The 288358-nt window shown below is 35.7% G+C and overlaps 1 long non-coding RNA gene across 4 annotated transcripts; it reads right to left on the bottom strand.

Annotated features, from left to right (window-relative positions):
* Positions 1-134587: 134587 nt before the first annotated feature.
* On the bottom strand, positions 134588-281621 carry LOC129146791 (uncharacterized). Of its 4 annotated transcripts, none has more exons than XR_008554017.1 (4): positions 281380-281621; positions 151938-152042; positions 149465-149737; positions 134588-134804 (listed from the first exon to the last, which is right to left on the bottom strand). It is a non-coding gene; the product is annotated as an uncharacterized LOC129146791 (long non-coding RNA). The 4 variants fall into 4 exon arrangements; XR_008554018.1 differs by lacking the exon at positions 134588-134804 and adding an exon at positions 144208-144227; XR_008554015.1 differs by lacking the exon at positions 134588-134804 and having other exon boundaries at positions 149314-149737.
* Between the last annotated feature and the right edge of the window lie 6737 nt (positions 281622-288358).

Genomic DNA, 288358 nt, shown 5'->3' with positions numbered 1-288358 from the left:
TTGCTATGTGAAATTTCCACTTTTTACTTTCTTTTTTTTTTTAATATTTATTTATTTATTTATTTATACAAGCACTGGGTACAGTCAGAAGCGCGGGAGGGTGAGAGAATTCACCAGAGCCAGACCGGGGAGCAGAGCAGGCAGAAGGACCGAGGTACACTGCTGAGGGGAACAGTGAGCGGCAGGAGAGGTCTGCGCGCCATGTGGGACCTTCCTCCGGTGGCCAGGGAGCAGCCGGGGAGCAGCCGGGGATCAGCCAGGGATCAGCCAGGGATCGAACCTGTGCTGCAGAGGCTGCAGGCAGCGTCGCAACCCAGCGCTCAACTGCTGTACCACCAGGGAGGCCCTCATTTTTTGCTTTCTTAAGCAACTAACTATAGTATTCTAGGTTCTGAGGAAAGACAGTGAACCAAATGGACAAAAATGTCTATCCTCATAAATCATAAATCACATGGACACTTTGAATGTACTTATTATTCTGGAGAAGGGGGGAATAATGGTAATATGCTATTTATAATAGAATGGAAATACAAACTTTAAGAAGAATTTTTGTCTGCTTGAAGTTATTTTTAGAATGTTTTCTTGTGGGAGGTGGATTTGTTTCTGCTTATTTTTCACAAGAAGATATTAATTTAATCCCAAATCAGCTGATTATTAAAGCATGTATTTTTTCCTATGGACATTTATAATGCAATTACCAACAATATTAATAGTTATTTTTGCTTATGGTAACTTTTATCCTTGAATGCATGCAATCAACTTTAATCAACCTCTAGCAAGCATTTATTACTTCTTAGGGAACATATATGCCATTTTCATCACATCACATGAAATATAGCTACTATCAATATGATTTTTCACTGCAGATATTGACCTTACCTCCTGATTTATTAGGAAGTGTTGATTAAGTTTCTCTACTGTGAAGTTTTTCCCCATCTCTTGCCCCCCACACACCTTTTTTTACACCACTCTTTGGAAGTAGGTCACTAAGTGCAGCCCACACTTATGAGGTGATTTCTTCCCTCCTCCTCCATTAATTACTTGAAAACTTCTTGAAATTCTTACTAAATTCTTATTTAATTACTTGAAAATTTCTTGAAATTCTTATACAAGGAGATTTGTCTCTTCTTCCCTAGTAATTTATCCAGTCATTTACTTATATTGATATAGATGTACTCCTTGCACTTTAATAGTGTTCCCTGTATAGATAATAAGTTACATGTTGTCTTTACCTGTGAATCACAACCTAATTCATTGTCCTTCTTATTGTTTTGCTTTGTTCTCATATTTGTCACATGCTACATTTCAATTGTCTTGCTCTGTTGCACATTCTGTCTTGCACATGTGTAATTCTCGAATATTATAGGGATAAATAATTTCACACACCATGCCTAAGTACAGAGGTAAACAAAATGTTTTTGGTGGATTCATGCTGCAGAAGCATCAGCAACAGGCTTGATCTCTGTATCAGAAAGAATACATGGAAGAGCATAAATTTAGTCCCCATGAACAGATTTATTTAAGAATCTGTATACTTGCAACTTTGTTATCAGTCATCTTACCCTTGAAAGGACACAATAAGTTATTCTCAGCAGCTTCAAGGAAGATTTAATTTCAGATTGATATTTTCTACTCAGATAGTCTGTTCTTCCACCCTTTTAGTCCGTCTCCCGGGCATCACCCCAAACACCCTTGCTTACAACGTCTGTCCTAAGAAAACCCATTCCAGGAGCACATAGACAGGTTTAGGGCACAGAATGTCTATGTGTATATCAAGTGTGTGTATTTTTGTACAATACCTGATCAGGCACTAACCCTGCGTCAGACTTAAAGTACTTTCCAATTCTTAAATCCATAATATACCTGTCCCTTAAATTTTAGAGGTTTTTTTTTTCAACTAGGGGTGTGCAGTCATAACTCATTTATGATTTTATGCAGTCATAACTCATTTATGGTTTTACCAAATGGATTTCACTGGAGCTACATTATGCCACTTTGCTTTTAGGAAAGATGTATTAGTATTTGTTTCACCAAAAGATTTATAAAGAGGACTTCTGCACTTTCTATAAGACAGAAAGTAAACTAGCATTCCCTATTGGTTTTCCCGCCATGGTTCTAGAAACAACACGCAGCCTGGAAAATGGCTCCAGCCAAGCTCTTTTCCAGGTTAGTTCCAGCAACATCTCAGCAGCAAGCTGAGGTAAAGGAGTAAGCTAAGATGAAGTTTAAGGGGTTTTAGAACCCCATGACCCCATCTAACAGGTGAAGAATTGATACAATTGCAAGAGAAAAGTTTACAAATTGAAATGCAAATACAAATGCAAATACAAATACAATAGCAAATACAAATGCAATAGCAAAGTCACCTAGCTGGGAGCTCACTTGTGAAACACTCCTGTGAGATTTTCAAAAAGATCCCACAGTATTGCAATGAAGGCAGAAAACTGTGATTTAAATATTGGAAGGACATTTAGGTTTAAGGCATGGATGTTTTGAGTGCTTACAAAGGATTTTATGATAGAAAAATGCATGAGGTTAAGCAATCAAGCCTGCTGTAATTATTCAAGTCTTCCAAATCAGCCACTGCCGAGCACGGACCTTGGCCTTTAACTTCAAGGCAGACAGTAAAAGAAGGTATAGTGACCTGCCTACCATGATGGAGTCAGTGACTGAGATGGCCTCTTGCTCTCTTCTCATTTCCTGGGATGGTCTTCTGAGCCTTCCAGTCTTTGGGCTCAGCCTGACACACCATCATCACTACCCCTCATCCTTTCAGTGTGTTTGCTGACTTCTCAATTTTGGTAAGTGAAATACATGTGCCTCCATTATTTCAATTTATACAGATTGTTTGACTTATCATAGCACTCCTGCTTTTAGTCGATGTGAGTGTTATTTTAGATTTTATGTATTATTTCGTTATACGGTAGGTTATTTTTGTAGTCAATATCTTTTCCTTATAAATTAATGGTAATTGCTTCTTTGTTTTTCACCATTTGAGATTAGAAGGTTTTATAAGAATGCTCTACTTTTGGATAACAGGGGAAGTCTAGTAGAATTCTCTCAACTTCCTTATTAAAACTTTTTACATTCAAGAATATTTTATTTCCTAATAATGTTTTGGAACATTTTGAAAAATGAAAAATTCTTTCAAAGTTTTATTTGGAATTTATTTAGTTTTAAGGTAGCATAAAATAAATTTATTTTTTATTCATTCCTTCTATAAACCTACATCCATTACATATTATATGCTAAGGGTTAAGAAGATACTGGTTATACAAGGATGAATTAGATGTTGTTGCTATTCTTGTAAAGTTTACAATTTAGGAGGTAAGTTAGACTTGGTGGAAGCTTAATTATTGTACAGAGTAGGATATATGGTTTTGATGTAAACTGAGAATAAGAAGTAAAAAAACACTGAAGTATTCAAATATTTAATGTATATAGAGAGGAGAGGTCTGGAAAAAAAATAAGAAGTAGAAGCTAGAGAATGTAAGAAACCAGGAAGGAGAGGAAAATTTCAAGATTTCAAAAGAGGAAAGCATTCTCAAAACAGGGAATGGTTAAAAGATACGAATCTTGAGACATCCATTAACTTTGGAAAAGAGAGTTTGGGGAAAAATAAATGTCATCTAGTTCTGAATGTGCTTTGAGTATTTTGATTGATGTGGAGATTTCCATCTAAAAGTAAGCTGGAAAATTTTACTGATTTTTAAAAAAGGTTTATCATAAAGATTTGAATTTTTCTTTATACTGTCATATATTCTATTTTCATTCTCAACATTTCTAATATAAATACGCTATTTAATTTTCATTATATTTAGCTGTGTGTTGTAGATTCACAGTCAGGTATGCTATGGAGATTTTATTTTTGTATCATTCCCTATTTCCTAAAGTCCTGTTTTAAAATCCAAAGTGCATTTTAGCAATTTATTTGATTTATTTTAATCGAATAATAAGGTTCTGTTCACTTATTTGCAAATATTTGTTTCTAATATTTCTGATTATATATTAAAATTTCATCCAAATTTCAAAACTCCCATTTTCTACTTGTGGCAATTATTGCCATCCTGATTCCAAATATTTACTTGGGAATAAATGTTGAATTTTTATTAAATACTTTCAATTTAAATATTTTTCTGACATTAATTGAATGTCAGATATTAATAAAATAGTCATAATTCAATTTAATTAATTAGATTAAATAGATATTATCAATATCTACCTATCTACTTCCCTCCTTCCCTCCTTCCCTTCCTACCTACCTACCTATCATCTATCTTCTAACATGTGATAATGGTGTTCAGTATACTTTATTCTCACTTAGCTGTGGACATATAGGACTTGCAAGGTCTGTTTTTAGTTATGTCCTGATGGCAGCAGTAGGTGAGTGATGTGAGTGGATTTGGACCACTTGTCATGTGGTCCAAAAATTAGTGATCCAGAAATTAGTGTTAATGTCCCAAGCCCAGAATTCAGTGTGCCTGGAGTGTCCTTTTAATATGTATACCACTTTTTGGCTCTTCTGTTTCTTGTTAACTCAATAATTGAGTGTAAATGACTCTGTTGCCACTTGCCCATGTCTTTCTGGTCCACCATGGAGGTCTCCTTCAGCTAGGTGGCTGGTTCTTCCTTTCTTATCCGCCTACATCTATGGGTCTGGTATTTCTTGAAATCTCCCTCCCAGTTTAATTGAAAAGTTCCCAGAAGACGTGATTTGAATTGAGTCCCTGTATCAGAGTTTCCAATTGAGGAAACACAAATGAAGACTCTAAGCTAGGGTTTTGCTTTCCCAATTGCATATTGATTCATCTTACAAGTACCAAGTCCTGCCTGTAGCTACACGCATTTGGCTGAAGTTTGAATTCTCTCTCAGTCTTCAAATTTGATATCTTTTCCATGTTCACTCACCTTTGACTGCTCCTAGCTGCCCCTCACCCCGAAAAAAAAATACTAAGTAAAGCTGGACTCCTTATGTTGAAATCTTGCTCCAAAATAAATCATTTTTTTCCTTCCATATCTTGGTGAATCGATCATATGGGCTAGAAGAGAAATTTGCTATATTGTATGCTAATGTATAATATGGATAGCCTCAAAAAAGGCTAAACATTTTATTTTTTTAAAGATTTATTTATGCATACAAGAACTAGGGTACAGGCCAGAGGTATGTGTGGGGGGAGAATTCACCAGAGACAGAGTGGGGAACAGAACAGGCAGATTGACTGAAATACACTGCTGAGGGGTATAGGAGTGAGTGAGATAGGAGAGATCTGCTCTACCATATATGTAGCCCCCTGGCTGGGATAGAACTCGTGTTGCAGTGGCTGAGGCGAGCTTCATAGGTTGCGTCTTAACCCCTTGCGCCACCAGGGAGGCCCAAGGCTTAACATTTTAAACATTGTATTTTAAAATTGAGTTTTCCTTTCTATCTGATGCTAAATTTAGATATGAATTTCTATTAATTGAGAAATATAATGAATGCACGAATCATTCTTTTTCTTCCTTTCTCTGTCTCTTTCTTGTCTTAAAAACATTCTTTAGTTAATAGCTTACTCAACTTATTTTTACTTTTTCTTATTAAAGCATTTATATCTAGAACTGTAACTTTAAGCACTTTTGATTAGAGCTCATGGAAACTAATATGAATTGTTTTTATTGTCAGTTTCCTTAACAGTATATTATTATGCATTCACTTGTCTTTTTTTTTTTAAAGAATTATTGATTGATTGATTGATACACACATACATACAAGCACTGGGTACAGTCAGAAGCGCGGGAGGGTGAGATAATTCACCAGAGCCAGAGCGGGGAGCAGAACAGGCAGAAGGACCAAAGTACACTGCTGAGGGGAGCAGCGGGCGGCAGGAGAGGTCTGTGCGCCATGTGGGACCCTCCTCCGGTGGCCGGGGAGCAGCCGGGGATCGAACCGGCGCTGCAGAGGCTGCGGGCAACTTCGCAACCCAGCGCTCAACCGCTGCGCCACTGGGGAGGCCCTCACTTGTCTTTTGACCAAGTTGTTATTTAGAAAAATAATTTTAAACGTTCAAATGTTTGGCATTTTTTTTTTAAAGATTTATTTATTTATGCATACAAGATTGGGGTACAGAGCAGAGGTGTGGAGGATGAGAGGATTCACCAGAGACAGAGTGGGGAGCAGACCAGGCAGACTGACTGAAATACACTGCTGAGGGGAGCAGTATGAGAGCCAGAAGAGGTCTGCTGAGCCAGGTGGGTAGCTCCCTGGCTGGGGATTGAACTCATGCTGCAGTGGCTGTGGATAGCTTCCTAGGTTGTGTCTTAACCCCTTGCACCACCAGGGAGGCCCTGCCATTTGGTTTTTAATTAAATTCAGACAATTAACTTAGAATTTTACAAATTATACTTAACATTTTATATATATATTTTTTTAATTGAGGTAATGATCATTTATAACACTGTATATTATTCAGAAATATAGGATCCCATCATCTAGATATATCTTACCACACCTGCCACTACAAGCAAATTATATTTAATATTTTTAAAATACTATTATTATATGAAAAATTGTGCAGAAAGATTAAAAAAGCAAACAAATCATGCTAAAATAATCATCTAGGTCCCTTTGGTAAGTTTCTATCATCTTTTCTTATTATTTTTGTGGAAATGTCCAAATAAGTTTTTTAAAGTTTTATTTTTTGTTTAAATTTATTTCTACCAATTAAGTCAAAAAGTAGGTTATAATTTACTATTATGACATAACCATTTTCCATATTGCTGCATAAGTACTTGTAATTATTAAGTGCATTAAGATGTGTAATATTCTACTGATTGAATGTTCTATAATTTGATCACTGGTTATTTATTTCTACCTGGGAGATATGACAAATAATGCTAAACTAAAATTTTATATTTTTCAGTGTTTTGTATTATTTCCTTAAGACACATTTACATAAATGTGGTTCTGGCACAGAAAGTATGAATATTATTATGACCCTAATATAATGCCAAATTGCTTTCCTAAAGTGTTGGAGCATTAAAAAACACAATCAGCTATGCGTGAGAATACCCATTTCTTTATTCCCTTGCCAGCATGTGATATTATCATCTTAAGCCATTTTCTCTAATTTTAGAGATTTAAAAGGGAAATGTGTTTTAATTTGCATTTCTCTACAAATTTTCATAAATGTGTTTATATGTTGCATTTTCTATTTTTGAACTATTGATTTCATTTGCCCATTTTTCATATTTGTGTGCTGTAATATATATCATCCTACCTAAACTTAATAGTTATTAATAAAGCATTAATGCACTTTGTTTATTTAGACATTATATTTTATTCTCCTCAGATTTAACTCTTAATGAGTTCATTGATCAAAATGATGAGGATAATACTTGGTACTTGTTACTCCATAAAGAGTATAAGCTATAAACACCTTGCCTCACTTATATTCTATTTGATTAAATACTTTTACACACTGCATTTATGTTCACAATACATGTAAAAATTATGAGGTTAATTTTCAAAAAAGCCAGGAACACATAAGACTCTCATAGTCACGATCCAACTGTCACCTCTCAGCTTTAACATTTATGAATTAATCAGTGGTTTTCATGCAATCACTACCAGCTTTGCAGGACTGATTACATTAAAATGATGTCTATTTGAATTTTGAGAAAATATATTAATTTTAAAAATAAACGGGTAAAAATTGTGATGGCCCATGTCCACTCAAAGCAATCTACCCAGACTTGTTCCTTCTGTAAGGGCACTCCAGTTCAGAGGACTGAGGGATTTAAGTGGAACCAGGTGTGATGTACCAAAGATAGCTGATATGTCTTACACATCCACTTTGACCATGACATTAGTAGATCCAGGACAGCAATTAAGATGACTCTCAGTGAATTCAGATGGGGCAATTAACATAATCAGAGCTGTTGGCTGGTCATTGTCTCTGGAATGGGGTCTGCCCCAGCCATCGGTCTGCGACAGTCCCTCCCAAGCTGACTGAGTAGCTACTAGTGTATTTCTGCATGTCTTCTCTGACTCTTTGTACATTCATTGAGGTCCTGCTCCTTTGGCAGGGAGTAAAATCTTAGTGTGGGATTTTGCATTCTTTAGGTAGATACCTAGCAGTGGGATTGCTGGAACATATGGTAAATATATTTTTAATAATTTGAGAAGCCTCCATACTGTTTTCCATATGGGCAGCAGTGTACAAGGATCCCTTGTACACTTATTGTTTCTGGTCTTTTTTTTTTTTTAAAGATTTATTTATTTATTTATACAAGCACGGGGTACAGTCAGAAGCGCTGGAGGGTGAGAGAATTCACCAGAGCCAGAGCCGGGAGCAGAACAGACAGACTGATGAAATACACTGCTGAGGGGAGCAGCGGGCGCGGCAGGAGAGGCCTGCCACGTCATGTGGGATCCTTGCCGGCGGCCGGGGATCGAACAGGCACTGCAGAGGCTGTGGGCAGCTTTGCAGCCCAGCGCTCAAGCACTGCACCACCGGGGAGGCCCTGTTTTTGGTCTTTCTCATATGGGCCTTACTCATAGGTGTGAAGTGATATCTCATTGTAGTTTTGATTTTATTTTTCTGCCATGACAAATGATGACCTAAGTAGCCAGCAGCAGAGGAATGGCTAAAGAAGATGTGGTTTATATACACGAGTACCACTCAGTTATTAAAAAAAAGGTGAAAACTTGCAGATTGCTGTAACATGGATGAGACTGGAGGGGAGTATGCTAACTGAAATAAGTCAGAAGGCAAAAGACAAATACCAGATAATTTCACTCATTTGTGGAATATACTGAAACACAGAGGAACAGACAAAAGTAAACCAAAACAAATTCTATAGAAAACTGACTGCAGAACCAATGCTACAGAAGAGGAGAATGGGGAGTCATGAGCAAAGGAGTAGTGGGCTGCAATGGACCATAGTGAGGACTATGGTTGCCTTAGTGGTGAATGTGATGTGCTAACATCTGAAGAAGTGTGATCTTATACCTCTGAATCATCTACAGTGTGTCTACTAACCTTAGTTACTCAAGAAATGAAAATACAGGGGCCTCCCTAGTGGTGCAGGTGTTAAAGACAGTGGTATCAACCTATCCCCAGCCACTGCAGCACAAGTTCAATCCCCTGCTGGCCAGGGAGCAACCCACAAGGTGCAGCAGACCTCTTCTGTTTTACCTGCTGCTCCCGTCAGCAGTATATTTCAATGGATCTGCCTGTTCTGCTCCCCACTCTGTCTCTGGTGGATCCTCTCACCCTCTGCCCCTCTGGTCTACACCCCAGTTCTTGTATGCATAAATAAATAAATCTTGAAAAAAAATGAAAATACAACTTAAAAAAGATATAGAAAAATTTATCTTTTTTTGATTGCTGAGTAATATTCCATTGTGTATATATGCCACATCACCTTGATCCAGTCATCTATTTTGGGGCATTTGGGTTATTTCCAGGTTTTACCTATTGAAAATAGTGCTGCAATAAACATAGGTGTACAGGTGGTCTTCTGAATCAATGTTTAGGTGTCCTTTGGGTAGATCCCTAGCAGTCAAATTGCCCGGTCATATGGTAGCTCCATTTTCAGTAGACTGCGGAACCTCCAGAAACTCATGCCTTTGCAGCAACGTGGATGGAGCTAGAAGGAATTATGATCAGTGAAATAAGCCAGAAGGAAAAGGAAAAATATCGGATGGTTTCACTTAGAGCAGGAACATAGGGGAACCAAATAAGACCTCAGTGTAAAAAAATAATAACAGTACAAAACACAACAAAGCAAAAACAGACAGTTATAAACCAGAGACATCCTGCAGGGGAGGAGGAGGGAGAGGGATCAGAGGGAGGGAGGGAGGAGCACAGGGGACTGAGGTGATGGTGCACAGGTGCATTGGGGAAGGAAACTCCATGGGGACTACACCTGAGGGTGTGAGGGGAAGCAAATATTGCTTAAAAATGAACAATGATGTAAAAAATAAAAATAATTAATGTTAAAAATATACAGTTAAAAAAAGTTATAGAAAAATTTAACGATAGGTGCAAATGGGTGGAGGTTTACTTTTCTTTTGGAATTTGGTGCCCTGTACCCCAGGAGTTATACTCTCCTCTTTGCCTTGACTCTGCCAACCTGGCAGCACCCCTCCTTTCTAATTGTTTAGCCACTCATTGAAAAATAAAAATGAAAACAAAGCAGATAGAATCTGCCTCTAACTCTGCCCCCATATTCAGTTTTTCCTGTGGATTTTTGACAGGAGTGAAGCCAGGGAGACCAGTTTTTTTCTGGAGTCTAGCCCTACCTGTAAGAGACCTCTCAGAGCTGTGTGAATGAATTTAGGTTTACAAAGTAGTTAGAACAGTGTCTGGCACAAAAGTCAGCTCTAAATAAATGGAGCTATTATCTTCTATATATAGGTTAGTTCTGCTCTACAGGTCTCTCTGCATAATGTTTTCACATGATAACCCATGGTTTCTTGTTAGAAATTGTAGCATTGAAATGAAAAGCACACCCAGTTGAACTGTGTGTTAAATATACACTGAATTTTAAATTTTTTCTTATGATTTCTTTTGAGTCTCTTTGAATTACTACTATTTTCCTTCCTTCACTAAAACAAGAGGGCAAAGGAGCCTCCCTGGTGGCGCAGGGAGTTAACTCTCAGCACTATGAAGCTATCTGAAGCCACTGCAGCATGAGTTTGATTCCCGGCCAGGGAGGTGACCCACATGGCAGAACAGACCTCTCCTGGCTCACCCGCTGCTCCCCTCAGCAGTGTATTTCAGTAGATCCGCCTATTCTGCTCCCTACTCTGTCTTGGTGAATCCTCTCACCATGACCCCCCCCCCCCCACACACACACCTCTGGCTTACACTCCAGCTCTTCTATGTATACATAAATAAATCTTAAAAAAAAAAAAAAAGAGGGAAAAGCGACATTTTTCATTTTCAGTTGTAAATTGTATTAAAAAAATGAAAATTCTATGAAAATGGGGCCTATCCATGTTTTAACTCTAGATTCTATAGATGTCTAGCATATAGTTAGCTGTTAAATGAAAAATAAAATGTAAAACTTAGATGCTACTGCAGATCTAAGTGCTTTACCTACATTAACTCATTGGTGTTTTTACCCACTTTTACAAGGTTAGTAGCAGTATTTTCTTCATTTTATAGATGAAAAACTGTGACACAAAAATTTACCCAAATTCCTTAAGCTGGTACAGCACAACTGGAATTTATATCTTTGTGTGTGTGTTTAAAAATCTGTAGTGTTAACCACTCCCCTCTATTATCTTTAAAAATCACCTAGTGAAACATGGGAACACTTCAAAAATGAATTATGACTAATCCATAGTAATGGGCAGCACCATAGTCTTACAGTAATGGAAGAGCCCAGCAATTAATAAATGTATGAAAAAGTAAAGGTTGGGCATGAAATTATATATATAATGCATATGTAATATATAATAGAATGTTTATAGCACATAGATGTGTGATTCAATGCATGTTTATGTGCATATAATACATATATTTAAGGATATAAAAATGAGAATGGGTTGGATTATGAGTCCTTTTAGTTTTATATATGTTCTAATGTGACATACAAATGTGTAATGTATTTTAATATTGCAAATACAGTTTAATAGAAAGGCACACATTCACCCACACAGAAAATAAATTATTTGTCAGACTGGTTGATTCTTTTTTCAGCTTGAAACTATGGGTATTTATATTACATAAATATGTTTAAATCTTTCTGATCCCTTTGTACTTTATCACTGGAATAATGACATTTTAATCATCTGAGCAAAGGCAATTTTGAAAGTGAAAGAGGCCACTAAAAAGAATTATTTGAAATATTTATCTCATGTATGAAAATTAGTCATATTATATTGGTGAATCAACACAATAGTTTTCTCCAAAAATGTGATTTTTATGTGTGTAAAATAAAAACAAAACTTCTTTATCATAATTAGAACATTAAATTTTAAAATGCACAGAATGCTCATCTTGATATATTATCACATTCTTTACTCAGTTGCCTAGCCAGAACTGTTTATTTGCAGAAAGTTTTTCAAGATGATTTTATTGTTTCTTATTTTTTGTAACAAACATGTAGTATTTTTAATTTGCATTTTATACTAACTCTTGAGACTTTCAAGTAGTTCTTTTAAACCAAAATATTTTTAGTTGAGAAAATACTCCCTATATATTTTGCGGTAATAATAAAATAGAGCAAATCCTGCTACCTCTCACCCAGCTCCTTGTAACTAGCCACTTTTCTGTGAACTTAACTTTCTTTCTCAAAGATTCCACAAAGAACTGATACCATGCAGTATTTGCCTTTGTCTGGCTTATTTCACTTAGCATAATGCCCTCAAGGGCTATCCATGTTTTCATAAAAGGCAGGCATTCTTTCTCCTGACTCATGAACAATATTCCATTATGTATAGGTACCTCATCTTCTAGATCCATTCATTCATTAATGGACAGTAAATTGTTTAATGGCTGTTGCAAATAATACTGCAATGAACATGGGAGTACAGTTATCTCTTCAAGATCCTGTTTCATTTACTCTGGATATCCCCAAAGTGGGTTGCTGGAAACATCCCATTATATCATAGAAACCACAGGCAATTCTTCAAAGGAAGAAATTCATTATGGTGCAATTTGAAAAGATTGGAAAAAGAGAGGTAGGTTTCAGTCTTTTATATTTACCTTCCCACTAAGGGGAGAACTCTGTTCATTGCACATGTGTGTCCTACAGTCTCAGTGAGACCATGGTAGAAGGCGGAAGTACAAAATGAGATTCCATAAAAATTATTCTGGCTTATTTATTGCAACCATTAATAATTATTATTTAATAAAAATCAAAAATTTCTAGGACAAATGCTAAGCCACGCATTAATGTACAATAGTCAAAAACCAGGACTCTGGGGGCAGAATGGTTACAATGGTGTAACCATATTTATGGGCACAGAAGTTTCTACATATGGTCTCTACTGTACACACGTCTTAGCTGACTAGTGGTATTCCCTGTTCATTTCCTCTTCCTGAGTTGGTTTCTAAAGTTATTTCATATCTTTGATTTCCGCCTTTTAAACCCCCCTGCCTTTCATTATCCCCTTGAATAGACCTGTAAGAGCTTTGTCAGCCTCAAGGCTGTCTTGTTATTCAAGCCTCATAGTAATAAACAGACAGCCTGGTTTCTCAGCCAACAAAGATGCAAACTTTGAGGATTTTTGAATATTAATAGTGTAGATCACCTCCTGGGGGTAATATGCATACATACAGAAAATATCTCCAGGTTCTTAAACACGATCCTGAAGTCCCAAATTCCTTTCATTAGCATACTGCAAAACTTTCAGGACTTTATATGAAGATGAATCTTTATTTACAAAATAAACTTTGAAGTAACTGAGGAAAAAAATCATGAGCTGCTTCTGAGTCAAATATCCAAGGTATTTTTGCTTTATATCCAAGAACACTATCCGCAGGGGGTGCTAAGTCTCTCAAGTTTCCTTACATCTCAGAAAAAGTGAGTGGAATAAATGGATCATCCCATGGATGTGGTGTCAGAGAGTCACAACTCTGTCCATACATTGTGCATGATTTATTTCTTGATGTTAAAAGAAAGACTGGCATTTGGAGGAAATGACTGAGGGAGACATTCATAAATTCTTTCCACTTTCATTTCAAATATGTATAATGCAAAACTTTATTATTTTTGCAATATGGTAGAGATAAAAGATAATGGGAATCAACTCATGTTGATAAGATGCATTTGATTTTATTTTGTTGGTTCACCTTCCTTGATACCGTAACTAGCAGGACAGAGTCCTCTCCTCTTCCTAAGGCAGGGACTACAGAGGAAGATCATGCTTAACCAAGAATTCAACAGGATCCTTGCAAGTGATAGTTTCAAAGACTGTGCTATAAGATTCCTTTAGTCTGTGCTAATGCTTTTGGGCAAACCATCATGTTTTTCTTCTAAAATTGTATTATTGGGTGTTCTAGAAATGAAATTTTGTTCTGTGTTCTACCCTCTCCCTGCCTAAAATAGCTTTTATCATCCTTTTCTGCCTCCCTGCAACCCTTTCTCTCTTCCTCCCTCCTCCCTTTCTCTCTACCACTACTACCTGTGGTAGCTCTACTCCTTTTCAGGCCCAAGAATTAGTGAATTTAGTCTCTGATCTTAGATTCACAGTTTTGTGGGGTGTGGAGGCAAGGAGGTAAGAACTGGGAGAATCATAAGATTTGATTAAAATTTTGCTACCCTCATATGTGTCCAAAATTAATTGAGAATACCACATCTTCATGGTTTCCAGAATATGAATGTGAAGACTAATTGTAGTAACATATTTTTCTTGTTTGCTCTTTATATCATGAGAATTCTGTTAGACACTTATTTGAGAATGGAATTTACTTGAGGACATAGAGTTCTGAGTCTTCAGGGCATCTCTGGAGGGAAAAAAGAAACCCTATTCTTTTGTAGAGCTGGCTTCACTCTTGACTGGTGAATTCAAGGTGAATTCAGAAATTAATGAAAATCTATCACAAGAAGAAATTATGCTTTGGCACCTTAGCCCTATTTTATTATTATTATTATTTTATTTTATATAATCCTTATATCATTTTTCATTTTTGCACAATGTATGCATTTTCATTTTGGTTATATTCCCCATACAATTCCCACCCCCCTTATTTTGACCCTAATCCCTCCTTTCCTCTCCCCCTTCCCCCAGTAGTGTGTCTCTGGTCTACGGTTGCTTGTTGATTTTAATTTTTTCTTTATTATAATTAGCCCTTTTCCCTCTTCCCCATTTAGGTTTTCTAAATTCCTGCTATGAGTGAGACCAGCCGGTATTTTTCTTTTAAATCCTCAATCGCCTGTGGAGCTTCTCATAGGACTGACCAGGAAGGTCCATGATAATTAACCCCACCCAAGCTATCATTTCTCCTATTTGAAAACCGTCAGAGGATAGCCCAGACACCCATGGGCCCAGTGGGCTGTGCCAGAAGATGATGCGACCAGGTTAACCTGATGTTCTTTTTCATTATTTTCACGTGTATGTGGACTTACCCACTGACTGAAAATTCTTAAGGGCAGGGACAACTTCAGTTTATTTTATGTCCCACTTAACAAATTATAAAGAGAACATTAACACCAATTCAAAGTATTCAATTCAGGACTAACTGTAAAGACTTAAATGCCTTTACATTTAACTTGTGCCCTCTTTTTTTTCTATTTCCAATCTTATCCTTTTCTCCAAACTTCTGGTATTTTTTAATTGTTTTAGAATTAAGTCAAAGTGTTACGAGCTATGATATTAAAAAACACTGAATATACAACCTAAAAAATTGAAAACATTAAAAAAATCTTAAGAGAATATCTTTACATTTAACTGGAGCATGTTAAAATCAGTAACATATTATAGGGCTAGAAAGAGTTCACATTTATCATTAATTCTCTTTCAACTTGCTAAAAATGGTGGTGGACTTACGTAATACTTTCAAAAGTTGACAATAAGTGACATTTGATTGAAAAAAACCTTGTAAGCAATCTCATTTTACTTAGGAAATAATAATTGTCCTGAAATTCAATTTAATGCTATAATTATACTCAGTATGCTTTATTTCAAACTGTACACACAATAAAAATAAAGATTTCGCTTTCATATACTCATTATGTCTTATTTCAAAAAATAAAAGAAAAAACTCCCCCCAAATATAATGAAGCTATTATAGAAGAAATGAGATAATCAATTTCTAATATATCACATCATGGCAATGAAATGAGCTATAATTTAAATAAAGTCATCTTGGGTTAGGTCGGCAAAATGCAAAAGCACATTTTACTAGCATCCCGTTTCTTTCACAGTCAGAAAGATGAAGCTAATGAAAGGACTTAAGGTTAATAACAATCTGATTTTGTGCTGCTATTTAGTTTCTGAAAGCATAAAGCAACACAATTTCAAAGTAACTTTTACAAATAAATCACTTTCCCCAAACAAGAAAGTACTATCATTTGGTTGAAAAAAAAAATTCCAGACCTTGGGTTCACTTCCTTTGATTGGTCCCACTGAAAAGCACATGCCTCTCAATTTTTATAGTCTCTGAAACTCAGCTTCTTAAACTGAAGGAAAGTTTTGAGTGTCAAATCATGACTAATATGTAATGATTTCTGATGCAGGTTTTGTTTAGGGGCATGGATATAAGCTCGTACTCTTTTAATGAACATTTCCTAGGTTGACTATTCCCAATCTCCACTTCTCATTAGCTTGCAGTGCGTGTTTCTTCCTTGTTCTTGGGAACTTTAACTTCATTAGGAAGGATATAAAGGATATAGCTGGGAGGTTAATAACTTATTTCCCATCATAATCTGATTATATTTTTTCTTTGATTTATATTTGATTAGTTTTTCTTTAAAAAGTGAAAATCAGATTGGGGTAGTAGGTAGAGAAGAAATTTTAGTGCCTACTAAACCTGTGTGACTTTGAGCCAAGAATTTAACCTTGTAAATTTCAGTGTTTCTCATCTTTAAAATGAACATAAGGACACCTACTTTAGCAGATTGTTGTGAGATGCCTTCTATAAATGGGTAGTAAAATGTCTCGTTTATGACTGGTACAAAATAAGTAGTAGCTCTTAAGAAAAGAAAACACTCCCTTCATTTTGTTTAATTGCAAGCCTCCCCATTTTTTTCTTAACTTCTGCATCTTAAATCTATCTTTTGCCTTGGGTTTCTTTCTCTTGATTTTCAGCTATACGCAGGCCTTCCTCCATCCCCCCAAACAGCTTCCCACCTTATTTGATCTTGCTGACCTGTTCACAAGCCATCATCCTATTTTGCTGCCTCCCTTCTCTAGCATGTCAGCCATCATTGTCCCCATTTGTTCCTTCTCATTCCCTTTTAATTCCCTGCAATCTGTTTTCTTTCCTCAGCACACTTCAGAAACTGCACTTTCAAAGGTTTTTCACAACCTATTAAATGCCAAATTAGATGACCTTTACGCTGTCCTCTGTCTCTTTAATATCTGCAGATTTGACACTGGGAACACCTTGCCTCCTGTGAGTAATCTTTCTTGATGAATCAGTAACTCCCCTTAGAACTTGTGGTTATTCGTAACAATACCAAGGGTGTATATATATCATTCCAGTTGCGATTTCTTTCAAAAAGGAATTTGGAGAGGAACTGAATATGTATTTTCATATAGATTGTGTCCTGAACAGATACTATCATTTCTTATGTGATTTAACTCCCCCCCCCACTCCTGTTAATAAAAATAGCAAATCCATATTAAGAAATTACACAATATAGCAGTGCATAGATTAAAAAAAAAAAAACTTTAGCTCTTTTTCTAGCCTAACCATATGGTCTCAATTCATTAACAAGAATGCTCAGTTCAAGAAATTTGAAACTCTGAACTTAGTAATAAAGCTTTTCTTCTTCCCAGAATAGGTTTGCCACAGACGGGAAGCATGCTTAATGAAAGGGAGGTCTGGTTGGATCTTTCTACATTTTTTCTTGTATGTTTATCCTTCTCCAACTTAGATCACTGGAGCTTCAGCTGGTGCAGCAGAGGGAGGGAGAAGACAAAGGGGACAGAAAAGTCACACCTGGTAAAATCCCTGTGGGTCAGCTCCCTGGCTAGGGATTGAACTCAGGCTGCAGTGGCTGGTGATAGCTTGTTAGTGCTGATATTTTAACCCCTGCGCCACCAGGAAGGCCCTCATCTCCTGGTGATGCTATCAAAAACTCAATCTAGTTTCTTCCGTTCAAATGTAATTAAAGTCCAAATCAGTCCATTCAAATGTAATTAAAGTCCAAGTGCATGAACCCTTTTTTCACTTTATTTAAATTTTTTTAATTGACAGATAATTAGTTTACATCCTTGTTAGTATTTTGGAAGGCTAGGACCCTCCTTTCAGATGTAGTCACCATAGCTCTCCCACCACTAAAGCACCCATAGTTCACCATTGTTCTCTCTTCTATTCTCAGAAGAGAGTTTTCTCTGGTTGGTCTAGGAAGGAAGTCAAAGAAATACCCTCCAGCTGGTCTGGAAGAAAGCAATTGCTCATGGTGTAAGCTGCCCACAGAGAAGGTCATGTGGTCAGGGGTGCAGACAGCCTCTAGGATTCAAGTGTTGTCTCCAGTTGATAATCAGCAAGGAAATGGGATATCCTTCCTCTGTCAGGAAATGAATCATGTCAACACCAGTGAGCTTGAATGAGGATCCCAAGCCCCAGTGAGGACTGTTGACCTAACCAACACCTTGACTGATTTTATCCAGCGAGACCCCAGCAGAACATTCAGCCACACTGTGCCCAGACTTCTGAGCCACAGAAGTGGAAGGAAAAATATTTGCATTATTTTATGTCACTATTTGTGGGAATTTATTAGATAAATGTTACTGAATCCTACCCCCCAGGTGAAGGTCTGTTTACCTGGTGACCAAAAGCTAAATATTCAGAAACCAGGTTCAGTTAACAGGATAAGAACTTTGTTGCCTGACAAGCCATGGAGAAGGGAGAACTCCTATTCAAAACCAACTTCTTCCAGAGTTTCAGGGAGGGGTTTCCTTTTATTTGGGGAACTGGAACATCACAAATTCAGTGCAGAGTCTGGACAGTTTGGGGAAGAAGATCTTCTCATGCACGCTTGTACTGTGCCTTTTTTCCAGAAGGTTCTTAGTTGCCATCTTGGGAATAACCAATTGGGTCTGATTTTGTGACCATCTTACATTCTTGTGGAAAAGCACAACTTGGTACTAATATTTTACCTCATAGTTACAATAGCAACAGTTACAATAGCAACGTACATGTGTTACTAACAGATTCTAGGGACTCAGAAAATGCAAAGCAAACTGTTCTGTTTGTAAAGAAGTTTCTGCAGCAAGTCTCTGACTCAGGAATCAGACAGATGGCCAGAGTTATTTGAAATCAATGGTAAGAGCAGTGATGTGATGATCTGTAGACAGTACAGGAAACCCTTCCAGACTCATACTGTATCTTCTGATACTTTCCTTGTTATCACAGATATTTGAATTCAAATAAGACTACTCTATCCTAAATGGCATATTTCTTCTTATTGCTTATTCCCACAAAAACTACCTTATTATTGGAAATGCACCTATTATTAGGAATATCCTATGTGTCTTCAAGTTCAGCACTCTATTTAACATGAACAAATTAACATTTATGGCCTTCACCTGAAGAATTTTTCTATTCACAGTGTAAAAGATAATATGGTCGCACTAACAGACTTTTTGAGCTCCTAAAGAAATACTACAAAACAAGTAAAAAGATGAAGTAATTATGTGTAAGGAAAATAAGCAAGTTATTTCCCTATGCTATTATTTATCTTGCACATACAGCACAGTGCAGGCTGGTAAGGATACAGCTTAGTTGATCCATGGAGGCCACCAGCCCAGGATGGAAATGCTGCAGATTTCACTGAACAATTATATTTAGGGTCTAACAGTGCTGAAATGTGAAAGCTGTATCTTATACCAATTTTAATTTTTGAGGATCTGTAAGGCACTTACTAATGTTTCCATAGAAAGTTGAAAATATGCTGAGCATCATTATCAGGAAATAGTCCTTTCCTGAAGGGTTTCCTAGTTGGCTTTGGTAGCCTAGAGTTTAAAAAGACATTGGTGGTGGGCCTTCCTGGTGGCACAAGCGGTTAGTCTCAGCACTGTGAAGCTGTTGGTAGCCATTGCAGCACAAGTTCGATCCCTGACCAGGGCTCTAATCCTCATGGCACAGCAGACCTCTCCTGTCTTGCCTGCTGCTCCCCTCAGCAGTATATTTCAGTCTGTCTACCTGTTCTGCTCCCTACTCTGTCTCTGGTGAATCCTCTCACCCCTGTCACCCACTCCTCTGTCATATACCCCATCTCTTGTATGCATAAATAAAAAGACATACATCTTTTTTTTTTTTTTTTTTTTTAAAGACATTGGTGTCTGTTTTTGCCTTCACAAATGGGTGAGCAGCTATGATGATCATCACTGGGTCCCATGGCCAGCTGAACCATGTCCATATATAGAAGAGGAAGCCAACATTCGGTAACCAGCTAGTTGAGTTGACCAAGGAAGTCAAACCTGAGTAATTTGTACAGCAAGTAATTCTTCATTGCAACAGATATACTTAATAGGTAATGCAGAATTAAAATCCCAATAATGAAATATCTGGAGGGTATTTCTGTGATCATTCAGCCTAACCCTCATGTTGATGAATGTTGAAAACTTCCAGAACCTGATCCTGCACTTTTAACTTCACCCAGTTCTTGAATGAGATTTAACCTAGAAGATAAAATGCTAAATTTAAAGCCTTATTTAAACCTAAACTCTAGTCCTATATATTTGAACAGGTTCATTTTCTCTGGCAATGCACTTGCACATTTTAGTATTGTGCTCTGCTGAAAAGTGCCTTGGGATGTGTTTGCATCAAAGGTGCTATAGAAGTTTATTTGTATTGTACTCAGAGTGAATGCATTCTCTCCAGATTGCAAGCACAATCAATAAGATGAATGAGTTTCTTGAACTCATTTAGTGCCTTGTCTATAATAGTCCCATTACCAAGTCACCATGTAACTTGGCAACTTTTCATCAGGGGCCGCCTCAGGACTGAATAAGCAAGGAGAAAATAGAAACACTTGCTTTGACACTTTATGTTATACCTGATGCTCTTGGCAGCCTGTGATTGAAAATAGGTCTTACTGTATGTTCCTCTTAAGACATCTCTTCTAAAAATTTTCTACTTTTAACAAGCACATGTACATTATAGCTGAAAGACTTGTGTCTTAGAAAAAGTCAAAACTGTATTTGAAAAAAATTTAGTACCTCGACAGGGTTAGGATTGTCTTTGCATTCCCAAACCAGTTAACTCTAGTCCCCTTTCTATCTGGACATTTTGTTCAGTGTTTAAGTAGTTTAAAAGAATGGACAATTTAATTTGGTTCACTGGAATCATTTCCCTACAAATTTAATACTTGTATAAAAATTCAAGTTCAAAGACCCTACTGCCATAAAGAAAAACAATGGGCCTGATACTGTGATTTGTGAGGGAGAGACACACAGGCTGGTGGAGTGGATCGTGATGAAGCAGCCAATCCCTGAATCTGTACGGAATACATTAAAGGGTAAAATTACTCTGGCTCTTGCAGTCAAATTTAGGTCAAAGCAATGCCATTTGATTTTCTCACATGCCATGTTGGTAGGATAAACTTGATTGAGTCAAGGTCCCTGGGCTACACATCGAGACAGCTTTAGTCTGGCTCATGCGTGAGTTTTAGAACCTCTGTAATCCTCTTAAAAACTATATGCATGGGCCTCCCCGGTGGAGCGGCGGTTGAGCGCTGGGTTGCCAAGCTGCCCGCAGCCTCTGCAGCACCAAGTTCAATCCCCGGCTGCTCCCCGGCCACCAAAGGAGGGTCCCGCATGGCGCGCAGACCTCTCCTGCCGCCCGCTGCTCCCCTCAGCAGTGTACTTCGGTCCTTCTGCCTGCTCTGCTCCCCGCTCTGTTGAGTTCTCTCACCTTCCCGCACTTCTGACTGTACCCAGTGCTTGCATGTATAAACAAACAAACAAATAAATAAATAATAAATCTTTAAAAAAAAAAAAAAAAACTATATGCAGATTTTTGTCTCTATGTGCCAATGTGGATTTTTCTGGGAACTAGATACTTCATTTTCATCAAATTCTCAAAGTCACTGTCCTTACCTTGTTTAATTATTTGTAATTTTTTGGTAATAAAAATGCAGACATAAATGCACTTTTTAACAGATGAGATAACAGTGCCAGCCTTTTGTCTTTATCCACCCACTTCCTCCACTCTCCCTACCTCTGCTGTATGGTCCTCCCCTAGTTCTAACCATTCTCCTGGGTAACACATGGTAGCAACTTGTGGGGTATCTTTCCTTTTCTGTTGTATTTACACTATTTTATTTTTTTATTCAATAATTTATACTGGTAATCTTTCTGAATAAATGGGTATAGCCACACATTTATTCTTTTTATTGGCTCCATGTTACTTAGGCCTTGGGTGTGGTATTCTTTCCTCCTTATTTATTACCCTTCTTGCTGCATGTTCTTTTTCTCCCTCTTTTTTTGTCAGTATAAACAATGTTTCAATTAACGCCCTTAACTAATATGTTTGCCAACTGTTACTCTCATTGTTATAGCAAAGATTCTACACATAGCATTGATAAGAAAAAAGGCATGCTTTAAATCTTAATAGATGCTATCAGACATAAAGATTTTCATCAGCATTATCTGAGAATGCCCTTTCGCCTTTCTATAATAGCTTTAATGTTCTTTTAACATTTTTGTGTGCCTGGAGTATATAAAGTAACATTTCATTTTTTATGAAACCTAATTTAATTTGCATTTTATGAATACTGATAGATTTAAGCTCCTTTTAAAATACCTACTGGCCATCTGGAATTGCCTTTTTAGGACTTTCCTATTCACACCGTTTGCCCATTTTCCCTTTGGTTTGCTTATCTTTTTCATATTAATTTTAGTGATCTTTATATATTATAGCTTTTAACCATTTAGTTGTCATCTGCAGAAAAAAGTACCAAAATTATTTTCCAAATATTTTGACTTTTTATCATATCTTATGTTGCCATTGAGTTTTTTAAAATAGAATTTAATCTATTACTGGGATTTCTTTCTTGAGAAGTAAATCATATCACAGGATATTTTTTACAAAAACACAGATTAGATAACCCCATTTTTTTGACTTCAAAATAAAGGTCCAGGAAAGAGAAAGTCGCTGAGGAAATAAAAAGGTCTCAGCATGCATGCGTGTGCGTAATCGCACATATGTATTCTATGAAGTTAAGGCTCATGGAGTTATGGAAGCTGAAAAGGACCATCATCTCTTGTCTGCAAGCTGGAAAACTAGGAAAACCCATAGTATAATTCAGTCTGAGTCTAAAAGCCTGAGAATTGAGAGGCTGATGGTGCATATCCTGATCTGAGACCAAAAAGCTTGAGCACTAAAGTCTGAGGGCAGGAGAAAATGGATGTCTCAGGTCAATTATAGAGAGAGAGTGAGTACAAATTCACTCTTTATCTGCCTTTTTGTTCTATTTGGGTGCTCAACAGACTGGAGGATGCCCGCTCACCCATCCATCTTGGGAGAGACCCTCAATTTAGTCAGGCTACCAATTCAAATGCTAATAGCCTAACGAAACACCCTCAGATACACCCAGAAATGTTCTAGCAATGTTCTGGGCATCCCTTGATCCAATAGTGGGGGGTTTCACAAAATATTAAAAATAGATCTGTCATAGGATTCAGCATTCCACTCCTTGCTATCTATTGGAGAATAAAGAAACACCAATTCGAAGGGATGTATGCACTCCTATGTTCATTGCAGTACTATTGAATATTGCCACAAATGAGTGGATTAAGAAAATGTGTATATATACAATGAGACAATAACTCAGCTATAAGAACAGAACTCTTGACATTTGTGATGGCATTTGACCAGGGTTATGCTAAATGAAATGTCAGAAGGAGAAAGACAAATTCAGGATGTTTTCACTTATATGCAGAATATAAAGAAACAAAACTAAATCCAAAGAAACTGTAGAAATCTGACCTCAGAAATGAGGCTATGAGATTGCTGGTGGGAGTGCAAACTGGTCCAACCACTATGGAGAGCTGTGTGGAGATTTCTGGACCTACGAAAGATAGAGCTTCCATATGATCCAGCAATGCCACTCCTACATATTTACCCAAAGGACACAGAAACATTAATTCCAAAGGGCACCTGCACCCCTATGTTTATAGCAGCACTATTTACAATAGCTAAGCTTTGGAAACAGCCCAAATGCCCAAAAATAGATGACTGGATCAAGAAGATGTGGTACGTGTACCCAATGGAATATTACTCAGCAATCAAAAAAGATGAACACATGCAGTTTGCAGCAACATGGATGAAGCTAGAAGGGATCATGCTCAGCAAAATAAGTCAGAAAGAAAAAGAAAAATACCGGATGGTCTCACTCATAGCAGGAATTTAGAAAACCTAAATAAGGGACCAGGAAAAAGACTAATTAATACAAAGTAAAAATCAAAATCAACAAGCAACCAGAGACACACTACGGGGTGGGGGGGCGGAGAGGAAGGATTAGGGTCAAAATAAGGGGGGGTGCAATTGAATGGGGAATATAACCAAAATGAAAATGTATACATTGTGCAAAAATGAAAAATGATGTAAGAATTATATAAAATATTTGAAATAAAATAAATGAGGCTGTGAGAAAAGGACAGGGAGAAGGGAACACAGTAGGAGGGGCCCAGTAGACTACAGTGAAAAGACAGAAATATTTTCCCGTAGCAGACTTTGAGTGGTAAAAACACTGGATTAACAACCACAGTGATGACTGGTTATGAACCAAAGTCAGAAAAAATGGTGAGCACTTGACTAAGTTCCTTAATCTCATCAAAACTTTTATAAATGTATGTGGTTTCAATGAACCACACAATTATAGCTTGTAATGGAAAATGGAAAACAGCACATATTTTTGGCCTTTAAAATCAAAGGTGAGTGACCTGAAACATCCAAAATTACTATTTTGTTACAGGAATGGTATTTTAAAGAATACTTTAAATAACTTAGTCTATCTATAAAGTAGTAATAATTTCTATTTTACTTATAAGTGCCAATAAAATTATGTAAATTTTGCAACCTGGGAAATGCCATTTAAAAGTAACCTGTTGTGGGCCTCCCTGGTCTTAGAAGGGTTAAGACGCAACCTATGAAGCTGGTCCGCAGCCTCTGCAGCAACGATAGCGGCTGGCCAGAAAGCCACCCACATGTCGAGGCAGACCTCTCCTGACTTGCCTGCTGCTCCCCTCAGCAGTGTACTTCGGTCAATCTGCCTGTTCTGTTCCCCACTCTGTCTCTGGTGAATCCTCTCACCCCCCACACCTCTGGCCTGTACCCCAGCTCTTGTATGCATAAATAAATCTTTTTTTTTTTTTTTAAAGTAACCTGTTCTATTGCATTTAAGCTTTGTTTATGTCTCCAGTGAAAAATGCAATTACAGAAGTTTTAGTTTCAGATCTTTTCAGGTTTTTGATTTTGATTTTAATTTGTGACTTTACAGCCCTCAGGTTATCATAGAGTTAATTTTTCTTTTTGCATAATTCATATTAAATTTTGAAACTCCATGTAACCCATGCTTTATTTTCTCTTAGGTTTACAGTTAAATGCTTTGGGTCAAACATCTTATAGAATGCACTTATTCCAAATAAATAACTCAGTAGGAAGCACATTTTTGTGTATTTTTTAGTGCTTGCTTATCTACTGTGACAAATGCCCTTTCAGAAAATTAACAACATTAAATGTTTGAAATCTTAGGCGAGGTGATAGAAAATTAATTTGTACCACAAATTTTGAATATTTAATAAAACATTAGTGAAAAAAACCAACCAGCCAAATAAAAAACAGTCAATTTATTATCTTGACAGATTCTAAACCAAAAACTTATTTTAAATAGGTACAGTCTTTTCCTTTGTGCATTATAGTTGAAAGTCTGTAGTAATTTTATTATAAAGCCTATTTTCAGAGAGATTCTATTTGGCAATGAAAAATAAGTCTAAGAGTTTTTTTTTTTTTTTTTTTTTTAGTTGAGGTAACATTGATTTACAGCACTGTATATGATTCAGAGATACAGGAGCACAGCCCTTCAGTGGTATTAATATATATTACCACATGACACCCACCACCAAGTCCTCCACCCATAGCCCTCCACCACAGTCCACAGGACACCCTCTACACTTTGCTCTCTACTCTCCCCCCTGCTCTGGCAGCCTCAATTCTAGGGACGGATTTCTAGGGTTTATTATTGGTCTGACCTCCTGTCTTGTTTTGAAGAGATTTTTTTTTAATATTGCTATAATATACTGTTAACTTATAACTTGTTAATTCATTTGACTTTAGAGACTACTGTGAACATTTCCATGCTCCCTTCCCTCCAGTAGTATGGTAGATCAGAGAGATTTAAAAAAAAAAATTCCTTAATAATCAATGATATTATTTGCTATATATAAAAATACTTGGCATGTTTTCTTAAAGGAAGTAGATTATTATATGGCTTTGTCACATAGAGTCTTTTATGAACCACATCTCCAGTGGTTTTGATAAAGCAAATCCTTATTCTTAACAAATGTGTTATTCAGAGCACAGACAGATTTTGGAGAGTCTTGGAGGCAGTTCCATTTGCTCTAAGATCTGGATATCACCATCATCCATTAACTTCTCCTGTGCCATTAATGAGTGAGTTAAGCATCAGAAATAGAACACATTGATGAATAAGGAGTAGATGGTGTGATAAAGGAACACACATGTACAGGATTTTTGCCCCACTGATTGGTAACAGCATAAATTTTATAGTAAAGAGAAAACTAAGAGGATGTGTGCTGCTTTACTTTATTAGCAAAATTAGAACTCCAAATGTGAGTAGATGTGTTGGTGGGAACGACACCCACCTTTGCCTGGGGAAAAAAATTGAAGGCCAATCCTATGCATATGCAAAAATGCCCTTGCCCAGGGTGTGATGGATGGGTATTCACCAAAGGCAGAACGTTAAAATTAAATTCCTATGTAAAATTCCTATGTAAAATCATAATAGGCATCTCTACACTTCTTAAATCTCTGATATGCTTCTCATTTATGCCCCTGAGCATACAGATTAAGATCTATAGAGAATTAAGTTCATGATTCTGAATTCTACTTATCTAGCCACCAGCAATAGTTTTAAGAGTAGAGTGGCCCAATTGCACTAATCTTTAGGATCCATAACTAAGCTGGTAAGAGTAGCCTAATTGTTTTACAGATTATCCTAGGTAGCTTGCTGATAACAGTCAATGAAGACTGAAAACTAAAGAGCTCCTCTCCTCTCTCCATACACCACTGTCGAGGTTGATTTTCTCAGCCACCATCTCATAATCCAGTTTCTTTCTTTTTTCCTTTTTTTTTTTTTAAAGATTTATTTTATTTTATTTTATTTATTTATTCAAGCACTGGGTACAGTCAGAAGCGCCGGAGGGTGAGAGAATTCACCAGAAAAAGAGCCAGAGCCAGAGCGGGGAGCAGAGCAGGCAGAAGGACCGAAGTACACTGCTGAGGGGAGCAGTGGGCGGCAGGAGAGGTCTGCGCGCCTTGTGGGACCCTCCTCTGGTGGCTGTGGAGCAGCCGGGGATCGAACCGGTGCCGCAGAGGCCGCGGGCAGCTTTGCAACCCAGCGCTCAACCGCAGCGCCACTGGGGAGGCCCTCTTTTTTTCCTTTTTTTAAAGATTTTTATTTATTTATACAAGAACTGGAGTACAGGCCAAAGGCGCAGGAAGGGTGAGAGAATTCACCAGAGACAGAGCAGGGAGCAGAGCAGGCAGACATACAGAAACACACTGCCGAGGGGAGCAGCGGGCGAGGCAGGAGAGTTCTGCTCACCATGTGGATTTCTCCCTGGCCGGCCGGGAACTGAACTGGCACTGCAGAGGAATCGAACCTGCACTGCAGAGACTGTGGACAGCTTCACAGTGCTGTGCTCAACCCGCTGGGCCACTGGGGAGGCCCAGTTTCTTTTGCCATTATACAGAATCAAAATGTATCTTTCCTCAGCCCCACAGCCTGTCACAAGAGAACTAACAGTTTAACATAGCCACAGTGGTATAGTTGCATATTAGAGGCTGCCTCAGTAAATCAAATTTTTAGTGCCCCCAAGTGACTTTGCCAGTAGAGATCTTGGAAAACATGGTTTACAGGTGGTAAAAATAACTGGGAAGGAGGCCATTTGACTGCCTGTGATAGGCAGAGTTCTAAGATGGCAGCCAGTGATCCTCACCCGCTGGTTGGTATTTATGTCCTTGTGTAATCCCTTTCTCTTGCCACTGGGCTGAAATTAGTAACTTGGGTCTAACCAACGGAATATGCTAAAGTAGATGGAATGCTGCTTATGTGATTAGGTTATAAAAGTCTGTAATTTCCAATTTGCTAGCAGATTTTCTCTGGTGCCTTCCTGGCATACATGTTTGGATGAGAGAGCTGCCATGTGGGCGAGGCACCGGGGATGGCTTCTGGCCAACAATCAGTTAAGAACTGCAGCCCTCAGTCCCACGATGCACAGAAACTGGATATTCACTGAGTGAGTATAGAAGAAAGTCTTTTCCTAGTTGGGCCTTCAGATGAAATCACAGACTCTGAGCCAACATTTTGACTGTAGTCTTCTGAGAGAGTAAGAAGCAGGGGCCAGAACTAAGGCATGCCCATGTTTCTGGCACACCAAAACATTGAGATTGCAAACATGACCTGTTTTAAGCTGCTAGGTTTTAGGGTGGTTTGCTTATTCAGAAATACAGCTCATACATACCTCAAACTGTACCTTTAGGTGGCTACATGCTCGTCTGACTTAGACATGATCTCCTAGAAGTGGGAATGGCACATTTTTTATTTTGTCACAATTGATGATGCCTAATATAAATATTTGTTAGTTAAGTGGATGAACAAATGGATTTGTGTATGTGTGTGTACAATGCATAACAATGGTACATACCTGGACTCTCCTTTTGCTTGACAGGGACGGGTAATGGTGATTCCATTACACTGGTAAAACTCAAGGACTGTGATATGTGAGCTTATGTGTCTTAGCACCAATTGCTATAAGCAGCCCCTGCCTGATCCCCTCAGATGTTCTGCATATTTGTATCACTACATAACCGTACCTCACAATGAATAGTTTTTCATTTTTAGTTTTTATAGATTTAGCTCTTTCACAGATCACTGTATTTTATATTTTAATCACATTTTATTGATTTGTCATTCATTTACAGAGCTATATAATTTGGGAAGTACAGCTTCATACTTTAACATATGCACATAGTTCACTCAGCCTGCACCAAAGCTTCAGGGCCAGGACACTTAAGCATACTACCCCCACTAACCCTCCTTCCTACCCTTCTGGTAATCACATATTTCTCATAGAGGCTAGTTATTTTTGTTGTGCTTTGCATTTTTTTTACATTATTCTACAAATGAATGACATCTTCCTGTAATTGTTTTATACTTTATGATTGATTTCACTTAGCATAATCATCTCAAGAACCATCTATATTGTTCCAAGTGGCAAGATTTTGTATTTTTTAATAGCTGCGTAATATTTCATGGAGTATATATACTATGGTTTCGTATCCAGTCATCTGTCGTTGGGCATTTAGGTTGATGCCATGCTTGGGTATTATACATCGTGAGACAGGAGTGCAGAAGTCTCTTTGTATTAGTGTTTTCATATTCTTCGGATAAATACCTAAAAGTCATATTGCTGAACCATGCGGTGTTTTCATTTTTAGTTTTTAAGGAATCACCACCCCATTTTCCATAAAGACTGCCAGTGTACATTCCCATTAACAGTGAGTGGGTATTCCTTTTTTCCATACTCTCACCAATACTTGTTTCAGTCTTTTTGATATAGACCATTTTGCAAGGGAGAGGCAATATCTCATTTTGATTTGCATTTCCTTTCTAATAAGTGATACTGAGCCTTTTTTTCTTGTGCCTGTGGGCCATCTGCATGCAGATCACTGTATTTTAGATTTCAGACGCACATTGTATGGTTGTATATATCAGTGTTTTATCTTCTTAATTATTTATTCATAATAAAGCTTTATTGTCCCATAAATGCATTATATTTTGCTATATAGTAAAAGAAGAATTATAATATACAAAAGCACTATAAATTTGCAAGTGTAAAACCTGGGGTATATGCTTGTGTTACTTCGTTTATTATTAGGCAGTTAAATTATAAAGCCCATCCTGTTGATTTCAATTGAGAACCCAAATTGAAAATAATGAATAATAAAGACAAAAGTCAATTGCAAGTCTTTATGGCTTTCCAAATGATAGAAGCTCTTGAAATTTCAAAATGAAGGCATGCGGGAATAAAAATATTCAAATTGATACATTTTCTTTTAAAGGATATAATATGAATTAGAAAAATTTGGAGATGGAGAAATGGTACTTGCTTCCTCTGTCTGAGATTAATGTTTATTTAGCAATAAACCATATGTCTGGAGGAATTTAGAGATGTGCTGATTTTCCATACAAAGTCTTGATCCATGGGCACTGTGTCTGGATGCTTCTATTAGGCAGTAGTATTTTGTGGTTGTTTTAAAATAATTATGAACAAATAAAATTAAACAAAAAACAATAGAACATAAGAGTGAAACATGCATAAAATTATTGGCAATCATGAAATTGAAATATTTCCTGAAGTAATCTAGAAAGATCTATCATTTCATGGAATTAAAAAAAATTACATACTTTCAGGTTTTTTTTTTCACTTGTAATGAATCCACCAAACAAATCAACCATTTGTTTTGAACATAATGGTTTCAAAAGACTTCACTTTAATGTATTCCAATTAGATTAATAATTGAGCCAGTGCAGTTTATTTTATATATAATGATTATTAGCATATTACAAGAATACAACCGAGAACTGGTCTGTATTGTTCCTCTTATTATAGGTCTAATTTTGATATAACAAGACAGATGGTTGAAGACAGAGAGGGTTGTCAATTATTTTTCTCATAGAAATGAAACATTTAAGATTTCTAGTACTCAGTACAAAAATTGCATAATGGTACAAGATCTGCTAATTATCTAGTAAGAATCTGCTGAGAACAATAATCTAGCTCTTGAAAGGATATTTATCTAAGGAGAACTACTGCATATTTCAGATTTTGTCTCTAAATTGAAACTAAGTATTAGAAACTAAGTCATTGTAAGAATGGAGTACTAGCTGATACTCGATATTAAATAAAATAATATTGATAAAATGTCTAGAACAATACCCAGTGCATTGTAAGGGCTTGAAAGGCTTTCGATTCTCTTCTGACATAGGAGTCTTCATTTTACTCATCTCCCTCAAATACACAAAATTATATCTCAAATTCACTTTATCTTCCTCATGAGCCCTTCTAGTAGTTTCCTAAGGATTCTGTCACAAAGTACAACAAATTGGGTGGCTTACAGAACCAGACTTTTGTTGCCTTGCCATTCTGAAGACCAGGAATGCAAATTCAAGGTGTCAGCAAGGCCACTTCCTCTGGGGATTCCTTAGAGTGTCTTCAAGTCATTGGTTCATTTCTCAATCAGATGAGCTGTCTTTTTATTGAGTTGTAAGAATACTTTATGGATTCTGGGTGACTAGAACATTTTCACATATATGATTTACAAATCTTTTCTCCCATTCTGTGGGTTGTCTTTTCACTCTCTTTATAACAAAAGTTTCAGGTTTTCATTAGTAGCCGTATTTGCAGTTACCAATGCAATAATGACATAAAGATAGAGAGCGACTTGCATTTCATCTTTATGTGATATTTCCTATCCTTATGATTCCTTTGTGGGTTTAAGTAACAAAGAAAAGAATATCTCAACTCATATAAAAGGAATGGTGACGGAGGATTTTTGAAAAAATAATATGGGAAGAATAAGTAGCTGCTGCACGTGACCATGATCTCAACCTGCTGATTCCCCTCAGCAGAGATTTTCTTTTATCTTCTTTTTGTAACTACTTGGCATTTTCTGCAACTATTTATCACCTGTCCATGAGGACTGAAAACTCTTGGTTTAACATTGAAGGTCAAATTTATACATGGGTTATATTGCTTCTAAGGGAATGCTGGAAAGCATTCTAAGATTATTACTGGGAGGCTCTCCTTGATAGATAAAAAATTAACCAGGCTGAAATATCACCTTGTATAGGAACTTAAATATTATTATTATTATTAATATTAATATAGCTCTGAATTCCACAGCTTAATCGGGAAGTCTAATCCAATTGGTTGTTACCATTTTATTAATACAATATATTAGAATCATCTGGAGCTGGAAGGACAATTGAACAATATTACAGTTTTTAGATTGAAGAGAAATTTTTCTATATTTGTTTTTATACATTGATTTCTAGGCACACCTTGGTGGTGAATACATAGGTATTGATTAAATTAGTGTTAAAATAATGTGTAAATGAAAAGTGAAGTGATTAGAAATAATTCAAAGACGTTGAAGAGAAATAATTACATTGGTATCTGAATAAAACATCCCATATAGACTTAAAGTTAATAAAACATCCTATATACAAAGTATAAGTCAAAAGTTACTCAGTTCTATATTAAATTAGTAATATTACTTCTTTACTTAATTATTCTTTGTATGAAGACATAGGCAGAAGTCATTTTTATTAGCTTACCCTCGAGGTGAAATTCTTTTGTTTACATTTCCCTGTCTCACAGCTATGGTCTATGTATTCATAAGGTCTGTGTATAAAATTCCTGCGAACTGCTGTATGATTCCTCAAGTAAGTGAAATATACCATAAAGCCCACTTTATCTTTCTCATTTCTGTGACTGTAACTTTCCAACTTTTCATGTTTCTCTCAGAAAATATTCATAGTATTCATATTTAGCTATTTTAAAAGAATAGTATAGACCCTCTTGAGACCTTCAGTCAATATTTTTTTGTTATAGAGTTTCCCAGAATGAAACCCTTCACTTAATAGAAAATGTTTTCAGGATATTATACCAAGTTACATGAACATAAATCTCATGGATGAATCCTAGCTGTGGAAGTTGACCTCAGACAGTATCCAACTCAACTCCCTGGTGTTTCAGAGAAAGAAACTAAACCACAGTAATATAAAGTGTATTTAGGTCACGTTGCCAGTTAAAAGGTAATATATTTAAAATGAAAATCTAAAATGGTACTTTCTTTGCTTATCTATTAGTTATTTTTAATAATTTCCTGCAGTTTATTTGCCTTTGTCTGTGCATGTATTCTATAATAAGAGCCATACCACAAAATATGAAATCATAAGAGTAGAAACAAAAATAGACAATAATATTCAAAATGTAGAAAAAGAAACAAAATGGAAGCTATAGAAGCTTACATACTCGCTAATATTGGGCCTCATGTTTAAGTTTACTACAATCTCCATCTCAGATTTTACCAACTTGTGATAAAAATTAAACCTATGTTTACTTTTAATATCTAACATAGGATAGTATGAGGCCCCACTAGTCTATTTTAGAAATTACCTTCTGTTGGGCCTCTCTGGTGGCGCAGGGGGTTAAGACGCAGCACTATGATTATATTTGCAGCACGAGTTCGATCCCCAGCCAGGGAGCTGACCCACATGGCTCAGCAGACCTCGCCTGTCTCACCCACTGCTCCCCTCAGCAGTGTATTTCATCAGTCTGCTTGTTCTGTTCCCCAATCTGTCTCTGGTGGATCCTCTCACCCCCTGTACCTCTGGCTTGTACCACAGCTCTTGTATGCATAAATAAATAAATCTTAAAAAATGGAAGAAATTACCTTCTCTCACAGTGGTCCTCCGTTATTTCTAAGAGGTCTCTGTAGCTTACTTGACATTTGCCCGGGAAATGTTTCCATTCTTTTCAGCAACTCCCCAGATTGTTGACTTAGCTGCCTGTCACATTGGTGATGTAGCTGCTCCAGAGGGAGAGGGTGTCCTCTGCTGGGTCACTCATACTCTTCCCTCTGCCATAGAGATTGTAGGTACAATACTCCCTGTTCTTCCACCTGGAGAATGGGCACATATTTTGCCGTCATTGTCTACAGTCCAATGGCACTAGATTAAAACTTCAGAAATTTCTCAAATTTTTTGAGAACAAAGGGAATTGCACACAGAGAATAATATATAGCTATTAAAAGGGCTCAGAACAGTCAGTTACAGACCATTTAGTAGGCAGCTATCAGCCCGAAATCTGCCTTGGTTCATTTTTTAGTGGACAGAGCATCTCCCATTATTAACCACTGGAAATGTTTCAGGAAATTTCATAGCTTAGATTCTAGAACTCAGGTCAAAAGAGAAGTTCAAAATAGAAGGATGCTTTTCGCCCTTAGTCTCAGAGCTGCTTTCCAAGGTTATTATCCCTTCCTCCTGTGCTCACCCTGGGTCCGTGCTCAGGTACAGGGTGACCTCTTTCCTAATGGCAACATGGTCATTGACAATAGGTCATTTATCTCTTTTCACCTGGTTGACTAAGTTTCCATGTGTGGACCATTAAATGCCTGGATCAGAGAGGGCAATACCAAGCTTAGCATAATTTTATTTCATTTTGTCTATTAATGATTTTAAAAATGTTATAATATAATATAAGCCAGGGTGCCTTTCTCAAATTTCTTGCAGCCAAAGCAAAATTGTATTTACATAATTCATGCGATTAGAGAAAAAAGCATGTTAGTTCATTTATAGAAATGAATACAGCTGTCTCATTTAGTATACATATGTACAATTCTTGGGCTTAAAGATAGGAGAGCAAAAACTTCCAGCCAAAACCAACTATAAAGAAAAATGAAACTAATAATAGGTATCAGAAAAACTATATTAACTAAAATCTATAGTCAAATAAAGGAAAGGACTTTCTGGTTTGAAGTATCAGAATATTTTCTTAATTTTCTAAATGACTATTGTCACTACTAGCCCATGCATTAACAGCCAGTGCACAGACACCTTTGGTAAGTATTTGCTGAGCCATATTTGACTAGGAAGGCTAGGAGGACATATACTGTGCAATTCTGTCTTGTGTTGGAGATTGGTCCATTGCACTGTAACTAAACTATCTTCTCACCTGACACTGTTGGTCGTACTCAACAAACATCAGTCAAAGCACATCTCTGGCAACCGTAACAATGCTATGTACTAATATTCAGTAGTATATTATATTTATTATATGTACTAATATTAAGTGGTAAGATTCACATTACTACTTAAAACTTTCCCCATAGGTCTCTTTCACATATGCCAACTTGAAAAGCTATCAGTGTACCATTGTTTCTTGGTATTTGTAGTCAAGCACTATGTTTTTGGCAATGTGATTTCTAAAATTTGCTTACTTTTTGTTTTCCTGATGATGCTTGTGACCAACTGAGAATGCAGACTGATTCACTTTGTAGTGTTGACAGTCATAAATAATACTAAACTGACAAGTGAGAGAGGTCAAGTTTTGCCTGTGATTCTTTTCTACTTCGCAAATAAGTATACAGAAAAATCTTAGAATAATTGAGAAGTTGTACTTTTTAATAAACATGCTTTGCTTCCAAACATTTGTTTTATATTGCATTAATCCATATGTTTAGTCAACTAGAACAGTATTTTTATATTTAATTGTGCATTTAATATCTTTGGGAATTACTTTATATTTGCATTTATGGATTTCTCCCCCATAAAACCAAGACTAACTTCATAAGGAAACTTTTAGCAGGTTTTTAGGTAATTTAAATTGATCTAAGGCTCCTGAGGAATTTTTCTACTTGAATTATTGTTTACCTTTTGAGAATTAGTTGACCATGTAATTAATTTTGTGTTTGTGTATACACTATTCATTATTTTTTCATGTCCTGATAAAATTTGTTGCAATTTTTCAACATACTTAATGTTGGAAATAATGTAAAATATGCAACATAGATAACAAAAAGGGACAATTGGTAAGATTTGTAATATGCTAAAAAATGACAATGATCACATAGGCAACCAACAATCAGATCAAGAACTAGAACATCAACAGCCGCTCTGAAGTGCCCCTTGGTCCCCTCTTGCTATCACTGTACCCCATATTTCTCTGCTGTCAACTGCTGTTCTGATTTCTAACACCATAATCAGTTTTTTGCTGTTTTAGAACTTTATTTCAATGGCCTGTAACAGTTAGGTCTTTTTTTTTTTTTTTTTTAGTCTCGCTGCTTTTATTTGACATTATGTTTTTGAGATTCATCTTTGGCTGATGTTAATTTCATTATTGAATAATATTTTATTGCACGAGTAGACAAAATGTATTTCTTGATACTGCTACTCATAGGTTGGGCTTTGCTCCAATTCTTTGTTAGTATGAATAATGCTATTAAGAATAAATTTTTGTGTGTGTATTTTGATACTCATTAGTGCAGTTTGGTTGGATATAACCCTAGACTAGGACCAGTGAACCATAGAAGATGCCTATTTTGCTTTGGTAAAAATAATGCAAAATATTTTTCCAAAATATAAACAATTAACTCTCCTCCAGCAGTGTACATGATGTAGATTCACCATCTTATATTCAGCACACTTAGGGGTGTGTGTATGTGAGTGTGTATGTGTGCGTGTGTATTTAGTTAGCTGGTAATGGTATTTCATTGTGGCATTGGTTGACAGTTCACTTATTATATTAGTCGCATTTTTCCAGAGAAACAGAACTGATAAGGTAGCTAGATCAATAAGAGATTTATTATTAGAATTGATTCACATGATTATGGAGGCTGACAAGTCCCACAATCTACTCTTTGCAAGCTAGAAAGCCAGGAAGACAATGGTGTAATTCAGTCTTAGTTAGGAGCCTTGAAAACCAAGAGTTTTGATGTGTGAGGGCAGGAGGAGATGGATGTCCCACTCCAAGAAGAGAGTTCACCTTAGTGAACTCAAGATCTTTTTGACTCAGTCTACTGATTCCAGCACTAATCGCTTTAGAAATACTCTCACAATGCACCCCTATAATGTCTTATCAGTTATCTAAACATCCCTAGTCAAGTTGACCCAAGATTAACCATCACAATGATTCTTAGTCAAGTTGAGAATCTTTCCTGTTTGCCCAAGAGAATCCTGGTTTATTCCAGTTGTCTTGGTACATAGTTAATAGCTCCTCATTTCTCTTTCAAAAATAGTGTCCCCAATTTGTACTTGAATATGTATCTACTTTACTGACTAGGGAGTTGATTGTTCGATTGATTGTATATAAAGTCATCTATATTTTTCTATATTTGTGGGAATGCATTCATGGTTACATTAATTACATATTATCTTCTAGGGCTCCCTCCTCATCTAGTGATATCTTTAGACAAACAGAAGTTCTGAATTCTTCTTATTCTAATTCTAATGGATAATGATTTTTATGTTGTATTTTTGCTTCCTCATGGGTAGAAAAAATATTCTGTCTCATCTCTTTTCACATTTAGGTGCTATAGTGCTTTGTTTATGGTTGGAAAAAAGTCAAGATTAACTTTTATTTCCACACAATTTGTGTCTATTTACTAAAACACTGTATTTTCTCCGCTAGTCTGCAATACCATCTTTCATACATTGAGTAAGTACCTTTGTTTGGGGACCCTATCTTCTGTGCCTGTGCTCCCTTTGTTATCTTTACAGCAATAAACCACTTAAATACTTCAACTATAAAATAAGCTCTGTTATTTTAAATTTTATTATATATATGTATAGATAAATATATATACATATTAAATCATTCTTCCTTTTTTGTACAGTGCATGCTTTCTCCTCTCAGGTGTAGTCCCAGTAAAATTCCCACCACCTGTTCACCTGTGCACCATCACCATAGTCCCTTGTGCTCGTCCCTCCCCTGTTTTGATTCCTCTCTCTTTCCCTCCCCTGCAGAGTGTCTCTGATTAATATTTACCTGTTAATTTTGTTTTGTTTTTAAATTTATTATAATTATTTTTTTTGCTGATCCTTTATTTGTTTCCCTACATTCCTCCTATAAGTGAAATCATTCAATATTTTTCTTTTTTGAAAAATACCGGATGGTCTCACTCATAGCAGGAATCCAGAAAACTTAAATAAGGGACCAGGAAAAAGAATAACCATAAGAAAGAAAATATCAAAATCAACAAGTAACTATGAACAAGAGACACTCTATGGGGGGGGGGGGGCGGGGAAAGGAGGGCTTGGGGTGAAAATAAGGGGGTTGTAACTGTATGGAGAATATAAAAATAAAATTTTAATTAAAAAATATTTTTCTTTTTCTTTCTTGCTTATTTCAGTGAACATAATCACTTCCAGCTCCATCCATAAAATAAGCTCTGATTATCAGTTATGTAAGTCCCCCATCTTTGTTAATAAAGATATTCTGAATTATTTTTGATCCATTGTATTTCTATTTTTATTTTAGAGTCAGTTTTTCAAAGTCCACAAAAGATAGGTAAAATAGATGTACACACAAGGAAAAATCCTTTTCCTGAGAGGGAAAATATAGCAATATTGTATATGTTCTATATGCAATGGTTTTCTATTTCCTGTTATTTAAACCAGGAGGCAAAAGACGCATAACATAATCCATATAATGGTGGAAGATACTAACAGAAAATTTACCAAATAGAAACAAAAATGAAATGTAAATGTATGAATATTTGGTCAAACTCAATGACAACAGATAAAAATTCAGCTTATTGAATGAGCAAAGATTGAAAAGAAATCTAGTGTTGGCAAAAGCACCAGGATCTGAGCTCTTTAATATTTCGCTAGTGGGAACATGAAATGCTTTAATAGTTTTTGAGGCAGATATGTATGTGTATATGTGTGTACATACACATAAGTATTTATTATATATCATTTGTGTATCCTTTGACTTGTCATGGCCATACATAGAGGTTATCAGAATATAAAAGAGAAACACACAGTAATTTATATAAAGAAAATCACAGGAAAAGTTTTAATGCCAAAGAAATGTATCAACTTAAACAGTGCAATAAAGAAAGATAAGTTCATTAAAAAAGGTAAATCCAAATGATGCTAACAGTGTCATTACTAAAATAATGTTTTACATGGATATTTAATTTAATCAAGAAATGTATCTAATATGAACTCTTAAGTAGTATATAAAATAGTATAATTAATATGATCCAATTTTATATTATACATATTCTACCCACGTGCTTGTGCTTTAGGACTTTGGTAATGCTAATTTTGTTCTTTAAATATTTTTCATATTCTCGGGGAAATTTCATTCTATTTGAAAATAATTTTCTAAATTTAGGTGTCTTATTTATATCCGTCTATATAATTATGTGTTTAACAACTGCCACTTCCCCTAGATAATTTATTGTGTGTGCACAGAACCCCAGGCTACCTTGTCTGCCATCCCTGCCAACACCTGGAACAATATGTATACTCTAGAAGAAGCTCATCAAATATTTGTTCTAGAACATTGTTAAATACATTGATATATGTAGTTTATGGGATATTAGTCATCTAAATGCTTACTATATGTCTCATTTGTGTGACACTCAAGAGAAAACAAGACAGATGTTAAAGGAATAAACTGAAAATGCTACAAAACTGTATAGCTTTAAAATTAGGGTGCTACATGTCTAGAAGAGGTATGGAAGCTGCTGATAGGTATGTAACAGCCTATTAGCATTAGTATGCTTGGAGCAAAGTTTTTTTTTTTGAGGGGGACGAGACTGAAGGGAAGCAGCTTGATGGGATGCCAGGAAGGTGATTATGTTCTAATCAGGAAAGCAGGCAGGTGAGTGGTGCAGCCAAGGGGTCTCTGAGTCAGAGCTAAGAATCCATTATTCAGAGCATAAACGGGGAAGGGCCTGAAGACTCAATGCCATTTTAAGTATTTGGTACTTTCACTTTGCTTCTCAGGAAGTTCACAGTCCCTGGTGCTTTGGATAGAATAGAGTTCTATGTTAAGTGTTAAAATGATAGGACTAATGACTATGAAGATCACAAGCAAATTCTCAGGACTGAATTCTCTAATGACACACAGGTATATATTTTCCTGGTTTGAATCATTATAGAAAAAATATTGTTTCTGTAGAAGATTTGAAATAAAACAGCTGAATTTATATTAATTTGAAAAATATTAATTTAAAATAAACATAAAGGTATTTTTACATAACTAAATAACTTTTACGTAATAAATAACTATTTATGTTTATTTTAAATAAATGGAATTCACTGAATGCTTCATAATAGAAGCCCAGTAATGAACAGGCTAGTTAAGTTTATGATTGCTATAAGAAAGGCTAGTGTCCATGAATGAGTGATTGTCATTACTGCAGTGAGACACATAAATTTGGAAATATTAAATCACAATTTCTCAGTCTATAATTATTAATCAAGTGCTTAATTAATAAATAACTTTTTAAGTGGCTTGGCCTTCACTAGCTGGAATTACTTATGCAAATGACAAATATTAATGTCAAATTAGAGCTGATGAATAAGTAGTTATGTATAATTTGATAGATTATAAGACTTCTTTTGTAATGTTTTGAAGCACTCATTGCATTGAACAGACTATCATTATCAGAGTTTTTGCATATTACTTAACGTGTGAACTATTTTAAAAATCTAAAAAAAGATCAAGTGTTTTTGTTCTTATTGTCCTTCGATTGGAATTGATGGGTAATAGCTGATGTATTTGCCCTGCTCTTTATCACTCCATCAATTTTATTACTTATCATATACAATGTGAACAATGCTATAATTTCTAAAACTATTTTTTATAGAAGAAAATGTATGAAATGAAGCCTGCCTGTCCACCTGGAACCTGCTTTTTAGGAAGTCAGAAAATACACTTGATACAATTTATTTGCTAGAACTTACAACCTTACTCAGCTGGTATTCAAAGACAGTAAATGTCAAGGTGCCACTCAAAGCAACGAAGTTAATAATCACATATTGGGGATGACATTAGCTCTGATAACATTACAGATGAAAAATGCAGGTTACTGTGTAACTGTGTCTTTGCTTTTTTTTTTTAGTTAGAGATGGAAGACCTGCTAAAATCATAAGCTGGGTATAATACAGCTACTCACCCTAGAAAATCCGTTTGTGTTAACCCCATGAAACTAGAATAGCATTTATAACTGCACGATGAAATGAAGTTGATAGATCTATTAGGACAGGATGAAAATGAATTCATTGTTGGAACTCAGATTTTTCTCAACAGTTAAGACACATCCACAATTTTTTGATCTCTTAGCAAAAACATGTAGTGCTAGCATTTCCTTTCATTTCTAAGTTCTGCTTTAACACAAATATAATTTAAGCTTGCATAAAAATGATATTTATTGAATTCTTCCTCATTTTAAAATTTTTGTCTTTTATATCTTCTTATTTATAATCACTTTAAGATAACTATAATTATCTTTCTCAAGATTTGACACATCAAGCTATTTTTAAAATCTTTCAATCTTTGTTGCCAGGTAATTTGTGAAAATTGGATAATATACAAAATATGGGCTCAAGATACTGATTAGAAAAATGAAATTATTCTAATTATGGTTACTGAATGTATAATGAGATGTTATATTGCTTCTTTGGTATTCACTGAAACTTCAAATTTTCTGTGTTCTATGCACAGTATATTATTTAAAATCATTAATAGCTTTCTATCCCTTTGTTTCTTCCTTTTGTCTGCTTGATACATCACTTTCTGAGAGGGATGAGTAAAATCTTCAGCTACATTTGTTGACTTAATGATTTCTCTTTCCACAATTGACTAATAGTTGCTTGATATACTTGGGATCTGCATGGTTAGGTACCTGTGTGTTTAAGGTAGACATGGTAGGGAACAGATTCTATTGTTTTTTTTTTTTATCACTATGTACATACCTAATCTTGGTTTTTACCATGTGATGTGTTATTTTATTTTATTTTATTATTTTTTAAATTTCTTCATTTATGCATACAAGAACTGGAGTACAGGCCAGATGTGGGGGGTGAGAGAATTCACTAGAGACAGAGTGGGGAATAGAACAGGCAGATTGACCTAAGTGCACTGCTGAGGGGAGCAGCAGGCGAGCCAGGAGAGGTCTGCTGTGCCATGTGGCTTGCTCCCTGGCTGGCCGGGGATCAAACCTGTGCTGCAGAGGCTGCGGATTGCTTCATAGTGCGGTGCTTAACCCCTTGCGCCACCAGGGAGGCCCTGATGTTTTATTTTAAAATCTGTTTTGTCACATATAGGGATTTCTATTTTTACTTCTTTTGGATTGTGTTATTTTAGTATAGCTTTTTTCCATTAATCTATGCTCAATTATTCTGTTATAAATATCGGTTTCTTCATTTCCTTTAATAAGAAAGTGCTTTAACATACTTTCATTTCTAACTTTTACTAGCCTCCTCCCCCACCCTTTCCATATATTATTGATGTGGACTTAATTTTAATTCAGGTTTTGCTCTGGCTTGATTTCTTTAAAGACAACAACAAAAATGCACATTATTTTCCATATCATTTATAACATATAGAATATCTTCCTCAATTATCCAAGTCTATCTTTCAATATGTGTCTATGTAATAACACTTTGTAGATCTGAGAATATTTTTATTATATTTTTATAATTATATTTAGCTGAATGTATTTCATTGGACTTCATTTAGCAGGACTGAAACATCTAGGCTGAGTGATTTTCCTTTGAAATTATAAATATGTTTTTCATTATCTTCCTGCATTCAGTGTGTCAGTTTGCTCATAGATAACTTTTCTTTCTCTCTGGAGGTTTTTTGAAGTTTACCATTTTGTATGATATTCCTGAATCTTCAAATTCAAAATATGTATGCAGTTGTGAACGATCACGATTATGGAACCCACGGGTCCGGGTGACAGCAGCCTACCACAGGCAGGATTTCTTCTCTCCGATTGTTGATTTCTAGTATATAGAAATCTGGTTGATGTTTGTAAATTGACATTGTGTTCTTCAGCCTTACTAAATTCACTTACTTGTTATAGTAGGATTTTTGTAATTTTCAACTAAGACAGTCACGTAGCCTACAAATAGCAATGGTTTTCTCTTTGTAATGTGTATGCCTTTTCTTCTTTTTCTGTGGTTAGCTGAGTCCTCCATTCTGATGCTAGTTGAGAGGAGATGAATTTTGGTCCTCCCTGGTGGTGTAGTGCTTAAGTCAGTGCTATCAGGCTATCACCCCTGAGGCCTGAGTTCGATCACTGGCCAGAGAGCTGACCCACATGGCACAGCTGGCCTGTCCTGTCTTGCCTCTGCTCCTTTTAGTATAGTTCAGAAAATCTACCTGTTCTGCTCCCCACTCTCTCTGGTGAATCTTCTCACCTCCTGCACCTCTAGCCTAAATCTCAGTTCTTCTATGCACAAGTAAATAAATAAATAAATAAATAAATCTTAAAAAAAAAAAAAGAGTGGCTGTGTTTTATTTGTCTTATTTATTGACTTTCCCCATTCTTTGCTAACGTCAGTGTCATAAAGCAGGTCATGAAGTTAGAGCTGTTTCTTTGTATGATTCTCTGCCGTATCTCAAATGCCAATAACGATGCCCTAGTCAGCAATCAATAACTATTTGATAAATAAATTATTAGGTTGCTTGTCTGTTTTATTTCTCCTTAGGTAGGTTTAGTCCTTGTCTTGGTATTTTGTATAGTATGAAGGACTGAAGAACACATCCTAACTGTGTTCTGACTGTGTTCTAACTGGTGAGTTTATGAGAAAGATGGAAAATGAGGCTCAAGGTGGAGCTCCAGACATGTCAGAACCACACTGGAATATACCTATTTGCTGACACTGCATTGAGCACATTTTTAAATCCTTTGCAAGAAAAGGGAGCAGACAGCCTTCTTGGGTAGAAATAGACACATTCTGACGCTTGGAAGAAGCAGATGGGGGTTGAAGATTTAAAGTAGATGGGCATTCTTACTTTTACCCAGCAGGGATTTCTTGCAATTTTCATATATTATCCCAAGAATACCTGTGCAGGTGGACTGCTATCTCTTTTAATATTTCTGCAGTGGAGGGGAAATTAAAAAATATTTTCTGTAATTATCTTACGGCTACATCTAGCTGCTGAGCACAAGCTTTCTGTCACCACTCACTTTTCACTCCCGTCTTTTCCTTCTCACACACACAAAGATTAAATAGTTCAAGAGAGTTTGAGTTTTCTTAGGACTGTCTCTCTCCCCCCGACCCCTCTGTCTCTTTCTTTCTTTCTTTCTTTCTTTCTTTCTTTCTTTCTTTCTTTCTTTCTTTCTTTCTTTCTTTCTTTCTTTCTTTCTTTCTTTCTTTCTTTCTTTCTTTCTTTCTTTCTTTCTTTCTTTCTTTCTTTCTTTCTTTCTTTCTTTCTTTCTTTCTTTCTTTCTTTCTTTCTTTCTCTCTCTCTCTCTTTTTCTTTCTTTCTTTCTTTCTTTCTTTCTTTCTTTCTTTCTTTCTTTCTTTCTTTCTTTCTTTCTTTCTTTCTTTCTTTCTTTCTTTCTTTCTTTCTTTCTTTCTTTCTTTCTTTCTTTCTTTCTCTTTCTTTCTTTCTCCCTTTCTCTTTCATTTCTTAAGTAAAATTTGTAACTACAGAAAGTTTCAAAATAGTGGAACAGAGAATAATGAAATGTCCCTCATGTACCTTTTATCCAACTTAAACAACATTAGCTCATAGTCCTGCTAAATTCACTCCCGGCCTCCCCGGCTGGTGCTGGAGGTTGAGCGCAGTGCTATGAGGCTGTCCACAGTCTCTGCAGCGCCGGTTCCATCCCAGCCCGCCAGCGAGGATACCACATGGCCCAGCAGACCTCTCCTGTCTTGCCCGCTGCTCCCCTCAGCAGTGTATTTTGTCAGTCTGCCTGTTCTGCTCCCCTCTCTGTCTCTGGTGAATCCTCTCACCCTCCTGCGAGTCTGACCTGTACTACGGTTCTTGTATAAATAAATAAATCTTTAAAAAACAAACATAAATAAATAAATTCACTCCCTCCTGGATGATTCTGAAAGAAACCCTGACATTATATCTGTGGTGGATTTTTGTGGTACCAATTTGGAAAAGCTGCTACTATACTTTTTAGAATTCTCTTTTCTGCAAGTTTTCATATTAGTGTGACTGGCAGGAGACAGGCCACATGAGATTTGGATGTTAGAAGACAAGCTTCAGCCATACTTATTTTATGCTTGGAGGGTCAGTGTGGGGCATGAGGTGCTGTCACTGCTGACATATGTTGTCGCTCATCTTTTGTCATCATCTTCTGTCACTGCATTAGCTCTGCTTGCAGCTTCAGTGCCCTGCCACATTCTCCTACAGTTTCCTCCATCTGGGGTCTAGGTGGGTACTTAGCTCCATGTGAAATCATCACCTTGCTTGGAGGACAGGCCATCGCTGAGAGCTAAGGCTTGAATGTGTTAAATGTGCTGAGAAACCACTGTGGGTTCCAGTCCCTGCTTGTGAGAGTTCTGGCTCATTCTCACAGGTTCCAGCCCTGCTCTTCTTCATACAGTTCACTTCCATCTTCTCTTCCTGGTGACCTGCCCTGAAGATTTATTTCTCCAGCACAGACCCAGAAACAGTGACCTCACATGGACTCTATGACTAACTTCACTAATTGCTTGAGGTCAAGTAGAAATAGTATCTCAAGTAAATCTTTAAAGGAATAAGGAATAAGCTGGAATCAGGCAAAGAATGTCAGGTAGGGTATGCTGGACCCTCACTGCTTTTCTGTCTGCTTTTCTGATTGAATTTTGACTGAAACAATTTCCTTTTATCTATAAATATCTATCTATAAAAAATATAAATAACAAATTTTTATTTAACAAAACCCCAATGCCTTTCTATTTTCTAAAACACAAACAAAATCAAAAAATGATTTCTCTTCAGTCTTCTTCACTGCTCCCACCTTCTATAGCTTTTCCCAGAGATTGAATTTGGGGGGAAGAACTCACGATACTCCACCATCTTGCTAGCCCACAAAGTTATAATATATGATAAAATATTATCACGATTTTATTGCTTCACATACTGGTATCTTCAATTAATTAAGAGACCAGATAGGTTATAATAAAATAGAGTGTTATAATTGATTTGTAAAAAGTTCTAGCCTATTTAGTATATTAAAAATATATTTTACTGAAATAACATTGCATTATTACACTGTTGTTTGTTGTAGGTATATCCTACATTAAGTTCACCACAAGAAGTCCAATAGAATGTTTTTTGATTGACTATCTTTAAGTCATTTTTTATGCATTTATTTCCTAATGATATTAGAACATTAATATATTAATGGGATGTGCACCTATATTAGTATAGGAACAATTATATTGATGGTTCTAGCAAAAAAAATTCATTATTAAGAACCTGACTATATTGATATTATCTGTGTTTCTTGGTAAAATCCCCTGAATATTGCTCAATTTCCTACTAATCTTTGACTGAATTAGTAAATCCCAAGGAAAATGCAAAATAGAATCTGGAACTTTTGACATAATGATTGTGAATCTATTTGACATGTAAATGACTTTTGAATAAATTACTTTTAATTACAAATCAATTGATTATTGCTCATGGAGATTAGGGTAAGAGACTCTTTAATTATCTTAATAAAATTAAGTAGGAGGGTGGGGAAGAAAGGGAAGAGAAAGAAGGGGGAAGAGACTAGAGGGAAAAATCTTTTTTATAATTTGAAGATTTTACAAAGTAATCAAGGATAAGATTAAGCAGTGGATCAGAGGTGACATGAAAATTTTGGTTTTACATTATATTTCTTGTCCTATTGAAACACTCACCTACACAAACAAAAAGATAGCTATGGGAAAGCTGGCTTATTATTTTATAAGGCACACATACCCCCTGGCGTTGTTTTATAACCCAAACTAGATGAATATCTTGAATTAATTTCCTAAGGCAAGATGAATGCCTCTTGATTGTAGATTTTGTGGCAAACACATGGATGCTAATAGGTAAGACTCACATGGTCAAATAATCCTGCTTTTCATTACATATCAGTATATGGGAAGGAGATACTGCAAAGTCTTAGAGTTTCAGAATGGGGCTATAATTTTAGGCTGTGGTCTGTACTGAACAATTATTTTTTAGTAGAAGGGAAAATTGAAACTTTTTGGAAAATATTTGCTGGGAAGCCTAGAAATTAAAATTAAATTCCCATTAAGTACAGTAAGGTAATTATTTCTTCCAATATGCATCCTTGATTAAATTTTAGCCCTATTTAAATGTATGAAAAATTAGTCATGTAATTAATGATTATTTCAGCTTGTTCCAGTTTTGAGTAAAACTGATTATGTGTAAAAATTATTTCCAATTTTAAATTAGTAAAGTAGCATCATCGTCACAATTAAATTGCAAAAAAAAAAAAAATTATTGAATCTCACTATGTGCCTGAACAGTTTCAGGCATATATCTTTACAAATGAAAGTGTTAATTTTTTTCTTAAAATTGCTTATTTTGTTTATTTAAAAAAATAAACTTGAATACATTTAGCAGTATATTCTATTATTTACCTGTTAGAAGGATACATTAGAAGTTAATGTTTCTGTATTATTTAAACAGCATGTGTTCCTTAGCAAGTGAATAGACACAATGAGATATGATTTTTAAAAGGCTATATTTGTATTCAATTAATAAATTATCATATGGACTATTGCTTAAATGTTATGCCAATGTAAAAATTTTCAAATCTACTTATTAAATTCTTCCAGAAAGAATTTACTGGTCTTAATTTATAGCATCCAAATCCCTTTCAAATTTACACTAGTTTACCAATATTAGAACATCCATATTGTTGATAGTGCCTTTGTAATAAAGTAAAAAATAACTTGCTGTGTGCCCACCGTGGCTCAATAAAACATATATAGTACTAGCTGGGGTTGACTTAATGTTTAGAGGTTAGGTAAATAAATACAGAACAGAGTTGTATTTCTCTTATGTTTTCCATTCTTCCTCACTCAAGGCTGAGGGAATTGCAGTCATTTGATTGAGATTTATTTGCAACACACTCTCTCGAGGGAAATAAAAAGTTTATTTGGAATGACCTTTTAGTTTCACAGTTTAATCTATTGTTGTTCACCATGGGTTTGTCCTCTCTGACTCATGACATGTCCTTCCAGGTCCTAAAGTAGGAGCCCCAGAGGAAAGCAAAGTCAAAGAAGATAGATATCAATGTTCATATTTGCAAATGGGTTAAATTCCCCTACGGAGAGAGGAACATGTATGAATCTTCAACAGTCTAGAGCAGCGTGCTAACGTTAGATGTCAGCGATCATTTTATACTATAGTTTGGAAGCTATAGTCTCTGTAGAATGCTTCACTTTAAGGATATGCTTTCTCCTGTAATATAACATAATGATTCAACATAGCATAGGATAGCAGGCCAATCTATGATCCGAGTAATACCTGAATTAGCTAACTATACGTTATAAATAAATCATATTTTTTTCTTAGCAATGTAATATCATCTGGAACTACTAAAAATTTCAAATAGCTCCTAATTTTAAAGGCATTATGAGTATTGAACTTAAGTGTGATTGAAAAGGTTAATTTTGTACTACCTAATGCTATCAAATACAGAAACTTCTGACAAAGCCTTGCAGGCGATTTAAAACACAAATCTAATATTTTCTTATGCACAGTGGAAACTCAAAAATCAATATATGATGAAAATAAATTATAATTTGAGAATTCATTGAATTTTTGATCAACATATTTTTAGTTTAAAAATGGATAATTGGGCCTCCCTGGTGGCACAAGGGGTGCAATAGGCACACATCCTATGAAGTTATCCGCTGCCACTGCAGTACGAGTTCGATCCCCAGCCAGGGATATACCCGCATGGCGCAGCAGACCTTCCTTGTCTCACCTGCTGCTCCCCTCAGCAGTGTATTTCAGTCAGTCTTCCTGTTTTGTTCCCCACTCTATCTCTGGTGAATCCACTCACCCCCCACACCTCTGGCCTATACCCTAGTTCTTGTATGCATAAATAAATAAATCTGTGAGAAAAATAAAAATGGATAATGACTAACTTTTCATGGATAAAATCCATTCACAATAAAAATTGATAAAGGGATTATATGACTTCTGAACTTATTCAGTGCATATAGATATATATTAATTCCCATGATTGCTAGTCAGTCCAGTAAATGCTGGGTAGTATACAATGCTAAACAGACAAAAAAAAATTGTAATTCCTGTCTACATGGAGTTCAACGTTGAATACATTTTATTTAGCTACTATAAGTAATTAGTAGTTTCTACATATGTGGGCATGTTTTGTTTACCTTTTTATATAGAACAAAGGAACAATTACCATAATAAAGAATAAATATTTTCCTTATCTTTGCTCATGTTTGGAGGATTTCAGAAAAGTGCTGAGGGACTAAGTTAGGGCACACAGGCTCATGGGGGGGGTGTAGAGGATTGGGAGTAGGGGGTGGCATGCATTCATCCTGTGACAAGAGGAAGCATCTTGATAATTGCAGGAATGGCAGGGCAGTCCTTTGTTGATTTACTTATAGGCTAAAATCCAAAGTGCAGTTTACCATACCTGGGCCTCCTTTTTTCCGAAGTACCCACCCACTCTTTCCTTTCTGGTAACCACTAGATTTGAACTTTTAGTGGAGAACTTAATGTAGTATAGACAAATGTTGATTTCTCAGCAGTAAACTCTTGAAACTTATAAAATGTTAGAATGCAATGTTATTTCAATTTTAAAAAGAGCAGTTCAGAAAGTTGACAGAAAATTAATGGCCCAGAAGAGTTCATCATAAACCCAGAAATCATGATAGTTCATTAATTATTATCTTGAGAAATGTTAACATGATAATAATAATAGATGCCCTTTGATTTCCCTTCACTTATCATATTTACTGAATCAGAACAGCCTTCATTTCCTGGAGCAGCAAAACACAGTGTTCTCACTACCCTGACTGAAGTCTAAGTGTAGTGTAGACAGGTGGCTCCTAGACCACCTTGTTTCTGTGATTCCAATTAGAGAACCCCCAATATGCTGTTAAGAATCAGTTTGTTCCCAAATTGATTTATGCTGGTCAAAATCTATAATTATAAAATTTCATGAAATATTATACGATTAATAAATCTCAAAAAAAGAGCTGCTTATTTAAGTTAAATTCATTGGAGGGCCTCCCTGCTGGCCCAAGGGGTCAAGTTTCAGCGCTATGAAGCTATCCACAGCCACTGTAGCACTAGTTTGATCCCCAGCCTGGGAGCTACCCACATGGCACACCAGACCTCTCCTGTCTCGCCCACTGCTCCCCTCAGCTGTGTATTTCAGTAGATCTGCCTGTTCTGCTCCCCACTCTGTCTCTGGTAAATACTCTCACCCCCATACCTCTGGCCTACACCCCAGTTCTTGTATGCATAAATAAATCTTTCAAAAAAGTTAAATTCATTGGAAATATTTGATAAAGAAAATAGCTGAAAAAAAATCATTAGGGGTACACAAAACAAATGTAAAAAAAATTGGGAAAAAATATTAAACTCCAGATGGACTCTGCACTCATTCATTGCTTCTCAAATGGATCCTTGTTAGAAATTGTTTTTTATCCATTATCTTAGCCCAGTTTTTAAAAAGGTAAACCATAAGGGAAATTAAGGGACAAAATGATATCTCACTGTTCTCTTGGCTATCATGCTGAACCCTGATTTTAAGCTCAAAAGTGAAGATGCTCATTGCTCAGCATATGAAAATAAAGATATTCAGAGAACACAGTAAAAACATGATTTACAATAGTGTCCCCTATTAGTCAATACTTTTGTATTTAGAAACCTAAAATTTGTCCAGGATTTTACTATAAAGAGCATTTTAAATTTGTCAGATATTTGTTGGTAGAGATTATTAGATATCATTTCCTTTTGATTCATTTGAGTGTTTTTTGTTGTTTTATTTTTCCCATAACTTTTTATTAGTTTTTCTACTTTGCTAAAGCAACTTATCTCACTTCTTTTTAATTTTTTTATTGCAATAATGTTGATTTACAACTGAACAACAAATAGGGAAGTGTGCAAATGTTGGCAACAGGGTAAAAATTTATTTCTTGATAAAACAAATCTCTGATAAATTTTAAATATGTAAAAATTCTTTTTTGTTTGAGAATATTTCAGATAATATGTAGAATAGAAAATAGAAAAAAGTTTTATGTTGACAAGTATAGAAATAGCTGTATCTTGGAGCCCTTAGAAATAGTTGTATCAGTTTTATAAACCATTATAAAAATATTTCAGATATTTAAAAATTGAGTATTAAAAATGATGACAGTTTGGAGAAACCTGAAATCTAGCTGTACTTTTCTAGTCCTTTGTAAATATTGTTAGTTTCTCTCTCATTAAAATTGTGGCAGAATGAAATACGGTGGAGGACTATGAGCGTTATGGTGATGGACCTGGCGTGGTAACATACATCTGAAGAGACATGAGTCTGTACCCTAAATTACATAAAATGTTGTAAGCCATTGTTAACTCAATTAAAAAAATTAAAATGGGGGCCTCCCTGTTGGCATAAGGGGTTAAGCATCGCACTATGAAGCAATCCGCAGTCTCTGCAGCATGAGTTCAATCCCCAGCTGGCCAGAGAGCTACCCACATGGCGCAGCAGACCTCTCCTGTTCAGCCCACAGCTCCCCTCAGCAATGTATTTCAGTCAGTCTGCCTGTTCTGTTCCCCACTCCAACTCTGGTGAGTCCTGTCACCCCAACACCTCTGGCCTGTACCCCAGCTCTTGCATGCATAAATAAATAAATCTTAAAAAAAATTAAAGTGGCACATCAGTATTCAGGTTTATCTATGCTAGTATAAACAAACAGGAATACTGAGAAAGGAACAGTTGGGTTGATGGTAATGTTCAGAGTAAGAAAAAGTGGGAATACCTAAGAGGAGACAGAATTAGGTATGCTAAACTCCAGGGTCGACTGCTTAATAAGGCTTCCCTTTTTCTTCATTGGAATAACAAATTAATTGGGTAGAGAGAACTACATATTTAGCAGCAAACAAATGTGCATTGCAGAACCCATTACCTTCTGGCACTTGCTTCCACTCCTGTATCCCTTTTCCCTTCCCCGCCACACTGAACTGCACAGGACCCAGAACTGGTCTCAACTCTTGACTTCTACCTACCTTTGCTCAAATTGCTCCTGTCCTGCAAAGTCCCACTTACTCGCTGCCTCCTTTGCACATTGAACCTCAAATCCCACACACATGTGGCTTTCCATCCCTGACGCTGCTCCCCTCCTGCTCATTAACTAAACAAATAATACCGAGCACCTGCTAGCCTTCAGGCTGTGGGCAAGATGCCAGGCACCAGTCACAATAAGATTTGCTGGATTCCCAAGCACTGAGGATCTAGTAAGGGAGACCCTGGGTGATGCATGCCACCATGAACTAACTCACCTGTTCCCAGGGTTTCTTCTAAGAGCCCCTAATCCTCACAGTGCCCCCATCTCTTCCACATGTCATGTAATGCATGCAGAAACCACAGTGCTGCGGGCTCCCACCTGGCCACTGCCAGACACAGCTATGTCTCCCCTCCAAGAAGCCCTGGCTCTTTCCATTTCCCAGTTTCCACTGCGCCACATTAGCTGACTCTCAGGTCCCTCACGTCTTTCTTTTCCAGCCCCTTGCCATGATGCCACCTTGGTTATTCTGAGCTGTGTGAGCTCGCAGCTCTCTGCTCGACTACCCTGCTGCAGAGGCAATAGAGCAGAGCTGCCCCCACTTCGGCCTTGGGCCTGAGACATGACTCTCCTCATTGTGGTTCACATCAAGCAGGGGCCTAGGAACCTGCTTGTCTCCCTGGAGCATAACTGAAACTAGGCAGTGATTTTTAATGAGCTCTTCAACAAGTATTTATGGAGTCCTTGCTAAAGGCTCAAATCATTCTAGGTGTCAGGGAGAGAGTGGTGAAAAAGACAAATAGGCCTTATTCTCTTGAAGACTGACGGGTCGGGGAGATTTAAAGCCAAATCTTTTCGACCTCATTGCCCCAAGGGAGGTTTTCATTACCGAGTCAAAAACAGAAGTTGCATGGATTGTACCTATCACAGTAATAAAACTATATTTATTTTGTGCTTACCATGAACCAGTGTTTTACCAAGACATGCATATTTATTAATTTAATCTTCTCATAATCCCACAAGGTAGATGCCATCGTCATGCCCTTTTAAAGATGAGGAAGGTGAGGTTCAGAGTGGTCTTAGGCCACGTGGCCAGTAGGAAGGGCAGGAATCAGTATTCCCTCTCAGGTGGTCATCCCAGAGCCTGCTTGTCCTGTCACACCTCTGAGGACAAGAGGAGAGAAGAGGTGAGCTCTCCTCTCCTCTGGAGAAAAGAGAAGGGGCCAAAATGATTTAGGTTTGTGAACTTAGAAGATGTCCTTTTTCCCTCTGGTGGTACCTTGGAAAATGGACAGGACCCTGAGAAGTGGACAGGACCCACATACTTTCCACTAAAAAGTATGTGGAAAGAGAATCCAGGCCAGGTTTTTAGCAATGACTGAGTCTCACTTGCCACACCTGACACAGAGCATACCCTCAGACCAGTCGAGGCCTTGAGATCTTGAGCCATGAGCAGTGAGGCTTAGGAATAATGGGCCTTCCCTGTTTGGGGGTCAGCCTTGGGTTACAGTCCTTGGGTTCTAGTCCTTCTAGTCCTTGTATTTATTCTGGTCCTTCAAGGGAAAGAGAGACCTAATAACACTTGTAATTAAATTTCCTATCAATTCAAAAAAATGGAGGCTCTGAATGAGATCACTTTTGTGAAGGACATAGAGATGTGGTCACGTCTTGCACATCAGAGTTGATGGTTTGAGATTCGTAAGGACCATACAACACATGTTTATGGAGTGCATTCCTGTGTCAAGAGATATGCTACATGCAAGATGCACAACAGTGACTAATAAAAAAGTCTGACTTGAAACCTACAGAGAAATGGACAAAACTGATATTGAATAAACAAAGGCAAAATAAAAAATATAAATTTTGAGAAATGTTTTAAGAAGCCAGGTGCTATGAAAGTAGATAGCTGAGAGCATTCATTAGGACTAGGGGGCTGCAGATCCTCTCCTGAGGAATTGACATCCAAAGGAAAAAGATTAGTTACTTAGGGGCATGGGGAATGGAAGAAGATTCTGAGCACAGAACAGTGCAAGTAAAGAGTAGGAAATGGGATTGAAAAGGACACCTGGATGATTAGACAGAGCAAGGGAGGGCCATGTGAGTTTTAGCAGGTGAGGTCAACAGTAGCCAAATCACATCAGGATTTGCAGTTCAATCTTATATGAAGTGGGAAAAAATGAAGACTTGATAGAATGGGAGGGATCCATTTAGATTTACTTTTTAAAATGATCATTGGAATAGAGTGGGGATGGTCAGACCATTTGAGAAGCCATTGCTGTAGTGATGGGAAGAGATGCAGGTAGCTTACGTTGGGGGTGATGGTAGTAGAGAGAGAGCTGGATGTCTTTGCAATTTATTTTTGGGGATATAACTGATAGGACTTGGGAAAGTGTAGGGTGTAAGAGGTGATAGAGAAGAAGATATCAAAGAGATCCCAGATATATATGCTATAAACAATTAGGATAATAGAGACAATTTTTTGCTAAGGCAAAGTAGAAATAGATTTAAGAAAAATATCAAAAGTGCAAGATGACATCTGAATTCAGAACTAAATTTAAAATGTATGTGAAATCCAAGACCTTTTAGTTATACTGAAAATTTGGGCACTTTTCATTTGCTAAGTCAAAACAAGGTCAGTTCCTTGGTAATAACCTCTTTTTTTTCCCATGCTACAATCTCAAGACACCATCTTCATTTTGGTTGTAGGAGTCCTGTGTTTTATGTATTTGCCTTCCTATTTCTGTCTCCGAGATCTTAGACTGAATGCTATTGTCAAATAAGAACTTTTGTTTCCTCTCTTCCTCTGACCTGCACCATTTCCATAACCTAATCAAAATGTGGTATTTTTTCTCCCAAGGCATTGCCATATTTTTCCCTCATCATGACACTTAATTTGAAGGAGGCAGACTGGAAGATGCACTGTCCTGTGACAAATTTGTAAGTCATGAATTGATCTCTGTTCTATGCACAGCAATATGCAAGTATAGTATCTTGCAACTTACCATAAATCATGTTTTACTTCTTTGCTCATAGACTTTCTGAGAGCTGAGTGGCAATGTGGAGATTGATGGGGGTCAGTTGCTCACTGTCAGCCATAGCTGCTGGTAATTCATGGACAAGATATAACACCTGTGAGTTATGATGATTTTGTTTGCTCTAGTTGTCCTGTGCTGAGGATTGCAGTGCCTACATCATCATGTTTGAGTGTTTACTATCATGTACTGCCAAAAGACACTTAAGTCACAGAAGCATGGCATTATACCCATGAGCTATAAGATTTATCCAATCAAAAAGCCATTTCCACTTTTGGCACCATTCCCTGGGGCCAAGGATGCTATAGGTATAGGACTATAAGTAAGGCTGATTGAACTAAGTCAAGTTTCCCACTTCATAGTCATTAGGGACCTGAGAGAAATTCTGTTATAGTAAGTCTTCTATAGATAGAATAGTCCTCTCCATCCCTCAGCCTACCCTCCCACAAGGTTGTTATGAAAATGTACTTTTTAAATGTAAAGAGAAACAATTGATTAGAAGAAATAGAAGGAATAAATACTTTGCTCTCTGCTCTCTTAAAAATCTCAAGTGCAGGTTTCTTCTCTTCACATCATTTTATTTATTTATTTATTTTTTTTATTTTTTTTTTTATAGAGGCATGCTTTATTTATTTGTTTGCTGGTTTGTTTGTTTGTTTTGTTTATACATGCACTGGGTACAGTCAGAAGCGCGGGAGGGCGAGAGAATTCACCAGAGCCAGAGCGGGGAGCAGAGCAGGCAGAAGGACCGAAGTACACTGCTGAGGGGAGCAGCGGGCGGCAGGAGAGGTCTGCGCGCCATGTGGGACCCTCCTCTGGTGGCCGGGGAGCAGCCGGGGATCGAACCGGCGCCGCAGAGGCCGCGCGCAGCTTCGCAACCCAGCGCTCAACCGCTGCGCCACCGGGGAGGCCCTCTTCACATCATTTTAATTTGCAGAAGAAAGTATAGTCATAAGTGCATTGACATTCTTATCACTAATTAATATTAATTGACGTACACATTTTTCCGAGTTTTCAAGTTACACCCTGATTGTAAGCTAAGCACTTTCTGCACTCTTCAGCATCATTAATAGTAATATGGCATGTGTATCACTGATCTCAGAAATGAAACACAAATCTGCAACATAAATTAGATGATGGATTATGTACTAGTAGAGAGATCAATTGTTCATTAGCAATGAATATAAAGCAGTAGTGCTAACCATAAGAAAATGTTAGCAGTCCTTCTTACCCATTGAATTACATCCTCCCACAAATAGCTGTCTTTCTTCCTGTTTTCCTTGTATCTGTACATGCATTGACTTTATCATATTGTGAGATAATTGTCGGTTTATGAATTTCTTTTTCTATTAATATTAGTTTTGAAAGAAATAGGAACAGTTTAGGCAATGAAAGTATATATTTTTATCACATACTTTAGAATCCAGTTAAAGACACTTTACATAGTAGGCATGCAATTTTTAAACCTCTACCTAAATGATTGGAATGGAAAAAGAGGGTAACAGAAAGAAAAATACTTTAGAGGACAAAACATAGGTCTTTGAATGTGATTATCAGTTTTCCTAGTTTTGGGAATAAATAACACTTTTGGACTAGAAATCTCATAAGGTATGAGATGGATCTTTAAAATATATGTATTATGTATAGGAAAAAAGTAATACATATTTGAAATGCAGCATAGACAGATATAAAGATGAACAGATATATCTGTCTTTAAAATCCATATGCTACAAGATGTCAATGTCAAATAGGCTTCCAAAAGTATTCTCAAAAAGGGAAATCTGCTAAAATATGGGAAGAACATAAAACAGTATTAATGTACATCTCATTGGACTCCTTTATATGAAAAAGTACAAGTAAATCAAATATCTAGAATAAGGTATTGTAAGGGATTTATTTTTCTCTCAACAGGGATTTATTTTTAGGTAAATGCTATAATAGCCTATGTGGAATATATATGGATGAGCCATATTATTTGCGCTTAATCCTTATATAATATCATACAGAAAGATATGTATGTAGAATAAGTATTCTAACTCTGATACTGTTTCTTCAACAGTTTTGCTCTTGATTAACATTGCAACAGCAACAAATTGGATGTAAATGGATTCTTTTTCAGTCTTCACCTTAGTTTATAATAACCTGATTTTTCAGTCTCATTATCTGTTGTATTTATTCTAGTATATATAAAGGAAAAATGGAGGTGTGTTGGTGGGATAGATTAGTCTGGTACAAATTCTCAGGGTATAAATCTGTTGAAATGAAGGCATTGTGATACTCTCTAAATGAATTCAATTACAGTCTTAAGAAGTAGCATACAGTGCTGACTGTATTTACCATTAAAATGTCAACACTTGGGGGCCTCCCTAGTGGCTCAGCGAGTTGAGCGCAGCGCTGTGAAGTTGTCCAAAGCCTCTGCAGCACTGGTTCAATTCCTGGCTGGCCGGGGAGATTCCCACATGGCGTGGCAGACCTCTCCTGTCTCGCTGCTCCCCTCAGCTGCTCCCCTCAGCAGTGTATTTCAGTCAGTCTGCTTGTTCTGTTCCCCAACCTGTCTCTGGTGAATCCTCTCACCCCCCGTATCTCTGGCCTGTGCCCCAACTCTTGTATGCATAAATAAATACATCTTAAAAAGAGATTTATAGGGCATCCCCTGGTGGCTCAGCGGTTAAGCGCTGGGTTGCAAAGCTACCCACAGCCTCTTCAGCGCCGGTTCGATCCCGGGCCACCAGTGAGGGTCCCACATGGCGTGCAGACTTCTCCTGCAGCGCCCGCTGCTCCCCTCAGCAGTGTACTTCATCAGTCTGCCTGTTCTGCTCCCCGCTCTGGCTCTGGTGAATTCTCTCAACCTCCCGTGCTTCTGACTATACCCAGTGCTTGTATAAATTAATAAAAATAAATCTTTAAAAAAAAGATTTATAAAAAAAAAAATGTCAACACTTGAGAACCTTCTTTTTTCTGGTTCTGGTCTACTTCAGGCCACTTCTCATTTAGGGATTTTTCTGGATCCCAATATATAAATTTAATCATTTTCCTGAACTTAATCTATTGTAGGAAATTGTTATTTTTTTTTGTCATAAAAGCCTGAAAATATGGGGGAAAAGAATTAGTATAAGAAAAGGCAGTATCTTTTTGCAAAAAACAATGACAGAGTCTATCTTCAAGATATACCAATATTTCATGAAACTTAAAGTTATAAAATTTTAGAGTGAATTCTTATGTCTTATGAGCAAGTAACATCAGTGATAATCTTTGGGAGGTAGGCTGAAAGAACTAAGATTACATAGACCGAAATAGCAACACTTAAAAAGAATAGTCCCTTTGAACAGGAAGATTTGAATAATGCTGTAAACCATGGTCTATATGAATGACAAAGGTATTTTTTATACTAATCTGGGCAAGATAGTGAAACTTGGACTGAATAGTCACACAAGTGAACTTGTAACAAACTGCAAGAGATCATGTTACATGAAAATGAATAAAAATATATATGCTTATTGACAGTTCATTATTATTCTGGATAAATATTTGGGTGGCCTGTTGCAGATCTGTGTTCATCTTTCATTGTCTAATGATCAAAAGAAAAAGTGATACAGGTGGAATCTTACATGTCCATAAGAGAAGGTAAATGTAGTTATTTTCAACACAATGGAGGGGATTTGAAATATTTATATGCACCTAAATACAGCAAAATGATAAATACAAATATTGGACATTCTTGTACTAGGCAATTTGACAAAAATTACTTTCAAATACTACTAGAAATCAACAAACATCCTGAGGGCTCTGAAGTTAGTAGGGACAGGGGAAGTAAAGGGGTGTTGGTGATGGGGAAAACAGGATGATAATAAATATATTTAAGTTTTAATCTGTTTTATTTTTATAATGCAGAGATTAATTTTCCTTTTACAGTTATTTATAAAGGAATGGATGAGGGATGGGTAACTGCTTCATATATGTACTTACTTCATGTGGGTTTTCTTATGTAGAAATTGAGGTATCAGTTGACTCTACACACAGGTGAAAAGTACAAAGAGGAGCAGGTTTTTAATCCTTAGGGATTAATTTGAAGAAAGGAAAGGAATCTGATTCTAATGAAATTTATAAAATGGAATTCAATAAATACTAAGTGACAATACAATTATGGGGGAGAATGAGAAAGAAGTCAACAGTCTAGGACATGCAATTCCTGATAAATAAGACAGAGAACCTTTTTTCCTCTTTCCAAATGAATCATTCAAACCTTAACTCTTCCATATGCCTCTCAATAACTAGATAATAAACTCCTGAGAAGTGGGAACTATTATTATTTATAAATCTTTCTTCCCAAACTTGAATGTTTAGCTTAGTCTTAGTCAAATAATTATGACCTTAGCAGGCAGTTGTTGATTGAATCCACTTTTATTCAGATATAGGGGATTAATAAAGGACTAATTGTAGATTTGAAAAATAAATTTTTTTTCTACTTGAGGCAGTTTTGGTATCTCACATAAATGCTGAAATTTAGTGGTATTAAGTTGTTAATAATATTCTTATTGCCTTTCTAATTTCTATAGTATATATAGTGTTGTTTCCTTTCACATTCCTGACATTGGTTATTTCAATGTTCTGATATTTTTCTGATTAGTTTTCTCATAAAAAAAGAAGCAGCAATGGAGTTGATGTAATGTGATAAAACTCAATAGGAACTATATAAGGATAGGGTTAGGTTGATGTAATTTAAAAGTAGTACATATGAAAAAGACTTATAACTCTCCATTCATTCTTTTGTAATTTAAGTTCACATTTTCTTTTTAATACTTATTTAAGAGCAGGCCACATTTTTCTAAAATTGGTAGTGTTGCAGAAGGTTAGAACAAACAGCTTTTTTCTTCTGTATCTGACTTTGTGCTAGATTTTTGCAGTCATGAAAAGTAAAGGGTTATGGGGTTGTGTCATTTGGGATAAGAGAAAAATGTCAAATTTAGAGATTTAATCATTCTAGAAGTATCAACATTGTGAATATATTTCCATAACTTGAATGTGACTTATCTTTTTAAAGCTATTCTTAACATACAGTTGCTTTGTATTAGCATAAAATAAAATAAGAAATCTTTCAAAGTAGGGGACTTAGTGTGTGGGATATATATGTTAATTACTACATATATTAATTCACTGGTAAAACCTACACAACACAATTGACTCATTAAAAAGAAACACATCAACGCAGTTCAGTTGCTTAGATATATTTCTGAACTGAATTGGAAAACAAATGTAGTAAAAAATGTTACTTGAAAGTGAGACCAAATGTTTGGCATTAAACTATTTTAAATTAATACTCATTTAATTTTAAAAGAAGAAAATATGATCACATCTTAAATATAGTAATTTCTAGCACAATTTAATGAAGCAATGTAAGTGATATTCAAAAAACCCATAAAACCAATGATGTATCAAAGCCAAGATGAGAAATAACTCAGAAGGAAAAAGATAAATGTCCATGATTTCACTCAGGTATGGAATATAGAGAGAAAAAAAAAAAACAAAGGAACAGAAAAACTAAAACATAACCAATCCTAGAAACCTGACGAAAGAATGGAAGCAACCAAAAGGGCAGAGTATTGGGTGGGGAAAAAAAGGGTGAGGGAGCCCAGTGGATTATGGTAGGTTATTAATGGATAGGTGGTAGCCATGGTATAACAGACCCCTGAAAAGTTGTGTATCTATACCCCTAAATCATACACTATTATAAACAACAATAATAAATACATAAATAAACCCAGGGTATATAATATCCTAATACAGATTTTTCATTCTTTTTGGTAATATGTAGTTAGACAGACAACCATCATGGTAAATTGGATTAACTGCATACAGACTTTTCTTTTCCAAGTCAGAGCTTAAATTAAAAAAATGTATCGAGAATTTAAAATGGAATCTAAAAACAAAAAGCTAGTATCTGCAAAAATATTGACACAATTTGGTCATGTGGGCTGGCTGAAACTGGATTTGACAAAAAGTAGTTGTGATGGCGCGAAAGCTATGTGATTGATGCAGGAAGGGTACTGTGTCAGTGTCCACTATTCTGATAAATAGTTAGAAACTGGCAGACTGTCTCAAAGTCTACATTTAAATGAAGATGAAATAAACATTGAATGCCTGTCAGTGCACTCTGTGACTGTTACCTTGAAGGTTAAGTAAGAAGGTATATCATTAGTTATACCCTTTGAAGGAATTAGTAGATCTTTGACAGGCTCTAGAATAGAGATCCATGGTGACTGACAGAGGCACTTAAAGTGGGAACTGATTGGATAGTTATTTAAAAAGCTTCAGAGAAATAACTCAAAGGCAAAATGTTAAAGGATTGAATCAGACATCCTTTAATAAATGAAATCTCTGTTCTTGCCACATTTCATTACCATAATTATTATGAGACTGGTTAAATGTAGATATAAAAGGACAGTTGCATCTTTAAATAGGGGTAATCTAAGCTGAAATATTTTACACAAAGAATTGTGTAAAATGAAAATCACACTATGGCTTCACCTACATTCTCATCTCATTTTTGTTTGCTTGCTTAGCTTTCATGAATTCAAACGACTTTTTTAATAAAGGCTGATAGATATTATCATAAATGTATTTTCTTTCCTTCAAGACATCTTTTGACAATCAATTACTTATGTAGCTGAGACATATTTTGGTCATCTTTATGACTATACACATTTAGATGATATTTTAAACCTCATTTTAGTGAATTTTAACTGGCAATTAAAAAGCAAATAACAAAACAAATTTGCATTAAGATTGGATGTAGTGAAAAATCTGTAGATTAGCGCATATGCTACTTCACCATTCATATTCTATTTTCCAATTTCTGAATAGTTCATTATATGTATAAATTACTTGAACCACCGATACAAAAAGAAAAGCTAAACACAAACACCCATTCACGTATCTATCTGTCTGTCTGTCTATCTACCAATCGATCGATCTATCTTTGGATTTAATAAATAATTCCAAATTTTAAATATCATTTTATCGACTAGGTTTATATAAGATATTAGACTTTGAACAGTTAGAGTTGAACAGTTCTAAGTGATGTAAGTGGTACATGAAAGCTCTGGCAGAAGATCTTGCTTCTTTTTGTTGCTCTGTGCTGTGCCTTACAAACATGTTTATATGTTTACAGTTTTAGGCTTAGAACTGGTTTTATACTACAATGCAGAATGTTTATATTTATCCTCTTTGACTTATTAATCTCCAGTGGTTTACAACTGCTACATAATGGAAGCAGCAGTTCTCCGTCCAACATAACATGTTTGGAGCTGACACTTCAGGAGAGAGACTCGTGACTGCTGGGAGAACCTAAACAATTGGTGTCATTAGGCTCTTGTTCTAGCTTAGGCTGAAAAGTGAAAAGAATGTGGTTTTCTGTGAGGAAAATGGTTTCCTAACAGTTCATGGTAGGAAAGTTTCTAAAAAAGGAAGTGAATGAAGATTAGCTTGAAGAAAAACTTTCATATAGCCATAAAAGACTGTTTAGAGGCTTTACATTTGGACTACATATTATTCATACAATGTTGAGGTGTTCAAATAAATTATCTTTTATCATTTCCTCTAATGAAACATTATTAAATATAGAGAATTTCTTATAGGCTTAGTAACTTATCCTAAATCATATTACTTCTAAATATCAATGTGATTGTATCATTTAAAGATATATATGCAAATCCATGAACCATCCTGTATGGGCTGATGCATTATTTGTATAAACTGTTTTGTAGAAATTATTCATGAATTATAACAAGAGGTATCAAAGCTGTGTGGGGAAATATAAAACTGTTTAGTTTAATCTGATATATACTAGTTTGGTGGTTTTTTTTTTTTTCCTAGGCCATAGATGTTCATAAAGCATAAAAGAGAGTGAACAAAATTCTAGGGTATGAAATCAAGAGGACAAATTTCCTTCTGTTCTTCACAGTCACTATGCCTTTTACTCCTCTGACTTAAATTCTATCAGATTCCTATGATAAGACTTAAAAAATGTATCCAGGGTCTCCCTGGTGGCTTAGGGGTAAAGTCTCAGTGCTATCATCACAATGACCTTAATTTGATCCCCCACCCAGGGAGCTAACTAACCCACATACAGGCCAGCAGACCTCTCCTGTCTCCCGATCTGCTCCCCTCAGCAGTGTATTTCAGTAGATCAGCCTGTTCTGCTCCCGACTCTGTCTCTGGTGAATCCTCTCACCTCCCCGCCCCACCTCCATAGCCCCCCTCCCTGCCACATCTCTGGCCTACATCCCAGTTCTTCTACGCAAAAATAACTAAAAAAATTCAAAAATAAAAATAAATAATAAAAATATACCCATGCATTTATGTACAATTTAAAATTAACTCAGACACAGAATTGTTTTAGAAAGATGAAATTAAGTTCTGTATGAAGTAATCTACTTACTGAAGCTAAGAAAAAACAGTGGCTGGAACTCATACTGTGCTACCTAATAGGGAAATGCTGAAAATAGCCAGCTCTGAGTGAGATTGGAAATTTGTTGATTTGTTTGTTGGGATTTTTTCTCCTTCATTTTCTAAAAGAAGGAGCAGATGTATGTTCTGGCAGTTTTCTAATTTTCCCTTGCTGTCTAGATTTTGCTCATTGATTGCATGATTTTCTCAGTGCTCATCTTTCAGGAAAGTTTATAGCAAGCAAGTATTCTCTGCCAACCTACATTAGAAGACAGTGGCTAATGGGGATGCATCACTTCCCCAGGGTCCAATCAGCTCAACTTAGTTATGTGGGTAAGTCAATTGGAAGAAGACAATGGTAATTACGGATATGAATTGATTCTCCCCCCCACCATGGTGCTCAGGAAGCACAAAGGAATTCTAAACAATCATCTGATTAATCATAAGAAAAATTCCACCTCTGCAGACTTTCATACCATATACTTCAAATGAAACTATTGAGTTATCTTAATGGGACATGGTTGAAAAATTAATCCTGTGTTATATTAATGGTTTCTTTGTTCCAAACATGCCATTTAAAGTAAATGCTAATCGAGATATTTTGTGGTTCCATATAAAGTTCAGTAGGTTTGTTCTATTTCTTTGAAGAATGCCTTGAAAAATTGACAGGCATTGCATTTAATCTGTAGGTTGCTTTGAGTAAGATAGCCTTTTAAAAACGTTAACTTATCCAATCCATGAGCAAGGAATAGCTTTCCATTTCCTATGTCATTTCTGTTGCTTTTAGCAATGACTTTAATTTTCATTGCACAATGTCCTTCATATCCTTTGTTAAGTTTACTAGTAGGTATTTAATTTTTCTGATGCACTAGTAAATAGGATAGATTTTTTTTTTTGATTTGGAGGTTTTCAATCAATACTTTTCCAGTGGTCCTCCTCTATATCTAATGCCTTTCCTTGATATGAGTAAACCTTTTCTCTAAAATCTGATCCATTCTTTCCTCTTCAGATCTTGTGAGTTTACTTTCCCATGATGTGATTTTACTGAAAGCAAGAACTATCAAAAATCACCTTTTACTTAAAATGATTTATTTTTATTGACATACATTGCATTATAACATTATAAATCAATGTCTGTATGTACTACATTAAGTTCACCACCAAAAGTCTAATTCTATCCTTCATCAAAGGTACTTTTAGATAATGAATCAGAGATGGTTTGGACAGTAATAAAGAAATGGAGTGTTGGGACAAAAATCATTGTACAGAGCAGGCATTCACTGGGACACTTTGGATTCTGCCCCAGGGAGTCCCTCCCCAGCTCTGCTCTGCAGGTTTTCTGGGTCAGGCACCTGACTACTGAAGCACTGAAAAAGCGGAGGGGTCCCTCTGACAGTGATATGTTAGTGCATATTGTGACCCTAAGGTTTCCAAAAGGTGACTACTTGACGGCCAGTCAAAATTACACTTGGTCTTTTAACGATTCATGTGTTGAAACACGTAATATAGTTAATTCCCTTCACAAGAAGGTGCTATAACCTTTGTTGGCTGGATTTCGAGGACTAGAAAAGCTTGGGATTAATTGCTTAACTGCTGCAAACACAGCACAACATGGTGCTCAGTTACCAGGAATTAAAAAGACGGAACACAATTTGAGTTTCATTACCTTAAGAGAAAGCAGTCTAGAGGAATAGCATATTTCAGTTCTTACTATCTTGATAAGGTATATTGCCTATACATATTTTGAGAATGAATTCAAATTCTGGTTCAGAAAGTCAGTAACATGCCAAAGGACATTTGGAAGAGGAAAAGAATAATTTAACTGGCTTATGTATGAGTGTATTATAAGCCTATGAAACAAGGATTGTAAACTACATGTCAGAGTCTCCCTTCACCCTTAATATCTAGAGAAGGCAAATTTAAAAATCCCATTTTATGTCTTCTGGAAAGTTCACCGCCCTCTCCAAGAATTCTGTGAATTTGTGAATGAGTGTGTGTGTGTGTTTAGGGGATTAGTTGTGATTATAATTATATTAATCTTCTGGATCCTAATTTTTGTATCTGTTAGATTCTTTATTGCTCATTTTTTTGCCTTCATCCCAGTATTTACACAAATGTTGAACTTCTTTACCTTGGTTTTCCACCAAAAACACAACACAAACAAACTATGCAAAAGAATAAAACAAACAGACACCCCAAACATTTCTTTGTATGTGACTGTAAGCTTTCTTTTTGAAGACTTGATGAGACAGAGGACTTTTTTACTGCAATGCAAACAACTCAAAACTTAGCAGTAGGTGTTCCTGGTCTTAAAATAGAATTTCTACCCATCTTTCATAATATGCTGTGCTCTCCTCCCTGTCCTGGTGGATCAATTAATATTGGTTCTTCTGGGAGAAACTTTTAGTTCTTCTTTTTTTTTTTTTTCACCAAATGCACTTCTTCTTCTTTGACTTATATTTTCTAGATGACATTTCTCAGCTCCTTTGAAATTAAGTATTGCTATCTTATGCTGCTGTCTAATGTCTTAAAATTATTGTTCCATATATTTTGGACTAATTTTCTAGGTATTTAAAGAGGGAAGTAAATTCAGTCCCTGTTACTCTGTTTTGGCTGAAAGCAGAAGTTCGATTTTGGGTTTGTTCAGAGGGGCCATTCTAACTCCTGACCTCCCTGAGGCAGGAGTCTCCCCAGTTGTCTTGGCAACTGCACTGCACTGCACTCTCCCCCTTGACCCACTTACTTCCCATGGAGGTGTGACTGAGAGCCCTTCTCAAAAAACTACTTGCATACAAATCACCTCTATGTCTGGCCACTGGGGGAACCCAACCTGAAAAAATCTTCTCATACATAATTCTGTATATCTTTGCCATTTACTTTCAGGTGAAAATTTATAAGACAGTTTGAGAAGTGTTGAAGGCCAAAAATGAAAGAGCCTGGAAACTTAAAGGTGAGCCACCTTCTTATTCACAGTTATTTAGGCTTGATATTAATGAGAAATAAGCAACTATTGTGTTTGAGTATATAGTAAATACATTTACTTGAATATATGGGAATACCCACACACATATTGGACACATGCTGGAATTTATTAGAGTAGCTAGTAGTGTTTTTATTAATATAATTCTTAGCTACTTGTCAGGAAGGAGGCAAAACCTGTCTGAGGGGCTTCAACTTTGTTACTCATTCAATGGCCATCATCAATATTGAATAATCTGGGACCAGCACCAGATTCCAGCCACTATCCATAAGGCTGCATGGACACAGTCTCAACATGTAGGACAAGTGCACTTTGCCTTTTTTACTTTTCATCCCTTTGTGTTGAGTCATTCTGTTCTCTATAAAGTCCCCACCTCTCTGCTTTCTCTAGCCTCCAAGTAAAGGTTTGATGTGTATGTGTTTTACTTTATATGGATAAGTGTGAGTCTTCTAATCAGCAACAGTTACAGTGAGCTTCAAGTCATATGAATGTACAGGTCCTATTTGATTATAAAATACAAATTCCTTTTTACATGAAAGGAGTAGACATAGCTCATGTCTATGTTTTCAGCTAATTATTATTAGCTTTCTGTTTTCAGCTAATTATTATTCCTTCAGGTGACTAAGTTAGCTTAAACAAAAGATATCTTCAGTTGTATACAATTTCAATCTGCTTTAAATGCTCCATTCATTGAGCAAGTAGCTTTCTAGATCCTGTTTTGTGTAAGATACAGTTCTGCAGGCTAAGGATATCATCTAGGCAAGGCAAATGAGATCCTCACTTTTACCAAGTTTATAATTTAGACATTATACTACCAGAATTTGTGTGTTCTTGGATTGTCATAGCAAGATTGTAAGACTCAGAGTTATTCTTTCCAATTTCCTATTCTAGCAGTAAGAACAAGAAAAATATGAATATCTCCACCAATAATCCTGTTATCTGTGACTGCAAAAACATTGCTAGGGAGGTAAAATTCCCATATGGATAGGAACTAACAGGAGAAAATACAACTTGTTTGATAATCAAAAAAATAAATATTAAGGTGCAATCTTTACTAAAATATTTTTAGCATCTATTAGATTGCAGAACTTTGTATACACTGTCTAATAATAGAAACACTAAAGACTAGGAATTTTGGTGATCATTTTCCACATGATAAAACTAGGCCTTAGAGAGGCTGCCCAAGTCTACATGCCTAATACCGGAAAAATTAGAACTCAAGCTCTAAAGCTCAAGTTCTTTTCTAGACATTGTTGCTTCAAAGAGGAAATTGAGGAATTGGGCAAAAGTTAAATCTAGGCCCTCCATGGTGGTGCATCAGGTTGAGCGCTACTTTGTGGAGCTGTCTGCAGCCTCTGCAGCGTGGGTTCGATTTCCGATCTGCTAGGGAGAAACCTACATGGCACGGCAGACCTCGCCTGCCTCACCTGCTGCTCCCCTTAGCAGTGTCTTCAGTCTGTGTGCCTGTTCTGCTCCCCGCTCTGTCTTTGGTGAATTCACGCCTTCCCACGCCTCTGACTGTACCCCAGTTCTTATATAAATACATCCAAAAAAAAAGTTTAGTCTAAATTCACATGTACCATATTATTAAGGAGGCCCTTCATAGTTCCACAAATAGGCAGGAAATCCAAAGAGATCCTTCTTGTCATTATGAAGGTCCTAATGGATATTAACTAGTAAACCAGCATTTTCTCCCAGTTTTGATTATACATTGTTTCTCTAACACAGGTTTGGCAGATCATGGCCCAAGGTTAAATCTAGTCCATAGATTTATTCTGTGAGCTGAGATTTCTTTTTATATCCTCAAATTATTTAAGACACTTAAAATATTCTATAAGCATGAAAACTAATATGAAATTCAACTTTCAGTTCCATAAATAATGTTTCATTGAATCACACTCATTTGTCTGTCTGGTCCATGGCTGCTCAGGTGTCCATGGTAGAGTCCAGTAATTGTTCTAGACTCATGAATCACAAAGCCTAAAATACTGACTGGCCTTTTACAGGAGCCTGCTTGCTGAGCCTGGCTTTTTGACAGTGGTCTAAAGGGCCATTCGTCTTTACCAAGAACCTGTTTCAGTCCCTTTGCTACTTGTTTCTTCATCCATTTAGTCTTCCATTAAAAATGTATGGATTCTCTGCTAAGTATCCACATTGTGCTAGGCATTGTTTAGAGGGACAAAGCTCCTTTCCTTTGCCCCACAGTTATACACCCATATCCAGTCACCATAGATAGGGAAGATGAGCCAGAGGGACAAATAAAATAGAACTATAGGTGGGTGTCACCCCAGTTCTCCTAGTGGGAGTCACTCAGGAGTCTCTCTGGGGTTTAGTTCAGGAGTTAATGCTGGTGGGTCTGGGAGGACCCCCAAGGGACAAATAAAATTATAGCACTAATTGTAGAAACAAAGGAGGGTATTATAGGAAGATGGGACATGTGAAGGTACAGTGGGATGGAGTCCTGGTAATGATGACCACCCTTTAGTGAAAACAATATAATATATAATAATTTCTAGCTTGTATGGAACAGTAGACCAGCATTTTACATGACTACCTTGTTCAACACTGAGAAAAAGAATAATGAACCAAGTTTTGTGGATAAAGAAACTGAGATTTACATGGTTATGCAAGGTATCCAAAACATACAATTAAACGGGATCGAAACTCAGGTTCACCTTATTGTGAAATCCATCTTGCTATACTGGGAGGTGCTTTTATAGCTGTAGTAATCTCACGAGCACCTCACAAGTCACGTATTATTATTATTAGAATCAATTTTTCACATAGTGATAGAAAAATCGTGGGACTAATTTATTTTTGTGTTTGTATTATCAAGGGCACCAGGAAACTGGGATATTCTTTCCTTCCCAATAAAACTCTATAATTATAGCAGAAAAGCGCCCTTCCTTTGCCCCACAGTTATACACCCATATCCAGTCACCATAGATAGGGAAGATGAGCCAGCCAGAGCCACTGGAAATGGATTTTGGAGTACTCATATTCTAATTTTTCCACCTAAATATTTTCCATTATTTTTAAAATGCAATTTTTAGCCTGTTCTAAATAGCTAGTTATGTTTCTGAGATTTCTATTCTGTTATATCCACATTACGTATTATTTAATCCAATTTTACAGGTACACAGGAAGATGGGACAGAGAACGATGATAATTGTACTTAAGTTATACAAAGTAGTAAGTGATAGAAAAGGGAATTTAAGGCCAGGTTTGTTATTATAAAATAATAAACCAAAAGTGAGAACAAACACAAAACACTTTGTGCCCAATAATAAAATAGATTGTATTCCATAAACAAAAGTAAGGAATGGTAACTGTTTCAATGTGGCTGAGTGATAGTAAATGAATAAGAATGGTAGGAAATGAGGCTAAAAAAGTAATTTGGGTATTCTGTCATCTTAAATCCCAGCCTATTTTGGGATTTATCTGGGGCAACTTTTTAATTTCAACTCTCAAAGGAAACCAACTGACAATGAATAGTTCTATGTTTATAGTTCCATTTGTAATAAATGTCTTCCCCCGTCTGTATTTTTAGATTAAAGAATGTGTAATTTAAGATTTCTGCATTTCTTCCTCTACCCTCTCCATCAGCACTGTGAATAAACACTTTACTCATGTTCCTCTCTGCCTTTAACAATTTCAGACATGCAATTATCCCATTAATTGGGAGTGAGAGCTGTTAATTCCTACTCCTTCCATGCACTGGAAGGGTTCAGCATATAATGTTCCTTCTAGTTATTACATAAATATGAGTTAAGATGTCTACAGGATTTGGAAGTAAAGTTTAAACAGGAACAAACAATATCAAATAATTAGAATTATCATCTAAATGACTCATTTTGAGAGAACTGTTCGTCTTTGACTAATTGGAAATATCTAATTTCAATTAAGTTTTCTAATGCATTGTTTCATGAAAATATGAGCAAAATCAAAATAATTTGTGACTCCAACAAATTCATTATAAACTTTTTAGGCAGAAAAAAATTAACCAAAAAGACAACGTCCATGTGGAAAAGGAAAGATTAAAGCACAGATTTAGACATGCGGAAAGATTTTATTTTTGATTACAAATTTCACCATAACGTGAAATAAATATTCCTTAAGACTATCTTCCTTCATTTTCTCAGGGCTCATGTCAACTAATGACCATTTCAAAGATTAACCCATTTCCTCAGAATATAGAGCACAATGGGGAATGGATATCAGTGCTCAAGAAGCTCATAATTGGTAAATTTGCATTTTAGTTTAACTTCATTAATTTATTAGAGTAAGTCTAATGAGTTCATTCACTGCTCTGTTCCTTGAAAAATATTCAGTGTTGGGAGCAGTTCCTCTTGTGTGTTGCATACCCAGCCTGTAAGAAAGGCTGGCTGCACTGATCTTGGATTCCCTGCATGACAACTCTGTGGCCTCAACAACACACTTTCATGTTGTGCATTCTTGCCCACATAACTCTTGTGTAACCATGTTTAAACATTGACAACACTGCTGGCCAATTTATTTATTTAAAAGGCTCATATTGAAAATTCATGAAGAGCATTAAAAACTCAGAACCTCCTAATTAGAGCATGCACTGCTGATGAAAAAATAAGCAGATAGGGTTATCTCCATTCCATTTTTAGTTTTGTCTGTAAAGACAAGAGAATCTTATCCTCTGGTAAGGATGGGTAGACAGTAAATAAAAACAATCAGCTTTCATTTTTTATTTCCCACTGAGGTAAAACCAAAGAGGTCAGGAGAGCTGTGACAGTATTGTATACACCAGTGGATCAACTATTTAAGCAAAATAGCATTTGTGTATTTTTTAAGATTTGACATCATTCAAGGTTCAGGTCTTCAGATCATTCCATTTTGAACTGTCCACATAAACATGTTTTAATGAGAGATGACCTCCCAGGTCTCTTGTATAGTCTTTTAGGATGCAATTTAGTCCAGGTTGGGATGCTCACATCAGTAAGAACTGCTCGTATAGTTCATCAATCTTGTTAATGAGCTCACCATTGGCCTCTCTCTGGTGTGACATCCTGGCACCCCTGATCTTTTACAGAAAGGAATTAGTGCTGGCATTCAGTGGAAAGCTCCAAAAGGGCTTAATTGGAATTTTTCAGGGTAAGATAGAAAGTTCAATTTTTAGCTTAATGATGATGTTGGGACTATAAACATACCAGATTTGAGTTCAGTTAAGGTAATTACATGGGCAAAAATGAAAGTGCAATTAGAATATTCCAGCCTCTACTAAATGCAATTATCAAGAACACTGACCAAGAGAAAATAGGTTCATTTAAAAATTTGTTCTTTAAACTTTACTATGCATCACATTATTTGCTTCTTTTATTTTCACTTAGTGGGGGTAGGGGGGGTGGTAGAAGGTGAAGCACTATCCAAGATACCTCCCAAACATTAATTTCAAATGTTCTTCCATTTATTTATTTATTTATTTATTGATAATGAGATTTGTAATTTATATGATGCTATTAAAAATACATCTTTGGGGCCTCCCCGGTGGCGCAGCGGTTGAGCGCCAGGTTGCAAAGCTGCCCACAGCCTCTGCGGTGCCGGCTCGATCCCTGGCTGCTCCCTGGACACCGGAGGAGGGTCCCACATTGCGCGCAGACCTCTCCTGCCACCTGCTGCTCCCCTCAGCAGTGTACTTCGGTCCTTCTGCCTGCTCTGCTCCCCGCTCTGGTTCTGGTGAATTCTCTCACCCTCCCGCGCTTCTGACTGTACCCAGTGCTTGTATAAATAAATAAATAAAAATAAATCTTTAAAAAAAATATATCTTCGGCTGTTCTTCCTTTTATAAAGAACATATTAAAAAGTAGATTTAAAAAAAATCAAGAGGATAGTTTTCTTAATTATCCTTTCTTTTTTTCATAAACAATGCAGTAAAAAACATGGAGTATCCATTTTTGTGGGCTATTTATTGAATTGAAGGAAAAATCAGAATTAGATGAATTATTATAAAGGTTTGATTATTTTGGCTAACTACATTATTTCCAGGTTACTTGCTGATAAGTCAATTACTTTGTCACAAAAAAAGTTCATTCATTATTAGACTTTACTCACTGCCCGGAGCAGAAGATGTTAGTCTGAGCACTTTGATTCTTACAATGATCGAATGAAATAGAGTTTATAACAGTCTCTGGATGGTGGAAGCGACTGAAAATATTAAAATATGTAACTGACAATGTTAGTTACTAATGAAATACAAAATAATATCCTTTTATGAAATGTCAAATTGACAATTACTGGTTTGACAAAATGAGAATACACATTAGTAAAGAAATTTGAATTTGTTCACAATTTGATGATTGTAGCATCTTTTTTGGCAGAGGCTCAATGCACAAAGAAGATAAGGTTTCTCACTTCATCCTCCTTCAGGTATCAACCTGCATCTTTTTGAATTCATTTTGCTGTACTGAGTCGACCCATTATAACACGCTATATCACCAACTGCCTCACTCTGAGTGTTTTTAATTCAACAATTCCAAGGACCCTTTCTATAAAAGAATTTTATAATTTCTAAAATTTATAATGCCTATATAAGGATAAATATATATACTCTGTAAATATAAATATACAGAGTGTGTGTGTGTATATGTGCATATATATTTTTTTTTTCTGTAGGTATTTAATTTGGGAACATATATTTATCATAGTCTTTTTCAGTGAGGTATATTTATCTAAGTAGAGGAAGTAAGGCTGGAAAACTAAATTATTATTTCTTATAAACTGCATTCAGAGCATGTATTTTTCTAAAATTTTTCATCCATTTTTCTATTTTTATGATATTATGAAAGATTTTATCTACTGAATCGGCTCCATTTACTGACAAAAATAATGCTTTTCTATTCACCATGCACTGCATATTTAACTTCAAATTATTTCATTTATTCCATACAATAATCTTAGATGGGAGCTGTCATTACTGTTTTCATTTTATAGAGGAGAAAGTGAAGGCCAATTAATTTTCCCAACATTGTGCATCTATTAAGTAGATGAAGCAATGAGTCTTTTCTTTCTCAGTTAATAGAAGCACACATACAGTTAATAGTTGAAGCACTGGAGTTAAACAGATTCACATTTGAATTCCCATTATATCACTTTTTAACTTGGCAACTTTGGGCAAGATACTTAATTTACTTTTCTAACCCTTAGTGAATTCATCCCTAAAAGGGAATAATAATAGTATCACCTCCTGGGATACATTCATGAGATTTAAATGGCATAAAGTATGCAGTATTTTTAAATGTCATGCGTGGAAATTTTGAAATTCTCAAAACTGTTTATATTATTACAGGTATAAAGTTAGTTAGAAATTTAGCCCAGGGAAAGTACCTGATTATTTAAATTGGTTTATGTATTCTTAACATGGGTTCATGTATATGAACCTAACATTTTTGAAATATCACAAACATTAATTTTTGGACTCCTGGAATCTTAAGAGCCCAGGCTGGAAACTTTTACCAAGAGGAGGGTTAATCAATTATTTTTATTTCATGGCCTTTTAAACAGTATTAAAGTTTCAGCATCAGAACTGGCAAGAATATACGAGCTAAGATGGAGTGAGAGCAGAACAGGCTGATGATAGATGACTAAATTGGACTTTAAAAACCTCAGTTCTATTCCTTTAATCCATGGCTAGGATGAACTCTAAGTGGAAATCCTGAGATGTTTCAGATTAAATGTTATATTCAAAACCAAAAGCACTTGCATTGATTTGCTAAGGCTGATGTAAGAAAGTACCATCAAGTACATAACTTCAACAACAGAAATGCAGTGTCTCACAGGAACTGGGCTGGAAGACCAAGATCAAGGTGCTGGTGGGTCAGTGGGTCAGTGCTGACTAGGGCCATTAAAGAAGACTGTCACTTCTCTAGCTTTTGTCACCGCTTGCCATTTTGTCATTCCTTGGTGTGTAGAAGCCCCACTCACATCTCCACCAACATCTACATTTTTTCTGTATGTGTTCTGTGTCCAAATTTTCTTTCTTTTTTTTTTTTAATTAGCACACCATGAATTAGAGACCCACTACACCAATTTTAACTAAACTAATTAGATCTGCAATGACTCTATTTCCAAATAAGGTCACATTTTAAGAATTTTAATAGGGCCTCCCCTGATGGTGCAGCCGTTGAGCGCTGGGCTGTGAAGCTGCCCTCAGCCTCTGCAGCACCGGTTCGATCCCTGGCCACAGTCGAGGGTCCCACATGGCGCACAGACCTCTCCTGCCGTGCAGCGTATTTCAGTCATTCCGGCCTGTTCTGTTCCCCACTCTGGCTTTGGTGAATTCTTTTACCCTCCCACGCGTCTGACTGTACCCAGTGCTTGTATAAATAGTAAATAAATAAAACTTAAAAAAATTTTAATATATGAATTTTGAAGGAATACATTTCATTCCATAACAGCAATCATCACAGATGATTATGCTACATAACCTAGAAAGGAAAAGTTAAAAGACAATCTATCTTTGTATTTATTTAAATTAAAACTTGCTTTCAGAAGAACACACACATACTATTAAGTGGCAGGAATATGTCTGGAAAGAATCTGAGGAGATTAATTGACCACACTTAAAAAAACATTGTCAGATTGATGTGGTCACTGAAAACGTTAAAGCCATAGAGACTTTATTGTAAGAATTATAGTGTCTAGATCAAGGGTAATGCTAATCACAAATAAAATGCGTTCCAGAAGAAACAAATAATGATAACTGATGAAAGTTATAGCTAAGCTTAAGAATATTCTAATGAATTTTTCTGGTCAATTATAGACCAGATACTCAATTCCTCTTCAATGGAAGTATTTAAGCAGAGGGAAGTGGCCATCTGTTGCAGATAGGAGAAGAATTTAGAAAGGTTTGCTAAGAGAGTTAGCACATCTGCCCCTTTGTTAATTGGGATTAAATGGTACCTGTAGGTCTCTACTTCCTGAGAGCCCCCCTGGCTTTTATTGCACACCTGTAAACCCTGTCTGGCTTTCCCATCTTCCTCTCTCAAGTAGTGCAAGAAGTAAAACAGACCAACCTCATCTTAGGATCATATACTGAGTATATTTAAAGTGGGGTATTACCTTTTTTTTTTTTTTTTAAAAAAAGTGTATTTAGGGTCTCCCTGGTGGCTCAAGGAGTTAAGATGAAACCTATGAGCTATTGGCAGCCACTGCAGCACAAGTTCGATCCCCAGCCAGGGAGTTACCCACGTGGCTCAGCAGATCTCTCCTGACTCACCCACTGCTCCCCTCAGCAGTGTATTTCTGTACATCTGCCTGTTCTGTTCCCCACTCTGTCTCTGATGAATCCTCTCATACCCAGTACCTCTGGCCTGTACCTCACTTCTTGTATGCATAAATACATAAATCTTTAAAAAAGATATATTTAAAGTAGGGTATTTTTTTTTTTACTATTTTTTAATATAATGATTTATATATTTTTTAAAGATTTATTTGTGCATAGAAAAACTGGGGTACAGACCAGAGGTGTAGGGGTGTGAAATGATTCACCAGAGACAGAGTGGGGAACAGAACAGGCAGAGTGACTGAAATACACTGCTGAGGGGAGCAGCAGGCGAGTCAGGAGACTCTGCTCCGCGACGTGGATCACCTCCCTGGCTGGGAATTGAACTCATGCTGTAGTGGCTGAGGATAGCTTCACTGTGCTGCATCTTAACCACTTGCACCACCAGGGAGGCCCCTGATTTTTTTTTTAAGATAACATTGGTTTATAGTAATGTATATTATTCAAAAATATAGGACTCTGCCTCTTCAGATGTATGTTACCACATCATACCCACTACCAAGGCACCCTTTGTCTTCCATGACTGTCTCTGGAACCCAAAAGCTTTTGAGAAATGTTACCCACTTTTCACTAGGGCAATTGCCCGCATGTGACTTTCCAACTTGTGTGATTCTTCCAGGGGTGTTCAGATGTATTTGATTAAGTGTCTGATCTACTGTACCTCCAAGACCCAGATGTCCTGGCTGATTCAATCTTGGTCTCTTCAGGCTAGAATAGGGCATCTTTCCAAAAGGTTGGTAATTTACCACATTGAGCTGAGGAAGTGTTTTATTCCAATATTTAAATATGCAGGTGTTATTGTTACTCACGTCTGGTTTTAAGTCTCAGCTTTACATCTTATTATTAGGCAAGTCATTACATATTGTAAGCCTTATTTTATTATTTCTTCAAAAATTTAATAAAAATGATAGCTATACCATGGCTGCTCTGAGAATTAAATGAGATAACAAATGTAAGACACTTAGTACAGTGTCAGCAAAGAGAAAAGTCTAGTAACTTAGAGTTATATCATGAAATCATGAAAGGACAGGGGGATGGGGTGGGGGATTCAATTGAGAATGGAGAGGGCACATACCAACCAGGAAACAAGACTCTGTCAGGACCTCTCTTTTGGAAGAAAATGTGATTAGATGATTATAGAATAGCTAATACTGTGAGGGACTGGGACCTGTATTTAGATATGTCCAGTTTAGTTGAAGGCAACGGGAGAATTTCCACTTAGCCAGAATATACAATCTAGAAACTCTACTGATAATCTCTAAGTAGAAATGGAGGCATGTGGCCCAAATTAGAAGGATCTAAAAGGACATAGAGGAATAATAATGGACAAGGAGGAATGAAGAAAAGGCAATAGATAGAAACCCAGATAAGAGGTAATGGCAAGGGATCTGATCAGTTGAGCTGAGTCAGTTCTACACTAGAACTCATGAGTCATATTTGTGTTGCACAACTGCCCTGCCAGAGCATGCAGGCCATCCCCTTGGTCAATAGGTGTAGATGTCAAGGAGCCCCGTCATCTACTATTGTGTCTACCTGTGTGTTTCTTAATCTATCTGTATTTTCAGACAAGAATGTGTGTAGACAGTAAATGTGTATGGTTAGTTAATTTAGGAAAAATGACTTAGGCACTGGAGATACTTTGACAAGCATAATAATACCATCAACTGTCCTTATTGCTACAAAGGAACTTAGAAAAGATTAGAAACAAAATCTCTTCCAAATGCACCAGTTTTGCTTCAATACTTCATTTAACCCAAAAATTGGAATTGAAGCCTACCTTGGGCATAACTAAAGACAACCAGATACCCACTCTACTCCCCTTTTCAGATACTTTTTCCTATGCATTTGTAAAGCAAAGCTGTGGGCCTAAAAAACCCTCTGAAGCTTCAGATTTCTGCCTCGAACATCTCCCTATCGAACTGTGCCATTATTCTACCCTGAAAAAAAAAGGTTCTACAGGCCACAGACTAAGGTCTTTCTGTGTATCATTTGGTCCCTAGTACAACTTGTAGGCAACTGCCTATTTTATTTATGCATTATTTATTTATTTATTTATTTAAAAAATTTATTTTTATTTATTTATACAAGCACTGGATACAGTCAGAAGCACAGGAGGGTGAGAGAATTCACCAGAGCCAGAGCGGGGAGCAGAGCAGGCAGAAGGACCGAAGTACACTGCTGAGGGGAGCAGCGGGCGGCAGGAGAGGTCTGCGTGCCATGCGGGACCCTCGCCCAGGGGCGGCAGGGATCAAACCGGCGCTGCAGAGGCTTCGGGCAGCTTCGCAACCCAGCGCTCAACCACTGCACCACCGGGGAGGCCCTATGCATTATTTACTATGTGTTTTTTTTTTTTTTTTTTTTTTTTAATATTAAATTTTATTTTTATATTCCCCCATACAATTGCAAACGCCCCATTCTGACCCCAATCCTTCCCCACCCACCCCCCAATTTACTATGTGTTTTGAAAGTTGTGAGGAGAAGAAATCATTTATGTTTATACTAATTTATTTTATAACTAATTCAAAACTATTTTAAACTGTTAAAGTATTTGTGCAGCTTAGAAGAACATATTGATCTATTGATCATGAGGATAAAATGAACAATATATACGATTATATGATTACTTGAAATCTTTTCAGGGACGAAACATACAAATAATTTTTTCCAAACTTAAATACTAGACTGTACTCTGTGTGTGTGCGTGTGTGTACACGTGTGTATGTTATATACCCTGTTCATTTGTATCTCTTTAAAACTTCTCATGGGAAAAGTTTTATTTATAACACTATCAAAACTTTTTAATAGAAACATTGAAAACAAAACAAATAAAATAGCAATTCAATTTTGAGGCACCTAAAATTTAACTTGGAGAAGCAAAGAAGAATTTTTCTATTTTATGACATAGAATTTAACTTAAGGAAGGTAATACATTGAGAATTCATTGTCAGAAATAAAACTGACAGAGGCATATCATATAGTTCAATTGTAATTTACCAAATGACAATTTCATGTTGTTTCTTCCTCATATTTTTTAGTTTAAAGTAATTTCTGTTAAGCAATGTTATTTATAATTTGACATTTGCCTATTTATTACATATCTTATACTCAACTTTCATTTATATCCAGTAGGTATGTATCAAGTACCTAAGCTATATACAAGAACTGTGAGGCATTGAGCAGGTCTGCCAAGCACTCAGCTCTCATGGAGTCTTCATCCTAGCCAGTGGGGTGCTGGTTAGGAGACTCTGATGCTCTAAGGCACAAGATGACTCAGGTGTAGTTCACCCAGTCATGGAGCAATGCTTCCTGGAGGAAGTGACATTCACACTGAGAAAATGAAAGATAAGAGGGAGATAACAAAACAAAGAATGTAGAGATGAGGTTGGAAAGAGGCATCTCGGGAAGACACACTCCCACAGGCAGGCAACAGATCTAAAGCCTTACAAACATGTTAAGCTTTTAAGCCTTTAACTTGGGGATAAAAATAGAAGGCATTGATAGTCTTCCACATTGTACCTGCCGTACAGTGAATACTACCACATTAAAGTGAGGGCTCAGTTTCACCATAAATACCCTATCTTTCCTTATCTATTAATTATTTTTAATTGCAGTAACACCGCATTATAATATTACATACATTTCAGGTGTGTATCATCAAAACCCAGCATGTGTATATATTACATTAAGTTCACCTCTGAAAGTCCAGTTCTATCCACCATAAAATTGACACCTACTACCTGATTTGCTGTCCCTCTCCCCCCTACCACTAATTCTAGACATCCAATCTTTTTATACTTATTATGGTGATATTCTGGTAGAGTGTGATACAGTGTCTTGTTTTAATAAGATCTTTTGAAAAGTTTTTAACAGATGGAAATTATCTTGAGAAAGGGCTCTTTAAAAATTCACATGAAGACAATGCATTCCTACTCACAGCAACTCTTTGCACGATACAATACTGCTCTGTAAAGAACACTTGGAGAACAAACTGGAAGAAGGCAAGAAGAAGGCAACTGGAAGAAGGCAACTGGAAGAAGGCAAGTGGGTGTGGGGGTACCATTTAGGAGATTCTTGCTTTGACCCTGTGAGAAAAGATGAAATTTGCATTTCAGGGTAGTGGTATAATGGTTAGAAAAGTGTAGACTTGAGAGATATTTAGTGAATAAATCAATAAATCTTGCATTTGAAAATATGTAGATTGGAAACTCCCAAATCCCTGGCACTTAATTTATCAATTTCACTTGTGATTTTAGTTGAAATTAATCATTAGCTTTCAGAATTTCAGCTTCTCTTCCTCAATCTGTGGAAACCTTTTTAATTCTAAATGAGAGACTCCCTTACCAAAGCTTGAACTTCATTATTCTGAGTTGAAATACATCTCTTGATATTTGCTTCAATCAGTTTTGGTCTTTTTTTTTCCTTGCCTGCCAAAACAATTGAAAACTACGATACAGTTGGTGTCTGTTATAATCCTCAGTTTGCATTTGACCATCCTGTTTTTCACTTTTCTCCAGCTGCTGAAGAGCTAGGTTTCTGATAATTACATCCTCTCCCTCCTTTTGACTCCCAGAAGCTTAAGCTCCTATTTTTCCATGGAAACTCATTTAGTTATTTCCTCTCAATTATCATACTCGCTTCAATTCCTTTTGAGTTTTCCTTCTGTTCTCTGACTAGAGGTACATTGCCTTCTAATTTGGTAATGGCTGAAAATATCAGTAACATGCTGTCTTTTTTTGGTTAATAATGATATTGACTGTTGGGTGACTCTACACCCACTTTGGAAGTTACACACACACGCACGCATGCACACACACACACACACACACACACCAGCTCAAAAAGATTTTGAGATTTAGAAACTTCTCTTTAGACTTTCATGAAAACCATTTATGAATGCTGGTGGCAGTCCACTTCTGATTAAATTTTTTTTAAAAAAATAATAAATGTCTCTTGTACATTTAAAGGTTTGGGGTGAATCCTTTCCTTAATTTGCTAAATAATGGAGTAAAAAAGTTACTATATCCAAACTATTGAAGGCCCCGCTCTTTTACTGTGCTTTTTTTTCAAGAACTTAAATGTACCAATTTCTCTGTAATTATTTTTAATTAATCAGAAATTATAAAATTGGGCTTTTCATTGGGTGCTTATTTATCTGAGGATTTTATTTTAATGAAAAAGAGGGATGATGTTGTCATAATAAATTTTAACTATGAAAACAATCTTGAGGCATTTGATGGGGGTCATATTTGCCACCTGATAAGTGACACCTGATGTCCATATGTTGACCCCAGGCACAGCCTGCCATTGATCACTTCAGATTTAGTGTGTTCTCAAAGATAGTACCTTAGTAATAAGGGCCATAGGGAATGTATTTTAATAATAAAATGATAAATAAAACAAGATTGGAATATATGACAGCACAGTTAAAAGATTATTCAAAAAATTATGGCATAAGTAAATTATTTCATGAAATTGAGCATTTAGCTGCATGCAGTTTTCTATCATGAATGTTCCTTTAAAAAATATCTTCCCATTAGAGATGACTACCATTTTTTCATTTTCTTCATTTTCCCCTTGATGTCTAGTTTTTGCAGATGTAGTCATAAACTATGTCAAGTGGTCAGATAGGAAAAAATAGAAGAAAGTGACACATGAAACATCCTCATTTGTGGTATCACATTCTTTGAAAGAAATATGGCAATAGGGTATAATTGTCTCAAATCATTTGGAGATTATACATAGATTTCTATTATGGGTTGCATGAATTGTTGAATCAATTACATTTTAACCACACATATGAGTTTTCTTCCTAAAAATGACTTTTCTCTGTCTTTCCTTTCAACTAAGATGTGGGTATTTGTATTATGGGGACCTCTACATATAGTCATTGGCAGGAAAAAGTTATCATGCTGGGATATTGATTATAATTCATTGAGAATTCTCAATCAATGACTCTTAGAAAGTAGAAATAAACTGTTAGAGAGAAGTTTCACGGATAAACTAAAATGCAGGACTGGCAGGAAGAGTATTAAGAAAGTGTATTCACAGGCCTCCCCGGTGGCGCAGCGCTTGAGCGCTAGGTTGTGAAGCTGCCCGCAGACTCTGCAGTGCCGGTTCGATCCCCAGACGCCGAGCGAGAGTCCCACCTGGCACGCAGACCTCTCCTGCCGCCCGCTGCTCCCCTCAGCAGTGTACTTCGTCACTCTGCCTGTTCTACTCTCCACTCTGGCTCTGGTGAATTCTCTCACCCTCCCACGCCTCTGACTGTACCTAGTGCTTGTATAAATAAATAAATAAATCTTAAAAAAAAAGAAAGCTTGTTCACACTATGTAGAGCTTTGTGGAAAGTCCTCAATCTGCTAAAGATGAAACTTCCATATGATTCAGCAATTCCACTCCCAGGTATTTACCCAAAGGACACAGAAATACTAATTTAAAAGGGCACCTGCACCCCTATGCTTATGGTAGCACTATTTACAATAGCTAAGCTAGGGAAACAACCCAAATGCCCAAAAATAGATGTGGTACTTATACACAATGGAATATTACTCAGCAATCAAAAAAGATAAACTCATGCAATTTGCAGCAACATGGATGTAGCTGGAAGGAATCATGCTCAGCGAAATAAGCCAGAAAGAAAAATAAAAATACCAGATGGTCTCACTCATAGCAGGAATTTAGAAAACCTAAATAAGGAAAGAGACTAATTATATAAAGTAAAAACTAAAATCAACAAGCAACTATAAACCAGAGACACACTACAGGGTGGGAAGAAGGCAGTAGGATCAAAACAAAGAGGGTGGGAATTGTAGGGGGACTATAACCAAGATGAAAATGCATACATTGTGCAAAATGAAAAATGTTGTAAAAAATATATAAAATAAAATTAAAAAAAAGAAAGCTGGTTCAGAATCCAATTGAATGGACAAGGGGCACTGAATATTGCTCCAAGTTATAGTAATAAATTTAACAGGCTAAATTAATATATGTTTACAGAAAAATTGAGAAGTGTGCACATGATAGAGCTTCCATATGATCCAGCAATTCCAACTCCTAGGTATTTACCCAAAGGACACAGAAACATTAATTCCAAAGAGCACCTGCACCCCTATGTTTATAGCAGCACTATTTACAATAGCTAAGCTTTGGAAACAACCCAAATGCCCAAAAATAGATGACTGGATCAAGAAGATGTGGTACATATACACCATGGAATATTACTCAGCATTCAAAAAAGATAAACACATGCAATTTGCAGCAACATGGATGGAGCTGGAAGGGATCATGCTCAGCGAAATAAGCCAGAAAGAAAAAGAAAAATACAGGATGGTCTCACTCATAGCAGGAATCTAGAAAACTTAAATAAGGGACCAGGAAAAAGAATAACTATAAGAAAGAAAAAATCAAAATCAACAAGCAACAATGAACCAGAGACACACTATGGGGGGGGGTGCGGGGAAAGGAGGGTTTGGGGTCAAAATAAAGGGGTTGCAATTGTATGGGGAATATAAAATTAAAAAAAAGAATTGTGCACATGAGACCTTTAATTATATCTGTCCAACCATTAATTTACAGTAAAAACTCAGATTTGTATATGCCAAGCTATATATTTATACTATTATCACTAATAATAGTATATTATTTATACAATTTTTGGGTATATATTTAGTGTATATTTAGTATATATTTATACTATAATCAGTAATAATTTAAAATCACTAATAATTTAAAAAGAGGGGGCATTTTTTCAAAAAGGTTTGCCTTATACAGTGATACAATGACCTCAATTAGAATTGCACAAGAAAAATTGCAAAATGCACAGTAATTTAGATGAACTTCTTGACTATTCCAATGGCCCATGTGGCAAGATAAAACAAACATTTCCAACTGGAACACCCTGATGACTTAGGTTTGTTTATCCCCCATTTTTCCATGCATCCTTAGAGAGATGCATACCTCCCCTATGATGTGGATATAAATGGAAATAATAATGAATAGATTTTTATTTAAAACCCAGCAAAATTCCCTTATTATTTTATTCTAAAGTTGATTCGCATCAAGATTTAAATGAAGGGAAAATTGAAAAAGAAATAAAGATAATTGATATAAATAGCAGAGAAGAGGAAAAAACAAGAAGATTGCTTGAGGCTACTAATTAAAAGAGACAAGATAATTTGCAACGGGTGTGGATTCAAGAATAAAGTGAAAAGAACATAATAAATTATTCTTGATGGAAATTAGGACTACTTTTAGTAGTAATTCTTATATTAGAATGTAAGTATGACTCTAATTAAAATAATACCCACAGTTGTCAAGTAGAAATATGCCTGTGAAATTAGCATATTAACAACTCATATTTTTTCCAAAATGTATTTGTACCATTATTCTTCAAACAGTCTAACACATTTAATAGTATTTAGATCTTATTAGAAATGGTGTAAGTATTTCATTCTCAAGGCTATTTAAAGCCTTTCCCAAGAGTATTATAATTTCCAAGAGACTAGATAAAAAACTTCTTTTCTTAGTCCTACAAATGCTTGTTACCTCAATTTTAAGCACATCAATTTACTATACTACACAATGCCGGTGGTGGTTTTCCCAATTTAAATGAAGAGACTCTATGTTAGTCAGCTCAGTTGAAGAATATGCTATCAGATAGCAGAGATATATTTTTCTTTATAACCACATATAAGTTAGATGTTCTTTTTTTAAGATTTATGTTTATTTATTTATGCATACAAGAACTGGGGTGTAGGCCACAGATGAGGGGAGTGAGAGGATTCACCAGAGACAGAGAGGGAGCAGAGCAGGAGGTTATACTGAAATACACTGCTGAGGAAAACAGCAGGAGACACAGGAGAGGCTGCTGTGCCATGTGGGTCAGCTCCCTGGCTGGGCATCAAACTCAAGGCACAGTGGCTGGCGATAGTTTGATAGCGTGAGACTTAAACCCCAAGTTAGATATTCTTATGGGAAGAAACCAACTAACATCTTTAAATACCAGCTCTCAGTAATATCTTTGCTATTTCTCCTGTAATAATTCACCAAGTTCGTGTGAGGTCATTGTTTGTACTATTACTATTATTACCATTTACACAAGAGAAAAAAGCTTTAGAATATTTATATACATACATTACTTACAGAGACCTCTTGTATTATTATTTTTTCTTTTTCTCTCATTATTGCTTTCAGGAGAGAATATGGAAGGAAACTATGGAAATAACAGAGGTCAGGATTCTCAGTCAGTGGTGAGGAGATTTTCATGTCTTCAGTGTAGGCAAACAAAATCCCACCTCAACAGCAGGAGGCATTTACAGAAATGCAGAATTATATTTTTGTACTTGCTCAAACTTGTGCAGTTACCAATGAAGATAGAAATAGCCAGGGTTCATTATCTTAATAAAACACAATCTTTTATTTGTCTTAAGTCTGAACTTCTCACTGTAGACAGAGAGGCTAAGGAGTCTGTCCTAAACTCTCTGGAGGTAGTAGGCCTGTGATTCTGGCCTCAAATGATATGCTTTAGAGAGCAAACCCACCTAGTACAGGTTGTAAACAAGAATCAGTGTTAGCAGATGGTAGAAGATGAAGAACTAGAGTAGAATTTTTACAAATAGATATTGTAAACAGCTTATTTTTTGGAGTGAATAGTGGCAAATGCCAAAATAGAGCATTATTTCATTATTTTATCTAATCTTTATAACCTCTCTCTCCACCCATGTATATACACATAACACATAGATATAGGTAGATAATGCATACATGCATTAGAAAAAACATTTAATATGCAGCATTTTTAAAAAAGATTTATTTATTTTTATACAAGAGCTGGGGTATAGGCCAGAGGCACAGGAGGGTGAGAAGATTCACCAGAGACAGACAGGGAAGTGGACTAGGCAGACGACCGAAATACACTACTGAGGGGAGCAGCGGGCGAGACAGGAGAGGTCTGCTGCGCCATGTGGAAATCTCCCTGGCCGGCCGCGCTGTACAGGCTGCGGACAGCTTCACAGTGCTGCGCTCAACCCACTGCACCACTGCAGATCCTAATATGCAGCATTGTTACAGAAAAATTCCTGATTAGGATAGACATTAATGACAGTTACTATTAAAATAGGGTCCCTTATTTAGGTTTTCTAAATTACTGCTATGAGTGAGACCATCTGGTATTTTTCTTTTTCTTTCTGGCTTATTTCACTGAACATGATCCCTTCCAGCTCCATCCATGTTGCTGCATATTGCATGAGTTTATCCTTTTTGATTGCTGAGTAATATTCCATTGTGTATATGCACCGCATCTTATTGATCCAGTCATCTATTTTTGCGCATTTGGGTTGTTTCCATAAAAGGCATCAAGAAAAAGACTAATTATAGTAAAGTAAAAATCAAAATCAACAAGCAACTATAAACCAGAGACACTACGGCGGGGGTGGTGGGAGAAGGGAATAGGATCAAAACAAGGGTGGTGGGAGTTGTATGGGGACTATAACCAAGATGAAAATGCATTGCACAAAAATGAAAAATGATGTGAAAAATATACGAAAAAAATAAAAATAAAATAGGTCCCACAATATGCATTCCATTAATCCAGAATGGTGCATGAACAAGGTTCATCCTGTTACTCTTTTCCTTTATTATTTTTAAAATGTGCTTGTATATAAATACAATATATGTAATGTAAAATTTACCATTAACCACTGATAGATGCACAATTCAGTGACATTGCTCATTCTTTTTTGAGTGTGCCGATGTGACATATTTCGTTTTTAAAAAGATTCACATACAGTGTTCTAAAAATGAGAGCCATATTTCTGCTTAGAGAGATTGAGGAAAGTTATTAAAATGATATGACATCTGTTTTGGACCCTATAAAAGAAGTGGGAGTTTTCTAGACAGAAAGGCAGGAAAAAAATGACATTTCAAACCGAGGGAACTCATGAGCAGTGGCATAATCATAAAGGTGAATGGCCTACATTTTCAGGGTGGAGAGTAATTGGTCTGAACAGGTAAGAGTTTAGACCATTATTGAATTAGTGGGAAAAGGAGTTTCACTTTAATTATTGTTGAGCCTCTACCCTGTGACACAACAGATGTGGGATTCCTTTCTTTATATTCTTAATCTCTTCTGAACTAAGTAACTACACACTCATAATGAGAGGAGTTGGACTAAATCAGTGGTTGGCAAACATTTTCAGTAAAGAGCAGGGGAATAAATATTTTCAATTTTGCAGTCCATAAGATCTTGGGCTTCATTGCTGCTCTTCAACTGTATTGTAAGTGCAAAGCAGTCACAATAAACTGGGGACAAAGGGACAAGACTGGCTATCACCTGCAAGCTGCACTAGTGCAGCCCCAGACTAGTTCATCTCTAAATGCCTTCCTGCATTAACATTTTAATAGTTCTGTCATTCTAGCTCTATTTTCCCAAGTTTTGTCACTTCAGGTAAGTTTAATCAAAGTGAGTCTCTCTCTCTCTCTCTCTCTCTCTCTTTTTAGGTGTAAGGGCATTTAAATTACTTAACATTAGAGTTGCTCTTTTAATTGAAAGGGAGTATTTGAATATTATCTCTTCATTGTGGCTGTCAACAATCAATGTGAATACTCACCTTTCTATATGAAAGGATGTAGAATCCCAGAGTTTTTCTTTTTCTTTTCTAACTACAGTACAGACTTTATTTAGAATTTATCAATTTTTCTTATTCTCTAGTAGAATCAAGTCCAAGATCTTTCATTGCATTTTACCATTGTGTTTTCTTAATCTCCTCCAGTCTGTGAAATGTTCTTCATATTTCCTTGTCTTTCATGATCTTGACACTTCTGAAAACTATTGGTTATGGATATTTAGGATGCGCTTCTGTTTGAATCATATCAAAGGTTTGGTGATACTAACCTGAACTATCTGGTGATGCTAACCTATTATAAGAAAAGATGGAAATGAGTCACAAAGTAGCTAAAGCTTATGCTTATGCAGAGGAAATGACTACTTTTTTTCTTTCTGAGCAAATCGAACAAAATATAAATTAATAATAATTTAGCCTTGACTCTAACCATAGGGTTTATTTTCATGTAGACATGCTTTCATTTATTTTGGTTTTATATCCATCAGTAGCAAGGGAACCGACTCTGATGTACTTTTGTATTTAGTGTCTTCATTAAGTCAAACTTAAACATGTGTTTTAATAAGGCATAGCTAATGAGAATTATTAAGAAAAAATAAGGTTATTAATATTTCCAGTCTAGTATAACCTAAAGTCAGTCCTGGAGGTAGAATATAGAGAGTGAACCCAGTTCTTATTCTACATAATTCTGTGGAGGCATAAACTCATTAAAATAGTTTTGCTCTAATAATTTTTGTGTCTTTCTATAGAGTGAGCACATATTAAAGAGTTTCATGGAGGCAACTGAGGGAGCAAGGAAAGTTCTGGATTCATGAAAAATGTTGCGATTCAGTTAATAGTATTAAAACAAAGAAAAGGTCATTTTTAGAACAAGTTTCTAAGCCAATGAATGCAGATTATAAAATATATTGCTCTCAGCTTACCTCATAAGAGTATTTTAAAGAAAGATTCAGCATGGTTTGAAAACAATTTAGATACATTTTTATATTTTAAATTATATGTCTCTTTTCATCCTATCCTTGTGAGAATGAAGTACAGCATATGAAGGTAGAAGTGCAGGGTCAGAATTAAGCATAGGATGCACTCAGTATGAAGACCTGAAGTTTATTTTTTTAACGTTATACCTATATTTTTATTTATATATATTTTTTATTCATTTATTTTTATTTTATATATTTTTACATCATTTTTCATTTTTGTATGATGTATGCATTTTCATCTTGGTTATAGTCCCTGTAAAATTCCCTGGTTTGATCACCCTTGCTTTGATTCTACTCCCTGCAGTTTAGCTTTATCTTCTATTGGAAAAGCTGGGCACGTAGCTTCTCAACTTGAGACAACATTGGTCTCTGTCCCTTGCAGCTAGGAGAGAACATGAAGTGAGGTTCTTGGCAATAAATAAATATAAATAATTGTGCCATGTCCCACTTCCTACCAGCTGGAAGCCCGATGTCCAGAGCAAGCCTTGGCCCTGTGTTTAAGTTGGTGATACTGCCCTGAGCAACTGAAGATGACTGCAGGGTCAAGTGCTACTCTGTCATGTGAATGGATGAGACTGATGATCAGGGTTAGAGGGTAAATATTTCAGGTTTCATGGGCCATTTGGTCTCTATCACAATCCTTAGTCCTGCCATGGCAGTATGCAAATGATGATTATGATCCTGTTCCAATATGATTTATGAATGTTGAAATTTGAATTTTACCAACTTTCCGTTTGTCACAAATAATACTTGTTTTGATTTTTTTCTCCAATGCTTAAGGAATATAAAAATCATTCTTAGTTTGCAGATCATACAAAATAGTCAGGAGACCAGGTGTGGTCTGTGGGCTATCGTTTGTGAAATCTGGGCTAGTCAGTTTCGTAAGAAAGAAATGAACTTCTATTTTTTTTAAATCATGCTATTTTGAAACCCCTCGGTTAATATAGTAGCTTAGACTTAACTTTCAATTTAATACCGTCACTGTCCCTTGCAATGCTTCATTCAGAAGCGTTTTCTCCATTGTCTATTCAGGCAAGGATATAGAAAGAAATTGAGTCACCCTGTTTCTTTCTGTGTTACAGTCCCCTGCCCTGCTTCTTTCCACAATGGCTGGGTTCTGATATGGAACTGACTGCCAAGATATTTTTCAGCGTCTCCATTTTTTAATCTTGTTTAATTTTAAAATTTAAAAAGATTTACCATGGGTTTATAATACAATGTAGGTTTGGGAGTACAGCTTCACCCCACCTCCCTTTCCCTGAATTCTAGTGCCATTCATGCTACCAACTTGACCCCCTCCACCCATTCCTCTTGCCCCCCGCACCCTTCCCCTTTAGTAATCACTATATTTTTCTCAGAATCTCAGAGTTATTTCTGTTGAATTTTGTTCATTTTTTGGCTTTATAGTCTGCTTATGAGTGAAACCATATACATGAAGTATTTGTGCCAAGAAGTTTTTAAGAGAATGTTAAGGTATCTCAAGGTGTCCTTATAGTCACTTCAGTGAGTTAGAACGTGTCTTCTGTGAAGAAATATGAATATGATTGATTCCTCACAAATTATATATGAGAATTCATGTAAGCAAGTTATTATCCTTTGTATGGACTGAATGTTAACCCCTGAATCTCCAGTGTGATTGCATTTGAAGATAATACCTTTAAGGAGGTAATTAAGATTAAATGATGTTATAAGAGTGAAGAAGAGATAGAAAAGATCTCTTTCTCTCTCTCTCTCTCTCTCTCTCTCTCTCTCTTTCTCTCTCTCTCTCTCTGTGTGTGTGTGTGTGTGTGTGTGTATGTAAAAGCCAACTGAGGACATGTGAAAAAGTGGCCTTCTACAAGCTAAGAGAGAGACCTCATTAAAAACTAACCCTGATGACACTTTGATCTGTTTTTCCAAGCAACACAATGTAAGAAAATAAATTTTTAAAAAGATTTATTTATTTATGCATACAAAAACTGGAGTGTAGGCCAAAGGTTGGGGGTAGGGGTAATAGGATTCATTAGAGACAGAGTCGGGAGCAGAACAGGCAGATCTACTGAAATACACTGCCAAGGGGAGCAGCAGGTGAGACAGGAGAGGTGTGCTGTTCCAAGTGGGTCACCGCCCTGGCAGGGGATCAAACTTATACTGCAGTGGCTGCGGGCAGCTTCATAGTGCTGAGACTTAACCCCTTGCATCACCCGGGAGACCCGAGAAAATGAATTTTTGTGTTTAAGTCACACTGTGGCATTTTGTTATGCCACCTGGGCAGTCTAATATATTCATACATGGGTCATGATATCCTTATATGAATATAATAGTTTGCCAGGAAGTTAAGCTATTTTCTGTAGCTTTACTCCTACCCTTAAGCCCATTAGTCAGAGTGTCAATAATTTCTATTTTATTTGTAGTGTACTTACTGTGACATATTCTTATCTGTGCCCCAAATGGTAAAATCCTGTATGTTATATTTTTAGTCTCTATCTCTTCATGCTACTATATTGAGCTAGCCTATGCTCAATCAACACATTCTTTTTGAAATAAAAGAATAATGATGCTTAAGCTGCTACTGTGTCTTCAATTTAAAAATCTTGTTTGTTCCATGAAAGAAAGCTTTGGGGAAAAGAAAAGGCATGCATGAATTTGCATGTGATTAATCACATGTCACTCTTTGCTTTCAAATTTCCTCCTAGATAAGAAAACAAGTGCAGTGTAAAAGTTTGAGGACTTACCAGAGCCGCCCAAGGACACAGAAATGAGAGAAAGTGATTAAAGAGGAAGTTTCCAGGGGTAGACCAGGAAGGAGGAGTTACTGCTGATGGCTAAGACTGTGAGAACAGCAACTCCTACTGGTAAGTAGGAGTGAGGACTTCTTGTTGGGTGGATGGAGGAGGGCAGAATTAAAATATAGATATCTCAAGGCCATAATCCTTGTGAAAAATAGACAAAACGATGTATATACCTAAAAGATATGGTGTGGAAATACAGTATGTGAAGTAGATGAGAAAATTTGTATAAAAAGCAAGAAGGATGTCATTAACTTCCCTGATAATGGAGGTTGCAATTGAACAATGTGTCATGCTATTTATATGTTGAAAATAGCTTATATTTCTTAAACATATGCTATAACTTCCTATATGTTAGAAGGAAAGCTGATTGCTGTGTAAAATTCTGTCCAAGTAAGCTAGTTGTCAGCTTTTACATATGCCTATAATGGTTTCTCATTTTCTCACCTGTGGAAGAGCTAATCAATGAATAAATTGGTATAAGAAACACTACTTATATACCATATCTTGGGAAATCACCCAAGATACTGAACTGAAAGGAGCTAATAGAGACATGAAACAAGCCACTCAGAAATCAACTGACTCATGATACCTCTAACAAGGGGAATTTTTTTGTCCAGAAGAGAGTGAGGATCTTAGCGAATTCCTACAGTCGGACAAATGCCAAGAGTAGAATCCAGCCCTCTTAAAGATATTCTTCATGCAGGTAGAAAGAGCCATCCAGAGGAACTCCATTTGACCCCTCCCTCTGGGAATGAATCCGTGATACTCACATCCAGGGAGCCCCCTTTGATCCCAGACAATCAAGGATTGCCCTCCCCTAGGCTCTTCTTGGTCATTCCATATTTAATGAGTGAATTATGAGAATATACTTTGCAAATTGCCAATTACATTTTAGAAGGTAATTTTTAAATTCAATTTTCAAATAATGGGGCTTAGCATGTTTTTTTAAAAGAGTTTCAACTCTTCATCATTTTTTGAGAAATTTGGGACAGTTTGGATAATTTTCTTTAAAATATTCTATAGAACTGACCTCCTTCTTTTGACTATCCATCCTCTTTCTAACTCTGGGTCTTGTTTTTATCCCCTTCTACCCTCCCCCTTTCAAATCATTCTCCTCTCTGACCCAATTTTCAATTTTTCCTCCAACTTATATCGTTATTGCACTTCATCTACACTAGGAGCTCTATTCTATTTAACATGTACTTTGTTTCAAACAACTAGATTTCTCTTCTAAGAAGCAAAAACTATTTTGGGCATAGGAAAGGAAGAATAACTACAGATGGAGAAGACTGTGTGATTTGTCTCAACTAATACAGATATTTTTGTTTGCTTAGTTCCTACCACTGTCCTCAAATTCATTCTATTGATTTAACGCTTCCTTTCTGTGCATCCTAATTGTTCCTTTATGAGCTAATTGTTCCCTTATGGTGTCCTATATAGATCTCTGGGTGTCCTATATGAACAATTCCCTTTCCATATGTACCCTTCTCAACTCCTCTCTAAAGCTTCTCAACTCCTTCTCTAAAGCTCTCTTCTTCCTGGCTGGAAACTGTCCGGAGTGGAATTGTACTAGTCATGGTGCTCTAGAGAAATAGTGCCAACCGAAGAACCAATGGGGTTGGGTGGTGGGGGAAGGGAGGGGGAGAGAGAGGGGGCGAGAGGGGGAGAGAGAGAGATTGAGAGAGAGAGAGATCATGAGGATTGGTTCACACTATTATGGAAGTTGGGAAGTCCTACAATATGTTATATCTGTTACCCGCAAACTAGACCCAGGAGAGCTGATGGTGCAGCTTAGTCTGAGTCTGCAGTTCTGAGTACCAGGGGAGTTGATGGTCAAGTTCCAAGTATAAGGGCAGAAGACCAATGTTCCAGCTCAACCAGAAGGGAATAATGATCAAATTCTCCCTTCCCTGGTTTTTGTTCTACTCAGTACCTCACCAGATTGAGTGATGTCTGCCCACCTTGAGGAGGACCATCTCTTTCACGCCACCTACTGATTCAAATGCTAATGTCATCTGGAAACACCCTCACAGACACACTCAGACATTGCTTAGTGAAATATCTGGACACCTTATGACCTAGTGAAATTGACACATAAAATTAACCATCACAGTGATTCTGCGAGGATGAATTAAGCTTAGCTATAAATATCTACTTGACTCACAGGAGCCTATGTCCAGTTGTTAGTAGCAGTCCAGCTTGCTCCTGCTTCTGCTCCATCCTTCCACCTCTAGTGCTTTGTTGTCAAGTCTCAGTCACCTGTTACTGTTTCATATAAGCCCTTAAACTCTTGGGGATTCAGGCTGAGCTCTCTAGTGCTTTCTTCTTATAAGTGTATGGAATGAGTCTACATGTTTCTGTATCCTAGCACTCATGCCTGGATTTAGGTTCATGTCTCCTTTAATGCAGAAAACCCAATCCACCATCAGAGGCATACATTTGACTTGAATTTGCCAAGGAATGAAAATGAGAAGGTGCCATAGCACTTTTAATCTGTGAATTCCATGAAAAGAAATCTGTTTCAGTGCATCTTTGAGAGTAATTTTCTAGCCTCTCTTACATGGCTTGGAGGCAAGTGGTTAAGATTGATAGAGACTTAAGGGCTATCTTTTACCGAGTGCTGCTTAGAAGTATGATCACTTACTGTCTACCTAATCATCAACTGAGAAGACTTCAGTTCAAACTTTGAGATAAAAGAAAAAAAAATCCCACATGACATTCTTTTACATATGCCTTCATGGCATATGTAAACAATAAGATTCTGATCTTATTGTTCATGACAATTTTCAAAGTGCAATTTTACATTTATTTTGTCAATCATTTGACTAGGGTCTCCTCCACTGCTGTGTAATGCCATAAATGTTAAAGCCAAGACTCTTTTGTTTACCACTAAATCCCTAAGGTTTTACATGCGATATTTTAAAAGTAATGATGAATGAACTAATAACTAACCAGGGATCTACATGTATTTGTTTCTACTCACTATTCTTTCTTTCATTGAAGTAATTCTTGTGTATTTCATGTACATAAAGACTGTCTTCTTGTGAATTAAAATGCAACATCTAATAGTGCAACAATATCATAATTCTAAGAGCTCTTCCTCATGATTGTTTTTAGGAATAAAAATATACAATTATTCAGTCAGCAAAATTAATAACCACTTACTACTCAGACACTGGGATAAATGGACATGAAAATCAATTGTTAGTCTCCAAGTACTTACAGTGCATGGATGAAATAGAGTGCTAAACAATAAATTACAATTAAATGTGATCTATTAAGTCACAGATACATATATGTGAAGTGACATTTTTTGGATACCAATGATATTTCAGGCCCTTAGTTCACACATAGTATTTTAATTTTTTATAATTGTTATATTTGATTATTCCCTATATTCCAATGAGAAAATGGAGATTCAGTAAATTTAAACCTCTTAAAAAATTAATACAATGTCCAGACTAAAGTCTGTCTAATTTCTAAGCAAGCACTCATTTCTTTATGGAACATTCCAAAGAATCACAAGTTTAACTCTTTGTATTAAAGAGTACTACTGAACGGATTAGGTAACACAAGAGAACCATAACAACAATAATAACTAAGTCTACTATTTTTTGAGCACATATGTTGTGCTAAGAATTATGCTAGCTTTTTAAGATAAAAATAAACTCCGTCTATCCTAAAATAACTAAGAGTTTGGTATTACCATTCCTATTTCCTGTTATAGGACACTGAATCTCAACAAATTCAGTAACTTACACCAGTCATACATAGAAGAGGCAGAGCTAGGGTTTGAGGTCAGTTCTCATTATTACTGCTTTTAACAATTTTTTAAAAATGATATTTCTGGGAACTTTTTTGAGCACTAACATGAGCTAGATGAATATAATCTGTTTGATGACAAGGAGACAATAGCTTGCAGGAATTTTAAAATGTCAACACTAAAGTCTAAAAACTTTTTTATTTCTGGTTCCATATGGACTCCTAGACATTGAGTGTCCCTAAAGATATGTTTCATATCCTCTACATTGTCAGGATAATTCAGACAATATTTATCACTAATCAACTGGTGTGGAAAATCCAACTACTCCCTATGGGAAATTCCGGAACACTGGTTAGCATGAATTTTATCAGCAAGGACCTCAAAGGCCTCTCATGTGCCTGTTTCTTCAACCAAAATTCATTCATCCATGGACCAATCTGCTTCTAAATTTGTAAACAGCTGTCCGGTAATGAACTTGCTAAAATGAATAATATTCTGAAGCAACTGCATGCAGTTTCACAAATGTTCTTATTGTCATCCTTCCCACATCGTTGGTATTTATGAGCTGTTAAGGCAATGAAAGAGGAGAGAAACATTTTTTTATAAATGTGAACATGGTGACTTACACTTCAAGGTTCTAATCACCCTTTGAGCTCTTAAAACATCAATTTGTCTTTCTAATTTAGATTGTGTGTCTCTTGAGTCCTGAGCACATATTCTTTATGCCTGGTACTGTGCCAGATCCATCAGTGTTAAAAAAAAAATAATCAATCTTCATAATGATAGTTGTAGAGGTGGTCCTGCAATTATTATAGGGCACCTTGACACCCCAGGGAAGTCTGCTTTGAAAATTATATGTGTATGGTAGATAACCACCACACAGTAAGCAAATGGTTTCACTTTTTGGGTCATCATATTACTGGTGTTAGAATAGATGTTCAGATGGTGGGCAAAAATTCCATGAAGCTAATTCATGTGCATGTCCTTTAAGATCTAAAAAACTTCTTTTAAGTTTTTGATAATTGCTCTATTTTTCTGGGATCCATTCAGGCATGTGCTTTATTCAGGAATCTGACTAGATCCCAATACGGTATTTCATGTATCTTTATCTTTCATTCCATTTTAGTGCATCAGATATTGAAGAAATAAGTATATTTTCTTATAACATGGTGCCACAGGCCTAGTATACAGAAGAGCAAGAGTCCCACACAGTTTGGTTCCTATTTATTAGCATCCCACACAGAGTACCATGTACAAATTTAGATGATGATGGTGGAAGGATGAGGGGCTTGGGATCACCATCATTTATAAGGTACACAGAGTGCACCTGTTTAACAAACTTGTTCAGGTTTAAAATATACACATTAATGAACTGTTTTATATACTTGGGGAAGAAATAACTTCTCTGTTAAATACTTTTACCTACATAATAAGGATATGAATAGTGATTCTTTTGACTTTTATGAGAATTAATATATATAATTCCTTGACATAGAGTAGAGGCTCAGTAAGGGTTAATTTCTTTTTCCCCTTTCTGCTTTAATCTATGTACTCTTCCATTCTAGCAGTCCCTTTTTTTTTTTAAGATTTATTTATTGTTTATACAAGCACTGGGTACAGTCAGAAGCGCGAGAGGGTGAGAAAATTCACCAGAGCGGGGAACAGAACAGGCAGAATGACAAAATACACTGCTGAGGGGAGAAGCGGGCGTGGCAGGAGAGGCTTGTCGTGCCATGTGGGACTCTCGCCCGTGGCCGGAGATCTAACCGGCGCTGCAGAGGCTGCGGGCAGCTTTCGCAGCCCAGCGCTCAACCGCTGCGCCACCAGGGGAGGCCCTCTAGCAGTCCTTTTTCATTTGTGCATATTTCCATATTTTTTTTAACAAACCTCCACAGATAAGATTTGATCTGTCATTCTCTTTCTGTGGATTTGGAAGCTGTGGAATTGAAGTGGTCATGTCTGGAGAAAACCCTTCTTTGCAGTACTATTTCTACCCCACCCTGTTGACATGCAATTAGCCTATCACTCCACCTCAAATCACATTTGGAGGAAGGCATTAAATATCCTGCTGAATTCAATGGTGATACCAAGAGTGGGGGAGCCATTGAGTCTAAAGAGATGGGGATTTTTTTTTTTTTTTTTGAGAAAGCATGCAGTTGGGAGAAGAAAATGTTATCATTTCATATTTGGCCCAAGGGTTTCTGAAATAATTCTGGTAAGAAATACTATTAGAATAAGAAACTATTGTTGAAAATTTGCCTTGTAACTTGAGAATGTTAGAGAGTAAGGATAAAGAAGAGCAACATAATATCAAAATACCTTATATTTGTTTTCATAATGTCCTCAAAATATAGCAGTATGTTCCAAAACAATGGGTTAATTCAAGTCCATTCCATCCATAACTTAAGAGAACTTGCTGTGTCTAAGTTGCTGGAGTTGATGTCCCCTGCCAGTCTGAATGGCAATCTATTCTGCCAGAGCCAACTCAAGTGCAGAATTCCAAGAAGTAGGTAGAATTTGACAATGAGGAGAGATCAACAAAGAAAGAGTAAGGGTGAATTGAAAGTAATCTTCTTTAATTCATAATAGTATACAGGCTAACCTTGACAGAGATGATATGCATCATCCATTTTTAGATGTAGACAGCATAGTACAATGTAGTACAGTGGTATGTGGTACAGTGGTAGAATCACAGGAACAGAAGCAAACATGTCTCTGAAACTCTGTTGTTTTAAAACCATATCTGAGGGTAAAGATAGGGTAAAACCATATCTTTATAAAGACAGCATAAGGTCTCCATATCTTTACCCTCAGATATAGAGAAAATATGAAAGATTATTTTAGGTTTACTTTTTATTTAGGTATTCACAAGTATTTATGTTTGAACATCCTAAAGAAAGGAACGGTAAGATGCTTGTGAAATTTTAAATGTTATTTTTCTTTACCACAGAATGGTATAGATTATCATTGGTGATACCTAAAAAAAAAAAAAATGGCACTGCAGACCTCTCCTGTCTCTGCCGCTGCTCCCCTTAGCAGTGTATTTCATTGTATCTGCCTGTTCTGCTCCCCACTCTGTCTCTGGTGAATCCTCTCACACCCCCTCCCACACACACACCTCCGGCCTATACCCCAACTCTTGTATGCATGAATAAATAAAATAAATCTTTTAAAAAAATCATTACTCAAATACTCTGCAATGGAGATTAGCAGGGACAAAGTCTTTGACTTTTTGCCAGTAACATATATCTTTTATGACTTCACCTCAATCAATCTCACGCTCATTCAATAGAGATAACAAAAGACCCTCAAATATGACATTTATTGAGTGTTCATTGTTTCATCTGAAATGAAATAGGTACTATGTGGATGGATGAGGGAAAAAAGTATGTTGTAGCTAAAAAAGATGTTGATGAGCTTTGTACAGTTTCAACTAAGCATATTATAATTCCAAGCAAGACATTTCTGTATTACACAGATGCACCCTGGAAGTTTTTCTCCATCAAGAGAACTGCTATTTTGTTAAGAAATCATTCAACTTCTACCAGGATCCTTATTGCTGGTAACCCAGGTAGTGAATCAAGCATCTGTTTTAGTAGAGGTGAAATGTAAATGAAGCTGGGGCATCTTTCTTTCTTTTAAATATTTATTTATTTATGCGTACAGGCCAGAGATGTGGAATGACTGAAATACACTGCTGAGGGGAGCAGCAGCAGAGACAGGAGAGGTCTGCTGCACCATGTGGGTAGCTCCCTGGCCAGCGGGGTTCGAACTCGAACTTGAGCTGCAGAGGCTGCGGATAGCTTCACAGTGCTTTGCTTAACCCCTTGCGCCACTTTCTTACCAGTGGAGTAAGAGGGGAGTATATAGCGCTGCATATCCGGGGATTGCTAGTCTCCTTCCATGTCCACCTTCCATTTGGTCCACCTCCTTTATATATCTCCCTTCCTTCTTTCCAGCTGGCTCTCATTCAGGAAGTCTGATTCAAGGCATTGTGGGACTTGTAATCCAAGGCAGCTGAATAAAAATTGGGACAGGGAAATGACACCTCCCCCTCACAGGTGTGTACCTGTTACTTTATAGGAGAATCTCTATAGGCAGAGTTAGCATAGGCAAAACTGTGAATACTTAGTGTGAGTCTTAGGGAAATTGTGAATAAATAGTTGAATAAAAAGTAAAGCTGAAATAACCCCTTATATTTACTCTATATCTGAAGTTAAAGATATTTTTAGAATTAGTAGAGATTCAGGAAAACTTTTATTTGCAACAATTATGTTCTTCAAAAGATCTCATTTATTTAATGCTTTCTCTTTAACCTCTTTTTCATCTATTCTATGGAAAAGATCTGTTACAGTCACTCACCTTGAGATAAACACGATTGAAAAGTTTTACATTGTTTTCTCCCCTTGAGCTATTTTATTTTATTTATTTTATTTATTTTTTGAGGAGTGGTAGGGGAGGAAGCCAGGAGCCAGAAGCCAGACAAATACATCTCATGTAAAAATTCCATTTATCAGTTCTACTGGGGAAGTAAGTCTGTATCTTCTAAGGGAATATATGATTGAGAGGGAGAATTGTGTAGTAGTTAAGGACATGAATTTTGAATTTGATTTTGGACAACTTGATTTCCCTGAGGCAATTTTTTCATGCAGACAATAGAATAATAATTGCTATCTCATAGAAATATTTAAAGATTGTGTAAAAGAAGCTTTTAACCTAGAATTGTTCAATATATTGTATTATTATTATTATTTTTCTCCAGCTCACTTTGGCTAGAGGCCCTAAACTATAACCTGGATGTTCATGGTTCCCCAGTTTCTGAGCCAATTTGGATGAAGATGATTTCCGGCCTAATGGTGCAGAATGTGGAATTGTTATCAGACTTATCTGCATTATGTATGAAGGGAACCCACAGATATGCAATCATTCCCTAGTGTGTACTCTGGATTTTACTTTTTATGTGAAGAAGTAGCTATCAGCGATATGTCCCTAAATCCTGCCATTCATCCTTCCTTTTCTCTGAGGGTTTCCTAGCAAAGGGGTTGTATGTACAAAGAGTAAAACTAAATGACCTAGTAAGTACTAGTCTATACTTATCTGAACAACAGACCTTTTAGAAGACTTTCTAGTTAAAGCTGCATTTGAGAACCTGACTTTGCTCTTGTTTCATCTTCTCTCTCTACTGAGGATGGCCATTGCAACCTTCCTTGCCCTCCCACATTAAGCAGAGAAGCTGGGAAAGAATGGAGGAGAAGGAGCATTTCCAGGATGGTCTTTAAAGAGCAGCCCACCTTGACATTGTTGAGACACTAGTGCCAAAGCAACAGGACTGATAACCAGATGCCTGTGTGAAATAGGAAGAGCTCAGATGAGATATAGGATCTGCTCTAACACCGAATTATGCCAGCTATCCACAAAAATGACTCAATGAACCATCTAAGTGAAAATCAATTTTTTTTTTCTATGGCCAGAAGGCATTGAATGGATTGGGATAAGGAAAGACATAAAGTGGCAGAATGATGGTGATAATAGTTGTCTTCTTTCTAAAGACAGCATAAGATCTGAAATAATTCTGTCCCTCTCAAAATCCAGCAGACTGTTCAAAAAAAACTGTGTCAGGCTCTATTGCTAAACTTATTTTAGATATTTCTATTACTTTGGTTTTCATTGCCTAGATAACAGTCTCCCTGAGTCACCACTAATTCTAAGAATATTAAACAGTTCCTTTAAAAAAATGGAAGTGAACAAAAAGTAAGGAAATGATGAATAGCAACCTTATTATGTGAGAAGTTATCAGTAAGGGAGAATGAATAACAATATATTACTCTGTGTTTGATGGCATGATGGCACACTTACAAAGATCCATAATAATATACTAATGTGTATATACATATTATATGTATTTGTGAAATATAGAGGCAATGAGTTAAAACTATTGAGAGAATCTGATTAGATTATCATCTTATGTGTATAAGGCACTATTTACAAAACTGGAATAGGTAACATTCTGGTATATAGTGTACATTTTAAGTTATTGTTGTATTTACAAGTAGTGCTCACAGTAATCTATAATTTTGGAATCATTAACATCCTTTTCTGTGCATCCTTTACTTTAATTATATGTGATCATTCTCTCAATTTCCTCAGAGAAATATCTGTGCAATTAGCATTTTGGTGTTGACTTTGAGCCTTTGTAAGGTCATATACTAATTTTTCAAAGAAAAAAGTATTTCCGGTGTAGAGAAAGATGTCTGTTGAGAAAATAAATCTCCCACAGGCACAATTTTAATTTCAGAATGCTAAAGTATCCAGACTACAATCCTAGCTAGTATTAAGAAAAATCACATCATACAAGGAATTAGCACTAACAAAGGAATAAGGATTCTGAAGGCCATTCCCAAGGCAAGAGAAGTAGTGCTGAGGGGGAATCTCAAAGGATGACTAATTTCAAAGAGCAGTGAAGTCTTTCTGCTTCAAGTACAAGACAGAGCAAGATTGATTGTCACGTTTTAAGTGTGATCAGGGTGAAGGAAAAAGTGAAAGGGCTTTTTAAGAGTTGAAGGAAAAGACCTTAAGACAGAATCACTGGAGATTAGGGCTTTTGCTTCATAGCAATATCTGCTTTCATGTATAGACAGTCCTGGTTAATACAAATGGCATAGTTACTCAGTGACATAAAAGAGGCTAATTTTCCCGCTAGTGGAAAATACTTTGAACTGCAAATATGAAAATATCCACTGCTTGTCTCTTAATTAACTCTGATAATATATGAGGCTTTTGCTTTTGTTTTTGATTTTAAACAACTAACATCTAGAAGGTGAACTCAGCTTAATTATTATTATAATTAATTAATTTAACAAATACTCATTGAGTATCCCTCATATACGGACATTAAAATATTTGTTAAGGACACAATAATGAATCAACAGATGAAACCCATGTCCTTTTGATGCTTACTCATGCTATGTCAGAAAAAAAAGTCATGTAATCAAGCAAACAGCAATAAGCATCCGCTTGCTCTTGGAATGTATAGAAGGGGGTTCCTAATGGCCTTTCTGAGACAGAAGAAAAATCAGAGTTAGGTATAACAGGGATGGGGAGGTAATTTAATTCACTTGACACTGAATTAAACACAGTAGTAGCCACACTGGTCAATAATTTGACACGGAACTTTAAATAATCAATATTGCTAATTATTTAGTAATAATGATAGTAATATAGAAATATATTGAATGTTCATTATATGCTAGGTGTTACTTTAAGAACCTTTCTATATTAATTCCTTTAACCTTAATAACCACTTTATGAGCAATTGCCTTTACATTTGTAGGTGAGAAAGCAAAGGAACAAAGATTTATGTAACGCACACGGACCTTCAAACGAGTAAGTGGCAGGCTGAGCATATGAACATAAGTGTCTACGACTTCAAATCCTACTCTTTTAATAAGTACTTTATTCTAGAAAAACATCAACACATAATGGCAAATATGCAAATAACTTCAACACAAGGAGTTACAAGTATAAGAGAACACTTTATGGAGCTCAGTGAATACCTAGGGCATGGTGTGCGCAGAACAAAATTCACTGTCTTCACCTGTCCTTTCTGGCCTCTCTTTGATGGACTGTCTATAGACAAGTTAGACAATGCATAATCTTCCCTTGAAGTGGGGTATTTCTCTTTGATTGAAAGAAGACCCTTGCCTCTAGACACCTGCCAAGTAGACTGCAAATAGAATTGTGAAGAAAGTCGAAAACATTTTTTCTGCTAGTAGATGTCACCCCATCTTTCTGCACAAAAGCGGGCTGCAGGAAGCCCTGCTGGTTGTTTCAAAACTATTCAAAAAGCAGTTCTCAATTTGTGGACAGCTTGCATATTATTAGCTGATGTCTCAGCCAGTATCAAAATGATGCAGAAGTGGGCTTTGTACTGCTAAAATTTAGGCTAACTTGCATCATAATGACTCAGAAGTTTGACTTCGACTAAAAAGGGTAATGAGAGGATCTCCTAATAAGTTTCAATTATATTGAAATGTTTTACCAATCACTATTTCTTAAACACTTTATGCTTCTAGAAATTCAGGTTATTAGGTGAAATGCAATCTCTCTGGAAAGCTTTGATGCTCTATAGCAAATTAAAACTAATTTAACTAAGTCATCGATGCTGCACATTAATATTAAGCAATTACATTAAATGGAAGCATTGTGAATATGTTAATTGCTTTCATTAAAAAACTGATTTCCTTAATTACTTTCTAAGCAAATATTCTTTACTAAATTATATAAGTATTTGCAATACTCAAATTCAATAGTTAATGGGGATGTCAATTCATATTAAATACATATTTTTAAAGATCTATTTTGCATTGCCAGTTTTAAAATGTATTTACAAACCTAGAAGTGAATGTGATTAAAAAGACTCTTGAGGTCTCACTCATAGCAGGAATCTAGAAAACTTAAATAAGGGACCAGGAAAAAGAATAACTATAAGAAAGAAAATATCAAAATCAGCAAACATCTATGAACCAGAGACACTCTATGGGGGGTGGGGGGTGGGGAAAGGAGGGATTGGGGTCAAAATAAGGGGGTTGCAATTGTATGGGGACTATAAAAATAAAATTTAAATAAAAAAAAAGACTCTTGAGTAAGGTTATGCATTTTACTGGATGAAAATAACACCTCTCTCTTTTTTTTTTTCATCCTTTAATACCCAAGACTTTGAGGACACCCGTTTTCCAATTTCCAAAGAAATGGTCTCCTTTGTTTCATCATCAATGCTGATGGCTGTCAGATCTCCATGGTCTCAACTTGCTATTCCTTTCAAGTTCATGGGGAAGTAAGTCTTGAGAGCTATACAGGTTTTTCATGATCTCCACAGTTTTTCAGTGTGACTCTAACCCCTGTGACATGTCTTGACTTTCCTTAAGAAGTAGGCGAAACACTACATGATATGCACATCAAAGATATCTTTACAGACACATCACCCAAAGCAGTGATAGTGAAGGCAAAGATAAACAGCTGGGACTACATCAAATTAAAGAGCTTCTGCACAGCAAAAGAGACAATAACAAAAACAAAGAGAAACCCCACCAACTGGGAGAACATTTTTGCACACAACACTAATGATAAAGGACTGATCAAAAAAATCTACAAAGAGCTGATGAGACTCAACAAAAACAAAGAAAATAATCCTGTCCAAAAATGGGCAGAAGAGCTAAAAAGAAACTTCTCTGAAGAGGAAATGCAAATGGCCAACAGGCATATGAAAAAATGTTCAACATCACTTGTAATCAGGGAAATGCAAATCAAAACTATCATGAGATACCATCTCACACCAGTGAGAATGGCACATATTAAAAAAAACTAACAACAAATGTTGGCGAGGGTGTGTAGAAAAAGGAACTCTTCTGCACTGTTGGTGGAAATGCAAACTGGTCCAACCACTATGGAGAGCTGTGTGGAGATTTCTGGACCTACTAAACATAGAGCTTCCATATGATCCAGCAGTTCCAACTCCTAGGTATTTACCCAAAGGACACAGAAACATCAATTCCAAAGAGCACCTGCACCCCTATGTTTATAGCAGCACAATTTACAATAGCTAAGCTTTGGAAACAACCCAAATGCCCAAAAATAGATGACTGGATCAAGGAGATGTGGCATATATACACCATGGAATATTACTCAGCATTCAAAAAAGATAAACACATGCAATTTGCAGCAACATGAATGGCGCTGGAAGGGATCACGTTCAGCGAAATAAGCCAGAAAGAAAAAGAAAAATACCGGATGGTCTCACTCATAGCAGGAATCTAGAAAACTTAAATAAGGGACCAGGAAAAAGAATAACTATAAGAAAGAAAATATCAAAATCAACAAACAACTATGAACCAGAGACACTCTATGGGGGGTGGGGGGTGGGGAAAGGCGGGCTTGGCATCAAAATAAGGGGGTTGTACACTGTGGAGAGCTGTGTGGAGATTTCTGGACCTACTAAACATAGAGCTTCCATATGATCCAGCAATTCCACTCCTAGGTATTTACCCAAAGGACACAGAAACATCAATTCCAAAGAACACCTGCATCCCTATGTTTATAGCAGCACTGTTTACAATAGCTAAGCTTTGGAAACAACCCAAATGCCCAAAAATAGATGACTGGATCAAGAAGATGTGGTACATATACACCATGGAATATTACTCAGCATTCAAAAAAGATAAACACATGCAATTTGCAGCAACATGGATGGCACTGGAAGGGATCATGCTCAGCGAAATAAGCCAAAAAGAAAAAGAAAAATACCGGATGGTCTCACTCATAGCAGGAATCTAGAAAACTTAAATAAGGGACCAGGAAAACAAATAACTATAAGAAAGTGAAAATCAAAATCAACAAAAAACTATGAACCAGAGACACTTTTAAGGGGGCGGGAGTGGGAGGGGAGAGATTGGGGTCAGAATGGGGGGGCTGCAATTGTATGGGGAATAAAAAATAAAATTTATTATTAAAATAAAAAAAAAATAAGGGGGTTGTAATTGTATGGGGAATATAAAAAATAAAATTTAAATAAAATGTGAAATTTTTTTATAAATAATTATAAAGTATTACTTTCAAAATAATTGTTCTCATAATAATATTCCACAATTTTATTTATCTATAATAATTATTTACTAATATAAGGAAATAGAAAAGATCAGGAAAAAAAATAAAAAAGCATAATTTTGGTAAAAAAAAAAAGAAGTGCTGCAGCGGGTTCATGAATACCACATAGAAATTTTCCTTAAGTGCTTTAAGTTTAGAAGTTAAAGTTTCAGTGACTCAGAATTTTTACTATAAAGCTATTTGCTAGGTTTATTGCTGAATGTGTTTAACCCACCTAAATATGAAGGATATAGACAAGAGTAGATTTGAAGCCATGCAGGAGAAAAGGAGGAGAATGAAAAGAATTACTTTAAATACATAGTGGCATCCCAGATTGCACTCTCAAATAGTTCTTTTCTTTTCCAGGGGTCAATTCCAAAAAACAAAGTGTTCAAAAACATAGAAATCTCACTGCAGAAACCGAGGCTACCAGTTAGGAGCAAACAGGTTAGGGGGTCCAATGGACTACAGTGGACGATTTGGGGTACCTGGGTGGGTGTGGTGTGATAACATACATCATCTGAAGAGCTGGGAACTTACACTTCATGTCATATACAATGTTGTAAACCAAAGTTACCTAAATACAAAAATGACACAATGTAAAATTATAAAAAATAGAAATAAAGTATAGACTGCATTTCTTAAATGTTCTTTCTTTCTTTTTTTTTTTTTTAAAGATTTCTTCATTTATGCATACAAGAACTGGGGTACGGCCAGAGATGCAGGGTGAGGGGTGAGAAGATTCACCAGAGACTGAGCAGGCAGCAGAACAGGCAGATTAACTGAAATACACTGGTAAGGGGAGCTGCGGGAGAGTTAGGAGAGGTCTGTGGCACCATGTGGGTCACCTCCCTGGCTGGGTATCGAACTCGTGCTGCAGTGGCTGCAGATAGCTTCATAGTGGTACGTTTTAACCCCTTACGCCACCAGGGAGGCCCCTTTTAAATGTTATTTCTTCATAATTTTTATCAGTGTTAATTTTATTTTAAACAGCTTTATTAAGGTATTTTATTTTTTTTTAATTTTATAGAGGCATGTTTTATTTATTTATTTTATTTGTTTGTTTATTTTGTTTATACATGCACTGGGTACAGTCAGAAGCTCGGGAGGGTGAGAGAATTCACCAGAGCCAGAGCAGGGAGCAGAGCAGGCAGAAGGACCGAAGTACACTGCTGAGGGGAGCAGCGGGCGGCAGGAGAGGTCTGCGCGCCATGTGGGACCCTCCTCTGGTGGCTGGGGAGCAGCCGGGGATTGAACCGGCGCCGCAGAGGCTGCGAGCAGCTTCGCAACCCAGCGCTCAACCACTGCGCCACCAGGGAGGCCCTATTAAGGTATTTTAAATTTACCAACTTGATAAGTTTTCACACACACACACACACACACACACTCTCATTAAACCATCTCTTCAATCAAGACAATGAGCCTATACATTATCACAAAAGGTTCTTCTTCCCTCTGATAATTTCTCACTCTTGACTTTTCCTATCAGCTCCCTCTTTAATATAGTATATATCATTTTGTCTGACTTCTTTCATTCAGAGTAAATATTTTGAGATTTATCCATGCTGTAGTATGATAACAGTAACTTATTGTTTTTATTTTCGAGTGCCATTTCATTGTATAGTTATATCACAATTTGTTTATCCATCCATTGATTGATAGGTATTTGGGTTGTTTTCAGTTTTGCATTCTCACAAGTAAAGCTTTTATGCACATTCATATTATATATACATATATGTATGTCTTTATGTGGAGATGAATTTTAATTGTTCTTGAGCAATATTTAGGGATAAAAATATATATCATAAGACAGGAATACATCCAACTTTTTAAGAAACTGGCTAATATTTTCCAAAGAGGCAATGTCATTTTATATTTTCATCACAAGTGTATGAAAAATTTCCAGTTTCTCCACATCATCTCCAGTACTTTCAATGGCAATTATGTATTAATTTGGCCATTTTAATAGTTATGTAGCTGTAGCTTATTGTGATTTTGATTGACATTTATCTAGTGATCAAAGATGTCTAGTATTTTTCCATACAATTTTTAGCAATCACAAATTTCTAGAAATTTTATAAATATTTTCTTTTGCATTTAGGTATGTGATGTGCTTTTAGTTAATTTTTATATATTTTGCAAGTATGAATCAAAGGTTAATTTTTCTAGCATTATTTGTTGAAAAGACTCCTTTTCCCACTAAATTGTCCTTACATCTTTGTTAAAAATAAGTATTCTATATATGTATGAGTCTATTTCCAGACTTTTAGAAATTTCAGTTATCTGTATTGTTTTGTCTTTAATATAATAGCTTTATAATAAACCTTGTTCTAATTTCTTAAAGGTAATTTTGTTATTCTGGTTCCTTTACATTTTCAAATGAAATTTAGAATGTGTTTGTCATTTCCTACAAAATTGATGCTTCTTGCACCTGGGAAATTTATCATATTCTGACACTGAATGTTTTTCATTGTTTTATTCCTTTGGGAATACCTATCACCCTTATATTGGATATATATTTTCTTCCTTATTTTTATATTCTCTTAAGTTTGTTTTCTCATTTTGTTTTTCCTTTCTCTTCTTTGATTTACTATCATCACTATATTCTAAATACCAAAATAGTATGTGATATATTCTTAATTGGTTGAATACATAATGAATTAAAATCATTTTTTCTATTTTCAGCTGGGTCGATGATGCTTCTTGAACTGCCTTGTAACTTTTATTTCTTTCTTCATTAATCATCATCTTTTGTACTTGCATAGTTCTTTGCTCTTTTCTGTTTGTTAGTGTCTTCATTTATCTCTCTCCCCCCTCTCTACCTCTCTCTCTCTCTTAATTGAGGCATTGATTTGCAATGTTGTTTGTGATTTAGAGGTACAGGATGACCCCGCAGGTGTTGTTACCACCATAAGCCCACAACCAAAACACCCATAGTCTTTCACCATAGAACACTGTGGTCGCTCCTGACTCCTCTCCCCTTTCTGTTCTGCTCCCACTCTGGCAGCCTCAGTTCTATACTCAGATTTCTAGGATTTGTTATTGGTTTGGCTTAATTTGATGATTTGTTTTGTTTCTTTTTATTCCACATACAAGTGACACCATCTGGTGTTTCTCTGTTTCTTTCTGACATACTTCACTTAGCATAATACCCTCCAGTTCCATCCATATTGTAGTAATGGTAAAAATTTATCTTTTTCTAAACAGCTCAATAGCATTCCATTGTATATATATTTTAAAAATTTTATTTTATTTCAATTGCAACGCCCCATTCTGACCCCAATCCTAGTGTCTCTGGTTCATATGATTTGATTTTCACTTTCTTATATTCCTTATTTAAGTTTTCTAGATTCCTGCTATGAGTGAGACCATCCGTATACCATATCTTCTTGATCTACTCATCTGTCCTTGGCACATAGGTTGTTTCTATAACATGGTTATTGTATGTGAGGCTGCAATGTACATAGAATTGGACACCTCCCTTTGAATTAGTATTTAGTGTTTTTATTTAATTAATTCACTTTTATTAGTGTTCTCAAAGGTATCAATGGAATATTCTTGAAAACTTTTATATTGTTTCTTGGGCATAACTTTTCTTCTGAAGGCGTTTTTCCCTCTCCTTTGTTATAACATCCATTTCTGGTGGCGTGATAACTGTGTCTGTTCTGTGATGATATATTTTTCCTTACCTTGTTTCAAGCCCAGTCAGATTCTGTTGTAACCCATTACTTCAGAAATGATTTATAACTCAGGAGTACAAGCATGTTTGTTGTGCCTCTTCTTCTGTTATAAGTCTAAGACTGATTAAGGATTTAGTTGGTCTTTTTGAGGAAGGACAGAGAGAAGATCATTGAAAAGCTGTTGATAGGGTTCATGTTTGATTGAGGCTCCAGAAAAAAGAGATGATGGTTATGGAGGGAGCAAGAACCTTTTTCAAAATGATGACCATTAATACTTTGTGGCTATGTCTCCCTGGCCGGGGATTGAACTCTTGCTGCAGTGACTATGGATTGCTTCATAGTGCTGAGACTTCACCCCTTGCACCACCAGGGAGGACCTTTCTAGGTTCTCTTATGAACAAATTTTACTACAGTTTGATAAATAGTCTTCATAGTATGCGATTTGAGATTGGAGGCATTTCTCAGTCACATCATTGAAGAAAGTTTAGTCTCTAGGTTTTTTTACTTTAAATAGTTTCCCGTAGGTTTTAATAGTATGTGTTTGCTCTTATTTTACCCAAATCTCTAGGCTCAGAACTATGTATTTCTGTTGTGTGTGTGTGTGCATGTGTTTGTGTATGTTTGTGTGTGTATGTATGTACGTATGTATGTGTGTGAATAATACAAAAAACTCAGTTTCACTTGACACAGGTATTTTTCACACCTCATGTTAACACCATTTTCCCCTTCCTGGGAGTAGTCAAAGCCATAAACAAAGTGAGAATTTAAATGTAATTTATAGAAAACTGTCCCTCTCTTTTCTTATATCATGGTTTTTGTTCATATCTAGATATTTGTTCCAGGTGTCCTTTTCTTCCCTGTCTTGTCTGAATCAATACCAGCTAGCAATGCTTGGCCAACACTCCTAATTGGTTTTCTACTATATTTCAGCGCTACCTCACAGATTAGTCAAGACCTCTCTCATTTGCAAGGCAACAGTTGAATAGTGAATAAATTTAATGAGCTAGAGTTAGATTTGTACTGCATCTTAATTTTGGTAACAGAAAAATGAAAAAGACGAGTGATTTCTGAAAGAGACAAAAGACCACAATTAGAATCTATGTGAGCTGCTCATCTTAAGGCAGATATTAGTTTAACTGACATCTAAGAGAACTGGAATTTGAACCCGAGTCTCTCTTACTTCAAGTATATTACATTAGATTTTTTATTTAGTGTTTTTTGTTTATTATCATGGAATGTCAAGGATTAAATAGAGACTTTACATGTGTAGCTGAATAGAGAATAAAGATGTTACTGCTTTTCAATAACTAGATTAATTGGTTACATGATCAATAGATCCTCACAATTTGACTATTTTCTGAACAAAAATGGTATTTTCTTGCAAGAAATTCTGTCCAAAATTTTGATTAAAACAAACATAATAACAATATGAATTTTTTACAAATAAAGCTTAAGGCTCTAAAAGGATGACAAAAGACCAACATATATAAAATTTCTGTTAGCAACTTTAGTATTTATTTCAAATTTCTGTTCTTTCTGACAATCTACCTCCTTTTCTCTTGATTAATATCCAGGTATTAAATAAAACTAACTGGGAGCAGTTTGACATCCTCCATGACTATTTTTCCAACAATCTTTTAATCAGGGCAAAATCAAATTCAAAATTCAGATTCACTTTCCCAATTTTATAGTGACAATTGATAGGAAATATCAAATTGCATAGGAGCTCTTAAGACCTTTTAATAACCTGGAAATGATGTTGTCAGTACTTTATCAAGATGGAATTGTTTTTTGCTAGCCATTGAGTTGATCTAGTATTCTAATCATCTCACTTGGGATAATGAAATACTTAAACTATAATTATTTTTCTTTGTCTAAGTGTTTTAAAGGTTTTTAAAAACCTCCCAATTATATTGGTTATGGCATTTTTACAAATATAACTTTATTAAATGTATTTTTGTATGGACTTATGTATTATAGAGTCAGAATGTCAGAATTAAAAAAAGCATTCAACTGTGTGTTTCAAACCATTTGCCTTGAATACCAGTCGGTGGTTTTTAATGTTCTGAACAGTTAAAGCTGAGATGCATTCCTGTAACTGATGAACTGTCTGCATGGACTAGAACTCATTCAAGTGATGCTCCTAAATAAGTTTCCAGTTATAACCAGAGGCACAAGCAAAAAAGGCAGGAATTTCACATTCAATCAGAGTACGGGAGGAGAAAATTCTTCCCATATAATGGAAATGATAACCTTGAAATACTTGGGTACTCATCCTTGAGAAAGGCAGAAAGACCCAAATCCTATAATATGAGGAGACCATGAAGCCCAGAATCATAGAGTAGCTTTAATTTCATGGCATCTGGTAGAAGAGCATCAAACGGGCCCTCCAAAACTCCGTTAATTATCCTCATTTCATATTTAAATTCTTATTTAGGCATCTTTGGAAAGGTGGACTTCAAACATAAACAATTTGTAGGCACAATTCTTTACAAAATATTAAACAAAATTTTTAAATTATTCAAGGTTTTATCCTATTGCACAGTTATATTACATTTCAGTTGCAAAATATATGTCAAGTTGAAAGGTGTGAAATTATTTTTTAAGCCACTACTACAAAATATATGCTAGAAATATAGGGTCACTTTCCCTAGTCATAGCAAATGTTCAGGTACCAAGTTAACTTTTTGAAATCACACTTTTGTAGGATTCATAAAAATTGAACTGCCTTGGGGCCTCCCTGGTGGTATAAGGGGTTAAGTCACAGCACTATGAAGCTATCTGCAGCCACTACAGCATGAATTTGATTCCTGGTAAGGGAGGTGACCTACATAGCACAGTAGACCTCTCCTGGCTCCCCCACTGCTCCTCTCAGCAGTGTATTTCAGTAGATCCCCCTGTTCTGCTCTTCCACCTCCCCTACCCCACTCTACACCTCTGGCTTGCACTCTAGCTCTTACATGCATAAATAAATAAATCTTTTTTTTTTTAAAGAAAGATTTATTTATGCATATAAGAACTGGGGCACAGGCCAGAGATGCGGGACATGAGAGGACTCACCAGACAGAGTGGGGAACAGAACAAGCAGACTGACTGAAATATACTGCAGAGGGGAGCAGCGGGTAAGACAGGAGAGGTCTGCTGAGCCATGTGGGTTTCTCCCTGGCCAGCTGGGGATTGAACTCATGCTACAGAGGCTGTGGACTGCTTCATAGTGTGGTGCTTAATCCCTTGCACCACCAGGGAGCCCCAATAAATAAATATATTTTTTTAAAAATCAACTGTCTTGCTGCAGTAGGGCTCAAGCAACCTAAAGTATTAATGCATTCTTGATATACTCAGTAATTTCCATATAGGGTAATATAATAGAAGACAGTTCCATATAGAATGAGGACCACATCTGTGTTCTAGCTTCATCAAATTTTAATTTTTAGAAAATCTTGAGTGGTATTTAACGTATTGGAAAAATTTGTATAATACATGTCATGAAAGACTGAAATGAGAATGCACTGAAATTATGTATAATATTTAACTATAGGACAAAAGACTTCCTTCTCCCCTTTATTTCATCCCAAGAGGAGAGAAACACTCATTGGTATTGTTTCGATTTGAAGCTGCAGATGGAATCATATTTGCTAGTGACTAGCACTGTGTTAAAATGCCTATATATAGGTATGGCTTTTTCCCATCCCTATAATACAGTGACAAAAGCCTAGTCACCTGATGTTTTTGTCCAGTGTGGCAGCAGGGATTATAGGGCTTCTGGATTTGCTAAGACTCAGACCAGCTTTCTTAATTTCTTGAGGAACCTCCACACTGTTTTCTAAAGTGGCTACACCAATTTACCAGCAACAGTGCACATGGATTCTCTTTTCTCCATATTTTCACCATTACTTGTGCCAGAGGCTTTATCTTTTTCATAATAATTATATCCATTCTAACAGATTTAAAGCTGGGAGCCATACATTTACTATACAATTTCTTCTATAATTTTCTCAATAGAAACAGTTCAATAACAGTAGTTGAAATGGACAGAGTACTGAGTGACTATTGTTTTGTATATGTGAACGAGTGATTGAATAAATAAGTGGATGGATGAATTCTTGAATCCCTCTTGGGATATAAAATGCTAAAGACAACTAAACACAAAACTGTTTTTTTTTTTTAGATTGGCAAATATTATCTAAACAATCAATGTGCTGTTAATAAGTGATTTAAACAATTCCATACTGCAACAATTATCTATTTTATAAAAAATACCAAAATACTTTGTTCAGCTGGCTAAGTAGCATCTCCAACTTTGAACCAACTAGTCTTTGGTGTAATACACTAATTAATCTAATTGATTAATTAAATCCATGCTTGACAGATATTTTTCAACCAAAGCTTCTTAATTGTTTATCAATGGGTGTGATTCAGATTATACTGTATCTGTGAGCTTTTTCTTGAGCTCCTTAAAGACAGCCAAAGAGAGGGATAAAAATGTTTTAGAAATACTTGTCTCATATCGAAGGGCTTAAGTCTATGGATAGAATGGAAACTGGTGAGCATAGCATTTGTTAAATTAGAATGATGTCTCTCTCTCTCTCTCTCTCTCTCTCTCTCTCTCTCTCTCTCTCATCTTTGCCATGGAACATGGTACCTCATTCATATGTAATTAGCAAAGCCAGTTTGATGGTTCTAGCTGTTCTGAGAGTTTGATGTGTTGTATGTGCCCCTTCTCTTGATTTTCAGCTTACCCACTATCTTTTATACTCTTAAAAATACATTCTTATCCTTTTCAATATTCTCAGGTATTTTTCAAGACAGCAATTTATTTTTTAAATTGGAAATAGAAAAATAGGTAAATAGTATGCTATATTAGACCTATTGCATTCAAATAAATCATTAGAATGTGTTTACTAAAGTTGTCTTTGGAACAGGAAATCAAGGTGATTATAAAGATACTTGATATATCATTAAAACAAATAATTCTGTTGTTTAAGAACAGTCCAATATAGATTTTGGATCTTTAAAGATAACATAGCAGATGGTTCCATCAATCTAGTTTGTGAATCAAAACACCAAAGGGCCTTGCTTCTTGGACCAGTGGAGAATCAGATGTGGATTGTTTTCTAATTAAACAGGCTTATTGGATTGTCTGTGATTAAAAGCAGCACTTTTTGTTTTAAAGTTTGCCTTAAAGGGATATTTACTTTAAAAGGATATTTACCTTGTCAGAATTAGAATCACGTTTGCTTAAATTGTTTGGTGAAAAAAACATCTAAGATGTGTGTCTAAAAAGCATGCATGATTGTAACTAGGTGTCCAGCACTACCTGAGGAGTTGTGGAAAATACTAAAGAAATAGTTTCTGTATCTTGATTGAGATTATAATCTAGTTGACTTGAAAAGATATATACCCAGAAAAATTAAAAATATATTCCAAAATGTGTATTCATTTTCTCCTTTACATTTCAGGAGTCACAATTCCAATCCTATCTCTAAAACATAAATCAGACCCATATAGCCTACTAATTATGGAATATTACTTCCATGGTATTTTAACATTCTGTGAATGACCTCCTGCTATACTGGAAAACTCCCCTGAAAACTTTCTTTTATATCAATAACATAACAGTAACAATTTTTTCAAGTGAATTTTTTGTGTGTGTGTTTGCATAGAAGAACTGAAGTGTAGATCAGAGGTGTGGGAGAAGTGGGGGTGGTGAGAGGATTCATCAGAGACAGAGTGGGGAGCAGAGCAGGTGGATTTACTGAAATATGCTGCTGATGGGAGCAGTATGAGACAGGAGAGGAGAGGTCTGCTGTGCCATATGGGTTAGCCCCCTAGCCAGGGATCAACTCTCATGCAGTAGTGATGATAGCCCTGAGATTTAACCCCTAGGACATCTGGGAGGCCCTATTTGATTTTTTTGTTTGTTTATTTTCTTCTCTTCAATCAAGGCTGACATTTCTTAGCTCTGAAAAATTGTTCTCTCTTTTTTTCAATCTTAGGCTCTCAGCTCTCTCTCATCTTGATTATACACAAATCCACACCTACTGAATTCAGTCACATGTTATAAGTGTGTGTGCATGTGTGTGTGTGGCATTTATTATATTTTGGCATAAATTTAGTATATTTTGCCATAAATTTTTTGGCAATCATCATTATCATAATTACCACTTTTTTTGACAAACAATTTATTTTTAAAATTTATTTTTTTATTGTTGTTCCATTGGTTTATAATACTCTATAAATTTCAGGAGTACAGTTTCACACCGCAATAATTGTATGTAAGACTCCACACCCATACACCCATCACCAAAGTTCTAGTACCACCAACGTTCCCCACTGTCAATTTATTGTTAGAATCTCAGAAATAGTTTTGTTATATCATTTGCTTTGTTTTTCACATTCCACATATGAATAAAATAATGCAGCATTTGTCTCTTTCCCCCTGACCTATTTCTGTTAACACAATCACAAGTTCCATCTATGTTGTTGTAAAAGGCAAGATACCATCTTTTTTTTATAGTTGAGTAGTATTCCATTGAGTATACACACACACACACACACACACACACACATGTTCTTTATCCAGTCATCCTTTAATGGACTTTTAGATTGTTTCCATATTTTGGATATTGTGAACAGTGATGCAACAAAGGAGCACATATCTTTTTGAGTGATGTCACTCTTATTTTTGTTATATCTCCAGTAAATTGCCTCAAGAACATTAAATTCATATAACCAAATCTTTCATTCTTCTGTTTTTTAAATGTAGATTTCTAACACCTACTACAAACTTATCAGTCTATTTGCTTTATTCACTCCATTGAATAACTATTACTTGCTTACTAATCTCTCAAATTTCTCACATATCATGTTTACTTTGGTTTAAATAATCATTTTATTTTACTTGGATTCTGTTATAGAGTTTTTAAAATGTAATTCAGCTTACGTATTATAAGATTATTTTTTAAAGTACAATTCCATTTGTTTCTTCTATTCTCCAAAAATATCAGTAACTCTCCATTGCCTAAATAAAATTCAGAGTCCTTCACCTAGCATTGTCATCCTTAATATTCTGCTTTCTAGGTGATGTTTCTAGCTCTTTCACTTTCTGGATTGCAACTAATCTGAACAGTATTTATTGCACACTCAGTCAATGAGTATGTAAGTGAAAATGTTCTAGAGTGGCTTCTGAGTGTCCTCACACAATGATAAATAAGACAGACCTGACCCCTGTTCTAAAATACACATCACTTTGCACACACTACCTCTATTTCCACCTGAGATATTTCCTCTTTAATCCAGATCATCTTTACCTGATAGGAAACAGATAATATACCTTCCTATTTATGAAACATTCTGTTCATTCTGATGGAAAACTCTCTTTTTCTTCTTCATTTTTGCCATGTTTATTTCTGTTTCATTCTGCTCAGAGCATTTTCAGTTGGGTTCCTTTCTGCTCACTACTTAGGGATTAAATATACTCTGGAAAAGCCACATTGAAGGTTCAAATGTTCTCTCTAAATGTGGAGGCTACTCTTTTCAACACATATGCCCTTCACAACTTTCCATCTCCCATTTGGAACCAGCCACTAGTGAGTCCTTTGTTACAAAAACCTATCATCGCAAGGTTAAGTGTAGAAATGCACTTTAACTGAAGACACCAAACACAGGCTAGTATAAGTGGATGTTCTATACCATTACATTTTTTTGATGAGTTTTAAATTTTTCCTCACTTTCATATTTCTTCACATAAAAGACTGCAAATAACTTTAAAGAGGTAAAGATCAGCAATTACCAAATATTTTCAGCCAAGAAAAGTATATTGTTTGAAATATCCATATCATTGAAAGAAAAGTGGCATTTTAGCTTGAATTATCTGTGTAATAGAGTCTACTGTCCCTTTTGTGGAATATGTGCACACACAGCTGATGTCGCAACCCTACTTAACCACTCACCCTTTAAAAAAAATCTCAGCATCGCAAATATACTTTTTCTTTATTCCCTCTCATATCACATTACTGCATAGTTACCAATTTGCTGAGGAAGTAGTTTCAAAAGTGTCCTGATTTGCAGAGCACAGGGTTCCTTAGTTCAAAGCTGTATATATTCTAAAGTAAAAATAAAATCCTTTTCAATTATTGAACTCAGAGAACTGAGTTTACTGTTCAGGGAATATTTTATAGCATATATATAACTTGGCAAGGAGGAGAGAAGCTTATGTCTCATCTTCATCTACTGTCCAAAGTGACTTCAAACAAAAACAAATAAAAGAAGTCATAGGGTACGGCTTTTGGAAAATTTATCCATAAATATTGTGATTTTTTACATCTATATTTTGTTGTTAACAAGTTATAAATAATGAGTCAATTGTAATGTCCAGTTATAATTTAAAATTGATCAGATTCCTTTTTTCAGTATGTTATTTGTAAAGAATCTCTGCATATCTGTGGTGTTTAAGTGTGCAGTCTTTAAAGGCAGTGGATTTGAATCCAGTCTCTAAGATGGTCTACTTGTGTGACTTTGTGTTTCATTTACTTATCCTTTTTCTAAGTCTTGACTTCTTTAATAGGAAAAGAGTAATATCAGGGTAAGCTCTCTATAAATTTTAGTTATTATTATTAAGTCATTAGATATATTGAAGGAAATGATGATGTCTTTCATCATTCTTTATGACTTTTATATGTCTGCTGATTTAATGTATTATATTGAATCGAGACATGTAAGCAGTGAACAATAATGATCATCCAACAATTAGAGCATATGATTAATTCTCTGGCCATAGATTTGACTTTGGATGTAAGTAGCAATTTTAAATGTATTCTTAACAGACTTTATTTTTTTAGAGCAGTTTCAGACTCAGAGTTGAATTGAAGAGAAAGGTCTTGTAAACTCCACACTCCCTACACATATAACTTCCCCCATCAATAGCATTTGTATTAAAGATTTAATTATAGATTGAAGGTTGCTTGCTTTTGTGAAACCTACCATCTATTTCTTGTTTTTGAGTGTGTGTTCTAAATTAATAGATATTATAGTATATACTCTAGTTAAAAACTTAAAATAATTATGGTATTAGATTTGAGGAATAGATTCAAAAGTATATGTGCTTTGGAGCAGTAAGAGATAGTAGGAGTTAGTCAAATCTATAGAAAATCTGCATCATTAAAAAAGTATTTTTAGATTTCTTTACATATTGACATTACTCTGTTTATCAGTGCATCTATGTACATAACTGAAAATATTAGACCAGATGACATAGTACTTATTTCTATAATCTGGGGTTCAGGAATACGTTAGAATATGGAATATGACTGATTATAATTCCATCATTTTTCATGGAAAAATTAAATCAATGACTCTTGTACAATATATTCAATTTAGGGGAAAGTATACAACAAATGAAATAAGAAAAACACTGTCTGGCTATTCAGATATATTTGTATTTAGCATACACACAAATTCTCAATCAGCCAAAACATCTTTTCTGTCCTTATCAGGCACTCCTCCCATGACAAACTCTTGCTTTTTAAATCATCAATAATTGCTACAGCTTTGAGATAAAATACATAAAACTCAAACCTTGTAGTTCTCTGTCACTTCTAAAACATAGCTCATAGCATTGTTACCTCAATAAAAATAATACAAAAAAAAAAAATAGCTCAGTTACCATTTCTCTACCTGTTACAAATGTGACCCACCTTTCCCTCAGGGTCATCCCACTGTTAGTCTCCCCACTGCCCCCACCTCATGCCCTTAACTTCAATTCAACAATTTCAGACTGTCAACAACATAAGTCTTACTGTTTTTTGAGCACTAAGTTTTGTGAACTTCAGCACCCAATCCTTTATGAAATTTGGCCTGAATCTGTCAGTGGTTATAAAGATGGATTTCACATTGAGAACCAGCACAATCATGGGTTACAAACATTTTTTGAGAGTGAGAATTTTTCAGGAAATTTTTGAGAATTCCCAATTAGAGTTCTATTTTCTTTCCCTTTATTTGTTTTTGGCAAGGGAACTAAATTGTATGTATGCATGTGTGTGTGTGTGTGTGTGTGTGTAAAATTTTATTTATATTTTTTGGTTTCTTGAATGTAATCTGTATGATTCTAGATTTTGTGAATTAACTGTGATTTTCTTGTGGTGCCAATACATGGTCATGTGTGTGTGTGTGTGTGTGTGTGTATAATACTGTTTAGAAAAGAAAAGAATATTTTCACAGAATATTCACATGTCACATTCTACGGCACACAGAATGTCACATACACATTCTGTAGATTGCTTGTGCAGAAACTTTTTTGTTTGATGTTTTCCCTCTTACTTTTGCTTTTTTTTTTGCCAGTGATTTTGGTGTCATATTAAAAAATCCTGGCCAAGATCAATGTCAAGGAGCCTTCTTTCCATATTTTTTTTCCAGGAGATTTATGGCTTCAGCTCTTTAAGCATAAAATCCATTTTGAGATGGTTTGTGTCTGTGGTGTAAGATAAGTGTCTAAATCATTCTTTTACATGTGGACATGCAGTTTTACCAAGAGCAGTTACTGAAGAAATGATTGTGTTCCTGTGTACTTCTGGCACTTGTGTTGACTATTAGTTGATTGTAAATGCATGATTTATTTCTAGGCCCTCTATTCTATTCCACTGATACCTTTTTATGACAGTACAATCTTTTTTTGGTTACGATAGCTTTATAATTTAGTTTGAAATCAGGAAGTGTTGTGCCTCTAGTTCTGTTCTTTAAATCTTTAATGTGGACTAATCTTTGTATTTTTTCAGTGTATCATCATCATCATCATCATCAAATTAATAAAGGCAATAACAAAAATACAGTGGAAAGAAATGGAAACATCTCTAACTACTACTTTGTCAACCCCAGGTAAGAAATCTATGTTCTTTCTTCTTTTAACTGTGTTCGTTTTATGCAGCTATTAGCAAAAAAAATTGACACCAAAAGAAGTGTTATAATAATTCGAGGAAGTCCTACCAATATTACATGACTTCAAAAAATAACCCTCATCCTTTTACATAAAGGTTTTCAATCTCTCCATTTCTGTCAAGTGTCACTGAATCACAGTGTTATACCTGAAAGAGGTCTCAACACAGTGATGATACAGATGTACCCCTTTTCAGTTTTATCCTGATAACATAAATAACCTTCAAGGACAGTATGAATTTAAAAAAAGAGATAGCAATCAAAGAAAAGGAATTACTTTTTTTGCTTTATATAATTTTGGTAGTAATAATATGAGGCACCTAGTAGAGAAACTAAATGTTAAGTAGGAAACAGTTTTCACTGTCATGGTGGGATGTTTGTTGCAATAGCCTACACAAATAAAGTGGGTTTTTTTTTTTTTTGCATTGTTATTCTTATTGCAGTCAATATTATCTGTAATTATATTTTCTCTTTATATCAAATAATATCAAAAATGGTAATCATATAAACTACATGTTAGAATTCTCTACATAAACACATGCCATTACTTTGGCATATGCATATGTTTTTTTAACTTTTTAATTAAACCCCAAACTTTTTGAAGCAGAAACCTTGTCTTGTTTAATACTTGCTCTATAGAAATTTGGAGAAAAAAATTTGAGTGAATTATTCTTCATCAAAACATTGTGTAGCTCAGAGGGTTTAAGCAAGACACCTACCTCTCTAAACCTCTATACTCATTTTAGTATAGAATAATTTGGTTAGATTATTTCTAAAGTTTCTTCACTTTTAAAATTACATTACTTTTCAAAAATAAGATCTGTTTCAGAAAAAAAGCTTAGTTTCAAATCTGAATTTTCTTAACTACAAAAAATGGACTAAGTTACTGCATCATGTCAAGTCATAATCATAAAAAGCTCTAATAAATCTATTCTCTGATATTTGAATGTGTTTTCCATATGTTTGAATTTGCTATGTACATATTAGATTATAAAATGATCCATCCCTAGGACAACTCAGTGCCTTAGGATGTTTTCTTGGTAATCTGCCTATTGAAATTTGATACTTAATAATATATGTCAAGTAAATACTTTTCATAATATGGCTTTTAAATTCCAAATAATTAATACTAGATTACTACAACAGAAGGTACTTAGAAATAAATCACATTCTGACCCCTTTGAAGAAATACTCTTAAATCAACCTCAGACATGAGTCTTTATAGCTTAGCCACCAAAATAATAAGCACTTTATCAAATCTTTATCATCATATTATGCATTATTAGTTTCTAACAACATTCTCAAAGAGTTACCAGACAGGCTATTAAAATACAAACTATGGCAAATGTACTCAGAATATAAAACAACACAAATTGTCACAGTTCATTTGCATCCATTTGCACAATGCATTTGTTTTATTTTACAAATAACAGCTAGATTAGTGGAAATAATACTCAATCCTTGATGATATGAAGAAAAAGGAAGTGTAACTTTAATCTCGAAGGAAAATATTTCCCAGAGACTGAACATATCTAATATTTTGTGCTATCAAAGGATGTGTATTTTTATTTTACATCTTTATTTGATATTTATTTGGGGTTATTCAGGGATTCTTTGATTGAAAACCAATTTGCATACTGGGTCCTTTAAATACATTTATGGTTAAAATAATATTTGTGGAAAATGCTTCCTATTTTAGATAGAGCTGGGGTCAGGAAAGATCTCCCCGTGTAAAAGACATTTGAACAGTAATGTAAATGAAATGAAGGACCAGCCATGTGGACATTGAGAAGAGTACTTTTTACCTCTGTAGAAAAAGACTGAAGTGAATTTATGACAAGTGAATTCAAGTCACCAAGGGCAATGTAGCAGGGACAGAAGACAAAAGGAGAATATCTGAGTAGTAGCCAGAGGCCACATTTCTAAAGCACTGTGATTACAACTGGTTATAAGAGCAATGAGAGACCACTGGAGAGCTTTAAGCAAAGAAATGACATAATGTGTCTATTGTTGCTATAAGAGATGAAAGGTAGGAGGAGGGAGACACAATGGGATCAAATTCTAATAAAACATACTTGTGTCATTCAGTTCTTCTGAGAAGCAAATGCCAAACCAGGGTTAGATGTCTCAAGATCTATCTATCTAACTGTGGAGGATAAAGGCAGAGGGAGCAGGCAGAAACTTCAGATGGCAGTGCTGATTCAATATCCATGAAAGGAGAGAGAATGACTGACAACCCTAGACTACTGTGCTGAACTAACCTGAGAAAGTGTTGACCAGCCCACTGGGAATCTCTTACTAAAAGCTGCTCTCTAGAGGAATCATGATTTAGGAATGACCTTTTCTATTAGTCCCTATCTGGGAGAAGAGGTAGAGGAAGAATGACCTGGTAAATATAACAGCCAGGTAGTTGGAGACTGTCAGTCACTGTGCTCCTTGCAGTGAGATCTGATCAGGACATTTCCATGGCCCATCACAAAGTGTCTGCTTTGGATTAGGGTAGTTATAGTGGAGATGGGAGCGTTTGGTTTGAGTTCCAAGATAATTTTGAGGAGGGAACAAACCCTGTTTAGTGGAGGATTTGAGAAATATCTATTGAAGATTGTCAAGTAAAGAAAGAGCTTCATGAAGGAGGGGATGGTCAATTGTTTCAATACTGATGAGAATTAAAAGGATGATGACTGAAGTGTGGAGGCCAGTGGTGACATTGACAAAAGTGGTTTCAGTGGAATGTGAGAGTCTTGTTGGTGAGAATACAAGAGAGAATGAGAAGAAGAAAGTGTAAAAAGTGAGGCAGAGAGGAAATGTGTTCTGGCAGGGAAGAAGAAGTAGGGAATTGTGGTCGTCTTGTCAATGGGAAGGTTTTTGTTATAAGATATTTAGATGTTTATAGGAATGATTATTAGAAAAGACAAAATTTGTGGCCCAGCAAAGAAAGGGGAAAGCTGCACAAACAAATTCCTGAAAGGGAATTGGACCCAGGACATAAGTGAGACCAGCTTGACCTTAAAAACAGTGAAGGTAGTTCATCTACTTTAAGCAGAGTATGCAGGTCAGATGCAATTAAATTGATTTGTTTGTAGTGGGAGTTTGTAGAAGTTGTCTTCAAGTTGCTTTTCCATTTTTCAGTGAAATAAGGATTAAGGTCATAATTAGGGAAAGAGTTCTGGAGTAGACATGTTGGATGTCTGAAGAGATAAGGTATGAAAATTATGAGAGACAACAAATTGGATAAATGTAATAATGTTATTGGGGCATCCCGTGTATCCATGTGGAGTTTATTTTCTTATATTAATGTGAGACCAGTCTACATGTTCAAGGTTTTTCTCTATTTATTTCCAATTTCGTGGCTGTGGGCAAGGAATAAGTATAAATTGTATTTAATCATTGTTGTGCTCTTACTAGGAAAGTCTGACATTGGAATAAGGCCAAAGGACTTGAGAGTAAATGTCAGGGATGATATGATAGATAAGAGATTTAAGATGAGCTATGAAAGAATTGAGAACATGGGGGTAGGATAAATGGAGTGTGGTTTCATAGGTTCAAATACTTTGAATAGGGGCATCAAGCAGTGAAATAGACAGCAAGAAAGTATTGTTCAGAGAGTGAGATTCTTCATTTTTATTATTGAGGGAATGGGGGAGTTTGGGATATGCAAACAAATCTAGGATAGGATCATGCAAGGTAAAGTAGAAGGCTTGATTAGTGGAATTGAGGACAAAGAATGACAAACCTGAATACTGAATTGCCCACATGATAGAGAAATCAGAGAGTGATGATAGTAAGAAAAACAGTAAGTCAGGGGTTAAGTCATCAATAATGAATAGGACGATAAATCACTAAGGTCTGTGACAAACATTCATGAGCTTTGAAGGAGCTGGAACTAGGGAAAATATTTGTGAAGTGACCCAGTAGTACATAGGATATGAGAAGAAAAAGCAACCATAGATTGAGATGTATTTGTTTCCTAGATCTACTGCAGCAAATTACTACAAACGTGATGGCTTAAAACAGCAGAGATCCTCTCATAATTCTTGACACCAGAAGTCTGAAATCAGAATCACTGAGACAAAAATCAGTATAACCATACTCAGTCCAGTAGAACCAAATTAGTGCTCAGTAGAACCATACTCAGTCCAGAATGACCAGAAATAGGTTCAAAGAAGGCTATTTCTTGACTATTCTAGATTCTGAGGACTTTCAGTATTCCTTGGGCTGTAGCCACATCACTCCAGTCCTTAATAATAACATTCAGATCTCTCTCTGCTCTACTATATTGTTTTCTCTTCTGTGTGTGCTACAAGGATACACGTGATTGCACTTAGGACCCATCTGGATAATCCAGAATAACCTCACCATCGCCAAATCTTTATTAATAACATCTGCAAAGACTTTTCTTCCTTTCTTTTATTTTCCTTTTTATTTGCCCCATATGTTATGAGTCACTTGCAAAGGCAGATGGAAATGCACCTAAAATTGGTTAAACATTGAGACTGATGACGCCACACATAAACAAAGAGTGTATGAAAAGGTTTATCACCTACGTAATGGAAGTTTCTGTGCTGAGCAGGTGGGCTTCTAAAGCAGGTGTGAAATGACTTGAGAATGCAAAGGAAGGAGGCTGGCCTGAGTTTTTATTGTGTTAGTGGATGCTGGTGGGGCGGGCGACTGTGAGGCTTCACTCTTTCACCAGCACAAAGGAGGGAACATTCTGACTAGACTCTTACCATCTTTGAGTACAAATGGAAGGACTCAGAGTATGGCTTAAAAGCTGTCAGGTGTCAAGCATCCAAAAATGAAGCCAGACTCCTCATTATAACACATAATAAGGTAATATTCACAGGTTTCAGGGCTGGGGATGTGACATGAAAGTGGGGGCTCCACCTACCACAGGGAGTTATGGAACTTAAACAATGTCCTAATGCGACACCTACATTCAGGTACTATCAGAAATTGAAGGAATATATTAAAGAAATTAATGCTATAGGAGATTTTTAACTAGTTATCAAATGAAACCTATTTGCCTATTTTGTTGGTTTTCTTCACTTTTTTTCCAATTTCTACTGTAGTTCCAGGAACATTGTTGGCATTTGATAAATAATGTCTGAATGAATGAATGAATGAAAAATGAATATTATTTCTAATGAGCAGAAGTTATTGGTAACAACAGCAAAAAGTTGGATTTTAAATTTAGGTATCTTCACAATACATTCCTTACTTTTTTAAAATATAAAGTCCTGCTTAATTTTTAAATTTTTTTTAGTGGAAAGAACATTGCTTTACAACACTACATATGATTTAAGAGAACAGGGCCACATCTTTTCACACCCCATGATTACTTTTAAAATGTACAGTGGAATGAATAAAGAAGAAGGTTTGGATTTGGTGTCTCAATTTGTGGAATTGGCTTCAAATGCTCACCTCTTATATTGATCTTAATGAATAAATGATGCTGAATTCGCTGAGACAAAACACCCTACCTCCCATTGGAGAGAGCTCATTTTTCTATTTCCTATCCTTTGTCTTCATACAAATGATCTTCTGCCCATCTGCTTGGCTGTGGGTCACTATACTTGCTTCCCAACTACTCTGAACACTTACTAGCTATGTCCCACTAAGAGTCCCTCCAAGTAGTGGGACTCCTGAATGGTGAGGAGGAAAGAGAGATGGTTAATCATAACAATAAAGCAAAGCAGAAGATCTTGCAATAATCCTTTTATGCCTTAGAGATTAATTGCCACAAAATACAGCTCTTGGCTCTTTACATATTCTCCCACTGAGAACGTATTTTCCAAGTGACTCTTTTCCATCATGTTCCATTCTATTCCTTTTCAGAAATATATAAGGCGGGCCTTCCCCGGTGGCACAGCGGTTGAGCGTTGGGTTGCGAAGCTGCCCGCAGCCTCTGCAGTGTTGGTTCGATCACCGGCCACCGGGGAGGGTCCCACATGGCGCGCAGACCTCTCCTGCCGCCTGCTGCTCCCCTCAGCAGTGTACTTCGTCAGTCTGCCTGTTCTGTTCCCCGCCCGGCTCTGGTGAATTCTCTCACCTTCCCGCGCTTCTGACTGTACCTAGTGCTTGTATAAATAAATAAATCTTTTTTTTTTTTAAAAAAAGAAATATATAAGGCATGAGGACTTAGTTGCCCTTAGTCAATCTTTTTAGCCACTGCTACATCTTGTAAGAAGGCGCAGCTTGAATTATTCTTGTTCAACCAACCAAACATGCTCGTGAATAAACACAACATATCAGATATCCCTCTCCAAGCATTCGGAGAAAGAAATGATTCCTTTCACCATTGAGGATAGTTGCATTGTCACTGAGAAGGTGTCTGTGACATCTGTGTTGTTCTTCTGCTCTGCGGTTCAAGATACCATTATTTGACTCTTTTTTTAAACTCCATGAAAAGAGAAAGACTGAGGTCAAACATCTGTATAGAAGTTTCAGTTTTATTGCCTGACATGAAAGGTTCTGATAGGTCTGCTTTTGTTCTCCTGTCAGTATGCACTTGTCTTTCTTAGGCGAGTGTCCTCGCCTGCAGGCCTCTGTGCCCAGTCAGGGTTTCCAGTGGGAAATCTGTCCTAGCCCTTGCTTAGAGGCTCAGAGCATCCTTCAAAGTCTCAGTTTAAATTCTCTCATCCTGCTCTGCACCTTAGTTCTCCATGATTCTGGATCTTTCTGGTTTGCATCTTTGGTTTTTCATTTTGCCCTGCTCTGTAATTTCTTTTTGTGACAGCTTGGAGTTGTGTGAGTTCCAGTACCTAGTCTCAAATCCTAATCCTCTTATATGCCTGGCATTGTGAATGCATGGTTTGATTCTCCCACCAGGGAGATGTGATTTAGATATTTCTTTGGAGTGAGGATTTCAGGAGAGTCATCTTGAAGCAAATGATGCTGCACAGGAACCTTAAGGAAGGAACAGGATTGATCCAGCTGTACACAGTTGTGAAGGGTAATGATTCCTGTAATGTAATCCTTTATAGGCAATGTTTACAAATACCTGCCTTTTTGTTAGCGTGCACTGAAGAAAAATCACTACTAATGGCCATTTCCTAACATAAAATGTCCTGTTTTGCCTGGTTTTCTAAGGTACTTTGACCACTGGTTATGCACAAGGATTTTAACTATTCTATTTTCAAACAACTGTGGTCTTTTAGTTCTAACTATCAATTTAATGGCGCCAATGACCGTCAAAACAAAGAAAATTACACAGTCTGCCTTCTTTCATAAAGGGGATCATTTGTATTTCCTTGTGGTAATGAGCAGAGACTTTCCCCCAGTACTTCTGTAACCATCATCCACACAAAAGGGTGAATCAAGTATGCAAAGGATGTTTTATTTTCAATGTCTTGAATCAACTAGAAAGAACTTTGTATAGCATCACTTTTATTACTTGAAGATTTATAGTACAGTGTGAACCAAAAAGAAAACACTAGTTTTCTAGAAAGTAAAATTCATGGTGATGATGAATGATGGGCACATGGAAAGGGATAGACTTGCAAGTGCACAGGCAGGGAAACTTTTACTATACATTGGATCTATAAGAAGCTTTCATTGGATGGGTTTCAAAGTGTTTTTAGAACATGAATTTTATGGAGTAAAGAGAAAGGTCACATAAAAGGAAAATATGTTCATAAAAAGTGAAATAAAATGTTACTTGATTTAATTGAATGTTTTAAGGGGGAAATTATATGATTAAATTGTACCAATGGAAGTTTGATTGAAAATTCCATTGCCTACGGGCCTTAAACTCTGGTAGGAAAAAAAGAAACCTAATCATACCCAAAAGAATGAATGCACACATTGTCATGGTTGTTGGGTGTCTTTAACCTAGAAAGGAACTAGACTTACTTCAAAAAAGACAATAGCATTATCGCAAAGTGTTAGAATTATACATTTGATGTTTGAATAGGCAGAATGAAACTATTTAACTGAATTATCTGAATAACTGGATGTAAATGTCATATAATTTCTTAAAATTAACTGTCTTTCTTGCTTACTAATTTGACTTTTTTTGATTGTTACTATGGTCTATGTCTTAATTACTGGTGATCTGTCTATCGTTCTATCACCTATCTATGAATTATTGATAAATTCTTTAAGATTTTTTCCACGTTAAATATTTGCTTAGTTTGAAAATTCTATTTACTTATCTTAGAGGGAGAGAGATTGATTCTACATTTCAAGAACAATTTTTTATGACTTCTGATCCTTCCCCTTTTATCACCCTTTAATCATTTTGTATAACTGATTATTTCCTCCTTATTTTGCACCTCAACTTTCCCTCCCTGCCCCTCCAATCCCCCCATTCCACTTGGAGCCCTCTTGTTCTTTTCTTGTCTTTAAGCTTGCCCAACTCTGCCTTATATCCTCAAACTGCTGCAGCCATCTCTCTTTACTGCCTCACCACAAACTTCTCGATGAAGCAGTCTGTACCACCTCCACTCGCAGGACCTCTAGTGCAAGCAGGGGGACAGTGTGGTCTGGTTTACACACACACTCTTCTCCAGAATCAGTGGCACACATGATTTCCTACTAGCTTGGGGGCTTAGAACATGGCCTCTGGAATCCAACTGCCTGGATTGTGATCCTTGCTTCAACACTTAAAATCTGGATATATTTGGACCAGCCATTTAATCTTTCTTTTTGCTCCTGTTTCTTCAACTGGAAATTGGGAATAGCAATAACATACATATATTTTTGAAGTATGTTTGTAAGTGTAAAGAGCACAGTCTTGGACTAGAAAGCATTACCTAATATCTTTTTTCCTTTCCTCTTTTTATTATTATAACTACAATTATCTGTTTTTCATGAAATCTTCTCTTTCGGTTTCTTTGAAAACACACTGCAATGCCTTATCCTCTGTCTCCCTCATTGCTCCTCTTTCTCAGTTATAAACTTCTTGTCCTCACATTTCTGCTTCTGTATGGTGCTTCAGGGGTCTGCTTTTTCTCTGTCATCTCTGGCTATAGATACACGGGTGACATCCACACACATAATGCCTAAATGACAATGGCCAGCAGGATCTGAGTCCTGTGATTTGGATCAGAAACTTCAAGTTGCCTTCTGGACGTTTCTCCTGAATATTTGAGCCAAATGGTGCTATACTTTTAACATGACTCTAACTGATCTCATTCTTTCTCAAGGCCTTTAGTTCCTATGATCCCACTTGTGTCTTTTTTATTAAAAGAATCGCTGTTAGAGTTACTTTCCTAAACACAGTGGGTTATGATTTTTATAATTTGAAATAAACATGCTTATAATCTTAAAAGCACAATGCCCATTCTAAATCAAATGAAAATCTTGTTAAAAGTATATACGCCATTCATGATTAATATAATCTGAATTTTTTGAAGGCTCAAGATCCTACATTTTGTCAATTATTTTTATTTATTTTTTAAATTTTTTATTTTATATATTTTTACATCATTTTTCATTTTTGCACAATGTATGCATTTTCATCTTGGTTATAGTCCCCATACAATTCCCAACCCCCTTATTTTGACCCTAATCCCTCCTCTCTCCCCCATTCCCCCATGTGTTTCTGGTTTATAGTTGCTTGTTGATTTTCATTTTTGATTTTTACTTTATCATAATTAGGCTTTTTCCTGATCTCTTATTTAGGTTTTCTAAAATTCCTGCTATGAGTGAAGCCATCTGGTATTTTTCTTGTTCTTTCTGGCTTAATTTGCTGAGCATGATCCCTTCTGGCTCCATCCATGTTGCTGCAAATTGCATGAGTTTATCTTTTTTGATTGCTGAGTAATATTCCATGGTGTATATGTACCACATCTTCTTGATCCAGTCATCTATTTTTGGGCATTTGTGTTGTTTCCATAGCTTAGCTATTGTAAATATATCAATTATTTTTTTTTTTATTTTATTTTATAGAGGCATGTTTTATTTATTTATTTATTTTGTTTGTTTGTTTGTTTTGTTTATACATGCACTGGGTACAGTCAGAAGCACGGGAGGGTGAGAGAATTCACCAGAGCCAGAGCGGGAGCAGAGCAGGCAGAAGGACCGAAGTACACTGCTGAGGGGAGCAGCGGGTGGCAGGAGAGGTCTGCGCACCATGTGGGATCCTCCGCCGGTGGCCGGGAGCAGCCGGGGATCGAACCGGCGCCGCAGAGGCCGCGGGCAGCTTCGCAACCCAGCGCTCAACCGCTGCGCCACCGGGGAGGCCCTATATCAATTATTTTTAAGTGACTTCCCTAAACTTCAATCAGAATCAATCACTCCCTACTGAGTGGTTTTGTGGAATTTTACCCATACTTTCATTTTGTTGTCTTATCACATTACAGTTTGTAACCTGCTTCTTAAAAAACTGTGAATATCCAAAAGATATGAATTGTATCTTACATTTTTATTTATCCTACAATTGCCTCTCAAAAAAGTTGAACACATAATAGCAAAGCTATAAATAGATATGCATTTCTGATAACCTTACAATTATAAAAGCTAATATTGATTTGGAAAAAATATTAAATGCCTCACATTCTCAAAATACTTTTGGAAAAAGTATGTTTTCATAAATATATATGATTATTATATATGATAAGGGATTTATGATTTTAGTACATAGTTACAATAAAATCACTTATTTTTCATCAATGAAAATTATTTTCACAGGTTTAAGATAAAATTAATTTTTGAATATCAATACATGTTATTTTGCCCTTTGGTAAAAAATGTTAAATTAAGAGGTATTATTTATTATTTTAAAGACAATTTAATGAAGAAATTTAATAAGTAGCTCATAAGAGCATCCTCTTCAAACTGTAGAGAAGATTAAACTGTGTTATCACTTAACTTTTTATATGAATAGCAAAATGATATAAATGAGATACTAGGGATAACTGTAAATAAAGCACAATATTAACAAATGGTGCATGCTTGATATCTATATTCTATTAAAAATCTTGGTTATGCTTAATATATCTGGTGGAAAATTCTTTTAAATTCCATATAATTTAGAAAGCAAATTCAGTATATGAGCAATAGAATTTTCCTTTGAGACAGGTTGTGAGAAGAGAAATTGACTGACAAGTCTCATGCAACCATGAAGACACATAGGACATTAGGTAAAGCTGCAATTTGTAAAGCAGTCATTGGGACTGCATGCTCACAATTAAAGTTCTTAGGCACTTTTGCCAGCATCCAAAAACAGTCTTCAATTTTTCTTTTCATAGGAGTATTTATCATTTATAACAAGGTAGCTCCACCTTTCTTTTCTGTGATATAGCTGGTCAAGGTTCATGGTCAAAATAGATTGCTCCTGGAATTACTGCAAGTAGTCTCTGGGCAGCCCCTGAGTTATACTGGTAGGCTTATTTATTTTTTGTTTATTTTATATATAGTTCTACCCATCTTGAAGCAGAACTGCATATGCTGGTCTCAGTTTTGATGAATGAGGTGTGGTGCACAGATGGAGAAATGTTGAATATCTCCCAAAGCCAGACCTCTGAGGTTCATAAATTATTTATAAAAAACTTCAATGTGCTGCTGCAGGGGTCAGGACCAGTTTCTGATATGGAGACAAGAGCTCTTTAATCACATCCTTCCCCTCAACAGAAAAAGATTGGCATTTAACAGAAAACTATAGGCCAAGAACAGAAATGGAGTGTGCCCATAAGAAAGAATCTCCAGTTTGAATGAGAGTATCATTCAGAAACCTTGAAATGGTCAGTTTCGTGAACCTACACAGTAATAACAATGACATCTTAAATTGATCTAATATTTTCTCCATAATATCTTGGAAATAAATTAATCTATCACTGACACCTTAAAGATATATATAACAACAAATAAGAAATAGGTACACACTATCTCGGTATTCTCTGTTATAAAACTATTACCATTTTACTGGGTCAAACATATAAGTTGAAAAATTCAAGTGTCAAGTAACCAGAATTTTGGCAGCATTTTAAATTTAAAAAGAAAGTTAGTGACTATGCCTAAAAAACAGACTGAATGCTTTATAACTTTAATACCCAGAGATTTTGTCTAAATATGTGGGTGACTATAAATAAAATTATTTGTATTCCTTAATACTTACACACATAATTCCCATATAAAACAAGTTGAAATTATTAGTTTGATTATGCCATAGTGGATATGATATTTAGACTTCTCAATTGCAAGTGCAGGAAATGCATAAAATAATCATTTATTGACAGGGATCACATTCAGTTACTAAAATTGTTGATTGCAGAATCCAGTTTCATATATTGTATTGCATTATTTCATTTTAGGCTCTATATGAAAAGGTTCATTTGGGTATGAAAAAAAATAATCAACATATATTTTATTGCATAATGTTTCCAACAACCCTAAAAGGTAGCTACATAATCTCTGACCAAGAAACAACAGCGAAGGTTTCCTCCTAAAGCAACCAGAAGGAACGAGTTCCTAGGAGTCAATGTCACATACTCAGTCTTGCACATGCTAGTAAGTTCTGCAATGGGGAACAGGGAGCAAAACATTAAAATTGCCTCCTCTTTGGTGATCTCTTCTTGACGTTCAGTCTGTTGCAGTACAAGGGGCCTGAGACTGCCTCCTATAAGAAAATCCTTCTGTGACCCAACTATTTTCCCTTAATGCTACTGTTTTTAAAGATTTATTTATTTATGCATACAAGAACTGGGGTACAGGCCAGAGATGTGGGGAGTGAGAGGATTCACCAGAGACAGGTTGGGGAACAGAACAAGCAGACTGACTGAAATACACTGCTGAGGGGAGCAGCGGGTGAGAGAGGAGAGGTCTGCTGCACCATGTGGGTAGCTCCCTGGGTGGGGATCGAACTCATGTGGATAGCTTCATAGTGCTGCATCTTAACCCCTTGTGCCACCAGGGAGGCCCCTAATGCTACTGCTTGCCATTATTTTTGAGATTATTTAATGCTTCTTCACTTCCCTAAGTTCTCTCAGGTTTTATTATTTTCTGCTTTCTTAATGTCTTTTCTTGTGCTTACTTATTTTATCCTTTTACCTTTGTTAGCTCAGCAAGGTATTTCATTATGTTGTATTTTTGTTGTGGTGGTTAATTAATGATAGCTATTTGAATGCAATTTTCAATGGCAATATTTTTCTTTCCTGGTGAACATTTTTAACTTTTACTTGTTTTCTGCTCCTCTTTTACACTTAAAGAAAGTAAATCATTTATAATTAAATCTGATTATTCCTTTTGGAATGGTTTCATTTTAATAGGATCAGTGCATGCATTAGTGTGGAAGGCACTTCACAGAGATTAGAGCCATGATTTATTTTTACTGTCTGTTTTTTGTTTTTAAGAGGGCTCTAATGAACATATAGCATTATGTAAGTCGAAGGTGGGCTAGAGCCACGATGCAGATGTGCAAGACCTGCAGAATTGAGTCTTATTGCAGCAGCTACTCCAGCCCGGGGGTCTGGTGGGGGGTGTTTGGGCATGAGGCTGCAGGGGAGTCTGTCAGTTCCCCTGTTGCCTCAGGAAAACGATGTCCACCAGGTATTGCATGTGTGAAGTGGTCCATGTTTAGCCAGCCCTACCTCTGTTTCTAGACTCTAAGCCAGCAGCAGGGAAGATTAGTAGCTAGTCCACCCACACCTACTATTCCATTGTTTCAAGAAAGGAAAAATATCCAATAGTTTCACTTCTAGGAGGAATACAGGGGAACCAAATACGACATGATGGGGAAAAATAATACCAATAAAAAACACAACACAACAAAAATAAACAGACAGTTATAAACCAGAGACATCCTGCAGGAGAGGAGGAGGGGGGAGGGATTGGAGGGAGGGAGAGAGGGAGAGGCACAGAGGACTGAGGTGATGGTGCATAGGTGCACTGGGGAAGGAAATTCCATGGGGACTCACTATACCTGAGGGGGGAACAAAAGTAAACATTGTTTAAAACTGAACAATGATGTAAATATATATAAATTAAAAAAAAACAAATATACTCATTTAAACATCAATAAAAAAAGAAAGGAATTTCCATTTTGCCCTTTGGAATGGGTTCCTGACATTGTAAAACTATTATTTGTTGGACTTTCTGGTCTCTGTGGCCCTAATGTCAACTCTGCTTGGTCCCACAAGCAGCCCTGCTCAGTTTGCACTGTGCTTGGAGTCCTCCCTGCTATTTTGTGTTTTGGTTTTTATTATTTTTTTTAACCACACTGCTGTGTATAATTAAAATGCATTTTCCTTTCTGTTTCTAATTCTATGGGTTACTTCGGAGAAATGCTGCTATCTTTATATCATCTTCAAATTTCAAATACACCCTCCCTTCCCTTTTTTACCCTTAATTTCCAGATTTCTCAGCTTCCTCTTTCCAACGCTTTCCCTTTTCGAAGGTGACCAGATGCATTGTCACAATCATATTTTCCAAGAGCCCTTTAATTGTTCTTTTTGCTCTTTCTCATGTGTGTCTGTGCATTTGTATGACATATGATATAGTGAGGTGTGTGATATTTAAATGCATGGATTAACAAGTATTAATAAAGCCCATACTACCCAACAACCACAAGGGTGAAGAAATTAAGCACTGGCACATTTCAGCTGTCCCCAATATGTCCCCTCCCAACCATGACACTTAACTCCATCTTCCTTCTCCCCAATGCTCTCAATAAACAACCACTTTTCTCTCTTAAGTTTCATTTCTTAAGTTTTGCTTATAACTTTATCACCTCTGTGCATTACTGAGAGATGATTTCTCTCCTTCATATCTTTTTCTTGTAGGGCTTCATGTATCTTTAAAGATAACAGAAACAGTTTATTTATAAAACCTTCTGTTTATGCAATATCTCTCTTCCTACTGGGTTCTTTTCATCTTTTGATGAATTTTTGTTCTTGTTGTGTTACAGATTTATCTCACGTGCCTGTTCATTCCAGGCTCCCCATTCATAAGTGTGATGCTCTAGATGATTGAAGTCCAGGATGCGAGTGGATTGTTGAAAAGGATATTCCTTCCTAGAATGATCGTTTTTGTTGGATATCACTGAGCTTCAGGATTTTGGTGTTTATATTCTCTGAGAGCAAAACAAAAAGGGCAAAACTTCCATCATTCAAAATGTATATCATCGCTTAATTTCTCAATTTTTGTCATATGCTTCACCCAATTCATCATGGCCTCCAGTGGTCTGCTGGGGCCTCTTGTGTTCAGTTTCTTCAAAGATGGAATCCCTGTCCTCTTGCCTGGAGACCTGAGTGTATGCTTCTTTGCATATGAAGCCAACCAACTCTCCAATTTAACCTCATCTTTTTTGTTTTACCAGGTAACTCCAAGTTATGAAACTTTCTGAGATTCTTTGAATGAATCCTATTTCTTCTCTTCTGGCACTTAAACTGCAGTTTTCTTTAACCCATTAAATCAATTACCACCAGTCTCTTAAATTTATAAAAGGTATTCAGCTTTTACCTTACTACTTCTCCCATTGTTTTTGTGTTTATAGGCTTACACATTTTTAATTTCTTTGCCTTTTTTGAAATTGATTTCATCTTAAGAGAGAACAGGTAACGTATACTCTTTTGCAATGACACTTAACCAGAATTGTGAGCAGGGGTAGTTCAAGGAAAATTTCATGTAAGATTTTCCCTTTTTTTCCCCATTCTCTTTCTAGAAGTGCTTTCCTATTTTTATGACTTGCAACTTTTGTGCATATGTACCAAGATGAATTTTAAAGTTACCAAGCTTTGCAGTAGTAATATTGATCGAATTTATATTAGTAGTCAAAACAAATGTTAACATTAAACTATAAATCTGAAAGATTTAACTCATGCTCCCCCCCACCAAATCAATAGAGGACGAGCATTTATATTTCTAACAGATATGAGACTTTACAGATGACATATTGTAGAACTGACACCATTAAAGAATAATAGAAGTTACACATTTGTAGAGTTCAGTTACCACGCGCATAACTCCATGCACACCTATATGCCTTATGCACATACCATACACTCAATATTGGTGTATTACTAGGATTTTAAGATTTACCCTTTTCTATTTTATCCTTTCTTCTTAAAGCATTTATTTTACTGCCTCATTTTATTGCTTTCAGTTAATGAAATCCAATTGTAAAACCACAGTTTCCTCAGGTGTCGGCTACCAGCACTATCTTCCCTACTGTCATCTACGTTCTATTTAACTTTTCTTTTTGGGGCCATCCCAAGTTAAGGTTATTAACCTCACATCATGCTTCCTCTTTCCCTCTATTTTACTTATTTTGTCCATTGTGTATACTTCAGATGTAAATTTTTTTGGTCATGAAACCCTACCTTCTGGCTCACTGAATAGCCTTTAATCTGCTTTTTGCAGTGATTAGTCCATCCTGCAAGGCACTCAGTCACCTCTGAGTCCTGTGGCACCTACGTCTACCACATCAGAATGCTCCTTGTGGCCCTTGGGTCTGAACTTCATTGAGGCCAGCAAAAGAGCTTTTTTCTCTTTTTTGTTTGACTGCCCCTGTGTCTCCTAATTATTTTAAAGGTGAAAAGGAATGATCGCTATAAAAGTACAGAAATAATTTCTCTCTGTTTTGATTTTAAAATATCAGTCCTAAGTGCTTTAGGAACATTTAGTTGGAAATGTTGCTTCCAACAGCACATTTCCCTTATCAAAAGCAAACTTTTCTAGAGAACCTCTTGGTAGATGGTACATTGTTGTAGAAAGAACATTTTTTGAAATCAGATTGCTCTAGGCTTAAAGTGGGTCCCATCTCTCACCAGCTATGTAATCTCGGGCAAGTAGGAAATTCTCTTTACTTCTATATCTATAAGACAAGGATCCTATCTCCAAGGGTTGTTGAAAAGATTATATGAGACCATGTCCTTAAAGTCCCGGGTAGATAAGAAACACTCCATAAATAGTGACCATTTTATCATCTGTGTAGATGTTAAAGTTTGCAAGGATATTTTAGGATTATATACTCTGTAAGTCAGTACTGCTTTCATCCATTTACTTTGATAAATCTTCCTTAGGACACTACGAAAAGACTTCAGGGCTGGCTGAGCTTTCCATAGGTATTTTTCAGCTGTTTCAGCTTTGAAAAAAGAATAAACATTTTAGATTTTTTAAAAAGCATTAGCTTTTTCATTTTTCCTATTTACTCACCATATCTGAAGGGAGACTTCAAAAATCTCTCATCTACTGCTCCAAACAAGCTCATGGCACATCATTATGTTAGCAGAGGGGGAGTAGACTAGAGACCCAGCAAAAACCAAGACTCCCTGTATTGCTGCTTTCCAAGTTTCCCAGACATCGAGGCTTATTGCACCATCTCCAAGTGTTTCAGCTTACTGCTGAATATTGGTTTCTGGCCTGTCAACTAAGTTATATTCCTCCAAATATTGGCATCTTTTGATTTCAATATTTAGGAAGCTAACTGAAATTTATAAACCCTGTACAGAATGTAATAAAAAACTGATGATAAAATCTTTGTCCAAATGGATCGTCATACATTTTGGAGAACTTACAAAAAAGTAATTAATAATGGTGTGTGTGTGCACATGCACACACTTAATTGACCATTAGATAGAAGTCATGTTTCAGAAAATATTTTCATCTCCAGAAAATTTTTCCACTCTCAGGATTAAAAGAGGGATAACTGATGTCGCCTAAGGATATAATCTGTCTTTAAGTTTTGGCATTTTATTTTATTTATTTTTTTTAAAAAGATTTATTTATTTATTTATTCAAGCACTGGGTACAGTCAGAAGTGCGGGAGGGTGAGAGAATTCACCAGAGCCAGAGCAGGGAGCAGAGCAGGCAGAAGGACCAAAGTACACTGCTGAGGGGAGCAGCGGGTGGCAGGAGAGGTCTGCGCGCCATGTGGGACCCTCCTCCAGTGGCCAGGGAGCAGCTGGGGATCGAACCGGCGTCGCGCAGGCTGCGGGCAGCTTTGCAACCCAGTGCTCAACCGCTGCGCCACCCGGGAGGCCCAGTTTTGGCATTTTAAAATAGAAATACCTCTTTTAAAAAATATTCTTTTTGGAACTCTCCTGCACTGTTGGTGGGAGTGCAAACTGGTCCAACCACTATGGAGAGCTGTGTGGAGATTTCTGGACCTACTAAACATAGAGCTTCCATATGATCCAGCAATTCCACTCCTAGGTATTTACCCAAAGGACACAGAAACATCAATTCCAAAGAACAACTGCACCCCTATGTTTATAGCAGCACTGTTTACAATAGCTAAGCTTTGGAAACAACCCAAATGCCCAAAAATAGATGACTGGATCAAGAAGATGTGGTACATATACACCATGGAATATTACTCAGCAATCAAAAAAGAAACACATGCAATTCGCAGCAACATGGATGGTGCTGGAAGGGATCATGCTCAGCGAAATAACCCAGAAAGAAAGAGAAAAATACCGCATGGTCTCACTCATAGCAGGAATCTAGAAAACTTAAATAAGGGACCAGGAAAATGAATAACTATAAGAAAATATCAAAATCAACAAACAACTATGAACAAGAGACACTCTATGGGGGGTGGGGGAGGGGAGGGATTGGGGTCAAAATAAGGGGATTGCAATTGTATGGGGAATATAAAAATAAAATTTATTTTAAAAAATTTTAGAAAAATAAAAAAAAATTCTTTTTAATTCATCCAAGGAAATTCTGGACTTTTAAAATCAAGTTAAAGGATACTATTTTTTTTTTTTGTAAAATCCTTATATTTGTCTTTGGTGCACCCATATTTTGATAAAATACATTTAAAATTTGAAAATCTTATTTATTAACTAAATTGTCTTTTCTGAAATGAAAAGTTGCTGTGTTCCAAGTTCTGATTTGATGTTTTGACTAATTTCTTGTAGGAGTCTTAGGTATTTTCTATGTGGTGTGTATACAGACTTGTTCCAACTTGTCTGTCCAGACAAGTTTACATAGTTATATTTTTCACAGTTGTGCTCAGTGTACCACATATTTGCCTCCTTGTCTTCTTCAAAAGAGCTGGCTAGATCTTGGTTATACTGTAAGATTTATTGTCTCTGAACTGCCACTGCTTCTGAGCTGCTCACACTCATTAATCAGCCTGACTTACTGACCTGCTGCTATCTGGAACTGTGTGCTTATATCAGATAAGTTGTAGCTAGAGTCCATCCATTATAATTCTAGGTTCGAACTTCTTTGTACAATCCCAGTTCCATCATGCTGGCAAATATCTGGATAGCACTTAGCCCTGATGGGTTCTATAAGGGAAACTTCCAAATGGGCTTGGATTATACACCCAATAATTCAGAGCTAAATCTGTAAAAGCATCAGATGTCATTTACAATCTGTTGGTGCTGCAGAACTGTAGGTTTTAAACAGAGAAGAACAGGCCCTCTCAGTGTACTCTTAAATCACAGAAAGCTAAAACAACGAACACCCAAATTCAGTGTGTCTTTGCCTTGGAAAAAGGGTCAGACGCTCATGATTGCAATTCACCTTATTTACCCATGGTTCATTGATTCTGACATCTAATTAAACTGATCAGCCACAATGATCTCTAAAGCAATTGTTTGCCAAACATCACTGGTAAAATAAACTTAGCCTATACTTGTGATTTACTTTATTGTCTCTATTCAGAAGTGGGCATAAATAAGGAATAGAAAATGGAACATAATTTGAATTAGGAAACTGAACACAATTCTACACCATGATTTGTATGAATATAATAACCGCTGTGCTTTTGCTTGTTTGCTACTCTGTGAGCCTCCATTATATTAATTTCAGGAGACTTGCCATTTTTATAGTTAATTCAATTTTGTCAATGTTTTCTTTCAACTAGATTTGCTGTTCAATTTAATTGACTTTAAGAAAAGAAACAAAGTGTCTGTCAGCTTTCAAGTCATATAATGCTTTTGTTAAAATCAATTGTTGTTAAAACAAATATCATTTGAAAATTCAAGCAATATGAAACCTGCAAACATTGATTAAAATAGTTTTAGTAATAGATTTTAGCTTGAGTATTATTTCAAATTGATAAAACATTATTTTCTCTTAAATTCTGATAACATATATAAGAAAAGTTCTTCAAAGTAATAATGGAATGCAAAAAAAGAAGCAATAAAGCTATGGATGACTTATTAGCTTATAGTTGGCTTTAATTTAGAAAGCAGATCCAAAAGTAAATTTAAATAATTAGCAGGAATAAATATAATGGAGAAATCTTAATTTTTCTCAAGAAAACGCATTCTTATTATTGGTAAAACAGTGAGTTCATTCACAGATATTTTATTCTATGATCTTGTGAATTAAGAAAAATTATGGGGTATGGGGGGTAGTTTTTTTCCCCTAATAATAGTACATCAGCATAGTATGATTTTTGAACATGATGCAAAAATATATCTGCAACAATTGTCACAAATGTAGGCATTCCAATTAATCAAAACAGTCTTTATATGGGAGATTATCTTATGGATCTCATCCTACAGTCTTTATTCCCATCCTATTATGTAGGGGTCTTAGTTCAAAGAGAGCAAGAGTCCAGGTGAGACTTTGTCCAGATACAATTCCCGAGACTAAATTTCATAGGTGAAAAAATACCAAGTTATTTCTTCTATAAATGGGGGTTGTTTTATTTTGAGAATCTGTTTCACCAGGTAGAGGAAAGCTGGTTTTTGATGTGTTTCTTCTGTCATTTTCAGTAGCCTCTTTTGTCCAGAGTCAAAAATTAATTCATGGAAGCATTTTTTACAACAGGTATGCAACTTCGGTCATACTCATTTCTGCACATTAGCATCTGCAGAAATGGACATTTCCTCATTTCATCTCCCCAGTGACCAGATTCAGTGTCAAGCCCTCCTTTTCTTGCCAGAGCCCCCCTTATATTGATATCTGTACACAATGTCCATGTTTGCCTTAGACTGAGCTCCTATGGATGGGCTTAATTTCTGTTTTGTTCTCTATTTTATTTTTGTGCCTAGCACATTTCTTGAAATAGTATAATTTTTGAATAATACATATTATCTAACATATATAGGACATATACATTATTTTATTAACTTAAAACAGAAATAAAAATCAAAGAATCCAAGAGTGTCTTAATAAAAATTATATAGCTGGTTTAATGATATCAGGAAACTGGCCTCAGAAAATGGGTCTTTGATATTAAGGACAATATCTATTTTGTTGTTAACTGAATAGAATACAGTAAACTAAAGACTGTGAAGGTGGCTTAACACAATCTATTAAAGCTAAGCCACATTGAGATGACTGTATAGACAAATAGCTGTTTGATGAGCACCAAAATATCACATTGTATATCTACCTTATGTTATTATAGGTAAGAATAATTTGGCTAATAAAAATTATTTGAAGAGGAAGAAGGTATTTCATGATTTTGTAATTACAATAGAAGGAGGCAGCAAACACTGTGTAAAAAATAATTTTCTTAGAGTAGATACAGCAAACATTTCACTAACAACTGAGTAGGACCAAGGAAAACATTGCCCTGAAGATAAGAATGGAAATTGAATGTACACAGTGAATATAATACTTCATGTAAAATGAGAGAATAAACCTAAAGCTTAATTATCTCCTCTTATAATTTCATCCTCTTCCAAATCCTTTAAGTAGTTTATTTTACCTACTTTTACAATAAAGAAACTAAGGTGCCAAGAATGTATTGCCAATAGAGTTGGAATAACAATAGCAGTGATCACTTACTTATCATGTACCAGCTAAGTTATTATGTGATAAGTGATTTACATTTATTATCTAATATGTTATTTATGACTATGAAATACCATCGATACGATTGTTTCTTTTTCACTTCTAAAAAAATTAAGCTTGGAAGTTTAAGTGATTTGGTCAAGGGCACACATCTAGTGAAAGGCAGAACTTAGATTTGTATACAGAATTGAGTCAAATTTATTTTTGTGCCTAGCACATTGCTTGAAATAGTATAATTTTTGAATAATACATATTAGCTAACATTAGTAATATGACATACACGTTATTTTTATTAACTTAAAACAAAAATCAAAGAATCAATAATACAGGCTAATTGAAATAGTTACAATATTTTCTTATCACTTAATCTAATTCTCATGTATTATTTGTTCCCTATGGCAGCTGTATTAAATTACCACAAACTAGGTGACTTAAAATAATAGATGTAACCCATCTTACTTCTTGTTCCCTGTCCCTGGAAGGAATATTCATAAATGTATTCTCTTATAATACTGGAGAGATATGAATGCAACCTGTTTGCCACCTCTGCGCCTTCCAGAGGCTCCAGAGAACTTTCCATTTCTGGCCTCTTCCAGATTCTGCTGATTGTTGACAGTTCTTAGCCTGTGACTGCTACTTTTGATCTTAGCTTTTGTCCTCACATCACTTTATCCTGTGCTGTGTAGTTTTCTATCTCTTGCACTGACACTTGTCACTGGATTCAGGGACTTAGAGTAATCCAGAATGATCTTATGTCAAGATCCCTAATTGTATTTGCAAAAACCCTTTTTCCAATTAAGGTAATAATTCCTTTTTCCAGGGCTCTGGATAGGGGCATATCTTTACCATTCACTTTACTACACTCACCTTGCAATTGTTTTATAGGCAAGATCATAATAGGGGTCATTAACTAAACGCTCATAGGTAGTCTCCTAAAGCATGTCTAGTTTGATTCCAGTATACTAAGCATTCAGTAATGCAGAGCAAGATTCTAATGAAGTTATTTATTGCCCTCAAATAAAGCACAAATTTTATATAATTTTCAATTCTCCAATCAGAAGTTTTTTTATTATTTGAAACATAGTAATATTGCTTTAAAAAGATATGATATAGGGGCCTCCCCTGGTGGCGCAGCGGTTGAGCGCTGGGTTGCGAAGCTGCCCTCAGCCTCTGCAGCACCAGTTCGATCCCCGGCTGCTCCCCGGCCACCAGAGGAGGGTCCCACATGGCGCGCAGACCTCTCCTGCCGCCCGCTGCTCCCTCAGCAATGTATCTCATCAGTCTGGTTGTTCTGTCTCTGGTGAATTCTCTCACCCTCCCATGCTTCTGACTGTACCCAGTGCTTGTATATATAAATAAATAAATCTTTAAGAAAAAAAAAAAAAAAAAAAAGATATGATATAAAGGCCCTATGCAACATTTAAAAAAGTGTGTTTCTTTTGTTTAATTGCTCTAGCTAGAACTTCCAATACTATATTGAATAATAGTGATGAAATTGGACAACACTGTGTTATACCAGATATTAGAGGAAAATCTTTCAGTATAAAATAAGAAATAATAGTTTCATTATTTGCAGATGACATAATAATATACATGGAAAACCCTAAAAACTCCCTCCACTAAAACTAACTGAAATAATAAATCAGTTCAACAAAGTGGCAGGGTACAGAATCAATTTGAAAATATCTCTTATGCTTCTATATGCAAACAATGAGTTTGAAGAGAAAGAAATGCAGGAAATAATCTTATTCGCAGCTGCAACAAAAGTATTAAATACCTAAGAGTAAACTTAACAAAGGAGGTGAAGGACCTATATAGTGTAAACTGTAAGATGTTGTTAAAAGAAATAGAAGACACAGGAAATGGAAAAATATTCCCTGCTCATGTATAGGGAGAACATTATTAAAATGGCTATCCTACCAAAAACAATATACAGATTAAATACAACCCCTATTAAGGCTCCAATGGCACTCCTCAAAGAAATAGAACAAATAATACTGAAATTCATATGTAACCACAAAGGTCTCTGAATAGCCAAAGCAATCCTTTGTGAGGGTTATAAATAGGATTATATACATAACCATATATATATATATATAATATATATATGGTTATATATATAAATGATTACATAGGGTTGTATTGTATATACAGGATTATATATATGTGTATGAGCATGTGTGTGTGTGTGTGTGTGTGTATGAAATTCTATTCAGCTATACAAAAAAATGCTACTCACCTACCCTTGTGACAACTTGAATGGAAATGGAGAGGATAAGGCTAAGCAAAATAAGTCAGAAGGAGACAAATATCAGATGGTTTCATTTATATGTGCAATACAGAGAAATATAACAAAGGGTGAGTCAAAACCAAACTAATAATAAATTCTTAAAATATGATATGAAAACAGAGGTAACTAGATGGGGAGAGTGGAAAGGTGGGAAGGAGGGAGGGGCCCAGTAGAATATGCTGGAGGATTGTTGGGGCAGGGTGTTGAAAGTATACATTTGTGGTGGGTTGAACCTGTACTTGCTGTAGCAGACACACAAATGTAAACCAACTTTACCTCCATAAACATAATTTGGAAAAAATAAAACAAATGTAAAAATATTTTTGTTTAGTTAAAAATTTAGTTTAAAAACTTTCAGTTTTATTTCTCATGTATATTACTGCCTCCTTAATTATTCCAAAGGATCACTCACCTTGAGGAGAAATCATTGTTTATTCCAGACAGCATGCCCAAGGTAAAAGAAGACAAAACTTAACTTCTCACATCAAGGATAAGATTCTGTCACCAAACAAGAAATTTAAAAGCTAGTCTGTGAGAATTTCCTACACTTCTTTAGTTCTTCATTAACTAGACACAAGTCTTAATTATTGCAATTATGCAAATGAGAGTATATTACTTCATGTGGAAAAGTCTGGTTTTTATCATGGTGGTTAAGTCTTTGGTTTATTTTCCTATGGAGAAGGAAGGTATGGTGGAGAATGGGGAAAATCCACCTTCTTTCTCATCCTGAAGGTTGTAGATAAGGAGAGGATAGCCAAAGACATGAAATGGAAGTAGGAGAGGCAGTCACTCAAAAGCAAGACCTCATGATCCTTTCCTGCTCCCTACTTCTAGAGCAAAGAGCTAGAAGTGTGTCTGGCAAGTTGAGGGAATGCAAAAGGGAGAGGGGACTCAGTAGACTGAAATCCTCAATCTGCTCTTTAGAGTTTAGAGTCAGCACATGTCACATGGGCCACATAGAGAAGGGCTGGGAATGCCTGCCTTGCTGTGTAACCTTCATGCATACATGGATACACATGCAGGCTGATTTAACTGCTATCTTTGTGTACTCAGTCAGTCTTCACAACAATGTTTTAAAAATTACTACAAAAGTGATAAACAATTAAACAAAAGATATACTCAAAAAGATATTATAAAAATTTGTGAAACACACTTTTTAAATGAGGAAAATTGAACCTGATCACATTCCTAAGGAACAGGACTTACACCCTAGGTTATTTGGGTCTAAAATCTGTATATTAGATCACGATATGGCTGAATGCTAAGGTATTATCCTATAATGTTGACATAAGGACTCTTTAAATTACTGGTGTAAGTTTCAACGAGAGTAGACATTTAATTATTTTTTTCTATGCTGTTTTGTGGATGGAGTTTTATTAGGATGAAGAGAATTATAATACTAAATGAGTACTGAATTTCCTATATTTACATGTTTTCTGCATATTTAAACATATATACATACATCTGTATATGTATTTATATAAATTCATACATACATATACACATACCCTGAATTTTTCTTACCCTAAAAGTCTTCAAATCATTTGTTTGTGTATTTGTTTGGAAAGATGATAGTGAAGCAAAATTACCCTAGAGGAGGCTGCTGTCTGAATGGGGTCCTGAGTCACCAAATCCAGCTCTATGCAATCCAAATTAAACTTCCAAACAAGTGTTGAATCCACCCACTTTGTGTATGGTTTTCTGGTGGAGCTCAGCTATGCAATTCTTTCCATAATCATTCATTGAGCACCTATTATGGCATGGCACCTTCCAGACTTTGAGATGTATAAGTAACATACATTATCATGTGGGGGACAACAAAAGACAAGCACAACATAAAATATACAGATTTTTAGTGAGCAACGAGCACTATTGGAAACATATATGAAAAGTTATGGAAGATAGGAATTACAGAATTTGAAACTGCAATTTCAAATAAAAAACTTTCGTGTTGTAAATGTATTCAATGACATTTTAGAAAATCTTGGCTAGTGTCAAATCTGAAATTAGAATACTTAGCTATAAAGAAAGATTGAAAATTCAAAATTAATATATTTGGGATATTTTGAAACATAAAATATAGCATGGTCACTGAAATAGTTTATTTTCATAAAGGACCCTGCTTTATTTTGTTCTCATGGGTTGTACCAAATGATATTTAAATCTCCAAAATACGGCTTAGCGCGGAAGAAATGAGAAAGTGTCATCTCCAACTCCAAGTAGGAGGGAGCGCTAACAGATGACAACCTTCAGTCAGGACTACAGTAGTTTGACTGCATAATTACTCCAATTTCTTCACACCTCCCTGTTCATACACTTTGATAGTACCTTCTCATCTAGAGTCTGGGACAGGACTAATTGCTGCAACAAATGGGCTCTAAGCAAATACAATGAATGTAGAGACATGAAAAGTGCTTATAAATTAAGGCTTGCTTATTGCTGCTCTTAGAGCCCTGACAACACTAAGCAAATAAGCCCAGGTCAGCCATCTGGAGAGTGACAAACACAATCACCCAGATGACAGTTGACAATCCACCCAATATCCAAGAGGTCAGGCTGTCTCAGCTGCCCAAATATCACAGATGCTTGGATGAGTTAATCTGAGACTAGAACTTCCTATTATCATCCAGCCCAAATTTTCTACTCAGAGAATAATAACAATATAAGTGACTGTTAAATTAAAGCAGTAAGGTAAGGACGGTTTGTTATGCAGTGAAAGCTAACTGATACAGTGTATTTAACTACTTCAATGCTGACAGCATATCACAGTATATTTTAGCCAAGAACTACTTAATCTTACTCATAGGCTTTTTATTTCCCCTTGTTGGAAATAGTTCATAGAGGCAAACTGTTTGCTAGTCAATAAAATATCTCATTATGCATACATTTTTGTCACCTCTATAGAAAATGAGCAAATATAATTGTTTTGAAATCTAAGGAACATTTTCAAGTTCTAGGTAGACAATAATCAAATTTTCGTTATTATGTCTTGGTACACTCCTTCCCAACATCTCAAAAATAGTTACCTGATAAGTGCAATCTATGGAATGCATTTGTCAACTCAAAAGAACAAGACCAGCAGTTATGCTTTATTATATGAAATTAATACATAGTCTGAAAATTGAAATTAGACATGCTTATTACAAAATGTGATGATTATTTTCATTCCAGAACAAATTGAATAAAATGCCTTATTGATCTGGATTGAATTTCAATTTGCTAAGGTTGGTATAAGCCAACTTCTGTCCAGCAACATTTGAATAGAAAGTCTTACACAGCCAATAGCCTATTCATTGCTGGTGATTAAAAAAAAGTCAATAATTTACTTTTTACTACAGAAGAAATTCCTGCTTTATATGCCAACAAAGAGTTGAAATGCCAGAAGCAGTTGAGGACTAAATTACTAAACACTTACTTTATCACATCAGAACGTTAATGCCAGTGCTTGATTACAACAAGCAATCCAATTGCATGAATTTGGACTGCAAGGCATCCAGGCTTTTATATTCATTAGAAAAGTTATTGATTCTGGAAAGTTACCACTAATAAAACTACACTATTTTCTCAGGCCTGTTATATGAGCACAGTCAGATTATTTGATCAATTATATTGAACAAAGGAAAAACATTCATTGCCCCTAATCTCTTTTCCTTCTCTTCTAAATTGTACATTGGTCCCAGAAGCAGCAGCAGCACAATGAGTAAATTGAGGCCCCATGTAAGCCCATCATTATTTGTAAGCCCATTATTATTCTTATTTGGCTTCACATAGATACATACAATTTTTGACAATAAACTTGCATTGTTTTGATAAAAATATTAAAAAGAATCAAATGTCAAGTTATAAAATTTGTTAATAAAAAGAATTTTAATTTACACAGAAGTTTAATTTTTCATGTGATGTGGCTTTAACAAAATCACCCATAGCATATGGAATTTTCATTTATCAGCTGCTTGAACTTCCATTTAAGTTAATGTTTCATCTGTTAAAATGCATAGCTCCTTAGTGTTTCTATAAAGGAGTTTTTAATTAATTTTAATCAAACAAAACTGTTCCAAAGTAAATTTATAAATAAGATTATTAATATGTAAATCTTTGTTATTTTTAAACTTATATTTAAGGAAACATTATTTTAGCTATTTTATGGTGGTTTTGTTTCTATCTAAATATTAGAGTCACCTTGCCAATTTCCACAAAAATCCTGCTGGTATATGGTTGGAATTGCACTGAAGCTGTAGATCAATGTGTGGAAAATTAACATATTAATATTACTATTCACATATCAATATAAATAATGTAATATAAGTATTAACATCTTAAAAATATCAATCCAAACCAGGAATGAGGGAATACTTCACCATTTATTTAGAACTTTAATATCTCTGAATTGTGCATGTACTTTTCAGATTTCTAAGCTGCCACATTCGTAGAAAAAGAAACCCTACACAAAATTCTTTATCCATTTCAATTTTTAGGTGTTAGGGGAAAATAATTTAACATGTAAGCTATGTGGTTGGTCCTGAAACCATGGATCTAATATGGCAGCTAGTGTATTGAATAAATGGAGGGAAAAAATATACATCATGATTTGTCTTAAAAGGGCCTAAAAATAACAACCCTTCATTCCCTGTATAGCATTAAGGCAAAACAAACAATATAAAGATATTTAAATATTACTAACAACAAAATTTGTACAAGAGACAATTTTCATATAAAAACATGATAACAAAAATTCTCCTAGATTTTGAGAAAATATATCATTTTTTTCTTTGTTCTAAAGTCTTCTTACCCTTTTGTCTAAAATAGAGCTAAATATCAAAGGGCTACAAATAATTGCCTCAACTCTTTCTGGAAAAGGCTATTGTATTTTTAACAAATAATCCAGTAAAAAATTCAAAGACTTTCAGAGGGATCCACCATATTTCTCAGGCGTCATTTGTCATCTCCTTAAAACCATATTCAACTCTTTTCTACTATGTATGGTATAGACCATTAGGGTCATCATACTGATGAATCTTATCTGGGTTCTTTTGTGCATTCACTTCTGTTTGAACTTGGCCAATTATTTTATTCAGTGGCCACTTGATCATCCAAAGAGTTACCCTAAGTTGGTATTCCATTCTACCTCACCACTAGTGATACTGAGTGCTCAGGATGCCACTACATGCTCATTTTCACTGTGTACATCTCCTCAAGTAAGAGGTCATCGATGCATTTACTTATGGTAGCTTAATATATGAGTGATCCCGATTAGAATTTCATTTTTTGGTATAGCAACTAGTTGGTACAATGCGAGGCAGAATTCACTTAGGGTTTAAATAAAGAGAATTTAATAAACAGCCTACTTATAAAAGGAAGGGTTTAAGGAACAAATAAGGGATACTGAGTCACTCAGAGACTAGAAACAGTTATCACTCCTTGTGGTGAAGGCACAAGGTATGGAAACAATATTACTCAAGCCCTTTGAATCTTGAATTCTGAGTTTTTAAAGCAATGCAACTGTCTTCAGAGAAACAATGGTGAAGGAGCAATGGAACCAAGAAGACATGTACTTTCAAAATATATTTTACTGACATCTCAAAAATAATGTGAAATCTTAGAGTATTATGCTTCCATTCTCTCATCCCTTGTTTCAGAATCGCCATGCATTTTCTGTATGTCATAAATTCTTGTAACACTTTTTTAATAGTTCATTTTAACCAATTTTTAAAGTAAGAAAGGGATTTTACATTTACCCTAATGTATCTTGGTGCTCTTTTTGCTTTGTGTAAATCCAAGTTTTGATTTGTGATCATTTTCTTTTCTTCCAAAGAACTTTTCACATTTCTTTGAGTGTAGGTCTGCTTGTGACAAATTATTTCTGCTTGTATTCCTGAGAACAGTCTTTATATCACCAGGGTTTTATATCCAGAAGGCATTTATATCCAGAAGTCTTTATATCCAGAAGGCATAGCTAGTGACATAATATTTAGCATTCTTTAATTTCTGTTGCTTGATGCTCAGCAGTCCTGTGGGATAGTTATCATTATACATTATTTATAAATGAAAAAATAGGCCTATCAAAGTTAAGGAATTTTCGTAGAAAATAAATGACCAGGCAGAATATATCCCAGATCAGTCTTATTCTGATATTTCTTAATAACTACCCTGCATACCAACTCTGGTTGTTTTCCTCCAAACTGTTTTTGTTGTACTACTGATTTGCTTTTATTAAAAAATTATATTATTTTTTAGAAACACTATATATCATTTGGAGGTATAGGTTCACATACCTTCAGATGTATGTTACCCTACCACACCCACCATCCGGGCACCCACATTGATTTACTTTTTGCATGTTATATTGTTGTCTTGCGAAAGGAAGACTTTCGATCTTCATTATCTCTGTTAGTGTTCCATCTATAATTACATTATACTACTTAGTAAAAGGCTTTGCAGAGGGAATTAATATTGCTAATCTGTTGAGGTTAAGATAGGAAGATTACCGGGCCTCCCCTGATGGCGCAGCGGTTGAGTGCTGGGTTGTGAGGCTGCCTGCAGCCTCTGCAGCGCCAGTTCAATCCCCGGCCACCGGCGAGGGTCCCACCAAAAAAAAAAAAAGATAGGAAGATTACCCTAGATTTTCTAGGTGGGCTAGAACTAATAACTGAGTCTTTTAAAAGATAGAAGAGGAAAAGCAGAAGAGAAAATCAAAGAGATTATAAGTTCAATAAAGATTGGACATGCCATCTTTGAAGTCAAGAGATGTAGAAGGTCTTACAAGCTGAGATAGCCATCAGAGGGAATTCATTTCTATGACAACCTGCAATTCAATTCCACCAAGAATCTGAGTAAGCCTGGAAGCAGATTCTACCCAAGAACCTCCAAGTAAGAGCCCAGGCCAGCCTATAGCTCGACTTTGATCTTGTGATATCTTTAACAGAGCACTTAACCTTGCTATGCTGAAACTTCTCACCCATTGAAACTGTGAGTTACTAAATGCTCATGTTTTAAGCTGCTGAATTTTTGAAATTTATTATGACAGAAGTAGAAACTAATACACACTTTTAGGAACAATTACTTTGAATTTTTTTTTTTTTTGGCGACTATTTCCTTCTTACTGTCACTGTGAAATATACAAATACACACATATACAATACACACATATCTCAGAGCTACTTATTTTGTGGTCTTTTAGAATAGACTGTCCCTGTTTTTACGCTGTTATTCTCAGCATTCTCACTGAACACTGCTACTAGTGTGTGTCATTTTAAATCAGTCCTCTCTGCTGGCTGGCTGTCACCCTTAATTTTTCCTGTTCTCCTCTCTTGTATTTCCTTTTTATTTATTTATTTTTTTTTTGGTGATACTTCTCACAGTTCCTTGATTTTTCTCTATAATCAGCAGCATAATTATATACACAACTAGTCATTTATGACATGTATATTTTTCTTCTCAGTAAATCAAAGACACATTACATCATGTGAGGTGTTTACTGCTCTCTATTTTCATTACATACTTAATATAAAGTTGCATGTAATTTCTTTAAAATGGCTCTTTACTGGATAAATACCTAATACTAGTTCTACATGATGTCTGAGATTGAAGAAAATTTGGGAAAAATTAACTATTTTTTTTTTTATTTTTTGTTTAATATTTTAAACAAAAGGTTTATTTTTTTTAATTAAATTTGATGTAGTTTTGGATAGTTTATTAATATCAAGAGAAAGATTATAACACAGTAGCATCTGTTATTTAAATATGGTTTTAAGCACTTTGTTAACACATTAAAGAATTATAAAGCCTTAGTTTGTATGTTCATACAAACTTGACAATTATAACTCACCTTTCTCCCTCTCTATTGTGTTCAGTCTCGTGTTTATAAAGAAGAAACATAAATTTGAAACTCCATCTAGACTTCATCTTCTCCCTCACATCCAAGGGCTAGTTGATGTGGCACACACAGTTCATCCCTGCCCCCCGCCGCCCACAACACACATCTTTATGATTGGCCCTAAGAAGTAGAAACCGGTATGATTATTCAGAGCTATACCATTAGCTGCTCAGAAGAAATTTAACCATCTACACTTTGTTCTTTGGGAGAAAACAGTTTTCCTCTCAGTAGCAATTGCTAACTGAACACTTAGGGGACTGTCACAGCAAGTCCACCACCCGCAGGAGGTGACTCTGAGCCCTTCCTAATGGCATTTCCAGCCCCTTCAAGAGTACCTGGGATGCCTTCAGAGTATGTTCTGTGATGCGTTCATTTTTCGATCCTTACATTGGCACAATCCCTGGGAAAGAGGAGGTTCTCAGGACATAGATTTGAAGAAGCTGAATGAAATTTGTAGGCATTAGTACTCGTTTGTGGTTGAGAGGATATTTTGAATCCATCAACTTAACTTAATGTGACAAATATTTGGACACCATTTTAATAGGCTCTGATTTGTAGATTCAGTTGCCACATTGAAATAATGGTCATAATATTAATATACTAAAAATAATAATATATATGTTTTTACAAGATAAGCTGTTCAGTTTATAAGCAATGCACGATTGACTTTTGGTTTCTTTGAAACACTGATTTATTTAAAACCTATTTTAATTTGACTAGAATTTATAATTGAAGCAATCAGCAACTAATATAGTGTGAATGACCTTATAACATGTAATTCTATAAAATAAAATACATTATTAAAACCAAATGAAATGACAAATTTGATATTTTTATAAAATTTACTGAAGCCCATGGGTTTAAATTGTAGTCTCTCAAGTTATCAAAAAAGTTCAGTTTATTGTGCTTTTGAAATATCTCATATACCAAATATTTATTCTTTGATGAGAATAACACTGCAGTGTCATCTTCTAAAGTGAAAATAACCGACTGAGAGACTTTTTTTATTCCTGTCAACAATGAAATGTTGGAAGCCACATCTTAATGATTTACATTTAATTGGTTGTGTTTGTAAAGTTAATCTATGAGGTTAAAAGAAAATGGACTACATGTTAGTATTCAAAAGAAATCATTGAATCATTGATCTCTTTAAAAATTTATTAGCGTATAACAATGCTAAGAAGTTTATTACACCTTAAATATTTCCCATTTGTTGTTATTAAGAAGTAAATCTGCTAATACTTTTCTGAGAAATTTATTATTGCATTTGATTTCTCTCATCTGATATAGTTCAAATAAATCGTTAATATGTTGAAGAAGACAATTCTCAGTAGCTGCTTAATTTATTTTAATTAATAATGCCTATATGCTAATTGAGCTCATTAATAGGGATCCTGAATCTCTACTTACTTTATTCAGCAAACATTTAGTAAATGTCTATCGTATGCCAGCCCTATTCTGAATATTGGGTAAATAATAGTAAAAAAATGTCAGAGTCCATACCCTTCAGGAGTTTAGTGTCATGAACCATAAAGGCATGAAACAAATATATACTATAATGTCTGATTGTGATAACTTTTCACAGAACAAGAACATATGGGGATGGAAGAGAGATGCTAGTTTGAGTAGCGAACCAAAGTGAAGGTGAAAATCCTGCCAGTATCTGCAACGAGAGGTTCAGGCTGGAGGAGCAGCAGGCCCTCGGGTAAGTTAGTATGTCCGAAGAACAAGGATGAGGCAGCATGGCTGGAGCAGAGGGAAAATGCTCCAGTAGGAAGAAACCAGGACAAGAAAAGGGGAAGATGAGGTTAAGTGGGAATCCAGACATCTGAGTGTCTAACATCTGAGTTAGATTTTATTCTAAATGTGATTAGAATCTATTGATGGATTTTAGCAGGGAGCAACATATTCTGGTTTACATTTTTAAAGGGTCACTTCTGCCTGCTTTATGGGGCAAAGAGTGGGAGTAAGAAGCCCAGAAAAAAAGCTATTAGAGTGGCCAGGCAAGAAATGGTGATGTTAGGGACCAGGGTAGACGTGATACCATAAGGAGGTGAAAAGTGCAGGCACAGGACAGATCTGCAAAAAAGAAATGTGTGAGAGGGCCTCCCCGGTGGCACAGCGGTTGAGCGCTGGGTTGTGAAGCTGCCCACAGCCTCTGCAGGACCGGTTCAATCCCCAGCAGCTGGCGAGGGTCCCAGTTGGCGCGCAGACCTCTCCTGCCGCCCGCTGCTCCCCTCAGCAGTGTATTTCATCAGTCTGCCTGTTCTGTTCCCCGCTCTGGCTCTGGTGAGTTCTCTCACCCCCACGCTTCTGACTGTACCCAGTGCTTGTATAAGCAAATAAATAAATCTTTAAAAAAAAAAAGTGTGAGAAATGTACAGTCTGTTGTGAAAACTGCAGAAATTGCATGCCATTGAACAAAGTAAGGGGGCGAGGACAGGATAACATGAGAGAAGATTAAAGATAGAATGTAGGGTCAGATTACAGGAGGCCTTTTAGGGCATATGACAGAGGCTTGTTTTATTTTAAACACAAGAAGTCTGTGGAGGATTTTAAGTGCAGGACATAATCCAACTCACATTACATAAAGATTATTCTGTCTAGTATGTGGAGAATAGATCCATCCTGGGCCAGCGTGGGAGTGGAAACCTGGGACCAATTTAGGAAGTTATTGCCAGCAGCTCGGCGAGCGATGATGGTAGTATGGACTTGGATGGTGGCAGAAGAGATGGAAAAAGTGAATCTATGTATGGGTACTTTGGATTTAGAGCAGAAAGAATAATTGCATAGAGGAGAGAGGAAAATGGAGGAGAAAAGGATTTCTGGTTTTGGTAAATGAGCTAGAACAGTTCAGTATATAAAAAAATTATATATATATGTATGTCTGTGGTATGTAGTATGTATATATAGTGTGTGTTTGTAGAAATACACACTTTTAATGTTATTTTTTGTTTTACTTTGAGTTTTGGCTTGAGTTAATGAGCAGGCCTCTATTATCTAGTATTTTAGACTGCTTGATGAAAAGTAGACTTAAATAATATTTTATTATTTAATAATAACTTGAATTGAGCTGGAGTACATCCTAGATATTTCTCTGACATCGAGGATATCCTATATATAATCTATTCTTTGTAGCGTGTGAGCTTCCAAAACTTTTAAAGAAATTAAGTCACATTCTTATTTGAAGTCCATCAGTGGATCTTGACTGTTGTTAAATAAGACCCACAGACCACAGGATAGCACACAAGGGCCTTCATCTCAGTGGCTTTATTTTACAACTTCCTGTGCCAGTCTCTCCGTTTTCCCTTCATTCTATATTCTGGATATTCTGGATTAGCTATAGCCCCTCAAACATGGGGCTTTCTAAGCCTGAATGAATGCCCTGTTACCCCTCTTATCACTGTTCTGGCACATTCACGATGCTCTGCTGATGAGGATCTTCTTTAATTTCCCAAGTCAAACTTCGATGTCCTCTGCTGTGTGCCTTCAGTTAACGAACACTCCCCAATTATAGCCAAATCTTATTGTCTAATTGCTCTTCTCAAATTTCCCCATTTGATAATCCATTCCTTAAGGCTGAGATTTTTCCTCCATAATTCTATCCTGGGCCTCCCTGGTAGCCTAGGGGTTAAGTCTCAATGCTATCACCACTAAGACATAAGTTCAATCCATGGCCAGGGAGCTACCCACATCACACAGCAGACCTCTCCTTTCTTGCCCAATGCCCCCTTCAGCAGTGTATTTCAGCAGATTTAGCTATTCTGCTGCTCATTGTCTCAGGTGAATCCTCTCATCTCCCGCACCTCTGGCCTATACCCCGCTTCTTCTACAAAATAAATAATCCAGAAAAAATTATCCTCAGGACATAGTGTAGTGTATGGTGCCATAAATGAAAATTAATACACAGCAGAAAATAAAGCTCCTAAGGAAATTATGCAGAGTGAAAAAGAACAAAAGGTCTATGAATACAAATATCCAGAGGATGCAGAGCAACAAAAACAGGGATGAAGGCAAAAGAAATGACTAGAACAATCCAAGGAAGAATGTGTAGTGCATTGTATGACAGAGCTCCTGGAAAAATAGTAATTAGAGAAATGGCCAATAATGTGAAATGCATATAAAAGTCAAGAATAATGACTGTGAAATGTCCAGTTGATTTGGCAATTAAAAAAAACATTGATGACTTTATGAGAGGAGTTTTAACATGTAGATGGATCTAGAAACCAGATGATAGATGCTGCATAATACTGAAATAGAAGGACGTGATGACAGCACAGCACTGCTGGAATATAGCAGGAAATACTTTGTGTTCTGCATTGTTGTCCTCTGCACTGCCTTCTGTGGATGGAAAATCTTGCAACTGGAGGATGTTTAATTTTTTGAATGCAAAGTCAGGATTTTAATATACCTAAAAACAGTGATGGGTGATGAAAATTTGGGCAATCCTGTAGAACTTGCCAAGTTGGATGAACCTCTGGAAGAGACAAGAGAAGGGAAGAGATGTGGAAAAACTCTGAAGGTGGAGAATTCTCAAGTGATGGAAGCTTGAAAGACTAGATCACCGGGAGAGTCATTGGAGCATGGGTGGGACTTGGCAACAATCCTAGAGCTGAGAGATTGGGAAGAGTCATCTGTGGTGGCCATGGGGAGTGAACTCCAAGTTCTTCAGCTACAGAGAGGGTTGTTGACCTTGTGCTTGGCACTGAGCTCTGAATTCCATCTTGGATTTGTGCTATGGCCACAGTTCCATTGATGCTTCTGTTCAATACCGACAGAAGTAGGGGTACTAAGGCACAATCAGTTCTGAGGTACAGGGGCTCCTCATGATGGACTTTGACTCAGGAATTCTCTAGAGGCTGGCCACATTGCTGAACCTTCTTTAGTTTGAACAAAAGTCTAAGATGCTTCCTCCCAGCTTCTCCCACTCTTTTACCATTTTCCATCACAGGAATTTTTGCTAATAATATCCTTGCATGTTAAATCCTGTGCCTGTGTCTGATTCTCAGAGGACCCAGATTAACATCGTGTCTAATACATACAGTTATTTTTGAAGGGAAGAGAATTGCCATGCTGTTCATGATGCATCCCTGCCCTAGTCATGTTTCTGCAAGATAGTCAGTAAAATGTGCTTGTCTCACTAATGCTCTTTGGAGTTTGTCTTCTTTGGAGGGGGATGAGAACTGTTCAGCAATAGCACAGGTTAACGATAGAAGTTACCCAAAGTTTAGGGTCCCGTGTAACTTATAAAGTGATATTAAATTCCTCACATAACTAAAACCATGAGAGGCAAGTTTGATTATCAGAATATTTATTCATGTTGAAGGTAGGGTTGTGACATTCAGGAATCTTACTCTGTGTGTCAAAACCAATGATGTGTTCCTGATTGTGGGATATCTTGAAAGGTAGAAGGCAGATAATAATTATATGGAAATAAGAGAAGATAGAATACAGGATCTGGCTTCAAGGATTCACAGAATATTTGAGTCATGAGGCACTTTGTGATGACCCACTATAATCTCCTCATTATTTATAATGGGAATAATTATACAAAGTAGACAAAAGGTATGTGACTTGTTCAAGGTGATGCAGACTAGTCATCGAGCCAGGCCTAGCAGCCAGTTCTTCCCACATGTCTGACAGACAGCAGATGGCTAGCACTCTTTTGAATATGCTACTAAGAAAGACTGCAGTCCACTGAGATTCCAAAATCAAATGTGTGAAGAGTAGAAATACGTGTGGATACAAAAATATAGAACCATATCATATCCATGTAATTTTCCTTCTCTAAAGATAATGTTATTAACTGAAGTCCTTTGCCCTTACCATATATGGTTCAGGTATTTCTCACAAGACTCATAAGTGATAAATAATACAGTTACATTCTTATAGATGATGCAAATGAAGCACATGGAGAGGTAAAACAGTTAAGATGACAGAGCTAAATCTACTTCTTCCAAACTCTGAAGCAGGAAATGGCTATTAAATCTTATGTGTCTTTTTAATCTTCCCGATTTTCTATCTGAAAGCCCATCTAAATTGGCTTTTGATACTTCTGTATACCTATTTGCTCATGTAATTTATCACCAAGAAAAAAGTAACAGATGTATTTAATGACTTTGAAAACATTTAAACAGGTGGACCTCAAAATATGTGAAATGAGCATATTGCTGTTGCTTATTCTAATTTTCCTTCTTTCTATTTTTTCCTAGAAATCCCCAAGGCCTTTAGGCACTTAAAAAGCAAGCCTTTGTTTTAATATGTTCCTTAATATAAAACCTTTTTTAAAAGTGTTGATTTATGCAGTGATCAAAATACTGATTCTAAACAATAAAAGCAGATGTTACAACTACCGGACAACATCTGGAAATGTATTGTACTGTCTCCCCAATAAACATTTTTTTAATTCAAATCAAGTATGAAAATTAGCTCTAAAATTTCATTTTAATATACATTCTGATTTGTGTTACCAATAAATATTAATACTCTTCTAGTAGTCTTCATTTCCTTTCTTCGGCTCCCTTGACTGATATATTTTACTGAATTATTTACTGCTATCAAGAGAAAAAAGAATGCAATTATCCCCGTGTACAGAAATATATAGCCATAGGTCAAGATGTTAAGTAAACTAAATCTGTTTTCCCCTGCTTTCTTGTGGTATCAGCTACTTTAATTTTAAGTCCCTATTGCTCTTACATTTACAATTCATGGTAAACTACGAATACATTCTGTAGCGGGATAGGTGGGAATTTTCTTATCCCACCCTCCCCTTCTGCTGACACCTGCCCTTTTGTATTCTCAGTCATAGATATCTAAGGTAATGAATAAGGTGTTTGAAAAGATGTGGAACACGATGGAAAGACAGTAATGCCCTGAGAGTGTGCTATCAGTTGCCGATAATGTCAGCAAGAGAAATTGTCTTTGCTTGCTAGAGGGATTCCTAGTTTAAGATGGAAAGCAAATAGCTGTCATAGTCTCACCTTATTCTCATGACTTGACTCTGAAATCATATTCATGTAAGATTCACAAACGAATGCCCAGATGAAACTGAATGTAGCCCTTCTGGGATGGAGGAAAGGAGAAGAAAAATGAACCCTTTGATGTGAGCAAAAGGGCAGAGACCAAAGAACTATGAGGCATGTGAGAAGAACTCAGCAGTGTCCAGTAGATTTGATGGGAAGGACTGATAACCTGGGGAACATCAATAAAGGATATTTTGCCCTATTTTCTGGACTCTATATATTGATCTTATCATATGTATAGACTTTCTTTCTTGGTATGGAAATCTATCTTCATTCCTTTTTCAAGATGATATAGATATAGTTAGGGTTGTTTTCAAAATTAATGAGCCAATAGTCATGTATTTTAACCATAACTGAATTTTACAAAATCACATAAAATTCAATAGGACAGAAATTGAGATAACATTCCAACCCCTTGATTTTACATATGTGGAAACTCATACTCAAAGAAGTGAAACAATTTTTCCAAGTTCATATCATTAATGATTAATGACTCTAATAATAGAGCTAGTTTCTGATTTCTAATTCCAGTTTTCTTATTGCAGTAAAGTGTCTTTGGGTGGCTATAATAGAATTCCATAGACCTGGGTGACTTATAAGCAACAGAAAATTATTTCTCACCATTCTGGAGGCTGGAGAGTCCAAGATCAAGGTGCTGGCTGATTTGGTGTCTGATGAGGATCTGCTTTCTGCTTCATGGATGACTATCTTCTCAGTGTTCTCATATGTGGAAGGTGTGGGGAAGCCCCTGAAGTCCCTTTTATAAGGTACTAATCTTATTCATGAGGGTTCCACCCTGATGACTTAATCAACCCTAATGCCCTCATCCCCTATGCCATCACCTTGGAGGTGAGGATTTCAGCATAGGAATATTTTGGGAGGGGGTGAAGGGGATGCGGACATTCAATCTATAGCATAAGTGAATTTTCTGTGAGGAAACCAAGCAGATCAAATAAAACCATAGTGTCTGTGGTGACCCACTCATTACTTAAGACAATGAAATAAGAGAAAAGGAGGCCAGAAGGCATTGGGCCCTCCAAGAGGAGAAATTCAGGTGGCATGTGAGAATTTAGGGATAGAAAATGATGATGATGATGATGAAGATGATGATGATGATGAGAGAGAAGAGAATCAACAAGTGATGACTTCAAAATATTGGGAAAGTTTCTACAGGAGTTAAAAGCAGGAACTCGGGGTGGGGGCGGTGGAGAAGGAAGAAATAGCGTGTTATCAGGCTTCTTATAGAGCTTTCTCTTTAAGGAATTTTCTATTCAAATCTCTGCCCCAGACCTCCCCATCTGTGTTCTTTTCTGTATCGCAGGAGGCAGAGCATCTGCAAAGTATATTTTCCTGATTTCCTTGGGGCAGACTTCTAGTAAGTTGCTGACAATGAGAGGCACTGGCAAGAGACTGAAAGGTAGGTAGAAGAAGAGCTAACCACTCTTCAGTGAATGCTCTTTCTGGCAGTGCCTCTGGCAAGTGATCAAGAGCACTGGCAGCAGTTGATGCTCTAAAGCTCCACTCTGGGTACTCCTGGGGGCAGAGAGTGTGGGTTCTGGCTGCAAGCAGCATGATCGTGGGTGGGACTCCAGCACCCTTAGAAGCACAGCCATTTGGACTTGGGCTCATACCATTTCCCTTTGGTTCCTTTGACCCCAGGAATATTAGTGGCACCTCCAGTTACTAACAATAGCACATTCTGCTGTGTCTGGGGAACCTCATTACTATTTTGCTATTTTTATCAATTTTTCAGTCGAATCTGTTTGAACCACCTAGAACTGTTTTTGTTTTCTTAACTGAATATGGATTGTCACAAAGTGTGTGTGTGCTGCTCTAATATCCTTGTCTTAAAAAAAGGTCATAAAGTTTCACATTACACATCAAGGGTTCTACTGCAGAATCTGTAAGTTTATATTTCTCTTATGCCAGTTTGCTTAGAAGATGTAAATAGTGAATATAAATATCAGAATCATGATTAAATAGCATTTTCATAGTAGAGCTTATTGTGCTATTGTCTTAGTGTAGATACTATTAGAAAAGGCAGGTGGTCACCTCTGCAGTGTGACTTGAAGTTGTCAATTAGATTTAATAGGAATGGGTATTATCTCTTGAAAGAAATGCATATTAACTATGATTACGTTAAATTATATCTACATTACTTTAAAGAACTGATATAAAAATCATTAAAGCATAGCTACAAATAATTAAGTGCCATAGCTATAGCTAGTTTCTAGCTTTAATAAATATTATGATGATGTGAGGAGAGAGATCAAGATCTCTTCATGAACAGAAGGGTTTACAAAAATTCCAGTGAAGGAGACCTCAGGAGGCAAAGAATCAGTGGGATTAAGGACTAGATGTTGGGCCTCCCCCATGGCGCAATGTTTGAGCGCTGGGCTATGAAGCTGCCTGCAGCCTCTGCAGCGCCGGTTCAATCCCCGGCCGCTGGTGAGGGTCCCACATGGTGCGCAGATCTCTCCTGCTGCCCGCTGCTCCCCTCAGCAGTATACTTTGTCAGTCTGCCTGTTCTGCTCACTGCTCTGGCTCTGGTGAATTCTCTCACCCTCCTGCGTTTCTGACTGTACCCAGTGCTTGAATAAATAAATAAATAAATCTTAAAAAAAAAGGACCAGATGTTGGGGCACAAGGGTCTGGGAGGACAGAAATGGAGCCTCACCAAAGAGCAGAGATATGCAGGTTGAAATGATGACAACTATCCTCACTAAAGACACTCCTTTGTGTTTATAGATTTTTATTAATAAACTCATAATAGGCTTTTATTAGAATAATAGGCTTTTATGTGGGGGAAATACACATCCTCTTTATCAATCTATGCATAAGGAATGTTCAGGTAAAATGGGGTTGGGCAGATTGCAACTAGAAGCAAGACCAGCTGGTCTTGAACAGCTAACTCAGAAAAGAGAAGAGAAGGGAGGGAATTGGGTAGCAGCAGGAGGTAAGGGTCTCTGTCACTTGACCCTGAACGATGATGCCAGATCTCTTAAAAATTGAGATTTGATTTATGGGGAAGTGCTTGTCCACATTTAACCAACAAGTACCATCTTCATAATATGTGCCCTGGGCCTAGAAATAAGTGTGCTTGTAAGGTGTGCGAGTGAGCATCTCTGCTAGATAAAGAATACCACCATGCAGTGGAGCAGATCATTTCCAGGTGGGCTGGCAGCAATATGCCTTGCGAACATATGGAGATTCCTGAAAATGTTTCCTTGGGCTGTACCTAAAAAGCAGTCAGACGAAGTTGTCCATTTGCTAAGATGGATTGAACACAAAGTGGTTTTACTTTATCTCTTGAGCTTCAGAATAATGAGGCACACAGAGAGATGGTAAGAGGCACAAAGGGGACATTGGAGGAAACATCACTGAGGAGAGTGAGTCTCTGGGAAGGATGTGCAAAGAGGGACACACACACACACACACACACAATCCAAAGGAGCTGGTGGGGAAAATCAGGGCTCTGTTGAGTTTATCTGTGTGTCTTAGCATAGATGAGTATGTGTGGAAAAGCATGATGTGATATTTTTTAATGTTGGTGATGGTGTTGATGATGATAATCTTGAATACAAACATGGAATGATTATGATTATCTATTTAAAGCCTATGCTATGAAAAAAAAAAAAGACCACTAATGTTCCTCATCAATTTGAGGTTAAAGTATCTCAGTGTATTCCCCAGTTTACCTTTTTGTTGATTAAATGATGGAAGAGCAATCAGTATTAAGCTCCATTTCTAAATCCTTCACAGCCATAATGATATTTTAAATCTCACTTGGAGAAATTTTCATCCCAAATTATATTTCTTTGGTTCACAGGAATGTATTGGATGCATTTCAAAGATTAATGAAAATAATAAAATAGGTGTAACTTGAACATGTATATCTTATATTGCTGTGGTTTGTGGTTTCATTTCTGAATGCAAACAAAAGGTTCTAGGAAAAGTAAACTTGGCTGTGTATTTGACTGTGCCATTGTTTCAGGGCCCTGGAGGAAGTAAGATGAACAGAATGTGGAAGGAGGTGTTTTAGCATGGAAAATAGTGAGACAGCTCAGGAGTTCAGAGAACCTTCTAACTGCCCTTATTTGTTCCTCTCTTCAAAACCTGCTTTCTCCTACCTAGTCCCTCCTATCAGATCTGTACCTCTCTAACCTAAAGGATTGGAAAGAATTCAGATTATGGTTAGTCCCTGCAGCATTAACTAGCTTGCATTGTTCCTAACAATTTCAGACATAAATTGCAAAAGGACAGGTCAATGGGGAAAACCTAAGGCCTCAGAGGATATCCACCTGTGTCTCTCTTCTCCACCATCCCAGTAGATACCTGATGCCTTCTTGGTGGCATACCCTCTCCTTGATTTTGATGTTTTTATGCAAGTGATCAGAAGACTTGAAGGGGAAATGTAGAAGGAGCAATGCAGGAGGCAGGTTTGGATGAGAGGTAGAAAGCAGAGCCTGGCAGTTGTACTTGTTTTGCCTTGGTAGTTCAAAGACTTCACTTGGTGGAGTCTTTCCAGGCATCTGGTGCAGAAGCCAGTTCTTAGATCTGTCCATGGAGAGATCTTTTTCTAGGCACCACATTCTATAGCAGTTCGTGTTGCTAGGATCAGAGTAATCATCATATTTGCTCGCTTGAATGATATTCTATCTATACATCATTAAATGTGAGATTAAAGGTTAATGAAGGACATCGTGAACCTTCACTCCAGGGAGATTGTATTAACCTCTCATTTCCATGCCTTTTTTTGTGTGTGTGAATGCTCTTTTGCTTTCTTTATTTCACCATCTCCAAGTATTTCTAAGAACAGAAAGTTTCCAGTGTATCTTATGATATAGCATGATGATCTGTGTAAAAGACACATATACCTTATTTTCTTGTATCAGGCATCCAGACCCCGGTGTTATTCTCAGAATCAGTAGTACGCCAGCTCAGAATGCCCTCATCTCCATGTCTGCTGCCAAGATAACTCACAGAATATGTCTTCCATTTGTGATTCAGTGAGTCAGTTCTACTTGCAGTTGCCATTTACTGATTCCCATCTGTTAGAGGTTTTTCTCGCACCCGATGGCAGTTGTAGCAGATTGTGACTGTAACAGAAAATGCTTTCTTGGCACAGAAAAGGAGTATTTGCTTTCATTGACAAGGTGTAACATTTATGAGTTAAAAATTAATTTTATCCATCTCATTTATTTTATTTTACTCTATTCCAGGCAATTATTAGCATTTAGGTGTATATACAGTAACCTCAGGAAATTCTAGAAAAGGCAGAACAACAGCACTCAGGAAAGCCAATTTTTAAGACTTTCAGGGATATAGCAGATTTGAAGAATGGAGGAGAACTTGGGTTGGCGTGGAAATTCTTAGTGTTTTATGTGCTACTATAATTATCTATTTTTAGAAAATAAAGGAGTGTTATTATTTTAGAGGAAGCAATTTCCCCTGCTCAGGAGTGATAAATAAATCATTTTATTACAAATGAGCCTAAAGTCAATGCTTTCAAATGAGAAAAAAAGATCAATCTGCTCTTTCTCCTTAAGAATGATCATATATTTGATGAGAATCTTTCATCTGATAATGATTTTTTAAACCTTATTTCTTGTTACCCTCTCCAGTGGCGGAATATATTGAACAGTAAAATGCTAAACAATTTTTGAGTTTAGTCACTGTTTCTATTAAACTTATCACAGACAATAAATGAACTGAGGGAACTAGAATCATACTGGATTAGACTAGTTAAAAAAATCAGGAAGATGCCCAAAGGAATAAGTCGAAAACAGTAAAGAGAATGGAAAGTTAAAATGAACTATTCTGATCAGTGGAAAGACACTATATTCCTCAAAGGAACTAAAAACGAAGGCCACAGTCTCATGAGATCATTTTATCAGAGAGAGAAAAGGGGAATAAAAGGAAAGTGTTTTATCCTATTTGTCATGCAGTGAACCTCATTAAATAATTATACGATGCTAAAAAGGAAAGACATGTCTTTAGAATACATGCCATTTTTTCAATTTTGGAAAATATTAGGTGTAATTTGAAACAACCCATGGCTAAATGTACTACAGTGTAGTAAAGAAGATTTTAATAATAGCAGTAGTTTTAAATCCCAACGGGCACACCTAGTACAAGAAGCACCTACCATATATTCTGTCTTCTCAAACAGTGATATCCAACCATTTTCCTGCCTCTTTGAAACATTTGCCTTCATTTGAGAGACCATTCACCCAGAACTGTCTCCCTCTTCTAATTGGTTTAAAAGGAGGAGGTAAGAGAATCATGGGGAAGTAGGTTTACAAGAAAATTGCTGTAAGAAATGTCCCCTCCATTATCACATTTTCTGACTGAGCAAAAAAGTCAACCTGTGTTTTCCTGCCTTTGAATGTTCCAAAACAAAACTTTTTATACCAAAATATTTTATAAACAATATAGACAAATACAGGATTTTTCCCCTCTGTCAGTTTGATTAATGCTATTGGAATGGTCTTAAACCACCCAATGCTTGACTGGGGTCAGAGTGTCTTCATGGATGACCCTGAACATTCACGGGAAGCTGGAATTTTCAGAACGCTCTTTAAGATCTGTTTTCCATTGACCTTTCAAATCCTGTTAATTGCTTGTACAGTAAGCATTAAAAGTCAAGTCTGTCAAAATTGAGGTAAGTGAAGGGGAAAGATGAAATTTTCATTCAAAGGAGCACAGTCAGGATGAAATAGTTAAAGGAACCGTGTCAAATGTGGACCAGGTGGAGATTGGGGAACACTTGTTACCAGTCTGCTCAGCAGAGAGGAAGTGGATCGTTCAGCCTGACCCCAAGGGTAACAGAGGAGATAGTAGTCATCTCCAGGAGCCTTTTTCTGAAATCACTGGGACCCTTGACACTTCAAATGTCTAAACACAGGATAAGTCATCAATTCATTGGGATACTCTGAGAAGATTCAAATATCAGATGGTAGCAGACAACATTTATTTCTAATCTCAAGGCTCAGTTTCCCCTTCTGAAATTTGTTTTTACTATACAGCTTATAATCTTTAAAATTCTATAAATGAGATGAGGCTAGCTTTCAATTTACAAGGGGAAATAGGCATGAGTAACTTCCTTAAAAAGTCACATAGGGTCAACCTGTGACATATGTCATGTAATATTTATAATGTTCCTCCTATAATTGATCTTCAATATTCCCTGTCATTAAAAGGAGCATTAGAGAATTTTCTAGTAAATGATTTTGGGCTGCAAGTCTGTACTGCCAAATTGGAAAACTGGTCCAAAATCAACTCCAGCCATAGAAAGCAGACATTTAGCTATTGCTAGGAAGCAACTGAGAAGAAATGGAAAATTTATGAAGCAGAAAAATCATTCTTCTTTTTCTTAATAGCTTTATCATGAGACTGAATTGGGGCCACCTTTTTCTTTTGGGCAGGGAAGAACTTTGTTTTTGTTTTTGCAAACACTGCTGTTTCCATAGCTCTTATCTGATCATTAAACTGAGCAGAAGAGCTCCTTAACATTCTTAAGTTTACAAATAATTGGTAATATGTAGGCTCAAAAAGTTAATAGGGATTTCTCATCTGTATGTATGGAGCAAATAAATCAAATAAGGGAAGCAGCATCATAATCTTGAGAGAAAAGGGAAAAAGCAGGGCTAATCTAATCTACATCTAGTTCTGTTAATGCCACACTACACTGAGTATGCAGCTGAGCACACATTTGCAGCTTCTGCTAGTGCAGCCAGATAAGCTCGCCGTTAATCTGATATGTAAGGACACAAATAACTTACATGATGAACTAAATAGGCTCGTTCGGTACCACAGTTCGCATAGATGCTGCCATTATGTTGCTATTCAGCATCCAAACCATAATTTTCAGCTTTATCCTCTTGCCTTGCTAGAGTGATTGAACCTTAAAAATACAAATCCTCTCTTGTCATTCTGCTGCTAAGCACTTTTTAATGGTCTGCCAACTCCCTGAGGATACAGACCCAGTCCATTCTAGATCAGCTTCTGTTCTTGCTACTCCTCCTTTGGTCTTAACACTCTACTTACTTTCTGCTCCAGCCACCAGGAAATTACTGCTTGTTCACTCTCCCCTCTGTCTTGGGAATTTCGGATATATTGGTATTCTCTTTTCTAATCCTCCCTTTCAAGGAGTTAACAGCTACATATCCCTCAAATTTCTTTCAAACATCGCCTCTGTGGGGGTGGTGACCCCTAACAGAACTGACAGGTTAGGTCCTCATGAAAGCCATTTATTTCTTTGTAACACAAATTGTATTTATTTAGTGTGTGACTTCCTCACCTTTAAGCTTTTGAGTTGCAATGATGACAGATATTCAAAATATGTTTGTTGGATAAGTGGATAATAAGCTCATGCTTGATCTATTCTACTGAAATCATTGGTCTAGTCACAGTCTCAGAATCAGTTGGAGGCGCTAGGCACAATTTAATTTCCTTCCCTAGTTTTCTTTTAAATACACACACACACACACACACACACACACACACACACACACACACACACACACACACACACAAACCTCTTGTGGTTTTCCAGAGGTAAAATTGTAAAATTCCAGATCCTTCATCTCCCAACCTGCCCCAAGTCTCTGCTCTGATCTCATTCATGGCAACTCCCCATCACCCGGTCACAGCAAAGCAGTACCCTCAGGAGCTCTCTGCTCCCCTCCCTTGTGCTAAAGAACCAGGAATCCCAGCCACCATGTCACCAGTTGGATTGTTCACTCCTGCTGGAGGAAGGACAGACAGCGTGTTCATTGGGAGGAGAATGTGGCCTCGCATACAGTGAAGCACTATCGAAGTGCAACTCTGAAAAATGGCAGCTGTCTGGGAGCCGCCCCTTGAAGATTGTGCTGTGCATCTTCAGTTAATAATTCGTGGGTAAAAGGAAGAGACTATCTGGACACATACCTGTGGTCTCTGAAGTTGAGGTGGAAAATCACCTTGAGACATCAGGACCAGAGCTGCCTGCACCCTTGTGTCCCACTCCATCCAGGAGAAAGTGAATACAAATGTAGAAGAAATAAGAGAAGTAACAGGACAGTATTGTCTAAAAATGCCTATGTTTATCTCGAATAATTGAAAAGCAGAATGAAGAGTTTTGGAAAGAAGAGTTATAGGCTGGGCATGTTCAGGAGGCCCCGGCTGCTTCCGCCCTCAGTGAGGCATGTTGCAGCCGGTCTGGGGAGAGCCTTCCTGCAGCCAGTGTTTATCACGCACCCACCATATGGAAGGCACCAGGATAGACGCTTAGGCACATAAAGAGGGAGATAGATATGGAAATCTCTCTGCAATGAGTTTCCAATTAGGTGGAGGAGAGCAATGTCAAGCAGAAAGTGTAAGAAAGATAAAAATGCATGCTCTGATGCAGGCAGAACAATATGCGATGGGAGATCAAAGGAGGAGGTTGATTCTGAAAGGGGAATAGTAGAAACTTCAATGAGAACATGGTATCTGAAAAGGGAACTTGCAAGGTGATGTGGAAGAAAAGAAGTAGATCTGGAGCAAGGGAGAGCATGAACAAAGGATGAGTTGTGAATTGTCTTAACATTTCAAGGAAATAATTTCAGGAGGATAAAATTATTCACTGTGTCTGGAGCACAGTATGTCTAGACGGAAGGATTTGGAAAGAAATTTAAAGAGGTAAATTTGGCCAGACCATCCAAGACCACAAGACCTTGAAAATAAGGCTAGAATTTTTAATGTTATAATTCGGGAAATACAAAGCTACTGTGTGTGTGTCAAACTTTAGCTAAGCTACGCCATGGTATTTCTGCCTGGGTATCCAATTTGGACAAGAAAACTGCAGTGAAATTAAATGAACACTAGCCCCTCAAAACATTCTCTCAATAGCAGCCTGCAGAGTCACAAGCAAGTGGCAGTTCCTGATCTGACTTCTCCACCCCTCCCCAGTGACTATGTGCTTCTGTACCCCTTAGATAAAAACCTTTTGTAACTCACCAAACCCTGCTTTCTTGGTCTGAAGTAACCCAACTGGCTTTTGCCCAGGAATTTCAGTTCACCTCACTCATAGACCCTAAGGCAGCATGTACCCCAGGTCCTCCCTCTCTGTGCTCTACCTTGAGCCCCACACCATCACCCTCATGTACCATTTGAGGTATTCCAGAAATTCTTCCAGGACTTGTAAGAAACCTCTTTATTCCAGTTTCTCTAGTGAATTCAGTTTATCTAGTGTTCTGTGGTTGAACTGTGACTCACCTCACCATCCAGTTCCCTGTGCTTAAAAAAGTGTTAATTTGAAAAATCCATAACTGTGTATGTTTAAGAAAACAGAACATTAGTTTTTTTCTGATTATCTGATCATCCATTCCACCCCCATTTTGTGATGAGTATATGGAGCAGGCACTTTTCTAGGAAGATGTGATCTCCTCTGTCATCAATCTTACAACCTATAGGAGACAATGCATATATAAAATGAGTGTTGTAATTAGATTGGTTTATGAGAAAGCCAGGGGCAGGGTGATGGGAAAATTTAGACACAATGGTTGAGAAAGCCTTTGGGGAAGATGATGATTAACAAAGACTTATTTTCCTGAATTTATGAATCCAGGAGGAGATGTCCACTGAAGTAATTCTTTTGGTCATTATAATCTTCTTTCCTACTTAAACCACCTCATGCAGTAACAACAACTTAGCATGGTTTTCTTCTTTGGTCCAGCCTATCTGATGTCTGTGTAATCTCTCTCATCTGGCTTCCTCCATGTACTCAGCTACTCAGAAATCCTTCATCCTGGAAAGGTCATATCTAAGAGTGAGGTAAGGCCTTACATTTGGAGCAAATTTAATTCAACTTGGAAAAGCTTAAGATTCTTGATTCTAATTTCAAGTCAAAAAGAGATTTTCAAAAATAAAACTGAAATTTTATACCCATCTCTTGACCTGCCACTGATAAGGGCTGTGTATTTTGGCCCAGTTTTCTTTATTTTGAAAAGTTAAACATCTAGAATTTCATGCAAAGCTCTTGATTTTTAACTGCTGGCAATTTATCTTAAGATGTAAATATACTGTTCCTTCCAAATGAACAAAAGAAGACAAACCAATAAAGGCAAACAATTGAAGGTATAGGTACACACAGCCATTGTCCTACTTAAGGCTGAGCAGGACTGGCGATGACAATGCAATGTGTATACCAAAGAGGCAGTCAATATTAGGTCAATCAGAGCTGCCTAGCTATTAGGGCAAGGGAGAGAGATATTGAACTTGAGCTTGGTAAGTAGAAGAATGGCAGTATCGTCAACTGCACCACTTAACCCCAAGAAAGAGTAGGATCAAAGAGGAAGGTGATCTTTGAACAGGTCCATTTCCCTCCAGTGCTCCAGCATGTGTCCCTGTTCTGGGATTGGCTGTGCTCGCCAGATCACAGGCACTGGTACAAAGGAGCACAGAGTCCTGGGGTCTGTATAAAGAGGCATAGCTTGTTTTCTTGCTCTTGGTTTTATTATTAGCTTCCCAGATACTATGTTTGTGGGTTTTTTTTTTTAATGTAAATTGAAGGTTTGTAGCAAGTCTGAGTGAAACAAGTCTATTGCACCATGTTTTTCCAACAGTCTGTGCTCACTTTGTGCCTGTGTCTCATTTTTTAGCAATAAAGCATTTTTTATTAAGGTATATACATTGTTTTTTTTTAGAAGTAATGCTATTGCACACTCCATAGACTATAGTATACAATACTGTGCAAACATAAATTTTCATGTGATTTGCTTTATTTTGGTGGTCTGGAACTACATGCACAATATATTTGAGGTATGCCTATACTTTGATACATTATGCAAATCTCAGACAACTGGAGAGAAATGTCATTAAGTAATAGCAAGGAAGAATTTTAGCCTGATAGAAAAAGTACAACAGTAGCTTAATACTGGTTTCAATAAAGACTGTATGTTTTATGTTACTTAAGAACATTTGAAATGAGACTGTATTAAATATATGAGTAGCTCTTCCTAAAGCAGAAGAGAACCACTAATCGCCATCCTAATTAACTGATTATAAATTTTAAGAGAGAAGATTAAGTTCTGCTTTTAAATATAGTTACCTGGCTATATGAATATGAACCAAATATGAAAGATTTACAGTAAAAATATTATCAATATTTCCAATTTTATAAAATTTGTGTCAATGCTTATAGACAGTAAAATGTTTTATGTATTTTTTAAATACTATAATTAGTAGACATAACAGCTATTGTCAAATTAGCCAGATTTGCATTCTTGGTTTCCAATTTTCAGTTCTCTAGAGAAAGTGCAATTATTCTTAGCAATGAGAACAAAAGTCTCACAGGATACATGCAAGTCTTCACCTTGATTTACAGCTTCAGTGTTAATAAACTAATGCCAACTATGCTAACAGTCTGGAAATCCATTGAAAAATACCATTGTAAATGACAGTTCTGGCACACACACAAATAGATGTAGATTTGCCTGATTTTTAAAAGGTATTTTACAGATTTGGCTACATAATACTAATTCATAACTGTTCATTTTATCCTGGAAAATGTCTATAAAATCCTGGGGAGAAATTGCCCTGGAGTACAAATTGACTTTACACAGGAAGAAGTCAATTATTGCCGAGAAAAATTGGTGTTGAGGACAGAGCTCCAAAATGGCAGAGGTAAGTTTACTTCCTTTAAGTGCGCCTCCACAAAGCCACCTATGCATTTGTATGTATATATTTTGTCGTTCTGTTTGAACGACTTCTCACTGAGCTCCTTTCCAAATTTGGGGTCCTTCTTTCCTGGGAACTTCATATCAGGGTACGTGGACAATTCTCTTTTACCCCAGTTATCTCTAGATGTAACCATCTATACTGTCTTGATTCTAATTTTTAAATAGCCTCCTATTTTACCATGATAGTGGTTATAGTCAATCTTATAGTGAAGATTATAAAAATGCGTTTACAAAACTGTCTGTACTTCATATTGAGTGACAGAATGAGATTTAAGTTAAGAGAACTTGTATTTGTTCTAGCATGCCACTTATTAGTTGTAATTAGATCTATTCCAACAATTATCTTGTTATTTTGATTTTATTATGCCAATGTATTTTCAAGCAAATAACTGTGAAAAAATTGTAAAATAGCAAAGTTAATATAAATATTAACAAATACTTGAAACCAAGAGTTGGCTCTTTGAAAAGATCAAACCAGCTGATAAATGTTTAGGTAGACTCTCAGAAAAAATAATGCTCAATAGCTACAATAATAAATAAAAGAATATTATTAATAATTTTACAGAAATAAGGACTAGAAGAGAGTACTATTAACAGGTTTTCAGATTGGACAACCTAGATGTGGGCAAACATAACAACACTAAATCATGAAGATATAGAATATCTGAATGACCTATAATAAATAAGGGATCAAATCTATAACAAAAACATCTCCCAATAAATAAACATCTATGACCAGATGGTTTTACTGATGAATTCTAACAAATATTTAAAGAAGAATTAACACCCATTCTCCTCAAACTTTTCCAAAAAACTAAAGGAGTGAAGACTTCCAAACTCATCCTGTTAGACCAGTATTTTCCTGATATCAGGATCAAATATACAAAAAAAGCAAGCTCTGGATCACTATCCCTGATGAATAATAGTGCAACCCCACACCCCCAGATACTCACACACAGAAGTCTACAATGTGTTAAAAAGATTATGTACCATAACCACGTGGGATTTATTCCTGGAATACAAGAAAGTTTCCACATATGAAAATATAAGATACATTAACAGAATGAAGGAATAAACACATGGTCATCTCAACTGATGTGAAGAAGCATTTGACAAAATTCAACACCTTTACAACACCCAGCTGACAGTTTAAAAAGTGGACGCAGAGGGAGACTCCCTCACTAGAAGTCCACTGCAAAACCTACAGTTAACATCACAATGGCGAAAGATGGAAAACTTTCATTCAAAGATCAGGAACAAAACAAGAATCCTCACTCGCGCCCCTTCTATTCAAGGGGCCCCAGTTCGAGCAATTAGTGAAGGGAAAAAAGTAAAGCCATTCCAGATGATAGCAGTAAAATGATCTCTGTTCACAGAGGACATGACCTTATATGAAGAAAACCCTAAAGATTCAAATGATAATAAAACCTTTCAGAACTAATAAACCTGCAGGATAGAAAACGAGCACACAAAATCAGGTGCATTTCATTACACTAACAATGAACAACTAAAACAGGAGAGCAATTGACTTCTAGCTTGATTTTTTTAATTCATTTAAAAAACTTTTTTAATGATGACCATTATCTTACATTCTTGTTTGTTTTTTCACAATATAGAATTTCTCCCCTCAGGTGTGGTCACTGCAGCTTTCCCACCACCAAGAGCACCCACAGTCATCCACCACAGTCCACTGTGCTTGCCCTCCCTACTCCCCTACTCGCTCCTGCTTTCCCCTCCCTTCTTGGATGCCTCAGATCTATGATGGTTTTTCAAGGGTTTGTTTTTCACCACTTTCCTTTGGGCTATCACTGTGATTCTCAGAGAAACTGGTTCTATGTTCTGGTCTATCAGGCAATGTTTTGTTTTCCTGTACCTCTTCAGTTTTCAAAGTATCTGAAAAATATTTTTCATAGTGTCTCTAGTTTTTTTTTTTTTTTTTAAGATATATTCACTTATGCACTCAAGAGCTGGGGTACAGGCCAGAGGTGTGGGGAGTAAGAGGATTCACCAGAGACACAGTGGGGAGCAAAACAGGCAGATCCACTGAAACACACTGCTGAGGGGAGCAGCGGGCAAGACAGGAGAGGGCTTCTGCGCCAAGCTGACTCTCCCTGGCCGGCAAGGGATAGAACTTATGCCTCAGAGGTTGCGGACAGCTTCAAAGGTTGCGTCTTAACCCCTTGTGCCACCAGGGAGGCCCTCTAGTTGTTTTTTTTTTTTTTAAGATTTATTTATTTATTTGTTTGTTTGTTTGTTTATATATTTATTTATCTATACAAGCACTGGGTACAGTCAGAAGCGCGGGAGGGTGAGAGAATTCACCAGAGCCAGAGCGGGGAGCAGAGCAGGCAGAAGGACCAAAGTACACTGCTGAGGGGAGCAGTGGGCGGCAGGAGAGGTCTGTGCGCCATGTGGGACCCTCCTCCGGTGGCCGGGGAGCAGCCGGGGATTGAACCAGCACTGCAGAGGCTGCGGGCAGCTTCGCAACCCAGTGCTCAACCGCTGCACCACCGGGGAGGCCCATAGTTGTTTTTTAATAGAATGTGTTACCTGTTTGCATTCTTTGTGCTTATAATGGGGATATCAAAAAGAGGATATAAATAACCATATTTTATTCTTCCAGGAGAAAATATATATATATATATTTAGGTTATTATGATTTGCACAGATTTCTAGAAGAAAAGTAATCACATGATTTATGATTACTTATAATCATTAATAAATATTTAATTTGGTTTCTAATGTTACTATTAGGGATTTGCTTATTTAATCATTGCAGTCGTGGTGATGAGAGGAAAAGGAGCAACGAGTCAAGCATGAAACCATGGTAGGAGACATACATAGTCTGTGCTGGCTAATTGGTTATACTCACTTCCTTGTGTTACTACAACATAGCTTCTGCCTGTGAAGTGGTTACATGCTGAGCTTCTCAACAATCAAAGAAGAAAACAGGTGCTGGTGAATATGTTGACCCAAGCAGTTACTGCTTTTCTTTCTGTTTTTGCATCTGATACCATCATTTACAATTCTGCCCTTTTCTTTCAATGGTGAAGTCCACAGACATCTCAAGCATGAGTAAACTTCAAATAAGGTCAAATTCCAGAGGTCAAAACATTATTTTTCCTCCTGGCCCTGTTACCTGTGGTCACGCATGCTTCTCTCAATCCATGCAGCTGAGAATGACTGTAGTGTTCATTAGCATCACTAATTCCACAAAAGTGCATTTAGAGGGTTGTTAACCTTCTGGAGTCATGAATTAAGCATAATAACAGAAGGTAACATGTCAAAAGACCATAAGCAGGCCCCAGGCTGTCTTTGCAGTACCAGTTCTGCATAATGTTTCCAGTTGGTCTGCAATCATGCATGAACTTAAAAGAACAGAAAGCTGGAAATTGGGACCTGTGATCAAAATTGGACCTGTAGTTTCAATACCTTGATGCCTTTGAGAGAGACAGCTTAAAGACCAAAAGTGTACATAATGTTCTGTGTTTTCAATATCATAAGTAGACCTTACAAAAAGGGACATACTACTGGTCTGTAACGTGCCTACCATGGATTAGTAGATACTGTAAAACTATCCATTTAAGCTTCATATGTAATCCCTAATACCATTTATGCTTAACTGTGTTTCTTTAAAAAGAGAAATCATGACAATCATTAAAAAAGGAAAAATATTTCTCAATAAATACAGGTTTCTCAACACTGGCATTTCCCTGTAGCTTTGGAAGACCAACAGTAGAAGGTTCTGTGGCTTATCTGAGACTGTGGGTGTGGGGAACAGGGAGAAACCACTGTACTGATAATCCTTATGAAATAGGTATCTGCATCACCTATTTGAGGCTACAGAATGCTGATAAAGGGAAAGAAACTAAAGGAGAAAGAGCTTTGATATAATATCTGAACATCATATCATAGAAGGTGATTAATCAATTAAACATGTTATTCTGAATAATGCTGAGAAAGCTTCTCTGGCTGAAAGCAATGCATTTTAGTAGCAATGTCAGCTGTGGCTTGTGTGCTTTGTTCCTCTTTTATCTAGCATCCTGGAGATTTTATAAAAATGGGAGTAGAAAAGCACTAACATAAATTGAGCAGTTCTATATGTCAGAGACTATAGAATGTGTATACAAACTCATCATAATTAATCTCTGCCATACCTCTTGCATTCTATAAATTACAGTCACCATCCTATGAGGGAATCAATTGAGGATCATGGCAGTAAGATATATTGTTAAATAGCAGGGAGGTGTAATCCTGTTCTAAATGACCCCCAAAACTTTCCATTGCCAGAGCTGGGGTTTTTCAGGAGTGGTACAGTGAAAGATGAAGGACATGGAATGTGAAGGGAAAACATGGAAGAAATAATATGTAAACCACCACCAAACTTAGCCAGATAGAGAAACAAGTGAACCCAATAATGGCTTTAAGACTTGTTTTAAAATGGAAAGAGGCAAGATTCTGGAGAACTAATTGAATTTATGGAGAGCAAATGGGAATACAGAAGTTGAAGTAGGAATAATAGTTAAGGGGCAAAGCCATAAATGATAAAATGATCCAAAGTAGGACTCTGGATTTAGGTTCCTGAAGAACAGATGTAGAATTCTTTAAAATAAATAGAGGTGGTAAAGTACTTATCCCATATGCCTCATTAGAGATAGAGTCCAAAAAAGAATCTGGGTCTTTTACATTGTAGAGTCTGGTATTTCATGCTTGAAAAAATACTGTGTCCCACAAGCCATTATGTGTATTTAAATAGATTTTTACACATATTTTTGCATATGATTATTATCTTGTAAGAGAAATAGCTTGAATTTTATTTTCACCACTAATGGGTTTGTGTTGACTTTGTTTCCAAATTCATAAAATTAGTCTTGATTTTTGTTGGTTAAATATTTTGAAAATTTTAGTGATTTTAAATGAATGAGGCAAAACTGCATTTCCAGGAAAAAAGTTACACTTTACTTAAATTTCAGTTTTATAATCAAGGATTATGAATCAAGTTATCCATGAGATAACTTGCTCATGAATACTTAGTTTTTCATTTTCACAAAATTCATATACCATGTTTATTCTCTAAAATATGTAAAGATTAAAAAATATGTTTAATCTATTCACAAAAATAGATCTTGAGGCATCTTACTTTACTTGACTTAGAATTTGTCATACTTGAAACAGGGTCTTTTAATACTCAAGGTAGTTATGTCAATCTTTTGAAATTATGACACTACAAATATTTTATATTAAAATATATTTCCCTTTAGCTATTCACAGTAATATTGAAGAAAGAGATTTGCTGAGATCTTTTTATGCATCACACAAACCAATTATAAGTAGGTATAATTATTAGGCAATTAATTCTCTCTGTAAAGAATAAAATGCATTTGTTTGCCATGTGTGGTATATGAAAAAAATTATACAATAGTAGCTATTAAATGATAAGTCTATTTATGATCAAAATTTCATATTTAAAATATTATTTCTCTCTGTTTTGTCCTAAGTTATATATTTTTCTACTATTATTTACTGTGGTTACTTAAAAACAAAATAAGATTGTTAAAAATGAAATGGTAGGGCATCTTTCCAGTCTTATTCTCTGCTCCATTTTTGTCTTCACATTTCCCTTGTCTCCAAAAGCAAAACACTTGGATAAACCAAAACATTTATTCCAAGGGACATGGGTCTGCGACACTGTGAGTCCTGCCAACTATTGTATATAGTAAATGTTCCTTCAGATAAGTTACTGTTGAAGAAAAAGGAATTTTACAATCAATGGTGGTTAGAAAATTTTACTTTTTCATAAAGTGTTACGCATCCGTTAATGTACACCCGGTTCAGCAAAAGCCTTCCATAGTGTTCTCAATCTGAGAAGGCTCTCTTACTATATAATCTGTAGCTTGGATTTTTAGAAAATAAATAAGAAATCTGGGTGCCTCAAAAGTTCCCATTAAATTACTCTGTTATCTTTCAATGTTATCTGTGGCCATTTGCTGTTAGTCTTGCTCTTTATATATTAACTTTCTAGAACTCATATTAACTTTCTAGAACTCTAGCTAAAAACATGCTTAGGACCTTTAAATATATGTTCCTTTTGTATACCACAAATATGCATGCACATTTTTGGAGATAGGAGAGGACCCTGATGCTCAATTGCATTGCAGAAAAATCAATCAGGTCACCCTTGGAGGTCATAATGCCCAACACTGTTGATACATTTTGTGTTTACTAAAACATTTGCTGAAACTTTGGTATCATTGTTGCAAGTATTAAGACAGTTTTCAGGACCATTGCCCAGTGACAGAAGTTTCCTTCACATTCACAATTCTGGGAGAGTTTTTATATTGCCATCCTAGAAATTCTGAAATCCATCCTGCCACCAAGAGAACATTATTATAAAATAATCTGCACCACATTCTTACTAGTTTTATGCAACACTAGCATTCCTGGAAAAATAAGAATAATTCCTTAACTACTTTGCATGTTATATAGCATTATATTCTATATACATTTAAAGATATTAATTTTAAAAAAGCAATCTCCTTTATTAAGATACTAAAATTTTTATTAATAAACAAATGCAACCCAATGTGCTGATTAAGTAAATCTGCTTTTCTTTTCTCACCAGAGTCTTATATTTTAAATGTGGGCTTAATATTATGAATAGTCATTTAAAAGTGGGCCTAACTGGTTTGTCCATATCCAATTTTAAAATTCAGAATGTAATATCAACCATTTTTAGACAATTTCCCATGCATTTTTCCCTATGAATATATTCATATATTTAATTTAATGCAAAAATTTCAATTTGCAATAGCATATTTTAATATAACATCTATAATTTCCAATGTTTTCCTTTCAGATATGATTCTATGTAAAGAAATGCAACATCTGTCTCTGGCTTATACCACTATTTTGCCTCATCTGTGGGCAGTGTGTTTAAAGGAAATCAATTTATAATAACTTGTGGGGAATTTTTTTTTGCAGCTGAACTGTATATCAAATAACTTTGTAGTTTTTGAAGAACTTTTTGGCATTCAGGGCCATTTCTATTGCTGTGCAAAGCAGTCCTCAATGCTTTCTTGGGAGCAGTCCATTTAAAATTCATATGGACCTATTAAATACATTATGCATATTTGGAATGACCATTGAGATATTTCTCTATTTAATTGGGGTGGTCTATGCTAACTCTCAGGATTGATCCTGGCAGCTATTTTCAGTCTACGGTAATTTCTTTGGGGGATATGATAAAATCTTTCCTTCTATAAATGTTATCATTTTCTTATTGCAGCAAGTTTTTCGCCACCTTCCAAATCTTAATGGGTAGAGAGAACTGGAAATGGTAGCTGTCTAAATGAAAGCATGGCAGGAGGTCACCTACCCGCCCCCTGCATCTGAGCAAGGCTGTTTTATTGCTTAGTTCCACTGATGGCAGCCTGGTGATGATTGCAACCCGTTTTTCAGTTCTCATGTCATAAAAAGCATGTGCTCTTGAAAGTTCAGGAAGTCAAGGCATCACTGACATTCTAGTCCTGGTGCTAGAAATGCAGGGTTGCATATCTGTGGCCAACCACATGTTTCTATTCTCTGTTCCTAGGAATTTTCAGATTAACCCTTGTCTTGATGTCACTCAATCCTTCCACTGGGTATATGAACAATATCTGAGATGAACTCCAGACTGGCCTCGAATCCTCTGCCCTTTTGCCTCCTTCTGGGGTTAGGACAAAGAGGGTGCCACCGCAAGGATTTCAAACACATATCAAAGATTGAAGATCATGGACTGTGGAGAAGGGTGGTAGTAGGTAACAAAAAAGGTTAAATGAGAGAAAATATGTAGAAAGCATATAGAAAATTTGGTTTAGCTGTTTTCCAACATGGCCATGTTCAGCAGGTGGCTGGTAATTGCTGTTTAGCTGAATTTCTTTCAGGCTCAACTGCCTCCCTTCAGTTAAATATTGAGTCTATTTAAAACACAACTCCCAGTTAGATCTGAAATAATGGCCTTGGGAGAACTGAGTTTGTTTTTATGTAAAATTCTCAATATTTCACTTTTCTCTAACCATACTTTACTTCCCCAAGGCGGTGGCTGCGTTTATGAAAATAACACTATATCTGTGTCAGAAAGTGAGTAGGTCCCTTGTCTGAGTGTGAGGAGGGGGGGTCACTTTGGAGTTGCTGCATTGGTATTTCACCCTTTGTCATGATGTGTGGGCACTTTCCCCTGGAGCCCATGGCCTTGCATTTGATATCATTGCCCAGTGCTATCTCTTCAGCTTTGCTGGTTTGAGTATATTTCCATTATAGTTCCATGTCCCCAGAAGGACATATGGAATTCCGTGTATGTGCTAAAAATCATTTAACATAAAATTTAAATATACAGTTAAGTAATGCTAAGTATAATTATATTATTGTGAAGCAGATCTCCAGAAATTAGTCATCTTGCAAAACTGATACTCTATACCTATGAAATAACAATTTCCCTTTTCCTCCTCTCCCCAGTTCCCAATAACTACTTTCTTTTCTTTTTTAAAAATTATTTATTTATTTATTTATTTATTTATTTATACATGCACTGGGTACAGTCAAAAGCGCGGGAGGGTGAGAGAATTCACCAGAGCAAGAGCGGGGAGCAGAGCAGGCAGAAGGACCGAAGTACACTGCTGAGGGGAGCAGCGGGTGGCAGGAGAGGTCTGCGTGCCATGCGGGACCCTCCTCCGGTGGCTGGGAGCAGCCAGGGATCGAACCGGTGCTGCAGAGGCTGCGGGCAGCTTCGCAACCCAGCGCTCAACCGCTGTGCCACCGGGGAGGCCCTCCCAATAACCACTTTCTGTCTCTGTGAATTTGACTACTTTAGATTCTTCATATAAGTGGAATCATATGGTATTTGTCTCTTTGAAACTAACTTTCACTAAGCAATGCCCTTTTAGTTATCTGTTTTGCAGTATAAAATAGGAGTCCCTTGTTATTTAAGATTGAATCATATTGCATTGTATATACTATATATTCCATATATGTTTAAAAACCATTTATCAGTTGATGGACATTTAGGTTGATTTCACCTCTTGGCTATTATGATTAGTAATAGGAATGTGGACTAGTAATATCTCTGAGATGTTGTTTTTAATTTGGGGGGATAAATATAAAAAAAAGATAGCTATGTTATACAGTAATTCTCTTTTATCTTTTTTAAGGAACCACCCTACTGTTTTCCATTTTACAATCCTATCAACTGAGTTCAGAGATTCAGAGCTTCTAGTTTCTTTGCATCCCTGACAATAATTTTTTTAGGTTTTTTGTTGTTTTTTCCCTCTGGGTAGTTTTTTTTTTTTTTAAATAAAAGTTATTCTAATAATTGTAAGGTGATATCTCATGGTTGCTTTGATTTGAAAATCTTTGCTGACTAGTGATGATGACCAATTTTTAATCTGCTTGTTGATCAACTGTAGGAATTTTTTTCATTGTTCCAAGATACAATTTCAAACTTGACAACATTTACTCTAACACCAAATGAAAACAAAGTATGAAATCTAACTCCAGATGTCAGGATAACTGGATTACCTCATCCTCAGATTGCTTATGAATCTCTGGATGAATTACATACAAATTGTCATCTTTTTCTACAAATTACTCATTCATCCTCCTCATATTGGTAGTTCTTTTTTTCTCTTGTGACTCCTTATGCCTTCACTTTATTAAAATCTGCAGTTTTAGCCATGGACTGAAGTTATGTCATACGTTTCCTGCTCAATTCTCAAGGGGAATCAGGAGTGGGCACTAGGTGAGAGGGAAAGAATCCCAACTCCAGAGGACTGTACTCTGGAACTATTACTACCTGGATTAGGACAACAAACATCCTGTCATGCTCAACTGTTGCATTATTAAAAAGAGAAGAATTTATAAAGCCTTATAATAAGAAATGAGAGCAATGATAAATAACAACCATATAGCAAGAGTCTTTAAATCAATAATTTATGTGAAGTGCTTTCAACATCTTATAAAAATCCCTTATAATTATATGGTTTTATATTTTACAAATAACTTTCATGTGCAGATTTCACTTGTCAGTTTTATAGTAATATTTTGAGGGAGGTACGTAGAGAAATTATATTTATAAAATACCTGTGTAAATGCCAATAATGACACTTGATAACCCCATTTTGCATATTTAAAATGACCTTTAAATTGGGCTTTTTCTAAGCTTCAGAGTTCATAAATGAGCTAATGTCATCAGATTTCTTATCTGATGTGCCTATTCCGCCTTCTGTTTTTCTATGTATTTATTTTTTTAGCTTCTTTCACTGTTCTTAGAGTAGAATACTGCTGGAGCCACATGAAATATAAGATTTAGTTTAATTTTACAAAGATATATCAACATTTTTAAAATTGACATTAAAATGATCAACATTAGTTACCTTTTTCTCTATTACATTTTCTCTGTTTTTAATATTTTATTAAGCAATAGAGTTATGGGAGGCAGAATATTGGCCCCCCAAAGATGTCAGCATGTAAATCCCTGGAATCTGTGAATATGTAAACCCACATTGCTGGAGGGGGTTTCAGATGAAATTAAAGTTAAGAACCTTGAAATGGGGAGATTATCCTAGATTATTTGGTGGGTTCAATGTAATCATAAGGGTCCTTAAAAAGAAGGCAGAAGACAGAGTCTGAAGGAGATGTGATTCACTTGAAAGTGACTAGAGAGATAACATCTCTGGATGTGAAGAAGAAGGAAGGGATCAGGAACTAAGGGATATTGTTGGCTTCTAGAAGCTGGAAAATGCAAGGAAATGGATTGTCCACCAGAGCTTCTAGAAGGAAACACAGCACAACTAACATTGATTTCAACCCAGTAAAATCTTTGCTGGACTTCTAGTTCACAAAACTATAAAATAATATCTTGTTATTGGTTTGAATCACCAAGTTTATGGTAATTTGTTATGGTAGCAATAGAATACCAACACAGGGGTTAGTCACATAAATTTAATGACATACAGGAATATGTAATCCACAGAGGAATAACTACATATTACTCTTCTGTAAACTTACTTCTAAAGGAAATAACTTTATGATTTTTCAGGATGATCATATTCATTTCCATAAATTCATTCATTATTTTTGTCCTGTTACCTCCCTCAAGAACTGGAAAGAAGAGTAGTGATTCAGGACACACTCCTAAATACACAGTCCATATGGTAAATACTAAAAAATAGTGCTAAATACTCTTTGATAAAGTAAGGCTGACTGGGTGAAATGTCCCAGGGGTACAATGAGCTCAGTGAAATATTCTGGCAAATATGCTGGAGAATGGGCACCAACAGGTTCGAAGAAGCTTCTGCTAATCATAACTTCTGGCAAATGTTTATACACCAATAATGAAAGATATCCTGTTGGGATTTTAGACTTGTTACCATGGTTGGCTAACATTGATTGTTTTTCCTAACTGCTGACAGTAACTCCACGCTGCCACCCATCTGTTCTCCCATCAAAGTAGTTTTAGAAATCAAAAAAACCATCCCTTTTTTTATTGAAACAAAAAAAATCAAATATTTGGGAATAAATCTAACAAAAGAGGTAAAGGACCTATTACAAAGAAAACTATAAAACATTGTTAAAAGAAATAGAAGACACAAAGAAATGGAAAGACATCCCCTGCTCATGGATTGGAAGAATAAACATTATTAAAATGGCCATCCTCCCAAAAGCAATATACAGATTCAATGCTATTCCAATCAAAATTTCAATGTCATTCTTCAAAGAAATAGAACAATTATTGATGAAATTCATATGGAATCACAAAAAACCCCGATAGCCAAAGCTCTCCTGAAAAAAAAGAAGGGAATGGAGGCATCACACTCCCAGACTTCAAACTGTACTACAAAGCCATAATCATCAAAACTGCATGGTATTGGAACAAGAACAGACATACAGACCAATGGAATCGAATAGAAAATCCAGAAATAAACCCACAGATTTATGGTCAACTAATCTTTGACAAAGGAGCAAAGACTATGCATTGGAGCAAAGAAAGTTTGTTCAATAAATGGTGCTGGGAAAACTGGGTCGCTACATGCAAAAGAATGAAGCTTGACCACTACCTCACACCATACACAAAAATCAACTCAAAATGGATTAAAGAACTAGACATAAGACCTGAAACCATAAAATATATAGAAGGAAATATAGGCGAAACACTACGTGATCTGCACATCAAAGACATCTTTACAGACACATCATCCAAAGCAGTGATAGTGAAGGCAAAGATAAACAGCTGGGACTACATCAAATTAAAGAGCTTCTGCACAGCAAAAGAGACAATAACAAAAACAAAGAGAAACCCCACCAACTGGGAGAACATTTTTGCACCCAACACTAATGATAAAGGACTGATCACAAAAATCTGTAAAGAGCTGATGAGACTCAACAACAACAAAGAAAAGAATCCAGTCAAAAAATGGGCAGAAGAGCTAAAAAGAAACTTCTCTGAAGAGGAAATGCAAATGGCCAACAGGCATATGAAAAAATGTTCAACATCACTTGTCATCAGGGAAATGCAAATCAAAACTACCATGAGATACCATCTTACACCAGTGAGAATGGCACATATTAAAAAAAACTAGCAACAACAAATGTTGGCGAGGGTGTGGAGAAAAAGGAAATCTTCTGCACTGTTGGTGGGAGTGCAAACTGGTCCAACCACTGTGGAGAGCTGTGTGGAGATTTCTGGACCGACTAAACATAGAGCTTCCATATGATCCAGCAATTCCACTCCTAGGTATTTACCCAGAGGACACAGAAACATCAATTCCAAAGAGAACCTGCACCCCTATGTTTATAGCAGCACTGTTTACAATAGCTAAGCTTTGGAAACAACCCAAATGCCCAAAAATAGATGACTGGATCAAGAAGATGTGGTACATATATACCATGGAATATTACTCAGCATTCAAAAAAGATAAACACATGCAATTTGCAGCAACATGGATGGCACTGGAAGGGATCATGCTCAGCGAAATAAGCCAAAAAGAAAAAGAAAAATACCGGATGGTCTCACTCATAGCAGGAATCTAGAAAACTTAAATAGGGACCAGGAAAACGAATAACTATAAGAAAGTGAAAATCAAAATCAACAAAAAACTATGAACCAGAGACACTTTTTAGGGGGTGGGTGTGGGAGGGGAGAGATTGGGGTCAGAATGGGGGGGCTGCAATTGTATGGGGAATATAAAAATAAAATTTATTATTATTAAAGAAAATAAATCTTAAAAAGAAAAAAAATAAAATATGTAATCAATAAAAATTGAAATCTGCAAAAAAAAAAAAAGTTAATTTGCAGCAGCTGATAAATGTGAGTTCTGACTCCCCTCCCCCCAAACTTAAGTGTTACTCTTCAATTTGTTTAACTTGTCAACTAAATTCATTTCTTAGCAAGCATAGACATTTCGTAGGCATGAGGCTCGTTTGAAAAATCAGATTGTTTCCTAAGGAAATAACTTTGCGCAGGAGAGATAAGAGTAATATCAATAAAAGGGCTTTGAAACATAAAAAAAAAAAAAAAGTGGTTTTAGGCCCGTAGTTATTTCCGACATTTCTGTGATATTGGTTATCTCTGTATATGACTCTACATTGAACTTGAGAAATTGATACACAGAGCTCCAGTGCAGGTAGAAACATTCAGCTCCAAGTTTTCTCCTCCTGCTAGCAATGTAATATCTGAATTAGTTTAAAAATTATGTTTAAACCTAATTTTTCACTGTTCTCTTTTGTAACAATCATCACACCAAAGGTTTCTTATTTAAATATTTATTATTTGTAATTAATTACCTGTCAGTTTTTACAGGTGACTAGTTAATTTCTATCTCCAAGTAGTTGGTACAATGTTTGCTGGTGGTAGATACTCAATGAATGCCACTTGAATGAGTGAGTGAATGCTTTAATGAAATGTCCCTCATCATTGTCTCTTAATTTAGGTTTAAAACTTACAAAGACATTTTTCTCTTATCCTCTATTGCTAAATAGTTAATACTTGTTCTTCAAGTTTCTTCCAAATACCACTGGCAAATTGTTCTTCTGGCATGAGAGGGGTTATCAATCTTCCCTTTATGTTGGGCCAGTCTCAGTGCTTATAATCTAGAAATCTCATCCTGCCTCCTTGGGAAGTTTGTATCATTCCTTGTGTTCTCTTTCTTCCAAAACTTTAATCTCTCCCTAATTGCTAGATTATTCTACTCAAGATTGAAGATGACTTTGTTAATTATAAAATATTTCTGCTTGACTTTTTACCTTACCAATCCAACCAAGATAATCTAAAGAATAGCACAAAATGCCCCCTTTTCATTTCCCAGTTCATTTAACTACTACTCTTAATGCTTTTACAGAAAAGCTTCTCTCCAGTATCATCAGTGTAATTTCCTGCAGACCTCATCCAATGAACAACTGTCAGTTTGCATGTTACTTGCATTTGATGCCATTTATCACTGCCACTTCTTCTAAAGGCTCTCATTGACTTTGTCTTCTCATTTTATGTTTCCTTTCTTTTGCCCATACCTGCAAAGTTTGATGCTATGGGTGGCATTTCTCCTCTGCTTATTTATTCAGCTCATCAGAATGACTTTATCCTTGCCTATGGTTTCCCCTACTGCTAGCATGTTCATTTCATCTGACTATTCTTCCATAGTTTTAGATATTTAGCTGCCTTTTTGGGAATTTACCATCAGATATTCCAAAGGTACTGTTACCTTAACATATACAGAACTGAATGTATTTTCCATATGCTATGATGCCTGCTCCTCATATATTTTATAAATCAATAAATCATCTTTTATTCTGTTATCCTAGGTAGAATTGTGGAAGGTAACTCTTTTGTTACCCCTCCATCTAAAAATCATCATCCTTCACCAGTCCTCATACTCCTATACTCTGTATAATTAGTATAATTAGCATCTCCTTAATAATAATTTTCTTTTCTTTCTGCCATTATCCATATGGTTGCCTCCTTAATCTAGAGTAAGAAAAGACTAGTCACATACATCTATCAGAGACATATATTCAAAACAGAGTGTTTACTGGGCAAAGCCAAACTGGTAATCAATTCAGTGGTCTGAACAGAGATGCAGAAATTAATACAAAAGGATAGAAAGATGGAGATATACAAAGTAGACTTTGAGTGTAAGGTAAAAGCACATTTACCAGGCCTCCCAGGTGGCGCAGCGGTTGAGCGCTGGGTTGCGAAGCTGCCTGCAGCTTCTGCAGCGCCGGTTCGATCCCCGGCTGCTCCCCGACCCCCGGCGAGGGTCCCACATGGCGCGCAGACCTTTCCTGCCGCCCGCTGCTCCCCTCAGCAGTGTACTTTGGTCCTTCTGCCTGCTCTGCTCCCCACTCTGGCTCTGGTGAATTCTCTCACCCTCTCGCACTTCTGACTGTACCCAGTGCTTGTGTAAATAAATAAATAAATCTTTAAAAAAAAAGGCACACTTACCTGTAGCTCTGGAGAACCCACATGAGCTGTTTTCAGGATGTTTGCTGCCTGGCTGTTAGCTACAGTAGGGAATGTCGAGGCATATATATCAGTTACCCTCTGCCCACTTCCTGGATATCTGATGTTTACAACTTTTCTTCCTGTTACCCTAACTGGTCTTAGCCTTTCAATATTCCCTCACTGCTGTCAGAATAATGTTTGATGTAAATTTCCATTAAAGCTGATCATACAATTAGACATTTTTAAAACCTTCAGTGGCTCCCTAATTAAGTAGAAGTTAAGGCTCAAATGCTTTGCATATTTTGCAAAAGGGTGTAAGATTTGACCCCTCTTTTCATTGCCAGCATGCTTTGCCCTGGTCAAATCATTTATGGAACAACCTTGAGTTCTATCTTTCAGTGTCCCCAGTGTACTCTCTATTCACTGCCTTTTTGTCATTTCTACCCCTCCTCTCTGCAATGCTGATATCACCCTACAGACCTTGCCTGAATTTAGTAAAGTTCCCTAAAGAAAGCCACAGCTATAGCCTACACCCTTCCACCTTCTCCCATTTGAGTTTGGTTCACTTCTGTGAGGTTTCATACCTCACTGTGTAATCCAATCTACCTATTGTCTCTACTGCACATTATCTAAGGTCAGGGATTATCTCTTTATATGTGTCTTATCTGTCTAATAATCTTTCTGGTATTTCTAATGCCTTCCACAGTGCCTGGTGCACAAAGGGAAATCAATAAATGTTTGCAAATGATAATCAAATATCTTGCAATGTTCTCTATAAAGTTTAGTATGCAGGCAATAGCAAGCTGAGTTCTTAGATGGCAGGAAGTAAAATGAACAATTTTGTGAGTAGGGTCCTCCTCATAGAACTTAACAGTATTTTAGGCATAAAAGTTACTAAACAAATAAGTAAAAATTAAATATAAAACCAGAATAAGCTATTAAAGTACATATTTCAGTGACACAGATCTGAGTTCAAATCTTGGTTCTATCTACGGAAGATTAATTGGCACCATATATCCTCTACATAATTCTATCCATCACTTTCTCCCATACCACCTTCAGTTTTCTTCTGTATATTTTGAGTTTTGAGTCTCTCCTGCCCCAGCTCTCTAGGACACGTGTAATCTCTTTCTTGTGGTTCCCAGGCAGAAGGTACCTTAAATTTGTGCCAAGCTTTTGGGCTTCAGCAGCTCCAATTCAGGCTGACACTGTTTGGCTGGGCATTTGCTTATGAGGGCACTGGCTAATTGTTGGAGTTTAATTGGAAAGCTATTAATTGAAATCCTATCTTCTCCTCTCTAGTCACACCAATGTTAGTAAAAGTCTTTCACACTACGAGTATACTTCCTTTGCCTTTGTGTGCATGGGTGACAGAATCCCTTAGACCATGCACGCTTTAACAATTTGGGGTCCCTGGGTACTCCTCAGTCATGTGTGGTGAACGTACATTGTCTCTTATTGTACTTTGTCTTATTTATTGTCTATTAAGGATTGGAAAACAGATTTACAAGTTGTTTGAAACCTCTTCTCTGATTTACAAGCTGATGGAGAAGTACATTTTATGGTCAGATATGAGATTAGATTTTATGTTTTCAGTTTGAAGGACAAGGACACTTCACCATTTATTTGTACTAATAGAAATAAAAATTACTCCTTCCTTAAAGCTTGTGCAGTAACTTACTGTAGAAAACATAACACTTGAAACTATGTTTTCTATCCACGTTCTAGTTTTTTCTTTATGTAACATGTAAAGGACTTTTAGAGTTTTTCCTTTAAGTAATTAAGCTAGAAGTGTTGGAGAAGAAAGAAAATATGCAAGTAAGCTTATAATTACATATTCTGAAAAATTACTATGAAGAAGAAATAAACAGCAGTAATTAAGAACTATTGTGGGAAGAGGTTTAATATAGGCAGGTGGTCAGGAAAGACTTAGATAATGAGATGCTTATAAGTTGAGACACATATGCTGGGAAAGAACCAGACATGTAAGAAATAGGAAAAGGTCATCAGACTGAAGAGTGGTGAGTATGCAGCCTCTGAGGTAGAAAGGGGGAGGTGGGTGGGAGCATGGGACAGACTCCATTTGGGATCTGTATTTTCAATATTTTCAATAACTTTTAAGCAGGTGTTTAAATTTTGTGAAAAAATTTGGAAAATATAGGAGATATAAAAGGGGAATTTGAAAATATTTTTGCAGTAGTAATCAAATTATAAAGTTGACTCACAAATAAACATCACCAGAAATGTGCAAGACCTATAGAAAGAAAACTGTAGACTTTTAATAACACACAGGAAAATAAGACAAGCTATTTGAAACACTGTTGTGTGAAGTTCACTTTGTAACCATAGTCTCCTTTGTAGAAAAGAATTATAGATGGCCAGCTATTTCTATATAAAAATGTTCATCACAATGCAATATATTATAAAATTGGAAGTAACCTAAATGTCCTCTCACCACTTCATGACCAAATAAATTCTGATAGTGACATTTAATAGAATTCCACACATCTATTAGAAACTATCTTTAGAAAATACAGTAAATGGCGTAGGGATACAGATATAATTTGTGAAACAGCACAATTACAATTTGTGGAAAGATATTATAGAACAAAGATTGGTAGTGATTAAAAATGGCACCCAAGTACATTGGCTTTGCCCAGAATTGAGTCTGGAGCAGTGTCCTTTAAATAGGGCAGATCCTCTATGTGGGGGAAAGTTCCTAGTAGGGCTATTTTTAGAGCCACCTTCTTCAAAGAAGATATTCTCCAAAGCCCTTTACCACAGAAGAAAATCTTCCTTAAATTGGAAAATACATGGTTTCCCAGCATTATGACTGTTTGGTCTCCACTCAGTTGCCTTATAGAGAACACCACCAAGATCATGCACTGTTCTCACTTAAGACAGCTCTGCCAAGGCTCTCATTCTGGGAAAACACTGTGAGGAAGCTTATCTATATACAGTAACCAAGGAAACCTATACCTGATACACATAATGCTACTCATTTTATTCTCTTAGTAGTAAATGTGACTGACTAGCCAGGAATCACTAAATGCAGGAGGAAAGACAGCACTGTGAATGAGAAGCATCAATATTAAAAAGAAGAGTATATATTTACTCAGGTGATTTTTTTCTGCCTTGAGTGGAAACCGAGTAATTTGGTTTAAAAGCACATTTCAAGTCTTCAAGTCTTAGCATGGTTTGCAGAGAGGGTCTAGCATGGTTTTTGTAGTGTAGCATTGTTTGCAAACTAATAATGAATGTTTTCACACCTTGACACCTGAAGGAGGACTTTGCTATCTCTTGGATAATTACTAAAAATACAGAAAAATAAATTGATAGATAAGTAAATAAAGAATATTTCATGTTCTGAAGAAAACTCAATGACTCAGTAAACCTCTTTCCTTTTAGAGTCCTCTGATTATTTTGATGACCAGTTTAATTCCATCCAAGTCCCAACACTAAGTGCCAGCTTCCTGAGGCAATTAATTGGATTTGTGAAAGTTTATGTCCATGAGGAATTTTCAGTCTAATGCCAAGCAATTGACAACTAAAATGTCTCCTGGTTTCAATCCAAATACTTACTCTTAACATGACAAAAATTTAGGATTTGTATTATTTACATAACCTCAACTTCTCCATTGCTATAAGACAGGGATCATCTATAAATCTCACATTTGCAATAATTAACATTTCTTTGTTATTGTCACCTGGTATCTTCATCAATGTCAAAATAAGAGTCTTAAAAATGAAGTCCTGCAATTTTACTGTCCCAACAACAGAGGTTTCCTGGATAAACCCTATCTCTGCATAACAGAGAACAGGCAGCAGAAACATCTCTGACAGCTGTTGTATGATGGAGTAGGATAAAGGTCACTTCCTGCAAATGTTAAGGTTTTTAAGAATCCCCCAGGCGTTGGAGGAATAATTGGACTCAGCAAGCAATCAATCATATTTGAAACATGTGAAGTATAGCTAAGGACCAAAGGTTGGGATTTACTATCCAAATTCCCCCAATTGTTTCAATTGTCTGGAAATAAGAAGATTTAATTTCAGAGAAGTTTACATGAAGTACTTCACACAGTATTGAAGATCAAATAGATATTTTTCTGTATTCCCTTGAAAAATCTATGTTCATAAAGAATAATATAATAAATTAGAATCTTAGAGGAAAGTATCCTTCCCTCCAAATTTGATGTCTTATTGTACAAGTAATTACTAAAGAATTATTAAAGTTTTTAATTGATTTTTTACTTTCAGGAGCTGAAAATAATTTAATAATATATTGACTTTAAAAAATTTATGTTAATAATTTTAAAAACTAAATTTAAGAATAGAAAAGTGAAAATATGATAATTACTATTTAGAATCCTAAGATACTAAGCAATTAAAGTTTAAATTGCCTGATATTCTCCTAGACTCATATATTATTAAATGCAATTTTGAGAAGCCAGGTTCTGTGAATGTTACAGTGTCGAGACTAGACTCTCCCCAGAGCTCCATGAAATGAACCACGGCCCCAAACCGGAGGGAAGGGTGTCGGGAGTATACCACACTGGGCTGTTGGAAATCACTGCTGAAATCTCTGAGGATGCTGGGGTAGTGTTTCAGCTTTTTCATCTGAATGAGCTCCGCGTGAGGAAATGCTTTTCTGGGAAATAGAGGAAATACACTTTGTTCTGCTTATTGTGACAAAGCCACTCAGCATAAATCTGGGAAAACTCTGGTGAACTGTTAGCCATGGGGGAGATGAAGTAGAAGGGGACGTTGGAGAGGCTGACTGAGTCAATGTATTGATAAAGGAATTCCAGGAGGTCATGGATCACTGCAGGAGGGTAGCAGGGAACCCACACGTTTCCTCCATTTGGCATCGCATATGCCAGGCTGCTGCAGAAGTCTCTCACCATCCCAAACACCCTAGGTGAGGATTGCGAGAACAACATTGCCGCCTTTGAGAGAAGCTTGGTCCCTGGGCTGTGGGTGAATTGTGAGCAAGGTGGGTCCAGAGATGTAGGACACTTTCTCATCAAGGAACTGGATGATCCAGTTGGGGCAACAGTTAAGCTTTAATCTTTCCTAGTCTCTCTTTAATCTGTTTATCCATTTCTTCATGAACAAGTGCTTGCTTTTTATTTGAAAAATTGTCACTCCTCATCAATTGGCCCTACTTTCCAATCAGTCAGGATTATTGTAATATCAATACTTATTAATTTGGTGTTTCTGAAATTGCTTTATATAGGTTTTTGATCAGGCAAAAGCTAAGATATACTAGGTCATATATTATCAAAAACAACTGATTTGGAATAGCTAAAGTTCCTATTACTAGAGATGGTCAATCATGGGGGCTTTGATCAGGTATTATTGGGAATTAGTTCTCCATAGGTGGGAATATCTGACATTGAGAGTGAGGTCATAAAGAATTTGCATGTACAAGGTAGCAAGATAAAGTACCACTGCAAAATCTTGGTAAATTTGTTAAAATAACAATGGAGTAATGAAACAATTATTTATTTGAATATTCAAACCTGCAGCAATATTGCAAGAGTAAAGTGAAAATGTTAACTTGTTTGGGAAATGTGACATAACAATTTCCACTTTTATTCTCCTTCCTCTCAGTATATTTACAATGATGTGTGTTTCTATTTCCATGAAGAGTGGCTTAATCCAATAAGCTTCTGTTGACATCCCTATGTTATGTCGAACTGGAACACCATTATATCATCTATTGATTTTACCAAATTTTGAAATAGGTCGTTTCCCCACATTAACTCAAATTGATTTTGTTCTTCCCAATGTGACAACTATTATTTTAGAATAGAATAATAAAATGTAAATTCAGTAAACATGCTTAGTTGAAAATATCCCAAAGATACAATTCCATGGAAGGTACAAAGGTAGATCTCAGAAATGCAGCCTTTAGGTTCAAAGTTCCTTTGACTATTTGCTAAACTTAATGGTCTAACATAATAAGACCCTTCTTTGACTATATAAATAACTTAAGAAAGCATTATAAAATTAACATAAGCATTTTGAAATATTTTCGATTTGTTCATTTTGAAAAGATTTCCAGTTTGCTCCTAAACAATTGTCAAATTTGAAAGGCTAAGTGATTTAATATAGGTATATCATTACTCTCCTGTATGATTTGTTCAAGCAGGTGAAAAGTGTGCAAGAATCGAACTGTTCTTTCAACAGTAGCTTCAATTTTCATCAGCGAAGACTTAATTTATGTCACAGAGTAAAACTTGCCTGATTAGATCTTTTCAACAAAGTCATTAAACAACTTTTAATGTTCTTGCTCTCACATTTAGGACACTAAACTTTTACAGAGACAGACTGCTTGAAGTCTTCCTAATTATTTCCATTATTATCCAAGAAGGATTACAAAGGCCCAGCTTCTATTGTAATTCTCAAAGTTCTCAGTTCTCAAATTATATGGCAATCTAAAATGCCTTTCTCTGGCTTTATGACCTGATTACTATTTAGAGTCTCTCCAGCAGTGAACTTGAAGATCATGCAAATGTGTTCTTTGGGAAAGTCACCATGTGACTGAATGATTTGTTTTGTATGAAGCCAGGTCAAATTTATCATCTCTCATGAAAATTCCTTTTCAATGCTTTCTATAAAGTAGGTATATTATTACTCAAGTTCCACTTTAACTGTGACAGAAAACTGATCAGGAATATAATTATTAAACCATAAATGTCTATTTTAAATATGTTGCCCTATGTTATTATACTGTTTATATATCATTAATTTATGTAATATTTCCATGGGCTTAGTACTTTCTATATCATAATCAAAACTGAAATAACTCTGAAATGTAAAGTGTACAACATAGATCTAAGTTAGAATCAGAATCATTTATAGCTTAAATTGTATAAATACATACAAATTTAACTGGACAGAAGTGCTTTTCTACATTCACTGCATGCAATATCCACAATGCCAAATGGAAATTGCATTTGCCAAGATATTCACAGTGCATAGCATATTGAGATAAAAAGTACTATTATATGACATCATTCAAAAGTCCAATATTTACTTAATACCCATTTGTTAGATCCAAAGATATATTGATGAATGAATGTCACTATGTATTCATAAAGAACTTATATCAAATGGGACTCACAGATAAGGAAACAAATGGTGAGATAAATTCCTCAGAGGAATTTACCCCAGGGAGCTACTGACACATCTTATTCTACCGTATTTTCCAGAGGTGATAAAGATCAAATGATGTTCAAGTATGAGCTAACTAGGCATAAGGTTCTTTAAAAGAGAGGCTGTTCCTGTCAGAAGAAGCCAAAGGTTTAGGTTGTCTGCATATAGATTTAAAGCCATCAAATTAAGATTTAATGTGGAATTTGGCCTTCATCGTGTGATATTGAGATGTATCACTGAAGGTGAGTAATTGATTGCATTTCAGTTTAGAAAGCCCATCCTGGCTAAAGTATAAAGGATGTTTTAGAAAGAATAATGGAGTTAGGAACCAGTGAAGGCAAGAAATGATACAGTCCTACACTGTATGATGAAAGAGGAAAAAAAAATACAAAAACATATCTCCACTTATTCTATTATTATCTTAATAAAGTTTACAGATGTTAATTTTTAAATATTCTATGATTCTGTGGATCCAGTTATTTATAGTGCTCCTTGTATTTGTAACAATACTGCATTATCTCTTAAGCATCATTCTCTGCCTATCATCTCAAGTTCCAGGTTGTTTGATCTGATTAAACATTTCTCTTTACCTTTCAAAATGTGAGTAAATATTATCTTCAAAGTTACATAATCTATACTTGTGCAAACACTTACATTTTTATACTGAAAAGTAAGTAAAAATGAAGTCATAGATATTTGATTTTGCTGATGCTAAAAATAATAAAGTGGGGCTTCCCTGATAGCGCAGGGGTTAAAGTCTCAGTGCTACCAATCTATTGCCAGCCCCGCCAGGGAGCTAACTCACATGGCACAGCTGATCTCTCCTGACTCGCCCGCTGCTCCCCTCAGCAGTGTATTTCAGTCAGTTGCCTGTTCTATTCCCCATTCTGTCTCTGGTGAATCCTCTTACCCCCTGAACCTTTGGCCTATAATCCAGTTCTTGTATGCATAAATAACTAAAAAATAAATCCTTTACAAAAAATAAATAAAAAGGATAAAGCAAAAGGAGAGTTAGAGGCTAAGAAAATACAAAACAGATGATAAAAACAGCCCAATCTGAAAAATGGATCGAAGGAATTGTAAGTATAAGAGACAAGCATGAGAAATACAGGAAAAGATAGAGGTGATTAAACAGAACAAAAAACTATTTAAAATATTGCCTGCTCATGAGAATATCAGTATATCGTTCATATTTTAATGTTTACATATTAAACATATATATATTTAATGAAAAGTGATGAGATTGTAATTCAAAAAATGCAATGTAACGTAGTAGCAAATTTATTCAGTTAGAAAAGAGAAGTAAGATTCCAATACTGATTTTAGTGCTTCAGGTAAGACACATAACCTCTGGGCATTAATTTTACATATCTGTAAAATAACAAAACATACCCCTCTATCATGTAAATGTATAAAAATGAGATGATAGTTTTGAAACTGATATATAAAAAACTACGCTAGGGTTTTGTAATGATTGATTGTTGGGTACCACCTTTTTCGAGGAGTCAAAGTAAGGGGGAACAAAATTCATTCCAACTAAATTTCAAAAATTATAGGAATGGTGGTTTTTTTAAGATTGCAAAAAGAATAAGTTTTTTATGACTACTATATTTGAACTCATGAATCCTCTTCAGAATACAGGAATTCATAAAATTATATATTTTAAAGTTCTATAGTCAAAATAACTCCCTTAATGTTTCTTTTGCATTTCCCTTCACACGTGTTTCACACATGCTCCTGATTTTTCAGACAAGGTCATTGTTTTCATTATATACTTTTACACTGTTATTGTAACAATTTCCTAGGTCTGTCAATAAAATTTGACCTCACACATTGATAACCCATTCTTGTAATTACATTGTAACTCCAACTTTCTTAAATATACAAATCATCTTAATTTATTGCAACACTGCTTTAAACATCTTGAGACCATTTAGGCTACAGAAAATTAAATAGTAAAAGGGACTAAACACAATTAATTGTGAATGATATATCTGAATGGAAGACTCAAATAACTTGTGTAATTTAAATATGCAAATTGTCAAAATATATACATTTTAAATATCTACCGGATTGGTACTAAACGTTTACTTGAATTCCTGTCTGAAGCAGAGTTTATGGTTCTGTGCTTTATTTTCTGTTTATCTTCCTGTCAAGATGCTAATTAAAACCGAGACAGTAAAATCTCAATGAGAACTAAGGGTGATAAACAAAGTGCCAGCATAATTCAGATGTTAGAAAATATGTCCTTGAAAACACATTCGTTGGATTAGCATGCAATGTATAAATAACATCAGTATTGGTTTTCTCTCTTTGCTGAAGGGTCAAGACACGATGGAAATAGGGGCCAGCAGTGCTAGAAACATTTCATCATTTTGGGTCCATTTGAAGAGTGTGGGAAGGGGCCTTCCAGAGCCTGGCAAATGTCTGTCTCCACTGGCTGAAATGTTTGGCTCGGCCACACTGCATGAGATTTCACCCAAGACGATATTTGCATAGACTGTTAAATGCAAGTGTTTCCAGGGAGCTTATGCAAGATATTGGGGGGGGGGTAGGTTTCCTTCTTAGCTGTGATTAGCTAAAAAGAAAGATGTAAAGTTTGAGGGGGAAAGCAGAGATGAATTTGGGCAGTTTTAGAGCAGGGAAACCTGGAAGATTTGAGTACCAAGGGGCAATCTGAAGCATAGATCCAGGGAAGAATGATAACAGTGACACTAGGGAGTATAAAAACATGGGAAAGAGGAGCGGAATAAGCAAGCAAATGAACAATTAAGTAATAAACTCTCATCTTTTTTTATATTTTGACCAGAGTTAATCTCATAAATTCTATGCAGAGGAAGTAAGAAGGATTATGCCCAATTTGCTCCCTCTGTGTATACCATGATCTTGCCCGGCTTGTGACTGCAAGCACTGGGGGACTGATGAAAAAGCTGTATTGAGGGGCCTCCCTGGTGGGGTAGGGTTTAAGTCTCAGTGCTAACATGCTATTACTGCTGTGGCCTGCGTTCAATCCCTGACCAGAACACTGACCCACATGGCACAGCAGACCTCTCCTGTCTCGCCAGCTGCTCCCCTCAGCAATGTATTTCATCAGTCTGCCTGTTCTGTTCCCAGCTCTGGCTCTGGTGGATTCTCTCGCCCTCCTGCGCTTCTGACTGTACCCAGTGCTTGTATAAATAAGTAAATAAATCTTTTTTTAAAAAAGTGGTCATTTTTCTGGGAGTACTATAGCCTTAACAAAAAAAAAAATTGGTTTTTGGCATTCCCATATTAAGATGAGAGAAAACTGGTCACAGAAATTATAGTATGTCAATAATATACCATGGAATATAAGCAGGGATGAAATTGACCGAAGCAGCTCTCTGTATAAGCAGATAGAAAGCATGACAAGATAAATTTTTAGGTAGTTAAAATATACTTACATACCCTGCTTGCTATGTATAATCAAGCATATAAAAACACCAAAAGCCAAAAACCACATTTCTAAGAAGCATCTAGCTTAGGTATTAAAGGCACTTAAAACCTGTTTCCCTTTGTATATAAGGGCAGGCTGCAAATAATTTTATTTTTTTTCATGTTGAATCTTCTACAAATGTTGAATTACATATAGATGCTCACATGTACACGTATGCATACAAATGTATGTAATACAATGTACATGTTTACATGCCCACATACATTTATGTGTAGATACATACATATCTCAAAGAAGAACACTCATCCAGAAGTCCACAAACTTAAATGCTAATCAAGATGAAAAAACAAAAAAATTTCAACAGAACATGCCATGTGTAAGAAACAAGCTGTGTAGTGGGACATGAGGAACTGGAAGCTAAAACCCCATTAAGAATGAGCTACTACTTTTCAGCTCCACTGCTTGCTGCCATGTGCTGCCATGTGCCAGAGCTTCCAGTTCTTAAAGGGAAGCCAGCAATCTTCCACTGAAATTTGTTTAATGTTGACTATAAAACATTAAGCATTGTACAGAACAAATAAAATTCTCAGGAAGATGAAGTGAATGAGCAATGAATTTCTGTTCTTTGATATAAATAAATATTTGCCTAATTGATCTATAATTTGTGAAGTTCTCTTTCTACCCCTGATTTAGTATTTATAGAGCAGAGCTACTTCCTCCTCCTCATCCTCTCCACCTCTTCCTCCATTTTCAACCACATTTCAAATCATATATGCCTGACTACGGCCACAAGTTGAGAAAATAAACCCCACTGTTGAGGCATAAACATACCTTTTGCAGGCTATAATGCCCCAATGTCAAAGAACCCTGTTGGAAAGTTTCCCCACCTTGACTGCTTATTCTTTTTCTCTTATTCAAGACTCATTCCCCATCTCCCTCTGAGGGAGCAGAGGGATGGCTCCTCTGGTTACTTAAGTATGCTCTGAAACTATTCTCTTCTCTAGACCTACTCCTTAAATGTCACATCAAGTTCTCATCTTGCCCACTTGCTAATTTAGTTACCTCCATCCTCTAACCCAAACTTTCCTAAGTTGACAGCTTTATCCTTGTTTATGGCCCCAGGGATACTCCAGAATCATTTCTTCATTGCCTTGGGCTTCCTTAATAATTACCGACTGTGCCAAATGGCCAGGCACACTGGGTCTGTCCACCTATTATATTGTCCCTAGACTCAGATTCCTTCTTAACATCGATCAGCATTTCAATCAAAATCTATTCAACCACTTAGAATTATTTGAGTTGAATGTGACAATGACAATTTAGTGGAAAATATTGGGGAATCAGAGAGTTGAAAGGTAGAGAACAAGATTATGCCAATTACTTAGAATTCTTTAAACCACATTTCTTAATTTTTTTATTGAAGTATCATTTCATTATGACATGTTTCTTTTTTTATTCACACAGGGTTAGATAACCACCTACCTAAGTTATAATGAACAGAACCTTGGATGGAGGGATCTCTACATGTATATACACATACGTATGAATGTATTCCATTATATTTATGGAAGTTGATTTCTGAAAACTCTGAATATCATCAATATTGAGGATAGAGAAATGTTTTGACAGCCTCTTGGATTTCTGATATGTTGCATTTCTATAAAGAATTATGTTTTCACTGCATTTCCTCACAAGTTAACTACCTTTCAACATTCTTTACAATCTTCTGCATGACAAAACAATACATAAATAAAACTAAAGACAAGTAGTAGACTAGGGGAAATACTGTCTATCTCTCAATCTATTGACTCATCTATCTCCTGTCTGTTTATTCATATGTACGTATATATAGTGAAGTTAAATTAATAAGAAAACCAAATAAAGGAAGATGACTAGGGACTCAATAGCAGATTCACAGGAAATATTATACAATGAGACACAAAATTATGAAAATGTCCTTCTGAAAGTATGTTCAGTTTCACTAATAACCAGGTCTGTATACTAAAACAGCAATGGGAATTTTTTTTTTTTTTAACCACCAAATGGTGAACTATTACTGTTTGGTGACTTTAAATTCAAATGAGGAAATGAAGAAATGAGCACTCCTAAACTGGGGATGAAAATGAAAGCCAGAACAACCTTTTGGGAAGGAAAATTGATTGAACTTAGGAAAATTAAATATGCATATACTCCACGGCTCAGGATGCCATTTGTCAGCATGAATACCAGAGGGAAAAAATGCATTATATCTTCAAATAGACAGACCCAGAGTGCTCTAATGTCTACTCTTAGGACAGCAAATAAATTCAGGTAAGTAAACTATGAACTGCTACATGACATTTAGTTAGGATGGGGTAGAAATATATATACACTGACATTGAATGACATCATTGCAAAAATCCACATGCAAAACATAGATGATTTGATGCTATTTATGTAAAACACATATCCTCACACAGTTACACATAAAACAACATCATATGACCCTATTTATTTCTAAGTATAAATGAATATTCATAGAAGAAGTTCTACAGGATGTGTAACAGCTTACTGCTTGTCATCTAGACTGGATAAGGATTAGAAGTGGTGAATAAGAAATAGTTTATCTGTAAGGTTATTTTCACATGACACCTATTTAATGTTTTTTAAGTGCTAAAAATCAATTTCTCACTGATGTATAACTTTTCATAATAAAATAAAATTTTAGCTTTTTAAAATACTTTTAATACTCAGAACCTAAATATGCGCACCCATTGATTAGCAAATACATGATTACTGAGATGATAGGCTTATTCATTAGCTAAGTTACTATTTTATGTATGGTTAGCAGGAGTCAGGACTTAATTATGAATTTTTCTTGCAAAATTTTAGGATTTCTGACAAAGGTTGAAATGTTTTTATTGAATTTAATATGACCAATGACCACTCTGCATGTAACCCTCTGTGTGTGTGCATGTGCGTGTACATGTGCGTGTGTGTGTGTGTTTGTGTGTGTATGTGTATGAAATGGATAAGCACTTGCTCCTACGTCACTTATAAGTTACAGTATATAAGTCAAATGTAGATAGCAGAGGGATTATTATTATTAGCAAGATCTTTACTAATGGTAATAGTAGTTGGAGGGATGGGCCACAGGAGAACTTTGTATAAGATAAGATAATGCACATGATATCAAAGAATTTTAGAAGCCCAAGGATGTTTGATGCAGAGATTACTTGACAAGAAAAAAAGAGACAAGAGTTCAATGCTTTGCTGAAAGTCAAACCAATATTTAGTGGAAGAACAAAGACTTAGGGCTCTCTTAGAAACTATGAAATGTTATACAAATATCAACTGCAAAGCTTTGGGAATATTTATTGATCTTTGTAATTTAGAGGTCATGGTGACTGGACAGAAGATCATCTGATAATATTAACCCATTACATTCTCAAAAGTTTCATGATTCAAAAATGAACACTGCTTTGGAGTGAACAATAAGGAATGAATACTGAATTCATTATACACACTTTGATGATTAGGATTTAAACTTCCTTTTCTTCTCACAGTGAACAAGAGGTCTGTGACTCACAGTAAATTGGAAAATTATTAGTACTTACTATATAGGTTTCTGTATGAACTGCTTAAGTCACAGAGGCTAAGTACCTATTATATTTAGGTGCCATAAGGCTGATCTGTGGGAGGTATTCATACTGGTGAATCAGGCTCCAAAATATTCAGCATCTATCTCTAACATAATGGTATTTATGATTGATTGAAGACATAACTTTCATGAACAGCAAGGACTTGCTTTATCATGACAAGATAAAGATAATATGCCTTTACTTCTGTTGAGCACCAACCTGACCCTTCCACTTCTTATGCCATGTTTAAGAGAGAAATATTATGTAGTCTTAAAGCTGAGTTAGCTGAAGTTTCTATTTTTGTGACAAAATTTATTCTTTTTAATTAATTTATCATATTGAGGTAGCATTGGTTTACAATAACATACAGGATTCAGAGATAGAGGTTTGAACTTCTTCAGATGTATGTTACCGTACCCGCCACCAAGGAATCTATAATCCTCCATGATTTTTCAATGAGCCTCTCCCCTCCCAGACAAAACCCCATCCCCTTGGTCTTTGCCTTCTCCCTCCCAATCTGGTATTCTCTGTTTTACAGTCATATTTCAAGAATTTGGTTTTGGTTTGGTTTTGTCTGACCCTCTGTTGTGTCTCTCTCTATTCCATACATGAGTGATTCGCTGACATGGCTGACATTTCTAAATATCTCTTAGAAATGGATTCTCTTAGAAATATCTCTTAGATATGGCCTCCCTGGTGGCACAGTGGGTTGAGTGCTGTGCTGTGAAGCTGTCCACAGCCTCTGCAGTATAGGTTTGATTCCTGGCTGGCCAGGGAGATACCCACATGGCGCGGCAGACCTCTCCTGCCTCGCCCCCTTTGTCCATCTGCCTGTTCTGTTCCCCGCTCTGTCTCTGGTGAATTCTCTTACCCTCCCATGCCTCTGGTCTGTACCCCAGCTCTTGTATGCATGAATAAATCTTAAAAAAAAAAGAAAATGGATTATCTGAGATTGATTAGAAACTGACCTGAGACATTAGATAAGATAAAAATAACAGAAATTAAAACAAATAGTCTTGATAAATAAGCCATCTGTTATTCAGATATCAGCAACCTAAACTACAGGGATCAGCTACGACTGACTCCATTTCCCATCCATTTCTTATGGTGTAGGATCCTGCTTCTAAAACAGCATCATAGAATATTAGTGACAAAAAGAAACCCAATGGCTGAACTTTTCTCTCCCTCCTTGCTGCCATATTCTCAGTTCCTTTAAAAGAAAAGCAATTGTTATAGCTCCAGATTGCTGAGATGAAATCACATTAAGTATTCTGTTTTTTAGAACTTTCTGATGCAGTACTGTAAAAAAGCAGTTGGGTTGCCGATGTAAGAATGAAGGAAATGAGTATATATAATTAGCATGTGACTTATGTTGTAAGAGTACATGAAGCAGGTGGGGTATTAATCTTAGCATTCTTATTTTCAGTTCTTGGAAGACAGTCTGGACTGATACCAGTGCAGGATAAGTCATCATGCATTTGAACACCATCATTTATTTTCTCCCAAAGTATCATTCTGTCCAAACTAAAACTCCACTCATCAGATAAATGCTAACAATTGTGGAAAGGGAAAATTGAAAGCGTAAGTATTTCCTAATATTAATGTACTTGAACAATCATATTTAATCGGTTCTTATATCTATTATTTGTTCTGTCTACCAAAAGTAAGTTCTATTGTAGCTGTTTCAATTATGAACTTGCTTCTACTTGAAAAGTTCTATTATTCTGAGAAAATGCTTGAAAATTGCAGAAGTTGTGATGAGATAGAGAAAGCTTGATAATACACTCTAAATTAAAAAAAAATAGTATTACTTATGTTAAAACTTTTCCTAATAGACATTGCAAGATCATTTAGATACCATTTTATTTTACGGACTGTGTGGATTTCTTACAGTTCTAATGCCATTTCTATTAAAACTAGATTTTCATAAAATACATTAGAAAATCATGCTGCATTTAAATAGTGATAGTGTTTCAATCTTTCATCAGTATAGGTCATTTCCATTTGGAAATTTTGACATTCATATAGAACATTTTGTATCAAAAATGTCTACATTCCTTTCAGTTCCAGAACTGAACTATTTTACATGCAAGCACAGGTCCTCTGAAACCAGCCACGCATCTTCCTTTACTCTTTAAGAATGCAGTGCCCTGAAATAGGTCCCCCGAAAGTTTGGCATAGTTATAGAAAGAATCATAAAATGTTTTATTAAGGGATTAATGCCACCATCATTAAAATGTAAATATTCATTTTTCTTGGGTATAGAAGTTATTATGCTTTTCCTAACATTGAAGGAGGATGTTTGAAGATTTCAAAGAAACTCAAAGGCACAATTAATTTATTACCAGAGTTCTTAAGGAAAAGACCTAGGATGAAAATAGAGAGAGAAGCAGGGACTGTTAAGTTTTCAATTAATGCAAGCATGAGAACATTTGTACCTAGAGGCAGAAGAACAGGAAAATCTGTGATCATTTTGCTGATGATCTAACCTTAATACAAACTTAATTAAAACTTCCTTCTGAAAAAATTTCATTTACTATAATAATAATTTACTCTTGTGTTCTTTCTATATTGTAAAACAATTTTAGATCTATTATGTCTTACTGTAATGCTTATGGTATTAGGTGTTGCAACAAGTTTTGACTAGTTAACAATAGGGGGTTGGAACTTATGTGACCTGCTATTGTCACATATGTAATGAATTAAAGAAGAGGAGAATTTAAGTGTGGTGTTTTACTGAGTTATTTAGGTATCATGCTATTGTCATATGGGAGAAAAACTTGTTTTATGATCCTATAAATTATCTTTTGATATCATATGCTGTATAAGATTCATTAGTATGGGCATGGATAAAATTTTCTTTTAATGTACAATAAAATTCAGAACAGGAAGAATAATATAGTACAGATTCTTAAAGGCAACATTTAGTAAATAGCTTTTTAAGTCAGAAATATTAATGTTAATACACACACAGTTCAAATTTTAAGAGATACATAAACACAGAATTGAAAAGTACACCTCCCATCTGTTGCTTGCAAGACAAATAATTCCAGCCAAACAATCTCAGCTAAACAATCCCAGTCAATTTACATCTCCCTAGAGGAGATAGTCAAGCATGATTTCTTTTTGTTTTCCTGTTCTTTATTTTCTCACACAATTTCATCCTACACATGTTAGTTTCAACCTTGCTCTTATCACTTAGTCACACACAAAGACAAGTGAGCTTTTGCTCACACATAGTCTCTCTCTCTCTCTCTCTCTCTCTCTCTCTCTCTCTCTCTCCCCCACCCCCCATTCCAAAGCAGCTTACCAAAAGCTGTCTTACTCTTTAATGGCTGTAGGAATGTATACTAATTGATTGGACCAGTTGGCTATCTAAGTTATTTCCAAATGGATCTTTTTGTACAGCCATTTATAACATGGAAGAATATATCCACTGGACAAATTCATAGAGATGACTTTTTAGGCAAAAGAAATTACACATTTTCAGTTTTGAGAAACATTTACTAATTGCTTCTACAGATGTTCATAAATTCTTTTTTTTTTTTTTTTTTACTTAGCAATGAATGAGAGTGCTTATTTTACTCATACCCCCACCAGAATATTGTTACTAATCTTTTTTAATGATACCAATATGACAGGTAAAATATATATCTAAGTTTTAGATATAGCTGTGGTTGAGATTTCCCTGGTATAGATCAGTTTTCCAAATTGTTCATTGTGAAACCATGAAAACCTGGGGAAAGTCACAGTTCCTGGGTCCTCACTATGCACTTACAATTGGGAGACATGACTCAAACACAGAGTGTAACAACAGGGTTTATTTATTAGGTGGAAATTGGGAGAGATTTAAAATTGTAAAGAGTTTCTAAGGTCACAAATGGCCATTTCTTCTAACCCAGATCGTGCCTAGGGTGTCCAGTAGTCCAAATCAAAAGCTACTTATGAAAGGTGATGCTGTTCTTTCAGTGACAGCCTAGAGCTGGTGTCACACCAATAAGTGGTGGACCAGGACACAAATCACAGTGGCAGCTGAAGGTAAGTGCAGGTGGCACTGCTGAGATAGCATTGCAGCAGCTAGCAGCAGTAATCTGGAGGTTGGGTTGGGCAGCATGTCAGGCAACAGCAACAGGAGACAGCTTTAGTGGTGGCACAGGAACAGGTCATCAGCACTGGTCAGCAGAAGATGCAGAGGATGACACAGTAGTGGACAGCTCTTAGAGGCCTGGGCACAGGCTAGTGGTTCTTGTCAGGAGGTGGTGCTGGTATCTGAGTCAGGGACTGAAGTAGATGGTGGTGCCAGACAATCAAGCACCAGCAGTCAGGAGGTCCCAAGCAAAGGTCTTCTCAGATGAGTATCTTCAATGATTCAGAACTTAATGTCTTTTCAGATGAGAGTGCTAGGCAGGTGCCAGAGAGCTAAAGGAAATTTCTTTCCAAGTGAAGAGTCCCAGGGAAATGTCTTATTCTATTTGCTTCCCTACCTTTTATGGTGTTCAGCTTCCCTTCACTCCTCCAGCAGCAGTGTGGGTTTCAAATGGTTTGAAACTGGTGGTTTGAAAACTCGTTTTCAAAACTGGTGTGGGTTTCAACCACCCCCCCACCCCCACCATGACCAGCATCTGAAACTTGAACCACCTGAAGTCACAGTTTGTGTAGTGGAGCCAGGCATGCTCTGCTGCACCTCTAAACCACGAGCCTCAGGGCTCCTCTTGCCATTGGACTATGGGTCTTTTTCCCTGTTAATTCATATGAATACTGAACATAAGAATATGAACTTCTTAATTGATAAATGAATTATGTACTTTTCAGTTTTAATCTATATTTTGTTTTGCTTGCAGAACAAGCAAATGTTGATTTTTAATTTTGATGTAATTGTATTTTATATATTTTCAAAAATTACATATTTCAAATACATATGTTTTTGAACTTTTTATTATATACAGAACATCTTTTCCAATCCAACCCTGTAAATGTTCTTTCAAAATTTCTTTTAGATTTCCATTTTAGGTTAATATTTAATATCTGTAATTTATTTTGGTGTAAAGATGAGATATGTATCTCATTTTCTCCGATATAGTTGTTCATTTTTTACAATTCATGCTATAAAACAAAGCATTTCCAACCCACACTGACATGAAAATTAATGCATAATAAACATTTTGCTAATTAACAAAATTATATCATAATTCTATTTTTCTACATATTGCCACTCTAATATTTTGAGTTATTATTTTCTAATTAGTCTTTCCATATTATATTTATATACATATGCATGGTTGCACTTATTTATGGTGCATTTACCACATAAAGTTTAGAATCAAAATACACCACAATGTCTTGGGATTAAGTTACACGAAAATACAATTACATTCTGCCACTTCCCAAAACAATATTAATATAAGTTAAAATCTAAATAAAACAATGTGTGTTTTATGAATAAAAATAGGAAAATCCCTTTTAAACAGCAGAATAAAAGATTATTTTAGTTTCAGTTATTATAGCTTACTATTTCACTTCAAACTATCTAAGAGAGAAAGCAAAAAAAGAAATATACTGTCATATGTTATTATTATTATTGATAAAGGAAGTGTATTTCCTAGCAATAAATTCTAAGTGAATGAGTTCCAGTCTATATGAAGAATGACAAATAGCATAACTGATTAATTTATATAAACAATAAACGTTCAGAATACTTCCAAGTGGATAATTTTTGTTATGTTGAGGAATCAACATTGAAGAATGCATCAGTGAACATATTTCCTCAGGCAACAAGATAGCAACATCTAGGTATGTCAGCTACTGAAAATGAGATACTATCTCCTCTAGACTTTATTTTTTTCAAAAACAAATTTAAACATCTGCCATATATGAAATTATGATAAACTTCAAAGAGTCTATCATGTTTGTTGATGATTGAAGATGTAAAAGCATGACATGTTCTTCCTCAAAGAATATTTCTGCAGAATGGACTACAGAGCTGCCTGCCTTCAGGTACTTTTTCAAAAATTTACTGAATTTTCTTAAACAGGTATTTGATGACCAGAATATGAAATAATACTTTTGTCAAATAACTCCTGGTTTTAGAAAACTTATAATAAATAATAATCTTTTACTGGTTGGGTATAACCTTAGTGTTGCATTGTATTTTGAGTTGTTTTGTCTTCATAATTTGGTTAACAATCTGCTATAAATATGCTAAAGGTGAATGAACTGTTTTGGTAGAAACTTTAGTATCCCATTTAAATTTTGGATATTATCTAAGAAATTCAGCATTTTGCTTTTTTTTGCACAGTTGGTATCCAGGCACACAGATGTTAGAGAACAGTTTCATTTGTTTTTAAGCAATTTCTGGTTCTAAAGGATAAAATAATATATATTACCTCCAGTAGAATGTGACATGCATCTACAACATCTAGTAGTTTTGTTATCAAATAAATTTAAAATATTGGATATGTACCTTTTGACCTTGGTTTAGAATTAGTATTTTATTTGTCAAAGTGGTTTTCTTATGCTTATTCTGATTGCCATAAATAGACAGTGTAAATGCATTTGTGATTTATATTTTTTAGTCATATTGTATAGTAGTATTGCATTGTTTTAAAATTACTCTACCTCAGATCCACATCAAGATTGCTAATTATTGGCACCTCATTAGGTAGTCTTTTCTTAGACAATGACTGAACTAATTTTACTTGCTTGTTGACACATGCTTTTGCAAGAAGCCCTCTTCATGCCCTCCTACATTAAGGCTAAGAGCCTGCTGCGTCTACTCACTTTCCCAAATGAGTCTGCTATTTAGGATCAAATAAATGAATTATTGATTAACAAGTGAAAATACTGATTTGAGGATCGGTGGATAGTGAAGAGGAAGTGTTGCTTGGAAGATATAGAAAGAAAATACAAAAGTATCATGAAGATTTAATTGCACTTTGAATATGAATACTTATTATAGGTATTTCTTTTTAAATTTTGAAACTTCTTTAAAAAGAATGCCTTTCTGTGTGACTTTGAAATAGTAACCTTTTTTATAAAACAAAATTTATCTTATGTTTACCCAAGAAAATGTACTTTATAATTAAATGTGATAGTAAGGCTGTTTGAATCGAAAATAGAAAATATTTTCACAGTTAATAGTTTGTAAAATTAATAATTACATTTTAATTTCTTCTTGAGTGAGGTTTACTTTTTCCTTAAAGTAGGATATGCATACAGTGCTTTTCTGTGGCATAGAAAAATTGTTTTGTGTGGCATGTGTGATTAGTGTGCCTATTTTTAGAAGCATTAGATCATGGTCAGTCATTAAAGTCAATGGTGTTTAATCTTGTAATGGAAATGTATATTGTTTTAACCCGCATTTACCTTTCTGTTTATTAAATAGCTATTTTATATAGCTAAAATGTTTTAAATTTTAACAGACTATAACTATAAAGGAGACCTTCTCAAAGTGCTGATTTCTTTGTCCATCATTCTGATGCATCATTTAATGGAGACTAAGCAAAAATAGTACCATAAGCTGAGGTATGGCCCTCGCGTATTTTGTAGAACTCGTCCAAAAATTAAACACGTATAATTTTGGTAAGACTTATAACTCCTCAGCCTCATAGAGTTAGCCTAGAACCCTGACATTAAGGTGTGAGAGTATCACAGACACCTGTGGTTCTGTATCCAAATCCTGTTAGTTATCATATTTGAGAATCAAATTCATCATAGGATCTAAAATACAAAATAATTTGTATTTGTACAAATACTGATTATTCAATATTGGGAGAAGAAAAAAGATATTCGCATACATAGTTAGGTCCTATGAGCTTCTGATTTACTCATCTTTGCCACCTGCATCTCATGATCCTATTGTATGAGATTCATCTAACCACTACCAAGTGTCCCACATGTTGCTTTTTTGCTATTATTCATAGCCTCATTACCTTGTCCTTATCCTCTAAATCCAACCCAGTGGACCTCCACACTCTGTTATCCAGCACTTTTTGTAATTGCTCAACTCTGATGATGTAGAGTCTACTGCATCATCCATTTGAAACAGATTTTTTAACACCACGATTCTTAAGAGCACAGTTGAACCCAAGTCCCATTCCTGTACATCATAACCTCAATTGATTTCAGGACTTTTCCATTCATTCCAATGCTAAGAGGTGATTTTTCAGAATCAAAGTCAAGATCATGTGTTTTAAAATTTCCTCCTATAAAATGCAAATGGCCAACAGACATATGAAAAAATGTTCAACATCACTTGTAATCAGGGAAATGCAAATCAAAACTACCATGAGATACCATCTCACACCAGTGAGAATGGCACATATTAAAAAAACTAGCAACAACAAATGTTGGCGAGGGTGTGGAGAAAAAGGAACTCTGCTGCACTGTTGGTGGGAGTGCAAACTGGTCCAACCACTATGGAGAGCTGTGTGGAGATTTCTGGACCTACTAAACATAGAGCTTCCATATGATCCAGCAATTCCACTCCTAGGTATTTACCCAAAGGACACAGAAACATCAATTCCAAAGAGCACCTGCACCCCTATGTTTATAGCAGCACTGTTTACAATAGCTAAGCTTTGGAAACAACCCAAATGCCCAAAAGTAGATGACTGGATCAAGAAGATATGGTACATATATACCATGGAATATTACTCAGCATTCAAAAAAGATAAACACATGCAATTTGCAGCAACATGGATGGCGCTGGAAGGGATCATGCTCAGCGAAATAAGCCAAAAAGAAAAAGAAAAATACCGGATGGTCTCACTCATAGCAGGAATCTAGAAAACTTAAATAAGGGACCAGGAAAATGAATATAAGAAAGTGAAAATCAAAATCAACAAAAAACTATGAACCAGAGACACTTTTTGGGGGGTGGGGGGCGGGAGGGGAAGGATTGGGGTCAGAATGGGGCGTTTGCAATTGTATGGGGGAATATAAAAATAAAATTTAAGATTTAAAAAAAAATAATAATAAAATTTCCTCCTATATTGACACTTCTAAGAAACTATGACAAATTCAGAGCTTGCAGGCTAAGTGGCCATAGACTCCATTTCATGAACTTAAGCCACTAAATGAGTGAGTTGAGGACCTGGATCTCAGTAAAAAACTTAGCCACTAGTCAGTCCATGGGTCATCATATTTCTTCTTAGTCTTAGATCTTTGGATTAATTCTACCCTATTTCAAAGGAAGATTCAATTTGAAAGAAACCATGGGTAGTCTTGCAAGAGAATTTATAGACTTCAAAGCACCTATTTCAGCCACAGAAAGACTTAGGCTCAGATTAAGGTGGCAAACTGTATACAAATTGTCTGCAATTCATGTATTCAGAGAAGGTCTTTTTGCCCTCCCATTGCCTACTCCACATTTGTCTTTTGGCATATTTCTTTAAGTTGATGAATCTTTCATTACTTTTTATTACAGATTTTCTTAGCCAACAGTTATCTTTTATAACTCAAATACTAGGGCACAGTTATCTTTTATAATTCAAATACTAGGACACAGAAACAAAAAATATAAACTATAATGTACATATATATAGGCACACAATATATATTATGTTAGTACATAGAATATATATCATGAATGAGCACAGAAACTAAAAGTGGGGTAATAGAAAAAAACTTTAATTACTATGAAATTTTGCTTGGAACCAATCCTGAACCTAAAAATTGTTCAATATTGGCAAAAGTAAAGATACATTTACAGGGACTGGAGTTCCTCAATGTGAAGGAGTGAGAGCAAGAGAGAACTTTTAGATTTCACCACACTTACACTATCTGAATGCATGTTAATCATGCGTTATATAGTCCCTAGTGGCCATTCAGACCAGGCAAGTAAAATGTGAATGATGTTGGCCAAGATGAGAAAAATTGCAATTGTTAGTATCAGTAGTAAACCAATGTAAACTTGCCATGGCCAAAAGGGCAGTCGTTACTTAACCTCCAGTTGATTCCTGCCTTACAGAGGTTCTGTATTGCCAAATCTCACACTTTTTCAAAGAAGCTACGTTTCTAAATGAGATTTCCTGGAATTTAAATGTGAATTTCTTCATTTAAAAAATACCATAGAGGTAAAACCAAAACAGTACAACCCATTATAGTCATTGTAACGGGAATACATTCGCTGAGTGAATTTGGATTATGGGCTGCCGTGTGTGACTTCTGATCAAAATTTTTAAATTATCTTTGGGAGACTGGGGAAGGGAAGATTCAATTTGAAAGGAACCATGTGTAGTTTTGCAAGAGAATTTGTAGACTTCAAAATGATAGAATTAGAGTATGCACTCAGAACATTTTCCTAGGGAGAAAATATGCCTAAAATAAAACACATTAAGGTTAATACCCATAAGTAGGAAAAGTTACTCATTTGCTATCATACAGACACACACACACATGATTGCTAGCTATATGACCAAATCAGTCTATAACCTCAATTCAGAAAGAGTAACAAGAGGATAAAGAAACCAATTAAAAATAGGGAAGAATAAATAGGACTAGAAACCTGATAATGATGGCATATACAAACAAACAAACAAACAAACGAAAAAACTCCCATATGAATCATAGGGTGAACTTGGAAATTAATTACAGTTTCACATTAAAGTACAGATTTTATAGTAGTATTTGCTACAACTCTTAGTTTTAGCCCTGGAGGTAATTAATGCTGTGTTTAGGTGAATTCTAAAGTTCTCTGTGTCTAAATTTCTTGATTAATTAATGAAAATTATAGAAATAGTTTGACTAATGTGCTCACTTTGAGAAATAAGTGAAATACAGTATTATATTTTAAAGATGCATTAGGCATGATGTATTTAATATCTACTGGTGATTTTAATTTTGAAGAACATAGCAGGTGTCATATGAGAATTGTAAATACAGTTATTGACCTACTGTATCAGTGACAAGAAAAAGATTAGGTTTTTTCTCTAGCAGGTTGGAATTAGCCTTGCTGAAAATCTTCATTGCATACCAAATTAGACTATACATTGTATTTCTGTCACTGAATGTTTGCCTTTCTTGTTGTCTGAGTAAAACAAATTGGATGTAGGCACAAGGTATATCATTCAGGCACCTTCTTTCAAAAGTAATTAGGGTCTTATTCACTGAAACCAGATAATTACATTTAATGTAATCTTAAAAGAGGCCCCAAGGATTGTTCTCCATTGGTAAATGCATAAGAAGTGGAACAAATTGACTCTGTGATCACTAAAGTTTAGGAGAACTAGGAACAGTATATATGCAAAATATTGCCACACACAGGAGCTTTGATAACACAAAACAGAGTTTAGCATGCAGAATATTTTATATGAAAACAGGGCAAATATACCACAGTGTATTTCCTTCGCTGCTACTTCCATGGAATAATGAAAAAGCACTTCTGAATGATGAAATGAATTTAGATTTGAGTCATGTCTTGTGAGCTAGAGCAGGTTTCTTAAGTGTACTAAGCTTGCATTTCTTAACTATTAAATGTTTTTAAAAACCACCATAGAGCACTGTTGTGAAGATTAAATAAGAATGTATGAGACAACAACAAATGTTGGCGAGGATGTGGAGAAAAAGGAACTCTTGTGCACTGTTGGTGGGAGTGCAAACTGGTCCAACCACTATGGAGAGCTGTGTGGAGATTTCTGGACCTACTAAACATAGAGCTTCCATATGATCCAGCAATTCCACTCCTAGGTATTTACCCAAAGGACACAGAAACATCAATTCCAAAGAGCACCTGCACTCCTATGTTTATAGCAGCACTGTTTACAATAGCTAAGCTTTGGAAACAACCCAAATGCCCAAAAATAGATGACTGGATCAAGAAGATGTGGTACATATATACCATGGAATATTACTCAGCATTCAAAAAAGATAAACACATGCAATTTGCAGCAACATGGATGGCACTGGAAGGGATCATGCTCAGTGAAATAAGCCAAAAAGAAAAAGAAAAATACCAGATGGTCTCACTCATAGCAGGAATCTAGAAAACTTAAATAAGGGACCAGGAAAATGAATATAAGAAAGTGAAAATCAAAATCAACAAAAAACTATGAACCAGAGACACTTTTTGGGGGGCGGGGGGGAAAGGATTGGGGTCAGAATTGGGCGTTTGCAATTGTATGGGGGAATATAAAAATAAAATTTAATATTTAAAAAAAAAAAAAAAGAATGTATGAGAGGCGGTGATAATTAAATTCTCAATAAATGTTAAAGCTAGACTTCTATTATTTTTTAATTTTTTTTTTTTTTTTTTTTTATAGAGGCATGCTTTATTTATTTGTTTGCTGGTTTGTTTGTTTGTTTTGTTTATACATGCACTGGGTACAGTCAGAAGCGCGGGAGGGTGAGAGAATTCACCAGAGCCAGAGCGGGGAGCAGAGCAGGCAGAAGGACCGAAGTACACTGCTGAGGGGAGCAGCGGGCGGCAGGAGAGGTCTGCACGCCATGTGGGACCCTCCTCTGGTGGCCGGGGAGCAGCCGGGGATCGAACCGGCGCCGCAGAGGCCGCGGGCAGCTTCGCAACCCAGCGCTCAACCGCTGCGCCACCGGGGAGGCCCATAGACTTCTATTATTTTTAATTAAGATAATATTGGTTTATAATACTGTATTTGTTTTAGGAGGACAGGTTCAAGCCTCTTCAAATTTCTGTTATTCTGTTGTTGTTTTTTTAATTTTGTCAAATGATCTTTCTCTGTGACGGTCTTTTTCCCCTTTATTATATTAATGTGATTAATACTGATAGATTCTTTTTATATTAAACCAATCTCCCATTCCTGGAATTATTTCCATGTGGTCATGGTCTGTAATTCATTTTTATATGTTTCTGGATTTAGATCCCTAGTACTTTGTTGAGGGTTTTGTGTCTGTATTTATAAAAGATATTGGTCTCTATTTGTCTTGTGATGTCTTTGTCTAGTTCTGATATCAGGATAACTGGCTTCTTGGAATGAGCTGGGAAGTGTTCCTTTGTTTATTGTTTTTGAGAAGGGTTGGTGAAGAATTTATGTTCATTCTTTAAATGTTCAATGGAATTTCTAGTCTTATAGTCATTTTCATAGCATTTAATAAAGTTGTTTTTCATTTTGTGTGTTAGCATTCTCTCTCCATTCCATTAAAATATTGTCGAGTAAATGGCCAATAGGTACATGGAGATGTTCAGCATCATAAATCATCATGAAAATGAAAATCAAAACCAATGAGACAATACTTCACACCTGTTAGAATGTCTGTCATCAAAAAGAGAAGCAATAACAAGTGTTATGAAGAATGTGGAGAAAAGGGAACTATTGTGCACTGTTGGCAGGAATATAAATTGGCCTAGCCAATATGCACAATATGGAAGTACCTCAAAAAATTAAAAATAAAGCTACTGTGATCCAGCAATCCCACTTTTGGGTATATATCTGAGGAAATGATATCACTATATAAAGAGATGTCAGCACTCTTAAATTCATAGCATTATTTACAATAACCAAGATGTGGAAACGACATAAGTGTCCATGAACCAATGGATGAATAAAGAACATATTTTACAGATAATGTAATGCTATCCAGCCATTAAAAGGAAGAAAAGTAATCCTGCCACTTATGTCCACCTGAATGGCCCTTGATAGCATTATTCTGGGTGAAATAAGTCAGACAGAGAAAGACAAATACTGTATAATATCACTTATCCATAGACTCTAAAAAAGCCAAGTTCATAGAAACAAAAAGTAGAATGGTGGTTGCAGAACCTGAAGAAGGATGAAGGGATAAGAAGAGTTGGTCAGTGGGTATAAACTTCCAGTTTTAAGATGAATAATTCTGGGAATTTGATAGTGACTGCAGCAAATAGTGTGTTACACACTTGAAAGTTGCTAAGAGAGTAGATCTTATTCTCACCACAAAAACTAGTAACTATGTGAGGTGATGGAAGTGCTAACAAACATTATTGTGGTAATCAGTTCAAAATATGAATGTATCAACTAATCACATTATGCACCTTTATATAATATGATATATCTCAATAAAGTTAGAAAAAATATCTTGAGGACAAGGATGTGGTTTCACTCTTTTCTTTAATACAGTATTCAGCTACTTAAAGTAGTATGGTCTGCAAACATTATTAACTAGCTCAAGAAATAGACTTTCTCTGAATTATGGATTCATATTTTCTGTATCTATCGTCTATGTGTATACATGTATATGCATACATATTTTGTATCAGTGATTATTCTTTATCCTTCTTTTTACTTTTAAAGTTATTTTTATTTATTATTCATTTTGAATTCTAAAAAAATAAAGTGTTAAGAATTTCTTTCAGTGAAACATCTCAAATTTATTACCTGAGTTATTGTACTAAAAATGAAAGAAATAGGCATCTGACTATAATTGCCCTTATATAGACTGAGAAGGGAAATGGAATAGAGAATATCACATAGAATTAACAGTGCTTAACCAGCATTTCATGTTATACTAAAGTTACTTAGTTTAAAATAAAATTAAATGGCTCAACTCACATAAAAATGTCACCAAAGTTGAGTAACAAAATGTGAATCAGATTCATTAGAGCTGGTAGAGTCTTAAGAGTTCAACTGTAGAGCCACTGCTATGCCATCTGAGTTTTACAGTGACATTTTTAGCGTGCAATACTCATTGGATCTTCATCTTCTCTCTGAATGGTTTATGGCAACAGGAGTCAGCAGCCATAAAATTGCAGGAGGCCCCCTAATAAATACTATCGTTTACTGAGGGAAAACAGCTGCACACATTTGTACAGATTTGCATAACACCTAGTGTTAAACAAAGCATTGCACTGGACCTACTGAGATTCTTTTTTGATTTAATGGAACTATCCATATCTGGGTGGAGAAAGGGTGGATATGATTTCTTCCATGAAAAGCAACTGTTTTTTTTTGGAGTCTTTCATCTGCGGAATGGTGGGATTTAAAGCATGTTCATATATACACCCATTTGTTCTTCCTTATCAGAAGAATAGCTAATATTAATTTACTGAAGAAAAGTTAAAAGGATGAACTCAAAGCATGTGTATGTATACATGCACATTTGCATATTTGATTTACTTAAGTGAGATCTTTTTCTATTTTTACATATAAACATACCCTGTAAATGTAGACTTCATTTTATGAACGAAGATGAAATGTCCCTTGAATAGTAAATCTTTATAATGAAAGAAGCATTCAATTTAAAATAATAGTGATCAGAGTACTTAAGGATCTTGTTTTCAAGTTTTAATTTATTCAAATCTGCACCAAACAACAATGATATCAAGTATTCTCTACGTTTCTACTTAGCACACAAGTGACTAGGACATTATTGGAGGAAACTGAAACAATCAAACTTATCCTGATATAAAAATATCTGTCATATCCAGTATTGTATAACTGCATTTTATTTTAGGGAATGTTAGGATAATGATATATATGTGTTAAACCACAAGTATCTTAAGGGCTTTAAAATGTGTGGTTAGGGGATTTTCCAGCTGCCACATATCCTGCCAGATGCTTGAGTTTTTTGGTCTATTTCACAGCTCAGGAATGAGGAAACATCCTGCAGAAGTGCTGTCGCCTGATGTTTTCCTCCAGCTGTGGCAATATGTGTAGCTCCTGTCCACAGAATCTCTGCTCATCAAAAACCTTGGCTTAAGTTTTAAAATACTCAACCTAACAGCAAAGACTAGAAGAACTACTTTTAGTTACTTGAATTTAGAGCTTAATTGTTCTGCCTTTTTAGTATGTTTATTCAGATGAAATTGTATAACACCATTATGAAGCTTACAAGGTTGAAAATTAAAGACCAAAATAATAAAGAAGATGTGAAACCTGCTGTATAACCGTAAAGTTATAGATTAGTTTCCAAAAGTCACTACAGAAAACTGGTCTCATTAACTTATAATGAGTGCTATGTATATAAAGATATGTGTGCATAATAAAAGCTTAGATATCTATGCCACAAACATTTGTAATACAAATAACCTTTTCAACAAACATGTGCACAGGGGATATTTTGAAACTCACAACACTTGTCAAGAGGAAATTAATTTCCACTTGAACTAAGCTAATATGAATGTCAAAAATGCCCTTTGGAAATTGAATCACAAAATAAAAGATCATGCGTAAGGAGTAGATTTGCATACATAAAAACAATCTATAACATGGCTTAAACATTGTGTTACTACATTAGTAAATCACCTAGTTGTGTGATCTCGGGTAGGTCATTTAGCTTTAGTGTCCTTACATGAATAGCTGAATTGTGAGGGTATAAAGAGACATGTAGTCATTACAATTAAAATAGTAAAAGAAGTTCATGATATATTATTTTAAACATTATGAGAAAGACATAGCCACATACATGTACTAATGACGGTTTCTGTTTCCATATTCAGCATATGTATCCATATACTTATGAGTAGGTATTTGATGATTTTTATATTTGAAATATTTTATTATTTTATGAAATATTAGTCATAATCTATACAATGTTTCCATACAGGGGTAATAATAGCAACTCAATTCAAAACTTAAAAATGACTGTTGAAAAGTGGTAGGAGGATCTTAACCATAAACAAGATAAACTCAAATGCATGGCTTAGAGCTTTGGGATGTTTATGTAAACCACTATAAACTTATATTTGAATGCCAACTTGAATGGTAACTTCCAATAATCATTTCTTTTTTAGACTTCCAGAAATACATGGGTTTGGATGACTAAGATATACAGTAAGAATGGGTTTGCACATGTACATATTTACCTTTGGACTCAGACCAAGCAAACAAATAGGAACAACTGAATGAAATAAAAGTTTGTCAGGATCCATTACTTTGTGAAATAGGATATAGTTCCATTATGAGACCAAAAGAAAATTCCTACTTTATCTCAATTTGCCAAACCATTCTTTGTAGAACCTCATCACAACAACATTCTTGTGGCAAGCAAAATCAGCATGTTCCTATCAGTAGAGGGAGAGTAAGAAATGAATTCTGGTCATAGTCAAATTTTAAGGATCACAGAAAGAAAATTAAAGTTAAACCTTAAAACTGAAACCCTTAAGACTAAAATTAACAAAACATAAAACCTAGAAAATTAAAATAAATCTAAATTTGATGGGTTTATGAATATCTTTGACTTTTCTTGACCCTAGTTTTATTGTATGATGCATAAAGTAGTATTATCAAAAAGGTTAATTCAGGCTGTCATTAAAACACTGATTCAGTATTTCACATTTTATCCTTTAATTTTTTTTCAATTATTGTTAATAAGCTTAGTGCTTGATAATAAGTGAATATGTAATTCAAATATAATTCTCTATAAATATCTCAGTGGTTCTTGCCCAATAAAATCATGCATTTTTTATTTAGTCACATTTCTAGCGCAGTTTTTTTTTTTTTCAACTTTGCTTTAATATTAATTGTGTTTTATTCCCTTGTTATTTTCTGGAGAGTGAAGACCATGTTTCTCTATTTGTTGTTTCATTCTCAATACAAAGTATGATATTTGGCATGTTAAAGGTAGTTAATAAGTGTTTGACAAAAGTATTTATGAGTGAAGTAATAAGTGACTGCATAGTAACACTTATTTCTTGAAAGTGTCAATTAGATAATTACAAACTTACTATTTCATTTATATATCCCACAAACATTGATAGGGTGATAAATATAAATAAAATACATGAATCCATAACTGTTATAGGGCAGCAAAATTCTATGACCCCCAAATACATTTGGTTTGATGGGTCAACTTCTGAAGACTGCTTGGAGTTAACATTTGATGTTTACATGCAAACTTCTCTCTTTAAGAAACTCTTCTACGAAGGAAGAGGTTTTCCAAGGAGGAGGCAGAACTCAAATTTGCCTTCTCTAATATGCCTTTTGTGATAAACTCCCTAAACTTCTTTCTTCTCTAGTTATAGCAAAACTACATAAAATGGTCTAAATCCAAGTGGGCAAGTTACTGAGTCATGCTCAGTTACTCCCCTGGATCCAGGAGGTATGCATGTTTTGAGTCAGACTAGATAACAGGAATTGCAAGTCATCAGATGAATTGTCCCAAGTCATATTTGAAGAGATGGACTAAATCATGGACTGGAAAACCCTGTCCAAACAATTTGGCCTATCCCACTGACCACAAGGTGCCATGCTAGACAAATAGCCCAAGTGCATGTTCAGCATGTGTAACCTATCTGCAAATGCCTGGGTAAATCTCAACCCAAATGCTCAGAAGCTGCAGTCCACTTCCCTGCCTAGTGGACTTACCCTTTACATATTTCCTCCTAACTCCCTTTGAGGAGACAGGTTAAATTCTCCTTCCTTGCACTGGTTCCCTTATGCATGAGTCTCCAGTAAAACCTTGCCTGGTTCAATTATACCTAGTGATCTCTGGTGAATTCCTTCTGCAAAAGGCAAATGTCCCACTTTTTTGGGGTCAGGGCACACAACATTTTAATTAAGTCTTCTTGACATAATCTGTCTGATGTTTGTTTGATTATTTGCTAGCCTAGAAGAACCCTGAGGGGTATAGGATGACTTTTTGTTATTTGCATTATCCATCAAGTATCCATTTAAGGCATCATCCATGAGAGTAAATAGAGGAGATGAAGGAAGCAGTGCCCATGATCCAAAAAGATTCAGGTTAAAGTTTGCAGTCAGGAGATAGGGAATTATCATGGATTGTGCAAAAAACTACTGATGGTGACCTTGGCTGCTTAACCTTTTTGGTTATCAGTCTCTTTATTTTTTTAATATGAAGTCAGTGGCTTAAAATCTTTAAATTCCTTGTAAGTCTAATATTTTATTATTATGATTGATAATTATATTGTTCAGACACAAGTTCTGTAGTCTCCTCATCATGTATTGCTTGAGGCACAGACATAAAATCATTACAAAGGATATCAATGAGGGGAAGCCATAGTTTTAAAAATATTCTATGTGCAAAATAGAGCAGAAGCACAGAGAAACTTAGAGGTTAAGTATTAGAGGGGTGGTTGGGGGAGAGGAAGTATGGGTGTTCAAAAGAGGTATTACCCCAGAAGTGACAATATAATTAGGATTTTAAGGATGGATTTTGCAGAGTCATAGCAGGGAGTGAAATGGGATGAGTTACTCCAAATGTCCTTTTCAACTTGATGTATAGATTCAATGCAATTCCGATCAAGATTCCATCAAGCTATTTTGTAAATATTGGAAATCTAATTCTAAATGGTATATGGAAAGACAAAGGTCCCAAGATAGCCAACATAATATTGAAGAACAAAAGTTGGAGGATTGATGCTACCTAGCTTTAAGACTTATTATACAGCCACATAAATCATGGCAGTGTGGTATTGCTAAAGAATAGACAAATCAGTGGATCATAACTGAGTCCAGAAATAGAACCACTAAATATAAATAAGTCCTATTTTACAAAGAAACAAAGGTAATACTTTTGAACAAAGATAGTTTTTTCAACAAATGATGCTGGAGCAATTGGTCATCACATGCCATAAAAATGAAGCTAGACACAGACCTTAGACCTGTCACACACACACAAAAACCTCTAAATGGATCAAGAGAATTGGAAGACAAACCACAGATGAAAAGAAAATATTTACAAAAAAACACTTTTGAAGGAATATTACAAAAAATATATAAAGAATTCTTTAAAATCAACAATAAAACAACCCAATTAAAAAATGGACCAAAATCTTAACTTCACCCCCTCAAATATACAAATGATGGCTTATAATCATATGATAAAGATGCTCCACATGATGTCAACAAGGAAATGCAATTTAAAGTGAACTACACTACACACATATTAGAATAATCAAAATTTGGAAAACTAATGGTCTCAAATGCTGTCAAGGATGTGGTGCAAGAGGATCTCTCATTCATTATTAGTGGGAATCCAAAATGGTACACCTACTTTGTAAGATAGTTTGGTGGTTTCTTATAAAACTAACCTTACAGTCCAGGAATCACAAATCCTTATATTTATCTATAGGAATTGGAACTTATGTCCATGGAGAAAATTACACACATACATGTCTAGCAGCTTTATTCATAATCACCAAACTTGGACGTCACCAAGATATCCTTCAGTGGGCGAATGTATAAAATGTGGTACATCCAGATGATGGAATACTCATTGCTAAAAAGAGTGGACTATCAAGCTGTGAAAAGCCATGGAGGAGCCCTCGATGCATATTACTAAGTGAAAAAGAGCCAATCTGAAAAGAATACACACTGTATGATTTCAACTATGTGACCTTGAGAAAAAGGTAATGGAGACAGTAAAAAGACTGGTCATTGAAGTTTGGGGGTGTAGGGGGAGCTGAATAGGTGGAGCAAGGAGGAATCTTAGGGCAGTGAATATATTTTGTATAGTACATAATGCTTGACACATGCCATTTTCCATTTGTTCCAACCCATAGACTCTATAACAGCAATCAGCTCTAATATAAGCTATGAACTTTGTGTGATGATTAGGTGTCAAAGGAGGTCAGCAATTGTAACATGTAACACTTTCTTGGGGTATGTTGATTAGGGTCTATATGTGTGTTGGAGGGGGCAATCAGGGAGTACATAGGAAATCTTCATGTCTTTCTCTCAATTTTGATATGAACCTAAAACTTCTCTAAGAAAAAAGCCTATTTATTCAAAAAAACACACACAAAAGATAATGGTGGATGTTACAAATTGCCATTTCCTACCACTTAAGCCATTTGTGTTGTGGAGCTTCACACCAAATTCCATGAAGTATCAACAGCTACAATCCTGGGACTTGAATGAAATATATGGGAGAGAGCATCTTGTAGAGTCAGCTGATTTTCAGCTGTGTGTCTGTACACCATTGATATTTTCAATTACAGAAAGGGGTTTACTGAGACTATTCTTCAATGAATTTGGTAAAGATCACTAAAAATTAGTGACCCAAGGTATAATTTGAAGGTTAATATTATGTCTGGTGCTAGCTCTTGGTGGTGGTTGCTATTTTTAAGCTCTGCTACTTTTTTAGAAATATCAGTGCTTGTCATTAGTCAGATGAAGGCCAGAAATTTCTTCCAACTGCTTCCTGGTTCTTCTTATGTTTTCTTGTCAAGAGAATACTACTATATGACTCTCTTGCATAAATGTGTAAAGTCTTCACATTCATCTATCACAAATACATGAGTAATAAAGATGACTACATGCTCATTTTACTAAGCACTAAATTGTTTTCCCAGGCTCTGAAGAATAGATGATAATTAACTATCTTTAAATACTTAAAAAATTCTTAGGGGAAAGAAACAGATGTAGGTTTGACAAAAATAATAATTCTATTGTATGTTCATTTTTTCTAGTGAACAGGCCAGGATAATATACATTTTCAAAAGTTTTAGTACATTGGTTTAAATAGCAAAGGTTAGACAGAGGCTGTGACTTTTTCTGTTTGCTTTGGCACAATCTGCTTCTGTGATAGAATGTAACCTTAAAAAAAATTGTGGAGGGAAAACAGCAGCAATGTAGGAAAATACATTGAAAAGAAAAGAAAATTGTTTTAAATAGGTACCATTATTGTACAATTACCTTGTCATTATTTGTATGTAGCTGAGGGATTATAATAAACTAATTTTACTTTTACTCATGTTAAATAATTTTATAATATTTAAAAATTAATACAAATATTCTTGACCTTTTTTACCTAAAGTAAGCTAGATACATGCTATATATACAATATATAATTATTTATTAGAGCTGTATGTATACAGTTCTGATTTATATGTATTTTACTCATTAACGTACCTTATTTTCTACAAAGGTAATTATTCCTCTGAGTTTTATATTCAGGAAATTCTCTACATACACACACATGAATTTTTTTTAGTGATAGGCATACATATATATGCATGTGAATATATACTCATACGCATGAATGTTTATCTTTTGATTTTTTTTTTAAAGATTTATTTACTTATTTATTCATGGATAGAAGAACTGGGGTATAGGCCAGAGGTGTGGGATGAGGGTAAGAGGTTTCACCAGAGACAAAGTGAGGAACAGAACAGGCAGATCTACTGAAATATACTGCTAAGGGGAGCAGTGGGTGAGATAGGAGATGTCTGCTGCACCATTATGTGGGTTAGCTCCCTGTCTGGGATCAGACTCTTGCCTTAGCAGTCACAGTGGGTATCTCTTCTCAACAAACTTGCTTCAGATTTACCTGCTTCTCCACCTTTCTCTGAAAGACTTTAGAGAAATTCTGGGGAATCAATGTTGAAAGATCTCGCCATTTAACATAATTACCTTTGATTAAAGGGCTCTATCACATGACCTGACATTCACAGAGGCAATCATGTTATTCAAAGCTTTGCTAACTTTGTGCTTATACAGTGTAAACTTTGCTTATCTGTAATGCTTAGGGAGAAAATTCATCTTCATATTTAATGAAGTTAAACTGAAATAGTAACCAAACCTCACTTTTGTAGTTTCTGTGTTGAGGAGAACACAGTTCTATTGGGAAAAATAGGAATTATAGTATATGAGACTATAACTTTCATATTTATTAGCTCTATTTGTTGACTGTGAGCAGTTAAATTCCATGTTGAAAATAACCGGTAGACAGTATTTTTAAAATATATGTGTATAAACTCTCTTGATAATGATTAACTATTTTATAATGACCACAAATTGAATGTGTTTTCAACTATACACATAAAAAATTATTTCTTTTTACTCTGCTACTTTAATCCTATGGTGATATATCTACTTGTTTTTATTTCCCTTAGAAACTGTTATGGAAACACTAATTAATGTAAGTCAACTGTTTAACTTCTAATATTACTGGAGACTTTAGGCTTAAAATCAAGTATTTGTGTTTACAATACAATTGATGCTTTTAGAAAATTTCTTTATACACATATTGTAAGTTTTTATAGTATATAAAATATATATAAATAAGCTATAAAAGCTTTCAATCATGCCTTGATCTGTATAAAATAGATTCTATTACCGTAAAAGAAATTAATTAACTTTACCACTTCTGAAAGGAAAGTCACAGAGGTTGTATAATTTCAAACTTATTTTTTAAGAAAACAAAAATAGTAAGCTATTTTATAAAAGGATATATGATATTCTTTTAAAAACTGGGGTTCTGAGCATTCATCTGAGAATGTGGCTGAATTTTCTTGGCTGCACAGCTTCAAAGCACTGGGGAGAAGTAAAATTGACTCAATTATTGGATGGACATTCTGGAAGGGACCTGAAATTGCTAAACTCAGGAGTTGCCATAGTTTTATACTCCCCTTGCAAGCAAGCTAAGCATTGAGAGGTGCTTTAATCAGCTAATAATTATAAAAGATGCGTGGATACTGTCATTTATTTCTGATGCTTGTAAAAAGCCAAATACTAAAGCCAGAAAACAGGAATGTCTCTTCTGCAAGATCCTTCAACTCTGAGGCATAGATAAGAGGACTGTTTATAGGTGGGGACTTACAGAAGGACACCTCCCTGCATTCACAGAAGACAAGGAGGGTGTTTAGCATTGGGATATCTTGCCTTCCTCACTGTGAGAAAATCTGGAACCTTGTGTCAAATGGCAGCCCCTGAGGGAATGTAATTGCTTACTATAATGAGCTGTAATGGGGTGATTCAGAGGTACCATCTAGGGCTAATAAACATCCAGTAGCCCAGTCAGGTGTTTCTATGCATAAAAACATTCATAAGCTCCAGGAAAATCCAATGATCTAAGCATGAATTCTCCTGTTAGTCTAAGGCAATCTGGAGGAGTTATGCAGAAATATGACATGTCCACCATCTATCACTTTATCATTTACAAATTATGTTCCTATTTATTGGCTGTTAATTCTGAAAGCACTCTGGATGTACTGGATGATCTTTGGAAACTGAGATTTTAAGCCACCTGACAAATTTGTGTGGAAGACAGTAGAATATTTCTTCTAATCTGCTCTGTGATTTAGTGAAGGAATGTCCTCATTGGTAAAAACAGTGCTTATAATCTTGCCCTTTCTATGTCACTATCATTATGATCATAAAATGTGTATAGACGTTTCCAGATTTATTGAACCCCATACAAACCCAGTAACAAGTAGTAGTTTAGAAAGACAAGGAAGACCCTGAGAACTTATACTCTCTTGAAAAAAGAGGCAAATGGGCATGAGCCTTTCAGATACTCAATTTTAACTAGGTATTTTGGTAGAGTCTCATAAAATGTCTATCACACTCTTGCACATAAACTTTTGCTCTATTCCAGGCATCACTTAGTCTGGCTTGAATCATCTAGACCCAACTGTAGTGTGCCTCACAGTCTGGCATGGACCTTAGAGCTCCAGAAACAGCACTGCCATAGTCCGGTAGTACTACCTTGTTCCCTCACAGAGCTCAAGGTTGCAACCCCCAGGAAGAAAAACACAAAATGGCCCAGGGGTATACTTCTGTCATCACTGTTTCTCTGTCTTGGATAGCTTTTCCTGGTCTTTACAGCAGCAGCCAAGGCTTTTTGATTAATGTAAGAAGAGAAAGAATCAGAAGGTAATAACATTGTCTACTATAGCTTGCAATTCTATAGAAGATACAAGCAAGAAAGATGATGGATATATTAGTGGTTGCCTATGGTTGGGAGAAGAGATGGGTATTGATTACTAAAGGTTAAAGATTTCTTTGGGCAATTATGCAAATATCCTAAAATTAGATTATGAATTAACAACTCTATACTAAAAATCATTAAATTGCTTACTTTAAGTGGGTGAAATTTATATATGTAAATCATATCGCAATATAACTATTAAGAAAAAATGGTGGGAACCTTTTTGGGCTAAAACAAATTAAGTTAATGAATTAGGGAAGCTATGAATATGTTCTTTTCTTTTTTAAAGCTGTATCTATTTATGCATACAAGAACTGGGGTGCAGGTCAGAGGTGCGGGGGTGTGAGAGGATTCACCAGAGACAGAGTGGGGAACAGATCAGGCAGACTGACTGAAATACATTGCTGAGGGAAGCAGCGGAGGAGACAGGAGAGGTCTGCTGTGCCATCTGGGCCAGCTCCCCAGCTAGGGATCAAACTCGCGCTGCAGAGGCTGCAGCATAGTGCTGCAAAGCAACCCTTACACCACCACCAGGGAGACCCCCTTTATATGTTCTTTTCTATCTCCACAATGCCTTTCATATCTGTTCCATTTTTTCTATTCATGATGTCTCTTAGTTCAAATCCTCATGAAGCAATTCACCCAGTACTTACACACAGATCTTAGCTTGTGTTTCTTGGTTGGTTTCCCATTGAGAAGTCTTACTACCCAGATTGCTCCATTCAATTTTGAGAGGGATTATTTTTTTTCAAAGATTTGTTTATTTATTTATACAAGCACTGGGTACAGTCAGAAGGGCGGGAGGGTGAGAGAATTCACCAGAGCCAGAGCGGGGAGCAGAGCAGGCAGAAGGACCAAAGCACACTGCTGAGGGGAGCAGCGGGCGGCAGGAGAGGTCTGCGGGCAATGTGGGACTCTTGCCGGTGGCTGGGGATCAAACCGGTGTTGCAGAGGCTGCAGGCAGCTTTTTGTAACCCAGCGCTCAACTGCTGCGCCACTGGGGAGGCCCTTGAGAGGGATTTCTTAACTCTATTCTCTCTCAGATTTTCCTAAAGCACAGATCCGATCATGTCACATTCTTACTAAATAACTCACCTTACTCAGCATTGCCTACAAAATGCAACACAAACTTTTAGCATAATCTATGACTCATTTTTTTCTGGTCTTATTTTTCATATCTTTTTACTGAACCAGGATTCACTTTGGGCATACAAAACAACTTGTCTTTGCCTTAAAACATACTCAATTTTTCTGCTTCTCTGCATTTTGCCTTTCTTTTGAATTTAAGCTGTCAAAATTTCACCCATTTAGTTCAAATGCTTCCTCCTACATAAAAACTTCAATTGCACACATCAGAATTGCAGCCTTAAAAGATTACACCCTTCTTTATATTTTAATTAGTTGTATGTGAGTGTGCTTGCCTCTCTGCTGTATTAACCTACTCAATAAATTATTAAGTTGCATTTTCAACAGATGTTCTATCATAAACCCCTTTATTTGTAATCACAGGGAAAAAAATAGATTCCTACAGAAATGATGCATAGCAAAATGCCTTCAGAGTTAATGGGGATCTTTGGCCTTTTCTCACAACACCATACATCTTTAGGTTTTGCTTCCTTTTTTTTTCTCCACCCCACACCTCATGACCGAATATCTCCAATCCATTCCAATTCCCAAGATCCTCATCACTGAGAAAGCTCTAATTTTGTCATCCAGCTTGGTCAGTGCCGGCCTCCATCTATTGAAATGCACATTTTATTAACTTATCCCATTCAGAAAGCACTTTCAACTTGAGACTAAATTGTACAAATGGAATACAGGAAGACAAAATGTCCCTCTGTTGGAAACTATACAATATTGAGACACTCTGGGGTATTGAATTATGAAAAATAGCCTCCTTTGAATATACTTCCTTGGTGCATTTTTGTCGAACTCATCGAGAAACCAGTTCTCTGATTCTGTTGCAAAATGAGAAATGATAATGGTGGATATTTCTGAGAAGTCATTCTGGGAAGTGATTACTAAGAATCAAGAAACAAGTGAGAATGGCTACGGTGGAGTGAGAGTAAATTGCAGCTTAGTGGATTTTTTAAAATATTTCTACTTTTATTGCAGCTGAGTTATGTCATTAGAAAATATGACATGGATTTCACATCTTGGCAGTACACAGAAATCATCCTCTGTATTTTTGGGTCCTGCACTGATTCTTTCTAAATTATGCAGTAGTGAGCTATGAACTAATGTTTGAACATTTTTTTGGAAATAACTGGTCCTTAAGTTGACATTTGGCAGTTACTGAATCCTTGGCACATACTTAATGACTGTGAGAATTTGAGAAGCTCTTGCTATGAGTTAAAGGTAATAAACTTTTCAGACTAATTTTCACATTAACTTTAGTTGACTCTATTTAATCAAAAACAAAAGCCAATACGTACTAAGAATAGGCTGAATTTAGATTTAATTTTCATCCCTACTATTTCTTACTCTAGATTTCATATGTTTAATATTGATCTTTAGTAATCATGTGTGAATTCATTTCATAATGAGTAAGAGGAAGAAAATGTGACCCTTTTGATTAGACAAAATATTTTATAGCATAAAATATACCCAAATTTAAAATAAGATTGTTAAAAACATTTTAACTGATAGATTATGAGACACTGGACTTTCATGTGAGTAGAAATGTTTTTTCAAAATATTATAAGACTTCATGCTAATACAAAATTTAGAATTTTAAATTACCAATATTTATTGTTTAGAATTCCTGAAAGACTGCTTATAAATATTTAATATTGTTTGTTGTTAAAACATTACTTAACTGTTTAACTGAAACTATGTTTTACAGTCATTTTTCTTCTTGGCAATACCAAAATGCCTTTGATAGAAGAACATAATTTACATATTTTAATCAGAATTACTTATAAGTCATTATTCATTTGTCCAAACCCACAGAATGTACAACACCAAGACTGAACCCTAATAAAAGATGGACTTTAGATTACAGTGATTTGTCACTATATACATTCATCAGCTGAAACCAATGTGCCTCTCTGGGGGGTGGGGAGTAATGTTGATTGTAGGGGAGAAGAATTATATGGGAAATACCTGTGCTTTCTGCTCCAATTTGCTTTGAAAAAAACTGCTATTTTTGGACTCTTTTAAAGTCTATTAAACCTCTAAATAAATAAATAAATCAGATTTTTTCTTTTTTGTACCTGAGGTTATGTCAGTGTTCATTTCAACTAAATGCCTACTGAAGGTGGCATCAAAGCAATACAGAGAGAGCTAGAGGTATAGCTATAGGGAGATATATATATATATATATATATATATATATATATATATATATATAAATGATAGAGATACTAGAAATAATTTGATATGTGGTATCACTTAATAATTATGAGAAAAGAAACAGATATATAGAAATGACTATTTTATTTTACAGAGTAGTTTATCTTGCTTCAAAATTTAGGTTTGGAGCAAGAGCATGTTTCCTATTAGTGTCTCCATAGATCTACTGGGTCCATTGTCACCTGTTTGTATCTTTGATTCTTCGATATCAGGATGCTCATTAATAAAATAAAATGAGAAGTTGAATGTATATTGTCTGGGAATGTTCTTTCTATCTTAAATAATTTATCATTCGTGTAACTTCACTGGAAAAATAGAAGTCCAAGGATGTAATTTTATCAGAGGAAAGGATATCACTGTATTTTAAGGAAAGCATAACCTGAACTTAGAAACATAAATCAGTTTAGGAGATACTGTGGTCATATACAGCATATATTAGTTTTGATACTTAAAAGTTTATTGTCAATTGATTGTTTTTAATCTATTATGTTACTATGTTCCTGGAAAGGGGCCAGATATAGTATGATCAACAAGGCCAGGTTGGGAACATCATAGTCTTATTATGTTTTCTTTTCTTTTTTTTTTTTTTACATTGTTAAATTTCTTGACATACAATTTTTAAACTTGCATCTGATAAAGATGGTATTTATTTTTCCAAATGTATGCTTTTTTCATCCATTAATAATTTTTCAATCAGTCATCACTATGATGACTGAAAAATGATCTTATAAATTTATTTCCACTGTCTTTGAGATCCGAACTCTGGAGATGAACAGAACAGGGTGTATAGAGGGAAACATTTGACATTTTGTTTATTTTCTTCTCTAACATCAAGTTAAGCTCTACAAAAAAGAACTATTATTGCATATTTCATGAAGTTAAGTACTCACATTAAATAACAACCTTTCAAACCTCAAGTAAATGCAGTTTTTTTTTTTTTCTACTCATCTAAGTGTAATATGGTGGTCCCCAGGAAAGGAGAGGATCCAGTTTCCCTCCTCCACCCAAAGAAGGATAGAGGTGAGCAGGGAACAGAAGAAGCTAGAGAGGAGATTGGAGAAAGAAGGAAGAAGGATGGAGAGCCAGAAGGAGACCTGGAGGAGGCACATGGAGCCGAGAGATGTGAAGAAGCTGCACTTCCTTTTTGGTCCTAGACTGGTTGAAACAGATGCTGGTGAGAGACATGTAGGGAGGTTAACAATGGCATCATTTATCTTGATTTTGATTTTACTGTCCCAGACTTTTTTGGCTTTTTCTGACCTTTTTCTATGGGTCCCCACCGGGATGTGCCTTAGACTTGTGGCAAGCGTCTGGGCCTCAGTAGCCCTACTTTGGGCCAACCCAGTTTGGTTGGGCATTTATCCACCAGGGGATGGGTAACTTCAGGTGCTTGATTTGGCAACTATATTCTTCCCCTTTTCTGTATTGTACATTAATTGTATTAAATTTCCTTCCCATTAAAGGTCTTATATGTTTTGTCTTGATGCAGCGGATGGCAGAACTTATTTAGAGTGGGCAGGTTTGGGGGTTCTGGGGTGCCTTTCTCCCTCTCCTGTAATGTAAGTTATTAAATAGTTGATAAAAAATATTTACCAAGAGATTTTACTGTAAGAAACCTGTCATCTGAATATCCAGCATTGTAATAATAAACATTAACTGTCACATTTCTAGCATTACGGGGAGCCCTGGGTTAGCTGCCCCTTCAAGAAAAATTGATATTAATATTTCAGTCGCAGTAATAAAACAGCACTTCATGTGTTACTCATAAAGGAAGATTTATTACCTTCATATCCTCTTAATAATTTATTTCTTCCTTTCATCAGGTATAATCTCATACCACAGCCCTTTGGCCTTAAAGAGTATTTTAATCTTTGGCCCAGAAAACCTTTTAAGACAGAGCTTGACACTGAGTGGAAGTAGATAGTGTCATTAAGAGGCTTCCTGCTTGAAGGTCAGCTTCAGTTCATCACATATCTGCAGGAGCTGCGAGGTAGAAAGGAAATCCCTTGGTTTTCAATCTCCATGTGAATAGAATTCCTTTCAATAAGAAAGACAAAAGAGACCAATCCAGGCCCCACTTCCAGGGATGAGGCTCAAGAAAATGGTTCTAATGGGAGTTATCCCCTAGCATTTGACACAAAGAAACTGACACTCATCTTGGGGTAACTGGGGGTAACAGTAAGGGCTTGAGGATTCCCTTTGTCCATAGCTAACAATGTGCAACAGGGTGGTCCCCAGGAAAGGGGGAGGTTCCCTGCCCCACCCAAGGGAGGGTGGAGCTGAGCAGGAAGAGGAGAAGCTGCAGAAGAGACTGAGGAAGGAAGCAGGATGGAGCCAGGAGACCTGGAGGAGGCACATGGAGCCTAGAGACACGTGAAGAAACTGCGCTTGTCTTTTGGTCGTGGACTAGGTGACACAGATGTGGGTGAGACCGGTGGGGAGGTGACAATGGCAGCTTTTATCTTGATGTTGATTTTGCTCTTTTCCTTCCGGGCTTGTCCAGTTGTTTGTGATCCTTTTCTGTGGGTCCCCACTGGAAGATGCTTTAGACTTGTAGCAGGCTTTGGGGCCTTGTTCTGGGCCAATCCCATTTGGATGGACTTTTACCCACGAGGAGACGGGTAACTCTGGATGCTTCATTTAGAAACTAGACTAGAAACTAGAAACTAGACTCTTTGCCTTACCTGTATTGTTTCCTAGTTTTATTAAAGTTCCTTCCCATTAAAGTCTCCTATGTTTTGTGTTGATGCGGCGGATGGCAGAACCCATGTAGAATAGGCAGGTTTGCGGGGTTTGGACTGCCCCTCTCCCTGTCCTATAACAGATGGTATATAAAAAGCCATGAATCTACTAACAGAGAATCATCTTTATAATTATTCACACTTGAATTTTTCCAGAGGAAGAAAATGATAATAGTCTCTACTTTTTCCTGTATATATTTATTTTGTTAATTAAGAGCCATGGCACAGAATTTCTCATGAATAAAAGGAAAATATCTGAAAAAAAGTTCCATTACAAAAGGGAAAACACAAATACAACTTCCTGAATTTTTCATGAAACTTCACTCAGAAGGCACTATATATTTTAGAATTGTAACAGGGTGGTCCCCAGGAAAGGGGGGGGTTCCAGGTTCCCTGCCCCACCCAAGGGAGGGTGGAGCTGAGCAGGAAGAGAAGCTGCAGAGGAGACTGAGGAAGGAAGCAGGATGGAGCCAGAAGGAGGCCTGGAGGAGGCACATGGAGCCTAGAGACACGCGAAGAAATTGCGCTTGTCTTTTGGTCGTGAACTGGCTGACACAGATGTGGGTGAGACCTGTGAGGAGGTGACAATGGTAGCTTCTATCTTGATTTTGCTTTTGCTTTTTTCCTTCTGGGCTTGTCTGGTTGTTTCTGACCCTTTTCTGTGGGTCCCCACTGGAAGATGCTTTAGACTTGTGGTAGGCTTTGGGGCCTTGCTCTGGGTCGATCCCATATGGATGGACTTTTACCCACGAGGGGACGGGTAACTTTGGGTGCTTCACTTAGAAACTAGACTCTTTGCCTTCCCTGTATTGTTTCCTAGTTTTATTAAAGTTCCTTCCCATTAAAGTCTCATATGTTTTGTGTTGATGTGGCGGATGGCAGAACCCATTTAGAGTAGGCAGGTTTGTGGGGTTTGGGCTGCCCCTCTTCCTGTCCTGTAACAGAACCAAATAGCATGGATGCCTTAGCGCATTATGCCTTACATAAACAATATAATTGAATCAAAGAAATTTGAGAAATCTTATACCTTACAAATATTTCTCACTTTAGAAAAGAATTACTGAAGCAAATAAAATTATAAAATAGGATGGTAGCATAGAATTTATGATTAATACTTTTTAAAATTTCAGTTTTATTGCGGTATAGTTGATAAATAAAATTATAAGATATTTAATGTATATATTCTGGTGATTTCATATATGTATACATCAATTACTGTTAGGGAAAAATGATGTCCTGAGCTAATCCCATACAGGCTTTGTGGACTCCACTCCCACTCCAGACTAAAGCCATCAAGACATTGGGAAAAACAAATCCCATCACCACCAAAGGGAAGGTGGCTGGGACCTGAGGGTGGAGTTAAGCAGCCAGGTTGGGTATAAAAACCAAACATGTGGGCCTTGGGGGGCTCTCTATCGCTTGCCTCCTGGCTTCACGGCTCCTGCCTTGCAGCCAGCTCTCAGAGCGCCATTTGGGATTCCTGATCAGTGGATTGGGTAGGACTTATTTAAAACTTTGTCTCCCACTTTTCTCCCTGAGCTGTACATTTCCTCATTTCCCCTTCCCTTGTAAATAAACCTTTTATTAACCTTTCGCGTGTGCCTGCAGTAGAGCATTGATAAGTCCTTTTAAGCGCATGGGTGAGGACCCACAGTCAGGCACCCCGTTTTGTATCGGGGTTGCTCTACAACATTACTACTAAGAGTACACCAATTACTTTACAAATGTATCATTTTCTTTTTTGGGCAAGATGATTGTACTTGATAAAAGCTACCAGATAAAGTGAAACAGAGAAGCATATAACTATGCTATGAGAGGGCCATTCAAGCTAATTTTCAACAAGCTTGAAGTATTTTCTTTATCATTCATCCATTTCTCCATTCAACCTAGATATAGGTGTACACATAAAAATACTAACTACCTATGTGTTGCAGGAGCAGCAGTTGGACGCAATGATAAAGAGGCAAGAGCTGTATGCTAAACGCTAAAGAGATTAAGATATAGTAGTGAAGACCTGCACAAAACAAGCATCATTATGATACCGAAATCTCAGGTTTTCAGGCCTACTCTCCCAACCAGGAATGGATCCCAGGCTGCAGAGGCAGCGCTGAGTCCCAGCCACTAGACCACCATGGGTTGGTGTCTCACAAAGCTGTAGCCCGAACTTCGCTGGTGCTCAGGCAAGCAAACAAGAAGAGGCAGATTTGTTTAGAGAAAGAAAAAGTTTATTGAGGAGAAAAGGAACAGAAATAAAGTGGGACTCCCAGCCTGGTGGAAGCTGCCAGGGAGGGGCAGGGAAGCCAAAGTGGAATCATGCCTCAGGAAATATGCATCTTCTTTCCCTGATTATTCTAAAGGTTGGCCAGTCACTTTGTGATTGGTTAGTTCACTGTGGTCTCACTCACTGCCTAAATGTCTCTGTGCCCAGAACTGTCTCTGTGTCCCAGCTCTTATCATTTTTCTTCATTGTCCTTGGATTTGGAATGTCCTGTTGACCTTAGCTCTGGGGTGTTTGATTAGTCTCCTTTGGAATGTGTTGCCCTTATCTCTGGAGCCTTCCTTAACTTAACTCTCCTGAAGTCCCCACCTACAATGTCCCTAAAACTACCTGAATATCCTAACTTGACCTAGGACTCAATTACAAGGCAGAATATTACCAAAAATCTTAACACAGATGTCCACAGAAGGAAGATAGAACTTTTTATAACAAAAAACCAAATAATCCCATTTAAAAATGTGAAAAGGAATTAAGTAGACTTTTTTTTAAAAAAAGAAGATGGTCAAGTGACCAACAGATACATGAAAAGATGCTCAACACCTCTAATTGTCAGGGAAATGTGCATCAATAGCACAGGGAGTTATTACCTCCCACCTATAGAATGACTATCAATACGCATGGGCAAGAGTGTAGGAAAAAAGAAATCCTTGTATTCTGTTGGTAGGAATATAAATTTAGTCACTATGGAGAACAGTATAGTGATTTCTCAAAAAAAAAATAATACAGCAGTTCCACTTTTGGGATTATAGCCAAAGGAAATGAAAAGAGGATATTGAAAAGATAGCTACACTCCCATGTTTATTGCATATTTGCCATTTGCGATGACATGGATAGAACTAAAGGGGCTTATGTTAAATGAAATCAGTCAGAAGAAGTAAGACGAATATCAGATGCTTTTACTCACATGAAGACAATAAAGAAACGAAAAGGAACAGACAAAATGAAACAAAAAGAAACACTAGAAATCTGACAGTAGAATGGAGGCTAACAAAGAGGCTGTGAGGGTTTGGGAAAAAAGAGAGGGAGTTTAATGGATTAGGGTGAAAGATTACAGGTGGCTTGTTTGTTGGAGTGGTATGATAAAATAAATCTGAGAAGTTGTGAACCTATACCTCCTAATTATATGTGGTGCTGGAAACCAGTGTTATCTCAGTAAAAAGTAATACAAAATATTTTGCAAAGCCAAGTATAAGTGAACTTCAAGAAACAGGAATGGTTACTATGCTCACATATTTAAGAAAAGTTAATGAGTGGCCTCCCTGGTGGCCTCAGGGTTAAGTCTCTACTCTATCATTGCTGTGGCCTGAGTTCCATCCCTGGCCAGGGAGTTAACTTACATATGGCTCAGCAGACCTTTCCTGTCTCTGCCTCTTCTTGCCCCTTAGACCACCTGTTCTGCTCCTCACTCTGTCTCTGGTGAATCCTCTCACCCCTGCACCTCTGGCCTATACCCCAGTTCTTCTATGCACAAATAAATAAAAATAAATCTTTAAAAAAAAAAAAAGAAGTCAATGAAAGTGAATACTGGGAAAAGACCTGTATAGATTTTCTTTCTTTCTTTTTTTGTATATATTTTCAAATATCTATGGAATACTTTCAGTAGCAATGAAGAACACCAGATGTAGATGTTAAATCTTCACATGGAGGACAGTCTGTCTACACAAATCATTTGAGATTGCATTGATACATTGCTTTCAGTGGAGATGACAATTTTAATCTGAGAAGACAAACACTTTAGGAGATAATGGAAGGATGTGATTCCTTCATAGGGTAATGCAATTATGAATCAGGAGACAAATATCATTTCTGAGTAGCAGTGCAAGAGAAATAGCATCAGGTAGTAGAGATTTGTAGTAGAATTAGCACTATTTACCTCCTCTACTCAGCAATGTTAAAACAGTGTAAAAGCAGTGACAAAAGACCATCAGGATTACTAAGAACTGGGATTTATTAGAATAGAGATAATAAAATTCAGAGGTGAGAGATTTTGGAATATTAATCAAAAGACTAAAAAGCACAATATGGATCTCACATAATAAGCCAAGGAGAAAAGTGAAGTCAGACAGCTGATGACGAACTAGAAATATAAGAATGGTTCAAGGGATTAGATGTCACAGTGAGAACAAAGTGCCAGCTATTTGCTTATAAAGGCAAAGAAAAGGTGAAAAGTAGGATAATTCTGTCAAAGTGGGAAATTTCAAAGTTCAAAATCAATAAAATTGATCTAGGAACCACAGTGAACAAAACAGTAAGCTCTTATTGATCCAGACATTTGAGGAATGAGATATTTGGTTAAGTAAATATGCTGACCTAGAATTAGCATTATATAATTATATACCTATATATACAAAAATATCCATATAACATATTCTTACAAATAACTAAGTATATGGGATTTTGCCAGATAAACTATTATTTTATTCCCCATAGTCATGGAAATATCTGAAATGTTGAACACTGACAGTACCTCGTCAATATTAGTGATATGCTTAAATAACATAAAATAATGTATATTGATTTTTATGCCTCCTCTTCTTTAACTAATCTATGTATGCATATATTGTTCATGTGTATCCATATCTATAGACTATCCTGGGCAGATTTGCATAGTCCTAGGTGTGAAAGAGCTTCTCACACACATTGTCATGTTAAGTCTTGAATTGTTTTTATATTCATTCTCAGTTATATATAACAAACTTTAATGCAAAGCCAAATGTACTTTAGTAGGTCACTGGAAAAGTAACATGTAGGTAGAAAGGTCTCAAATGATAACATTAATTGGGAGAAAAAGACAGAAATCACAGTGGAATAAACAGTGATTACAGAAGGTTTTCCTTCCATGGAGAGTGCTGAAGTAAACCTGGACAAAAAGTCATATAAATGAAAAGCTCAAGATCCCTTCTTTCCATCTTGTAGTTACTATGATGATGAAAGGGGGAAGAGAGAGAAGAAAATAGAGGGAAAGAGGGGGAGGAAAGGAGAGATATGAGAGAGAGAGAGAGAGGAGCAAGGGGGAGAAAGAAATTGTCTTTCTCTCATTTAAAGGACACAAATCTCATTGTGGGGACCCCGCTCTCATGTTCTCATCTACTCTAGTTCTTCCTAGAGTCCAAACATCCAAATACTATTACACTGCTGAGGGTGGTATCAGGCTTCAACATATGAATTTTGGAGGGCTGTAAACATTCAGTACACATAGAAAGAAGAAGGAATCCACACGTCCAAGACTTTCTTACTCATAAAAATGATCTTTATGTCATTGACTCATATTAGTGCATTTCAACAAAATGTATCATAAACATATTTAGACACCTGCCAATTCAAGGTTTTCCATGTACTCGCTATTTTTCAGTCACTATTATAAACATATTTTATTGAATAGTAGTATGGGTATGTTAGTATACAGTGTGAGGCATTTAACTATATAAATGGATTAATTTTAAAATAACGTTTGTATTCATAGAGTAAGTTATCAACATATATTTCCCATCTTATTTCCATTAATCTATGAAATAAATCAGGGGCAGGAATTAAAACAAAACTTTTTTTTTTTTTTAAAGGAGAAAAAAGGATTTTATTTATGTATTCATGCATTAGCTTATACAGTCTAGGACAATGAAAATTTTATAGTCAAAGGTACTATTTTATTTTATTTTTTTAATAATAAATTTTATTTTTATATTCCCCATACAATTGCAGCCCCCCATTCTGACCCCAATCCCTCCCCTCCCGCCCCCGCCCCCCTAAAAGTGTCTCTGGTTCATAGTTTTTTGTTGATTTTGATTTTCACTTTCTTATAGTTATTCATTTTCCTGGTCCCTTATTTAAGTTTTCTAGATTCCTGCTATGAGTGAGACCATCCGGTATTTTTCTTTTTCTTTTTGGCTTATTTCGCTGAGCATGATCCCTTCCAGCGCCATCCATGTTGCTGCAAATTGCATGTGTTTATCTTTTTTGAATGCTGAGTAATATTCCATGGTATATATGTACCACATCTTCTTGATCCAGTCATCTATTTTTGGGCATTTGGGTTGTAAAACAAAACTTTTATGTTATGAAGAGAGAAAGCAAAGTCCTAAGAAGATAAGTCACTTGCCTGCCACTACCCAACCAGTCAGTAAGCAGAATGAAACTGAAACTCAGCTGTTTAAACATTTCCTATTTTTAAGGTAATATTTCCCACCATACCAGAGTTCTCTGATGACTGTCAAATGTTCAGAGACAGGCAAACTAAAACCAATGGATCACCAAAGTAGTAAATAATCAACTTTTTTGAGCACACACAAAAAGCCAGTTTGTAAACTGGGCGCACTTAAACTACAGCATGGAATGGGATATAGCACTGTGGAGCCATACATATAGCAGGAAATACAGGTGGGAGAATTTGTTCTTCATGCAGAATGCAATAGGGTAGAGGAGTTTTCTGAGCAGAAGAGTGACATAACACTAGTGGTATTTTAGAAAGATTATCACAGTGGAAGGGTGGATTTGAGAAGGAATGAGCAGGCTAAGCAGTTAAAGAGCTGTTGCAGCATTCCAAGCATGAAGTGATAAAAGGGTGGGCTGCAGTCTTAGCAGTCAGAATTGAGAAGAAAGGGTAAATCCCAAAGACATTTTGGAAGGAAAAATGACTGAACACGGTGACAGACTGCCTCTAGGGAATTTCAAAATGGAAAATGTCGAAAATTACTTTTCTCTTTGTATTCATTATGTTTTTCATCTCATTATACTTTTCATTAATTCTTTATGACCTGCCATTAAGCAACAAGTAAGAACAATTTCAACACTTAAGAAGAAATATGAATATCATTTTCTGAAAAGTATGAGATTAAAAAAAATGTTTAAACTACACTGCATGTAATAAGTGCTCAATAAGTGTTCACGAAGAATTAAATTTTAAAGTCACCAAATATGAATAAATTCCCTCTTTCAGAGATTGGCTTATGGACCTAGGGATGTCACAATTGAGCTGTATGAAGTATGAAGTCAAGAACAAACAATGGAGATGTTAAATGTTTGAAACAGTGGAATGTCTCCAGAGATTGCCTCAGAAATTTAAGAAATTGACACAATCAACTTGAAAGGTGACATATTGAATCCTAAGTGAAATTTCCTCATCTAATTTTAATAACAGGTAAAATTATCTAAATATATATTGGTAATTCTAGAGTTCATTTAGGGAAAAAAATAGTATCTGTTAAGTTAGAAGAAAATAGAAATGAAATCTGTAAATATTTTTTGTGTATGATAGTAACTGAATTACTGTTATGAGCCAAAAAATAAAAAAAAAAAAAGTTGGGAAAGAATAAGGACATCTAGGTTATTTCATGGAATTAAACAGTTTGAATGACCAAGAAATTGATTATAGGTGAAAATCTTTCAATATCCTTCAATGTCTATCATTCTCACAAAATACAGAGGCAAACCTGTATCATTGCTTCAGCGTTAAATATACCATTTTGTTTATTCAGAACATATAGCTTAGTAAAATGATAAACATAAGTTTATAAAGGTACTTGTGGATAATTAAAAAACATGTAAAGTCAACCCAATCAATAATATAAAAAATGTATTTTTGTATTTTTAAAAATTTTATAAGTAAAAAAAGTTGCTACCACCTTCTTTCAAAAATGCCCTAGCCAAAAACTGCATTTACATTACCTTCCCATCAAAACATTGAAATACTGTTGAAATATACAAAATTGCCACGAAGTGAATCTCTGGTCATCTAGTTGATTTGAAAAGTTTTAGTTATGTATTAGTACAGATTCTGAAACAAACTGCAGAAAAATGTCTCCAAAGAGTGTCTATCTTAACGAGTGCGTTAATTTTCTTCATTTATACACTGAGTTGAGTATGAGTTTTGGAGTTACCAAGGAATTTGTTGATTCACACTTAAGTCATTCCCTTACAAACACTGTTAGGGAATTATAGTTGGAATTAATCTGATTTCATTATTCTGAACAAAATTCTTTTTCCAATTTTTTTTTTAGAACTTGTATATGGATATTCAGCTATGGATTAGTCTTCCATGGACTATATGAGGAAATCATCCAGGATTTGTTGAACAAGTACATTACATTTTCAAGTCCACTTCTTTCTCTGACCATGAATATAGATCATACTAAGAAAATTAACTAGAATCTCTTCATGTTTTTACATCCCCCCTCACCTATATTAAATAACATGCCTAAAATTAGATACATATTTGGAGCTTAAACTTATTTTTATGCACATTAAAATATTTTAAAGGTCAAAATAGATTTGAACCACCATCAAATGTCTCCGTTTTACTAAATATGAAATATTGATATTAGGACTGAGATAAAAATATTTTCTTCTGCAACAACAGTAATTAACATTTAAAGATCTCTAAGGTCATATTTTTTCCTAATATTAAGTTAGAAATTTCATCTAATCTACTTTTTTCTTTCATCTAATCTACTATTTTCTTGGATCACTATTTTACATAATAAACTCAAAATACAGCTCTTGGATTTTCTGTGTTGTCCTTGTCTGGCTCTACTTTAGTGTTCAAGTTCTTTATGTTTTTTAGTTATTTCCTTAACTAAAGATGCATAGAAAAATCTTTCAAAGGTTGAAACTAGATGCAGTTTTCAGTGGACATTGACTTCCTCATTTTAAGTTAAAAGATGTTTGCATGTTATGTCTTTATCAGAAATAGTTAGTTAATGTCATGATTAGCATTTAATCTTATTCTAGACCCTATTTTTTCCCTTCCACGAAAACCTTAGATACTGAAGTATGGCTCGGAATATTGTGTGGATATATTATACATAAAGAGGAAACTGAACATTTAATGTGTCTCCTTAAAAAAGACTTGTTTAATACAACAAAACACACAGGAAATGTACAATAAGATAATAAAACCATTGCCCAGAATGCATTTCCTTCTGTTGGACCTGTTTAGGGTCACTTCAGATTTCATTAATTCATTCAGTTTCCTACAATGTCTTTAAATCCATAAAGCATTGATTTTCTCTACAATTTTGTGGCCTTGTTTGGTCAGTATAGACAAGTAATATCAGACTTGGACTTTTATGGCATAATGTTTTTTTCACTTGGTTTTTTTTCTCTATTTCCCACCTCAATAAATAAATGAAACCCATAAGGGCCAAAAGAGAAATCTGTTGACAGTAAAATAGTACGTCAAAAACCCTAGGTGTGGATTCCAGTATAATTTTAGATACATGTATGCCAACTAGCTTTTGAGCTTTTTCTCCTTTTCAATTAATTTGCAGCCAAGTACTCCCAGAGACCATCTTACCAGGCAGTATAGTGAAATTATTTAAAATTTCCTATATTTATAGAACCAAGTAGTTTATGATCATTTTCACCTTATTATAACCATGACAAAATTGCTTTGTTATATATAACACATGAAAAACTAATCCTCAGATGGATTTTGTCAAAATGGCAAAAACAGTATGTATCATATTTGCAAATTTAAATTTGTTTTCTCCTTGCACTAGACTTTCTAGTCACCTGCTAGTTAACAACAGTTTGTAACTTTGTAAAAGATTTTTCTCAAGGAGAAACATTTAAGATGAATAAGAGGTTACATCCTAATAACCTTCAAAACATATCACTACTCCCTTAAAATACGCCTTCAATTGTCAGGCTCCTGTTGGTTAATTTCCTTTGCTAGGAAGACTTTACCCCATTTTCATTGCTCTCCTGCTGGCAAAAACCTGCTCATGTCAAATCATATATATTATAGCACTTTTGAGTTTCTCTAAAATTCATCTTATTTTTTTAATGATAGTATGTGTCCACAATAAAACTATAACTTGCAAAGTGGGAAACAGATTTAAGAACAATATAAGAAGACTTTTTTTCTATAATTAGAGTGGCCTAACAGTGAAAGAAGCTATCTCTTAAGTACCTTAGCTGGTGTTTTATGACCACAGTCAGATTGGCAATGAAAAGAAACCTGCATCTACCAGAGGTGGGTCTAGATTAGTGTTTCTCCAAGTTTTCTTATCAAGGGAGTCTATTAAAAGTTTTGTTTTCTTTAGTTCTGACTATCTGTATGTTAGCTAGATCCCCAGGTAATTTTGTAATCTGACATGTTTGGAAGCATTGCCTTTGATGGTCCTGAAGACAACTTTCAACTCAGAGAAAGTAGTTGACTTAGAGACAGGAACATGCCTAGTGGATGCTCTAAGTTGTTTCCAAACTGTGGACCCTTACCAGAGTATTGAAAATGGAGGACGAAGTGCACTGCATATGCAGTATGCAAACTAGACAGAAGGGGGAAAAAGATGAAAGAAAGGAAGGGAGAGAAGAGGAACAAAGGGAAAGTGAGAGGAAGGAAATGCTGATTAAATGGAAGAGGGGTAGTTAATACTTGTTAAATTTATGTACTAATTTGCAGCCATATCTAGGTCAGAGTGGGGAGGATATTAAATAAGAGGATGATATTAAATAAGACTCAAATCCATAGTAAAATACTGGATCACTGCACTTTTTTTTCTATTCTCCAATATGAGCAAGTATGTGTATAATGGAAAAAGAAGATGGAAGATTTGATATCTATGCATCTCCTAAATAATTCCAGAAATGTTTGGCTAGGAAAGGTGAAGAAACCAAATACCAATATACAAACATTTACAATGTAAGCTCCCTCCCTCCCTTCCTACAAAGGTATGCTGAAATACATTCAACTTTTATTTGGTCATATTTTTGTTTTGATAAAATTATAATCCTACAATTTAAATTATTAAAAAATAGTTTCTATTCTTATACATATGAAACAGAATTTAAGGATGACCAAATAATCTAAGATCGACATGTTTCCCAACTCAAAAGTCTAAATAACTTCTCTGAGTAGCTGTAAAAATAAAATTCAGGGCCTCCCTGGTGGTGCAAGGGGTTAAGCACAGCGCTATGAAGCTATGTGTAGCCACTGTAGCACCAGTTCGATCCCTGGCCAGGGAGCTACCCACATGGTGCACAGACCTCCTGTCTTGCCTGCTGCTCCCCTCAGCAGAGTACTTCAGTCAATCTGCCTGTTCTGTTCCCTACTCCATCTCTGGTGAATCCTCTCACCCCCTGCATGTCTGGCCTGTATCCCAGTTCTTGAGTGCATAAATAAATCTTAAAAAAAAATAAAAGTCATATAAAATAGTTAGCAGACACTTGCCTTTATATAGAGCAAAACGCATTAAGATAATATTTCTATAAGACAAAATCTTAAAGCTGTCTTATGCAACTTTATTGTTTATGAATAATACATCATAATATAATTTGTGTAGTGTCACTGACACCAAAAGTGAATTTCCCTCATGAGATGACTCAGTTGCAGTGACAGATAAGTTAACCATATACATACATTCACTATAAATGCAATTGACTGTGTATAAATATGAAAGTGTTATAATGATTTGCTTTATTTAATGAATTCAAAATATAGCTAATTATATTATTGCGCATAATTAGGAATTAGTTTTCAAGATTTGCATGAGGAGATTTTAGATTAATATAATTTGATTATGTATATTTTATTATTCAGCTTGGCAGTATGTTTCCTTAGAATATTTCATATATGGCACTCATGGGCAAATAAAAAATGAAATTCCTTAGGAAGTAACATCTTTTAAATATTTTATTAAGGCTTGGATGGGGGGACTGGGAGAGAGGAGGAAAGAAAACAGGAGGAGGCATAATGGACTGTAGTGGAGGATGAGCTGTGCTTTGGTGGTGGGAAAACTATGGTGACCACACCTGAGGGCAGCAAGCCTGTATTATGAACAAACAATGTGTAATATAATGATACAACATTAACAACAACAAAAAACATTTGAATAATTCTTCCCAGGAAAATGATCTCTTACTTTGGGTTTCTAGCACTTGTGAAACCTTAATATTTTCTGATTCTCCTGGAAAAAAAGGTAATAATTTTGGCTTACAATAGCATCTAGAATCTTCTCGATTTTAGGTAGAAAAGTTAGAGGATTCATAATGAACAACCCATTCTGTAGTGCCAGGCTTTGGTATTACAAGAGAGGAGCAGAAGGTTACTAAGGGTTTCTCTTGTTGAAATCTCATCTATGCCCACATTTTTAATTCGGCGTAATGTATCTCAAGCCATACATAACTGGAGAAAATGCCAAAGATATGATTTATTTCATTCATTTATGTGCTAAAAAAATCATTGAGCAGCTGTTATTATGTGCTTTTCATTTTATTTTTTTATTATGTACGAAACACCAGGAATAAAAGAAATCAGGTTAAAAGGAATCAATTGTATGGTGAATGAGATGGAATTGAACTTTTAATGGTTAACTCAATGTAGTACCTACATGTTGAGTTTTAATGATGCACACCTGCGACTTATATAATGTTATAATGAAAAGCTACTTCAAAAAATTAATGAAAAGAGGCATGACAAAACAAAAAATAAACAAACAATAAAGAAATGATTTTGACATGATTATAATTCTTCAGGAGCTCACAGAGTTCTGCAGAAGTACACAGTTGGAAAAAATAAAACTAAAGAACTAAATAGAATTAACTGCTCTTTCCCTGTAGAAATACAAAATGAAGTCAAATTTACATTAGATTACAGTAGATTACAGTACTTAAAATTACAGTAGATCCAAATCTCTTAATCCTCTTCCACCTCAGGTTCTGCCCTTTGCACACAGCTCTAACTCCCCAGCGATATTTAGAGTGGAGCTGTGAACCTACAGCTACTATTCTGACATCAGACTTCCACTCTGCAGGGTTAGGACATAGTGCCAGACATGAGTGTATGGCACCAACCTCACTTTTATTCTATTTGCAGCAAACAACTTGTTCTCAGTGTACAACTTTCCCATGGTCCTGCTTTTCTGTCCACAGACAAGCATGTTTCCCTACACACACTTTTCTGTCTGGCAAGGATGTGAACATATTGTCATGAGCTATGCTCAGAACATCAATCCCTCTGGATTTGCACAGAGCTGACTGGCTCGTTAGGATTTGTTCAGTTCAACCTGGGTGTGACATTACAACCTGGGTGTAATTGCTCAATAGCCTTCCTTATTGCATGACCACATAGAGAGAGATTCTTTTGAGGTGTGTCTCTAATACCTGATTAGGAATGGAAGGCACTGGGGTAAAGCATGAAATAACTGTAATTGCCTTCAGTCTTTTTCTATCATGTTACTTGTGTCAAAATCACTTCTGTTTCACACTGCCTTTTAAAATGTTAGTTATACCATTTCCTTATTTTATGGAGTACTTTGTAGTTTATGAAGCTTATCTGATATTTCACTGAGTAAGAAAAGTATACTTTGGTGTGGATTAGTTTGTGTCTTCACTCTCACGAGGTAGAGGATACAGACAGATGAAAATGATGAATATTTTATGATAGTAACAATAACTATGTTTTTTAAAGCACTTACTATTGACCAGGTACAGTCCTAAGTAGATTTCATGTATTATTTCACTTAATCCTTGAACCTAAGGGGTAAGTTATCATCATTCTCCTTTATAGATGGGAAAAGTGGCAGCATCTGCATGCTGAGCTCTGGCCACACTGCAGACCTCAGTAAAATTTCAGGTATCCAGTTTTGGGATGAGGCAATCATATACGGTGTAAAGGAATGACCGGTCTCCCAAACACACCATGTAGATGAATGCTTGATTCAAAACTAATCCTATGGGCAACATTCAGATCTGTAACAGATTGAGTGAATGGGACTGGCTTAATAAGAGGGATTCATTGCAATCTACCTAAAACTAGAAAGGACAGAAGAGGGTGTCTGAAAGTCACTTCAAGGTAAATGAATCAATTAATTAAAAAAAAGTAGTCATTAAGATCAATTATGTCTACAGAGAGTAGAAAATGGGCATAAAATGTATATCTGATATCTGATAACATCAGAATGTAAGGACTTGATCCTATAAAGTGAAGTAGATATTATATTAGCAATGTCCACTTGGTAGGAAAGAGATTTTTCATTGTATTTGTCATAGCTTCTTCTAATACTACTAGATCCTAATAATAGTTGAAAGAAAAAGTAGCTTCTCAAACACAGGTATTTGCAAACTAGCTAGTTGGATTGTAGGTCAGTGGGTCTTTTCTCTACATGTTTTTTGTATATACTAATGTTCCTCTTGTGGGAAATATGTGGCAAAACCCCACTGATATATTGTCTCTCTCTATATTGTTCATGCAAGGACTCTGGTATTCAGTGGGGAAATTATTGTACATCAGGGTACATGGAGTATTCTACTTTCCAAAGGAAAGGTCAGGAATAAAAGAGAGAATATAAATATAAAACCTTCAAATAAAGATTAAATCTCTATATTGTTCCTGTGTTTGTTTCACTATCAATCAATACTAGGCAGAAAGAACTAAAATTTAGAATTGCTGAATATATGGGAAAAATAGAAAAGGAATGAGGTTATCTTCCATGATCAGAAAACAAAACCCTTTTCATCTCATTGATTTTTCCTCCTGATTAAGATGTGTTCATTTATGTACTTTCATTTTGAAGCTTCTAGTATGAAATCTTGAGAGTAGAATTGTCTTCAATGAATTATTTTGTTCATTATTCCTCATATACAAATGGCCCAGGGAAATAATTGTTTATACTCTAATTTATCATCTCCAAGTACAAATAACCCACAGACCTCTTTCTAGCATTTGACACTCCAAGTTTTTTTAGCAATATTAATTCTACAGTATGGAGTATAAAATATGTATAACACAGAATCCTTGTCTTTTTATATATTTCTATCCAGAAAAGTTAAAGACAACACACAAGATAAATAAAAAATCATGACAATGGTCTCAAAGAGAAACTTTTCAAATGAATGTTTCTACATTCATTTGAATTCAAAGTGGAAAGAGAGACTTCATTCGGGTATGAGTAGTCAAGGGATTTTAGTCAAGAGCTGTGGCTTTAGCAGTATTTATAAGATTTAGAGAAAAAAGTTGTAAAGAAATAACTCTCCTGTGTAATATAAAATAGAGAGAGAGACAATTGGAAAGAAAAGTTAAGGAATAAGTGTTACCTGGACTAAAGCCATGATCTCCAGACTCATTGACACTCATCCTAACTTAGCTATCATCTCCCTGGCACACTCTCCATATTTTTTTCAGCTAATTTTCATACATTCTTCAAATCTTTGCTTATAAAGTGCTTTATCTATGAGGTCTACCCTAAGCAACCTACTTAAAGCTTGAATCTTCTTATGCCTACATCTCTGATCCTATGATCATGTTTTATTTATGTTGCACATAACAACTTCTGATAATTAATTTGTTTTGTTTGTTTTTACTTTTTGTCTCCACAATTAGAATGTTAGCTCCATAAGGGCAGAAGATACTTTTGTGTGCTTTTTTTGTTCAAAGTAAACTCAACTTTGGAAGAATGCTTAGCTACATGGCAGGTACCCATTTAAAATTTGCTGAAGCAAGGCAGACCTCTTCTGTCTCACTCGCTGCTCCCCTCAGCAGTGTATTTCGTCAGTCTGCCTGTTCTGTTCCCCGCTCTGTCTCTGGTGAATCCTCTCACCCTCCCACACATTGGCCTGTACCCTGGTTCTTGTATAAAAATAAATATTTAATAAATAAATAAATAAATAAAATTTGCTGAATAAATTAAAGCAATTAAGGTGAAAGACCAGATTTAAGAAGGATTGAGAACTGATGACTCATTGGACAGTGTGGGCCAAAGCAAGAGCCGAGGGCCTCCCCTGGTGGTGCAGGCAGTTGAGTGCCATGCTGTGAAGCTGTCTGCAGCCTCTGCAGTGCTGGTTCCATCCCCGCTGGCCTTGGAGCAACCCACATGGTGAGCAGACCTCTCCTTGTCTCACCCACTGCTCCCCTCAGCAGTGTATTTCAGTCAACTGCCTTTTCTGTTCTCTGCTCTGTCTCTGGTGAATCCTCTCACCCTCCCATGCATCTGGCCTGTACCTTGGTTCTTATATAAATTAAAAAAATCTTAAAAAAAAAAGGAAGAGCCAAGAATTCTTCCATTATCTAGGATGGATGAACTGACACAGTGAAATTTCACTTATGGATAAAAAGAATTCTAGAGAAGAAGCAGGCATAGAAAGAAGATGGTGAATTCTTTTTACTTTGTTGAATTTGAGATGTTTGTTGGATTTGCTGGTGAGATTCCCATCTGCAAGGTCAGGAGAGTGGTCTGGGATAGAAGTTAGGAGACATTGACACATCAGTGATTACTAATAAAGTAGAATGGGTGTGATTGTTGGAGAGTGGTACATGAAGGCTGCAATGAACCATAAAGAGAACTCAATAAACATCATAAATAATAAAAGCTTTATAGTATCTTAAGAATTAAATACTAAATATTATCTTTCTGTAAGATTATTTCAGAGACAACTGGAGATGCTGAGGTAAGAAGGGGCAATCCCATGAGAGGAAATAGGCTTAATTATCATAATCAATCATCAAAGAGCTTCCAAAAGCTCACATTAGTACATCACCAATTATCCTGATGGGTCTAAACAGATCCTTCCCTTCCCTCTAACCTTAAACTGCGTGTAGAGTGGGCTTTGAAGTTTCCCTGATGTTTTTCCACGTCAAGCTTGCAAACATTTAGATTCCTTTTATTTGTCAGAAAGAATGAGATGCAATTTCCTAGACTGCATTTCTCATTTAATTATTTTGGTTCTCAGCTAACTGATATTCAATCAGCAGTTATCCCTAAAATGACTGGCTATCTGGAATCACGTAGCAGTGTGCTGGAACATTACATTCAAAGTTTCTTTGTCTTAGAATTGACTGGATTAATATTGTGAGACTGAAGAGATTACTTAGGGTTTAAGATAAACAGAAAAGGATATCCTTTTAATTTTACAAAAGATTTTTAAAAAATTTATACTTTAAACTTGACATTATTTTGTGATTGAGATATATATATATATATATATATATATATATGCCATCTGTATTTGCAAATAGTATGAACAATTCCTGAAGGTCTAAAACAATCTGAAATTAGTTGATTCTTTTTTCTCCTCTTTTCCCATGGCAAAATATTATTATGATATTCCACTAGGTTGTGATTTTGACAGGTGAACTATTAGATTTCTGAAACAATAGGTATGTGTGAAATATTAGATTTGCCCTACTTCTAAAATAAGGACATAGCCACACTTGTCTGGAAGAATGCCATTTCAAATGATTAGATCCTTGCAGACTGGAGAGAACAGGTGTATTTTAATTCAATTATTTTTCAATTTAATCTGACACAGCATGTAGATTGGCTCTTTCGAATCTATTGCTCTTTTCTCAATACTTTCAAGAAGGTAAGAAATTCTGAGAAAAAGATAGGACTGAGGCTCAATATTTTCCTATTTTAAAAATGGAGACATACAGAGAAAGTTAAAACTGAGACCTAATGGTATATTAAAATACACGCAAAGGAAGATTTGAGCTATAGTTAGATCTAATAAGCAAGTGCTGTCTTTGAGAACCTGTTTGTAACAGCAGATGACAGTTGATGTTTAATAATTAAGAAATCATGTGTTAAGATACCATCCTGAGAAATTTTAGTTTCTGGGAGATGAAACTTCACACTTTGTGGGTCTCAAGAAGCAGAAAATTAAATTGTTGGACACGTGGATATGAATGACTCACACAGCTATTCATGGTTGAAAAGCCTCTTGATTAAAGTGAAAATTAGTTTTATATAAAAAAAATTCTCTAAGTTCATCAATGATCACACCTAAAGAAAGGGTGTTGGAGGACAGAATAGAAGAAAAGGGCATGGGAGTGAGAGCAGCACAATTTGTGTACCCAAGCTGTGAGCTATCATTCTAAGAGTCAAGATGAGGGACACAGTCAACACTGCAATTCATGGCCCTGGCATGATGAAACCACCTGTGGGACCATGGCAATCTGGAAGATTATGTTGCACTTTCTTTGGAAGAAGGATACTACTCGTTCTCACTACCCCACTTCCCAAGAGCTCGTGCAAACTTCAGCATATTTACTCTCAGCTTTCAGAATAAAGGAGGGGAGCCCTTTTATTAGCATGTGATGGTCCAGGTGAGATGTTTTACTGGGCCCACTATTACTAATAATAATACCGCTAATCACAAGTGAATGGTTAAACGTCTGAAAGAAATCCATGTAAAGATCATAGCTTTAGTTGTCATTAAGTAAATAATATGCTACACAACTAGATATAAGGAATGGATAGGTGAAGAGGGGGCAAATTGCTTATTTCCATCAAACTTTGCTCTGATATTTATTTTCTGAAACTTTGTTGTTGGAAAATGGATGGTCTCTAAAAGCAGAATTTTAAAATCAATAAAGGCAGAGATTAGAAAGAGGGTGGTATAAGGCCGCTTGGATAAGAAGGAAGACAGCAAGGAAAAAGGGAAATCCATGTTACAGAAAAGGATCCCATAAAAAAATTTCTCAAATTTCCAACCAGACTGTTATGTTGCTTAAACTGAGGAGAAGCTGGAATTCCAGAGAGAGGTCAGCATTTTGCTGAGGCATATTCGAATGGTTGAGGTCTGGCTTATTGGGACTACATAAATTTTTCTGGTTAAGAACTTTTCACTTATGAATGTTTACAGATGATAACAGTCACTCACCAGAGCATAAGCTTGTCAACTCTGCCCACTGTCAACAGATACTTTCTGGACTGAGTTGTTATTTTAGTCTCAACCATTTTGCTGTCTCAGGTTGTGGCTTTCAAATTGTAGACCACAACTTACAGTAAAAGATACATTTTACATTCTGACACATGAAAACAGACATCAATAATGTAAGTGAAAGAGTCACAATGCCACATGGGAGGTACTTCGATATTTCCTTTGCTTTGTGATTTTACTCTAGTCCATTTTATTTTCCTGCTGGTCACAACTCAATATTTGTTTGCTTATGACTAAGTTTGAGGTTGTATGTGATCAATGGTATAAAACATACTGATTGGGAATTTTTTTTTTTTATAAATCAGTTTCTCTTTATACATTCTTATAAACGAGACAAAAAAAGAATGTATTTTTGAAGCATTAAATAAGAACATAAAAGAGAAGCTTCTTGATAGATCTTAATAAAATAATAAGATGCACCTTTGACACTTATCTCATGGATGTTATGTGGGTCCCCCGGCACAAATGAACAAATGAATTTATTAACCACCTGATGGCCCCTATACACCTAGATTAACTGGAAGGATCAGTCTAGATGAAAAGCTTCTATAATGTGCATCATTTTGGTCTCTGTTTCCTTTTGTGGGTTTATTAATATATAACATTAAAATTTCAAGTAAATGTGTCTGTATTCATCCTAATTTTACTTTAGGAGGTAATTTTACTTTAGGGGGGTAAATAAATATTTATACGCAAACAAATAAATTTACTTCTGAGTATGTCCTCTTATCCAGAGGATTATTGATAAGTAAGTTAATTCTGAAAGGCACTACAGCTTTAATCTTTAACCCCTGAAGTAATTTTTGGTGGACTGCCTATGTCTGAGACATAAGAAAATATTTCCAGAGAATCCTTTTATCTGTCTCAATTTTCTTATGTCAGGTGTAATTTTTTCTACATCCAAAACATGTGAGGAAGAAATCAAAGCAATTATTTGCATGATCCAGCATATGTATTCAGTTAATAATGTCAACGGAAGAAACTGCTGTGATTTGGGTTAAGCTTTTCATCAATGTGTTATTCCTTTTCACTATTTGTAAACAACCCAAATGCTTTGGTTAAGTTGTTTTCATTTATGATGAAATAACAGTTGGGGTCAAAACAAAGCTTAGTCCAAATTCCACAGAATGGGGAAATCCCTGAAGTGTAACCAGCTTTACAATTTACTGTCACATGCAAAATAACCATTATGGTTTAGAAAAAATAGAAATTAAAGGCTAATGAAGACAGAGACATGGTAATTTAATAGAGAATCACAGAGCATTCATAATTTATTTAAACATCTGATTAGAATGAAATAAGAGACAATGTTCTTAGTGAAAGTTTTGATTAAATTATTTCATTTCCAATAACCGTGAGTTAAAGTGATCTAGAGAAAGGGAAAATAAATTATTACAAAAAGTAACTAATTTTAGATAAATTAAGACAAAGTTTAAGGGCAAACAAAGACAGGTGATAACAAGATAAGGCAAGGAATGAGGGAAAATCAGAAAAGGTGTAACTTCATTATGCAGTTAGAACGTAAGTCTTGAGATGAAATAATTTCATAGGTATAGTGAAGTTCAATTTTACAATTGAAGAAAGATAATTTTAGGGAATTCATGTGGTTTTATTGCATCCACTTCAACATTTTCCTTTTAATACATTATATTGTTAGCTGATGAAAATCTCATTTTGGCGATATCTTAGATTTAAGTATATTTCTGAAGTTAGTGATTTTCTGTTTTCTTTATGACTAAAATGATGTCCAAATTTAGAAAGAATAGGTATTCTTGACTTTGCTTAGATTATGTCCCTTAAGCTTTTGACCTAAGGTAAAAATCAAATTCTTCACCTACATTGAATCAAATTAAATATCTAATTTTGAGTTTATGGTATATGTCTTTTCAATGCCAAATTAAAAGTTTATGATAGAAAATAGCTAAAGGTAAATAAAGCCAAAGAGAAATAGGCATCTTGACATTTTCAGTGAATTTTATCAAAATTCAATTTTTAACATTATGTAAAGTTTTGCCTTAGAAAGAAAAATTTTAACTTCACAAGTGAATTAAAAAGAAGTCAATGATGGGTGAACTATCAAAGACTACAGTACTCATATGTGGCTACCGACTTCTAAGACTGCATACAATGGAATTACAGGCTTAAAATTGAACTTCATGGTGTGTTAGAATTTTTTAAAGATTTTTTTTAGGATAGATTTAGGTTCACAACAAAATTGAGAGCTACAAAGATTTACCATATACCTGCCTCCACACACATATATATAGTTGCTCCACCCGTTATCAACATTTCCCACAAAGTGGTACATTTGCTACAACTGGTAAACCTATATTGACACATCACTGTCATCCAAGGTCCAGTGTTAACATTAGTTTTCACTCTTGATGCTTTATAATCCTTGGACTGGATAAATGTGTAATGACATGCTATTATCATTATAATGTCATAGAGATTATTTTCACTGCACTATAAATCCTCTGTATTCCACTTATTCATTCTTTCCTTCCCATAACCTCTGGAAAATACTGAGATTTCACTCTCTCTGAAGTTGTACCTTTTCCAGAATGTAATTTTATTTATACACTCTCTTATTCAAGGACATCTTAGTTGTTCCAAGTTTTGCCAATTTTGAATAAAGCTGTTAAAATTTCCATATGCAGGTATTTAGTAGAAATAAAATTTCAACCTCTTTGGGTAGTAGAAATAAAATTTCAACCTCACATTTTCTGGATCATATGGAAAAAGTATTATTTGTTTTTATGGAACCAAAATGGTCTTACAAAATGGCTATACCATTGTGTGTTCTCACCAGCAATGAGAGTTCCTGCTGTTCCACACCCTCATTAGCACTGATAGTATCAGTATTCTGGACTTTGGGCATGCTAATAGGTATGCAGTGGTATTTTATTGTTATATTAATTTACATTTCTCAGATGACATATGATGTGGAACATCTTTTCAAATGCTTATTTGCTGCCATATAGTTTTTTGTGTGAAATATCTATTTAGAGCCATGATACTGCATTGGGTGTGTCCTGTACCCAGTTCCTGTGTGTGTGTGTGTGTGTGTGTGTGTGTGTGTGTGTGTGTAGTCCTCCCAACACCAACAAGCAATTAGTGGATATCAGCAATGTGTCCAAGAATTCACAATCCTGACACTATCTACTTGGAGATAGCACCAGATTCCACAGTTTAAGGGCTCAATCTACCAAAACTATCCTCCACTTCAGATACCAGCTGCAAGCCCAGGCTGCCTCCTGGGCTGCAGACCAAGCTGCTACAGACAGGAGATTTCCACAATACATTTCTTGGACTTCAGATGTCCATTGCAAACCCAGATTTTTTTTTTTTTTGTGGGACCCTCGCCAGTGCCCGGGGAAAGAACTGGTGCTGCAGAGGCTGCAGGCAGCCCAGCGCTCAACCGCTGCGCCACCAGGGGAGGCCCCCAAACCAGATTATTATCCACATTCATCACAGAATGGCTATAAAACAGATGTTCTTAGGATACCCTCCTAAGATTGGATTCATTTGCTAGAAACGCTTTCAGAACATACATTTACTCACTCAATCACTGATTTATTATGAAGTGTATAACTCAGGAACACTCAGATGGAAGAGATGCATAGGGCAAAGTGTGGGGAAAAGGTGTAGAGTTTACTATGCCCTCTCTAGGTATGCTGTTCTCCTCACATCCACATGTTCACTAACCCAGAAGTTCTGCCAACCCTGTCCTCTGGGGCTTTTTGGTGGCTTTATTAAGTAGGCATAATTATCTATTGGTGATTGAACTCTATCTACAAACCTTCTCTTTTCCCTGGACATTGGGGTTGGGATGGAAATGGAAGTTCCAAACTTCTAGTCACTTGATTGGTTCCCCTGGCATGCAACCCACATCCTTGGGTGCTTCCCAAAAGATACCTTATTAATATAAAAAATACTTTAACACTGTCAACACTTAGGAAATTCTAAAACTACTGAGGTTCTATGAGCCATGAACTGTGAATGAGGACCAACTATGTCTGAGAAATGTTTTGATAAACTGAGTGACTTAGCATGTTTTTCTTATAAATCAAAATATCACAGAAGCATTTTAAAATTGGAGTGCTCTTTTTTGGGTAGTGGGCCTTTGTCAGAAGTGTCTTTTGCAAATACTTTCTCCCAGTATTTTGTATGTCTTCTAATTCTCTTAATAGTGCCTTTCAAGGATCAGAAACTGTAAATTTTAATGAATTCGAGCTTATCAGTGTTTTGTTTTATGAATCACACTTTTGGTGATGTATCTAAAATGTCACCATAGCCATGGCAAAGTAAGTTCTCTCCTATGTTATCTTTTAGGAGTTTTATAGTTTTACATTTTACATGCAGGCTATCATCCACTTTGAGTTAATTTTTTGTGTAAGTCATTTTTTTCTGACTAGATTCTTTTCTTTGCATGTATATATTTAGTTGTTCCCATGTAGAATCTTGAGGTCTTCAAATATAGAATGTTTAGCAAGAACTTTAAAATATTTTAATGCTTTATCACTATTTTATGCTGAATTTCCTGTGATCAAATTTGTCAGGATGTTGTAGAATCCTTATAAATAAGAACAGAGCTTCCAAATATTCATGAATGAGCTTGATGCACATTCTGTCTCTTTTTCACACAAATGAATAAAGACTACAAGAAACATCTTGCTTTTTTGTAAGAGGGAAATAAAGTACCATATTTTCTCTTGCTTCATATATTAAATAACTTTCTTATGACATTGCAAAAAATAATTTAATCACAAATTTTAATGTTTTAATGTATTATCCTGTTAAAACAATTTCAATATGAATCATGTATGTATGTTCTGGCTATGAAAATACATGATTATGAAGAGATAAAGCCCAAGTATTTCACCTGTGTTTCAAAATACATTGGAAAATCTGGCCACATAATTCACTCCAGCTGCTAATTTTATCTCAAGAATGTACCATGTTTCTTAGTCTAGGTGCTTCAGTGGTGGATGTGATGTGGTAAAATATATCTGAAGAGATGGAAACCTATACCTTGAAGTCATATTCAATGTTGTAAGCCATATTGCCTGAGTAAAAAGTAATACAATAAAACATGTAATAATGTCAAATCACTTCTAAGCTTTTTATTTATGTTCAAAGTAAGAGACGGCAACATAACTTATACAGAAACCATTATTTATGTAAAATTAAATATAAAAGTTATAAAAATTGATGTGTCATTGTTCATCCCAATTCTACTTAAACTCTAAATTCTACCAACCTAACCAATTGAAATTTCATGAAATAGCTTATTAGAATTTTAGGTGGTATGCAATTAATTTAAAGTTAATTTGGACACAACTGACATCTTTACAATGTTGAATTCCCCTCTCAAAGGATATGGTATAGCTTTCTCTTTATTCAGGTCTTATTTTATATCCATTAATAAAGTTTGTTAATTTTCTTGATATAAATTCCAGGAATTCAAAATTCTGTATTTTGGACTTGTGATCTAGATGAAAATTCTTTATGAACTATAGAAAAAGATATTTATTATAAAGAATTTTGATGGGTCTGAGGGTTTACTCTGCTTACAAGTTGGCAGTTTTGCTGCTTCAGTTTCATGAACACTCCTAGACAATATGAGACTCCTGGGTCTGAGGCAAAGAACAGTTTACCTACAGCAATAGTCAGAGTCTCCATACTTAACTCTGGTTTCTTGAAATTCAATTTACACAGGTGTTGTGAAGAGGGTCAGTTGACGCCTGTGGTAGATGACATTTCAGCAAAAAATGGAGCTTTGGGAACTCCTATATTTTATCACGGGACGTTAAGTAGCTCTGCTCTTTGCTTTTGAAGGAGGCAATCTCTCTCATTTCAAGACTGTAAATAAAACTGTACTTTTCTCTGTAGGTGTTATTACCTCTATATTTCAAGCTATTTGCCAATACAAACATCTTTGAAGAGATTTTTCCAGAACAAAGTACAGTCAGTATTTTGTAAGATGTTCAGAATTGTGTTTATGCAAAAATTCCTAATTAACACCACATAAACGTTGTTTATATGTTAAAACTTCTTTCAGATTGCATATTCCATGTGTGAAAAGTATATTGACTTTTCATGTCTATGTACAGATTGTGCAGATAAGGTGCATATTATCCAGATGAAGTGAGGAACTGGCATATTTGACAAAAATATTTGTCTTTTGATTACTGCTAATATCTATTATAGTGTCTGACATAGAGTAAGCATTCAAATAATATCTGACGCATAAATACACATATTAATTGTTTTCCCTTGCTTTGCTCATGATACTTCTTTTTACCTTTAAAAATATGTAATTTTTTTTTTTTCAGAAAACAGATTTCTTTTGCGTTATCCCTAAGTTTGGGGGAAAAGTTTTTCAGGTGGCTCAAAAGGCAGGGTTATTTTTCACTACTTCATCATGAACATATACACAAAAAACATAAATAAGGATATATAATCAGGAACATCAAAGTTGGTATAGGGTATCGTAACATATCATTGGAACACCTTTTGCTCATAGTCTGTAATTACTGAATAGAATAATCTTAAACAAAATTTTTTTTATCATCATTCCTTGTTGAAACTTTGCAAAGTTATTTCTATTTTTAGGATATTTTTTTAACTCTATCATGTGACTCATGAGTATTCCAGTTTTTAATGCCATTTTGGTAAATAGTTGATCATAAAATTTTATTGATATACCCTTTTCAATATCATGACTATGACAAGCATTCATTCTGTCATTCTTGCTCTCTCTTTCATTTCCTCCCACTTTATTTCTACTAAATTTTGTTTTTCCTTTTTTTCTGTACCTCTATATGCAATGTCCCATATCTTTAATCATTCATCCCCAAATAATATATGTTAATTATTCTAGGAAATCATCTAATCTTCTCTAGTATAAGTCAAGAGTTCTGCCATGCACTTGAGTATCAAGCCACGTAATTTTTAATAACCAAGTGTATACTATAATTATTGATAGATTTACCCATATCCTTTCTGGAACATGAATTACTTGTGTCTTTTAGCATTTATTCCGATACTTAGAATATCTTTTGAAAGTCCTTGTGTGCTCATTTTTTTGTGATAGCTCTCACTCCAAGAACCTTTACTTGGATTGGGCAGTGGGTGTTCACAGTACTTTTTTCTTAATTCAAAAGAGAAGTACCTTAAAAGCAGTATCATTTACTTAACATTTATTGAGCATCTAAATATAAAATTCTGTGAAGGCTACAAATTGTACAGGAGAGTTGCTCCCCTCAAAGAGGAATGAAGATTAGAGCAGTAGACCCTTTACCTCCTTTGAAAAGATCACTCCAAGGACTTTAATTCTCTTTGATGTGATTGTAAATTGGATTGTTTTCTCAATTTCTTTCTATTCTAGTTCATTGTTTGCATATAGGAATTCAACTGATTTTTGTAGATTAACATTTTAACTTCCTACTTCACTATAATGATTTATTATTTCTAATAGTTTTTTTGTGGAGTCTTATGGTTTTCTTCGTATATTATCATGTAGTCTGTGAATAGTGATAGCTTTACTTCTCTTTACCAGTTTGGATTCCTTTTATATCTTTCTCTTCCCTGTCTGCTCTAGTGAAGACTTTCAATACTATGTTGAAAAGTAGTGGTGACAGTGAGCATTCTTTTACCTCATCATAGTAAAAAAGTTTTCTATTTTTACCAGTGAGTATATGTCAGCTTTGGGTTTGGCATATATGACTTTTGTTATGTTTAGATATGTTCCTCCTTCACCCATATTTTGAGAGTTGTTATCATAAGGGAGGTTGAATCTTATCAAATGCTTTCTCTGCATCTTTTGATATGATCATAGGATTTTTGTTTTTCCTTTTGTTGCTGTGGTGAATCACATTGATTGCTTTTTCAGATATAGAACCATCCTTGTTTCCCTGAAATAAATCCCACTTGGTGTTGTGTGCAAAAATGTTCTCCCAGTCGGTGGGGTTTCTCTTTGTTTTGGTTATTGTCTCTTTTCCCATATGTCTTTTATTTTTTGGATGACAGAAGGCAGACTCAACATAACAAAACCCTACTGGTTCTGGATTCTTTACAAAGAATGACCAAAATTTCCTTATAAAGTTTCATCTTTTTAAAAATACTCATGCTAATTGTTCTGCGTTCATCCTATTTTATAAAGAGGCTTTCATAGTCACCTGATAAGGACTTACAGTATAATCAGTTTTACTGGTACCACCTTGCCATTGCTGTTGTTCTTCAAGGAAACCCTGAGGATTATTTTTATTGCTCATTTTTGCCAAGAATTCCAATAAACTGACACTTTTACTGTCTACAAAATAGAAGAAGCTAAAAAGACAGAGAATGCATTGATATGGTCAACTATTTACAAGTCATATGTTAATTTTGTACATTTGAACACTGGTAAAATAAACTCTGAATTAGATTTTTCAACATGGGTAACAGAGAATAAATTACAAGTGCCTCTATATATTAAAAATGAGGAACACATGATTATTCTCTTAGTTATGTCACAATGTATTTTTCTATAGTTTGGATACTTTTATATAAGGAAAGAAACTCCATTTTACAGAAGGGAAAAAATTCAACTTTTTTAAGCTTTGCAAGTTTCTAAGTAAATGATTAAAATTTCTAAGTTTCTCATTTCCAATCTAAGCAAAGTCCTGGGTAGATATATCTCTTTCATCTCCTAAGTGAAGGGAAACAGAGAGAAATCTCAGCCAAACAAGTCACTAGATAATCTCGTGGGATGATGTGAAAAACAGATCAAACTTAAGTCAAGAGCAAGGATTTGACTCCTTTCCTGATAATTCAGGGAGAAATCACAGAATAGCCACTCTGAATATCTAAAGACACTCCTCCCAACCCTCATATAAAACAAACAAAAAAACCAAAACCAATGGAGAAACTCAACCACTTCAACATCAACACAGAAAGAACTAAATTTATAAAATGAGCAATATTTTTATAGCAATATTGATATGATGGACTTATTTTCTTATCCTCTATGATTCTTATCAAAATAAAAAAGAAGTATAAAAATGTTGATGTGGAAATAAACATTTTCTATTTTAGATGATAGCATTCTGTGATTAATAATACAATTAAGATGGGGAAATGGCATCTTTTATGTACATTTCATAAAAAAAAAACAGGAAGGAGACTGGCATCAGACAAGATAAGTTTGAACTTAACAAGCTGATGCTCATGGCTGTAATTACCTACTGAGTCTATTTTTGATCTTGTCTACTTTGTGATACTTGATACCATAATGAATTGTTGATTGTGTTTACCAACATTTGCAAGGTGCTCATTTACCACTCCTTTCCAGTTGGAAAAGCTGTTTTGTGTACCAAAAATGACTTGACCAGCTGAAAATAATTCTGACAGCATTTCAAATTAATAGAGATAGGCTCTTCCTAAAATCAGTCCTATAAATGTTTGTTGCAAAACCACATCCTGGAGAAGGGGAAAAGAACATGTAATGTATATAATCTCTCTCAAGCACATACTAGGGAAGAAGAGAGGCTTGTTTATTTGTTATCAGAAAAAACACTATGATCTGTGATGGTCACTGCAGCTTGAAAGCACATAAAATGATTTTATCCACCCAAAAATTACCAATAAATTTATTCTAAAGATGACAGCTTTTCAAACAATACATCAAATTCCTTAATTTCTTCTTAATATGTAGAAGAACTAAAAATAAATTTGTACTCAAGAATTTGTCTTTTCTTCTAAGAAATTTCAGAGTTAATATATTAGACTATACCCAATAATTAATTATTATCAAACAACTATTGCAAGCAATTTTTACCCTAGATGAACGTCTCAACAAGCAATATTTATTGAGCAACATTAAACTGTACAACCTGGAGAAATGTTGAAAGCTGTTTAAAATGCATTTTTGATGAAGAGTAATAGAATTAGCAATGACTGATCATCTCCAAAGTGCATAGTCATTACAAATATCATGTTAATAACTTGATTTCTCCAAAATATTAGAAAGATTCTGTTATCTTATTTTTACAGGTGAAGAAAATAAGCTCAGAGAGATTAAGAGATTTGACTAAGGTCACAAAGGTGGTAATGTACATGGCAAAAATAGGGTTTGAACAATGGTATATCTGAAATACAACCTCTACTTCTTCACGTCCATTGTACTTTATTACCCTAAGATACAGTACATAGGCAGTTTCAAATTTGGCAGCTTGAACTGACATTTCCATCAAGAAGTTCCAAAATGGTTATTACACCAGCTAATGTGCTGAAATGAAGTCTACACTAACAGCTAGACATTTTGTGTTACAGGTTCAGCTCACTCACTGACAAGCTGTAAGGCACTGAACAGTCACTTCACCTTTGGGTTTTAGATACCTTGTCTTTAATAAAGAAAAATTGTTTTAAATCCTCTCCTAGAAACTTTCTGTTTCTGAGTCTATAAATCAACTGAAAGATATACCAAAGCATAGTAGCGTTACTAAGAAAAGCTTCACTTTTTCTGAGTTAGGTACATTTTCTTCCATCATTCATAATAGCTACGTAGGAGTCAATGTTATGCATTATCATGATTTATTTTACCTATACATTTTTTTAATTGATAACACTGGTTTACAACAACGTATGTGATTCAGAGCATCAGATCCCACCTCCTCCCATGCATGTCACTACACTACACCCCCACCAAGGCAACCAGAGACATTTAAATTTTTCTATGCTTTTGCTGTTATCAATAATACGATGAGGATGTTTCTTTGCATGCTTATTTCATACAATTATTTCCTTAGATCATTGCATTCCTGAAAGTGGAAATTTAAAGAGCATGTCTAAAATGTTTATACAGCATACTTTCTTACAGAATTTTCATAGGATCTTATTTTCTTAAACACATGATCATACTGAATATTAATACCCTTATGCCATAACTGTGGGTTAAAAACAGTGTGGAATACATTTTAATGGCATTTAAAAACTTTTTAGTGATGGCTCTTTAAATATATAATATATTTATATATTATTTATATATATAAATATATATATAACCCATTTTCCTGGTCCCTTCTGTCAATTTCCTGCTTATGAGTTCATATTATTTAAGAATTCACTAATATGCAAATTATACCATATATGTGTACATATATCTGTACACACATATATATAATGAACAGATATTAAGTGCATAGCTCAATGACATTAGTAAGTCTGTGTACAAAGTTACTTCAAATCAAAAAATTTTAAATTAACCAGCATTTATTATCTCTGTTTCTATCCGTCAAGAATTCAGGGCAGTTCAGCTCTTTCCTGTGGTTGCAATTAGGATGTTGTCACAGGCAGCCGTGACTTACTGGGGAGCAGCTGCTTTCTCCCCGCCAAAATGAAAAAGCTGTGGGTCTCCCCGGTGGCGCAGCGATTGAGGGCTGGGTTGCGAAGCTGCCCGAGGCCTCTGCGGAGCTGGTTCGATCCCCGGCTGCTCCCAGGCCACCGGAGGAGGGTCCCACATGGCGCGCAGACCTCTCCTGCCGCCCGCTGCTCCCCTCAGCAGTGTACTTCGGTCCTTCTGCCTGCTCTGCTCCCCACTCTGGCTCTGGTGAATTCTCTCACCCTCCCGCGCTTCTGACTGTACCCAGTGCTTGTATAAATAAATAAATAAATCTTAAAAAAAAATCTAACGATTAGAGAAATTTAAAAAATAAATAAATAAATAAAAAAGCTGTAAAATGGATAACTTAGTTTCTGGCTGTTGCCTGGCCATATACACTTCTCTAGAAGGCTGATAGAGTATCCTTATCACATAGAATCTGGCTTTTTCCAGAGTGGGAATCCCAAAGATGACAAATGAGTAGGAAGCCTTTTCATGACCCTGTCCCTGTAATCAAACACTGCCACTTGCACTTTATTCTGCTCTCTAGAAGTGAGTCCTAGATCTAACCCTTATTCAAGAAGGGAATTAGGCTCTAATTCTTGAAGGGAGAAATGTCAGAGAATTTTTGGACATAATTTAAAGCCATTACAGTATTTTTTACATACATGTATGTATTGCCCAGCACCCAGCTGAATTTATAGAACATTTCTAATACATCATAAATTAGTTTTTCCTGTTCCAAGCTTCACATAAACACTATTATGTATAAAGAATAGTTTTCCTGTTTTTTAACATTTAATAATATTTATGTTGATTTATTCTTGTTGCAATGGAGCAGCTTTTCTTTTTACTGTATGGCATTTCATTGTATGAATGTACAGCAATTTATATATTCTACTGTTGATTATGAAATGTCTCTTTGTCCCTTTAAAACTCTTTGCTTACATTCTACTTGGAGTGATGTTATAAAGGGTTACCCAATTTAATCTGGTAGAATGTCTTTTTTCCCTAGACATTTACTTTCAATCTATGTGTGTCCGTATATTTATAGCATGTCTCTTATAAATGGTATATGATTTAATTTACAGCTAGTCTTATAGCCTTTATTTTTCAAGTAGAATGTTTGCAGCTCTTATGTTTTATGCAGTGTCTGAAAGGGTTGGACTTACATAGAAAATGTTTTTATTTTCTATTTGAAGCAATTTACTTGCTACTTACTTTACTATTCTTGATTTTTGGTATAATCAACTTCATTTCTAAATTTTGAGAGGAGTAACACTGATGTATACAATTATATAGGTTTCCAGTACATAGTATTATAAATCAAATTACAAATTATTAAATCTGTATATAGTACATTATGTTTCCTATCAGAAATCTAGTTCTCATTCTTCATTCACCTATATGCCCAATTTACCCAATCTTTCTCTATTTCCCTTCTGGCAAACATTATTCTTGTAGCCTAACTATTTTTGTTTTGTTTTGTTTGTTCATTTGCTTTGTTTAATTTCTATACATGTTCATTAAGCATAATATCCTCTAAGTCCATCCACGTTGCACTGGCAGGATTTCATCTTATGATATCCACTTATTTTCATATAGTTAAGTAGTATTCCTTTGTGTGTATACACCACATCTTTTTTATCCAATTATCTGTCCATGGACACTTAGGGTGTTTCCAATCTTGGGTAGTATAATATTAGCAATGAACATGGGGCAGTGTTGCAAATATCTCTTTGAAGTAGTGTTTTCATAGTCTTTGGGGCAATACCCACAAGATGGATAACTGACATCACGCTTAATCAACTTCTATTAGTTTTCAGTTATATTCTTTTCACGCAATTTTGTGATTGCTCTTCACAATATGTATCTTTGACTTAATATATTTTACCTAAAATTGGTACTTTAATTCTCAAAGAAAGAAACTTGCAATATTTTAACTTCATTTTTAGCCAAATCCCTAAAAAATTGGGCCACATATTTGTATTTCCTGGTGCTCTTCGTTTATTTTTAGAATGTTTTCTCTCCATCTTAGTGTGAGGTCATTTTCTTTAAACAAATTTGCCCTCTTTTTCCCTTAGAAACTAACTTTGCAGACTTGCTGGTATCATAAAAGATTTGTTATAACCCCTTTACCTCACTAAAAATAAGTCCCCTACCTATAGGTTACATTTGATTAACTTAATAGAGGGATCTTCAACTAATATCATTCTTTATCTGATACAAATTTTCAGAAGAGAACATTTTATTAATTAGCTTGCTAATAAAAAGTTCTTTTGTTGTTATTACTTCAATTGGAAGACATAGTTTTCTATCAGTCTTACTTGGTCTCAAAGTAAAATAATTTGTTCCCTATTCATTATATCTTAAGAATAACAGGTTATTAATAATATTTAGAGTGATAAAGGATTAATTACTTTCTTGTCTGAATCCTGAGAAGATTTTCACCCAGTATATTGATCTCTCATTAGGAAGTTTATGATCAAGTCAATTAGATGTTAAAAAATTATTCTGACTCTTATTAAAGGTAATAAAGACAATTCACTTGAAGAGTTTAGTGATGGGTCATTGTTCTTTGAATACAAAGAAAGGTGGGGATTTATAGCCAAGGAACAGAGTGGGATCAGAGGGGTAGAGGACTTGGTAGAAAATTATTAAAAAGTAGGCTAATTCTTGCTAAACTAACAGCATTCTTGCTGAGAGCTGGACAGGGTGATCAGATACCACGTGGGGGTGATGAGGAAAGAATTTGCTCAGATAACCACTGTCACTAGGTAGCCAGTGTGGGGGCTCTTTAAACTGGTTTAGTAGGATTCTCCCTGAAGCTGAACTCAAAAGTGTGGAGACTAAAGTACAAGGCTAAGCCCAGTGGTAATAGAGAAAAGGCAACAGTTTCTGATACCGTTTGATCAAAGGAGATGATTTTTGTCAGAGTTGTTGTTCTGTTTGCAAAGAGTTTGATAGCTAAGCCAACACCTACCTGATGTTCCAGAAAATACTATAGTTAACATCAACATACACATGAAACAGTTAAAATTTAGTAAAATAAAGAGAAAATTAAAAACCATTTAGGAGGAAGGGGTGGCACTTTCAGCAAGCTTTTGCTTTATATTTACATAATTTAAAATTCTAATGTGATGGTCCTAAGGAGAATGTTAGAGTGCATAAATTCATCTTTTGCATTTTAAACAGAAAAGGATTATAACAGAGTTGGAATCCAAGTTACCCACTTCCTCAGCCTGCTACTCTTAACACAACAGCTGGATAATCATCTATGTTCAGTATATTTATAGCATAGTAACCTCCAAAACATTGCAAATTATCTGTGACTTACACTTCTACCTTGACAGACATATAAAATCACTGATGTAGAATTTAGCTTTGCACAATTTAAAAAAAAAAAGTGCCTTGGTAATAATTTTAAATAGCCTGGGCATTAGAGTCACACAGATTTAAGCTGAGTTATGATTTATTAGCTTAAAGGCTTGAAGTCAGTGATACAGCCTCTCTGAGTCTTAGTTTCTTCATTTGAGGATAACATGAATCTATCTCAAAGATTTAGTATAAGATTAAGCAGCATTTTATATATAATGTTCAGGAAACAAAGCCTGACACATTGTAAATTTTTGATAATAACTTATTATAATTTTAGCAACAATAAGAATGAAAGTCACAGTCTTTATAATAGACTTGGAAGATCTGGCTCCTACGTTAAAGATAGTACAGTCCCTGCATAGCTCCGGCAGAGGAGAGGATATATAGGAAACCAGTTTGTATCCTTCCAATTCTATCTATTTTGAGTATTCAATAGAGGTAAGGAGTAAATGAAATGAGAGGGCCTTTGCCAGGGGAACTAGCCATTTTCAGAGTGTCTTCTTATTTATAAATTTCAGTACTACCATAAAACAATTAAATATTTCAGAACTACCATAAACCAACTGAATAGCCATTCATTGTCACTGTCAGTTATTTCTGATTCTTCTCTGCTATTGCCATGGTCCACTCCCCTTTGGGGAAAGACTAACCATAACAAACGTATTTCCTACATCTGAGAGGCCACACCGGTATTCACATTTTACAGGGAGTAATATTTTCTTTTTCAGTTTCTCCCCAAGGTACTTTATATCCTTCTAGTCCATAGCAAATAGTAACATTTTAAATTCAATGCATTAAAAAAAGTCTAAAAGCTTAGCACTGTACAAATAGAACTATAAATATACATTAAGATGCCATTTTTAAAATGCTTTGCATCATTTAATGGTAATATTAAATGCCTGTATGATACATATTCACATAATGTTCGTATTCACATATATTGAATATTCACATATATTGAATAATATATACATGAACATAGAATATGCTAAATAGGCTTTTTTATTTTAGTAAAAAACAAATTGGTATGATTTGTGTTTTTCTAAAAAAATGAGACAAAAAACTTTAAAATTTATTTTAAATTTTATTTAATTTTTTATAGCCTAGCTGAATTTCACAAATTGTATCTAAATGTAAAATGTTTCCATGAGACAAATCTCACAAGACGATGATTTGCCTCAAATGACTTTTGTCCAACCATTGAGTGTTTGCTGAAATGCAATATATCTATATTCTTTTGTTTATAACTCTTTTTGCATTTCAGATAATTTTGGTGTACTTCTATATAAAGTCAACTATTTTCTAAAATTATATGAAAATTAATTATAATAAGCTTTATAAATAAAATTATTTCAAAGATAAATCTGACTATATTCGACAGAGCTATGTATAAAGAATTACTTCATAGTAGATCTGCACTATTTACAAGTTTTGTCTCTGTTAATGCTAAAAAATATTGCTCATTGGCAAATTATACCAAAACACTTTTGTTTGTGATCCTTAATTTGAATTTTAAACAAATCTAAAATTTTTTTAAGATAGTCTTCAGAAAATAGTTTCAGAAAGATTGGTGTGGAGGACTGAATTTTTATTCTGCTTTTTATAATTATAAATAATTATCATAGACTTCTCAAAAATGAACTTACAAGTAGATGAAGGCCAGCTTTTTCAGGACTTCACTTTGGAGGGTTATATGTGTTTCACTGTGGAAAAGTATGATCTAAGTATCTATTGAATACTCAAAATCATCTACACTGATGATTTTGGTCTACATTTATGTCACTGTGGCAATAGCTGCAAGAAAAATAAAGTTTGTCATAGTTAAAAAGATAATAGATCTAAAATGGAGGCACTTATGCTAAGCCTATGCTAAGCCAAAATTGAGAGTTAATTACAATTTTAGCTCCATTAGAAAAGGAATCTCTTAAACCAGTCAGTCAGGAACCACCTGATCAGGACTAGTTTGATTATCTGCCTAAGAGACTCCTGCACTCCTAAAGGAAAGTAATATTGCAACCACCAACTTGCTTTTTAGCCTAGTATAATTTCCTTATTTCCACTACCTTCTGATAAAAGTCTTCATTTGATATAGTTTCTTGAAATTCCTTACTGCCTGCTAGAGGGATACTGCTTGACTTGAATAGGTTTTTGCTTAAAAAAAAAAAACAAAAACTCTCAGAATGTTTAATATGCCTCAGTTTATCTTTTAACATTATATAGCAAATGTAAAAATGATGTCTTGTCACATGGATTGCTGGGAAATGTATACTTTAATAAAGCTATACTAGCATTAGAAGAAGGAAACTCCTAGAATAAAACTGTAATCAGAAATTCTTATTTAATCTTGAAATGGCCTTAAAATTTTGAGATAAGACTCTTAGACTTCAAAGTTTGGAAAGAAGAGATGTTATAGGTTTTTATAATAACAGAAAAATTACTTTTAGAGTGAAGTTGGGCTTATGTTCTTAATCCCACCCATGTTGTCAAAATGAGACATCACTTAAAAATTGAGTGAATTGGTTCTAAAACTGCATGGGATTTTTTAAAAGTTCGACAACTTATGGATGGCAAGTTCAAAATGGCATATTAAGTAAAATGGAGTCATTCATTTATGTTTACAATAAGTATTTATTTGGTAATTATTAGGTCTTAGGGGACATGAGAGGAGATATATTAAAAACAAATTTTAAAGTCCCTGCTTTCTTGGATCTTGAGATTATTTGAGGACCAGATAGAAGAAATATTTTACAAAATATTGATGCTAGTAATAAGATAAGCATAGTAGAATATTCTATGGAAGTAAATATTAGAAAAAGATAATTCAAATAGAAAAGGCATGGATTTTTTAAATAAAGAGAAATTATAAGATAGAGACCTTTAGCATTGATGGGAACTAGCTAAATAAAGGAAAAAATGGAAAGAATTGTGTTTCTACCTGATATCCATAAGTGAGAGTGGGCTATGATCAGGTGACAGAAATATTCGGCTCATCAGCGGCAGATGTTTAAGTGTGAAAGGGGTAAGTAGGGACTAGATCAGACAGGATTTTGTAAAGCATGCTCAGGGCTATAAGATTTGAAGTAGTGAAAAAGCACTTTGATTTTACAGACACATGATCATGATTATATTTGGTTTTTAGAAATATCTATCTAGATAAGGAATGGGGACTGGAATATAGAAAGAGAAGACTGGAGGAAGAGACAGCAATTAGTATCATAAAAATCCTAAATTGGGTGACACTCCCAGTTTTCATTCTTCTGGTAGCTAAGGCTGTGGTGAAAGTTTCTTGTGAGTCTTTAGGGGCTGGACTGACCTCAGCTTGAAATAATCCATCCAAAAAGACAATGTCTTGGGAAGGCCTATTCTGAGAACTTGGGGGAAGCTTATCTGAACACCTTGGGGAGGTCTCACCTTCGATATATTTTCAGATTTGGACATGTTTATGTTTCCTGTGGGATTTACAGATGAATTTGATGTATGGACAACAAAGTGCAGCAAAGCTCAGATAAACTTAAGACATAGAAAACAAATGGTGAAATGATAAACATTAGATCCTACCTTATCAGTAATTAAGTTAATGTAAGTGAATTAAAAACTTCCATTCAAAGGCAGACATTGGCAGTATGGATTAAACATAAAAAACATGTGATCTCACTAAGATGACAACAGAGGAGGTATCTGGTTATGCTCCTAAGAGGAACAACTAATAATTAAATAGAAAGACAGGACACTGAGAAGCCCTATAGCTCAGGATATGACTGAAGCACCCATTTTACCTCAGAAACCAGTACAGGCTGCAACAGAGGGGACATGGAGGAAATACATATTCCACTGGAGAGAGGTGGGTGGAAAGAAATGCCTGGAGGTTGCAGTCCTGGGTCAGGGCACAGATGTCAGGCTGCTGGCCTACACAGAGGGTCCGATAAGGGCGAAAGCAGAAACAGTGTGAAGGACGCATTCCTGATCTGTGTGAAGTGAATACAAAAATGTTAGGGTCTCCAACACAGACTGGGACTTCGATAAGTAGGACAATAAAAAAGGTGTTTTAGACTACACTTTCCCTTCCCCACCCCTAAGGACTGGTATGACCTGGGAGGCAAGCTAACAACAGACAAATTTCTGAGTATTAGAACCATAGAGAGGAGGGATATGGGCAGTGTCACAAACACAACCATGGTGTTCATATTCATGATAGTTGACACTACTGGAATCCTTACACACTTCCCCACCCTTGAAACAACAACTGCGATATAGGTAACGTAGCTTTGGTGGGGAGGGCACCAAAACAGCAGAGACCAATAAAATGAAATTCAATCAAAAATTGAGTCACAGCACCACCTGTTGGAAAAGTAAAAGGAATTCAACTCTCTAAGTTGCTAGATCATATATTTAAAAAGATAAATATAAAAGAGGATCAATTTAAAGCACTAAAATGGATAGACAAAATATATAATTTGTGGTAACTTGACACTTCAAGGGCATATTTTAAAAGAGAGAACAACTCTTTAGAATCTGACCACAAAGACATGGAAGACTTTATCTGTCTCTCAGAGAGTTCAAAATTGCTTAAATAAGGAAACTCAAAGAGACAGAAGAAAATTCAGAAAGTTAAGCCAAAGTGATACATGAGAATTCAGAAAAGCTAATCAAGGAGATACAAAAATGAAAAAAAAATCAAATTAGTGAGCTCAGAAATAAAATGAACAAACAGAAGTTAGAACCTGCAGTTTTAAATAAGAGCAGATATTTGGGGATTGAAAAACTCAATAAATGAGATCAAGAGCAGTTGAGAAAGCTTTGAAAGAAGAATGAAAGAAATGGAAGAATGAATTTGGGCGCTCCAAGATAGTGAAATATGATCCAGGTGGAGGAGATAACTCAGGTATTCAGGAGTCATAGCAAGATTTTATGTCAATTTAGTCAGCATCTTTGCTATACTGTGCCCCTGGCTGGAGTGAAGTCTCTCTTGAAGGTAGAAAATCTCCAATTTTCAAACAGAGAACCTTATTTACTCACATAAACACAGATTAAGTTGTTACATACATTAAAAAAAAAAAAACCTGAAGAAGCGGCACCAAATTTTCAAAAAATATATACCTACTGGGAAAAATGAAATCAAATAAACTTCTCTTCAAAAGATCATGTGCATTTAAATTGCAGAGTGAACTTGGATAACCAATATTTTTCATGCTGTTTCTTTCCAAAGAAACAGCATCATCCATTCATTACAGACAGAAAGCTACTAAGCAGCTTTAGAAAGTTAAATGTAGGAGCAAAGCTGTTGATCCCAGCCTAGAAGATATACTTTATATGTCTGGGCAGATTGCTCAAAAATCCCCAGCTGTGACACTGTGGTTTTTGAATAGTTTAAGAAAGATTAAGTTAAGGGAAGAAGGGTTTCATGTCCTGGGTGCCAACGCTTGTGATGTTTTTTAGTTGAACACAGCCAAGGGAATAAACGACAAAGTAATTAAGAGGTCTGAACCCAGATTTGTTCAGCTTGCTTCTTAGAATAGTTATTATTAACTGACTTTTACATTCCAATTCACCTAACTTGGTAATTGCCAAGCAAACTAAGTCACATAAGCTTTTCTAGCTGAACACTTTCTAGGATTGGGATAAATGACTCAGTCTAGGAAATATTTAGTTCAATTTTGAGATGTTTCACTATGAAAAAAAGTTTAACTCTGCAAACAAGATCCAAATATATTTCTTGAAAAATAATATTTTCAAGAGAGAATTGGTTGTTTTAACAAATAAATAAAATCAGTAGCCTTCGGACATTTCAAAAAAGTGGGTAGTGATTATTTTTGAGGATGATTTTTACTGACTTTGTTATAGTACTTGACAGTTTAGAAAAGTGTTAGAAGGTAATGATTCAAGCACTCTTTCAAATTCAGCCTAGTATTATACACCTACTTCATGGATACCAGATTACTTGTGAGCCAATTAAAAGACATACTGCTGAACCACAAAAATGGGTGGAGTCAATTTCATGTTTTTATTACAGAATGAAGAAATTAATGTTCTTTAATTGCATAAATTGAAATATATATAGTGAAATGATGGATGGAACATTGGAGTTTTCCTCCTATACTATTTTGACATGATTCTCCCTAAAAAAATCAGAAGTAGAAAGCAGTTTCCTCTCTCATGGTGATTCTATAGTAGAATGCATTTTTAACATCTGGTTGTGTAACCCAGAAAAAGCATGACTTGTATGACTCAGGGTCAGAGAGGCTTGGAGTTCAGGGGGGAAATAAGGCAAAGAGCAAAAATGTCATTTTAAATTAATCCCATCCTATATTTTCATGCTTGGAAAGATATGGACTATTCAAAAACATGATTATAGAAAGATTTTTTAAAATACAGTTTCCTTTTCTAAAATTTCTTCATTTGTACTCCCAGACTGTGAGGTCAGGAGTTATTAGGACCAAATCAGTTACCACTCACAGATGCCAATGATGAGCTAGATGTTTTACATTATCAGTAATTTTCTCCCAGTTATCACAATATCTCCAATTTACTCACACACACACACACACACACACACACACACAGAGAGAGACAGAGAGATTATGCATTATACAGCACAAGTATATATGAATATATGTATGCGAGTATATATGCACATACATTTCCTTATCTCAACTTTCTGTGTGACCTTGTTTTTAAAAATGGACTGTAAGCTTATTTTAATTAAAAAAATACACTTCATAATAATTCTGTTAACTTTGCCTGTTTATTCCTGGAGTCACAAACATTTTTTTTAAACTTCTGGCATTACATTATTTTTCATCTGTATCAAATCTCTCTTGTGCAGAAGCCAGGGTGAAAAGAAGAAAGAGGGAGATAATGAAAAGGAAGATGATGGTTCATATTTAATGCATTTGTTCTTCAAATATGCCAATATTATTTTATATATTTTATTATAAAACAGCATATAATTATTTATTATAGAACATTACCCTAAAGCTTGACAATAAAAAGTGTAGAATCTGAATGCAAAGTTCACTTTTCAACTGTGTAAATAAGAGATTTGTAAAAATGATTCAGAACATTTAAAACCAATTAATTTTTCAATGATACTTAGTTTTAGAAAAAAAAATAACTCATAAAAGTTCAAGGAATTTACCTCTTCTACTTATTGTGGACATGGTTTTATTCTGTTAGCAAATATTGGAGGGGTGTGTGTGTGGAGGGGGGGTTAGAAGTAAATACAAAGTAAAATAGCAAGAAAAATTAAAGTTTCATTGGTTCTAAATACACAAGGATGATTTTCATACTGGTAGCTCAAAGTTATTTCATTATAGTGAAGATGGTGTAGGGTTGATGCAACTATGAGGTCAGAACAGATCAAACTTCCAAGCAGTTGAGCCTGCATAACCTTCTGTTTCAGTTCTAGAGATAGAGAATCTAGGAGAGATAGCAGATACAAAAGATGAAGTAACCTTTGGTGTATTGATGAGACTTGTGCATCTGTGTGTGTGTGTGTGTGTGTGTGTTTAAATTTCTCTGGTGTTTTAATGTCTGTCACTTTGTTAGGGGGAAAGGATGTCCTGAGCAAACTCCATACAGGCTTTGTGGAAGCCACCCCCACTCCATCAAGACACTGGGAACTACAAATCCCATTATCCCCAAAGGGAAGTTGTGAGGACATAAGGGTGGAGTTAAGCAGCCATTTTCTCAGTTTGTAAATAAAAACTAAAGGGAGAAAGCACAAATAAACAGGATCATCAATGAAAGAGGAGAAATCACAACGGACACAGCAGAAATCAAAAGAATAATCAGTAACTACTATGAACAGTTATATGGAAACAAGTTTAACAATCTAGAGGAGATGGACAAATTCCTACAACTCTACAATCACCCAAAGCTAGATAAAGAAGAAATAGAACACCTAAATAGACCAATTACAAGCAGCGAAATTGAAATGGTAATCAAAAACCTCCCCAAAAACAAAAGCCCGGGACCTGATGGATTTACAAATGAATTCTACCAAACATTCAGAGACGAATTAGTGCCTATCCTTCACAAACTCTTCCAAAAAATTGAGAAGGAAGGGACAATACCAAACACGTTCTATGAAGCCAACATTACACTAATACCAAAACCAAACAAGGACAACACAAAAAAGGAAAACTACAGGCCAATCTCCCTAATGAACACTGATGCAAAAATCCTCAATAAAATTTTAGCTATCAGAATCCAACAATGCATCCATAAGATAATTCACCACGACCAAGTAGGATTCATTCCAGGGACACAAGGATGGTTTAACATCCGAAAATCAATCAACGTTATCCAACACATCAACAAAAAGAAATATAAAAACCATATGATAATATCAATAGATGCTGAGAAAGCTTTCGACAAAGTGCAACACCCATTCATGATAAAAGCCCTTGAAATTCTTGGGATACAAGGAACATACCTCAACATCATAAAGGCCATTTATGACAAGCCAACAGCCAGTATCATTCTCAATGGTGAAAAGCTGAAAGCAATTCCATTAAGATCTGGAACAAGACAAGGATGTCCACTCTCACCACTGCTTTTCAATATAATACTAGAAGTCCTAGCCAGAGCAATAAGACAAGAGAAAGACATCCAAGGAATCCAAATAGGAAAAGAAGAAGTCAAACTATCACTATTTGCAGATGATATGATAATATACATAGAGAACCCCAAAAAGTCCACAGAAAAACTAATTCAACTCATCAATCAGTTCAGTAAAGTGGCAGGATACAAAATCAACACGCAAAAGTCAGTAGCCTTCCTATACACAAACAATAAATCTGAAGAAGAAGAAATCAAAAAAACCATCCTTTTTTTATTGAAACAAAAAAATCAAATATTTGGGAATAAATCTTACAAAAGAGGTAAAGGACCTATACAAAGAAAACTATAAAACACTGTTAAAAGAAATAGAAGAAGATACAAAGAAATGGAAAGACATCCCCTGCTCATGGATTGGAAGAATAAACATTATTAAAATGGCTATCCTTCCAAAAGCAATATACAGATTCAATGCTATTCCAATCAAAATTTCAATGTCATTCTTCAAAGAAATAGAACAATTATTGATGAAATTCATATGGAATCACAAAAAACCCCGAATAGCCAAAGCTCTCCTGAAAAAAAAAGAAGGGAATGGAGGCATCACACTCCCAGACTTCAAACTCTACTACAAAGCCATAATCATCAAAACTGCATGGTATTGGAACAAGAACAGACACACAGACCAATGGAATCGAATAGAAAATCCAGAAATAAACCCACAGATTTATGGTCAACTAATCTTTGACAAAGGAGCAAAGACTATGCATTGGAGCAAAGAAAGTTTGTTCAATAAATGGTACTGGGAAAACTGGGTCACTACATGCAAAAGAATGAAGCTTGACCACTACCTCACACCATACACAAAAATCAACTCAAAATGGATTAAAGAACTAGACATAAGACCTGAAACCATAAAATATATAGAAGGAAATATAGGCGAAACACTACGTGATTTGCACATCAAAGACATCTTTACAGACACATCACCCAAAGCAGCGATAGTGAAGGCGAAGATAAACAGCTGGGACTACATCAAATTAAAGAGCTTCTGCACAGCAAAAGAGACAATAACAAAAACAAAGAGAAACCCCACCAACTGGGAGAACATTTTTGCACCCAACACTAATGATAAAGGACTGATCACAAAAATCTACAAAGAGCTGATGAGACTCAACAACAACAAAGAAAAGAATCCAGTCAAAAAATGGGCAGAAGAGCTAAAAAGAAACTTCTCTGAAGAGGAAATGCAAATGGCCAACAGGCATATGAAAAAATCTTCAACATCACTTGTCATCAGGGAAATGCAAATCAAAACTACCATGAGATACCATCTTACACCAGTGAGAATGGCACATATTAAAAAAACTAGCAACAACAAATGTTGGCGAGGGTGTGGAGAAAAAGGAACTCTTCTGCACTGTTGGTGGGAGTGCAAACTGGTCCAACCACTGTGGAGAGCTGTGTGGAGATTTCTGGACCTACTAAACATAGAGCTTCCATATGATCCAGCAATTCCACTCCTAGGGATTTACCCAAAGGACACAGAAACATCAATTCCAAAGAGCACCTGCACCCCTATGTTTATAGCAGCACTGTTTACAATAGCTAAGCTTTGGAAACAACCCAAATGCCCAAAAATAGATGACTGGATCAAGAAGATGTGGTACATATATACCATGGACTATTACTCAGCATTCAAAAAAGATAAACACATGCAATTTGCAGCAACATGGATGGCACTGGAAGGGATCATGCTCAGCGAAATAAGCCAAAAAGAAAAAGAAAAATATCGGATGGTCTACTCATAGCAGGAATCTAGAAAACTTAAATAAGGGACCAGGAAAACGAATAACTATAAGAAAGTGAAAATCAAAATCAACAAAAAACTACGAACCAGAGACACTTTTAGGGGGGCGGGGGTGGGAGGGGAGGGATTGGGGTCAGAATGGGGGGCTGCAATTGTATGGGGAATATAAAAATAAAATTTATTATTTAAAAAAAAAAAAAAACTAGCCATGTTAGTGGGTTCTTGGGCACTTGGCTCATGCTCTTGGCCAGGCAGGTTTGGACTCAATGGGTCATTTGGGATTCCAGGTTGGTGGAATGGGTAGACGCATTTAAGAATTTATCTCCCTCTATTGTCCCTGAGTTGTACATGGCCTCATTTCCCCTTCCCTTGTAAATAAACCGTTTGTTAACCTTTTGTGTGTGCCTGCAGTTTAAGTGCCCTTTGAGCTTGTGGGTGAGGACCCACAGTCAGGCAACCCTTTTTATATCAGGGTTGCCCTGCAACAACTGTACAAATAGACAGGGTCAACATATAATAGTCATAAAAGCAACATTAATAGCCACATTCAGTTAATAGCCACATTATGGTTACTTTGCACTCTATTGCCAAGTACTAGATTAAATTAACCCAGCAGCTTGGTCCAGGGAATTTGAGAATGAATGACCAGAAATAATTTTTTGGAAAGTAATAATTTCCCAGAGTAAAATAATAGCTTGCATTTAGCATTAAATTCAAAGAGATACATATCACATTCAAATCACTCTCAAGATCTTACATGGAAGATGCCAGTAGAATATTTTCAGATGCCCCTACATGGCATAAATTAGTGCAAGATCAATTAAAAAAGAAAAGAATCACAGCAACAGAATTATAGTTGTTGAAATCAGAGTCTTTATAATATAATGTCTGATCTCTTAACAGTTTAGACTAAGAGGCAGTGAATGCTTCCCAATTAGTGTATCACCTCTGATATAGCATAGGCCAGCTAGACCAATTAGGAGTAGATCAAAGAAGATTGCAGACTCAATGGCGATGGTTCAGACGAATGCATTAATCTTTCTTTCACTCTTTCAAACATTTTTAATGAAGTCCTTTCATTCTAGAATGAGACAGGTATGATTCTACACATTGAGGATGCAGTGATTAAGTTGAAGACAAAAGGCCTTGATCGAACAAAATCTACATTATACCATAGGAATGAGAGGAGAAACAAAGAATACAAACAAGTTACATGATAAGGAGTGCTATGCAGAACAATAAAACAGAATAAAGAGATAAAATTATGGAGGGAGACAGTAATATTTATAAAAAGTTACTAATGAGGATTTGTCAGAATGGCTAATGTTTGCTGGAGAGATGAACAAAATAAAAGAGCAACTCAGAAATATCTAACATAAAAGAATTTTGGAGCAGAAAGAACCAAGTGCAAAGGATTTGCAGATGAAGTGCACTTTGAATGTAGAAGGGGCAATAGAAGCCAATTATTAAAATATGAATGGGGAGTCATTAAATGATGCAGCTTGAGAAACAGCTAAGAACTAGATCATCTAAGGCGATAAAGAACAAAATAATTGTCAAGACAGGAAAACATTGAATAACTTTTTATAGTAACACGAAATTTCTTTTTATAATAACACTAACTGGATTCATTTTAAGAAACTTTATACCATTTTAATAAATATAACTTATAAAGAGGTACATGGTCAAACAGATTTAGCAAATACTGGATTACAAACATTAAGCTGATTTTGCTGTACAACATAGAATATTTCACAATCTGACATTTTAAATTTTAAGGCAGAGGTTATGTTCAGGATTTTTCAAATTAATTGTCCTTGATAATTTTTTTCATAAATTATCTCCTAAGGCTAGAATTCTTGGTCAAATACTATAAAAAAGATCTGTGTGGAGAGAGATGAATACCTGACACCAAATGATACATATGTTAGTCTGTATCTTATCACTTGTAAAAGAAAGATCCAGAGACAAGAACATTTAAGAAATAAATTCAGTTACTTGAAGAAAAGTTTCAAACGGATCCTTTAAAAGGATGGGTTTGTCAACTAAAAATTTTCAGTCAATATTTAGATTTTCAAATATTTCTTCTGCCCTGTTCTCCCTTCTCTTGTGTTTTTAATTTCACATATTTTAGACTAGTTCTTTCCCACAGCTCTGAAACATTATTTCAGTTTGGGTAACTTCTACAGACTTTTCAGATTCATTATGGGTTTCGTCTAGCTGTGTGAAGTCTACTAATAATCCCCTCTAAGGCAATCTCCGCCTCCTTTACTGTTTTGTTCATTTCTATTGTTACCATTTGATTTTTTTCGTAGTGTTCATCTTTCTGCTAAAATTGCCATCTGGTCTTGAATGCTGTCTACTTTTCCCACTAGAATCCTTAACATATTTAATCATGGTTATTAAATTCCCTGCCAGATATTCCAAGACTTGTGGCACATCTGAGTCTGGTTTGGATGATTCCTTAGTTCCTTGGGAAAGTGTTGCTTACCTTTTGTATGCTTCCTAATTGCTGTTGCTGTTGTTACTGTTGAAAGATAGAGATATCCCTTAGGATTCTAGAGACTACAGTAAATTTTTTCACTTCATGGACATGATTTTCTTCCATTAGATCTTTAGTGTGGAGCGTTGATCTAATCAAGAGTTGAGCTGGGTTAGAGGTTTTTTGTGGCCACCCTTAGGGCATCACCAAGTTAAACTCCCTGTAGAAATGTGCTGTTCAGGGGGGAGCTGGTTTTCCAAAGAAATTTATTTCAATATTCTTTTTTCTCACTTCTCCTTCTTTGTCAATATTATCCCAAACACAAAATGTCATATAAGATGTGGAAATACAAAATGCCACTAATATTGCCTCAGGATCCAGCATTTGAAATGTATTATTTAAGCCATTGGAATGGGGGCATCATTGGAGAGTGAGTGAAGGTAGTCTTCATAGGGGTGTAAAAATGCATTCCCAAAGTAATACAGATATTTAAATATCCTACAATGTAATAAAATATTAATATTAAAGGAATATTTTTCTCCCCCAACACTACATTCAAATGGGGAATTTTCTTGAGATTCTTGTGATCTTTCTCTGAGTGTCCAATAGGATTTATATAGAAAAATTCTGCAAGAGGATGTGGACTCCCTTTAGGTTTGGAGCCCCCAGATGATTCACCCTATTTCAGTAGGTATACTCAGTCTCCACCAATTCACCATTTTCCTTGGCTAATCATTTCTTATTGACTCTACCTGGCTCTAAGGCAGTACTGGCATTCATCTCTTACTTAGATTTTGGACCATGTGGTTGCTCTGCCACCAATATGATGAGTTCCAAAAAAGCTGTTAACTGTTGTTTATCTGGGGTTTTGTTATTGATGATGTAATGTTGAAAGCTATACCCAATTCTGGTCTCTAAAGGCTAACGTGGAAGCAAGTCACAAAGGAAAAAAAGAAACCAAGGTTTTGGAGGTGGGTTTATTCATGGTAGAGAAACAAATTTTCTTACATGTTATCATATGTATGTGTCATAATAGATACTGCAAAAATCAGGGATCAAACCATTTCCTTTATGGAGTCAATAATTTACAGGAATGATGGATCAAAAGCTTGATTTTGAGGGCTGGAGCAATACAGACTAATTTTTGTTGTTTGTTTAGCTTAGGGTATACTAGAGGTTTCCCCATGCCAGCTGTTGGAAAGGGGTGTACACTTATAATTAAGGTAAGGGGAGATGTTATATTTGCTTTTACATACTTCTTACATCCACTTAAACCTGTGCTTATAATTAAGATGATTTTTATTAAATTGCCCTTAATTTATTACAAGGTTTGGGTTCAGTTCTTCACAACCAACATCTTAGTCGGCTTTCCCAAGTTCATAAAAGAAAGGTCTCCCCAAAATATTCAGAGAAGCCTCTCCAAGATGTCCAGAATAAATTTTTTCTTATATGTCACTATCGCTTATAAACCGAGGTCAATCAGGCCCTATAGGTTTCAAGAGAAACTGCTACTTTAAGAACGAAAATTACCTAAATTTAGGACAATCTCCAGAATAAACTTTTTATCTGAGAAACCCCTCTGTGTGGCAAACATCTAGTTACAGAGGATCTGATTTTGTCTGTCAGTCACCCTCTCATCATCATGTGAGTCCCCAAGCCCCTATTCTATTCACTATCTCAAAAATAAAAACCAACAGTCTGTCCTGTTTACTCTAGAATTCATAGTCATAGAGATGGTCCACATCTATATAATTAAATTTGTTCTTTTTCTCATAATAATCAGTCTGATATTAACCCAGAGGGTTTCCTCTCAGCCCTACATTCCAAAAAAAAACATTTCATTCAATCATTAAGAGAAGACACCTGGTTGTTCACAATCATCTTTCTGCTTAAAATTGAGAGGAAAGATAAGCACCAGCCCATTTACAAAATCTTTGTCTGGGGTACCAGGCACTCTTTACTGATGCTCTTTCCAATCAGCAGAATTTTTTAAAAAATTTAAATTTTATTTTTATATTCCCCGTACAATTGCAACCCCCTTATTTTGACCCCAATCCCTCCTTTCCCCGCCCCCCACCCCCCATAGAGTGTCTCTGGTTCATAGTTGTTTGTTGATTTTGATTTTTACTTTCTTATAGTTATTCTTTTTCCTGGTCTCTTATTTAAGTTTTCTAGATTCATGCTATCAGTGAGACCATCCGGTATTTTTCTTTTTCTTTCTGGCTTATTTCGCTGAGCATGATCCCTTCCAGCGCCATCCATGTTGCTGCAAATTGCATGTGTTTATCTTTTTTGAATGCTGAGTAATATTCCATGGTGTATATGTACCACATCCTCTTGATCCAGTCATCTATTTTTGGGCATTTGGGTTGTTTCCATAGCTTAGCTATTGTAAATAGTGCTGCTATAAACATAGGGGTGCAGGTGCTCTTTGGAATTGATGTTTCTGTGTCCCTTGGGTAAATACCTAGGAGTGGAATTGCTGGATCATATGGAAGCTCTATGTTTAGTAGGTCCAGAAATCTCCACACAGCTCTCCATAGTCAATCAGCAGACTTTTTAGTGGACAGTCCACATACATCAAACTGTTAGCATCATGACTGTGTTTCACTCCACCAGGTCTGTGGGACAGGAGCTACTGTTCTGTCACACAGGAGTGTCAGGGCACTCCAGTGTCCCCTGTCTCGTTTCTCTGAAAATGACCACTAAATATATTGTGAGTGATTTCCTTTCTTTCTAGTTTCTTCCCCTCCTTCATGGTGCATTTCCTGCCCTTCCTCCTCTTTGGTACCTGGCCCAAGACCTACTCACCATCTTTCCTGACTTGCCACGGCATTTATTTCCTCTAATATGTTCTGTGACACTTGATTATATCCTGTCTTATATCTTTCTCCAAATATTTCATGGGTCATGCCATTGCAAAATTACTAGAGTCCCTAAGGGAGGAAGCATGTCAATCTTATTTTGCATTCTCCTGCTTCTTTGCACGTTGTCAGACATATAATAAATATGTGACAAATGCCAATTTGAAAGAAGTTTACATTTCTCTACTGAAGAGAGAGAAAGAGAAGGGGAGAGAGGGCTCTCGATTACATTAACTATTATGGGGCTGGGGGAAGACTGCTGATCATCAGACTCCAAAATTGTAGTAACTAGGTTCAAACACCTATAATATCTCCACCTCTGATTTCTGCAATCCACATTTACTTACCTGGTCTTTTGTTTCCCAGAAGTCAAGGCTGTCACTGCATATTCCAGAGACTCGGCTTTATGTGTCTCTTCCTCGTTTCTTTTTGTCACGGTGGATGTTCCACTTCCTCACAGAAGCACAGCTTCAGACTTTCTTCTGTTTCAAATCTTTCATCAGTTACAATGATGTGGTGTCTCCTTTCACAAGGCACAGGGAATTGAGAAGGAATGATTTCCCTAAGCAGAATTCCATTGCCAGGGAATTAGCAGGCTTCCAGAACAGACTTTGTTGGTGACTGTGTTCTACTCTTTGATGTTAACGGTAAACCAGAAGTGACATGATGGAATGGCTCAAAATGACAAATGTGACATCTGCAGCAGACACCATGCAGCTGTCAGTGTCATCTCTGGCCACTGCTGCTGAGGCCATGCCAGCACCCTCTATGCCCATCGCTGAAACAACACACTGGCTTTATCGGGTTTACTGTTTCATGTTTCAATCAGTGAATTAGTAGATGTTGTGTCCTATGATAACAGAGGCTGATGACAGTTTTTGCCACCCTTCGGCCAGTGAACACATGTTGGTGTAATGGGGGATTTGAGTATTATAAATTGCTATATGACCTCAGGCTTCTGCAGGTTTGTGATTGTTGCTAGCATGATATTCACCACAAAGTGGTTCCAAATTGCTTACTGAGTACCCAGAATACACAGTCTTTGTCCCCATGCCTTCCTGGACTACTGTTGAAATACCAGCCTCCTTCCCAGCCTAAAATATTGAATCACTTGAGTAGAAAGCATTATTCAACACTCATTTTTTTCCTTTTTTTTTTTTTTTTTTGTCAGTGACCTTTAGCTGCTTGTAAGAAGAAACTGAAGCTAGATCTACTGTATATATCTGGCTTCAATTTACTAGCCAGAGCATTATCAATTATGTTTTGACCAACAATAACATCAGCTCTTTTCAGAATTTCTTTGGGGAAAAACAAAATAAAACAAAACAACCTACTTTTAGCTGCCAGATTCCTGGTCTGGTGCTTTTTATTGAAAGATGTGAAATTTGGCTAACTGAAACTAGATTACATTCATATGCATTGAAAACAGTGAAATGAATATTCCTGGTAAGAACTTGGGATATGATTAATTTAAAATTGAACCACAATGACAATACAACCACTTAAATTGAATTTTTAAAAGCATTCTTTTTTAATGTTATTTCACATAAAACTCCAAGCAAACAACCATATTTAAAAATAAGGTATACATTTAAATATAACTTTTCCCCTGAAGAAAATGTCAGCCAGCCAATTCCTTGAAATCTATAACATATGGTGTTTCTGAGTAGCTATATTAGTCAGCCTGTAAAAGTAATTTATGATTTTCATTAAAGAAATTTGAAATTTACTTATTTGACACTAATACCCATATCCAGGAAATTTCAAACCCAGGAAATAAGTGATCATTATTTTAGAAACCCTGGGCTATTGACAACCTTACTCTACTGCAGTCTTGGCTGTTGTTTCCATCTTTATGGATGCCTGGGGTGCCAAGCAGAGCTTGACCTTAATTTCAAGCAATTCACTACTGGGGGAGACTTATAGCTTCTATAGTTACCTCCTCCTGAAGATTTCTCTCTCTCTCTCTCTCTCTCTCTCTCTCTCTCTCTCTCTCCTCACTTGCTCCCTTTTCACTCCTTCTTTTGTAAGTATATATGTTTATTTATACAAGTTTATTTGCACCATTGAGTTCAATTTATATACACCATTGGGCAGCTTGTACTGTTCACTCAATATATTAAGACTATCTTCCTATTTCTGCAAAGACTGAGTTAGTTCATTGAATTTATCTGCAGGAGAGTATTTCATTGAATGGGTGTACATTTTTATTTTCTAAAATAAACATGTTTGTATTATAAAGTAATACAAGCACATGTTAAAAAGTCTATTGGGCCATGCAAAAGAGAGTAAAGTGGAAATCAATCACTTTTTCACTGCCAGTTGTACTCTTCAGAGAAAAATGTTAACAGTTTTTAGCTTTTATGATAGTTACCACTGTATTGGAAACTGATATCTGCTCATCTGTTTCCTAGTTTGTCAAATGTATGTACTATATCTTTACCTTCAATCTTCTGACTATATTGAGAAATTTAACACATTTACATTACCTTCTAATCCCCACCCTTGGCTCCCCCTCCTGTATTTGTATTTGTTGCTTTCATCATTGTCATTCTCATCCTCATCATTGTCATCACCGTTATTATTAATAGTAATATTTGTAAATCTAGTGTTTGTTTTTATTATTTTAAATGACCCACTTAACATTTATTGCTTGACATCAAAATTATTACTTTTTATAGTTTTTCCCAGTTTCATTGATGTAATTGATGTACATATCCAGTTAGTTTTTATGTTATGATAATACTAGATTTTCCTAGACACAAAGCCCAAATCTCAGTGAACAACAAAAGCTCATTCCTCACTCACATCATTGCCCAGTCTTTATATTTGACAGCAGTCCTGGAGAACTTTTTTTCTTTTTGAAGCTTTTGTGATTTTCTGTTTCCTATCAGAGTTCTGGAAGTTCATCATCATTTCCCCAAGAGTCATCTTTGTTTTTTGAGAGGCTTTTTTTCATATATCTCTCTTTAGCTTGAGAAAATTTTTGCATATAATTTTTTATATTATTAGTTCTTCTCTGTTTCTATTTCTCATTCCTAACTTTCTGCATTTCCACAATTCTTAACACTTCTATTTTTTGTGATCTTAATATTTTAGATTTGATCTTCTCACGTTCCCTTTTCAAAATTTAGTTTTAAACCAGAGTTTCTTTTATAATTTCAGGATCATAGTTCACATTTTTTGTAAATAACTTTACTCTGATCTGTTTACATCTCCACTGATGTATGAAATATTTTTTTCAATTTCTGAATTCTATACTCTGAAATAGTGCTCTGAATTTTTAACTTATCTGCTCTTTCGTAAGGAAAGCTTATGTTGCTTTCCTCCACTGCTGAGAAGACCTAGCTCTCTAACAGCCCAGGAGAGAATGACCAGGAGACACAGTCATATTGAGCATACCTACAGGAAGATTTCCTGAAGTATGTGTAATGAGACAGCGGTGCAGTTTAGGTTTCTCACAAAGGCAGCACTGAGACATAATAAGCATGAACAAGGTTAGGGAATTGCTCAGGATCACCTGTTGGGATGGATGGAGATGGACTAAGAAACAATAACACAAAGCCTCAGACAACCTCATAGAGAGTTCTGAACCTGGACATGCCCTTCACAGTTGCCCCATGTCAGCCAAACAAGTTGAGTGTATTCTTGCTTGCACCAGTTGTTGGAGTGGACAGGCTGCTGGAAGAAGGCACATGAATGGTGAGCTGCTTTTCTTCCACCTAAGGTGATTATGCTAAAGGGGAGGTAACTAAAGCCTTCCCTTGGTTTAACACTCCCAAATTTGAGGAATGTGTCCTTTAATCCAGAATAGATCATGTCAAAACATGATATCCATTACATTGCATCCATGGTAAACAATTTGGGGTTGGCCTCATAGCAAAGAGAGCTTTGGTTTGGAGTGGGACTTTTGCTTTTCCCTCTCTAGTTCTAGTGGGGACAATGTTCCACTTCTTTCTGGGTCCCCACAATCTTCACTAAGGGTAGCCCTGAACAGGTAGCCTACTTTCTTTAGAGAGGTCACAGTCTTCGCTTTGAGGTCGAATGCAAGGACTACTAGCCATTCTATTTTCATAGAAAAGGGAGACAACTGTCTCAAAAAAAAAAAAAAAACTTCATTAACTCCTCCTGTTATCACCTTGGTGTTCCTAAGTTGTTTCTTTCATTGATTTACTCCAGACCCATATTTTTCTTTGATATCTTGACCAATGGTTTCATTTTTCTTTAAACATCAGTCCCAGCCCATCTGCAACTCTCTGGAAATTTTCAAAAATGTAGTTTATTCTTATTACACTTTCTTATTTTTCTAGTGTTATAATTCTTCTAAAAACTCTATTTCCTTCCATTTCATTCTTGAATAGGAAGTCAAGTTTTTTTACTTTGATAGCAAGTGCCAAACCAGCTAATTGAACAGAACAATTGGGGAGATATCCCAGGGGATGTTAGGGCACCACAACAGCTTTACCACCTATGACCTATGTGACTTTAAGCCAATTATACACCCTCACTAAGACTCAGTTTCTCTCTTAAAGTGGGAATGATAGTATGGACTATGTAGATATAAGGATATAAAAATGTTTAGCTCAATGTTAGGCACATAACCTGCTTCTAAGAAATGATTATTCTCTCAATCCCTTTCTGTCCTTCATGACTACAAAAATACCTTGTATTCTGATGAAAAAGTAAAACTCTCATACTCCGATAAAATCCAAAATACATCAGAAAAGCAGAGTGGAAAAATTCTTAAAGATTCAGTGAGGCTTGGTATATTTTTAAAGTGGCTTAACAATGTGACAGCTCAAGCAATGGTGCATATAATATTATCACTGCTGAGTACTACCTTGAGATTTCACAAAATGTCATATGTAATGGTGATGGTATTTTACATTACAGCTTTCTTGCTTTATACCTTTGCTTTTAATAATGTTTTATCTCTTGTTCCTTATAAACCTGATTGATTAAAATAAACTAGGAAGAGGAGGTCAATCACTGAATACAATAAGACGTATTAAATTCAATTAGAGTTATTCAGATGAGATAGTTACAAGACATGAAAGAAAAATCACAAGGCCAGACCTTCCACCTGCCAGATATTTGACTTTCTTTAAGTCAGTTACTTTATGTTTAGCCTCACTGACCTCAGCTTTAAAACCATAATAATATTGTCTCCTGTATTCCTATGCTTAGTTTGCTGTAACAAATCTTGACCTCATCATAACTTGATTAGATCTGCAGAGATCCTATTTCCAAATTAGAGCATATTTACAGGTATTGGAGGTTAGGTTGAATAGAACAAAATTCAACTCACACCATCTCCTAAGCTTAGAGGTATTTATAGTGGCTATGTTATTTAAGATGTTTTGTGTCATGCACCAGGAACCCAAGTAAGCAAAAATGAAATGTTTTCGGAAAAATTCTGGGACATCCCTCAATTGCACTGAATATTATAGATGAAAGGAAGCTGAAGAAACAATGATATTAGGAAGTGGGAACTTTTATCCTTTCTCCTCATTCCTGTACCTCTGCTCTATTATTTTCTCTAATCTAACTTTCTCTATTCTCCATTTTGTGTAACATAAAATGGCTCCCACTAGCTCCCCAGACTGAGGAGAAATATCAGACAGAAAAGAAGCTTCTGTAAATGGGTTATGGATGGGGAAGCAAAACCCAAAGAAGTTTAGGGGCAAGTCTTGCCTATTGACCTTATTTTCCTCAGTGGAGAAGGAAATGTGCTTATATTCTAAGAGAAAAAAGGCTTTGATGGTATAAAGAAAGAAATCAATTTAACAGTCTTGTGAAAGCTTTTCAGAGATATGAGAATGACTGATGAAGAGTGTGGGATTGAGGGTGTGGTAGTGCCCAGACTGAACAGATTTCTTCTTCGCATGTTTTTCATCAGGAACTCCAGTGAATCAACTGAAGCCCAGGTGAGTGCACCAGAGGGCTCCTGGATAAACCTAGCAAGCTTGCATAAACAACACAGGGGGGTGTTTCAAGTTCAATTAAACTTGATTGCTTTCAAGTAATGGTAAAATCATTCATTACAAAATTAATATATAAAATATTTCATCAATTGTTTTTTCCTCATTTTTTTAATAAATATTTTCAAACTTTAGCCTCTAAGGAAAAAAAAAACATAATTCTACCATAAATAATGGGTTTTGAGTTATTGCTTTTATAATATGAATTCACATAAGAAATACACTTTTCATTTATAAATATGTATATGGATGCTTATTTCATCACTGCAGAGACAGGTAAAGACCTTTTCTTTTGTTCTTTTATAAATTCGATGACTCTTTGACAGAGTAAAGCAGAGCAGGAGACAGCCCAAATTGCCTCGCTAGTTCATTATTTTTTAACAAGAACTAAAAAATACATTCTACCATAATGACTAGCACTTTCTTGCCCAAACATTAGGGTTTTTTTTTTTTTTTATCTTTTTTTGTTTGTTTGTAATAGACAGACTATATAGGACCTAAAAATCATTTCAGAGAAAGCAGGAGCATGACAAATTGCTTTCCTTAAAACTTTCTTTTATGTCTGTTTCTTTGTTTTTTTTTTTTTCTTTCCTCAGTTGAACTCTTCTCTCACTATTTATTTAACCTACAACCCTGACACTATCTCCCTTTCTCCAATCTTCCTTCTTTGACTTTCTTCAAACAGTTCTAGTGTAGGAAAGAGCTTTCTAAAAGATCTGCCACAGGTTTTGTCCTCTTTCTCCTCAGTGGGTGTCTGTGGGATCACTGACAGAGAAAGCGACACCTCGTTTAACCTCACCATAGTTATGTTGAGAAAGAAGGAAGGATAAATGGGATCTGTGTGATAGTTTTTTTTTTTTTTTTAATGTTCCCTAAAGAAGTGTTCTCCAGGCAGAATATTTGACTGCAAAAACAGTGGACTTACATTCTCCTCCTAGCTTTACATTGATTTTCTGAGACTTGAGGTCTTTGTATTTATGAACTTAGAAAATGTTTTAAGAAAACCTGCCTTTATTTTATATGGTTATTTTGAGTCTGCCTCTGGATTAGGGAGACAGTTGGCCTTTTTCATAGAAATGTACATGGATATAGGCTTTGCATATAATTGTATCGAAAACTGCCCAAGAAGTCATTAGTTCGTGGGTATTACATGGGATTGCATCATGGAAATTAATGGACTTTATTCCTCTGAGATCACAGTTGTAGGGGTGCTGGCAAGTGCTATAAGCAAGTGTGGTAGGCTGTCATGTGAGTGATCAGATGATGCCCAGTAATATCTTTACCTCTTCAAGCCATGCACTGGGCCAACCATGCTATTTCCTCACAGGGCACTGTTTGTGCCTGA

The sequence above is a fragment of the Talpa occidentalis genome, unplaced genomic scaffold, assembly GCF_014898055.3.
Source record: "Talpa occidentalis isolate TD23 unplaced genomic scaffold, MPIMG_talOcc4v2.1 talOcc4.4, whole genome shotgun sequence".
Lineage (NCBI taxonomy): Eukaryota > Metazoa > Chordata > Mammalia > Eulipotyphla > Talpidae > Talpa > Talpa occidentalis.
This window is presented reverse-complemented; position numbering and strand designations above follow the sequence as displayed.